The 288,358-nt window shown below is 45.8% G+C and overlaps 2 protein-coding genes and 1 long non-coding RNA gene across 6 annotated transcripts; 1 reads left to right on the top strand and 2 right to left on the bottom strand.

The window, feature by feature from the left end:
* Positions 1-73,853: 73,853 nt before the first annotated feature.
* LOC310664779 lies at positions 73,854-75,458 on the bottom strand. The gene is made up of 3 exons (XR_014505057.1): positions 75,378-75,458; positions 74,624-74,764; positions 73,854-74,130 (listed from the first exon to the last, which is right to left on the bottom strand). It is a non-coding gene; the product is annotated as an uncharacterized lncRNA (long non-coding RNA).
* Positions 75,459-92,165: 16,707 nt separating this feature from the next.
* SOX8 (SRY-box transcription factor 8) lies at positions 92,166-111,495 on the bottom strand. Its single transcript, XM_083414228.1, has 3 exons — positions 110,693-111,495; positions 97,760-97,998; positions 92,166-95,274 (listed from the first exon to the last, which is right to left on the bottom strand). The coding sequence occupies exons 1-3, from the start codon at positions 111,124-111,126 to the stop codon at positions 94,535-94,537; spliced, it is 1,413 nt and encodes a 470-aa protein (XP_083270354.1). The 5' UTR covers positions 111,127-111,495; the 3' UTR covers positions 92,166-94,534.
* Positions 111,496-117,693: 6,198 nt separating this feature from the next.
* On the top strand, positions 117,694-270,231 carry LMF1 (lipase maturation factor 1). 4 transcript variants are annotated; one of them, XR_014505038.1, is made up of 11 exons: positions 117,694-117,909; positions 121,925-122,234; positions 135,715-135,725; positions 161,010-161,158; positions 176,553-176,618; positions 221,311-221,478; positions 251,411-251,594; positions 254,652-254,805; positions 257,852-258,052; positions 263,228-263,340; positions 269,929-270,115. XR_014505038.1 is itself a non-coding variant. In XM_083414121.1 (11 exons), exons 1-11 carry the CDS (start codon positions 117,732-117,734, stop codon positions 270,104-270,106), a joined length of 1,695 nt encoding a protein of 564 aa, XP_083270247.1. In that variant the 5' UTR covers positions 117,694-117,731; the 3' UTR covers positions 270,107-270,231. The 4 variants fall into 4 exon arrangements, 3 of the variants coding, with proteins under 3 accessions (XP_083270247.1, XP_083270248.1, XP_083270249.1); XM_083414121.1 differs by having other exon boundaries at positions 257,852-258,035; positions 269,929-270,231; XM_083414122.1 differs by lacking the exon at positions 117,694-117,909 and adding an exon at positions 120,576-120,726 and having other exon boundaries at positions 257,852-258,035; positions 269,929-270,231.
* Positions 270,232-288,358: the final 18,127 nt, after the last annotated feature.

The following is a 288,358-nucleotide window of genomic DNA, read 5'->3' as shown; positions in this document are numbered from 1 at the left end:
GTTTTCGAAAAATTAATTGGAGGCGGCAGAAAACAAGGCGCGTCAGGGTGGTGATGGAAGCTGTGGAGCCTTTTTCGCTTGTAAACATTTAAACAGATTTCCAGTGAGGGAACTGGGCTGAAACGCTCCGAGCAGAAAGTAGCATTTCATAATGCTGTGTTTTGTTCTCCAACAGCCTTGAACGGTGCTGAATTAACCCACCTTTTGTCCATCATAATGATGGCACTTTGTGAAACCGCTGCTGTCTGCAAGAGAAGAAAGACCTGCTGCTCCATGGCCCTTCATTTAGCTGAATTATTGTAATTAAAAAAAAACACCAAACCAAGACAAGACAAGCTTCCCATGAAAAGTCTGCCTTTCATTTCCCCATCTCTCTTTATATATTTTAATTGGCATGGAGCGCTAGTTAAAAATAAGCTCAGAGAGGATAAACCGGCTTTTACAGGTTTTCAAGGGGAAAGGATTGGCTGAGATTCTGCAGGAGTTGGGTGTCTTGGCAAATGGCACAGAAACGTAGAACGATGGGGTAAAGCATCTGTTTGCGTGCAGAAGGTTCAATCTCCAACATCTCCAGGTCGATTAGGAAAGTCTCTCTGCCTGGAGGGCTGCTCCCAGTCCATATTGACAATACTGAGCTCGATGGACCCATGGTCTGACCCCAATATAAGGCGGGTTCCTATCTTCCTATCCTATCTATCCTATGCAGAGCTTTGCATTTGGACATATTGAGAGGAGCCAAGATTGAAGTCCATCCTCTGCCATGGTGGCGTTTTTTGTTTTTGAAATAATTTTTATTGGTTTCACAAATCCACACCTTTAAATTTTAAAACAAGATTCTTTCAAATCTTAGGACTCCCCTCCCTGGGTCCTTTAAACATCTTAATCTACTGCATATTATAGTTCATCCAAATTATAGTCCCCCAATATGTCCACAATCTTTGTAACATTGCAAGATTTATTCAAAGCCTGCTAAAGAGCTCAAGTGTTTACAGTGCTCCTTTAAATACAATCTATATTTGTCCCATTCTCTGTTGAAGTTTTGTTCCCCCTGATTTCTGATCTTCCCCATTCAATCTGGCCATCTCTGCATCTTGAGTGGCCTTGAGTGAATCACTCTCCCTGCTTTGGAGCAGGGTCACCTCTGCCACAAGGCATCTTCCTGTGTGTCCGTTTTGTGGAAAGTGTCACCTGAACATGCCCTCGCATTGAGTCAGGGCTTGTGTATGATGAATCAGGTCTCAGGGGACTGAAGTGCTCTCAGTGTCATGCCAGGCCACATCCTGACTGAAGCTGGAACGCTCCACTCTCCTTTTCAGTCTTCTTCAACCTTGTCAGAGCTGGGTTATTTTGCCACCACCGTCATCCGTCTCCTTTTCTCCTTAATGATTTACTGCTAATCTGTCTAATCCTTTCCATGAGGGGAAAAGTGTGCAGTATTTCCTCCCCAACCTGGAGCCCTGCAGATGATGTTGGACTTCAACTCCCATCCCTAGGGAGCTTGGCTAGAGGATGTTGTGGCTGATGGGTGTTTGTGTTGAAATTGCAGCAGCAGAGATCATTCACTTTGTAACTTAAAGGCTTGTTCTGTTAGTGTGAAGTAGCCAAGAGAGGGGCAGGTGGAGGTGTTGCTTAGCAACCAAGCAGAGTGGCATGATCTTCTCTGAGGTAGTATGTGACCTGATTGGCTGTGTAGTTCTGGGGGAGCTTTCATTTGTATGCTAGTTGAATCTCTCCCCGCTGTGTATAAGGCCTGACCTAAGCAAGACAAAACCTCTCTGTTCCTTTCCCCTCCAAATTATACACTGTTTTTGTTCTGTCTCCTCAGTCAATTGTTACCAGGACTTTCCCCACTAGACTCACATCTGCCTTGTTTAAGGGACAAGGTGTAGTCCAAAACTTCTGTAGGGCACCAGTGTGGGGAAGGTTGGGTTCCAATGGAGTGGGGAATTTTCACCTCTCAGTCAGAGGGCCTCATTCCCTCATGAACCACCTTCCCAGGGGCTGCCTGCAAGTGGTGGGTGAAGCAACAGTTGTGTGTCTTACTTTTAGACTACATTCCAGCCATGCAAAAGTCATCTCTCCGTTCTGGCAAGTGAGAGTCATTATCACTATTCAAGGATAAATTCAGGCCAAGCAAAGATATAATGAAGCTATTAACAGGAATATGACAATGTGGCAAAAGGAACTCTACTTGCAGGCCTGACCTTTAGAAATCGCAGCTTTCAGAGTAAAGCCGTGAATTTTCCAAAGCTTAGAAACTTCCAGAAGGCAGAGAGGCTTCTCAGGACATGGACTGAGAAGTCCAAGGAGTCTTTGGCAGGAACTAGGCCAGCCTCTCCCCAGCTTGGTGACTTCCAGCAGCTTTGCACTACAACTGCCACCAGCCACCAGCAAGGCAACTGGGGACAAGGACATTTTGCTGCCCGAGGGAAAGGGACAAGAACACCCCCCCTTCCCCATTCCACATACAGGATTCAGCTGGATGTGACTTCAGCATTAGTGGGCTGAGAGCATCCGCCACCATCCCTGTGGTGACAGGTTCGTTCAGGGTGGCCAGAACAGGGCATGTCTCACGCACATCTCTGTCTCCTCCAACAAAATGAAATGGTCAGAACTTCTGGACAGCAAAAAGTCTGTCCTCCAGCACCTACTGCCCAAGGCAGCTACCTCACTTTGCCTCTTGGTTGAGCCAGCCCCAACTGGGATGATGGAAGTTGTAGTCCAAAATATATATATATATATTTTGGGGGGGGCAGGTTGGATAAGGCTACAATGAGGCTGTTTTTCACAAGCGGTACTTCTCATCTTTTCCCCTTCATATTCCCAAGTCTGTTACAAGAGTGAAAATTCTCCTTAGGTATTTTTAATTTTTTTTGAAGAGTCTGTTCATCTCCCTACGTGCCATATTTTCCTGTCTATAAGATGCCCCCATGTATAAGACACCCCCTATTTTTGGGGACTCAGGTTCAAGAAAATGGAGGGAGATGGCCCAGAGTATAAGACGCCCCCTAATTTTTGACATTTTAAAGGGGGGAAAACCCTAGTCTTATACATGGAAAAATATGGTAAACTAAGGACATCCACAAGTGCTATATGTCCCCTTTGAAAAATGCCCCCCTGCCAGGTCTTCCAAGAACTTCCTGACAGTAAGAGCTGTTTGACAGTGGAATTTGCTGCCAAGGAGTGTGGTGGAGTCTCCTTCTTTGGAGGTCTTTAAGCAGAGGCTTGACAACCATATGTCAGGAGTGCTCTGATGGTGTTTCCTGCTTGGCAGGGGGTTGGACTCGATGGCCCTTGTGGTCTCTTCCAACTCTATGATTCTATGATTCTATTCTATGATTCTAGGTCACAATCTCCAGATTAGTTCAGCAATTTTTGCACAATGATGTTGCCTGATCTCTTGTCTCCTACATCTTTAACGTGGTCCTGGGTGATGCAGAGACTGCCCTGGCTGATTGACACTCTGTTTAACCTTTCCCGATGTATTCATAAACACTTTGCAGTTACCAAGGGGAACAAAAGCCTCCCTCTGTGTGTGCATGTTTGCAATTGCAGCATTGTCATGACTTACTCTTCACACACAACAAAGTGTCAAGGGCTGCAGGAACTGAGGGGAGTCCAGGGAGGGTTTCTTCAGGGGCACCGCAAGGGGGGTTTTTTGGGTGTGTGTCGCCCCGGGTGCCATGCTTGGGAGGGTGACAACCCTCCCCCGGGCTGATCGGCGTGATGGCACTCGCACCCCCCGGGGGGTGGATTTGCACAATTGGAGCGATTGTCGTCGCAAAAATATGCCTGCTGATTGTGCAAATATGCCTGGTGTGCGGTGCTGGCCACCGGGGATGCACCCCCCGGCAGGTGGCACTTGCATCCCCGGTGGCCAGCACCACACACCGGGCATATTTGTGCGATCGGTGGGCGCCGCTGGCACCCCCAGGAGGATCAGTGCACTGCCGCTGGCACCCCCGGGAGGATCGGACACCGCTGCTGGCACCCCTAGGAGGATCAGCGCACACCCGTGGGTGGATCGCCCTGCCTCTGTGGGCAGATCACCCCACCCCTGGGTGCATGTCATGCCTAGCCCTGGCACTCTCCCCCAAGTTCTATCTACCGTGTCACCCCTTAAGCGGACAACATGGAGCTCGCCACCATTAACCTCCGCAGTGAACCGGAAGTACCACTGCCTCCTTCAAGCAGGCAGGAACCAACCCCTCTTGTAAGAAGGCATTGATCACCTCCCTGGCCCAGCCAGCTGTCCCCTCCCTTCTAGTTTTTATCAGCCACAAGGGCAAAGGTACAGAGAGCAAGTGGTTGCCCTAATCTATCCAAGTACCTTGTCCACATCCTTGAGCCTTACTAACTGAAACTCATCCAACACAGCAGGACTAGACACCCCTTGATATTCATCTGCTGTCACAGGAGAGTCAGAATGAACGCAAGCAGTTTTGCCCTCAAAATGCTTCCAAGCAACTCACAGCGAGCTGCTGTCAGTTCTGCCGCCTCCTTTGGGCCAGTCTCTCACAGGCCCCAGACTCAGGTTGTGTATATTTGTAAATAAAACCATATAACCAAAAGACACGGTAATCTATGTTTACTTTCATTCCAAGAAAACTGAATCCTGGCTAAAGGGCTTGGAACCCCTGGATTCTCTCAATGCTTGGAGATTGGGGTGGCCTACAACTGTACCATCTGAAATTAGTCTCTGCTTCAGTTTACATAAAGACTGCCTGCTTTGTCTTTGTTCACGTTCTGCACCTGTCAAAATAACCTGTGCGTTTCGCCAGAGGGTGAAGACAGAATCGATGAACAGCTGTACATCTTCCAATGCCGACGGCCATGTTGGCTGAGGCTGATGGGATTTGTATCCAGAAACATCTGAAGAGGGGGAATTGTGGAAGGCTGGTCTAGCCTAACAGTCTGTCTCCAAAGGTGGCCAACCAAATGTCTTGGGGAAAGAGGCACAGAAAGGACAAAAGCCCTCCCAGGTGGCTTTCAGCAACCAGTCCCACAAAAGTAGACCTACTGAAGTTAATGGACATGATGAACTTAGGTTCATTAAGCTCAATGGATCTACTCTGAAATTACCTTAGGACAGATCCATACCGTACATTTAAGCCACATTCAACACATATTTAAAGCACATGGCTTCCCCCCACCAAAGAATCCCTGGGAGTTGTAGTTTCTCATGGGTGCTGGGAATTGCTGCTCTGCGAGGGAAAAACCATAATTCCCAAGATTTTGGGGGAAGGTTAAATGCTTTAAATTTATGGTACAGATCCGCCCTTAGTTGGATATAACCCTTTATTTCTATTGTGCCTTTCCTCTGGGACACTCAAGATAGCTTACAAGCTACCATTTTATTTTACAGCAACCCTGTGAGAATGCTTACAGCATCAGCCTAGGACCCAGGAGGCCACGGTTCAAATCCCAAATCGGTCATGAGGCTCTCTGGGTGTGACCTTGGGACAATTGTCATCTCTCAGTAAATGTGTCCCCATCATGCTGCAGCCTCCCTGCTTCTCTTCACCACCATATGAAGAAATCTCACAGCATCTTCCCCATGGCTTTAATTAAATTATGGTCAGTTGGGGGCAACAGAAAGCAGATCCCTGGAGAAATGATTTGTAGGATGAGAGGAAGGCCACCCCCAGACATCTCAACCACTTTGAAACTATGGTAAACCCTGTACTCAACCCTGAATAATTTCCTCTTCTTTTGTATGACTTTCATTTTCTCATTAATTGACGAAGAATGGTAATAGAAAAATGCAGGGGAGATTTTCAGTGCAGCACCGGCCCCCAACATGAGACAGCATTTCTGGGGTGTGCGGCTGGCATGATAAAGCAAAGACAGGCTGAGAATCAGCCTCTTTGGTGGGTGGGATAATAACGTCACCCTAACGAGACGCAGCCAGTTGTAACTTCCAGCATTTAACTCAAAGCGGAGAACTGACTCTCTTCCGCCACCTGCTGGCATAAAACACACACACATCATGTGCTGACATTTTACGCACTGAAGCATGCTGATGAAATATTAGATATTTATTGTTCATATGGGATCCGGGGCCTCCATGCAGATTGAACTGTAGCTTGACATTTATTTACCGCCAAATGAATTGCACGGCTCTTTCGGTCAGCTTGGTGTGAACAGATGGTGATGGTGGTGAAGTACTTTTTATGATGGGCCACAAGAGGTCACTGTTGGTATAATATATATTTTCTTCCTGGCGGTGTTTCCCTGGTTTGCCGCTTCTTCCGTGCTTTTAGAAACACAAAATCTGCAGAGCTGGAAGGGACCCTGAGAATCATCTAGTCCAACCCCCTGCAATGAAGGAATATGCAGCTGTCCCATACGGGGATCGAACCTGCAACCTTGGTGTTACCAGCACTGCGCTCTAACCAGCTGAGCTATCCAGGCTAGATACTTCTTTGTTTTGGATTAGACCTGGGCAGTTGCGATGTCAGGCCATACTGGAAGATTAGGACAGGACACAACGCACCCTAAAGTATGGGACTTAGTTAAACAAAGGAACTCCCTGCCACAGGAGGCAGTTGGTTGACCACCAACCATGATGGCTTTCAAAGAGAATTGTTAGAACAGGAAGCTGGACTGAATGGTCCATTGGTCTGTTCCATCAGGCGGCTCTTATGGAATTCTCTCCCACAAGAGGTAGTGATAGCCACCAATTTAATGGAGGGTGAGATTACCAGTGGCTGCTAGCCATGATTTCTATATCCGCTTTTGGAAGCACCATGCCTCTGAATATCAGTTGCTGGGAACTGCAAGTGGAGAGAGTGCTGCTGCTGTGCTCTGATTCTGCTTGTGGCTTTCCCAGAAGAGGCATCTGGTCAACCGGTGTGAGAATAGGATGCTAGACTGGCCTGATCCAGCAGCCAGACCTCTCTTATGTTGTTATGGCAGCCAGAGAAGGCTATATATTAATGGCTTTGCCAAAAAAATAAATCATCATCATTAGAGGAAGGGGTCTTTTCAGCAGGTCTGAAAATGTTCCAGAAATACAGAGGGCAGTTTTATCTGAGCTCTAGAAGAACATGGTTCTGAGTCTGGGCTGTAAATACAGTGGTACCTCTGTTTACGAACTTAATTCGTTCTGGAGGTCCTTTCTTAAGCTGAAACTGATCTTATCCCGAGGCGTGCTTTTGCTAATGGGGTTTCCCGCTGCATGCGCGCCTCCGCCACACGATTTTCGTTCGCATCCTGGGGCAAAGTTCGCAACCAGGAGCAGCTACTTCCAGGTTAGCAAAGCTCGTAACCTGAAGTGTTTGTAACCAGAGGTACTACTGTAGACTTATATTTCTATACCACCTTTCCTCCAAGGCGTCATATGAAATTCTTCCCCTCCCCATTTTATTCTCACAACAGCTCTGGGAGGGAGATAAGGCCCCATGGTCACACCCAGTGAGCTTCGTGGCTAAGTGGGAATGTCAGCTGGGATCTCCCAGGTCACAGGCCAAAACGCTTAACCATAAGTGGGGGCCATTTTGTGTGGGGGTTCCAATTCTGGCCCCCACACATGTTGAATGAATGAATGAATGAATGTGATGGAGCTCACATAAGCCCGCCCCATTATGCCCTGCCCCACCCCTGTTCTGCCCTCTTCTGCGTCCAAAAGGAACTGTTGTCGCGCATCAACTGGACGTGAGCAGAATGGTCGCCACCACCTGTACTGCTCCATTCTGGCTCTCCCACTGGTTATAATTTTAAAACATGGGTAATGGATGTACATCTGGGACAGTGTGCTAGGCTAGCTGTTGGTTGTTTTAAAAAAAGAAAGGAAAGGAAGGAAGAATATCAAGTGAATACGGTGTTCTAACGCTGAAGGTATTTATTTGACAGTTTTTGCTGACCTTGGAAAGCAATATTCTAGGAAGTGAAGGCGCTGAGTCATTCTGTATGAAATCACCAACAGAGGGCTGCCTGGAAGGCTGTTGAAGGACAGGAGTTAACCATGCATGATGTCATCCTAACAGGGGAGAAAATGGTACATCTCCAAACTGTCTTTCAATGCTAGTGGAAGGTTGGTTCTTACAGTAATGCATCCCCAAAGGTTTGGGGGGAAAATAGCTAGACATTAAATCAGCAGAGGGCTGATATATTCTCTCCCTGCACTCCTCTTTAAAATAATAATTAAAAAAAACAAAAATGAGAGGTATGGTGAAAATGAGAGAAAGCTGCTCCTACCCAAGAATAAAGGTAAAGGTACCCCTGCCCGTACGGGCCAGTCTTGACAGACTCTAGGGTTGTGCGCCCATCTCACTCAAGAGGCCGGGGGCCAGCGCTGTCCGAAGACACTTCTGGGTCACGTGGCCAGTGTGACAACGCTGCTCTGGCGAGCCAGAGCCACACACGGAAACGCCGTTTACCTTCCCGCTAGTAAGCGGTCCCTATTTATCTACTTGCACCCGAGAGTGCTTTTGAACTGCTAGGTTGGCAGGAGCTGGGACCAAACAACGGGAGCGCACCCCGCCGCGGGGATTCAAACCGCCGACCTTTCGATCGGCAAGCCCTAGGTGCTGAGGCTTTAACCCACAGCGCCACCCGCGTCCCCAAGAATACAGGAGACCAAATCCTTCAGCACTCAGGCTACTAATCTGATGCTGTAATCTGGGTTTGAATCGAACAGTCCAGTGGGCCAGAGAGGAAAGCAGAGAGAACAAAGACTCAGGATTGTCAGTGGAACGAATCTCACTGTGTTGATCCATAGGCAAGGCTTTGTTCTGAGAAGATCTACAAGTCCAAAATAACATAAGCAGAACCTGCTGGATCAGGCCAATGGCCCATCTAGTCCAGCATCCTGCTCTCTTAGCAGCTCTGAATGATTTTAGGAATAATCTTAAGAGCGGCGGCTAGACTGGTGACTGGGAGCGGCCGCCGAGACCATATTACACCGGTCTTGAAAGACCTACATTGGCTCCCAGTACGTTTCCAAGCACAATTCAAAGTGTTGGTGCTGACCTTTAAAGCCCTAAATGGCCTTGGTCCAGTGTACCTGAAGGAGCGTCTCCACCCCCATCGTTCTACTCGGACACTAAGGTCCAGCGCCAAGGGCCTTCTGGCGGTTCCCTCACTGAGAGAAGCCAAGTTACAGGGAACCAGGCAGAGGGCCTTCTTGGTAGTGGCGCCCTCCCTGTGGAACGCCCTCTCACCAGATGTCAAAGAGAACAACAACTACCAGACTTTCAGAAGACATCTGAAGGCAGCCCTGTTTAGGGAAGCTTTTAATGTTTGATGTAGTACAGTATTTTAATATTTTTTTGGAAGCTGCCCAGAGTAGCTGGGGAAGCCCAGCCAGATGGGCAGGGTATAAATAAATAAATAAATAAATAAAAAAATAAATAAAATTATTACTTTGAAGAAAGTCATAGCAACATTAAGTAAAAGGAAGTAGCTAGATAAAAGTGCTTAGAAAATAACAGGGGCAAATAGTATGAATTAAGAATAGCACTGTAATAGCTTTGACAAAGCATCACAGCATGTCCTACTTTACAGGAGACAACCATAAGAATGCAGGAAGCTCCCTTGTACTGAATCCCACCCTTGGTCCAGCAAGGCCAGTATTGCCGACACGGACTGGTGGCTGCTCTCCAGGGTTTCAGACAGGAGCCATCCCTACTTGGAGATGCCTGGGACTGAACCTGGGACCTTCTGCATGCCAAGCAGGTGTTCTCCCTCCAGCTCATCAGTTCTCTTTAAATTTCCTACCCTAACTGAAGAGTTGGCCTCTTTTGAACCAAGACTCTTGGAGAATGAGAACATAAGAAGAGCCTGCTGGACCAGATCAATGGCCCATCTAGTCCCACATCCTGTTCTCACAGTGGCCAACCCAGTTTTGCCAGGGGGGAACTCACAAGCAACTCACAATAGCGACTCTCTCCATCTCCTGTGGCTTCCAGCGCCTGGTATTCAGAACCATATTGTGGCTAGCAGGCACTGATATCTTTATCCTACATGAACCACCATCATAATAAATACCCTTATCCTACCTCCCTACCACCCCCAGGGAAGTGCCAATCTCCTGTAGCAACTTGCACCACCGGCACTTTCTCACTCCAGATATTACGTATGTCCACACACACACACACACGTCCCCCCGTCCTGTTTGCAGACCTGGTCTCCATGGCGTTCTCCCACTAGAGAAATGTTCCCAGTGCACTTTAAAGAGAGAGGAGGGGGGGCTGAGAAGCTGTCAGCTCTCCCCATCCGTTTCTCTGTCAGATGGTTTCACACCCCCACAAAACAAAAGGCAACCCGAAACAGTGGTTGTCCCACAACACTCCCTCCTTTCCCCATAACTCATTGGCCCGGTTCCTTGGGAGTAGGCAGGGAACCATCTGAAGCAAATTCTTTTAGATTTGCACTTAGAGCCTTTCAGGCATGTCTGTTTCTCTGACGTGTCATATCTTATTTTTCCTTTCGCTCCACATCCCCTTCTTCTTCTTCTTCTTCTTCTTCTTCTTCTTCTTCTTCTTCTTCTTCTTCTTCTTCTTCAAATCCACCTTTATCTCCCCTCCATCCATCCTGCTCTTTTTAGTCTTTGTGTCGTAAGTGTTTGTTTGAAAGATTTACAGCCTGCCCTTATCCAAAAAGAGAGAAGGTGATATGTGGTCATAAAAAACACACGATGACATTGCCGTTAAAATAATACAAAAGCAATAAACTCAACAGTAAAAAAGCCCCTCTGTAAAGCAAATATCATAAAATGGCTCATAGTTACAAGGGGGGGGGGGGGAATCACAAGTGAAATGAAGAAATGGGGATTGTCCGAAAAAGACAAGCATCCCTGCCACTTCCATCATCTCCTGGAGTAATTGTCTTCTGCCCTTCTTTCCTTTTTTCTTTCTAGTTACTGAAGTTAAATGTGGTTGGTTGTTAGTACAAATTAGGAGCACAGGGACATAGGATGCTGCCTTACACAGCAGCTGTCTGCATTGCCTTATACAGTACTGTCTACACTGATTGGCAGCAGCTCTCCAGGATTTCAGGCAAGAGTCTCTCCCCTCCCTATTTGGAGATCCCATCAGGGATTGAGCCTGGGACTTTCTGCATGCAAGGCAGTGCTCCAACACTGACCTCTGGCCCCTGCCCTTAATCAGTGATGTGCCAAAAACTTATCCTGCATTAAAAAAACAACACGCTATTCCCCATCAATTAATGGGAAAAGAAAATAAAGTGTAGAGAAAAATTTGGTGAAGTGCTTATAGTTGCCGTGATGTTGTTTTGTCCATTTCTAGGTTACCAAGCCGGGACATGGGTGGCGCTGTGGGTTAAACCACAGAGCCTAGGACTTGCCGATCAGAAGATCAGTGGTTCAAATCCCTGCGATGGGGTGAGCTTCCGTTGCTCGGTCCCTGCTCCTGCCAACCTAGCAGTTCGAAAGCATGTCAAAGTGCAAGTAGATAAATAGGTACTGCTCTGGCAGGAAGGTAAACGGCGTTTCTGTGTGCTGCTCTGGTTCGCCAGAAGCGGCTTAGTCATGCTGGCCACATGACCCAGAAGCTGTACACGGGTTCCCTCCCAGTAAAGTGAGATGAGCACCGCAACCCCAGAGTCGGTCACGACTGGACCTAATGGTCAGGGGTCCCTTTACTTTTAGGTTACCAAGGGGTGAATGTGAATGTGTTTCCTCTTCTGTAAATAAGTGTGGGGAACCATTGCCCCCCCCATCTGTGTAGTCCAACTCCCATCATCCCTGGCCAATAGCCATGCTTGGTGGCACTGATGGGAGTTGTAGTCCAGCAACATTTGAAGAGCCAAAGGTTCTCTGGACCTGCCCTCTGCGGATCTGCACTCTGCCACCTTTCTGGGTGACCACACTTCAATTAAAGCTGTTGTATGGTTCCCCATCCCCTCTTCTTTCCAGATCAGGAAGTATGGGCAGCCAGGAACTGCAGTTTGCAGCCCCCGCCCCCTCCAGCTTCCCACACTTCATTTAAAGTTCAGGGCAAAACATCACTCCTCTCATGGAGCTATTTCAGGTCAGGAAGTGTGAGCAGCTGGGGAGGCTGCAAAGCACTCGAGAAAAGTTTCCCTCTGTCACCACATGAGGATAAAGATAGCTCAAAACCTGCAGCCACATAAGTTGGGGGGGGGGGGACACACACCTCTAAAGGGCTCCAGGAATGAGACATGAAATGGAAGTCAATTTTTCAGTGGAAGAAAAGTTCCGAGGAAACCGGAGGGCATATTTTGGCACACCTCTACTGCAAATAGGGCAGGCATCTGTTTCTTTCACACTCTCCCACATTGCCTGGAGTCTCCTGTTCCTTTAAATGGCACCACCCACCCTGCCTGCACTGCAAAATCTGAGAAGTGTGTAATCACATCAATAGTTTGTTCTGATCCGCAAGAGAGTTCAGGAATGCCAAATGGAGTCCTTCTGCTGAAAAAAGTGAACCGGAAAAATTCTTCCTCCATCCATAACACTTATGTGATTCTACCATTCTTGCTTCCTTCTCAAAGTGCACCCCAGGAAGCTTTCCCCATAACCCCACCATTCCCATGTGGTATTGTAACTTAGTGTAACTTAGTGTAACTAAGTGTAACTTAGTGTAACTAACTTAGTGTAACTTAGTGTAACTATTACTCCTCAGCATGCGTAACTGGAAAAAACTGCACCCCAAAACATAAGAAGAGCCCTGCTGGATCAAGCCCATCTAGTCCGTTGTCCTGTTCTCACAGGGGCCAACCAGATTCTTGTGGAAAACCTGGAAGTGGGACCTGAGCCCAAGACCCCACTCTCCCCCTGCAGTTTCCAGTGACTGGTATTCAGAAGCACTGCTGCCTCCAACAGTGTAGGCAGAGCCTAGCCATTGGGGTCAGTAGCCACTGAGAGCCCTCTTCTCCACGAATTTCTCCAATCTTCTTTCAGAGCAATCCAGGTTGAAGCAAGTTCTGCAGCTTAACTGCATACAGAAGGACTTTCTGTTCCCTGCCCTAAATCCCTCCCCAAGTTTTAGTGTTATGAGAGAGGGAGAAAAACATTTCTCTTTCCACTTTCTCCATGCCCTGCATAGATTTCTATCGAACCACCTGTTGACTCACCTTTCTCTAAACTAAAAAGTCCCAAATGCTGCAACCTCTCCTCATATGGCAAGCAGTTCTTGGTTCAGCTCTGCCTCCCTTTCCTGTTGTCACCCGTGTCAATTTGGTGCAGTGGTTAGAATGTCAAATGAGGACCTGGGACACCTGCTTTTGAATCCTGACTCAGCCATGAAGCTCACCGGGTGTGGCCTTCAGTTAGCTCGCAGCCTAACCTATTTTTTGGGCTGTTGTGAGGGTGAAACAAGGAGGGGGAGCAGCGTTTGAAATTCACCAGGTGCATTTTGCACCTGGCTATCGGCCACTTGCCACCAAGTGAAGATGCCCAGGTGCCAGGATGGTGCCTGGTGTCTCCACCATCTGTAGGTACATTCCTGGGGATCCTGGGATCTTGACCCTTTTCACACACTAGCAACACATCCTGTAGAATTATATTTTATCTGCACAACCATAATGAATTTCAGGAACCAAAAAGTTCTGTTGAAAAATAAGACTTTAGAGCCCCCAAATGGCAACTAGACATTCCATTTTGGTGGTTGTAACCCTGGTTCAATAAGCTAAGCGTGAAGTGGCTCCTTGAACCAAAACGTTGCAAAAATGGAATGCCTAGTTGCCATTGTTGAGCCAGACAGCTTGAAAATCAATTTATGCAATATTGACACTGAGGGAGCGATCTAACCCACACAGACCAACTTGAGCTCTGTGGACAAAGGAGAACAGGGTGTTACCTTAAACTGACTCAGACCATAGGTTCCATTTAGCTTAATATTGTCTACACTGACTGGCAGCAGTTTTCCAGGGTTTCAGACATTCCAAGCATTGAACCTGGGACACTCTGCATGCAGAGCAGATTCTCTAACACAGGACTTTTCCGAAATGAGTGTTGCATCAGCACTCATAAGGAACAGAGGAAGCTAGCTTATACTGAGTCAGAACATTGGTTCATCTAACTCCGTTCTGTTTACACTGACTGGCAGAGGCTCTCTAGCAGCGCAGTGCTTTGGAAGAAAGGTGTGATGTAAGAAATAAATTAGATGTTAGGTTGTAAGCTCCTTGGGGCGGAGATCTATCCTCTAGTCCTGTGTAAAGTGCTGTCCACGGGGATTGTGCTTTAATTAATTGATTGATTGACTAATTATGCAGTCTGTTTTTCTTTCTTTTTGTAACTGTTTCAATTGCTCTTCCTCCCTCCCCCTGCAAGCCATATCCATTTATACTCGCACCCCCCAGACCCGGACGGAGGGTGCTCTCTTGCAACAAATACCTTCAGGAGTGAGGTCACTTCTCACAAGCAGTACCCCCACCCCCACCCGCCGTGGAGATTCCCCAGCTGTTGTTTTTGGATGAAACAGGCATCCTCTCAGTAGACAGCTGCAGGAAAAGTGAAAGTTGACTTTCTTTCTTTCTTCTCCTGCAGTTGTCCCTGGGCAGATAGGCAGACATTTTGTGGTAGTCCAAGGGAGATGGTTAGTGGGTGGGGGATTGCATATGAAGCGTGTGCTTTTGCAAAGCAGGAAAACAAAAACAAACCCTGCATACAAAATATGCTTAAACCAGGGGTAGAATCCCCCAGTTTGGGGCAGTGTGTGTGGGGGGGCTAATCCGATCCAGCAGAGATTTTCAAATAAAGCTTCAGGTTATGTTTCAGCTTGGAGGAAGAAAAAAGATGTTCTGAATACAGGATTCTGCAGTGGGCTGAGTCGGATTATTTGTCCATCAACCTCAGTATTTCTACTGTTAATCAATCATGTTGTTGTTGTTGTTTAGTCGTTCAGTCGTGTCCGACTCTTCGTGACCCCATGGACCAGAGCACGCCAGGCACTCCTGTCTTCCACTGCCACCCGCAGTTTGGTCAGATTCATGTTTGTAGCTTCGAGAACACTGTCTAACCATCTCATCCTCTGTCATCCTCTTCTCCTTGTGCCCTCCATCTTTCCCAACATCAGGGTCTTTTCCAGGGAGTCTTCTCTTCTCATGAGGTGGCCAAAGTATTGGAGCCTCAGCTTCACGATCTGTCCTTCCAGTGAGCACTCAGGGCTCATTTCCTTAAGAATGGATGCGTTTGATCTTCTTGCAGTCCATGGGACTCTCAAGAGTCTCCTCCAGCACCATAATTCAAAAGCGTCAATTCTTCGGCGATCAGCCTTCTTTATGGTCCAGCTCTCACTTCCATACATCGCTACTGGGAAAACCATAGCTTTTACTATACGGACCTTTGTTGGCAACGTGATGTCTCTGCTTTTTAAAATGCTGTCTAGGTTTGTCATTGCTTTCCTCCCAAGAAGCAGGCGTCTCTTAATTTCGTGGCTGCTGTCACCGTCTGCAGTGATCATGGAGCCCAAGAAAGTAAATACAGTCAATTAATTAATTAAAGCACAATCCCTGTGGACGGCACTTTACGCAGGACTAGAGGATAGGTCTCTGCCCCAAGGAGCTTACAACCTAACATCTAATTCTACTGCCAGCTGACTGGCAGCAGCTTTCAAGGGGACATTCCCTGGAGTGCTGAGGATTGAACCCGAGACCTTCTGCATGCAAAGCAGCTGTCCTACCACTGAGCTCCAGCCCTTTCCCATTAGTAGTGGTTTATGTTCCAGTCCATTTCGACTCCCATTTTATGTTTCTAACCCAGGGAACTGGAGAAGATTCTTGTCCCATCCAGTAAAAACTGTGCACTTTTTTTAAAAAAATGTAATAATTTCAGCCATGAAAATTGAAGTCGTCTTGGACCTCGTCGGCATTTCACCACTAAAGCCTTTTCAAGCTCTCTCCCTTTATTAAAGGCCACTCTGGACCCAATTTTAATACTACATGAAAGAAAAGATTTTATTAAGTCCCCGTAATGAAAGAACCATATGTCGCCTTTCTCACACCACAATAGATGTTTCTGCTTTGTGGCAGTATTGCTTCCAGACTGAGGCTCACCTCTCTGCTTAATAAATTCACCGAAGGATATAGTCAGGAAGCTTTTCCTGATGAGCCTTTCTTGACAGCTCCACCTAGGCCCAGAGTTTAAGACAGGACATTACTGCCAAACCACATTAGTTTCAAGGTCTCTGAGATGCACCCTTGATATGGGAATAGAAGGTCTCCTTGTTTGGTCAAGAGAATTGGGAGCTTGGGCAGGGGAACATTTTGTGGGATGTAATCCATTGGAGCAGTCACATACAGTGGTACCTCGGGTTACATATGCTTCAGGTTACAGACGCTTAAGTGTACAGACTCTGCTAACCCAGAAATAGTACCTCAGATTAAGAACTTTGCTTCAGGATGAGAACAGAAATCGTGTGGTGGCAGCGGGAGGCCCCATTAGCTAAAGTGGTACCTTAGGTTAAGGACAGTTTCAGGTTAAGAACGGACCTCCAGAACGAATTAAGTTCTTAACCCGAGGTACCACTGTACAACATTCCTTGTTTCCCTAGAGTGGGCAGGAAGATGTTACTCCAGTCAGTATAACTTCCTGTTTCACTGGTCTGGAGTGTCCTCCCCCTGCATGTGACCAGGAAGATGGGTGTGACCGCAGCCATCTTTCTCTCTTGATGCCATGCTGCTCTCCTGCAGCCATTTTGTTCTCTTGATGCTGTTCTCTTAATGTATTTTGCTGTCTGCTGGCTCTCAGCCAGCAGCACATGGGCTCAATCCCCATATGGGATGAACTCACACTACGTTCTGTATCTACAAGCTAAAGTCACAGGTTCATACTGTGAACTGAATGTGAGTAAACTTCTTGTTACCTTTAAGGAAAGACTCTTATGTCTTTATTCTTTTAAGAGGGATCAAAGGGGACACCAGGAATAATCCAGTCTGATCAAGCCAGACTGGATTGCTTAACTAAAGAGATTCAAACGAATCTGCAAACTAGCTTCCTGCTGTATTGAAGGGAATCTGCTCTGCTACCTGACTCACTAGCGTGAGTGAAGTAAGGATAATATTTAATCAATATATCCTCTCTTACTATCCTTAACATTCCCACACCATTGGCATGGGAAAATTCACTGGTGGGCAGAGAAATGTAGAACTGCAACATTTGCTTAATCTGTAACCCACTCCAACTTTCCCTTTCTTCATCTGTCTTGCCCACCCACATTCCCCCCCCCCTCCATTAACATGGTTCTGAAGTGATCACTTGCTGAGGGCAACATGAAATTAATCTGAGGGCTATATGCAGACTTCAGGCCAAAGCTTCACTCTGCTAACAAAAAGGGGTCATCTGTCAGGAGGACCATCCATGGATTCAAAGCACAGTATTATACCTCACCTAGGAACCACCAGGACTCAACACTCACTGCTCTGGGAACAGCCCTTCCTATCTTAGGATGAACTTCCTGTCAGCTGACTTTGTCCTTAAGAACAGGCACAGGGGTAGTTTTTCAGTCTAGGGGTTTCTATTTTCCCTTCTGGGCACCACATGCCAGGGGTAGGTGGGGCCAGAGACAGGGCAATAAATGCAATTTTTACCTTTGTACAGTAGGCCTGTTTCTTCACAAATGCACACAAATACTCTTTATCCTCCACACAGGGAAGTAAGAATGGTGCCATGCAAGGAAGTAGGAGCGGCAGTAGTGGTCATGAGGGCACTAATGTTGCCTGAGGTCCTAGGAGGAAGTCAGCATATTCTAAATTGCTGCCTTTAATAGTGAATGCAGGTGGTGAGAAGCAAGAAGGAGGTACATAAGGCTTATCAGCACACCTGGGAAAAATGCCCAGAGTTTCAGACATAAACCAAGGGGTCATGCCTCCTCTCTCTCACACACACCCCACACACAGCTCAGCAAGGACCGAGCATGTTCAGTAGCTGTGATGGGATGATGAGCTGCTTGTGAGTAAACTGCAAGTCCCTCAGAGTTCGATCAAGTTTTCAAACCTCTGCCTGTGACGGAGCCCCTCCAGCATGGCTGCGTCAATCGCTAGCAGAATCCGAAAGTGGTTGCTTTCGGAATCGTTTCCAACATAAAAGCTCCTTAACGGAAACACGTCTTCTGGACTCTCGGCGTGACAGTTTCCGGCGAGGAATGGGTGTCCCTATAGGAGGTCCTGAGACCTCCCCGCTGTTCTCGCTGGAAGCGTCTCTGAGCCATTCCTCCGACCCACCTTCCCTTGAAGTACCTGCTCTCCCCCTACTGGTTCCCTCGTCCGCTGCTGCGTCTCTCTCAACCTCAGAGAGCCCTTGCACCTCCTGTCCTTCCGATGGCAGTTCCCTGACAGTAGCCAAGGAATATTGAGAAAAGAAATGGAAACTGGGGACGGTGTCACAACAACTCTTCCCGGTAGATCTTGTCCCAATGACACAGTTGTGAGGACTAAAGGCCCCCACCTTCCCACCGATGCCTAAGACTCCTTCTCCTCCGAGCTCTTCCCAAGTAATTTGAGATTCCATCAACAGGTCTGTCTCTGCTCCACCCTCTTCATACCTTTTCTGGTTCTGGGAGATCAGAGGGCAGGAGAGCTGTTTGCAGCAGGAAGGGGAGACCCGCCTGGTTTCTTCAGCAGCCTGTCTGATCTCTCTCTGGGCCCTGCTCCTCTCCAGCCTCCACGTCTGCCTCTGATTCTGGACTGCTGTCTGCCACAGACTCTTCCTGCTCACTCAGCCCTGTTACCTCTTCAGCTTCCAACAGCCCTTCCCTCAGTTTGCCCCGTCTTCTCCCTCTGACCACTCCTCCTCATCCCACCACCAATATCCTGGCTCTGAGCCTTCTTCCCTTGGGGGTTCCGCAGCTGGTACCTCTCACCATTCCTCTGCATCCAGCCAGTCCATGGCACTGGCTCGCTGGCATCTTGACTAAGAGAACTCCTTTGCGGTGCTGATAGACTCTATTGCAACCTTTTTGTTTCCTTTATAATCAGTCATAGCAACTGGATGCCTGCACCTCCTACAGTTTCTGGTGGCTGACTGCTGTATACCGCGAGGCTCCTTCAAACCCATCAATCTGTACAACATGGCAATATCTGATATTGCGTAGCTCAGCCTTCTTTGACCCAGCTGGGCAGGCTGGGGTTGATGGGAGCTGTAGTCAAAAAAATGTCTGGAGGGCATCGGGTTGGGACCATTCATAAGTTCTCCTCCCTTCTCTGCCTCTTCCTCCTGTCTCAAACCCAGAGAGATCTGGCATCTTCGCTTCCAGTCTGAGCTAGAAATAGGAATTCAGTGTCGATCAAACGCTTCCAATAAATGTTTTGCATCCCCACCCACCTCTTAAAATAAAATAAAAATGCAGTTTTAAGATGTTGATTTATTTAGTTCTCTGCAAGTTCCCAGGATCAGTGAGCGCCTGATGATTTTATTTCAATTGGCCAACGCCAGCCCAGCAATCTGCTTTTCCACTTAGGCCGTGAGCATCCTTCCACTTAAGGAGAGACCGAAATTGTGTTTATTTTATAACTCCAGCTCCCCCACCCCAAATCCATGGAAGAGGGTAATCGCTTAGCAGCCAATTTGAAAAAACACTTCATATGCAGTCATTTGTGGGGAGGGGGTGGTTGAGAAGGGAGAGGCTGGGGTAAGCCACCATTTCCCCTATGGCCCCCTCCCTCAAATATGGCTCTGTGATGGAATCTCGCATTCGTTCTCTGCAGAGTTGGTTTTGCTATTAAGATCTTTATTCCACTATAGATTGCTTTAACATTCCTTTGTTTCTCTCTCTACGCTTTGAGCTTGTCTTTGGAACACCTAGCAGCCCTCATTGTGCCATAAGCGATCTTGGTTCCTATTGGTTTCCAAGAAGGTTTTCAGTCTCCACCTCCCTGCCACCCCCTTCACCCAAACATCCCAGTTAGATAGCACCAAGCGAGTCCATTGCTGCCAAGAAGAGACTCGTCAACACAGCGCAACAACAGAAAAATAGTGAAAAAATGAAGCAAAAGGGAAAGAAGAGATTTTTCTAGGAATTCTTATTTGCCAATGTTTTGTTTTGACTTGGGATTGAATCCCGTGATTGAAGCAGAGTTGAAGGGGAGGGAAAAGAAATGGGTTGGGGGACAAAGAAAGACAACGGAAAATCTCAAAACCAAGCTAAGATATGTAAGAAACGTTTAATTGCAGCAATATAGCTGAACTGAAGCTCCCCACTGTGTTCCAATGTGCATTTTCAACTGTGCTGGAAAAGCACCAATTTCCAGTGTTCCTTGTCAAAAACATGTGTATGTTTGTTTAAAGTCCCCCCCCCCCCAGCTTCACTCTCGGTTGCCCTCTCTGAACAACCTAGTTTTGCTATGTCCTCTTTGACGGCACTGCAGCCGATTGCCTGCGATGTTATACAGCTGCACTAGGGCGGAATCTACACTCAAATAAAAAATGCTCTGAAAATGCTTTTTTTTTTAAGCGTTTTTTAACCGTTTTAAAAAAGCACATTGAATTTTCCATAAGACTCACCATCGCCATCTAGTGTCCCATTGTATATTGCGCTTAAAACTCACTTAAAAGTTTTGTTTGCAGCTGTATAGCTGAGTCCTTTGTGATTTCGTCCTGTCAAGTGTAGCATTGTAGCACTATGCCTTTCACTCTATGCAGTCTCTGTGGGTTAAGAGAAAGAGAGATCACAGCCACACCATACACTGAAAGCACATGGCTTCCCCCAAAGAACCTTGTAGGGGGCTCTGAATTGTCCCTCTATGAGGTGTAAATTACAGTTACCCAGGATTTTTTGGGTTGGAAATAATGTGCTTTAAATGTATGGTAGTGTGTGCACTAACCCCAGGTAAGTAGTTCCACCATTAAAACATTAAATCATTAAAAAGTTCACCGTAATGTTCCTAGACCCTCCAAGTGTCCCTATTTTCCAGAGACACTCCTGGATTTACAGAAGCCATTTCTGATTTGATCCTGGAATGTCCTGCTTTTCCTTCGAACGCCCCTGTTTTCATCAGAGAAATGTTGAAGAAATGTTCAACTGAAATATGCTCTCCTATAAACTTAATCCAATTAGATAATCTTCTATGTGGCAGCCCTTTGAGCATTTCGAAAGTGCTGTCATTCTCTCTCTCTCTCGTATTATTTATACAAACGTGTGTGTGTACATGTACATTTTTATATTGATATAATAATATATAGCATAAATGTTGACTGGGAACCCACATAGATGCTTTTGGAAAACGGGTTTATTTTCATGCAAAATCTCTGAAAAGCAGTTTTCAGACATATTAATCTCACAGAGATTAAAAATGAAATGTACCACCAACCAGTCTACCAACATGAAATGGAAGGATTTCAAGAACTCAGTTTCTCCCAAGAGTTTCCAAGAAGGGCTGAAGTCTGAGAGCAAAATCCAGAGCCCTTTAGTAAGGAAAATTGATTTTCAAACATACACAGGTCAATCCAAGCTTGAATTTTATTCTACTTTTTTAAATACACTGATCTATATGATACAGCCAGAGATTTATAACCCAATAGTGTCCATTGCTCAAAATCCTTTGTGGGGAAAAATCCACTTCAGCTTTGATGGATTTGAAAAGACATTTTCCCTCCTGTAACAATCATTATGGAGTGCTCTCTGCGTTCGCAAAACATAAGCTAATAATCCTCTAGACAACCCAGTGAGGTAGCGAAACCTTTTTCTCTTGTTATGCAGTGATGCCAATGAAGGAAATCACAGAAGGAAATTGAAGATATATGTGTGTAGACACACATTATGGCTTGGCCAAGGCCACACAAGAAGTCCATGGTGGAGGTCTTATTAGTCAAGAAGTCTGTATTAGGCCAGGTCATCTCCTATGAAGATAGACTGAGTTCAAGTCCAGCCATATCCTGGGGCTAGACTGCATACAATAGCCCAGTTGGAGACTCCTCTACTTTGGCAAATAATGAGGGTTGGGGCAGGATAATGAGGGCTGAGTTGTCTTCATGCAAGTGGCTACTTATGCGTCACACATAATCGGAAAAGAAGTTCCTGATTTGCAAATTCATTATGTATACTTGCCATTCTAGAAATGATTTCTCTAATTTATAAAGAAATATAATACAGTGCACCATGATGGGGGCCAGGAGACTTGCACACCTGCACAGCCTGCGTTCTGGGTGCTCCTGTTGTGATCATCTTCTGATGTTCTTAGCACTGAGACTGGTGACGCTGCATGTTGTGTGGCCTTAATTGTTTTGTATGGAAATCCTTAATAAACACCTGTTGTTGTTGTTTAGTTGTTTAGTCGTGTCCGACTCTTCGTGACCCCATGAACCAGAGCACACCAGGCACAGGTGGCGGACTGGAGCTTGGTAGGGCAGTGCCCTGTTTGCGCCAATAGGCCAGGCTCTGCTGCAACCTGCCCCACCTGAGCTGGCAAAGTAGTCTGGGGGAAGAGATAGAAGTGACACAAGCAGACTCAGCTCAGACCTTCTTGCACCTGGCAAATGGGTGCAGGACGAGAGACAGAAAGCCTCGTGTCTAATATTTCATCAAACACGTTCCCAGTTGCCATCGCATATGCTGCAAGCAAAGGTGTGAATCATTAAAATAATGTTGTGTTTGACATACTCTGTGGTCCTCCCTCATTTCAGCACTTGGCTCATAAAAATTAACCATTGTGGGGCTCAAGACTCAATGCTGCAGAGAGAGGAGCCCCTCTGGGGCTGTTTTTATTTCAGTGTGCAGGAGATCTGAGATACATTTTTGTTCTCCTTCTTTCTCCAGTCGTGCATTTGGCTACATGTGTGTTTAGAGAGACTTTGCTTTTCAGCAAGGCAACATGGGGGGAAATTTGGTTTTCATGCCTCATTACGTTTGTCTCCAGCTCCAGGGATGCAGACAAGCTGCCTTGCCAGATCACAGAATGCAAGACTAAGCCTTTAAAATAAAATTTGGTGTGGGGAGGAGGGAAATCTACCCAGTCACATTGGCCTGACCCTGCTATTGAATGGTTGGTTTAAAACTCCATATACCTGCCCTCCTTGTGTGCTAAGAACAAATACATCAACCACAAAATGAGAAAGAGAGAGAAAAATGTGTTGCATCCAATATTATACTCTAAGTAGGCCCTTTGGGGGAGTGCATGACACACTGATTTTGATGGGTCAGCTCAGAATTTAGTTGGATACACCCCTATATAATAAAAATAGAGACAAGCATCAGGAAACAGGAGGCAGTGATGGCCACCAACTTGGATGGCTTTATAGGATTAATGGAGGGCAGGGCTATCAACAGCTACAAGCTATGATGACTATGTTCTACCTACCACAGAGCTTGCTGATCAGAAGGTTGGTGGTTCGAATCCCCGCAATGGAGTGAGCTCCCATTGCTCAGTCCCTGCTCCTGCCAACCTAGCAGTTTGAAAGCATGAAGTGCAAGTAGATAAATAGGTACTGCCCTGGTGGGAAAGTAAACGGCGTTTCCATGCGCTGCTCTGGTTCGCCAGAAGCAGCTTAGTCATGCTGGCCACTTGACCCGGAAGCTATACACCGGCTCCTCAGCCAGTAAAGCGAGATGAGCGCCGCAACCCCAGAGTTGTCCACGACTGGACCTAACGGTCAGGGGTCCCTTTACCTTTTACCTAGCTGGGAATTACCTGTGGGCAGGGTGCTGTTGCACTCATGTCTTGGTTGCAGTTTCCCTTGGGAACGTCTGGTTGGACACTGTGAGCACAGGATGCTGAACGAAATGGACCGCTGGTTTGATCCATCAGGGCTCTTCATGTTCTGCTGGCTGCAGCTAATGAGAGCACCAGGCCGGGAGCATTAGAGGACCAGGCACCACCCCCTGAAGTCTGATGGATGGCTATAGAAAACAGGGCTGTTTTGCTTGTGACACCTCAGCATTGGAAATGTGCCCTTAAAGGAAAGCTCCTTCGGATCAACCATTGCTTGTTTTCCACTGGCTTTGAAAGGCCTTTGAGGCTAATGCAAAAGGGTGATATCCATGCTGGACAGATCTCCTCTGCTACTGTGCGTTTCCATCTTTTGCATTGATAGCCTCTGCTTTTAAATTATTGCCAGTCACCTTGGACATCTCTGGAAAGAAAAACAGGTTATGAATATTTTCAGAAAATAGATATATTGACACAGAAATCCAGATGACAAGTGCTGGTTCAGTTCTGCAGAGTTCAAAGGACCTGGTCGTCAGTTCCACCAACTGCAGGAATGTGCATTCATTTCATTTTAACCAACTTGTTAAATGTCTGTAGCTGAGTGCAGGAGGTGCCCGTTCCCTCTCTTCTGCCCCCGCCCAGCCAATCTCAGTTTATCTTCAGGAATGGCGTTTTGACAAATCACAGTTCCTGTGTAAGAGGAAGTTATTGAACAAAGGGCTTATCTCAGGAGCGAAGCAATTAGAAATGGGAGCATTTACCGAGAGCCAGATCAACACGTTGGTTGTCTTAACAATCCTTGGGCCTTAACAGCTTTCCTGACGCATTCAGATAAAGACAGAGCAAAGGCACTGCTCCTTGTATCGTTTAAAACAAGCACTGGTGTAGGTTTTTTTAATTTTTAAGAGAATGATTTTGTGTTCCATTTAAGCTCTGTTTGGGCTTTTGGCTTACCAGCAGAAGTTGGTTCATTTGGGAAGATGGGACACTGTCTCAGTCTATCCTCAGCCAATTCCCACTTGCCTGCCTTCTTCCCAAATTGCACCCCCCCCCCCCGTGCATCAAGAGGCTCCGGGGGCCCAGTGCTCTCCTAGGGTGTGGTTTCTTTGGAGTGAAGGTCAATGGAGACTGTGGTGTCTTTAGGGTATATGAGCATAGAATGGAAGGGATTACAGCATTAGCACTCCATAGACCTCGCCTCCCCAACAGGTTCCCAGGGAGATCCCCAAGCCATAGAGTAAGATGAGCCTCTGTGTGTCCAGCTCACAGCGTCAGCCAAAACTCCCCACCCCAGCCCCACTTGGCCTGTTATTCTTCCTCCAAGGATGACCTAGCTTCCAGCCAATTTGTCCCCATGACAACAGGACATCCTCTTTGGACATGGAAATGGAAGTACAGTGGTACCTCTACTTATGTTCACCTCCAGTTATGTATCCTTCAGGATACGTACGCGGCAAACCCAGAAGTATTTTTCTGGGTTTTGCTCCGTGCACATGCACAGAAGTGCTAAACTGCACTGCACGCACCTGCAGAAGTAGCACCTCTGGATAAGCACACCTTGGGATCCAACCGGAGCTCCAGAACGGATCCTGTGCTCAACTGGAGCTACCACTGTACTTAACTGGCCGGCTCAGGCTATTATCTTACAAAGAAACATCTGGCTGGTTCAGCAGATTTCCTCCTCTAGGGTCTAACCTCTCAGATACAGGATAATAAGTTCAGAAGCGAGCCACAGGTATCAGCCAGAATGACCGCCCAAATCTCTAATACCTACAACCGAGAGGGCCTTCTCGGTGGCTGCTCTCAGACTTTGGAACTCCCTTCCTAGAGAAGTTAGAATAGCTCCCTCCTTGTCCTTCCTCCAGCAGGTGAACACCTTGGGGAACTAACTGTTTTTAAGGAAAGGGCTGGTGTTGTGGTGTTTTTATTGTAGTGATAGATCAGTTGATTGATTCATATGCTACTAAAGTTTATTTGTAAATAATTTTTAAAATATGCTTTTAGCTATTTCTATATTACCTGTAAGCCAGGTATGTCCAAAGTCGGTTGGTTTAATCCAGCCCCTGTGGATAAAATCCTTTAAAAAAACCCTCAACAACTTCAATCCTAAAGAAAGCTTAACAACTTTGGTTGGCCCTCTCGGCCCTTCACTTCATCAGATCTGGCCCTCTTTGAAAAATGTTTGCTGCTGTAAGCCACCTTGAGTTCCTGTCAAGTAAAAAGGTGTGATGATGGTGATGATGATGATGATGATGATGATGATACATTCGGACCTTGGAAGTCAAACAGAATCCATTCTGGAAGTCTGACTTCCGAAATGTTTGACTTCCAAAGTCCTGTCAGACGTTCGGCTTCCAAAAGAACATTTGAAAACCGGAACACTCACTTCTGGTTTTCAATCGTTTGGAAGCCGGAACGTTTGACTCCCAAGGCGTTCAGGAGCCGAGGTACGACTGTACAACCAATCCAGTGTGTGACCTTTCCTGTCAGCTTCCTCCTCCTTAGACCCAGTGTTGCCTTTGTAGAACTTTGTACTTGCTCTCTCAGGGAGAGCACGACCACATAAAGAACAATTCCTGAACCTGAGCACCAATGACCCACAAGGGATCCTGAATCTTGTCAGGATTCAGCTTCAGCTTGCTGGCTCACCCAGCCCACCACTAACTCCAGGCAGTGGTTCAGCTGTTCTCCATGTGAGGTTCAGAGGCCAACAGCACAAGAACAGGATCTTTTTAGTGGTGGCTTCTGGAATGCATTCCCCAGGGAGGCTCACCTGATGCCATCTTTGTCAATTTTTAGGTGCCAGGCAAAACCTTTCCTTTTAACCTGGACTTTTGGCCCTTGTTTCAAAAGGTTGCAAATAGTTGTGGCCTCTTTTAGTGGTGCTAGTTCTGTAAGATGTGTCTTTTATTTGAATAGAGGTGCTTTTAAGCCCTTTATTGGTTGGTTTGTTGCAATTGATTTTATTTATTTACTTACTTCATAAAATGTATACACCACTTGACTGTAAAAAAAAAATCCCTCAAAACGGTTTACAGAAAGATAAAACAATAAGATTACCACTAAGAAAAATTAGCACAATGATTTTAAAAGTTCAGAAAGTTAAACTAACAATAGACTAAAATGGATTAAAACTCACATCAACTTTATAAACATCGGGTAGGCTTGTCTAAACAAAAATGTTTTTAGCAGGCACCGAAAAGAAGATGGAGTGTTTTAGTGTTTATGCTGCGTTGTAATTACTTTGAATCACTTTTGTCAGTAAAGTGACTCTATTAATGTTGTTGTTGTTGTTGTTCCTCCTCCCAGTTCCCTTAACAAGCTACTTTCCCCAGTATTCATGGGGAAGGGGTATGCTTTAAATGTGTAGTGTGAACATTAACATGGCCAACAACATCTGACTGCTGCTCTGCCCCCGATCTGCTTACAATCGGCATTTCTGCACCAGAGAGAAGGTTTTTTTTTACTTCAGTTATTGAATTTATATCCCACCTCTCCTCCCAAAGGAACCCAGGGAGCCAGGTTTCTTCATTCTCAGGACCTCTGCAGAATAACCTTTAGTTACAAGCTGATAAAAATCTACACTATCTCTTTGAGTCTTGCTTACCCATGTTCCAGAATTGCCCCTATGGGTGAGATCAAGAGGACCAGAGTTTACAGGGCTGATGCTCCTAGACCCTAATCCGCATAGGATCAGGTGACTTAATTTCTAATTTCCTCACACATGTGCCGGAGAACAGCTGTGGAACATGAGCCGAGTCTGCAGAGGAAGTCCTGAGAGTTACATGGGCCCCGATGGATTACGAAAATCTGGAAACCGGACAGATAACACTCAAGTAAAAGACTGGAAACATGCAGAGGGAGGGAGGGGAGGAAAACCTCTCTCTCACACACAGTAGATTAAACCCGGCTGTTCTCTCTTGTAGATGGAAGGGCTTTTTCCATGGCTTTGAACTACTGTCCTTAAAAGTTGCTTAGTAGCTGTCGTTACAAAGGTGCAATCTTTTAAGGCATTCGTTCTCTCGCTCTCACATACACACACATAAGCACAAATGGATTTTGAAAAACTGTAACAAAATGCACAAACAATAAAGATGTATGAAAATAAAGGCATTCTCTGCCTGTGAGTTCCATCATTTTGAGAATAAAGGTCTTATATAGTCTTAAGATGAGCCAAACCTTTGCATACAATGGTGGCACTGAGTGACCCTGCTAGACTCTCCGAGTATCCCTCTTTTCCAGAGACATTCCCGATTTAGAGAAGCCATCCCAATTTCTGATTTGATCCCAGAATGTCCCACTTTCCCTTAGGATGTCCCTATTTTCAGTGGAGAAATGGTGGAAGGTATGGAGTTATCCAACCCCCGAGCCGTCTGAAGGCAATCCTGTATAGGGAAGGTTTTTTAAAAATGTTTAAAGTTTTATTATGTTTTTATATATGTTGGAAGCTGCCCAGAGTGGCTGGGGCACCCCAGTAAGATGGATGGGGTATAAATAGTAAAATTAACATAGGGATGTCCCTATTTTCATCAGAGAAATGTTGTAGGGTATGCCCCGTACCTCAAATTTGAATAACAAGTAAAACCATGCCGTATATATATAGAAGCAGTCATTCAAGCTCTGCCCTTTAGATACTTTTAGTTTGTGAGATATCTTTTCAAGAAGGGCAATTTAGCAAACCCATGAATGTTAAAAGTGGTAAGATAGTGCTTTAAAGGTGATTGTGTTGCTGCTCCTCTTTTAAGTTGTTGGGTGTGTTTTTTTACACTACAAACAGATTTGTGAATTGAGGCACTAAGAAGTAGTTTAGGAAGGTTGCCAGTTAAGAAATAGATAAATAAATAAAGTCACAAAATCCTTGTGACTCCAGAGAGTATATTCTGTGGAGCTGAAAAACAACAACAACCACACTCCACCAAATTTCCATGTTCCTGATCTTAGAGGGTGGGGAATGGGAACGATAAAAACCACACCACCAAGAGGGGACCAAAGATTCTTTCCCAGGCCACAAATCCTAAAGATACCAGACGAATTTGTGAAGTGGTAGTTAAAGCTAATGCGCTTGGAGTCCAAGATATACCATGGAATGATCTTAATGTGCAAATGAGGCTGTGTTTTGGGTAGGAAATTATGGCCCATTTGCTTGAGCTGCGTTTCCAACGTTTCCAAATCACATCCTGATCAGTCGTCTCTCCCTTCTCTCTGCTTCTTGCTGTGATTTCAGAACAAAATCCTTATTTGATTTTTTTTCTTACTGCAAAATAGAATAAAAATATGGAGAATTCTCAGCTGATAAACTTGTAGATTAGGGGGCTGCTGTGGAGCGAGAGTAGGACTCCCCAGTGGAAAAACAGATTCTGTGCCAAAATGCTTGAGAAACTGCAATCTTCTGTTCTCAGACAGCCACAGGTCATCAAAAATGTACGTTGAAAGTGGTGAATAACCTGTTGCCAGGCTGCATGCAGTTTGTATTGTCTTACATTCTGCTTTCCCAACATTGGATTTCCACAAAAAAAAGTGTCTTTGGACACATTTGTAGAGCTGGAGCATAAGAACATGAGAAGAGCCTGCTGGATCAGCCCAAAGGAGACCCATCTAGTCTAGCCTCATGTTCTTACATTGGCCATCGAGATGCCCATTATGGAAACAGACCCTCCAAGTGCCCCTATTTTCCAGGGATGTCCCTGATTTAGGGAAGCTGTCCCAGTTTCTGATTTGAACCTGGAATGTCCTGCTTTTCCTTAGGAGGAGGGTATGGTAGGATATCTCTATTTTCATTGGAGAAATGTTGGAAGGCATGGAGTTACCTGACCCCCACGCCGTCTGAATGCAATTCTGTATAGGGAAGGAGTGAAGAAGAAGTGTTTTGAAGAAGTGTGCATGCACATGAAAGCTTACACCCAGAAAAAACTTAGTCGGTCTCTAAGGTGCTACTGGACAATTTTTTAATTTTTTATTTATTTCGACTGTATAGGGAAGGGTTTTTTTATGTTAAATGTTTTATTCCGTTTTTATATATGTTGGAAGCTGCCCAGAGTGGTTGGGGCAACCCCGGAAGGTGTGTGGGGTATAAACAGTACAATTATCATTATGGAATGGGACTTCCCTATTTTCATCAGAGAAATGTTGGAGGGGATGTAGGAAACCCACAAGTAGGATCTGAGCACAAGAGCCCTCTTGCCCTCTGTAGTTTCCAGGAACTGGCATTCAGAAGCACCACTGCTCTGACTTTGAAGGCAGAGCATAGCCATGATGCCTAGTAGCCACTGATAACCGTGGAAGGTACACATAGTACAAGAGAACAAAATAAAAATAAGTCAAAATATTAGAAAGAGAAGATATGGAGCATACCCTCCAACATTTCTCTGATGAAAATAGGGATGCCCTGTTCCGTAATAATAATAATAATGATGATGATGATTTTATTTTTTATACCTTACCCATCTGACTGGGTTGCCCCAGCTACATTAGGTGGCTTCCAACAAATATAAAAACATAAAAATATATTTAACATTAAAAAAAAACCACACCTTCCATATACAGGGCTGCCTTCAGATGGCTCAGGGGTTGGATAGCTCCATACATCTCTCTGATTAAAATAGGGGTGTCCCAAGGAAAAGTGGGGCATTCCAGTATCAAATCAGAAACTAGGACAGCTTCTGTAAATCCAGGACCGGTCTCTGGAAACAAGGGACACTTGGGGAGTCTGGGACTGCAAACACTAACTGGTCAATTGGAAGTGAGCTGTCCATGACGTGGTTGAGATATGACAGTTGGAGGAGTTGGAGAGGAACTCTGAAGGAGTTTTTCCTCCTTGCATAGATCTGTAAACAAGCCTCCATGTTTATTTCTCCTTATAGGATAGTCTGTTTTTTGTTTGGTCTGTTATCAGTAAAACAGTATCAGTTTCTTTTCTCTCTGGACTCCATCTGTTTTATTCCGGTTCCTCTGCTAACAAATACTCCCTGCCTTCCAAAAAGCCGAGGGGAATAATCTGAAGAACCGGCCTCCTAAGCAGCTGGGAGTCCAGGAGGAAGAGCCGCATTCTGCGCCGGCTGCAGATGGTCATCCTATCTGTGAACATCCCACACGCAAGGCATTGCCTGATGTGAGGGTCATCAGTTCCTGTGTGAGCCAGTGCCAAATGTACAGCAGTCAAGGGTCAGAGATAGGAAATGAGTTGCATATAGGTGTGAAGCAGCTGTTGGTTGATTTGAATGTGGGCTTCAAGCAGGCAAAGTCAGGGTTTAAGTTAACATATCCCAGGCTGGCTCTGGTGGGTCGATTGAGGGGGACACGTGGTCTTTTAAAAATCCATCTCTATATTGCTCTGGCAAGCTCCTTGGTTAGATTACTGCAATGCACTCAACCTCGGGCTTCCCTTGAAGACTGTTTGGAAGATGCAACTAGTGATAAACGCTGCAGCGACTTAGCCAGGTGAGAGCAAATGACAAGATCATCGTTTAATAAATATTAGAATATTTGGTGATGACCATTTCGTGCGGGGGAGTCCATTCCCACCCTGCACACCTTGCCCCAATCCACCCTTGTTCTGCCCTCCTCCTGGTCAAAAAGGACCCGCACATCAGTGATCGCACATCCATTGGACATGCCTAAACTGGTCACCACCTGTGCTAGGAACTGCCACCCCTGCTTGCTCCACTCACCAACCCTTGACAACTGCCCTTCCCCTCCCCTCCCCACACCTGACCAGACCCCTGTCTTTAGACTTCACCTTCACCTTCCCCATCACCTGTCCTCACACAGCTTGCTGCTAACTCCACCACCCTTTTAAAGGAAGGGAGGCACTTCAAAAATTGGCTGTCTAACCCCCTGCTTGAAGTGCCTCCCACCCCCAGGTTAAACAGCTCACCTGGCCTGGCCTGCTATGCCTCCTGTTGCAGCTTATGTTTTCATTTATATAGGAAGATACTGGGTGGGATGAAAATTGAACAAATCCAAATAAGAGATATATAAATATTGAAGTAAAAAACCATATGTCCTCTATTCTCCAGGAGTGACTTAAACAGAAAAAAAGAGCAACAGGTGATAGGGGATGTCAGTATTGCACTCTACACTTAGGTAAAATGACACAGAACAATTTACAGAAAGACCCTAAGCCCATTTTCTGAAGATGTAAACGATTCAGAACAAATGCTCAATGGAGACCACATATTATCTAACCTCCGTGTAAGCTTTTTGCAAGCAAAGCATGATGAATTTTTTAAAAGCAGGTGATTTGGAAGAGCCCTGAGAATCAGGATTATATTTTTTTACCATTGCAACCCCCCAGCAAAAAAAGACAACCCATCTCTCCAGAGGTACCTCCCACCATGCTGGGTTATTTCCCCCTCTGCATGGTGCGGTTGTCAAGCACATGTGCAGAGGGCAGCTGGCTCGAGTCCCAAGAATCTCAGTCTCAACCATCCAGCGGTTAGGTAAGGACAAATCCAAAAAGGCTTCTCGAATTACTGACGCGCGGCCAACATAAGTAGTGCAAGGAACCTTACATCACAGGGCCAAGGTTAATCTATTTCACAACAGCTTACAAAAATCTTTTAACAGATTGTTCTGTTTTATTTTACAGCAAAAAAAAAAAAAAAAAAAAAAGTGGTGAGGGGAGATGGGAGGGGGAATCACACAGAGGGGATGTGCCTTCGCATTTGCTTTTTTTAAAAAAAAGAAAAGAAGGGAAGACCTTTTAAAAGAAAGTTTACATTCAATCAGGATTTACCATTTCATTACCGTTGTTAGAGGTGCTTGTGTTTGTGTGTTTGTGTCTTTGTGTGTAGCAATGCCGTTTCTTAAGAGGACCTTGGCAGGTTTCTGAAAAGCTTCTTCTTCCAGCCCCACTTGTTCCGAAGGAACAAAAGGTTTGAATTAATGATGTTTTAATGTACAGGATATGTCAGAAATGAAATGCAGGAACAATTGGCCGACAGGCTGGGAGCCGAGTCAAAATAAGACTTGGCTGCCCGCCGCCAAGGGCTCCACTGGGGAAGACAAAGGGGGTGTGAACATTAACTCATGCGGCAATAACCCCGGTGATCACAAAACTCCTCTAACGCAATCGCTGCTGACGAGAGAAGCTATCTTCATCCGGCTCAGCCTTGGAAACCCCAAAGGGAACAAAGAGCCTCCATGGTTTCCGGACAACGAAGGGTTCATTTTTATGAAAGGCGTTTTAGGGTTATGTTTTTTTAAAAAAACCCCGATGGCCTTAGGCCTGATTCTTCTTCTATGAGAACAACACAGGAACATATGCCTTATTATCCTGAGTCAGGCTGTTGGTCCATCCAGCTCAGAATTGTCTATGCTAGGGGTAGGATTCCCTTGGACCTCCCAACGTTGTTGGATCACAACTCCCATCATCTCTGACTGATCAGTCACCACACTGGCTGAGGCTGATGGGAGCTGGGGTCCAACAATATCCAGAAAGTCACAGGTTCCCCTTTCCGTGGTCTACTCAGAACAGGAGCTTTCTCTTTTTATTCAGGCATAAGTTCAGTTCCCTTCACTTCCAGTTTGCTTCCCCCCCCCCCCTTAAGTCCTCATGAAAATTCATCATGATTTTAGTGCAAATTCCCCCTCATGTTCCCATTTTTGTGTGCAAATTTTGCCTGATACGCACATTTCTCAAAAGAAAATGCCACAGTGATACAATTTTAAATTATTTTCGATGTACAGGACTTGATGGATTGTTTGAATGAAAGACTTCGTTCCGATACGTAAGTCACTTGTAATAAGATGAAGTAGGTTTTAAAATTGGATTGTTAAGTATATTAGGTTTTATGGAGGTGCATAAACAAGTATATTATAATAGAACCAAAAGGGGGGGTGGAGGGAAGTCTACCAAAATTTATGATTCAAGTTGGTTATGAATTTTCCCCCCTGTTTATTTTTGTATTGTTATTTTTGGAAAATCAATAAATTGTTATGTAAAAAAGTTATCTTTGCCAATATATGCATCTTAATGGACACTTTACCTACTGGTAAATGTATGGATTTTTGCACACATCTCTTAGTTAGGAAACTCCATTGCAAAATTCGGAGATATGTGAATTTTAAAAGGTTGGTTGCTTTGGAGTTTGTGCACTGTTTCAGAAAGGGTGAATTAGGTGTAGAAGACAATTGACACTCTGCCAGTTTCACTGACACTTAAACACAAGACCATAACACCAGAAGAGGCCTGCTGGACCAAGCCAATGGCCCATCTAGTCCAACCTCCTGTTCTCACAGTGGCCAATCAGATGCTCAAGTGAATCAGAGGGGCAGAGCAACTTGCCAATAAGCACCTGGGACATTCAGTTTAGAGAACAGGCGAGTCAGAGGCAACATGATAGAAGTGTATAAAATTATGTATGGTGTAGAAAGTGAATGTGGTGAAGTTTTTCTCCCTCATAGCGCTAGAACTTGTGGATATCCAACGAAGCAGAATGTTGGAAAATTCAGGGCAGACAAAAGAAAAGACTTGTTCATATGGAACTGGTTCCCACAAGGAGGCATTGATGGCCATCAACTCGGATGACATTAAAAGAGGATTGGGCAAAGTCCCAGCAAAGGAAGAATGGGCACAAAAACTTATGGAAGATGCAGAAATGGCAAAACTTACGGAAGAACAAGAAATCAAGATAACATTTTTTATGTATATAAAAGAATACAAATGGTTTATTGAATATTTACAGATTAATTGTAAACAGATAAAAACATTGGCAGGGTTTTTGTAATAACCTGCAGTTTCATAAGAGTATGTATTTAAAGAAGATGAATAAATGAGCAAATTAAGTTAACTTGGATATGCAGAAGATATTAAAAATAAATTTAAGGAACCGCAGAAAGAGGGGGAAGGAAGTCAAGTTCTGAAATGTCAAAATGATTGTAAAATTAGTGAAATGTATAAATTTGAAAAGTGTGTGTGTGTGTGTGTGTGTGTAAAAAAGAGGATTGGGCAAATTCATGTAAGATAAAGCGGTCAGTGGCTACTGGTCATGGTGGCTATGTTGTGCCTCCACAGGCAGAGGCTGTATGCCTCTGAATACCAATTGTCGGGAATCATGGATGGGAACAGTGCTCAGGTCCTGCTCCTGCTTGTGAACCAGTGTGGGTGTAGTGGTTAAGAGCGGTGGACTCGTAATCTGGGGAACCGGGTTCGCGTCTCCGCTCCTCCACATGCAGCTGCTGGGTGACCTTGGGCTAATCACACTTCTCTGAAGTCTCTCAGCCCCACTCACCTCACAGAGTGTTTGTTGTGGGGGAGGAAGGGAAAGGAGAATGTTAGCCTCTTTGAGACTCCTTCGGGTAGTGATAAAGCGGGATATCAAATCCAAACTCTTCTTCTTTTCCTTGAGGCATCTGCCTGGCCACAGTGAGGGCACGATGTTAAACCATTGTGTGTGGTCCATTGGCCTGATCCAACACAACTCTTATTATGTTCTTATTCCTACAGGAAGCCAGAAAGCAGGGCCTGAACACAACAGAACTCTACACTGTGAGCAGGACTAGCATCAGAGGCAACCTCTGGTTTTGATGGTTTACATTTTCTTTATTGGTATTTAAACTTTTTCATAAGCCATCTTGGGAACCTGTTGAAGGGAGGGGGGTATCGGGTTGTTTTGCTGCTATTTTTATTATGTGTTTTGCATTTTTATAATGTGATTTTATGTTGTGACTGCCCTGAGACCTGCAGATATAGGGCAGTATGCAAAATTAACTAATAGTAATAACAACCCAAGAGTGGGGCGTGCATTTTATGTTATGGGCTGCCCTGAGATCTATGGATGAAGGGTGGTATACTAATTTATTTATTTTTTAAATCAACTAAGATCACTAAATGAAGAGTTTCCAGGTATGCCCATGTTTCAGCAGCTGAGCTACCTGTGAGAGATCACTTTCATCCTCCATCATGTCTCCCACCCCCCGTCAGACAAGAGGAGAGAGTCATTGTAGTTCATCACCCTTTTCAAAAAAGGCCACAGGAATTTGGCCTAGAGAAGCACAAACATCAGAGTTAAAACCAGGTGACTAGGAAACCTTGCAAGGAGACATTGAGGTTTCGGAAAGGGCTTTTGCCTTGCAGGTCATGTTGGATTCCAGCAAGCCAGAAACAAACACAATCCCTGCTTGGGCATTGTGCAAAACATCTCTCTTGGAGAGGGGCTAAAAATATCTGCAGCGAGGCAGAAAGCATTTCAAGCTGTGCCGACTTGAAGACTGAGCACCCCCTTCAGCCGTGGACTTTTCAAATCACTTGCCAAAGTCTCTTACTGAGCTGGACGGGACAAGATCTCCTATGGTGACGAAAATTGTACAGCGGGGAGGGGGGAGACAAGGAGCTCTCAAATTTGGCTCATAAGAGAGAGAAGGAGGAAGAGGGAGAGAGAAAGCGAAAGAAAGAAAGAAAGAAAGAAAGAAAGAAAGAAAGAAAGAAAGAAAAGAAAATGCAGATGGATAAATGATTAACTGGATGCTATCCTTTATCTGTTGAACCATCTGCTGGAATATAAAGACTGGGCAGAGACTACAGAGCTGTTGACCTAATCAGTCAGTCTCCTCGCTGCTGGCACCAGTCAAAGACTACAGGCCCGAGGGGATATCAATATGAATTCTTTTACATGTTTGTTTGATCATTGGGGCAGCTTCTCATCTCCAGCAGAGATTCGGGCCTGGAACTCAGACTCAGTTACCTAACTTTACCTCCTCCCAGAACTTTTTCTAGACTGTAGGACAGAGCAGTTACTGTCCCGGCAAAGAATTCCTTAAGAAGAAAATCAGATGTCGGTTCTGTTATGACTGCGATGTCCAAACAGAGCAGCTTTTCTGCCAGTTTCCGACAACTTAAACCTATAAGGCAGCCTACAAGCAGCGGGAGCCATGTGGCCCTTGGCTTCACTTTGTGTGGCCCTCGAACTGATTAAAAAACCCCTCTGCAATCAATCAGTTCATCCCATGAGTGCCACCTTGCCCCCATAAGAGAGGGGGCATCTGGGGTCCAGTGCAGTAATTGCACCATGCAGGCCCCACTGTCAGCCATGCCCCATCCTTCTGAGAAGCTCAAAGCGATGTCCATGGTGCTTTCTTCCCCTCTGTCCATTTTACCCACATAACAACCCTGTGAGGTCGGTCATCTGGGGAGATTCTGACTGCCCCAAGGCCACCCAGCCTGAACTTCATGGCCCAGCATGGATAGTTCCTAGCCTAATGAACAGCCACTCCAACCAGGCAACAGATATTGCCCGATGGAGTTGTGTAAAACAAAAAACCACGGAATTAAAAATTGTTGGCAGGCGGGGGGGGTGAGGGGAAGGGTTAAAGTGATCCGCCAGAGCTGAGATCCCACAAGACACTCCTCCTGCCCCGGCCCCATTGACTTTCTGGAGAGTTTTCCAGTTAGCAACTTGAATAATGTGATGGGACAGTCTCCCCCTCTGACAATCTGTACTTCTGTTGCTATAGTAACGCCTAGGGAGCTGGCCCTGTTGACTGAACACTGTGGAAATCAGAAGGATTTAATTTTGCTATGCCACATAAAAAAAGAAAACCAACCCCAAAAAATCACTTGTTTGATCCGAGGTCTGCGGCTTCTCTGCAGCTATTTGGCAAAAGGTCCCCCGCCCCCTAGTAGATCAGTCAGTTCACAATTCCTGGATTAGGAGAGGGAAGGGGGCACAATTGTCCACAAAAGCATCTCCTCTGAGGCATGAACTTAATATCAGTTGGACAGGAGGCTGGGTGTGTTTCCTTTCGGTCTCTGATTTGGCAGCCTGTAGAATCCAAAGTTCTTGCTAAGAGACCTGAACAGGCTTGTTCCGAAGGAAGGGAGACATGATGGTGGCAGAGTCCACACTAACCAAGTATGTGAGGTTTCACACAACATCAGAGGCTCATCTCCAGAATTGTAGAGACCAGAAACCTACCTTTTATCTAAAAAGAAATGTTGAGATTTCTGATGATGAGCCAAATTTCCTCATCTAGTGAGACCTCAGCACACCCTCTCCTCGGCCTGATGCATAATGAAACCAACAAAACCCATAAGAAGAGCTTGGCTGATGGATCAAGCCACTGGCCCATCTAGTGCAGCCTCCTATTCTTACAAGTGACCAGCCAGATGCCCCAGTGGGAAGTCCGCAAGCAGGACTTGAGTATACAAGTGGTATTCAGAAGGATTGCTGCCTCCCTCTGTGAAGTCAGTGCTAGAAGCCACTGATAACCTTCTCCTCCATGAATTTGTCTAATCCTCTTTTAAAGCCATTCGAGTTGGTGGCCATCACTACCTTCTGTGGCGGTGAGTTCCGTAGTTTAACTATGCATTTTCTTTCATCTGTCCTGAACCTGCCAACATTCAGCTTCATTGGATGACCATGGGACTCAGCTACAAGTAGTCAAAACACAACGCTTTGAATGTGTTATAAATGTGCCAACACCAGATGGCACCAGAGAGTAAACAAATTTTCGATGAGATTTTTACATAGGGGTTTTTTCCCCTTTTGTTATAATGATTTAATTTCTGACTTATTTATAGCATTCCCCCCCCCCCCATGTGTAGATCCACCCCAGGAGCTGTAGTGTTATGTGAGTAGGAGAAAAGCTTCTCTCTATTCACTTTCTCCATGCCATGCATAAATTTATACATTCTATCATGTCGCCTCTTGCTGGCCTTTCCCCCCAACTTCAAAAAGTCCCAAACAAGACAAGCTTTCTTCGTAGGGGAGGCGCTCCCTCCCCTTGATAATTTGGTTGCCCTTTTCTAAACCTTTCCAAATTCTGCAATATCCTTTCTGAGGTGAGGTGACCAGAATTATACACCACATTCTATGCACCATAGATTTCTAAAATGGCATTATGATATTGGCAGTTTTATGTGAAGAAACGTTGAGGGTTGGGGGAAGCATTTCTCATTAGGCCTGCCTTCTTCCTGTTTCCTTCCCACAGTGACAGCAGAGCAGGCAGAACCAGAGAGATTTGGACAGAGACCAAAGAAGGCATTCACCAGGCCCATAGTGAAGTTTGAAGGCCTTTAGTTGGCCAGGAGTTGGCCCAAGGTGGAATCTGGTTGATGCCAGTTTCTGTACAGTCCTCAAGGGTAGCCCTATTTGGGGAGCATTGCAGTAATCACCATGCAAGTTTATTGTGGCATGCATGACCTTGGCAAGGCCAAGATAATCCCAGACTAGGAGTCGCTGTAGCTTGAGGGACCAGCTATAGTCAGGAACAGGCTCTTCATGCCACTGAAGCCATTTGAGCCTCAAGTGACAGAACTGCCTCCAGTAACCCCCATAAGTTATGAATGTGCTCAAAGTGGGAGATTGTAGTCCACTCAGACCTCATGCACACTGGGTGGCCTTTGGGCAGCTGTCCACTCACCCAGCCATTGGCCTTGAAAGTCAGCCAATTTGCTCGAAAGGAAATCGGCTGACGTATAATTCGTTATTAATACAAGACGGTAACCAAATAAAATTAAAGAGATATGAAGAAATAAAAGATCAGTTATCAGGATGGCTAGAATATCACCAGCTCTTTGAGACATTTAAGCAAAACCAAAAAAGTATGGATTCAACCACGAGCCCTCAAAATTAGAAAAAGAATTGTTAAATAACACTACCAAAACCATTTCCAGAATGTACCGACTCCTCGTCAAGGAGGAGGAGGTGAAGGCGGTAATGATTAAATGGGCACAAGACATCGGACGCCCCATTATGATGAGTGAACGGGAAACCCTTTGGAAAACTAACATGAATTTTATGGCATGTTACACAATTAAAAGAAAATAAGATGAAAATGTAGTTCAGATGGTACCTTACACCATCAAAACTCTCCAAGATGTATGAAAACATTTCAGACAAATGTTGGCAGTGTGGAGAAACAAAAGGTGAGATGTACCATATGTGGTGGACATGCTGAAAAATTAAAGAGTTCTGGAACTTCATTTATGATAAGATGAAAAAGTCCTTTAAATTAACATTTTCAAAGAAGCCAGAAGCATTTCTACTTGGAATTCTAGGCAGTGATATCCCGAAAAATATAAGATAAATATTTTTATATGCAACAACTGCTGCCCGGTTATTAATTGCATTGAACTGGAAAGGGGGAAATGTACCAACAGTAAGGGAATGGCAGAATAAGTTATTAGACAATGCAGAAATGGCTCAATTGACAAATAGATTAAGGGGAAATACAAAACAATCATTCACGCAGAAATAGGATATGTTCAAGAAATACATACAAAAACAACAACATAACATCTATGGCAGCGTTTGAGTGACCCTTGTGTAAGTTAAATATTATTAAATAAGGGGAAATGGTACGATATATTATAAGAAAGTACTAGAAAATATAGTAAGAGTAAGGTAAGGAGTGCATTCAATGTTGTAAATGTAACTTATATTGGGAAATGACAGGAAGTCTGTTTTGATATAATCTAGTTTATTGGATTTTTACTTTGGTTTATTTTTGTTTAGTTAGAAAGTATAAGAAAAGAGCATGTACAAGTTTAAGTCAATATTTAACGGTATAATTATTTAAGGTTGTTATTACCATTATTATCAGTTTTACCCTTTCTTTGTACATGTATTTAAGATTGTGTATGGATGTCAATTTTTTAATAATAATAATAATAATAATAATAATAATAATAATAATATTCCAGCCAAGCATACCTTGCAAGGTTGTTGTGAGGGTGGCATGGGGCACACCCTCCTGTGTTCAGTAGTAGGATGGGTGAGCTACAAATGTGCATGGTGAAAACTCATAAAAGTAGATGGAGAAAGATATGTAGCTAGCCCACAAAGTGGTTTGACAGCTCAGTCAGTAGAGCACATGACTCTTAATCTGAGGGTGGTGGGTTTGAGCTATGGTTACTAGACATCCCCGTTTCCCGGGGACAGTTCCCAGATTTACAAATCTGTCCCGGACAAAATCCGTCCCCGGATTTCATTTAATGTCCCCGGATTTATATTTTAAGTGTTGTAGATTTATTAGTAGGGAATGAATGTTGCGTGATTGGTTCAACAGCACAAGACACGTCATATGGGGACTTCCGGCGAGGCAAAATGGTGGGCGCCATGGCAGCGATCAGCTCTTGAAGCTAGCCAGAGCCAACTGTGCTACCAGGCTGGCTCCGGGCTGCTGAGACTGCCACTGCCGAGGGGGAACTGGGAACGGCACATCAACTGGGGGAACCGTTGACACCCCTCACTGTGAACCAAATCAAGCTGGGTCGCAGCTGACCACCTAGCCGACTGCCCAGCGGTGCTCCAGGGCCAGTAAAAACCCCGGAGCTGACGCAGGGAGAAGGAGGAGAGGAGAAGAAGAAGAAAGAGAGAGAAAGAGGAAGGAGAAAAATGAGGGGAGCCCCGACCTTGCCACACCACGGCTGTCGCCACCACTGAGGAGAAGAGGTAGGAGAGCACCGGGAGGGCAAGGACACATGGCTGAGCGCAGGCCCAACCCAAGCCTACATCATGGCGGCTAGCGCTCCAAGAGAGCAGCCCAGAGGAAGGCTGTGTGACAGAGGAGACCACAGAAGAGAAGATATTATTTCTTTTTTAAGTAACTTTTTAAAATACCTTTTTTTCTCTCCTCCCCCCCCAAAAAAAGTGTCCCCGGATTCCTTGAAAAAAATCTGGTAACCTTAGTTTGAGCCCCATGTTGGGCAAGGGATTCCTGTGTTGCAGGGGGTTGAACTAGATGACCTTTGTGGTCCCTTCCAATTCTAGAATTCTATGATTCTGTGATAAAGGAAACTGTTTTATACCATGTCAGACTTTCGTAGCATCATGAGCATGCTCAGACATTTACTCAATGGGTGAGAGATCCACGCAAAAGTGATTGCTGTCTGCAAGCGACCTCACCCATGTTGTTTGTTTTAATAATTGTAGAAACTTAAGGTTTGATTCAGCCAGGTTTGGTGAAGGGAAGAGCTGTATGGATCAATGGTGTGACTCAGTGATGCTCAGCAGTAGAGCACCTGCTTGGCATGCAGAAGGTCCCAGGTTCAATCCCCAGAATCTTTAGGTAGGGCTGGGAGAGACTCCTCTCCCTGCAAGACAGGAGAGCGGCTGCCAGTCAGTGTTGACAACACTGTTGGTTGGCATAAGGCAGCTTCCTGTGGAGGGCACACCAAACAAACTGACTGAGACATGACCCAGAGTTGCCTAGAGAGAAGGTATTTGGCTGTTCAGAAGTGTTCTTAATCCCCTCCCTTTAAAGAAGACTTAGTCTTATCAGGCACCTGCCTCTTTTATGATCTGCAACTATCCATCACTCTGGGATGCGATGAACCAGGCTGGGCACGGAGCCACCTCGGATAGTAGAGAGCAGTGGGAGTAGACTGATAACAGAACCTCGACCTTCAAGGAGTATCCCAGCATCTCACAGAATCCTCATTAGGACGCGCCAAACGAGGCTTTCTTTGGCGAGATGAGAAAGTATTAAGGCGCACAGGAAACTAGGAGGGATATCAGCTGCAGGAGCTCAGGGGAGACCCCTTTGGCAGAAACGGTATAGCTCTAAATATTAGGTGCTTGGGGACAAGCAAGAAAGGCAGGCCATACCCATGCCCTCTTTGGGAGTTTCCCAGAAACAACTGGCTGGCTACAGCTGGAAAGAGAATTGTTACAAAAGTTGGGCACCACTCCCACTCTCGGCCGAGCGGTAGCAAGATTCCTAATTCACATTTTCCAAAACAATCTGCAGACCAAAACACAGCTGTCTTGCAAAATTTGCACTTCTCTGAATTTTGTAATAGCAGTGCTCTGGCCAATAAATGTGTAGAAAAAGGCATGTGTTAGGTGTGCCTATAAATGCATACATTGGTGAAAATAATATACAAAAAAAAACATTGCAAAAATGTGTGGATTAGTCAAAGCTTATACAAAACGTGTTTGCTTTGAGAAACCCACACTAAAATACAGTGGTACCTCGGGTTACATACGCTTCAGGTTACATATGCTTCAGGTTACAGACTCTGATAACCCAGAAATAGTGCTTCAGGTTAAGAACTTTGCTTCAGGATAGGAACAGAAATCGTGCTCCGGCAGTGCGGCAGCAGCAGGAGGCCCCATTAGCTAAAGTGGTGCTTCAGGTTAAGAACAGTTTCAGGTTAAAAACGGACCTCCGGAATGAATTAAGTACTTAACCCAAGGTACCACTGTACGGAGATATTTTCAAGAGGAATTGCAGATTGCTGGCAAAATGTGAAGAACTGAATTTAACATGGGAGAAATGAGAACCGAAATTGTGAACTGAGTTTAACTTCTCCCCCACCCCCAGTGTCATTGAACCCATGCATGTATCAGTTCCTAGATTATGTGAACTAATCACTTATCTACATTCCAATCCCCACAGGGGTCTGTTGCTCCCGACCCCACCCCAAAAACATTGTGCCCCAAAGTGCAGAATGAACCAGAATCCTCTGACATCCCTCCAAATGAAGACCATTTGTAGTTCAGGGAAGTGCCATGTCTCATTCTCACACAGGTCTATGCACCTGGTGGTCAGAATGCAGACCACCAGCTACAGAAATCAGCATGAGGGTTATAACATTCATGCTTCTTAACTGTATCTCCAAGGACTCTGAAAATGGGGCAAGGAGTTGAAGCACCTAGCAGAATTTTATAACTGCTTGGAAGGATTATCAGTTGTGAATTTCTCCAAATATTGGCAAGCATGGATTAGGCTGTACCTGTTGTAAGCTGGAATGGCGCTTGTAGAATTCTTGCAATCGCACAAATAAAATGAATTCAGCACGTTCCTTCCTGTTCACTTGCTGGAGACCCGATTGTCCATTAAGAGACTCATTGCTTTGGCACCAATTCTTTTCTGAGGATCAAATCCTCTGCCCTTTACCCCTGCTATATTGGGGGTGGGTGAGAGATTTGATTTGTTTGCATTTTAATGAGAAACTTCCTAACGTGCAGTTCTCAAACCAATACATGAAGCAAAACTCAGTTATCCTTCAAAATCTGCACTTCTCCCAAGTTTGCAATTCAGCTCTCAAGCCAAATAATGTGAACAAAAATGCATATATTTGGGGAAAGTTTGCATAAAAACACATTAGTGAAAACAATATTGATGTGTTATGATAGGGGGAATCACATGCAAAAATGCGCACTTTGGTCAAAACTGCATACAAAAATGTGTCTGTGAGGTGAAAACCACCCTCAAAGGCAGATTCGTTTTTATGAGGATTTTTAAAAAGGATCACAAATTGGTGCAAAAAAATGTGGGGAACTGAATGTAAGATTGGGAAAATGAGGACAAAGAGAAACTGAAAATGACAGATCCATCAATCCCTAACTGCATCTCTCTCTGATAGAGGAAATGGTACGGGGCACTTTCACATACTCTGATTTCGCACTTCAGGATGGCAGGGCTGAGTTCTGGGCCAAACCAAGACCTGCTTTCGCAGGGAGAGGCATCCAGCCTTGAGAACTGCAAGTCTTTGAAAATTAATCCCGGCTGGTGTTTCCATAGAATGAAGTCTCTTGCTGTGCATCCTCAAGCAATATAGGGCTAAATTGCTCCTTGCTCGTCATGGGGACTGTCAATGAAGTGGCTGAATTGTGTGGTCTGCCACAGAAAGCATCCCTCCCATGACACTCACACTCATTCACCCACCCTGCCCCACTCTGTTCCCATCCTCCCAGCCCATCAGGCTCCACGTTCTGGAGACTCTAAGATCCCTTAAACACCAGCCTCAACCTCCTCAGAGGAGCCTTCTGCTTCCCACCCCGAGCCCAGGGGACTGAAGAAAATAGGCTGTGCCGGCTACTTTCTGGAGCCTGAGGTTAGGGGGAGAGAGGAGGAACAGCAAGCTTAATTATCAGTGTGCAAAATGGAAAGATTACATGCTGGCGGAGTTGGCAAACAGGCATGCAGTCTGACATAAATTATCCTGAGGGCAGGCAGGCAGGGGGACTCCCTGCTCAAGACTCTCTTACTTCCCTGCCCTTCAGAATAAGGAGCACAGGAAGCGACCTTATCCTGAGGCAGACCACTGACTGGCAGAGGCTCTGCAGCCTGTCAGCCATGGGTCCCGTCCCCCCCACCCAGCCATCCCTAGAGATGCCAGAGACTGAGCCAGGACCTTCTGCATGGAAAGCAGATGCTATGGGTTATAGGAAGGAACAAAAGAAGCTACCTTATCCTGAGACAGACCCTGGGGCCAAAGCTTAGTATTGTCTGCACTGACTGGCAGTGTCTCTCTAGAGCTTCAGGCAGGGGGCATTCCCAACCCTACCTGGAGGTGTTGGGGACTGAACCTTCTGTGTGCAAAGCAGATGCTCTATTACTGAGCTACAGCCCTTCTCTCTCTCCTTCCTTCCTTCCTTCCTTCCTTCCTTCCTTCCTTCCTTCCTTCCTTCCTTCCCAAAGTTTTGAGAGCCTCCGCATCAAGCCCAGGTCTTGGAAATCCCATTTTCTGGTGCCGCAGTATCTAATGCAAAGGGATTCGTCAGCAGATGGTCAAGGACGTGGCTGGCGTTTACCGCTCCCCCTCCTCCGATTTCCGTCAAGTTCACGGGCGCCCCCCTGAGCAACCGACAGCAGAACCACCCTAACAGCTTGATCAGTCAGATGGAAGGGTGAGCCAGCAGAAGAGAGCTCCCTCTTCCCTTTAGGCCAAATTATTTGTTGTCATTAGAATAAATTAGGTATCAAGTTAGAAAACAATGGGGTGGTGACAGATAGCTGGAACGGCAGAGCGAGAGGCCTCGTCGGAGGCGAGCAGGCTGCGTTTTCTGGAAGCTGATGGGATGGCATGGGAAGCCGCCTTATCTGGTTGGTGACGTGGAAGTCTGCAGCCCATCTGCCTCGCCAGGCTGTTAGGAAATCAACTCCAAGCATGAAGCTATCTGGGGAGAGAGAGAGAGAGGGAGTCATGTTCTCTCTAAAAAGCTCAAACTTCTTAAGAATATAGTCCCTGTATATCGCAAGTGGGACATACATGTTTATCATAAGAAGAGACCCACCGGATCAGGCCATTGGCCCATCTAGACCATCTCAGCACGGCCAATCACTTGCCTATGGGAAACCTGCAATCAGGATTCGAACACAAGAGCACTCCTCCTCCTCCTTTGTGAATATGTCCAATCCTCATTTAAGCCATCCAAGTTGATGTACTTCTAGGTGGACTGGGTTCTTTATTTCCCAGTGCATGGATTGGTAAAGAATAAATGCATGGATTGGTAAGGAATATATCTATATCTATTTATATATCATATAGCAGAGCTAGTCCCAGAGCAGATGAAGTGCATAGCCCAGAAGGGAAAGGCTGCAACCCTTATAGAGCATCTGCTTTGCATGCAGAAGGTCCCAGGTTCAATCCCTGGCATCTCCAGGTAGGGTTGGGAAAGTCTCCTACCTGGAGAGCTGCTGCCAGTCAGTGTAGACAATACTAAGATAGATTAAACCCAATGGTCTAGCTCAGCATAAGTCAACCTCCTCTGTTCGTAATTCAATGAAGCTGCTTCTTCCAGGCCTCTGTTCCTAGCATTTGACATTGCTGGTTCACATATGTGGTTTTCTTGTTTGAAACATTTTGTATTATCTCGCCTTTCCTCAATAGAGCTCTTGGAGGCTAAGGAAAATGGAGGGCAGGGTAGTTAGAATACAAAACAGGCCTCTTTTAATTTCGTGAGAATGGATAGGGTTCTGCCGGTGAGCCCTTTCAAGACCTTAAATCTCCCCTACCCAGCAACTTAGGCTTAGCAACGTGTTCCTAATTTGCTGTTCACAAATGGACTCCTTTGCCACCCATCCAAGGCAGGAGATGTAGGGGTGCTCTCAAAACAGGACACTGCAAGGTAAATTCATAGCTGGTTTTTTTACAGGTAAGAAACATAGAGTGAGGGGGGGGGAGACCACAAGGCTCCCCTGGGCTCCCCTTTCCCCTTTTTCACCCTGTTCCATCTTCCCAAAAGCAGCTGGCCTGTGGCAACTCTCGACAGACGGGTTGTGAAGGGTGTGCTTGCAGCTGTGCCTAACTGACACGCAAGGCTGGATTTCAGATTTGCTGGGCTGGCAAATTCCCTGGGAAGGGCTGCTGGAGGGGGTGGCCCCCACAGTTGCTGCTGCGAGAGCTTGTCTGTTTGCAGCGGCACTAATTGGAATAAAATGGCAGCGAGCATCCCAGTTGGACGATGGAGCATCTCTGCTGCTCCCCCTATGGTGGAGTGACCACTGGGGGCTCCTTGGCTGCCTGCCAGGGCTGGATGTGGCCCCTGGAGAGAGGATTATGGCAGGAGGTGCACAGGTGGCCCCTCCAGCTGTTGGTTTCTTATTTCATGCAACAGCAGGGCTCTCAGTCTTCTCGCTTAGAGGTGAGGAAGGAAGGCAGTTGGTGTCTTCGGAAATAGTTGCGGACAGCCAATCACCACTGGGGCTCCCCTGCTGCGTTCCCCGGGGCACCTGCTTCCAGGTTGGCAAAGGCAGCTCTAGATTGGGGGGGTAGCCCCTTTAAGAGTAGCCCATAAAGGGAGGAGGAGCTTGTATCAGGTGGCATGACGCCGCTGCTTCTTAAAGGTGCAGGAGACCAATTAAGGTCTGATTTACTCCTGAAATGCAGGGGGAGCTCTACTGTATCAACGTTGGCTCAGTAAACAAGAAGCAAAGCAAGATTCATAGACTAATAGAATTGCAGAGTTGGAAGGGATCCAAAGGGTCATTTAATAATAAAAATAAAAACAAAACCCTGCAATGCAGGAATCACAGCATGGTGGAGAGAAAGTGGATGGGTCCTCTCATAATAGTAGAACCCAACGGGGCCATCCAATGAAACTGAAGGTTAGAAAATTCCAGACAGATGTAAGGATTTATTTACAAAGTGCATAGTTTAACTGTGGAACTCACTCCCGCAAGAGGCAGTGATGGTCATCAACTTGGGTGGCTTTAAAAGAGGACTGGACAAATTCATGGAGAAGGAGGCTATCAGTAATACCTCTGACTACCAGCTGCTGGACAATGTGATTAAGATTATGCATGGTGGGGAGGAAGTGGATCGGTTCTCTGATAATTCTAGAACCCAGAAAGACCACCCAATGAAGTTGGATGTTGGAAGATTTCAGGCAGATGAAAATTGGTTCCCACAAGAGACAGTGGTGGCCACCAACTTGGATGGCTTTAAAAGAGGATTAGACGATTTCAGGAAGGATAAGGCTATCAATTGCTACAAACCATGGTGGCTATGAGAGCCATAGCTCAGTAGAAGAGTATCTGCTTTGTGTGCACAAGGTCCCAGGTTCAATTCCCACAAACATCTCCAGGTAAGGCTAGGAGAGAACCCTGTCTGAAACTTTGACGAGCTGCTCCCAGCCAGCAGGAACAATACTAAGCTAGCTGAACCAATGGTCCAACTCGGTACAAGGCAAGGGAAAGGGAAAATCACAAAGGAGGAGTATACATTAGTAGCCAACAGTTGCAGGGAGAAAGTCAGGCTGGCTAAAGCTCAGAATGGGCTCAAGCTTGCAAGAGAGGTTAAAAATAATATAAAAGGTTTCTTTGGCTATGTCTGAAGTAAGAGAAAGAACAAGCAAGTGGTAGGTCCTCTGATGGGGAACACGGAGAAATGCATTGGGTGACAGAGAAAACGTGGAACTACTCAACGCCTACTTTGCCTCTGTCTTCACCCAAAAGGAAAGTGATGCCCAACCTGGTGATAACATAATAAATGATGTAAGAAGGAAGCTGCAGCCCAAGATAGGAAAAGAGGTAGTAAGGGAACACCTAGCTACTTTAAATGAATTCAAATCTCCAGGGCCTGATGAGCTGCATCCAAGGATACTAAAGGAGCTTGAAGGTGTAATTTCAGAGCCTTTGTCTATTATCTTTGAGAATTCTTGGAGAACAGGTGAGGTCCCTGCAGACTGGAGGCGGGCAAATGTTGTTCTCATCTTCCCCTCATCTTCAAAAAAGGGGGAAAGGAAGACCCAGGTGAAGTTGACCTCGATACCAAGGAAGGTCCTAGAACAGATCATCCAACAGTCGGTCTGTGAGCATTTAGAAAAGGATGCTGTGATTACGAAGACCCAGCATGGGTTTCTCAAAAATAAGTCATGCCAGACCAATCTGATTTCTTTATTTGATGGAATTACAAACTTGGTGGATCAGGGAAATGCTGTGGACATAATGTATCTTGATTTCAGTAAGGCTTTTGACAAAGTCCCCCATGCTATTCTCACGAGGAAGCTGGTAAAATGTGGGTTGAACGAGGTAACTGTTAGGTGGATTTGTAGCTGGTTGACCAATCGAACCCAAAGAGTACTCATTAATGGTTAATCATCATTCTGGAAAAAAGTGGCATGTGGGGTGCTGCAGGGTTCTGTCCTGGGCCCGTTGTTGTTTAACGTCTTTATAAATGACTTGGATGAAAGAATTGAGGGGATGCTCATCAAATCTGCAGATGACACCAGACTGGGCAGCTAATGCCACAGAAGACAGAATCAGAATCTAGTATATGAGAGTACATTGCGAACCAGTTTTTCTGTAGGTGATGATAATGATGGTGATGATTGTGCTTGAGTGACAGAGAGAGTCAGACAGAGGGGGAGGAAGGGATGGGAAGAAAGAAAGAAAAGAAAGAAAGAAAGAAAGAAAGAAAGAAAGAAAGAAAGAAAGAACCCCTAATCACACTAGAATTAAATTTGATCTCCCAGGGGAAGCCGAGAATCCTGCCAAGTGGAGATTTCTTTTCCCCTTTCTACATTGCAATGTTTAATCTTGCTCAGTCAGCAGTTTTGAACATATTCCAGGAAAGCTTTTAAGCTTGATAAAGCCAGAAGCCTTAGCATTTTTGAGCGATATTCTAGCTACGAATGATATGCACCAGTTGCACTGTCACTGGGCTTTAAGGGGAAGGTAATTAAATTCTTCCTAGGTGTACAGTTTCACTGGGGTTGGATGTATTTATTTTTTATTTTTATAAAAAGCAGCCAGGTGAACTTTAAAACACACACACACACACACACACGGGCCTGAGGGTTACAGAGGGGGAAGTTGAACGGGTGCAGGAAGGAAAGAAAGACTGCGAAATGATTAAACCGGTTGGTTTGAACAGCCTCACCTTACAAGTGTGTGAAAAGGGCAAATGGCTACTGGAGGTCAGGCCCCAGCACTAGCAGGTGGGGAACCCATGTTTGCTGAGGCTGGTAGGAGTCCTAGTCCAGGGTTCCCCATCTTTTGGTTTCTGAAATGTTGGCCACTCTCCCTGAGTGCCTCTGTGCTTATGCAACATACCCTCCACTACCCAAATGATGAACTTTTTCTTTTGCTCTAAAGGCAAAGTACTAGGGATGTGAGTGGCGCTGTGGGTTAAACCACAGGCTAGGACTTGCTGATCAGAAGGTCGGCGGTTCGAATCCCCATGACAGGGTGAGCTCCTGTTGCTCGGTCCCTGCTCCTGCCAACCTAGCAGTCTTAAAGCACGTCAAAGTGCAAGTAGATAAAGTGTGGTATGCCCCACAGAGAAACCTACGGTCTGCAAATAAAAACATCCTGAAGGTCCCAGGCCTCAGAGAGGTTAGGCTGGCCTCAACTAGAGCCAGAGCTTTCTCGGCTGTGGCACCAATCTGGTGGAACGCTCTGTCACAAGAGACTAGGGCCCTGCGGGACTTGACATCTTTCCGCAGGGCCTGTAAGACAGAGCTGTTCCACCAGGCCTTTGGTCAGGGCGCAGCCTGACCCCCTCCTCTGGCAATCTGCACAGGGTCCTGCTTGCTGGTTGCCATCAATTTGTTTCTGATTGATTTTATGGTGAAAAGTTTTTAGAATGTTGGATTGTTTTTATTGTTGTTAGCCGCCCTGAGCCCGGCTTTGGCTGGGGAGGGCGGGGTATAAATAAAATTTATTATTATTATTATTATTAGGTACCACTCCGGCGGGAAGGTAAATGCCGTTTCTGTGCGCTGCTCTGGTTCGCCAGAAGCGGCTTAGTCATGCTGGCCACATGACCTGGAAGCTGTACGCTGGCTCCCTCGGCCAATAAAGCAAGATGAGCGCCGCAACCCCAGAGTCGGCCACGACTGGACCCAGTGGCGTAGCATGGGGGTGCAGGGGGGGCTGGCCGCACTGGGCGCAACATCTGGGGGTTAGGGTTAGGGGGTGCAAATCCACAGGTTAGGGGGTGCAAATTACTTGCCTTGCCCCGGGTGCTGACAACCCACGCTACGCAACTGACTGGACCTAATGGTCAGGGGTCCCTTTACCTTTACTAAGGGCAAAGTGCCTCTGATCACATGCAGAGTGCCTTTGTTTGGAAATGGAACTATGTTTACTTTTACTGATTGATTGATTGATTGATTGATTGATTGAGTGATTGATTGAGTGATTGAGTGATTGATTAGATTAATGTTCCACTTGTTCCTCCAGTGAACTCCAAGTGGCACGCATGGCTCTCTCTCTCCCTATTTAATCCCCACAACAACCCTGTGAGGTAGATTAGGCTGAGATATGCAGTGACTGGCCCAAGGTCACCCAGGGAGCTTTATGGCTGAGTGAGGATTTGATCCCTGGTCTCTCAGGTCATAGTCCAACACTCTAACCACTATACCACCACTGGCTCTCAAACAGAGAGAAGCAGAAGCAGAGAACTCAAGAATCCCCAGAACTCAAAATCATCCTCAGATACCCTTTTCTTGGTCCACCTGCCACATGTTCTGGAAATAGGGACCTTTGGGTTTTGGCTCTGAATTCATGACATTTATTTGTTATCTATCTATTTAGTAGATTTCTAAACCATCTTCCCCAGCTGGGTGCCGGGTTTAACAGTGATTTGTGGCAACAATTGCACCAGTCATTTCTCTCTCTCTGTGTGTTCTGCTTTTGGAGCCTGGAATATGTTCTAATAATGTTAATACAAGCCAGAGAAGATACTAAGTTCCAAAAGCAGACCCTCCAAGTGTCCCTATTTTCCAAGGACATCAGTGACTTTGCTGCCAAGGAGTGTGGTGGAGTCTCCTTCTTTGGAGGTCTTTAAGCAGAGGCTTGACAACCATATGTCAGGAGTGCTCTGATGGTGTTTCCTGCTTGGCAGGGGGTTAGATTCGATGGCCCTTGTGGTCTCTTCCAACTCTATGATTCTATGATTCTATGACTTACAGAAGCTGTCCTAGTTTCTGATGTGATGCCGGAATGTCCTGCTTTTCCTTAGGTCATCTTTATTTTCATTGGAGAAATGTTGGAGGGTATGGGGTTATCTGACTCCCAAACCGTCTGAAGGCAATCCTGTATAGAGAAGTTTTTTTCAATGTTTAATTATGTTTTTATATACAGTGGTACCTCAGGTTACATACGCTTCAGGTTACATACGCTTCAGGTTACAGACTCCGCTAACCCAGAAATAGTACCTTGGGTTAAGAACTTTGCTTCAGGATGATCACAGAAATTGTGCTCCAGCGGTGCGGCGGCAGCAGGAGGCCCCATTAGTTAAAGTAGTGCTTCAGGTTAAGAACAGTTTCAGGTTAAGAACGGACCTCCAGAACAAATTAACCTGAGGTACCACTATATGTTTTAAGCTGCCCAGAGTGGCTGGGGCAACTCAGTAAGATGTGTGGTGTATAAACAGTAAAATGATCATTATGGAATAGGACTTCCCTGTTTACATTGGTAAAATGTTGGAGATGATGCAAAAGTTCAACTACCTCCCCATCCTGGTGCCCTCTAGACATTTTGGACTACAATTCCCATCAACCCCAGCCAGCAAGGCCAGTTTGTATGACAGTTCCTTCAGCTCCAGCTCCCAATTGCAGAGGCAGAGCATAACCATCATGGCTAGTAGCCACTGCTAGCCTCATCCTCCATGAATTTGCATGATCCTATTTTTAAAGCTATCCAAGTTCATGGCCATCCCTGCCCCTTGTGGGAGTGAGTTCCATAGCTTAACTATGCACTGTGTCAAGAAGAATTTTCTTTTGCCTGTCCTGAATCTTCAAAGAAGAAGAAGAAGAAGAGTTTGGATTTGATATCCCGCTTTATCACTACCCGAAGGAGTCTCAAAGTGGCTAACATTCTCCTTTCCCTTCCTCCCCCACAACAAACACTCTGTGAGGTGAGTGGGGCTGAGAGACTTCAAATAAGTGTGACTGGCCCAAGGTCACCCAGCAGCTCCATGTGGAGGAGCAGAGACGCGAACCCGGTTCCCCAGATTACAAGATTACCGCTCTTAACCACTACACCACACTGGCTCCACTCTTAACCACACTGGCTCGAACACTTGGCTTCATGGGATGTCACAGTTCTCATGCTATGCAGAAACTTCCATCATGTCATTCCTTATGTGCCTTTTCTATAAATTTAAAAGCCCCAAATGCTATAACCTTTGCTCATTTTGGGGGCCCTTTCCTGAACCTTTTCCAACCCTGCAATACCCTTTTTGAGGTGAGGCAACCAGAACTGTACTCTGTATGCCAAGTGCGGTTGCAGCATAGATTTGTATAATGTTGCTGTTGTTTTGTTGGCATCCGTCTATCTCGGGAGACAGTGGAGGGGTACACCTTTGCGGGTGAAGTCAAATCACTGGAGGGTGGGAATACCTTAGAGAATATTTAAAAAGAAATGATATTACAGTCCATCTACAAGTACAGTCATACCTCGGGTTACAGACGCTTTGGGTTGTGCGATTTTGGGTTGCGCACCACACCGAACCCGGAAGTACCGGAACTGGATACTTCCTGGTTTCAGCGCTTGTGCATGCACAGAAGCACTGAATCGTGACCCGCGCTTGCGCACATGCAGCGCTGTGGGTTGCGAATGCTGCGGGTTGTGAACGTGCTTCCTGCATGGATCACGTTCACAACCTGAGCGTCCACTGTAGGGGTAATTATTTGAACAACAGTTAACTAAAACAAAGGATGTGATAGACTTAAAATAGGGAGGAGAAAATAATGAAGATGCAGCGAATTAAGGTTTTGTTAAAATACCACTGAAGGTTAGGTTGGGCGGTCTGTATAGAAATGGTATAAGATGAAATGTGCACATTGTGCAATGAAAACTGGAAAATGCATTTAAAAAAACAAAAACAAATCGTTGGAGAGTTACAGTGCCTACTGCGGCTATAGACACAGATACAATAGAGACATGATTTGCAGCTGTAATGACATTATGTTATGGGTGGTTTTATTTGCAATTCTTTCCCCAATGACCCCTAGCATAGACTTTGCCTTTTTTCACAGTCACCTTGCCGGTATGGAGCTGCCAGACAGCAGGTTGAGCACCTCTGTCCTGGAATGCACCCCTAGAATGAACTTCCTCCCTCCCTCCCTCCCTCCCACCCACACACCACCCAGCACCTGAGGCTACTGTCTCACAGTGGAATCACCTCTCCTTGGACTCTGCTTCCTTGGAGGTTTATAAGCAGAGGCTGGATGGCCATCTGTGAATGGATGCTTTTGCTGAAATCCCTGCCTTGCAGGTAGTTGTACTAGATGACCCTCGGGGGTCGCTTGAAACTCTACAATTCTATGATTCTTCGTAATGGAAGGGTTGGCCTTGGGCACCTGCAAGACAAGGACGGGCTCCTGCTGCAGGTGTGTGTTCTTCCAGCCAAGGCCAGTCAGCTTCAAATGCATGTGGGGTGGGGAGACACACATCTGTTGGGAGGCCCCATTTAATTCACTCAGCAAACCCCATTTAAAAACAAGTAATAAAAGCCCAGGTGCAGGCAGAGCTGGAAGGATCCAGAGAGGTTACAGGCAAAGGGGGAACGGAATGAACCAGGACATCATTAACCATCTCCTGAATATTTACTGAGTTTTTCAGAGGAGTTCAGTAGAGATGCACACAGCCCATTTATTCAAGGCTGGCTTCAAGCAGAAGCTTTCTCTTGAAGAGTGAGAAAGCATAATCTGAAAGAGCCTTGCCTGCAATTCAGCATGTGCCAGCTTGCTCGTGACTTGGACGTTTGTTTGGGACGCTATGATCTCTCTTTCCCAAAATGTAAGGACTGCCTTGTGGGATCAGACCAAGGTCCAAGAAGTTTGCCGTTGTGTTTTCACCAGTGTGTTGTTGTTTAGTCGTGTCCGACTCTTCGTGACCCCATGGACCAGAGCACGCCAGGCACTCCTGTCTTCCACTGCCTCCCGCAGTTTTGTCAAACTCATGCTGGTAGCTTCGAGAACACTGTCCAACCATCTCGTCCTCTTTCGTCCCCTTCTCCTTGTGCCCTCCATCTTTCCCAACATCAGGGTCTTTTCCAGGGAGTCTTCTCTTCTCATGAGGTGGCCAAAGTATTGGAGCCTCAGCTTCAGGATCTGTCCTTCCAGTGAGCACTCAGGGCTGATTTCCTTAAGAGTGGGTAGGTTTGATCTTCTTGCAGTCCATGGGACTCTCAAGAGTCTCCTCCAGCACCATAATTCAAAAGCATCAATTCTTCGGCGATCACCTTTATGGTCCAGCTCTCACTTCCATACATCACTACTGTGAAAACCATAGCTTTAACTATACGGATCTTTGTTGGCAAGGTGATGTCTCTGCTTTATAAGTGTAGTGTATTGGTTAATACGTTGGACACAGACAAGGAAGGCCTAGCAAGCTGCCTTACACAAGGGAAAGTCATAGCTCAGTGGTAGAGCATCCGTCTTGCATGCAGAAGGTCCCAGGTTCAATCATCGGCATCCCCAGGTAAGGTTGGGAATGTCCCCTGCCTGATACATCGTAGAGCCACTGCCAGTCAGTGTAGACATTATTGCGCTAGATCAGCCAATGAAAACCAATCACTGGCCAAGCCAAGAACTTCATAATTACTCTGTTGTTATGTCGCTCACTGCTGAGTTACACCATATACTGCCTGCCACTCTGTTAGATAATGAGGAAAGTTCCTTCTGTAGCCACTTGGAAAGAATCCAACTAAGGATTGAAATTTCAAAAAGAAAGGAAGAAGAAAAAACCCCAAGAACTGCTTTGTTCCCTCCCCCACCCCCCATGCTGACAACTTAATAGAGCAAGATGAAACAGCAACAACAACCTTGTTTCATCTTTTCGGATTTTAACGAACGTGCTGCAAAATCTTGACCTTGAATCTTCCAACATGTTTGGAAGAATCAACAGGGCTGACTGCTTCCAAAAAAGCTGAATGCAACCAAATTGCATTTCAAAAGAAAACTTCTCCTGCTCTCATTATACTCCCCCCCTCTACCCCTCTTCTGTGGGAGCGTGGGGCTTTTGTAAAGCTGGGTTTCCATAGGGACTAGTAGTCATTCTTTCCCCCCAGTAAAAGCTTCCAAGTGAACGGAGACTTCCCAGGAATATCACAAAACCAGGTCCCCGTGATGGCCTTTCATTACAGCTCTTACCTCCGATGTGATAATTTTACCTATCAGATAACCTAATCTTCTCCCCTGATCCTCGGCCAGGAAATGAAAGGACAAGTGGGTAGGAGGGAGAGGGAGAGAGAAAGAGATTTGACTCCACAAGCGGCAGGTTCCACTGTGTTGACAGTAGGAACTTGGCAATGATTTGGTCACAGTTCTCTGAAAATGACCTTTGATGATCGCCGGCTAGATCACCTTGAAATGATCAGATATGATCATAAGAAGAGCCTGCTAGATCAAGCCAATGGCCCATCTTGTTCAGCACCCTGTTATCATATTGTCCACCCAAGTCCCCTTATGGGAAGCCCGCAAGCGGGACCTGAGCACAACAGCCCTATCCTCTCCTGTGATTTCCAGCAACTGGTATTCAGAGGCATTGCTGGAGGAGGCAGAGCATAGCCATTGTGGCTTGTAGTTATCAATAGTCTCCTCCTTTGGGAATTTGTCCAACCCACTTTTAAAGCCAATCAAGTTGCCCCAGGAGATGCCAGGGCCAAGACACAGCCTATACCAGCCTCCAACTTCTTGTGCTCCTTCCATGACACTTCCTCATCTAAATAGCCCCTCCAAATGTTTCCATGGGATTCATGGCAGCTAGAAAGGCAGATTCCACCCAAAGTTCTTTTCTGAGCACTCTGAAATTGTGGGTAGAGGGAACTGAAAGGTCTCTGGCAGTGGTGGGGCTAAAGTGGCCAGAGGCTAAAGTGGGTGGAGCAACAGTTTTAATTTTACCTTTGCATGTTAGGCTTGTTGCCATGTGCTCAGCATAGCCCTCTCTGTCCTCCATCCAAGAAGCACAATCAGAGTTCAAGGATTCATTGTAACCAGGCAAAAATGCTCAGGGAGGGTAAGAAGCAAGGCTGGTGAGGGGTGTGGCCTGGCAAGGAAGGGTGTGGCTAAAGAGGAGGTGTGGCCTGGTGAGAGTTCTGAGGCCACATTTCCCTCCTCTTCCGCGAGGTTCCCCATCATTGCACTCAAATCTCCAAAGTATTACCTGCCATGTTTGACTCGCCTTGAGAATATTTGCTTAACCTTTCCTTCTCTTTTTTTTTAAAGTTTCAAATAAAATTTTCCAGGACAGTTTACAGGAAAACCAAAGTCATACTGAGCTCGTCAATGAATCTTCAGAAGCTGGTAAATCCTGTGAGGACAAGCAAGTTTCACTGCCACAGGTGTGACCTCATGCCGCACGCTGAGTCCATTTGTTTGTTTGTTTGTTTCCTTGCTTGGTAGAAGATTGGCATCCCACACATTCTGTTCCATGAAAGGAACCGTTCAAGGCGACCAGTTCTGATTTCTGTGCAGCAACGCTACGATTCCTCTATTAGTTGCCCTCTGGGGATGATACTAATATTGACCTACTTCGCAGAGTTGTCGCAAGAATATTTATTTATTTAACTTACAGTATGTATTGCATTTATATCCCACCTTTTTCTACAGGGAGAACAAGGTGATGTGTATTGTTCTCACCCTCATCATTTAGATTCCAACAGCAGCACTGCAAGGTAGGTTAGGCTGAGAGAGAGAGTGACTGGCCCAAGGTCACCTATGGAGCTTCATGGCTGAGCAAGGATTTGAACCCTCGGTCCCCTAGATCCTGTGGGGATGTGGGTGGCGCTGTGGGTTAAACCACAGAGCCTAGGATTTGCCGATCAGAAGGTTGGCGGTTTGAATCCCCGCAATGCAGTGAGCTCCCGTTGCTCAGTCCCTGCTCCTGCCAACCTAGCAGTTCGAAAGCAAGTCAAAGTGCAAGTAGATAAATAGGTACCACTCCAGCAGGAAGGTAAACGGCATTTCTGTGTGCTGCTCTGGTTCACCAGAAACGGCTTAGTCATGCTGGCCACATGACCCGAAGCTGTACACCGGCTCCCAAGGTCAATAAAGTGAGATGAGCGCTGCAACCCCGGAGTCGGTCATGACTGGACCTAATGGTCAGGGGTCCCTTTACTTTTACCTTTACCCCCAAATCCTAGTCAAACACTCCAACCAATACGCCACACTGACACTTACAGAATTACAGAATGTACAGTGGTACCTCGCAAGACGAATGCCTCGGAAGACGAAAAACTCGCAAGACGAAAGAGTTTTTCATTTTCTGAGTTGCTTCGCAAGACGAAATGTCTTGCACCTTTTTTTTTAAACTGCCAATGCATTCCTACGGGAAACCGTCAATAGGCAGTGGTGCTTCACAAGACGAAAAAACTTGTAGAAAGAAAAAACTCGCAGAACGAATTAATTTCGTCTTGCGAGGCACCACTGTATTGTTGTTTTTCATGCTCCTTCTGGGGTAGTTTGCCCACCTTTGGTTCCCACCCTGCACTCAGCTCTCACCTGTGGCTCCTAGAAGCTGTCAGCATGTGACAGAGGCCACACCCTGGGGAATGGCTTTGATTGGCTGGCTAAACCAGGTGAGGGTAGCCAATGGGTCTCAAACCCTCAGTGAGTTAGGGACCTCCCCAGCCAGCAAAGACGTGCTCTGGTGGAGAAGTCCGATAGTGGGTCCAGCAAGCAAGAAGGAGGTTTCTGAACATGCTGCAGGGGGAAGTGAGGGGCAGATGGGGCTCATCAACCTGGGAAAGGGGCCCATCTAGGAGAAGGAAAATGCTGGTCCTAAAACTCCACTGCCTTGTGGGACATCTTTGAGAGAAGAAAAGAAAGGGCTAAGGAATAAATCCTACACAAATCTGGAGTGGAGTTCCTAAGGCAGTTGGGATGATGCTTTGTATGACTCCTTCTGGCAGCTCCTGCAGCCAAGCTGGTACCAAACATATTGATTTGTTGTCCTTTGGACCACATCAGCGAGGCTGAGAGGGGGGTCTTGTTGCTTGGGCAGCCCAAGACCTCCATTCACACAGCCCAGGCTTGTGCCCTGGGGAAGTCACTTCAGTGCTGCTAATACAGCTGTTTGACTTCACCCCCAAGGTGCACTCCTTTCTCTCCTGTGATAGACATTTGCCAGCAGCAGGTTATTTTATTGCTTACCCACCTTTTACCGTAAGGTCCCAAGGTGGATTGCATCAACAAAGTATGCAAGTATAAATAAGGAAAACAATCCCACATGCAAAAGCAATGCAAACGTTTAGAAACAGTTCCACATATGAAGCACTTATATATATATGTAGTGTGCTTTGCAAAGAAGCACCGGAAAGATGTCAAATGTCATATTTTAAATGGACTCCACAAATAAGTGGGTCTCTTTGTCCTGCCTCTCCTGCCCTCCAGATTGCTGGGGTCCCGGAAGCAGCAAGCCCCAGGAAATCCTCCCATCATCTCCTTATGTCTGTCCTAAACAGAGCTCAACTAGTGAGTCCTAAAGTTCTGTAGGAAGCAAAGCGTACCCAAATTGCGAGTTCATCAGATTGGCTATAGCCATGGTCTCCATTTCTCTCTCTCTCTCTCCCCACCCCCTTCAATGTGCCCCAGCTGGATCGCATTACAACCCCAGGTGCAAAATAAAATGGCTTAAAAAGCAGGGGAATAAATAAAAAAATGTTTCCATCCGGCCGATAAGGCGACAGCAGAGCAGTGCATCTCCCCCCTGCTGCTGCCCCCTTCCCCTACTCCGGAATTATGGCCAGAGATATGCAAATCGCTCCCTGGGGGAGGGAGAGGTCACCGGTCAAGCTCATTAGCACACGCTGAGTCAGAGATAATCAGACAGGAAGTGCTGATGTCACAACCCCCACTCCCAACACACACACACACACACACACACACACACACACACTGTCCTTTCCAGAAGGCAAAGTCTTCTTGCTCCCACCCAGAGGCTGACCCATTAACCCTTTGCACTCCCCTGTCAATTTCTGACCTCTTTCTCTGTCTCTCTCGTTTTATCCTTCGCTGGCCCTGCAGGTGAGCCTGCTGGGCATCCTTCCTCCCCTTTGATCAAGCCAGGCTGTCAGGCAAGGGGCAGCTTGAGAAGCAACTGTAAAAATATCATGAGAGAGAGAGAGAGAGAGAGAGAGAGAGGAGGAGGAGGAGGAGAGAAGCATTGGGGTTAGCACTGCAGCCTCCCCTTTCCTCAATGCTGATTCCCCCCCCCCCCACTTATCAGGAAGCAGGGATGTTACAAGACATCAGTTTCTTCTCCACTCTGGGCTCATCACATGCAGCACTGTTTCTAGTCTGCTGCAGATCACCTTCCACCAAAAGTTGCATTATCTGTCTCACTGTTTGCTGTGTACAGTCATACCTCATGTTATGTTTGCTTCAGGTTGCGCATTTTCAGGTTGCGTCCCACAGCGACCCGGAAGCACCGGAAGGGGTTACTTCCGAGTTTTGCTGCTTGCACACGCACAGACGTGCAAAATGACGCCACACACATATGCAGAAGCGGTGAATCGCGACCCGAGCGTGTGCAGACACGGGTTGCATTCTTTTCAGGTTGTGAACGGGCCTCTGGAACGGATCCCATTCGCAACCAGAGGTACCACTGTAGCTATGTCAGTTATATAAATTACTTAAGTTACATTGTCCTTACATTATTCCACCTCATTTGTTTCAGTGTAAACATGCCTTCAGTGCAAAGCTTCTCCCTCCCTCCCCCCTCCCTCCCCCTCCCCCCCCCTTTCTCTCATAACACTAGAACTTGGGGAGGATTTAGGACGGATAAAAGGAAGCACTTCTTCTCATAGTATATAGTTAAACTATGGGACTCATTCCTACAGGAAGCAGTGATGGCCTCCAGCTTGGATGGTTTTAAAAGCGGATTGGACAAATTCATGGAGGAGAGAGCAATCAATGGCTGCTAGCCGTGGCAGCTATGCTCTACCTCCACAGCAAAGCTGTAGCGCTTCTGAATACCAGTTGCCAGAAACCGCAGGAGGGGAGGGTGCTTTTGTGTTTGGGGTCATGCCTGTGGGTTTTCCCCACAGGCATCTGGTTGGCTGCTGTGAGAACAGGATGCTGGGCTAGATGCAGCAGGCTCTTCATATCTTCAATACATTTGTGATAGCACCTGAGCACTTTGAAAGGACTCTAAATAAAAAATGAATATTATGCATTTTCAAATCTCTGGTTTGAGAACCAGGAATGGGGGATACATTTGGTTTGGTTTGCATCTGAATGCAAACCTGCCCAACTCTTGCTTCCAAAAACTATACATGAACTGAAACATCATTTGGAATTCGCACTTCTTCGAATTTTGCAATGCAGTTGTCTAATCAAAAACTATGTACCAAAGTGTGTGTGTGTTGCGGGGTGTGTGTGCATGATAAATGTATATATTAATGAAATAACATACACAAATGCATTGTATCAGGGGGATTTTGCCTGTAAGCAAAATTGCATACTAAAGTGTGTCTATTTGGGAAAACGGATAATTTAAAAAAACTGATGAATTTTCACGAGGATTTATAAAAAAAATAAACTGATGTGGAAATGTGGTGGACAGAACTTAAGACAGGGGTGGAAATAAGAAATGGGAGAAAACTGAAATGGTCAGATTTGCTCATCCCTGTTATCATTTCCCTTTGGGCGTGTAACTGATAAAGCGAGGAGGCGGATGAAATACTCCCTCTGGAAGAGATCTCTGCGCCAGGAGCCAATGCTTAGCTATGCATTCCTTTGTAATAAGGTATTGTGCCTTTATTTGTATGCATCCTTAGGTAAAGCACACACACACATACACAACCCCAGGCCCCGTAGCATAAAATTGAATTCAGTGTGGAATGTGTAGCTGCTGAACTCCGAGAGGAAAGGAAAGCGGGTGAGGGGGGGGGGAGAGAGACATCCGTTTCCCCCAGAGTAATATACTTGGTTGTTCCATGGGGGTCCTCCTCTCTCTGCAGCTATAGAAGATGGAGGCTGTTTCTTACTGTGGGGCTGGGGAGGCAATGGGATCACGTGTGGCAGCACTATCCTGGGAAGTGATAACCAATTGTGGTGTAGTGGTTAGAGGGTTGGAAGGGAACAGGCTCCAAGTCCTTATTCAGCCACGGAGTTCACTGGTTCTCAGGCCATCAGCCGCACCATACATTGAAAGCACGAGGATATCACTTTAAAGAGGAGTTTGTTATGGGTGGTGAGAGTTGTCATGAGACCCCTGTTCCCCTCACAGAGTTTCCTGGGAAGAAGCATTGGCTGTTGAACCACTGTAGCTTTGTGTTGAGAGTTGTTAGGGGTCGCCTAACAACTCTCAACATCCTTAGGGAAGTTTTTAAAGTTTGATGTTTTACCTTTTTTTAATATTCTGTTGAGAGCCGTCCAGAGTGGCTGGGGAAACCCAGTCAAATGGCGGGTATAAATAACAAATTATTATTATTATTATTATTATTATTATTATTATTATTCAAACTTCAGTTCCCAGGATTTTTGGAGGGAAGCCACTGAGGCTCCATTGAAATGTCGCAGCTTTCACATTTCTGTCTTCCATGAAAGGAACTTCCCTTGAAGTTAGTGCAGTTCAGTGTCTTCCTTTGACTCCCCTTCCTTCATTATCTTTCTTCTAGGCTTACTGCCCACTCTTTTCCCTTTTCTCAAGGCAACGTTGACCTTTTGGGGCCCCCACAGCCTTCAGGCATGATGACTCCAATGCCCTTTGAACTGCACAGTGCCTCCTGCACCTCAGTCAAAGAAACCTCCCATCATCGCAGCCGCATCATTTTCCTGCCTCCAGGCCCCTGTCCTCAGCCTGAATGTTTATGAAGATTCTGAGGCATCCCAGCAGTTCTGTCAATGGCAGGGAGGCTGGGAGCTGCCGGTTTTCAAGCCTCTCACACAGCTAAGTTGCAGAACCTGGCAACCTTCTCTGCGGGAGGCTGCAAGTTCTCTGGCACGTCTTCTTCTGCTCCTTGCCTTGCCCTCCCCGGTAATAAAGCTACTTTCAAGAATTCCGCTGTCTCTCGGATTTAGGCGCTAAGCTCTCTGCTCTAATTACCCTCATTCTCTACCGATCCCTCCCCTCCCCCCACCCGGGGACTTTTCCACCGGTTACTCTGCCAGCCTTCAGCACGCACGACTGCACAGGTGGGTTAGAACATAAAAGGATCTCTGTTTTGAGAAGGCTGCCCCGGAGTCTCTCCCTTTGATCCCCTGGGCCGCGAGATGTGATGTAATAACCTGTAGAATTATACAGTAACAAATAGAAATAATCCCATTAGCAACTGAAGATCAACAAAAGGACGTCGGCTGCCACCCTGGTAGAGGACCAGAAGGGGCTGAGACAAAACGACCAACTGCTTTATACTGACTTTTTCGGCAGTCTTGAAAAACGGCCGCTCTTAAGGGATAGCTTTTGGGGGAAGAGATTTGAAAACCTTGACAAAAACAATATGCAAAAGCGTGATATAGCACAAAGCCTTGTTTTCTTAGCTGTGAGGCAGGAGTGGGGAACCTCTACTACTGGGGGCCAAAGGTGGCTCTCCATATTTCCCTATTTGGCCCTTGGGAGCTCTGTTCAGGCCACACCTCTCACTGTCCCTTCCTATGGTTTCTTGCAACTGTCCTGCTCCAAACCTCCTTTGAGAGCCAGTGTGGTGTAGTGGTTGAGAGCGGTAGTCTTGTAATCTGGGGAACCGGGTTCGTGTCTCCGCTCCTCCACATGCAGCTGCTGGGTGACCTTGGGCCAGTCACACTTCCTTGAAGTCTCTCAGCCCCACTCACCTCACAGAGTGTTTGTTGTGGGGGAGGAAGGGAAAGGAGAATGTTAGCCGCTTTGAGACTCCTTAAAGGGAGTGAAAGGCGGGATATCAAATCCAAACTCTTCTTCTTCTTCTTTAAAGCCATTCAGGAAGGTGGCCATCACTACCTCTTGTGAGAGTGAGTTCCACAGTTCAACTGTGTGAATTATGACTTCATTTGCAGAAGATTCCTGCCCTGAATCTTTCAACATTCAGCTCCATTGGGAGTCCATGCATTTTTGTGTTATGGGAGCGGGAGAAAACATTTTCTCTATCCACTTCCTTTGTGCCATGCATAATTTTATAAACTTCTATCACATCCATTTGCGGCACCTGAGGGCTAGCTTAAGGGGCGCAGGGTAGGTCACATGACACACAGCACTCTGTCCACTAACATATTACCACTGCTTCCTCTCCCCTCACCTTGAAATCTGCTGCCTGAGGGTGAGGGTGGAGCCACCTCACTCTGCCCAACGATAGGGCTGACCCTATTGGACCAGCTCTGCTACAGTCTTAGGCATTCTGGTGGTCAGCAAAGCTGGATGTCTATTCTCAGATCTGCCTGGCCTGCTGTTCTCAGCTTTCAGCTCTCATCCTCTCTTACCCCCCTGGGATGCTGACTCCAGGATGTCTGCCTTTTCCTGGGGCACATTCCACACATTTTCACATAAGTGCTCAGGCTACAGGAAGCTACTCCTTTTGTTGACATCATTTGGAAATTATAGTTTTGTCTGTTTTAATTGTTTCTTTAGACTGGAGCTGTTCTGTTTTATTCCGTTGTCTTCTGCTGTCTGTGTATGTGTGTGTGTGTGTGTGTGTGTGTGTGTGTAAAATTAACAAATAGCAGTTATGTAGAATTCCTTTCTGTGCTCAAGATGCCTGACGTACGTTATTCTCAGAAAAACAATCCTGTTACCTACCTTCCTCCTCCTCCTTTTGCATATGCTCCATTTGCCTGACACAGTCCCAGACCCCTATTTACTGGACACAGAGCCAGTATGATGAGAGCTTAGTTTGCCAGGCCAACATCAAGAAGATAGCAGTTCCAATTCTCACTCGGCCATTAATAATCTCTCTCTTGTCACCATGGCCTACTGCACAGGGTTGTTGTTAGGATAAAATGGATATGGGGAAAGAACCATTGTATACTGAGCTTCTGGAATGCAATAAATGAATGAATCATTATTTCCTTCTCATTCTCTTTCTTTCTTTCTCTCTCTCTCCCTCCCCACATAGCAAGCTGCTGAAAAACAGCGAAGCGACCTTGCCAGGGGTCTGAACCAATCACTTGCTGAAGGCTGCAGATATCCCGCCCCTGCCCAAAACTTGATTTGTCATTGCATTGGAGAGTGAGGAAGAGCCACACCTCCTCCTCTCTAGTGCACATGGCTGTTAATGCACATGAGCACTAAGCCACCACATGGCATGTAGTCTGCCATTTTGCACCTTTCCTCTGAAGTGTGTCGTTTTGAATGACAGTGTAGCTGCTAAGGTTTCCCACAAAGGTTTTGTGACCAGAAGTTCAAAGCCTTCTTTGCTTTCCTTCTAGGGCAGAATCAATGCCTACAAAGGAGAGGATTCAGTAGCAGGGAGAAGGGGCTTGAGGGCTGGTCCTTGGAATGAGAAGAATAACCCCACAAGTGCCAGAGTTTTCATCTATGATCTATTGCCAGGTAAGATGCTACAAGCTGGGAATGGAGGTTGAGCGACGGTGGCTTGACTATGGTTCTAAGAGAATTTGTGGCTCAAGCGCTTTTTGAACCACGAATCTCCTGATTCACAGTTCTGTCTCAACACACACAGAGACACAGAGCGGCATCGGCAAGGATGCCATCACTGTTCTCGCATTGCACATTTCCTGAGCAGCCTCCAAAACGGCCGCCGTTCATCAACTCAGTGATATCAGCCACCCTTGACCCCTTTCCGAAGGCTTTTTAATTCTCTTTGCCCTTGGCAATATTCCACCCCTAATCCTATTTTCACCAGTTCCTATCCAATTTAATACTGCTCCTGTAAGTCAAAATTAATTACGCTGGGCACTCTTGGTCACGAGGGGGAGAAAGCAGAGAGGTTCTTGCTCGCCACGAACAAAACAGGCAAGGCTGACTTGATACAGGAAGGGGTTTAGCCGGGGAGTCTGTGGCCAAAGATTAATCTCAGACCCAGCACTCCCCCTTCCAATTAGAGTGGTGTCTGGGTGTCTCAGGAGGGCAGGGGCTTCCAGATTGTAACTATCTGAGAGTGGGATTCAATCACATCCCCAAGCAAGTTCAACTTTCATAATTAGTTGATCTGGAGCTTTTGCTCAAAAACCACAGACTGAGAATGTGCCATTAAAAAAAAGCACGTGATCTTACCGAAAGAACCCTGGGAACTCTAATTTGTCAACGGTGCTGGGGATTGCAGTTCTGTGAAGGGAAAACTACAGTTCCCAGTAGTTTAGGGAACGGCCATAGTTCAGCGGTAGGACATCCGCTTTGCATGCAGAAGGTCCCAGGTGCTGTTCACAATGGCATCTCCAGGTAGGACTGGGGGGAAATTCCTGTCTGATACACTGGAGAGCAGCTGCCAGTCAGTGTAGATGATACTGAGCTAGATAATTGGTCTAACAGAATATAAAACAGCTTCCTATGTTCCTATGCTCAGTATTCTTTTTGTGGGGAAGGGGAAATGATGTGCTTTAAATGTATGCTGGGTATACAACCTCACTTCCTCCACTCAAGTTGGGCTGTTTTGAGATTAGAAAAGCGACAAGGAAATGCACAGGGGAGTGTGGAGTAACGTAAGAATATAAAAACATAAGACGAGCCTGCTGGGTTAGGTCAATGACCCATTAGTCCGGCATCCTGTTCTCACTGTGGCCAACCAGAAGCCTCAATTCTGGAGCCCCCAAGCAGGATCTGAGCTCAAGAGCCCTCTCCCTTACTGCGGTTCCCAGTAGCTGGTATTCAGAAGCATTGCTTCCTCCATCATTGCTAGTAGCCACCAATTGCCTTCTCCTCCACAAATTTGCCTAATCCTTGTTTTAAAGCCATCCACACTGGTGGCCATCGCTGCCTCCTGTGGGAGTGAGTTCCATAGTTTAACACCTGCTTGATGCAGCACTCTCTAATCCCCCACAAAGAAAGCAGGATGAATGCTTAACAGGCTGTCTGGAAGGAAATGCCCAATGTGCGTGTTTGTCTGTCTGTCTGGCTCGCCGGCTCGCTGGTTGGCGTCAACACATCTGGCTGGCTGCTCTCCGCTGGCAATCCCATTTGAGAATCCATCTCATAGAGGTAGCCAACTCAACACCTCCGACATCCTCTATTCCCAGTCTCTCTTTTCTGCTGAAGTCTTCCCTTTGCTGCCCATCCCCTTTGTTTTCCAAGGACCAGATCCAGATGGTAAAACATCTCCTGGATAGTACCACTTCAAAATGGAAGGGGGTGGCATGTAATAATTGAAATCCTTCTCCAAGCAGAGGGAACTCTGTCCACTAGTATGTCTGAGAGGAGGCAAAGTCTGGCAGGGTCCGATTCATCCACTGAAAGTATTTGTGAGGCTGGCTGTGGATCATCTGGCTTTCTCAGTTCATGATGAGGAATGTCTAGTAGGGTGGAGTGTGACTATGCCAAAATCAGGGGTGAGGGACTGGATTCAGCCAGCAAGTGGGATCCTCTCCTCCCCCAAGCCCACCCCAATGGGGCACCCACATGTCAGCCACCTGACATCACAATGTCATCATTTGTACTCCTGCAAACCTTGGGGGCTCCCCCAAGCCTGCTGATCTCTTTCTCTTCTGCATGGATGTTGCTATTTTGGCTCCATAGGACCAGAACTTGGAAAATGGAGATTGAAGTTAGTACATGGTAACAATGGGTGGTGGTCCTGTAACAAAATGTTGCAGCGTGCAGTGCTTCCTCTTCCAGATTCAAGCAACTCATTTCACTCTACTTAAGCAGCTTAAGCCAATTGCATCTGCTTCCTCCAGTGAGTGGACAAACGACACGTTGGATCCCTGAGGCTTGTAGAAGGATCGTGTTTCTCTTCGGAAGGTGCTTAGATGGAATTTTCCAGGGCTTGCATAGTGTCTCTGGATCTTCGTCTTGCCTGGTAAAAATAGAAGACCAAGCAGCACATCAAAGCACAGGATGTGCCTGAGCACTGCTTAGAAAAGATGGATGACATAGCTGCAAGGACCAGGAACGTAACTCTGGTTGCAGGCCACCAGAATTATGCCTCCAACACCTCCCTCTGAGAAAGCATATTTTGGGCCCAGTCAACAGGGAAAGCATCCTGTGGATTCCTTGCTTTTCAGAGGAGGCTCAGAAAGATTCATCATAGCTTCGCAGTAGAGCAGAGGGGGGAACCCTTCATGAGCCTGAGAGGTGCATTCCCTTATAGGAAGTCTTCCAGGGTCCACATGTCAGTGGTGGGCAGGGGCATAAGCAGAAAGAGCTCAAGCAACACATTTGAATTTTACCTGTGTACGGTAGGCTTGTTCTAAACACAAACTCACAGAGCTGCCTCTATCCTCCATCTAGGCAAGCGAGCAAGACTTCAAAGACATATTCCAGCCAGGCAAGCACACTTAAGGAGGGTGTGAAACAGGTGTACCCCAAAGGAAAGGGGTTGGAAGGTGTGTGACTGGAGAGGGGATGTCCCCCAAGGAGAACCCTGAGGGCCAGCCAGAGAGACCTGGACAGCCACATCCAGTTCTCCAGTCCTGGTGACAGAACATCTGCTTTTGCCTGCAGAAGGTCTTAGATCTTCAATCCCCAGCATATCTTGGTGGGGCTGGGAATTATCCATGTCTGAAACCCTGGACAGCTGCTACTAGTCAGTGTAGACAATACTGATCAAGATGGATTGTTGCCCATACTACTTATAAGGCAGCTTCCTCTGTTCCTGTGAGGTCAGTTAAAGTAGGCACCCCAGTCAGCAGATTTTGGGTGCCATTAAGAATAGGAAAGAGCAAGGGGTGCTCTGGGGGGGTGGATGCCTCCACAATTACACAGCCAAGCAGAGCTTGAGATACCTCAGCAAGCAAACCACTCTGACTGGTTGCTAGGCAACACCTCCACCCCTCTTGGACAGCGGTCAACAGAATTAACCGTTACATTCCCGAATGAATGATCCCTGCTGCTGTACTTCCAACACCCAGTAGCTTTGTGCTGTGGTCACCCCCCATACACACACACTGGCCTTCTAGTTAAACCCCATCTTTGATGGAGGGGGAACCAGTGGAGGAGGAGGGCAGAGTCCTTTGCCAGGGACCCCCTTAACACTGGGAGTGACCTCTACAGATTTCTCATGTACTTAAAAAATAATAATCATCTAGGATAGTGATGGGGAGCCTGTGAGCCTCCAGATGTTTTAGACTCCAGCTCCCATCAGCCCCAGCATGGCCATTGATCAGGAATGATGGGAGTTGGAGTCTAGCAACATCTGGAAGGCCACTACAGCTTCCCCACCTCTGGTCTGGGACACAGACACTCTCGCTCCTAGAACCTCTCTATTTTTTCAGATCTCTTCTTAAGAGGAAGCAACTGTTTGTGAGCAACTCGGCCAAAGTTTTCCTTTTCGTCGAGAGACGTCCTAAGGGTTAAGCAAAAATTGCCCACTTGGCTTCTCGAGTGGTTTCTGCAAAGCCTCATTACAGCTGAACTGAAGTAACCACTAAATCTTGTGTGGTTCCAGAGGTCGCTGACGTTTTGGAATACTGGCGCCAGTTCCAAAGGAAGAATTTTTCAACTCTATCGGGAGTAAAATTCTGCTGCATAGACTGAGCCGAACAAGCGACAAAGTGGGGCTGGGGGGGGGGTTGTGGTACCTCACAGCAGCTGGGAAACGCCAGGCTTGCTTCCTATAAATCATTGAAGCCTCACAATCCTTCGGTGATTCCCCAGCGCTGCAGCGCAGCGTCACCGGTAGGGATGGAGGACAAACTTGCTTTGGTTCAGATCTGCAAAGCTGCCTAATTCTCACTTTCCAAAGCAATGTGCAAACTGAAACTCAGCTACCCTTTGACTGTTCCGCTTTTCTGAAATTTGTGAGTCGGTTTTCCATCCAAGTAATGTGTACGCAATGTATACATTAGTGGGAGGTATATTAAAATGCATAGATCTGTGAAAACAGCATATAAAGTGCATTATATTGGGGGGGGAATGCAAAATGTGTGTATCAGGATAAATTACATAAGAAAATGTAGATACATGATCAATTTACACTGGGATGCTGACCAGTTTCAATGAGGACCATCTATCTATCTATCATCTATCTATCTATCTATCTATCTATCTATCTATCTATCTATCTGACAATTCAATCCTGTGGCTTGAATTGAATTGTGAATGCAGCCTAAGTGGCAATAAAATTTCTGTATACTGGATGATATACAACCATGTTGATTTTTGAACTGCATTGCAAGTTTCAGCAAACAGGAAAAATCCAAAAGACAACCATTTCCCAGTCCATGCATTCATCCAGGAGGCATAAATCAGGTCAGCTGCTATCTAAATTCACAGAAACCAGGCTCCTCAAACATGCCTTGTACTAGTATGTTCTTTCTGACATGCTGGCTTCCTAGGTGTAAAGTGTCCACTATGAAGTTTAACCATGTGATCTGCTGTTTACATAGATGGACTGCAAGTCAGGGAGAGATGAACCCATCAATTTAGATTTCCCACATCGCCCCATTTTCACAGTCTTGAGTTCAGTTCTCCACATTGCCACATCAGTTTGTGATTTTTTTTAAATAAAAAATGCCCCATGAAAATTCATAAGCATTTTCATGGAAAATTCTCCTAATATGCCCATGTCTGTATGCAAAACAATATCCTCTAATACAATGCATTTTCGTATGTTATTTTGACTAATATATGCATTTATTTGCACACTTTACCCCAGTAAATGCATTCTTGTACAAATTTTTGACTGGAGAACTGCCTTGCAAAATTCAAAAAAGTGCAAATTTCAAAAGATGGTCGTATTTGGGTTTGTGTGTTTTGGGGGGAAGTTTGCCTTCAGATGGAAGCTGAATTGATTTTTTTCTTCTTTATTTGATGATGAAGTCGCTTGCTCTTGGTTCTGCTGTCTCCCCCACCTGCAATAGCAGAATAATCACACTGATGTACCTTTCAGAGCAATTGTAAGGGCTAGCCGAAATGATGCATGCAGATATATATGCAGAGAAGAAGGTAGGTTTATTTTTAAATTAATTGCATTTATTTATTATTTCATAAAATTTATATTCTTGGTGGTAAAAAAGAAAAACCTCAAAACGGTTTACAAAAATAATAAAATAAAATGATCAGTAGAAAAAGTTTTTTAAAAAGCTATTTAAAACATTCAGGGAATAATTACAATCAGTGATAAACTAAAAACAAATTAAAACACATGTAAACTTTCCACATATCTTGGTAGGCTTGTCTAAACAAAAATGGTTTTAGCAGGCACTAAAAAGAGGAAAGTGAAGTTGCCTGCCTAATGTCAATAGTCAGGGAGTTCTATAGTGTGGCTGCTGCCACACTAAAAGATTGAATTATTGCATAGGTGGAAATAAGTATTATGTGGCATTTGCAACAGTGCTTGTTCCACAGATCGAAGGTGTCAAGTGGGCAAATATGGTGAAAATCAATCCCTCAAGGAAACTGGTCCCAAGTTGTTGTGGGCTTCATATGCTAATATTAATGTCTTGAACTTGGCTTGATAGCAAACTGGCAGCCAATGCTGATCTCTGAGCAAAAGTGCTGTGTTGACAAGGTTTCACTCCTGTCAGCAATCATGCTGCAGCATTCTACGCTAACTACAGCTTCTGGATCGAGTGCAAAGGGAAGCTCCATATTGAGAGCATCACATTAATCCAGTATTGAAGGAACCAATGTTTGAACTACTGTGGACAGGCTTTCCCAGTCCAGGAAATCATAGAATTGTAGAGTTGGAAGAGACCACAAGGTCCAATCTCTGCAATGCAAGAATATTTTGTCCGATGTGGGGCTTGAACCTACAGCCCTGAGATTAAGCATCTAATGCTCTACTGACTGAGCTAAATGCAAATGGAGTCCAATTTCTCCCGCATTCATGCCCTCAGTAATAATGAGCTTGTGAAGGGTACGTGATATGTAGAGGAACCACAAAGTCTCTGTCAAGAAGAGCCTACCTAATGAGGGGGCAGGATGAGGGGGAGAGCAAAAGAAATTGCGGAGAGAAACTTGCTCTGAAACAGATCCATCTGCCAAGCAAACAGAAGCCACCAGCTTGTGAAGCTGTCAAGGCGTAAAATTAATGAGGCAGAAGTGAGACTCCGAGAGAGGAGGCTGGATTTTGGAGCAAATTCTCCTCCTTCATTTATTCTGGCCTGCGTATGAATGAGGCAACAAACACGTTCTCCATAGATACCGGGCAGATGGAGCCATAATGGGTCGTCCAGGTGACTGATAAATCACAAATGTTCTTGTGAATCAGAAGTCTGGAGAAGTGAGCGAAGGGCTTGAGCAGACCTCGAACGAGCGAGATTCGTAGGGTGGTTTGAGGCAGGGGAATGATTGCTGAGTTCTTCATTTACATCAGCCTTTCTCAACTGTCCCCAGATGCTGTTGAACTACAACTCCCATCACCCCTAGCTAGCAAGGCCAGAGCTCATGGATGATGGGAGTTGTAGTCCAACAACATCTGGGGACCCACAGGTCGAGAACCTCTGATTTACATGCTAAGTTCCGTCCAACACTACCGATGCTTCATTGCTGCAGCAAAGTGTGTGACTGGCTGAGCTGACATGACGACACAGAATGTTCACATGCTAAAGGGACTGAGCAACTGGCAATCCAAATTCTATGCGGGAAGGACAAGTTGTCAGTTTGTCCAGGACCAAAAACCCATCTAGAAGGCCACAAATTATCCCAGGGACATTTTGGTACCTGAGATGAAACACAAAATGGTGTCCCCTTCCCTCCTCACCAGGGAAGAAGGGGTGAGTGAAGATCTATATTAGGAACAAGGCGGGAAGAAAGATTGACATCAGAATCTGCTGCCCCTGGGGATCCATCCTGCCACCTGAGGTGGTCACCTCACCTGGCCTCATTTGTGGCATAGGCCCTGGGTGCCTCATTTACCACTTAGAAGAAGAAGAAGAGTTTGGATTTGATATCCCGCCTTTCACTCCCTTTAAGGAGTCTCAAAGCGGCTAACATTCTCCTTTCCCTTCCTTCCCCACAATAAACACTCTGTGAGGTGAGTGGGGCTGAGAGACTTCAGAGAAGTGTGACTAGCCCAAGGTCACCCAGCAGCTGCATGTGGAGGAGCGGAGACGTGAACCCTGTTCCCCAGATTACGTGACTACCGCTCTTAACCACTACGCCACACTGGCTCTCAGGGAACTTATTCATTCCCTACTCACTATCTCAGGCCAATGAGAAAGCAATGAAGGAAAGGGAGCAGAAAGCAGCAGCTGCCACTGCCTGCTCGTTCCTTTGCTCCCTCTGGGTTTACCCCAGGCTCCTCTTCTTTAAAAAGAACTGGCACTGCTCTTCTTCCTTGCTCTTCTGGAAGCTGGCTTGAGAAAAACAAGCTTCTCCAGGTTTTCACCTATATATTTTTATTTATCACTCTGTTTTTATCCCACCTTTCATCTGAGGAGCACAAGGTGGCAGACTCGGTTCTTCCCCTCACCTATTTTATCCTCACAACAACCCTGTGAGATAGGTTGGGCCAAGAGACAGTATCTGGTCCTCAGCCACCCAGTGAGCTTCACATGACTGGGTTGCAATGTGAACTCTGGTCTCTCAGGTCCTTTTCTGATACTCTAACCAAAAGTTGGAGTCTTTGGCCCTCCAGATGTTGCTGAACTACAACTCCCATCAGCCCCAGGCAGCATGGCCAATGGCCAGGATTGATGGGAACTGTAGTTCAGCAACATCTAGATAGCCAAAGGTTCCCCGACACCTGCTCTAACCACTATACCACCGCTGCCCTGAGATCCTTCATGACCTCTGCTTCGCCCAGGAGAGCTTCCCGCGGGGGACTGAAACCTGGCCTTGCAACCCAGCCAGCCTTGTCCTCCGCACTTCATGCCGGAATTGTTCCGGGCGTCTGAGAAGGCCTCCCTATTTCCCACCTGAATTGGAGAGACGATTCGCCAGGGCCGCTTGGCCATAACGGACGCAAATGCGTTCCCAATCTGCCACTGACCGTGTGAAGTGGGCCAGCCGTTGCTCATGGGGAACATCTGTGCATTTATTTCACATTACTGGCCCGCGCGTTTCCAGCCCGGGATGTTATTGCGACGGCCAGGCAGCTGTTCCGACCCCCGTATCGTGTTCCGAGAGCAGACGTGCCTGGTGGACGGTGGCCTGGAGACCCCTCCCTCCCTCTGCCCCGCTCCCTCCCGATGACATGTGCAGCAAAAGGGCAGATTGTGAATGTCAATTTTACACCTAATTTAACATGAGCTAGCATGCCTAGGCGTGTTTCCTAATGCAACGCCGTTCCACCCCAGGTCCTCAACAGCCGTTTTCTTTTGTTGTCTGTGAACCGCTCTCTGGGGTCTTCAGTGTGCCAGGAGGGCAGGGGTTGTTTTTTTTAACTCCTCAGTTGCTGGCTGCAGAGATCAAATTGGCACGTGGTCGGTCCAACAGCAGCAGTTTCTTGTATCGGCAATTTTGCACCACCTGCATCAGCGAATAAGGGGGAAGGAATAAAAACGTTGCCTTGGCAAACACCTTCCTGTAGCACTTGTTTCCCCGTTGTTGGGAATGCAGAGTGCAACAAGAATCTACTGGCGGGAGAGGGGGAGAGAGAGAGAGAGAGAGAGAGAGAGAGAGACAGAGAAATCAGGGAGCTGGGAAAAGTGCCGAACTCTCTCCCCCACAACTGTTCATTCATCTTCATAACACACACAGCAATCCCACCACTCTCATGCCTTCAACCAGGCTTAGTTAAACTATGGAACCTGCTTCTGTAGGAGGCAGTGATGGCCACTAATTTGGATGGCTTCATAGAATTGTACAGTTGGAAGGGAAATCATCTAGTCCAACCCCTTGCAATGCAGAAATCTCAACTAAATCATACATGGCAGATGGCAGTCCAATCGCTGCTTAAAAACCTTCTGTGAAGGGGGATCCACTGCCTTTGAAGTCTGTTCTGCTGTTGAACTGCTCCTACCATCAGAAAGTTCTTCCTAATGTTTGTTCAGAATCTCTTTTCTTGTCATTTGAATCCATTGTTTTGGGTTCTCCTCTCTGGAGCAGCAGAAAACAAGTTTTCTCCATCTTCCATGGGTATTTGAAGAATATTTGAAGAGTCCTTTAAAAGACGATTGGACCAACTGATGGAAGAGAAGGTTTCAGTTTGGGCAAAATTTCAGCAATCATAATCCTTGTTTTCTCTCCCCCACCCCCATTCCAACTCCCTCTCTCTCTTTTGGGGCATTGGTAGGAGAAGAAAAACGGGGTGCCGTGATAGGCCTCTGACCACCATCTGGATCCTGAGATTATTCGCCAGATGTTGCTTGCTAAAAATGCGTAAGTGTTCTTCAAACACAACCCTGCAGCTGGCCACCCCATTAATATGAACAATATTTGGTGGAAGGTGTTTTAATCGAAACCATCACTGCAGAGCGCAAGAACGTTCCTGGGAAGTTTATATATATATATATGAGCCATCTCATTCCCCTTTCTCTCTCTTCCCCTCCGCCTTGTTCTTGTACAACAGTTATTGCTCCGAGACATCTGGTTTCACAGTTTTACAAAAGTAGGTGGATTTCCACCATGTAGCGCTTTCCTTGTTGACAAGGTAGAATTTTTTAATATGGGGTTACTATCATCCAGACTTCCTCCGCCTCCTCATTTATATGATGGATACCTCTAAATAGTCCCCGAGGTTCTCCATCTTCAATCCGCCAGGCCAGTTTTATTACCTTCTATACAAGACACCTAGATGTCTGGGTTCCCGTTTCCCGCCCCTCTTTGAGGAAATCCAAGACCTTAATGTAAGTGGGGCCACAATGATGGGGCTGGTTGTGGTGGTGGTTTTCCTTCTCTCCCCCCCCCATGGTCCCCAAGGACCGTTGTTACAGCTTCAAGCTCAGAAGTTTAGAATCCCAGATCGACAAAGAAAAATTCTCGCAGGCAGCTACGAAGAGCTGGTAGGCAACAAGCTGAATCTGTAAGAATCCCTGAGGTCCCTTTCTGAGGCTGAGACACCAGCTCGTTTCTGTCAAGGTGGAAATGTTTCAAAGGAAGCTGCCTTATACAGAGACAGACCGTAGCTCCACTTAGCTCAGTAATGGCAGCACTGACTGGCAGCAGCTCTGCAAGGTTTCAGACAGATATAATAATATTCCCCCCTCCTCTGGTTTCTGGCAACTGGTATTCAGAAGCATTACTCCCTCTGACCATGGAGGCAGAGTGTAGCTATTGTGGCTAATAGTCACTGATAACGCTTTGTCCTCCATCACTTCCTCTTGTGGCAATGAGTTCCATAGTTTAACTACATGCTAGGGTAAGACGTACATGCTAGGGTAAGAAGGCTGTCGTATAGGAATGCTGGGTGACATATCTGTATCTCTTTTGGAAACAGAATACAGTATATGATCTATTTCTGTTTTAGAAAAAAAGATTACATGCATTGAATAATACAAATGAAGTCGAATATTTTGTTGAAATATGTCATCTGTTTATAAAATACTTTACTGATAATCCTGAAAAACTACCGAAATCACAGATTGGACTAGGGCAGACTTAACTAGATTGATCTGTCCTAGAAGGGGCAAGTTGGGATTTGGCTTTTGTATTCCTTTTGTATTCCTTCCTTTCTTTTTTGTAATTATTATTTATTGCAAATCAATAAAACTATTTTTTTTATTTAAAAAACTTTTTAAAAGAAAAGTACAGGCATACCTTGGTTTTTGAACAGCCTAGTTCCTGAACATTTTGGCTCCCGAATGATCGAAACCCGGAAGTGACTGTTCCAGTTTTCTAACGTTCTTTTGGAAGCCGAACGTCCGATGGGGCTTCCATGGCTTCTGATTGGCTGCAGGACCTTCCTGCAGCCAATCAGAAGCCGTAATTTGGAAGTCGAATGCTTTGGAAGTCAAACAGACTTCCAGAATGGATTCCGTTCAACTTTCAAGGTACCACTGTAATAAATAAATAAATAAATGGCGTTTGTTTGTTTGTTTGTTTGTTTGTTTGTTTGTTTGTTTTTAAGGATTGCTATGTGACTCTTAGGGATGGGGCAAATCTGTTGATTCCAGTTTCTCTCTGTTTCTAATTTCCCAATCTTAAATTCACTTCTCCACATCAGATTTAGAAAAAAGGTCTTGCAAAAGGTCCTCATTAAAATTCACCAGCATTTTGTTGTGAATTTCTCCTGATAAACATATTTTTGCATACTATTTTGCCTAACATAAGCATCTTTGCAAGGCATTTCCCCTGAATATGACACATAGGAACATTATTCCTCCATATATTCATTTTTTTTACACATTAGGTGTTTGAAGAACAGCATTGTGAAAGTATGAATCTCAAAAGCTGGTGCATTTTTTATTCCCGTATTGTTTGGAAAAGACAATTGGGTAGTTTCGCTTTAAATGTGAACTGAATCGAATTTCTCCTCCAACCCTGCTGGACATTACCTTTCCACATCCCTACTGACTCCACACCACACAGAAGGAAAGGGGAGGTAAAGAGGCAGAAAATAAAATTAACAGCCTGTTTTAAAGGAGGATTTTCTTTACGTCTCAAGTTTACTGGCCACTGCAAAACAGGTTTTTGCAACCTCCTTTTTCATGGAGGCCTTGTTTTCAGCTTGTTTTATATAGTAGCTTTTTTGTGCAATATAAAAAAGAAGTGTTGTGGAGCCCTGTGCAACTCCCCCCCCCCCTTTTTTTTTAAATACTTCAGGGAATTATTTCACCATGAAATATATCTGCCAGTGGGCCAGGCCTGTGTTGCAAAGCTGAAATGAACACAGTAAATTGTACGGAGGAATTTGTTTAACCTCTAACCTTCAAGTAATAAGGAGAGTGCTAAATGTTTTGGCACACGCTGATATATTTTTATAACACTTGGCAGGGCCTGCTGGAGGACTAAAAGCGGGAGGGCGGGGGGGGGGGCTGAAGAAACTGGATTTCTTCAAACTGCAGCTCCCAAAAGCTTTTACACAACCTGATGGTTGAAACCTGCGGAAACAGGGCTGAATCTCTCTGTGCTGCGACGCTGGGTTCCTCCAGTGTGTGAGATCGTTTGGCGTATTATGACCTTCCGTCCAAGAATGACTCCATCATGAAACCCACGGGCAGCAGGTTAACATAAGAAGTCAGAATCTGATGTGAAGCCGTCAAGCAGGACTTGAGTACAACAGCAGCGCTCACTTGTGATTCCCAGAAACTGGTGTTCAGAAGATACTGCCTTTGATCCTGAAGGAATAACACCACTACCATGAACACAAGAAGAATCATAGAATCATAGAGTTGGAAGAGACCACAAGGGCCATCGAGTCCAACCCCCTGCCAAGCAGGAAACACCATCAGAGCACTCCTGACATATGGTTGTCAAGCCTCTGCTTAAAGACCTCCAAAGAAGGAGACTCCACCACACTCCTTGGCAGCAAATTCCACTGTTGAACAGCTCTTACTGTCAGGAAGTTCTTCCTAATGTTTAGGTGGAATCTTCTTTCTTGTAGTTTGGATCCATTGCTCCGTGTCTGCTTCCCTGGAGCAGCAGAAAACAACCTTTCTCCCTCCTCTATGTGACATCCTTTTATATATTTGAACATGGCTATCATATCACCCCTTAACCTCCTCTTCTCCAGGCTAAACATGCCCAGCTCCCTTAGCCGTTCCTCATAAGGCATCGTTTCCAGGCCTTGGACCATTTTGGTTGCCCTCCTCTGGACACGTTCCAAGAGTCCTGTTGGAGCAGGCCAACAGCCTACCTAGTTCAGCATCCTTTTCCCACAGTGCCCAGCCAAATGCCAAGCAGGACTTGAGTGTGACCATAGCGCTCTCTCCATTCATGATTGCCAGCAACTGGTACTCAGAAGCACACTGCCTCCAACAGTGAGGGTAGCTCTTCAACACTAAACATAAATGCCAGTTCTGAAACCCGGAAGCGAGTGCAGTTCATCCACTGGCATGAGACTGGTTTTGAACTGTCCTGTCTGTCTTTGGTAATAAGGCAGAATATTTGCACCTAATTTCCTTTGCAAATCAAGCAACGCGCTCCCAGAGCCAGCAGCCAATCGCCAAATGGTAGGGAGGAGAGATCCGGGCTGAATATTTGCATGATGGCAAAATCCATTTCAGGTTTTTATCTTGGCAAAGAGAGAATGCCAAACTCCTAATATTTATGCCCTGCGAGGGAAATATAGGGATCTTCCAACAACTCTCATCATTTGTAACAAACTACCATAGCCTTGGGTGGCACTGTGGTCTAAACCACAGAGCCTAGGGCTTGCCGATCAGAAGGTCAGCGGTTCGAATCCCCACGACGGGGTGAGCTCCCGTTCCTCTGTCCCAGCTCCTGCCAACCTAGCAGTTCAAAATTATGTCAAAGTGCAAATAGATAAATAGGTACTACTCCGACGGGAAGGTAAATGGCATTTCCGTGCGCTGCTCTGGTTCGCCAGAAGTGGCTTAGTCATGCTGGCCACATGACCTGGAAGCTGTACGCTGGCTCCCTCGGCCAGTAAAGCGAGATGAACATTGCAACCCCAGAGCCGTCCACGACTGGACCTAACAGTTCAGGGGTCCCTTTACCATAGTCTCCAACATTTTTCTAATGAAAAAAGGGATGTCCTCTTTTTCCAAAATAATAGTCAGTGCTTCTTTTTCTAAAAAAATGTTTAGGGGTACTCTCATTTTGACTCAAGAAAATCACCATTTTATAGTTCAAATTGGGAAAAATAAATACAGCAAATGGACAAAAGTACAAAGATTCACAAAACGCTTAGAGGTAGGTGTATACCCATGGGTCGCCCCCAGAAAAAAAGCACTGATAATAGTAATAATGATTTTACTATTTATGCCCCACCCATCTGACTGGGTTGCCCCAACCACACTGGGCGACTGCCAACATATACAAAAACATAATAGGACATTAATAATTTTTTTAAAAACTTCCCTATAGAGGGCTTCCTTCAGATGTCTTCTAAAGGTTTTATAGTTACTTATCTCCCTGGCTCGGGGTATGCATAACTCCATACCCTCCAACATTTCTCCAATGAAAATAGGGACATCCTAAGGGAAACCGGGACATTCCGGGATCAAATCAGAAACTGGAACGGCTTCTATAAATCCAGGACTGTCCCTGGAAAATGTGGACACTTGGAGGGTCTGAACTACAGCTCCCAGGATACTTTGGTGGAAGCCACAACTGTTTAAAGCACTTCAAAAGTATGGAGTGAATGTGGCCAACAATGAGCTAGATGGACCGACAGTCTGGCTCAAGGTTTCTTCCCCTGTTCCTGTTCCCTCAGCTTCTGCTGCAGTGGCTGTTGAGGGCAGCGATATCTGGCAGAAAAGGGAGTCAGTTGCTCAACATGTCCCATTTTGTCCCCGGGAGGGAAAAACCACCAAGCCCGATATTCCCGAGCAGAGCAAGTGCCAAAGCCACTTCTGGCTCCTCAGCTGGCTTGGCGGTTGAAAGCCTTCCAAGAGGTGCTTTCTTTATTATTTTTTAATTAGCTGCAAGGAACGAAACAGGCAGGACTCAGCCAAACAAGCAGGACAAAATGTGCTGGGACAGGCCGCCTGCCTGACCTGCAGAAATCAGTCACAACTCAACAGAGTGAGTGCATTTGGCCCCTTCTAATAAGATACATTATCCCTGTTTTGGAAGACGCAGTTTTAGATGGTGCTGAGCCGGTCAAGCAACACTGCCTGCAAAGCGGGTGCAAAAGGAAGGGTCAGGTCTTAACAACATTTACTCAGGTTTATGAATAAACCTTATTTATTCATGCCCATTAATTTCAATAGGTCTACTCTGTGTAGGACTAATGCCAAATGCAATCTGAAGAGTGTGTGTGTGTGTGTTTTTCATAATGGCTCAGTTGGTTAGAGCGTGGTGCTGATAACGCCAAGGTTGCAGGTTTGATCCCCGTGTCGTACAGCTGCATATTCCTGCATTGCAGGGGGTTGAACTAAATCAGGAGTCAGCAACCTTTGCCAGCCATGGGGCGGTCCACCATCCCTCAGACCATGTGGGGGGCCGGACTATATTTTGAAAAAAAAAAAATGAACGAATTCCTATGCCCCACAAATAACCCAGAGATGCATTTTAAATAAAAGCATACATTCTACTCACGCTGATTCCTGGACCATCCGCCGGCCGGATTGAGAAGGCGATTGGGCCACATCCGGCCCATGGGCCTTAGGTTGCCTACCTGAACTAGATGGTCCTCAGAGTCGCTTCCAACTCTACAATTCTATGATAAATCTTTGATATGTGTGTGAGAGAGAAAGCTCAAGGCGGCATGCATTGTGCTCCTCATTTAATCTCTACAACGCTGTGATGTAGGCTTGGCTGAGAGATAGTGACTGGCTCAAGGTCGCCCAGTGAGCTGCATGAATGAGTGGGGATTTGAACTCTTGTCTCTCCCAGGCCCTAGTCCAATGCTGTAATCACTATGATACATTGGGGGGGGGGGAATAAGGGGCAAGGGATTTGTGAAATAATGCATCACCCTGACAGAGAGAAGTTTCTCTCCCTTTCTCATAATAGAACCCAGTGAGGTCACCCAGTGAAGGTGAACATTGGAAGATTGAGGACAGAGAAAAGGAAGTTGTTCACCTCACACAAGCTGAGCCATAACAGGGATGGGTAACCAAACATCCACTTCTTAAGGGGAAATATTCACAGCACAGCCATTGTCTCTTAGGCATTAAAATCCCCCCCCCCATTGTGTCCCACAAATCCATTGCCAGCAGGACTGCAGAAGAGGAACCAGAAGTTCTGTTTCTGGAAAGCACAGATGGGAAGAATCCACAATTATACTTCTCTATTCAGTAAGATTAAGGAAGAATCGATCTTTTTTTTTTTCCAGATTCCTTTGTCTGGGCATCATTTCAGGTGGGGTTCTTGTTCCTTCAAAGAACAATGAGTGCTCTTCAAAGCATGGAAGGATCAGGGGCAGCATCTCTCCCTGGGGAATGCCCCTCTGGTTCCTGACATCTCTTTCCTCATTCACCTGTCCCCCTGGAAGTTTTCAAAAGTTTTAGGGTGAGCAGCGTGGGGAAGTGACCAGGGGCCTCCAGGCCCATTGGAAGTCGGAGGTTGTGATTATGTTAGGATAACAATTGACACGTTGCTGTAAAAATAGGAACTGCATCAAGGAAAAAATAAAATGAAGGCACAGATTTGCATGGAATTTGCACCTGCTCATTTATCTGCACAGATGCAAATTTAGAAATAGTTACAAAGGCCTTGTTTGCACACTATACATTTCAAGCAGTATCATACCACAACAGTTAGGGTTCCCTTCTTGGGAAGAACTATAGTTTGTTAAAGGTGCTGGGAGTTGTTAGGAGACCCCAGTTCCCCTCAAGGAGCTACAATTCCCAGAGTGCTTTAACAGCCAATCCCTCTTCCCAGGTAACTCTGGGAATTGCAGCTATGAGGGGCATAGGGGGTCTCTCAACAATGCCCAGCAGTCTGAACAAACTACATTTCCCAGCATTCTTTGCAGGGGGGAACCATGACTGTTTAAAAGTGACATGATGTCGCTTGAAAAGTATAGTGCAGAAGAGGCCTATAACAAGAATAATATTATTTATTTGGTTGTGTACACACCATTAATTTAAAGTGCATTCAGAGCACACTCCCCTCCCTTAAGATCCTGGGAACCATAGTTTATGTTATGTACTGAAGTTCCCACCCTGGGCCAGCAGGGGGATACTGTAGATAGTTTTCACTCAGGTCCACATATGCAAATAAGGGATTGAAAGTGACGTTCAGTGATTGGATAGTTACAAAAAGTTGTTATAGTCGCGTTGTACTGGAGCTCTATATAAGCAGGCTGGATGAACCCTTCAGTTCAGTTCTGTTATGGCCTGTGAATAAACAAAAGCTGTTTGAAGAATCGCTGTGTCGTCTGATATGTTCACCCACAACTTAACAGTTTACTCCTCACAAAGTTACAATTCCCAGCACCCTTAAGCAACTCCAGTTCGCAGGATGAACTGCAGGGTGTGTGTGTGTGTGTGTGTGTGTGCCTTAAATATACTTTAAATGCATGGTGTGTATGTAGCTCCGCCTCTTTCTCTCTCTCTATAGTCTATCTCACCTTAGTGAGGAAGACTGTGCCCAGGTGCTTGTTCAGTCTGATGTTCAGGTGCTCATACCTGAGGGCCAACTACAAGAGCCTCCCACCCACCCAATCTCTCTTCTTAGGGCTCTGTATCTACAAACCACACTGACAGCAGACGTTGCCGTTCAAATAAAGAACCGTCCTCCCTAACATAGGACACACGGCCACCTTAGATTAGGAAAACTATGGGGCATGTTCTCCAGAGTGGGATTAGGTTTAAAACAATGGTTTATTTGGCAAAGAAGCAGTTTTGTCTGTGTGCATTCCAAATCAAACTGCAATCGGTGTGGGGTGCGGCTTGCTAATTCCTACCACCGAGTGGGGATCAACAAGACAATGAGCCTCTCTCTCTCTCTCTCTCCAGGGCAAAGTTTGAGGCTGGTCCCTCCTTACTTCCATAGTGCAATGCCCACATGGGTGAAAATAGGCAGCAGCAGAGCCTGGTTGGATCACCCTGTCAGCACTCGGTCCTTTTCCTAGCTGGGATTCCAAAATACGAAGCGGGGGTGACGTGCCAGTATCATGATGATGATGATTCCAGAAGTCTCGGCAAAAGGGGACCGTCTGGAATTCCACCCCTCTGCCACACATGTGATCAGGCATTCAGAGTGCCGCAATTAGTTGTCGGTTCTGTAGCCTGCCATTTTTCTGTCTAATTAATTCTTTTATAGTGGACCGGATAAAGGGAGACAAAGGCCTTGCAAGCAGTAATGAATCATTAACATTCAGCAGCGCTCTCCCTCTCCCTCTCTCTCATTCCCTTGGCATCCCACCAGAGACTGGTCATGCCTTGCATTCATTCCATGTGTGCCGGTGAAACTTCCAACTTCTTTTTAAAAAGAGAAAGCAAGTGAAAAGGAAGAGAAGAAATGACAAACTTCCTCCTTTCCCAGAGAGAAATTGCCACTTCCTTGCACCGTCGCGGGAGACTCTGCTGGGCCCATTTGAAGCATGCAGGGCCTGAGCTGGTTGGAGGCAGCAGTCCTTGCCTCTAACCTGGCAAAGACCCTGTTCCAAGAGAAAGCCAGGATTTAATTAGTTGGCACCTTCCTGCGTTTGGGCCCTGGTAACTGCCCATCCTTTGACAACCTCCAGCGCCAGTCATGAACAGGGAGCTGGCTAGAATCACACTGGAGAGTGTGTAGGTTAGAGTTGGTGGTTCCGATTGATTACGTAAGGAAATTACCATATTTTTCGCTTTATAAGACGCACCAGACCACAAGACGCACCGAGTTTTTGGAGGAGGAAAACAAGAAAAAAAATATTCTGAATCTCAGAAGCCAGAACAGCAAGAGGGATCACTGCGCAGTGAAAGCAGCAATCCCTCTTGCTGTTCTGGCTTCTGTGATAGCTGCGCAGCCTGCATTTGCTCCGTAAGACACACACACATTTCCCCTTACTTTTTAGGAGGGAAAAAGTGAGTCTTATACAACAACAAATACGGTAAATGTCCGTTGTTTTATTTGATTGGGGTAGGGAAAGTTTTTCAGCCTGAGAGCCGTGCTGTTTTCTGGGCAGCTAGCTGAGGGCCACATGTCATCAGTGGGTGGAGCTCAAGGCAAAAGCTGGTGGAGCAATGGATATGAATGTTACCTTTGGACCAGGGATGCCATTTCACCCTCAGGATTGTGGGCACCTGCCACCATAACGGGGACATCCAATGTCATGCCTGATGTACAACGTTGTGTCACATTTTTGGAGGGGGGTTCCTCCGAAAATGTGACACAACGTGCATTGTGCGTGTGGCATCACACACACTATGTCATTCTTCTTTCTTTCTTTCTTTCTTTGGCAATCGCTCATAGCCAAGTAAGATTGTCTTCCATAAACACGGTTTTAAAAGTGAGTCCCTAAGTGACTGTGGAGGCCAATTCTGGATCCACACATCCTTCCACAGTGGGGACATAAGTATTCGGGCAGGAGCTGTTCACAGTGAGGGTTTGCCAAACGTGCCTTCCTCTTAGCGCATTTCTCCCTTTCATCCTGAGTTCGAGCATCTTCAAAGCCCATGACACCTTGGGTAAAGGCTGTTCTCCAATTGGAGCGCTCACAGGCCAGTGTTTCCCAGTTGTCAGTGTTTATACTGCTTTTTTTAAAGATTTGCCTGGAGAGAGTCTTTGAACCTCTTTTGTTTACTACCAGCATTACGCTTTCCATTTTTAAGTTCGGAGTAGAGTAGTTGCTTTGGAAGATGATAATCAGGCATCTGCACAACATGACCAGTCCAATGAAGTTGATGTTGAAGAATCATTGCTTCAACACTGGTGATCTTTGCTTCTTCCAGTACACTGGCATTAGTGTACTGCACTATGTGCAGGCATGTGAGTTATGGCAGCTGGCAGCGGCAGCTCCTCTTCTTCCTCCTCTCTGCACCCAGCAAGGCACCCTTTTCTGGGGGTGGGGCTCAGACTTGGAGGCAGAGAGACTCCCCCCACCCCCTGGAAAAGGGTACCTTGCTCACTGGCTGCGGAGGGCGGGGCTGAACTCCTCCTCTCTTGGAGGCAGTGGTGCTGCTGCCGCCTGCCGGCTTTGCTCATTGAATTTTTGGATGCCTGGTTCCCACAATTCCGCAATTATATTATTGTGGGTGCCCAAGCACCCATGGCTTCCTAGAGTTGGCTCCTATGCTTTGTACAATAGGCTAGTGGTGCACCCCCACCCCCCTTCTCTCTCCAGGCAAGCAAGAGGCATAGTCAGAGTTCAAGGACACAGTCCAGTCAGGCAAAAACACTCAAGGAGGGTGTGAAGAAAGCTGGGTGAGGGCTGTGACATGAGGAGAGTTTTGTGGGCTGGTAGAAGGCCGACAGGGCCAAATTTGGCTCCATTACCTCAAATTCCCCACCCCGACCTAAGGGATTACAGTGGTACCTCGGGTTACAGAAGCTTCAGGTTACAGACACTTCAGGTTACAGACTCCTCTAACCCAGAAATAGTACCTCGGATTAAGAACTTTGCTTCAGGATGAGAACAGAAATCATGCGGCGGCAGCAGGAGGCCCCATTAGCTAAAGTGGTACCTCAGGTTTAGAACAGTTTCAGGTTAAGAACGGACCTCCGGAACGAATTAAGTTCTTAACCCAAGGTACCACTGTACTACAATCCAAGGCTTTCCAGTTGCTGACTACTGCATTCCAGCATCTCACTTTTTTTGCCTTGAAAATGTCTAAATGAATTTTTCTTTGACTGAAGCAGTGTTTTCAGTTACGCCCAACAGGTCTGTGCCACGTGGAATGATCAACCCCCAAAGGTAATGATTGGTCAGTAAATAGGATGTCACCAGTTGCCCTCCTATCGTTTAACTACATTTTTCTCGAGGCTGCATTCTCCGTCGGAGTGAGGTCCATGCTTGGCAGCTACCAAGCTTGAATTTTGGCTATATCTCCCATCTCATGGTTACCAAAACAAGGCCAGGGGAAGGAGAGAACAGTGGAGATTTGATTCCTCTCTGCTGCACGTGGCTTATTGTTTTGCTCACTGCCTTGAAATGTAAATTACACAGAAGTCTTTCATGCTAAGTTCTCCATTTCCTTCCCCTGGAAGTTGAAATCTAAATGGGAGTGGCAGTAGAATATTAATGAATGGTGCTGTGTTTAAGAAGAGGGACTTTCCCCCTGTTATCAGGAAGAAATCTGAAGATCGTCAATGAAACACGTTTCCTCTTTCTTTGTTCTCAATGCTACACCTGTATTGCTGAACTAGAAGGCTTATTTTGATTTCTCCAAATACAGTTGGGGATGGGGAGAAAAAAGAGGAACTTTAATAATTCGTTGCTGATTTTTTTACCCTTGTAGGCTGAGATCAACACCTAATAGTGTTTTTAAGCTTAGGAGAACCAGATTTGCTTAATATATCAAATAACAGGATTATTATTTTTAAACGGATATTTAATAGATAACTTCCTCATAGACACCCACATCCTATGAAGGATTAGAGATGTTTGCAAATGGGTAAAATATAGAAGATCCACTGAAGACAGGTGGGGGGAGCTTGGATGATAGGGGTGATGGCTGAAAACAAAGTCCTAGCCAGGTTTGGACTGAATTCCAAATATCTGGTGGAACTGTCAAGACATAAGAAGATTCTGTGATAAGGAAGGCGCTCTGTGTATGCTCAGAGGTGCCCTCTTCTCTCTATATATAACTATGGAAAATAAATGAATAAACCTGCAAGTGAACTGCAACATCCAATAACACAAAATCCACCATCTCCCCACACTGTATTACCCAATATTTGCATGCAGAAAGGGCTGAGAGAGACCTCCTTTCTTAAACCCCAGAGAGCCATTGCCTGACAATATAGAATGGGACAAGTGCAAACCTTGCTTCACCTCATGTGAGGTGGCTCCACTGCCCCACCCTCTGTGCCCTGGTGACAGCTTCCTCCATAGCCTCTTTGTTGGCTCTGGGGCCATCTTGCCCAGGCCCTGCTTTGAGAAGATTCTGCCCGCCACTAACCCTCACATGAATTGGGTGGGATGATGTAATAATCATGTGACAAGTTACCTAATTAATCGTCTAACCTTCCGCCACAGTGGACAGCCAGACGAATGCCGTCATTTTTGTCAGGAGACAAACTGCAGGAGAATGGAAACAGAGGTGCAGGTGACGGACGCAATTTGGAACAGAATTTGACACCATCTTATATCTCAAAGCCTCGAGTGACAAAATCATTTGATGGGCCCTGAGTAAGATGTTCCTTGGCGAAGTAGGTAGGGAGAGACCACGTGGGCTGTTTTGCCTCAGACATCAACAAGCCTTGTTATCTCCCTGATAGAACCACTGTAAGCAGCTTCGTTTGCATCCCTGGACATTTTAAAAAGCAGATGGTTCTGGGAGCTGGGAACTTAAATTTCCCACAGTGCTCCAGAGCCAGCCCCTGACGACACCTACTACAGCTCACCAAAGTTATTAACCACTTTTTTATTTACTGTTGGCCATCTGGAGACCAAAGTTAATCCCAGGTCTTGCAGCCCCCAACAGGAAGCCCGAAGTTTTCCCCTACCTAATCAATCAGTTTTATTGTGTGTGTACAGTCCACAGACCAATTACAGAAAGTCTGTGGAGTTAAGAGCAGCATGCTCATTTCAAATTATTGAGATTGTATAGAACAAGCTTTGGTAATAAGTGGCCCTCCCAAAGTTCTTGGGATATCCATCAGCTCCAGTCATGTATGGCCAGTCATTTGAGTGCCCAGTAACATGTAGGGGAGAGCACAGGTTTGCCTCCCTTCCTGTTTTTTCTTTTGAGAATTCGATCTCACCCTTCTTCTGGCTACTTTTCTTGCATTTATATCCCCACCTTTCTTCTGTCATGGAACCACAAGTTCCTAGGGAGCCTCCAGGTATTCACCAAACCTCCTGAATTTCAACAAGTTGGTGGCCCCATGGGCCGTCATCAGCAGTGATGGTCTCCAATTTGGATGGCTTTACAAGAGGATGAGACAAATTAATGGAGGAGGAGGTCATCAATGGCTGCTAGCCATGATGGCCATTCTCTGCCTCCACAGTCAAAAGCAGAAATGCTTATGAATACCAGTTGTTGGAAACTGCAGGAGGAGGAGGAGTTTGGATTTGATATCCCGCTTTATCACTTCCTGAAGGAGTCTCAAAGCGGCTAACATTCTCCTTTCCCTTCCTCCCCCACAACATACACTCTGTGAGGTGAGTGGGGCTGAGAGACTTCAGAGAAGTGTGACTAGCCCAAGGTCCCCCAGCAGCTGCATGTGGAGGAGCGGGGAAGAGAACCCGGTTCACCAGATTACAAGTCCACCACTCTTAACCACTACACCACACTGGCTCTCAGTAGGAGGGAAGAGTTGCTGTTGTAACCAGGTTCTGATTATGGACTACCCATGAAGCCCTCCGGTTGGCCAGTGTGAGAACTAGATAAGACACTGGCTTGATCCAGCACAACAATCCTTCTTTCAGTATTATTATTATATTCATATGCCATGTTTCCTCCAAGGAGCTCAATATGGTATACATGGTTCTCCCTTGGTTTTATCTTCACAACAACCCTGTGAAGTAGTATAGGCTGAGAGACTCTGACTGGCCCAAGGTCACCCAGTGAGCTTCATGGCCAAGTGGGATTTGAACCCTGCTCCCCCACTTGCTCTCTGTAGTTCTAATCGCCTGGGATAGGTAAAGATCTGAAAGGGTGTGGCTGCCATTGAACTCTGGTCCTGCTTGCGGGCTTTTTCCCTTTGGGACATCTGTTTGACCACTGTGAGGACAGGATGTTAGAGTAGGTGGGCCTGCTTTGGCCTGATCCAGCAGCCAGACTCTACTTATGTTCTTGCAACAGTTCCAGCCCTGCTGGAAACTCCCCAACATGCCCTTAGGGGACAGGACACACAACTACATAAGAATCACTCCACTGTCTGCATCTTAAGACCTGCAGGCTGCTTCAAAGCACACACAGCTGCCAGATTTTTCCTTTTTATGGGTGGGTGGAACCAGGGCAGGTTTCACCTGATCACGGGGGTGGAATTTGGTGAGGCTTTGACAGACCAAGTGGGTTTTGATACATTTGGAGCCTAGTGAATAAAGATGCAGACCATCTAGCTCACCACTGTCTACACTGACGCAGGGACGCAGGAGGTACTATGGTCTGGACCACTGAGCCTCTTGGGCTTGCTGATCGGAAGGACCATGTGATGGGGTGAGCTCCTGCTGCTCTGTCCCAGCTTTTGCCAACCTAGCAGTTCAAAAGCACACCAGTGCAAGTAGATAAATAGATACCGCCATGCCGGGAAGGTCAATGGCATTTCCATGCGCTTTGGCTTCCGTCACAGTGTTCCGTTGTGCCAGAAGCAGTTTAGTCATGCTGGCCACATGATCCTGAAAGCTGTCTGTGGACAAACGTTGATTCTCTTGGCCTGAAGTGAGATGGGCACCACACCCCATAGTCCCCTATGACTTAACAGTCCAGGTGTCATTTACCTATTTACCTTTTTATACTGACTGGGAACAGCTCTCCAAGGTTTCAGACTTACTTACCCATAGGAACATGGGAAGCTACACTGAGTCAGACCATTGGTCCATCTAGCTCAGCATCGTCTACACAAGGGATGGTGACCCTGTGGTCTAAAACTCCCATCAGCCTTGGCAGTATGGCCACTAGTTGGGGGATGTTTGGATCTATAGTCCAGCAACATCTGGAGGGCCAGATTCCCTGTGCTTGGTCTACACTGGTGCAGACAGAGGTCTTTCTTAGCCCTGCCTGGAGATGCTGAGCAGTAGGGAAACTCCTGACTTCTTGACCAGGCATGAAACACACCTGCTTAGATGTATGAGGTTTATCAAGATAGGATGTGGAAGAAATCTAAGGACCAAATCATTCTTCCTTGAGCAGGGGTGGCAAACCTATAGTCCTCCAGATCTTGTTAGACCCACAACTCCCATTATTCATGACAATTGACCATGGTGGCCAAGACTGGGTGTTACTCTAAGGACATCTGGTGGACACCAACCTAGCCAACCCTGCCCTAAAGGCAGACTGGCATTGGGCCTTTCCTTTTCAGCACACATATTCTCCATACATTTCCAAGGAAGAGATATGGAGACTTGTTGATTCTCTTGAGTGACACAGTGATCAAAAGATGGGCTGTTTATGGGAAGACCACCAGGGACACTAGGCAGAGGGGCTTCAGAAGCTGCATGCTGTAGTCCACATAGCCAGAGCAGAATCCTTTAAGCATCACTGCATTTTTACGGAAACCAACCCGATTCACACTTCCTGGATTAGAAATTGTAGAAATGGAAGGGACCGAAAGGGTCACCTAGTCCCACCAGCTGCAATGCATGTGGATTAGAGCACAGCTATCCTTCGGCTTCTGCACATGTTGGTATTTTTGGTTTTTTTAAAAAAAGCATCTCTAAATGTATATTAAAATGCACACTTTGGGTTAAAATGTGTGAAACAGTGAGAATTTGCATGCATTCTTTTTATTTAAAAATGGAAGAATTGTGCACATGTGGGAGAAGACATGCATACGCATGAGTACACAACAAACTGACTCTAGTTCCAAGGCTGGCAGGTGATGATCTCTACTGCTGGAGAGCAGGGAAGAGGAGGAGAAGAGGAGGAGGAGGAGTTTGGATTTGATATCCCTCTTTATCACTACCCGAAGAAGACTCGAAGAGGCTAACAATCTCCCTTCCTCCCCCACAACAGACACTCTGTGAGGTGAGTGGGGCTGAGAGACTTCAGAGAAGTGTGACTGGCCCAAGGTCACCCAGCAGCTGCATGTGGAGGAGCGGAGACGCGAACCCGGTTCCCCAGATTACGAGTCTACTGCTCTACACCACACTGGAGGAAGATGTGGCCCTCCCATCAGCCCCTGCTAGGATGGCCAGATGCCAGGGCCAGGATGATGGGAGCTGCTCCGGAAACATGCAGAAAGTCACAGGTTCCCCATTCCTGTTGTAGAGCATTAAATAGGACTGTGTAACACGAGCCCCTTTCCAGAAGTTCCAAATCCACGGACAATGTAAATGTTCTAATGCAGTGCTTCCCAAACTTCCCCCATTAGAACACTTGGAAAATTGCTGAAGGTTCTGGTGGAGCCCTGCATGATTTCTCTGCCTGCTGCAGCAACTCTAATGCACTGCGCGAGCAGCTCTATGGTTTTCTATTGCTTCTTTCTATTTTGTATATGGTAGTACGATTTGCAGCCCGTGGAATTAAATTTGCAATACAATTAATTTACAATGTGAGAAATAAGAGAAGCAATAAAAAGTATCAACAAAACAATGCAAGTATTTAATACAGCCATGCCAAGGACGCCCTGAGTGATGCTCGTGGACCAGTTTGAGAACCCCTCTTGTAATGAACGCAGGTGTGTTGGGGGTGAATCCTCCCTGCCCATAGATCCACCAGCCACTTTTCTGAATGTCTGAGAAGGGTTCAGGCAGGGACAGAGAACTCGCCCCCCTTGGGGGTGCTGTTGGGCTACGATTTCTATCATCCCTGAGCATCGACTGTACTGGATGATGCAATCTGGACTCCAGCAGCCATGTGGCTGGCCAGCAGTCCCCCAGCCATGGTTTGATGCACCTCAACCGTTACAAAAATAGGTAACCGAGTGGCTTCCCTTTGAGATTCGAATCCCAACATTAAGTCCAAGTGCTCTTAATTTTTTAAAAGCGTAATCTGGAATGTATGCCAAAAATGGCAATTCAACCTTAGTGTCAATCTGTTACAATCTATGCCCCAATGAGCCCTGCCCCCAGAAGACAGCCCTGTCACCCAAGGGTTACCTTGCACCCCATTTAAATGAAAAGAGCACCCCACAGTGCTTGGGGGGGCATAGAACAGCCTCTCAATCCCTATTCCCATGGGAACTTCCCATGCATAAACAAATATCTTATTTCAATGAATATATCAGCAACTGCTGGATAAAAGGCATTTTTTTTAATTTTATCAAATGGACCTGTACAAAAGTTAGCAGTACTTAGTCAAAAGCTAGTGAACAGAACAGATAACAACAGACGACCTTCAAACTTTACAGAAAAATAGATTGCATAAGGAGCCGCTGCTGCCCCTCCCCGCTTTGTTCTCCCACCTCCCCCCAAATTCCCAAAAGGCAATATGCAAAAAAGAAAGAAAGAAAAGAAAGAAGAAACACCTTTCAGCAAAACGGAAACAAAAACAAAAAAACCCCAAGAATATGAAAACGTAGAAAAGATAAGATAACCTCTGAAAGTTTTAAAGATTTATAAAGTTTTCTTTTAAAAGGCACAACGTTACCATTAGAGTTGGATGGTTATTATATGCTCAGCATACAATGGAACAAAACATCAACGAAATATTAGTCTACATCTAAAAAACTAACCAAAATATAGTGGAGAACGTTTTTATTTTCACAGCTTTGAAGGATGACATCTGGTCCCTAAATAGGCAACATTAAAGTGAAACTCAATCCGTAACTTCTGCTTAAAATGTAATTTCTCAAGAACGAGCTGTGCTCCCAAGCACAGTCCCAAAATCCAATGATGCCTTCAAATTTAATTTAATGTGTTGAAACTAATTGGCATGGGGAAGGTACGCTTATTGCCATTTTCCTTTTTCCACATTCATGCTGAAGTAGCCTCGCTGGAGAGAGAAGGGAGCTCTTCCAAATTAACATTGGGCCTGTTTTTAACCATTTCCAGGAAGGAATAGGCATGAAAAACCATAACTAGGAACTGGTTAAACCCTGTCAATATTTTTGTTTTAAGAGACTCTCGAGACACAATTGTTGATCATTCCAGGACCAGTCCTATGGAGTTTGCCTCCCTCTCCCATAATACTGGACCTTTCGGAGGGGGTTACCTTCCTTTGGATCCCATTGGCAATAGGCTCAATGTTCCTTCATACAACCAATAATTGCCTTTTTAGGATTCTCAACCTCATGAGGTGGAGAGGGTACTGCCATGAGCCTCAGTGGCTTTTGGGGGACAGGAAAAGATAGCGACCAATTCATGGAGGGCTGGAGCTCTCAGGGACTATAAGCCCCAATGGCAAAAGAGAAGCACCATAATCAGAAAAAGTCTACCTGTTAATTAGAATCATAGAACTGTAGAAGGGGCCTTAGGGTCATCGAGTCCAACCCAAGACTAGGTGTTTAGGAGGAATCCCACAGGCAGGACCTTGAGATCGGTGTTTTATCAGTTCCCAGCAGCAGCTGGCTAGTTTCTTTCATTAATAGAATCCTAGACTTGATAAACCTCATTTCTGGCCCGACATGGTCAGAAGTAAATATATGTTATTTATAACTTAGTATCAATGTTATAATAACTCCTCAACAAATTATAAGGAAATACCATCAGTAAGGATTCTTTTTCTCCCTGCTCCCCCTGAAAACTAATCCATCACTTCCCTTCCATAATATCCTTCCATAACCACTTTAATTATTTTGAGAAGCATTTCAGATTTGCTTTTAAGACTGGCTGAACCAAAGCACTGCACCACCTTCTTTTTAAGGAGCAGGAAAACCATATTTTCTCCACTAGTTTATGCTCCTTAAAATCTCTTTAAAAAAAAAAAAATCTACTTCTTGCACAGAATTACTTCATTAATTAAAAAAAGACAAAATTACACAGAACATAAATACATATTTAACAGATTTACCCCAAAACAATGACAAAAAGACACTTTTTTTCTGAGCTTAACATACTTTTTTTTAAGCTTCTGAACAAAAATGTTAATTACAGCCAAACCTTGCTTAGAAGAACTCTTGATTACAAATCAAAGGAATTCTGACATTAGTTGGTTGGTAGGTCCCAAAAGATTCTCGAGTGGTCCCTCAATATTATTAAATGATTAGGATTTTTAAAATCTAGGTGGTTCTGTGCGCCAAGGCCGACTCATCCTCACATTGCAATAGACCCCGGAATGCCTTTGTCGCCTCCTTGTTAACTTTGCACTGTCCTGCGTACGAATTGTGGCACTTCTCTTTTAAGTCCTCACAGAGGAGTTAGAATATACTGTCCTTCATGTATTCAAAGGAAACCATCAGTCCAGATGCTTTATTAATTATTATTTATTATTATTATTAATAAAGAAAATAGAACTCTTGTCTTCTGGAAACTTTTCAAAAGGGTTTTGGAGCAGATGGCCAAGTCATTACAGAAGAACAGGAGGCACTTGGGACGGGGAAATGGGGGTGCTCCTTTCATGGGCTGCGCCTTCTTCATTCCATTTCTGAACTTGTGTAGTGCATACTTTTTTGGGGGGGAGGGGGTCCAGGGAAGACCTCAGGTCTTCAACAACTCCTTGCGTCCTTCTCAAGGCCTTGTCAGAGTTGTGTAGACCGGCTGGTCCCAGTTCGCGGTGGGGCTGTGCGAGGGAGGGATGGACAAGCTGTTGAGGATCGGGGTGGCATACGGCCGGCGCGAGGAGTGGAAGTATGGGTACTGGTAGAGGCTGGAAGCGTAGCCGGGGTATGGGTTGTAGTAGTTGGAGCTTTGGAGATCTGTGTAGTCGCACTGGGAACTGGAGAAAGAGGCTGTGGCCGTGGCAGAGGACACAGTAGTGGCACACGCCTGGGCAGTGTAGGAGCCGTAGTCGGAGTGAGTCGGGGAGCTGTGGGACTGCTCACTGTAGTGGCTAGGGCTCAGCTGCTCTGTCTTGATGTGGGGCCTCTGCTGCCCACTTTCGTTGGAGGGAGGCGAGGTGGCGGGAGGGCTCTTGTGAGTCCAAACCTGGGGGGCTCCAGCCCCGCTGCCACCGGTCGGGTGGGGGTAGGCGGGCCCGTAAGACCCTGCCGCAGAGTTCGGCCCGTGGTCAGGCGGCATGGCAGAGTGGCCGTTGAGCGGCAAGTACTGGTCAAACTCGTGGACGTCAAAGGTCTCCATGTTGTTGATCACCTCGCTGCTCAGCTCAGAGATGTCGACGTTGCTGAAATCGATGTTCTGCCGGCCGCTCTCGACTAGGCGGCGCCCCTCGTGCTTCATCTCCTGCTTGCCCCCGTGGTGGAGGTCCGTCTTGGGGGTGGTGGGCGGGGTAGGGGGCCCGTGGGTCTGCCCTGGAGACAAAGCACATTTCAAACCATGTGAACACAGTTCAGAACAAGCCATTTCAAGCATCTTGGGCTAGTGGTCCCTTAGCGCCAACATCGGACCCAAAGGAAAACAGGGATCACACAGAATCTTGGGAGTTCAGAAACATCTGGAGGCTCCCCACTCTGGTCTATACCAACCAGTGCCCCAATATGGTACCCTCCAGATGTTTGGGTCTACAGCTTCCATCAAGGGGGCTAGCTGGTTGACTGAGGGGTCAAACCAGACAAATTAGTCAGAGATCCACAATCTGATCTCTTGGCCTTAGATTAAAAGCAGTTGTGGTGAAGGCTTGAGTTGGGACTGCCAAACGTCAACCTTCTCCCCCATTTTGATGATCTAAAGTTTCTCCTTGCTACCAAAGACCCTCTTTAAGTAGCGATGCAAAGGAGTGGGCCCTGCGTGGAATGCGGATGCTGAAATGCAGAGTTACGCTGGTTTGTGGTCGTCTTTTTCTTTCACTGCAATGAATGGGGCAGTGGCATGTAAAAGTTCTCCATAGATATGGAAGTACACACATTCCTCCATAGATAGAACAAGCACTCTTCCCTGGGCTCAGCATCGAGACAAGGTTCCTGTGGTAACCTCTGATGCTCTGGCATGTATTACCCAGGCATCCGATGGCTGACATATACTGGCCATGGCAACCTTGAAATCAGGAACTTTGATGGGTATGTGATCACTTTGAAACACTTTTAGATACTCTAAATGTTTTGAAATGTTTTTCTTTAATTGCTTTGGAAAACATTTAGCTGGCTTTTACGCATTTTAAGTATGTTTATGTATTGTTTTAACATTTTGATGTTTGTCACCCTGGGCTCCTTTGGAAAGGCAGGGTAGATATTTAATACATGATTAAGTCTGGAGTGGGCAGTGGTATGGTTGGGTAATTTTAGATGCTGGATTCGGGGGGGGGGTTGAATGCTTTAGATTGGGGTGGGCAAACTTTCCCATCTTCCCAGATGTTGTCACACTCCAGCTCCCACCAACCTCAGCCAATAGAATCATCTCCAAACTATGCAACTTAATTTATTATTATTATTATTATTCTGTGAAATTTGATTATGGCCTTCCAGATTATTTCTGTCTAATTATTCGTTGATGCAACACAGAAGGCACCTGCAACCTTGAGATTTCAAACTATGTCTCCTCTGTATTTAGATGGGAGACATGCTAGAATATCTATCCATCGGCACTGATGTTACTTGCAGCAGGAAGAGGTGGAAACTATTCTACGGCGAGAATTTTATCGCTCCCCACATAATTCTCCAGGGAGTGATTTCTCCAAGGGATTCTTCAGAGAGTTTCCCTGTTCCGAATATTATGGAAAAAAATATGTTGCCTGCTGATAAATGGGAGAAAATTATGCAAGGCTTCTGTGCCTGCTTTAGCAGCCCAACATGCCACAGGAGATTTTACTGCATGACATGGGGAGCCACTGATGCTAAAACATACTTCACAACGTAACTATTTGTAATTTTTGTGATGACCGGTGGTTTTCAGCAAAAATATCTGACAGCCCTGGGACAATGAGAGTTGGAATCCAGTAACATCTGGAGGGCTCCAGGTTACCCATCCTTGAAGATGACTTCCCAGTGGGACATCTGGTTGGCCACTGTGAGACCAGGAGACTCTTTTGACGCTCACTTACTTCAAAATGTGGTCAAGTCTCACTTTGCTGCCTTGGGAGACCCTCCTCCCCGTTCTGCTGAGAGGCGCCCTGGATATTTGCCCAAAGAGCTGCACCGACGGCACCACTGAGTAAGAACAGCAGCAAAAAATGGAGAGCTGTGAATGGAATCCCTGCGGGGTTGGGGTTTTTTTGCAAGAAAGTGTTGGGCAAGAGACAGGAGTGCAGAATGGAGAATGAGGAATGGGCTGGGTTCTCCCCTTATAAAGTTCACTGGCAAAGGGAGAACAGGAGAGATCAACTATTACCCAAAAGGTTCCCGGTCCAATCTGAAGATGCTAGGGATTGATCCAAAGATGATTCTCTAACCCGTAGCTAGATCCCTTCCCATTTAAAGAAACTGCATACTGTCATTGCCTATAGATACTGTTTTCTCTAAGGACACAGCTACACCAGACACTGAAAGCACTGCATCGCACTACCACTCTAAAAGGTCAAGGCACTCCCTCCCCAATAATCCTGGGACCTGTAGATTACCCTTCTGAGCCCCCTTAAACTACAGCTCCCAGGATTCTTTTAGAAAAGCTATTTGCTTTAAATGTATGCGGTAGATGTGACTTAATTGCTTGACAACTGGGAAGGGCATTTGAAATAGGGTGAAATGGCACATACCCTTTCATTTTTTCAATATATACTGCATTTTAGCATTGTGTCTATAAGTTGTTATACTGTTATACATTGTGAACAACTACATCTTGAGTGACTTTTGCAGCCCTCTCTGTGTTTCCCATTATAAATCTGTCACCCTCCCCTTTCCTTACCTGCGTGGTCACTGTGGTGGTGAGTTTCACTCATGGATCCCAGACCAGTGTCTGCTTTATAGATCTGGTTCCCACTGTGATGACTCAATTCGGCTCCCGAATCAGAATCGCTTTGGCCTGCCTTGACGCTTTTCCTCCTGCGTGGCTGATATTTATAGTCTGGGTGGTCCTTCTTGTGCTGGACTCGCAAGCGCTCGGCTTCTTCGACAAAGGGACGCTTCTCACTTTCACTTAGCAAACTTTTGGAGAGAAAAAAGAGAGAGAGATTAAAATCACTGCTTCCGTTTGAAAACTAGATTACTGCAATCTAATCTCTTTACACCATGGGTAGGCAAACTAAGGCCCGGGGGCTGTATCCGGCCCAATCGCCTTCTAAATCTGACCCGTGGATGGTCTGCGAATCAGTGTGTTTATACACGAGTAGAATTGTGCTTTTATTTAAAATGCATCTCTGGATTATTTGTGGGGCATAGGAATTCGCTCATTCCCCCCCCCCAAAAAAAATATAGTCCGGCATACCCACAAGGTCTGAGGGACAGTGGATCAGCCCCCTGCTGAAAACGTTTGCTGACCCCTGCTTTACGCAATACATGTCGCATGTGTTTTGGTCTGGAAAGCTAAGTCAAAGGTCACACGTGCCCCAGTGCAAGTAAAGAGAGGATTTCTCTTACTGGAGAATGCTACCCCTTCATTTTTCCAGTCTTAAATTCAATTTTCCACATCAGTTTGCATTTTTTTAAAAAAAAAAAAAGTCTTCATGAAAATTCATCATTTTAGTGCATTTCCCCCCAATGTACATGCTTGCATTCAATTCTGCTTAATATATGCATTTTTGCAAACCAATTTCCCCCTAATACAATGCGCTTTTGTAAATTATTTTAACATATGCATTTTATAAACATTTTGACCGAGGATGTGTCTTTTTATACTCATTATTTGGCTGGAGGACTACATTGCAAAATCCAGAAAAAGTACAAATTTTGAAGGACAGCTGTTTCAATTTGTGTATTACTTCAGAAAAGTGCAAATTAGGTAGGTTTGCGTTTAGTTGCAGATTGGACTGAATTTCTTCCCCATTCTCAGATATCACATCACAACATGGGCTTCATATTTAACTGGAAATTGTTTTCATGTGTTTTAGGAAGATTTTTCAAAAATTAAAAATTTAGTTGTTTAACAGATATTACAAAGTAACGAAGAACAGAACAATACTATGCATGTCTAATCCCGTTAAGTTTGAGGTTCATTTTCAGATAAATGTGTATAGGACTATATAGAAACTCTGAAAAAACCAGTCAAAGCAGAAAATTCCAGTTGGAGAGCTTTGACATTCTGCTTTACTCTCATGTGAAATTTGTAAGACTTGAATGTTCAGTTTCAGCTGAAATCTGCCTTCAGTTCATGAAGCTCTTCTGAGGATTCCTCCTCAGTATGATGAATATGGCATGAAGGCATGGGGCATGGCCTTTCCAGTGGTGGCTCCTTGTGTTTGAACTTCCTTCTAAGGTAGGACCTGGTTCTGGGGGGCCCCAACCTCTTTATGGTTTCAGGTAACTGGTTGACACATTGATTTCAGCATGCTTTTAAAGGAGTAGACACTGATCAGTCCTGCTCTTGCTATCAGTAAATATTCTTTAGTGATTTGCTACATGTGTTAATTTATGATTTTTAAAATTACTTTTGTCTGCACAGTATAGCAATTATCTATATAAATAACCACGTATAATTTGGAACTCAACACCGACTTTCTGCTCCTGAACAGAATCCAGTTTTCCATTAAAAAGGGTTTAATGAAATTATATACAGCTCCTACCAGTTGCATATAACAGATCAGATTTCCCATCACTGCAACGAACAATACCCAAGTTAAACATTATTTTACAGGCGAGACTTTCGAGTATTTCCAAATCTTTGGAATGTATTCTTTAATCTTTGTTACAAGTTTCAGAAATTCTGAACCACAACAATATACAAAATGTTGGTTTTTCTTCTTCTCTAGTCACTCTACCCCTCTCATTTTACATAATTTTATATCCATCAAGCAAACTTTCCAGGCAGAGAAGACGAGCACAATTTCAGTGTAAACTTGTTCAGGTTACAATCCTAAATCCATTTAGCATGGAGAAAGCTACATGGAACTCAATTAAATCTACCTTTGAGAAGACGTGTATAGGATCCCACAGTAAAAACACAATCTGTTGCACACTTATTTGGAACGACGAGTCCTACTGAATGCTTGTGGGAAATCAGCATATACCGTATTTTTCGCTCTATAACACGCACCCGACCATAACACGCACGTAGTTTTTAGAGGAGGAAAACAAGAAAAAAAATATTCTAAACGAAACAGTGGATGTATGATTTTTGTGGTTCATGCTGTGGCCACAGACATGTGATCTGACAGTGAGTTTGGAGTAGCCCAATGCAAAAATCCTGAGGATCCATGTGGATCCATGCTTTGTAACCACATTTTTGCACCACTGCGGCCCCAGGCAAAAGTGGGTGTGTGATTTTTTTGGTGCAAGATGTAGTCATGGACATGCTATGTGATCTGATGGTGAATTTGGGGTGACCCAGTGCAAAAATCCTGAGGATCCATGTGGATCCGTGCTTTGTAACTATGTTTTAAGTGGGGAGGGAAGGAATAATAATAAAAAATAATAATAATAAATTTTATTTATATCCCGCCCTCCCCAGCCGAAGGAAAAGCACTCAAGGGACAAGGAGCACGCATGGGGTGTGTGGCGAAGGATGCTGCTAATAATGAAGAAGAGGGGTATAAGAGGAGAAGGCTCCTCTCCTCTCCCACTTTGCTCCTTTAAAGCAAGCAGGCTCTGCTTTTCTCCCTCCTCCCTGCTCATCCCCGGCTTAGCGAGCTGAAGAACTTTGCTGCTATTTAGCGAGCTGAGTGGGGAGGAGAAAGGGACAGAGAGCCTGCTTGCTTTAAAGGAGCCAACCGGACAGGAGCCACTTACACTTGTGTAAGCGGCTCCTCTCCTCTCCCGCTTTGCTCTGTTAAAGAAGCAGGCTCTCTGTCCCTCTCTCCTCCCCACTCAGCGGCTCTTCTCCCGCTTTGCTGTTTCAAAGCGAGCCACGGAGGAGGGAAGGAAGGGGAACCATGGATCATCTGCTCACGACTGCAGCAGATCCCCCCGCCACCCGTAGGCATTCTCTCCATAACACGCACAAACATTTCCCCTTACTTTCTAGGAGGAAAAAAGTGAGTGTTATGGTGCAAAAAAATACGGTAAATAAACTTAAGTAGCATTTACTTAGGAGAAAACATCAGAGGATGGACTGCTATATCTTTATTATTCCTATTGCTATTACTGCCAACTGTATTGGTTTAAGTGTTTCCACTTAAACCAATACAATTAAAATGTATTAGATCACCACACAGCCTTGCTTGCACTCCCATGTTGTAGCTGTTGGTTTGACCCTCACCTTTTTACAGGGAAAAATGGGACCCATATACTGTCCTCCCTCATAAGTTGCCCTTGTGAGTCTGGCAGGTAACTTCAATTTAAAACTGCTGTTGTTGTGGCGGCGGCATTAATCACACGGTTCAGCTGCGCAGTTTGGGGAAAAAGATTTGCCTTCAGCGGCTGGCAGCCGCGAGTCAAAGAGGAACCCAAGGTTTCGTTTTTAAGAGTCCTTAGCCTTCCTCCAGACTCCAGGAGGAGAGATTACAGAGAGATGAAGGCAAAGGGGTGAGGGAGAAAAACTTTGGGGGAGGATCTGAGGAAGAAGAAGGAAAAAGCAAAGTAGCCATACCAAAATGTTCTCCTACAGCAGTGAAAAGGGTGGGTTTGGGACACGCATATTAAAGCACCAACACAAACCAGTTTACAACAGCCACCACTTTCCTCCATCCCCTGAGTTTTAATTTTATCGTTGCAGCTCTCCTGCAATTGTTCTCCATATATGCTTGTCTGTTTCATAAAGGAGGCTTACAGCAAAGTCATTTCAAAGTCTCTAATACTCTCTTAGTTGACAAGAGGACTTGCAAAATAAATACAGTGGTACCTCGGGTTACATACGCTTCAGGTTACAGACTCTGCTAACCCAGAAATAGTGCTTCAGGTTAAAAACTTTGCTTCAGGATGAGAACAGAAATCGTGCTCCGGCTACGCGGCAGCAGCAGGAGGCCCCATTAGCTAAAGTGGTGCTTCAGGTTAAGAACAGTTTCAGGTTAAGAACGGACCTCTGGAACGAATTAAATACTTAACCCGAGGTACCATTGTAATGGTCAGCTTGAGGAAATGAAGATGATGGTGATGATTTTTAGAGCTCTTCCTTAGCACCTGCTAGCATTTTCCTGTCCCTGTACCCCCCTTCTCCCCATATACACAGGCATCTCTTCCCTGCCTCTTCTACCAAATTTTTGATCCATAGAACTTTTAACAATGCACAGGAAAACACCAACCCTGAACCACAAAGCTCACCCAGCACAATCTTAGGTATCACTAGTCAGAAGTAAAGCTCACTGATTTCAACCAGACTTATTCCCAGGTATGTGTGTGTGCATAGCATTGCACTGTTAGAACACTATTAGCTTTTAGCCAACACCAAGGGCTATACGCAACCAAGTTCTGAACTTAAGTTAGCAACATTCATTAATTTCAATGCATCTACTCTGAGTAGGGCTGGCATTGGCTACAAGCCAGAGTATGAAGAGGAAGTTGCAATTTTTATTTTTTGCAAATCTTTCCAGGAAACTACTTGATAATATTTGCAATAAAAGATTACAGGCAAAGCGTATTTCACTCATTTAATTTCCATATGTTTATACGGGAAAATTCCATTTAACTATGAAAGGCTTAAACTACTAAATAATATGAGCCCAAATAGACACTTGTGTGATATCCAGCTAAGTCAGACTACCCAAATCAATAAACTAAATTTACTTAACTCCATTCATTTCAATGGGTCTAGCTCCAAGCACGACTAATCTTGTATGTCACTCGTTATTTCTAAAGCACCACAAACGCACGAGCAATTTAAATTCGTGCTTACACAACCGACAATCCTCATCCAGCCAAATGCGCCACCTCACATCAGATCCAGGGGCTCAATAGACTTGCTGTTTTCACTGGCAACCGGCTACTACCAAAAGGGAGGACACGCAAGAGGATCATAGGATTGTAGAGTTGGCCTGGACTGCTTTCAAAAATCAAGTTCTCTGCAGCAAAAGCCATTTCCCGCAGTTGTGAGAGGCCGGCAATTTTTATTTTTTCAAGGAACAGAACAAGCTGCCTTATACAGAGTCAGACTGCTAGTCCGTCCAATTTAGTACTGTCTACAACGCCTGGCAGAGACACGAGTGGCGCTGTAGGTTAAACCACAGAGCCTAGGGCTTGCCGATCAGAAGGTCAGCAGTTCGAATCCCCACAACGGGGTGAGCTCCCGTTGCTCGGTCCCTGCTCCTGCCAACCTAGCAGTTCGAAAGCATGAAGTGCAAGTAGATAAATAGGTACTGCTCCTGTAGGAAGGTAAACGGTGTTTCTGTGCACTGCTCTGGTTTGCCAGAAGCGGCTTAGTCATGCTGGCCACATAACCCAGAAGCTGTACGCTGGCTCCATCGGCCAATAAAGCAAGATGAGTGCCGCAACACCGAAGTCGGCCATGACCAGACCTAATGGTCAGGGGTCCCTCCCTTTACCTTTACAGCACCTGGCAGCAGCCCTCCAAGGATTCAGGCACAAGGACATTCCCAGCCCTCCCTGAGGATGCTGCTGGAGATTGAATTTGGGTCCTTTTGTGTGCAAAGCAGATGCCATGCCCTTGAGCTTCTGCCACCTTAAAACACAGGGGGTGTCCAAAGGGGGCAGAGGGGCAAGTGTCCTGAATGCTGAACTCCTGTCATTGACATAAGCCATCGATTTTCTCTCTCGCCCACCTGGAAATATAATTTGCCCTTTTCTGTGCCCTCCAAGAATTTTTTTCCGGTGCCGCCACTGCTTTTAAACAGGAGAGAAAGAAGTAAGATGGAATGGAAATCTGAAACCGCACACCCCAACACCAGGAGCCAAACAAACCTCCCATATCCCCCTCTCAAATCCTTTCCCGTGCTCTGCTCTGTTTACAAAGAGCAATTTCTGCTCCTACATTCTGGCGTCCTTGGATAACACTAATCAGTTACTGGGATACTGGACATTCCCTAGTTTGGGGACCAGGTCCCCACTGTCCCAGAAGATTGGCTTGAGATTCACCTGGATGAACAGAAACACAACTGTGTGCAGAACAAAAAAATAAAGAAATGGTTCCTGTTATGAGAGACGATTGCAGCAGCCGAAAGGCTCCAGGCTCCAGGCTCCCAAGCCTCGGGAAATAACTCGGTTCTTCTAAAGGGACCTTGACATGTTTGGCACTAGACCAAAATGCTGGTTTTTTTTAAAAAAAAAAAAATCCATTTGGGATCAGCGGAAGGTTAAAAACAGACTCTCTTCGTTTAAAGGTGGGGGGGTTGCAAACTGGAAGAGGAAAAGTTAAGCGACTGCAAATTGCTTTAGCGAGTAAGGCATACAGCTCAGGAGCTACTGATGCTAGAAGTGACCATTAATTATCAGTCAATTTCACTGGACTGCAAACTGTTGCCAATAGATTACAAATAGTCACAGCTGGCAGCATAAGAGGTTTTGGTGCCAGGGGCAGAAAAGTTCAATGTGGCAACCACCTCACCGATTAAATTAACCTGGGAGCAGAAGCAGGAATGCTGTTTCAGGTTGTACAGGGAGAGGCAAAGATTCACAGCAATGTTCAAAGGCACAGATTTCACCTTGGAAATGCTTAAGATTAAACTGCAAATGCAAAAACAAAAAAGAGTGCACGTTAAGAGCTTTCCCTAGCTACGCTTTAATACCTTATGGCAGGAGTGAGCAGACTTCATGCTTGCAGGAGCTACTCTGAGTGTTTTGCTAGAACCCAGAGCTCTATCAACTGGAGCCAGATGCACAAGACATTTACTGAGAATAAAAGAATTATGAGCCCAGGAATTCGGTTTTGAGTACCAAAACTGACCTGCGCTCATATTCCTCCCAAACCAAAAAGCCATTCCTATTGAACACATACAGCTTTCATCATTTCAGCAGTATAGTGTAAGAGAATAGTAACTCTGTGGTTGCCATTGTTTACACAATTAGGAGATATGAAGATGGATAGGAAACTACCTAATACCAAGCCACACCCTCCGTTCATCTAGCTCAGTATTGTCTACACTGACTGGCAGCAGCTGCCCAAGGTTTTTAGACAGCGAGTATCTCACAGCTCTACCTAGAGATGCCACAGATTGAACCTGACACCTTCTGCATGCAAGGGAGATTCTCTACAACTAACCTATGGCCCTGGGAGCCAGAAATCCTTGACATCTTCAGTTCACCCCAGTTCAACCAACAGACCCTGATCTACTTTCTGCCCAGCGCCGATCTAAGAGGAACAGTGCTCAGTTTTTGTCCTTTCCATCCAAATATTACTTTTCTTCCTGATTCCGTGAGAATGAGGCCACGATCCTAGACTCATTTACCTGGGAGTAAGGTCCCTTTGCCTCAGTGGGGAATAAACCAAAGCAGTGATATATAGGATTGCAGTGTGGGGATATTTAATATACTCTTTCGCTTTGTCTGCAGCTATCATGGGGCAGTGTGCAATAGCATCCTGTTCACTATCTTCTGTACGATAAGCTAGGCTGAGAGAGTGACCAGTCCACCATCAGCTGCTGAGCTGCAGCACCGAATAGGGATGTGAACAGAGGCACAACAACTCCAAAGCCTTTGCTATAAACACTGTGCATAAGTCTTTGGACACACACATTATTGGTGCTTTGAACAGGAAAGAGCGGGTTTCAATACTGTGGCTTCTCCATTTGTGGCCACTCCCTTTACAGAGTGTGTGTGCATGCACACAGACACACATGCAGCCTATGTTCAGGTACGTGTGCTTACTGGGAACATACTGAAACTGCAGTCCTAGGAAAGAGGCCCCACTGAACTCAGCACTTTAACAATATATGCCTTCCAAGCAAACTTGCATCAGATGGCCCTGTTATGCAGTATTATGCCACCAACCTTAACACTGCATCTTTTTGGTTCTGGATCGAGCACACACAACTATTCTGCAAAGGTTTTCAACTCATTATACGTCAGAGCACATTGTAGCCAAGCATTGCATAAATGCATCCATGCAAATCCAGCTGGTCGAATAGGAGACACACTAAGAGGCTACTCCCTAAAGCTCCAGGGGTGTGTTGCATTGCTTTCAGCTGTGACCGTCCTGCTCTGAGCCATCTTGTTGTTGTTTTAAAAAAGAGCTAAAATAATAAGGCTATCAGTTGATCGGGTGCATCAGTGCACTTGGCTGCTCTAGGTCACTAAGTCAACCTTCCCAACTTGTTGACAAAGGAGTATTTTAAAGGCATCCTGGAAACAGAGGCCAATAATTCACATGCACTTAGGTAAAAATGATTGGATGCCTTGCTTACTGACAGCCAAGGTGCAAACCAACTCCACTGGGAACCATCCCGTGTCAAAACTGAAGGGAAAGTCATATGTGGTATCAGAAGTGGGATGATCCATTTACACACACAGCCCATCTGATGAGTGACTCAGTCCCCAAACAAGGAGCGACAGCTTGTCCCTTTTGGGGAGATAGGTGTGCATGGTGACCTTATTCATAGAATTGGAAGGAACCAAGAGGATCATCTAGTCTAATTGCAGGGATCTGCAGGAAACTTTCACCAAATATGGGACTTGAACCCACAACCCTGGGATTAAGAGTTTCATGCTCTACCAACCAAGATATCCCTCAGGAATATATGCTTGTGGACTGGCTCCACTATATTCACTGGTACCTACTTTGATGTAAGGGGAGCTTTAGCCTCAGAGGGAATATCAAGCAGAACAGCTCATAGAAAGGCAAAAATCACAATCCCTTTCCAAGGACAAGGATGCTACAGACTTCCAGCCTTATGAAAAGGGGCTGGACTAAATGACTCATGGTATCTCCTCCACCTCTCACACTAGACTCCAAGCACATATGTTGATTGTGCAACTATCCCAGAAACGGTGCCTAGCACATGCATCAAATGCAGACAGATGTCCTTTTCATCTGACATCAATGACACTAGGCCAGTTATACTGCATGTAATCACACTTTCAATGCTGTTTGTGCCCGCAAAAGTCTTGGGGCAGAGGCACTGCTGTGTTTCCAATCCGCACATACTCTGTAGCTTCCTCCTGAAATCCTGTAACTTTTTATGCCACAAATGTCTCAGGGTGTGTCTCCTGCTTTTGCTGCGCTATAGTGCAAGAGTGCAATAAAACTGGGGAGCCATCACAGAGCTACTGTTACAGCAAAATGACGTTTGGATGGTCCAGTATTTAACCACCACTAATGCACTACTGTTGAGTCAACGGCATGCTGCAGAATCGCCAGTCTGGTGGGGCTCACAGCACAGGCAATTGTTAAAGGAATGAGCTGTGAGCGACGAAGAACCCTTGATGAAATTTCACTTGAGTCATAATAAACTCAGTAGGGAGATTTTTGGGGCAAGCCACTGTTCTCTCAGCCACAGCCTCTGTAATATGGGAATAATAATACTGGACTACCTTATGCAGCTGTGGCAAAGATTAATGCAGAGATAATATAGGCACCACACTTGAAATGGACTGTATCAGTACTATGTTGTAGTATTACCATCTTATCAAATTACATTCTTTGCAGCAGCTACTGAGAAAACATGAGCAAGTAATCTAGAAGGAAAGCGCTGGCAGATTGCAAAGGTGGTTCACTAATCTGACAAAGCCAAGTCAACAGTTACCGCTGGAACGATTTATTTTTGCTACGCAGTTTGATATTCCACGAGGAATGGCCGGGTCAGTCGCTGCTGCTTCATGTATTTGCTGCAGGCATTCTGCTTCTTTCGGACCCTTTGCCGTAGCCTTAAAACCGCATGCAATAAATACGGCACAGTCAATTTGATTATTATAACCTGCAGGGCTATACATGGTGGAGAGAACGCATTGTGGGAATAGATGATCAATTTTATGATTCTACTATCATTAAGATAGTAGAACGGCGGGGGGGGGGGGACGAACCTTCTCCCCCATTTCCTTATCCCTTCAAAGTGAAAGGAAAGAGTTGGGACTGCTCTGTACTAGTACCATCGAAGAATAGTGAATTTATTATTTACATTAAGAATAATGCAAGTAAGGGGTTTTTTTTATAAAAAATGTGGCGCTGGGAGGTGGTACCAGTTGCATTTTTCATTCAGGATTTATATTTGTTATTCCTTCAAAGTAATTGGTTACATGAAGGTATCATTAAAACCTTTATTTTTTTAAGTGTTGACATTTCTAACCAAGGGTCCAAGTTTAGTAGCCCAGGAGCTTGAAGGAAAATGCAGTAGCTTTAACACAACTTTACCCTGTTGCCACACAACAAATGTCCAGATGGGAAACGGCCATAGCTCAGGGAATAAGCATCTGTTTTTCATGTAAAAGGTCCTCGGTTCAATTCCCAGGTAGGGCTGGAAGGGAATTATTTCTGAAACCCTTGACAGCATAGACAATACTGAACTAGTGGACCAAACAGTCTGAAACAACATAAGTCCGCTTCCTATGCTTTTCGTTTTCCGAATCACAGACTTCGGAACAACCCAATGCCTCTTATGAGCAAACCCTAATAGAAGTAGACTTGGTCTGAAAATACCACATGGAAATGTCAACAGATTCACTCTCACACCCACAAAGGTGTCAAGGGTGGCACTGCCAGCCTTAATAGACACTAACCAAGAGACAAAACAAACTCCTGTGGCACCTCGTAAAAACCAACAGAATTGTTAGGCATAGGTTTTACAGGCACAGACCTGCAGATGAAATATTTCAGCCTATTAAGGTTCCACGAGACTCTTGTTTTTGACATGAAAATGGCGCTCTTCTATTCCTTATGAAGAGGCAATGAAATGGGTCTTTAAAAAATGCAAAAGAGTATTTCCCAAAACCCTGGAGCGCAGCTGCCTGTCAGGGCAGACTGCACTGAGCCAGATGAGCCAGTCTGGGTTTGGCCCGCATCCTGTTCATACATTACTGGCACTAATTAAAGTTTTGAATTTTTAAATAAATAATAATAGGAAATAAGTAATAGATTGATAGCTATTCCTTCTGAAACAGGAGGAGAAAAACTGGCAGAGCCAAGAAATAACCCACTGGACACCCGTACATTGAACTAAACCATACCCAATTCCGAAAGCCTCTAAAGAAAAATGAGAATATTTGAATAGTGGGCCCTTCGCAGCTCTGAGGAGTGTGTCCTTTCAATATCACATTTACTGGGGGGGGGGGATAGCCCTCCAAAGTGTGCAATGCTTTGGGAGAGAAAAGTTTGGGAGGAAAGGGGGGTCGCTAAGTAGGACTTTTGCCCACGCAACCAGACAGCTGGATGCTTCAAGGTTGCTAGGAGGCCACTGCGGCCTTGAAAGCAATGCCGTAGCACACCTCACATGCTTTTCCACCCAGGCAGTGAGGCACAACTGAGATCCATGCTGTTCTCAGCAACCATCAGAATTGCCAAGACAGAAGAGGCAGCCTGGAGATGTTTGGGGGAATTTGGGGGTGCTTTGGTGGTGGGTAGGTTTAAAGTGCATGCCTTTCAAGTAGCAGAAATGTCCCTGATTTGAACCTTGATGTTTCTTTCTCTCCCCCCCCCCTCCACACCAGCTGTCCCTCATTATGCTGCCTGTGCCTTTGATTTCCACCAGGTGTTCCCGGACTTTGGGATTTATCAGCCGAAGAGCTGCTGGAGACTCTACTGGGCCCCCCACTGTAACAGCAAGAGACACCCCAGGTGATTCGAAACTTGGGAATGGTTAGGAAATGTTTCATACAGTGCTCCTTTGGGAAGAGACATCACTAACTCCATAATGCTCACAAAAAGTGACTCCTATGACCTCCCTGTTTTTTTCAGTCTGTTTCCCCCACTTCCTAATCAGTCTCTCTTACAAGCAGCACAAACTTCAACGGAATTAATTTTTTTCGACAGAAAATGCTGGGGGAGGGGAGAGCTCTACTAATTTTAATTGGGAAGAAATAAGATGGGTTTGATGGAATTTTTAAAAAAGCTCAGATGCCTCCTCCCCCCCCCCCCCAGTTTTTGTTTCACCGTCTTCAAATCTGGAGATCCAGAAAAACAAACATGAAATTGAGTTCAAATGAACCCTACTTCATCTACATTAAGGATAGGTTTGGGGAAAGAGAAATTGAACACCATCTAATCTCTCCAAAGGGGCCTTAATACCCATAAAGTCTTAATTTATGTACTTAAATTCATACACCGTTAAATGTCTGGAAAGTTTTCCAACCACACTACAGCAAGCATAAAAAAATGGTGTGTCAGAGTAGAAACTGGGAGATCAGGGTTCGAACCCACTCTGCCATGACATTATATTTACTGGAGCACCTTGGGCTACCTTTTGCTAAAAGGGGGAAGGGGAGGGATAAGGTAAGATAAAATACAATAGCAGACCAAAAAGTAACACGATTTTAAGACGGGTTTGAGACCTGCTGCCTAAGTGCTGCGGGGAAAGCAAAAAATGTAACATACACTCCTCCCCCGAAAAAAAGGGGTGGCTATCCCACTCTTAAAACTTCGCTTTTTTTAAAAAAAAAAAATACTCCCACTGGTGTTCTAATGCAATTAATTTGTCATCAATCTGTTTCGGATTGGAATCCCACACCATTTACTTGAGTGTATTCCTTGGAAGTAACTCCCATTCATTCCCGTCGGGGCGCGTTAACTTTAAAGGGAAAGGTCCCTGGCCGTCACCTTTCCGTTCTCTGCCCGTCTTGCCCTCGCAGGCGCGACCTCTCTCCCCACCGCGAGCTGCTGCGCTTCGTCCGCCCCGTCCAGCCCAGCCCCGCGCGCCCCGGCCCGGCCACTCACCGCCACAGCTTGCCGAGCGTCTTGCTGAGCTCGGCGTTGTGCAGATGCGGGTACTGGTCAGCCAGCTTCCGCCGGGCGGCCTGCGCCCACACCATGAAGGCGTTCATGGGCCGCTTGACGTGCGGCTTGGCTTTCAGCGCCCCGTTGCCGCGGACGGGCATGGGCACCAGGCTCCAGTCGTAGCCCTTCAGCACCTGCGAGACGGCGTCGCGGATGCACGCCGGGAAGCGCTCGTCCACGTCGCCCGGCTCGCCTTTGGGGCCGCCGCCGGGTCGCTGCGAAGAAGCCGAGGGCGCCCCCGGGGCCCCCTCCGAGCCAGCGGGCGACGACGGCGCGTCCGAGTCCGAGTCCACGTGGGACATGGAGCTGGCCGTGCCCGCGGGGCTGCCCGGCGCCTCCAGGGCTTTGGAGTGCTCCTCGCTCATGTTCAGCATCGGAGGCGCGCGAGTAGAGCCGGCCGGGAAGAGCGGGGCGCCCCAGCAGCGGGGCCCAGGAGCCAGGCACGGGCCAGCCGGGAGCGCACGGTGCCTGGAGCGCGCGATGGAGAGGCAGCCGGGCGCACGACGCCAAGCCGCCTGCCGGGCGAAAAGCGACGCTGGGCCAGCCGCAGCAGCAGCAGTAGGAGCCTCCGGAGCGGAATCGGCAGCCGCAGCAGCGCCAAACGAGCAAGTCCCCCCGGTGCGCTAAACTCTCCCGTGCGCAAAAAGCGGAGCTCTCCAAACGCGTCCTCTTCGCAGCCACAGACGTCGCCAAGTAGAAGCCGAGCGGCGAAGCCGGCCAGTAACTTTCTTTGAGTGCGGGGCGAGGCAGCCCCTCCCCTCCCGCACTTCCGATTGGCGGCCTCCGACCGTCTCATCTGCATACGAGGGCGGGGCTTTGACCCTTTCCGACTTCTTAAAGAGGCAGCCGCCCTTTTTTTTTTTTTTTTTTTTGCTTTCCAAAAATGAGTGTATTTACTGCGTTGAATGTAACCGGGACGGTTTTCTTTGCTGCCCTTTCCCCGTTAACCCCCTGAGTACCGCCTCCTTCTGGCGGGGTGTGGGGGCAGTCATGCAGAGGATATTTCTCTCCAGCATCTCCTGCTCCGCCCCCCACAAAAAAGCCACGCTAAATTAATCGCTTAAACACTAAACTCCGATCAGACCTCGGTTGCAACACAAAGCAGGCTGCGAGGCTGTGCGCGGTTACCTGGGAGTAACCCTTACTGCGCACAGCGGAGCTTATTAGAGGACCGTAAGGAGCCGAGGGAAGTCCTGCCAGGTACGTGCAACATCAGCCGAAGTTTGGCTTCCCACCGCGGCCGGGCAGATGCTGCTGCCGGGAAGCCCACAAGCAGCAAGGCACGAGGGGGATAGCTTTCCTCCACTGACGTTGATGCCGCCGTCGCCGCCGAACTGCTGGCAAGCAGAGATAGACTGCGTCTGAGCCACGATGTTCCACGTAACTATTTATAGACGCCGCTGGGAATTGGTCTCATCGTCGCGAACTTTGACTATGGATCCCCGCCCTCTCCGAAATAGTTATTTTATCTATTTATTTTATTTCCTCCTCAGAGAGCCCAAGTCAAGAAACAAATATACTTTTTAATATTAAAAATGCCGTATAGAATGGGATCGGGCACTCTGGGATCCTTGCCTCGGCTTCTATTACAATGAAGACTGTAAGCTCCTCGGAGACAGGGACCTGGAGTAGGTTGTTGTTTGCAGCCTTTGGTGATACCCCACAGCACCATGGACTTTAATGGTGCGAAATGTAATAATTACTATTATTATATGATATGAATAATTGTTATTTCTGTTAATACTCTATTAATAATTACTGTTACCATTTATTGTTGTTGACAACTAATGGTTTTAATTTATATTTCTATTGTTATTAATAATAAAAATTAGTAGCAAAAATGAATGGTGTTAATACTATCGCTGCTATGATTGATAATTGGTAATAATGATCATTTGTTTATTTGTATGCCACGCCCTCACAGAATTATGCCCAAAACAATTACTGTTGTTAATTATCACTGTTTTTAGTTATTATGACCATTATTGTGGGGTGGGGTGGGGGTTAAATTTTGGGAAGGGCCTCCTCTAAGGTCCTTTACTTCCAAGCAAGTGACAGCGGAGGTCTAGAGCCTGCAGTCTAGGCTCTGGATAGCTAAAGATTTTAATTTTACTTTTTTTGGAGAATTGGTATTGGGAAGGGAGGTGGGTAGAAGAAGGGGAGGTGGGTAGAAGAACCTAGTTGCTGCCTCCTTGGCTAGGCAATCTGCCTCCCCACACCCACCCACGCCCTGTTCAGCTCAGCAGCCTTTCTCTTTGCAGGGCGTTTCTCCTGCCTCCACCAATGTCACATCCACCATTTGAAGAAAAAGCAAACGCTCACTGCACCCCTCCTCTTTTCCCTCTGCCCGGAGATATTTTCTTGCAGATTTCTTTTGATGGGGCCTCCAGATTTCCAAGCCGAAGACTGACAGGTTGGAACACAGGAAACTGCCCAATAGCAAGTCGTGTCATTGCTTCATCTCGCTCAGTATTGTCTACCCTGACTGGCAGTGGGGAGAGAGTGCTCTTGTGTTTGGTTGGGTCCTGCTTGCAGGTTCCCCATAGAGACATCTATGGGGAACCACCCCATCTGGGTGGCCACTGTGAGAACAGGATGCTGGACTAGACGGGACACTGGTCTAATCCAGCAGGCTCATCTTGTTGTTGTTGTTTAGTCATTTAGTCGTGTCCGACTCTTCGTGATCCCATGGACCAGAGCACGCCTGGTCTTCTACTGCCTCCCAGAGTTTGGTCAGACTCATGTTTGTAGCTTCAAGAACACTGTCCAACCATCTCGTCCTCTGTCATCCCCTTCTCCTTGTGCCCTCCATCTTTCCCAACATCAGGGTCTTTTCCAGGGAGTCTTCTCTTCTCATGAGGTAGCCAAAGTATTGGAGCCTCAGCTTCCCGATCTGTCCTTCCAGTGAGTACTCAGGGCTGATTTCCTTAAGAATGGAGAGGTTTGATCTTCTTGCAGTCCATGGGACTCTCAAAAGTCCCCTCCAGCACCATAATTCAAAAGCATCAATTCTTCGGTGATCAGCCTTCTTTATGGTCCAGCTCTCACTTCCATACATCACTACTGGGAAAACCATAGCTTGAACTATACGGACCTTTGTTGGCAAGGTGATGTCTCTGCTCATCTTATGTAGCAATAATAATGTTCCTATGTTATCAGGCCCAAAGTTGCTAAAAGATCCCTTTAACCAAATGGAAAGCAAGTGGGCATGGGGAGAAATGGACACGAACTGAAACAGCTTCTGATCTCAGAGTTGCCTCCAAGCATCCACCTTTGCAAGGATTCTGCAACTGCCCATCCAGAGTAGAGGGCACCTCCACCTCAGGAACAGGGGTCACTCTAAGGCTGACCCTTTAAAGACTCTCATTTTTACATTTACCAACAACAGCAACAACACCCCCCCCCCAAAAAAAACCAGTTGTGGTACAAATCCCTGCAAACCCCTGGAAGCCTGGGTTCAGCTTTGCAGAGAAAAAAATCTGTTTAAATGTTCCCTGCCCCCCTGCAGCTGTTCTGCTGGAGCCAGAGGATTCCCCGCTGCCCCCCCCCAGCAAAAAAAAAATATACACAATCAAGGGAGTCAGATGCCTTGGCAGAGGTTTGGCTGCCTGCCTGGGGCTGAGGATCCACATGCTGCCTGCATTTAACTTGGATTCTGCCTTACTGGCTTAAGTTACGACTATGCTGGTTTAAGGGAAGTGCTTATTTCTAATACAAACACACTAGGAATTCAGTTCCAGAATCACTTTCATAAGTTGCAGGTTTCCCTTCCTCCCACAAAATAAAAGAGCTTCTGAACATGCTCAGAGTGTTTTTCTCCCCTTTACTACATAAGCACATTTGGAATAGCAATTCCCACCCACCCTCTCGAAAGCATTTGGATTTTATATTTCAGGTATCAAAATGAGATCTTGCTCATCTCTGGTCCTTTACCTCCTAGGGTCCTACAGCTGCCTTATACCAAGGTGGGCCAATGGTCCCTCTAGCTCAGGATTGTCTCCGTTCTACAGCATTGTTGTGCCCCTCTCCCCGCAGCATGGCACCCAGTGTGGCTGCGCCAGTCATGCTGCCCTAAACCCACCAATTTCCAGATCAGGGGGTGCCAACTATTCTGGGTCTTCGTTGTGTCTTTAACTGAATCCTTATCATAGAAGGATGGGATGCGGAACCTGGGGAACCTCAAGTGGTGCTGAACTACATTTCCCATCAGCCTCAGCCAGCTGCTTCAGGGTTACTCAGAGCACAGGAAGCTGCCTTATACCAAATCAGATTGTTGGATGATTCAGCTCAGTGTTGTCCACACTGCCTGCCTGCAAATCTCTAGCTTTCCAGGCAGGGGACATTCCAAGCTCTACCTGGAGATGCTATTGAGGATTGAACCTTAGACCTTCTGCATGCAAAGCAGAAGCTCTACCGCTTTCCTCCATGAAGCCAAGCCCCTTGTTCTACAAGTGTCAAAAGGTGATGTGGAATTTGCTGATATCACGCGCTGTAACCTTCCAACAGTTTGACTTCATTCCCAGCGGTGCACGCCTCCATGTCTCCTGAGACAGGCGGGTGCCAGCCTGTGTGATTCACAAATCTACCTCTAAGGAAATCCTTCACTTTTATCTACATGGCATTTTTCACACACAAGACTCATAGGGCTATTTGACAGGTGGGGTGAAGGGCAACCTACCTACAATCTCACAACACCCTCAAAACAAATAAGCTATTTATCTTGACCTATACAATGCCCTATTATGTCCCCCCACTGTCCCCCCTTTTTAAGCAGAATAAAGGCAGTGGCACTGATGGGAAACTGGCAGAACAAAAGGCTCATTTAGAAGGGACTGCTCTGTAGCCTGAGAAGCCCCAAATAGTGTGACACCTGGCGAGATAGATCTTCAGAGAGGCTATCGATCAGTCTTGAGCAAGAAAATATTAACTCAAGTTGACTTTGTGAATTCACTTTTAAACACGTGGGGGCTGTTAACCAATTTGGGGTTGTGGGGGAGGGTGGGGCATTTCCTATAGTCTTCATCAATGTGGCACAATCTGGTTTAAGAAGAGTCCTGTTGGATCAGGCTCAGCTAGTCCAGCATCCAGTTCTCACCAGTGGCGTAGCGTGGGTTGTCAGCACCCGGGGCAAGGCAAGTAATTTGTGCCCCCTAACCCATGGATTTGCGCCCCCTAACCCGTGGATTTGCGCCCCCTAACCCTAACCCCCAGATGTTGCGCCCGGTGCAGCCGGCCCCCCCTGCACCCCCCACGCTACGCCACTGATTCTCACATATGCCTGTGGGAAAACCACAGGCAGGATTTGAACACAAGATCACTCATCCTCTTCCATGGTTTCCAGCAACTGGTATTCAGAAGCATTACTGCCTTGACTGGGGAGGCTTTGACTCCTACTATGGGAACCGTGGGTGCCATCTTGAATAAAATATTGGGGGGAGGGTAAGCCAGGTAAGCCCCACCCTGCATAATCAATCACAAGACATGGTGCACACACACCCCATTTAAATGGCAATGCTCATTAACTGGGGGGGGGGGGTGTGGAGGCACTAGCCAGGGACTTTCACTATACAGTGGTACTTCGGGTTACATACACTTCAGGTTACAGACTCTGCTAAGCCAGAAATAGTGCTTCAGGTTAAGAATTTTGCTTCAAGATGAGGACAGAAATCGTGCTCCGGCGGCACGGCAGCAGCAGGAGGCCCCATTAGCTAAAGTGGTGCTTCAGGTTAAGAACAGTTTCAGGTTAAGAACTGACCTCCGGAACGAATTAAGTACTTAACCCGAGGTACCACTGTACTCTTTTGTGTACTTGCTAAAAACCATTTTAGTTTAGGCATGCCTGTCCAGATGCGTAGAATACTGACATGCATTTTAATATAGTTACATTAGCTTATCATTTGTTTTAATTATTTTTGTGAATGCTTTAAATAGTTTGTTAAAACTGTTTTTACTGATTTGTTCCATTGTTTTGATTCTTTTTGTAAACTGTAAATTTTGTGAAAACAAACAAACAAACAAACAAAGGCAAAAATCTTTAAAACTACATTTGGGTAGCTTGCAGACTCAGAGTGTGAATGCAATGTTAATTGATTTATTTATAAATGTACCAGCCCTGCTTCCATTCAATACATAGAGGCATATGAAACTAACAGACCAACATTTCAGGTTGTGCAGAGCCTCCAAATCCTGCTACTGATGCTCATATTTGAACCCAGAGGGCGAGTCCCCTGGCTACTGAAAGTGACCAGATGAAAGGTGGCAACAGAACCAGACTTTTGAAGTATACCTTTAGTAACTGCAGAGAGGAAGACAAGACTGTCAGAGTGACATTATTATCATCAGATAAATATTTATTTGCTTACAGCCATAAGTCGTTGCCAGGACAACAGAAAAAGAGAAACATAAAGGATGAGAAAATATAACCTCTACTTGAAATCAAGACTAAAATGAAACTTCAGCACTTATTGGGGGTGCTCTTAATTCTAGCTTGCTCAAATTAACAAGTCATCGTTGCAAACCATTCGATTCAAGGTTCTCGCTGGGATTTCAAACTACAGTATTCAATTTTCCTTTCCATGCAAATGAATGGATAGTCTGACGCTCTGCTTTTTTATTTGGCTGTTAAGCCTCATCGTGCTTGGATCTTTCAAAATCCGTCTTGCGGCACAGCACAAAAATCCAGCACATGTTGCGAACTTCACAGAAGCCAGTTTGGCAATTAAACGACGTGATATAATTATTTCATTCATTTAATTAGGAATTCCCCCTTGAGTTCACCACTGCAGACTCCAGTCCTACGCGTGATCAGCTCGCAGCAAGAGCAAACGAGCGCCCGAAGTCAAGCTACCCGGGCGCGCGTGCGCCACTGCCCTCTCCAATGGCCGCGCGCTCCGTGGCGTCTCCAAAATACGCCGCCCGGGGATGCGGGCGCACGCGCTGTACCGCGCCAGGCAATCGGGCCCGCCCACTTCAGACAGGCATGGCTACGAGTAGGGAGGACCTGAGGCGGCGGCGAGGGGCTGGTGGGGAGGCGGTCGCAGCCGCCTCAGACCCCGGCGCGAAGGAGTCGCGCATCCCCCCGGCTCCCTCCGCCTTGCGCCCTGGTACCTTTTGGCTAACGCGCCTGGTGCTGCTGCGCGCCACCGCCTTCATTTACTGTGAGTGCCTGCCTGGCAGGGGACGGGGAGGCAGAGATGGAGAAATCGGCGATGGGGCTTGCAAATCCTCGCCATCAGTTCTCTATTTCCAGCAAACGATTTTTATTTGGTGGGGTGGGGATAGATAATAAGCATCTTTCTCTCCAGCTTTTTATTTTTTTAAAAAAGAAACTGGCAAGACTGCAAATCCTAACCTCCCACATACCCCATTGAATTCATTGGGACATTCTCATAAATCAGGAAACCGGAAGGCGTCGGGCAAAACTCCCCCTCCTTCCCTGCAAATAAGAAAAATGATTGCAAAGGCTGTTGTTGTGGCTCACTCTGCACAGAAACAAGCTGAAGGGAGAGTGATGCCTCCTGGGGCAATGAGTGCAAACAGATAGCTTTGTACTTGGCTTCTACTCTACTAGTTCAGCTTCCAAGTATTTTACAGTATTACTTTCCACAGAAATAATCATTTTCTGTATGCATAGTTTTTAAAAAATCAGATTGCTAAAAATCAGTTCAGTTCAGTATTTTGATTACCGGTATCTCCTCCCTCTGCTTCCTGAAACTTCAAACATTCAGCTTCTTTGGATGTCTCTGAGTTCTAGTGTTATGAGAGAAGGAGAAAAACTTTTCACTGTCCACTTTCTCCACTTTCTATCTTGTGAAATGCCCTTAGATCTTTTGATGAAGGGTGGTATATAAAGCAAAGCAAGCAAGCAAGCATAATTTTTACAAATTTCTATCATGTCACCTCTTGCAATTCCAGCAAGCTCTGCTTTTGAGAATGGTCTTTAGGTTTCTAGCTTTGCAAAAGAAAGCTGCAGGTGTGTGTATTTCATAACTATTCTTTCAAGAGCCAAAGCTCACCGGTAGAGCAGCTGTTTTGCATGCAGAAGGTCCTAGGTTCAATTCCTGACATCTCTGGGTTGTGCTTGCAGAGACTCTCTGTCTAAAACCCTGGAGAGCCTATGCCAATCAGTGTAAGCCACAGATAGGGAATCTTTTCAATGAATGGGCAAGATCCTGAGGCCCCACCACCCCAGCTTGTAACCTGGATAGGTGGGAGTGGCCACCCACCTTCCACTCGCCTGATGTTGTCTTGATGTCAGGTGACCAATTTTCCATTTGTAGGGTGGCTTGAGTTCAAACCATGCTGCAAAAGAAGATCCTGACTAGCCCAAGGCAGGGCTTGCAAGTCATCAACTAGCATTGCTTTGAGGTTCTCCTTCCGACAGGAATTATTCTTAGTGATACTTTGCATTTGGTTAAAGGTGCCAAGTTCAATCTTTGCTTTCTAAGGAACAGTTGGGACAACATTTTAAGCCTCCCGGTTGTTCATTTGCAACCACATATTTACATATATGACATGAGGACACCAGAAGAGCTTCCTGGAACAGGGAAATGGTCCACCTAGTCAACCATCCTGTTCTCACAGTGGCCAACTGGATGCCCATTATGGGAAGACTGTATGCAGGACCTGAGCATGAGAGCTCTCTACCCATCTGCGGTTCCCAGTACCTTGTATTCAGATGCATTACTGCCCCAACTGTGGAGGCAGCCCATAACCATCATGGCTAGTAGCCAGCGATAAGTTGGTGGCCATCACTGCCTCTTGGGGGAGCGAGTGCCATATTTTAACCATGTGCTGCATGTAGATGTCAGATGTAGTGTGGGGCTTGGATAAAATAGCCTCGCTGGCCAAATTAGGACCCTGGTCTGGGTTAATTAGGCCTGATACTTCCCCATTGCTTGTGTACGGACCTCAGTGGACTATTGGCCTTTCCCTTTATAAGGCATCTTTCCTTCGTGGTTCACTACTACATGTGGTCAGCACTTTTAACTGATTTTAAGAAAATTGATTGCTTTTTTGTATTTGTTATTGCTTTTTTGTAAGAAGTTTGGGTGGGAATGGGGAGAAGCAGATGTGTCTCGAATGTTTTGCATTTCACATCTTTTCATCCTTATCGAGCATGAATATCGAGATTATTTCTTCCTCGCACCATGACAATCTTTGGGTGGGGAGAGCAACACAAAGAAAAGGCTGGGGCTAGATCAGCAGACCTAACAAGTCCGGATGGTTGAGACTCTGTGCCTGCTGGGTTGTTCTTATTATTACCACTAATGTATTAATTGCCTTCTAAACCACAGTGTCAAGGCGATTTACGCGTAAGATAACTGAAAATAGCTAAAAACACAGAAACAAGAAATACGTCTAAAACTGGACCCAATTCCTAACAAGTGGAAACTTGCGGTAGAGACCGGTTGTCCAGATTGGGGTACACCACTGGAACAATGTTTTCAACTGTTTCTGGAAAGTGCAGGTAGTGGGCAACTGTACATAGACGGATGGTCTGACTCTGAATAAGGCATCTTCCTATCTACGACCTTATCCCATGTAACGCACAGAAAATAGCTTTAAAACAATATGAAAATGAACAGCTTCTACTGTGTTCCGCTAGATTTCCAGAAGTGACTTTTACATTGTGTGAAAGCTTAAATATAATATGGAAATTAGCAATTAGGGAAAACGTCAAATGGAGTACTGTGTGAATGCATCCCAACTGAGCTTCTTGCAATTGTGAACCTGTCAGGCCTCTATTTCAGGGGCCTCTTTGTGGCCTCGTGTGTACAGCTTCTAGATGTTTCCGTTATGTCCAACCTGCATGTAAATAACAGTGTACACTCTCCATTTTATTTCCGTTTTTGTCAGAGTGTATCTTAGTCTTCATTTGCTCTTCCTTTGTTTATCTTTGCTCTCAAGCCAGGAGTATAATTTGTACTTCTAGGAGCTGATGAGCAGTTGGATGGCAGGCCAGCAATTTTGAGGTAAATTTTGATTAGCACTTGAGGAAAAACTCCTTGGCCAATTGCAGTGTTAATCAAGGTAAATTAGGTTGTGGAGGGTTCCCCACTCCTCACCGACCCTCACCCTGGAAGGAAGCGAAAAAATATTTTTAACCAGAGGTGGATATATTAAACTGTGGGGGAAGTTTCATGAAGGCTGCAGGCTTGATTTGGATTTCTTTATGTGTCTTAACTATCATTTACGACTGCTTTGGTGTGATGGTGGAATGTTATAGCCTACCAGGCACCTGCTTGCCTAGCTGCCTGTGGTGGGTAAGTGTCGCCTACAGGTGACCAAGCAAACAAATTGAACAAAAAAGGGTGGTTTGGTTTCCCTCTCTACCCCCCCCCCCCGTATATTATTTAGGCATATGTTGGCTGGCAAGCCAATGTAACCTGGTTACATTTATTTGTTTATTTTTTTTAAAAAAAATTATTAACAATTTCAACGTAACAAAATATAAAAACATATTATAATCATTCTTTTCCCCCCATTTCCCCACCTCCACATCAAACCCTCCCCCCCACCCCGAGGCTTCCCTCAGCTCCTCTCTCTGATTTATACAATTTTACAGTATGCAGAGAATAACATGTACATTTGTTTATTTAGATGATTTATATATATACACACCATCCTTTACACAAGCCACAGGGTGGTTTATAGTAAAAGTAAACAAGATGAGAAGAATACACGCAATCTGTAAAAAGATAAAAGCCTTAAGAGTAACAGCAACTCATAGCAAATCAGTAGGTAGCAAATTACTAAAAGAGGCAGCAAATGCTCTAAGCAAGCAAGCTGGAATTTACTCCCACAAGAGGCAATGATGGCCATCAATATGGATGGCTTTAAAATAGGATTGGACAAATTCATGGAGGACGATAAGGCTATCAATGATTACTACCCCTGATGGCTTATGTTCTGCCTTCACTGTTGCAGGCAGGAATGCTTCGAAATACCAGTTGCTGGAAACTGCAGGAGGGGAGAGTGCTGTGGCACTCAGGTCCAGCTTGTGGGCTTCTCATTGGGCCACCTGGTTGACTACTTTGAGAACAGGATGCTGGACTAGATGGGTCACTGGCCTGATACAGCAGCCTCTTCTTTCTCCTACAATAATTCTGCTTTGCTTGGACTGTTGTGTCTCCACTAACACGCCTTTCCCCTCATCTTTTTTCTTTGCAGTTGTAGCTTTTTTGGTGGCTAAGCATCAAAACAAGGCCCTGATTGGAGACCAGGGACTCCTCCCTTGCAAGTTGTACCTGGAGAGTGTCAAGCGCTATTTCAAGGGGAAGATAAACTTGGACGCCTTAAGCTATGCCCCCACTTTAATTTGGTTTTTGGATTGGTCCAGCATGGACAGTGTCCTGGATGTCTTTGCTGTGGCTGGCCTGGGGATCTCATCTTTTGTCCTGGTCACCGGCTGCGCCAATGTGATCCTCATGGCTTCCCTGTGGGCTCTCTACCTCTCCTTAATTAACGTGGGACAGGTCTGGTAAGTTGGTTGGTACATCTTCTCTGTTAGACTTGCTGCTTGTCATTCTGAGGACCCTCAAGTTATTAAGATGGTGATGTAGAAATAATGAAACATCTCATAGGCTCCCCACCCCTACCCCCAACTTCATGCCCTCCAGATGTTTTGGACTATAACTCATATTTGTAGGAATGTCCCATTCCTTTGATGTAGAATGGTTAAGAAACGTTTTAAATAAATAACGATTCTCCATGCCTCTATGCCAGAATCCCGTCCAATGAATATGTCTACTAGGAATAGGTAAGAAATCTAAGATAGCTGGGGTGTGTATGTGGAATTTGATTTCTGGGCTATGGCAGTTTGGGGTTGGCACTCCGATTGCCTTAGAAACACAACATGAATGATGGGATGATACCTTCATTCTCTCCCCAGATCCATCTTGAGGAAGAAGGCTGGGGCTCATCATGCCATTTTGTTTCTACGCCCAAAGCAAGATGTTCAAAGCCCTAAATGACATGGGCCCCAAATACCTGAAAAGTTGCCTCTTTCCCTACAGACCCTCCTAGGTGTTAAGATCAGCAGTGGGGGCCCTCTTGGTAGTTCCACCTCTCTCAGATGTTCAGTGAGTGGCAGCCCAGGAGAGGGCCTTCTCTGTGCCTGCCCCGAAGTTGTGGAATTCGTTCCCCACTTGCCTGGCTTCTTCACTGTATAGCCTTTGATGAATGCTGAAGATTCATCACTTTCTCCTGACCCTTGGCACCTGAGATATGTGTCTTCAGAGTTCTCCCTATTCCTGTGGTTGTGGGCTGTTTTAAGTGTTTTTAATTCTGAATTTTTCATTGTTGGGACCAGCTGGTGAAGGGCAGGCAATAAATACAACAACAAGAAGAAGTAATAATTCCTGCACTACAGGCATTAGGATTTTTTCCAACTCTACAATTCTCTGATTCTTTGGATAACAATGCCTTAGAGGGGATGGGACCCTCACTGTGGTGAGCACAACAAATGGATTTTGGGAACCTTGCTGAAGAAACTCCAGGGTTCCTTTGCTCCAGTTGTCCAGAGGGCTGTGGGACTTGATTGACAGCAGGATCATGCTCAACTTGCTGAGCCTTCCTTAATGGGCACATAAACTTGGCTCCCTTGGGAGGCCACATGGTGCCTCTTGGGAATGTTGACTTTTCTGGCTCTTTCTTTGCTGGAGCAGGACTGCGGCTTTGAAGGAACCACGTGTGATATTTGAGGCTGGATTGTTATTTGGGGTTACTGATTCCCTTTGTGTGTGTGTGTGCGCCCGCAAAACATATGAAGTTGGATTCAGCTCCCTCACTGGATAATTTATGGCAAACGGTAGCTTTTGTCGAGAACCACATAGCAATTTGATCAAGGAGGACGAGGTTAAGGGGAGTGGAACTAGGTGTTGCCCCCCATTCATCTCAATTTTAGAGGCAGTATAAATTATGGTGAAATATGAAATGGAGTTAATGTTGTAAAGAGGGGTGGGATAGTTTTAAAAAGTGGGTTGTTGACTGTTGAAAATTCTTCTGCTTCCATCCTGCCCCATTCAGACTTCCCTGAATGTCATTATTCTTGCATATATACCGTGACATTCAGTTGCTTAGATGTATCTTTGTGGGGTATTAAAATAATAATTAATAAATGGAGCTTGGGGTACGAAGTGGTGTGGATTTATTTGTTTAATATACCGCACCAGTTGAAAAAATGTAACTCAGTACACTATTCTAAGGGTGGAAACAGAACACAGTCAACATGGTTAGTAGCCATTGATAGCCTACTCCTCTTCCACGAATTTGCCCAATCATGTTTTAAAGCCATCCAAGTTGATGGCTGTCACTCCTGTGAGAGTGATTTCCATACTTTAACTGTCTGCTATTTAACTTTCCTGCTGGAGAGGGTAGTTTTCAGAAGCCAGACTAGCTGAGATTTCTGCCGTACTTCTTGCACGTTCCATTCCTTGCCCATCATGGCTTCTGGGCTGGAGCATCATGTTGAACCTGGGTCTGTTTGGACCAGTCTCTGCTAACCGTGGCCAGTTTTGGGTGCCGTGTTGCCCTTTGCCAACCTGGTGCCCTCCAGTTGCTTTGGAGTACAAGTCCCATCATCCCCAGCCAACGTGGCTGTATAATTGTGGGTTCATGGGAGCACGGCGGTGCTAGGCTGCAGCTGATGGGACTTAGTCCAAAGCATTTCACATGCAAGTTGGCAATTTATTCAAAATGGGAGGCAGTAGTTTGGTATGCTCCATGGTGCCCTTGGAGGCCTAGAACCTCCCTCTTAGGGCCTTGTTGTAGACTTTGGTGTGGTCTTGAATGCTCCATGCTCTAGAAGTTCTGGTCTACCTTTCTGAACACACCTATTTGCAGAAGGAGGCTGATTCTGGATATGAACCGGCAGCCAATGCAGCAGTTTTGAAATGGCTACTGTTTGTTGTACCAAGTGAAGTTTAGAATACGTCTTGAAGGACAGACCCATCTAGACCCCATTGCAGTAATCCAATACGGAAGTTACCAGTATCCACTGAAGGCCTTCCTTTTCCAACAAGACTTTTAAGTGGAGATCTTTTGAAAATCCTAGTCTGTATCTACCTTCTTAGAAATTTGTATTTACTTTTTGTTTAAATCTTTTTGGGATGTTTTACGGAAAGAAATTCATAACGTAAATAAAAGGACCCCCAGTTTTCCTTCTGTGCCTCTGAGATGCCCGAATGCCAGAGAGAAAGGAGCACAGGAGCTGTCCAGTGCGTGGCAGAGTGAGGCAGCGGGCAAGCTATATGCGACTCAGGACCCTCCACCAATGTGGGTTTATCCCTATCCTTCATTGGGCTTCCTTTTCCAGGCCAACCTCTGGTTTGATACTGATACATGGAATTTGGAAGCAAGAAAGATTTTCATGCAGGAGCATCCAAAAGGATATTTTTTCTTTGGCACCCGGTTGGTGCACCTGGATATCCTGAGCCCTTTTTGTTTTCTAGCATCTGGTGAGTGGAGACAAAGTCTTGAGTTACATGAGTGGCCGGTGTGAGGTTTCTGATGGGAAGCCAGTTCAAAGGTAGATAAGCTGATGGGTTATTTTTCTCTCTCTTTTTTTTGAAGAGCAATGCAGTTTCCCCTCTTCTGTTTTTTCCCTGCCAGCAAGGGCCAATTTATTCTTTTAAAGTCCCTTCTTATTTTAATTTTTGAAGCATTTATCTATTTGTTTTGGGTCAGAAGCTTCAGATACCAGGCGCTGTTGACTTGAGTGTGACTCTTTTCAACTCCAGTCCAGCTGGCTGAGACGCAGGACGGAAAGGAAGCTTCAGCAGAGGGACTGCCCCCTTTGCTTTTCTTCCTTTTTTGCAGCCTAAATCAGTGAAGGTTTCTGCTACGTGCCTGTTGATGTACCCTAAGGGGCCCAGGCCTCTCCAGTTTTATAGCAGAGCGAGCAAATAACATTCATTCTTCAGGATAAATGTTGTTCGACATTTCTACCTTTTTGAGGAACTCCCTTGGGTGCACCTAGCTCAGTATTGCCTATACTTGTGGTTCCCAATTTGTGGTCCATGGACCCCGGAGGGTCCACATAACCCACTCAGGGGTTTTTGGCACATACCTGTCAACTGTCTGGGACATCCCATTTTGGGGTGCTGTGCTCTCGTGTGGGAACTGCCTGGAAGACGCATGTCTCAGTCTAGCGCTGGGACATGTTGGGGGGGGTATGGTGGCACCGTTCCCATAACAAAACCTACAACAGACATATCAACATTTTCAAAAGCAGGGGGTCCCTGTCTTGGCTTTTGAAAAACAGGGGGTCTGTAGTACTTAGCTAATGGGGGACCACTGGTCTACACTGATTGTCAACAGCTTTCCAGGATTTCAGACAAAAATCTCTCTTAGTCCTACCTGGAGTTGCCATCAGGGCTTGAACTCGGGACTGTCTGTACACAAAGCAGATGCTCTACGTTGAGCTGCAGCCTTTCCCCCTTTTCTGCAGAGAGCTCGCCACATCTTCCTTGTGCTTTCCAGAGGATCTGGGTTGTGTGTGTGCCTAGAATTGACTTGCTCAAACTTGCGCCTAGAGTGGCTGGGGCAACCCACTCAGATGGGCGGCATAACAACAACAACTGGTTCCAGGGTATAGGTTGAGGGCACACATGGCCACCCCCTTTGCCTGAAGCTAAGCAGGTTTGGGTCTAGTCAGTACCTGGAACCACATGTGCATAATGTATTTATCAATACTGTATTTAGAATCTCATCGTGTGTACCACTTTGGGTTCCACGAGGGAGAAAGGGCAAGATACTGTCTCCTACAAGAGGCAGTGGTGTCTACCAGCTTGCATGGCTTTTAAAGAGGTTTAGAGAAATTCACGGAGGAGAAGGCTATCAGCGGCTACTCACCCCAATGGCTACGTTTTTACCTCCACCATTGGAGGCAGTCATGTTTCTGAAAAACCAGTTGCTGGAAACTGCAGGCAGGGAGAGGGCTCTTGTTCTCAGGTCCCTCTTGTGGGCTTCCCACTGGGGCATCCGGTTGGCCACTGTAAGAAGTGGATGCTGGGCTAGATGGGCCACACTGCCTTCTTGTTATGTTCTTAAAGGTAAAGGGACCCCTGACCATTAAGTCCAGTTGTGACCGACTCTGGGGTTGCGGCGCTCATCTCGCTTTATTGGCCGAGGGAGCCGGCACACAGCCTCCGGGTCATGTGGCCGGCATGACTAAGCCGCTTCTGGCGAACCAGAGCAGTGTACAGAAACGCCGTTTACCTTCCCGCCGGAGCGGTACCTATTTATCTACTTCTACTTTGACGTGCTTTCGAACAGCTAGGTTGGCAGGAGCAGGGACTGAGCAACGGGAGCTCACCCCGTCGTGGGGATTCAAACCGCGACCTTCTGATCGGCAAGTCCTAGGCTCTGTGGTTTAACCTACAGTGCCACCCGCGTCCCAAGCGGCACCCGCGGCCCTCCCACAATAATTCTGCTGTACTTGGACGGATGGGTCTCCAATAACATGTCTCCTCCGAATCTTTTGTTTTCTGCGCAGTTGTGACTTTCTGGGTGGCTACTAGTCATGATGGCTATGTACTGTACTCTCTGCGCCGGAGGTGGCCGAATACCAGTTGCTGGGAAATTGCTGCAAGGAGGGGGAGTTCTTTTACTTTCAGGCTTCATATAGGCAGCTGGCTCTTCACGGTGGGAATAGGATGGTCAACTAGGTGGGCCTTTGTTCCAATCCAGCAGGGTTCTTATGCTCTTATGCTTGCGGCCTGCAGCTTTTTCTATGGGTGGTATAAGGCTAGATTGACTTCCTCCAGCCTGCTTTGTTCCACTCCATAACTTCCTGGCTTTTCCTATTTGAAGGGAAGACACGTTGGTGGTTTCTCCTATGAGAAGCAACCTATGATCGGATTAGGATTACTTTAACAAAGCTTGGGGATTTGGAATTGAAGCCAAGGCAGGAATTCAAAACATATTGTAGAGCTGGGGGAAGGTTGTTCTGTTGTTTTAGGATTTCCTGATAATGAGCTATGTTCTTGGAGTGTGCAGTGAACTTTGGAAGAAGTACCTGTTTGGATATATTGGTTGCGGAAATTTGGCATCAAGAGATTTGGCATCATACATCTGTATGTATTGATCTTTGTTTTTGTTATTAATCCATGTGTCTTTATATTTATATGTGTGTGTGTGTGTGTGTGTACAAACACACACACATGTACGTGTGCATACACACCAAATCTGAAAGCTGTTTACAATACAAAATCAAAACTCTAAAACATATATGAAAACAGAATATATCTGCACATATACAAAATGCTGGATTGCTGAGCAGTACGATCCAGAATGGATGTGGGGGGGGGGAGTGAAGTTCTCAGCAAGCATCTAAAAGATGCTGTGTCTGGTGCCTGCTGGATAACATGGAGAGCGGAATAACATTTTAATACTTCCATGTTTTGGATTGCAGTCAAAATTTCAGTAACCCAGTTTGTGCAATCTGCTAGTCCTCATCGTGCACCTCACTGCAACTGTACGGTTGCAGTAGCTGCTGCCTTCATCCTGATCTCTGGTACTGCATTTGGTGTGTATTTGGTTTTGTTTTAAAAAAATCTGGATTCTGTCAGTCATTCTGGTTGAATTCTTGTGCCTGTGAGATTGTTATTATTATGTATTTCTTTATACCTGAACTTTTCCCCTGATGGGACTCAAGGCGGCTTGCATATAAAAAAATGAGAACTGCTAAAAACATAGAAAAAACAATCATTAAAAAAAAGAACTATACACATGTATAAAATCTGTTAAAACCATACAAATAAGTATAATAAAAACAACATGGCACCAGCCCTTTCATTAAAATCAGTCCTTTCCCAAAAGCCTGTGGGAACAAAAAAGTCTTTACCTGCTGACAGATGTGGACAAGGAGGGAGCCAGTCTGACTTCTCTAGGGTGGAAGTTCCAAAGTCTGGGAGAAGCCACCAAGATTCTGATTTAGTCCTCCTAGTCTGATGTCGAGTTGAGAACAGACATTGGTCTTGTCTTGCTCATGAGGAGGACACCCCCCCCCCCCCGTTGTACTGTGGATTTAAAGTGATACCATCAATTCTGTGAATTTAAAGTGATACCATCAATTATCTGATTTTACGTCTTTGGAAGTCAGTTGCTCAGGCTTTCATGCTCCCATCCATCTGGACCTGGGTTAGTGGCACTGAAATCAGAAGAATAACATACAATTTGCATGATGAGCCTTTTCCAGATAATGTAAACATAGACATCGAATCAACATCCTAGGTACCATAGCTGGTGTCATATAGTGGACGAAAGCGTGATCTGTGGTTCAAGAGATCTCCAGTTCAATCTTGCCTTAGCCATGAACACACTTGCAATCCACTGCTTTCTCAGTCACCTACCCTGCTCCAATATGTGATAACTAGCTTCATCTGGATCCAACATATGGGGTTGCATCCAACTATGTTCTCGTTAGAGGAGACCCGCTGAAATTAATGAACCTTTCTATGTTAGTCATGCCCATCATTTTCAATAGATCTGCTCCATGGAGAACGTAGCTGAATGCAACCCTTAGGCCAAGATCCAATGTTGGGTCTACTTAGAGGAGACCCTTGGAAGAAGAAAAATGGACACAACAAGCTGAGTTCCAATAATTTCAACAAGTCTACTCTGAGAAGGCTGGATACAACACTTAATATTTAGGCAGTGCCTTTTGACTAGCTGACATCCTTCATTAACTCTGTAATCCTTCCGACAGTCTTGTAAAATTAACCTGTATTGCAGTTAAGTCTCACTGAAATTAGTGGGGCAGATCAGTCATGACATTAGAGCATTTCAGTGAGATTGAAGTGCAACTTATTTCATCTAGATCAGTTGTTCCAAAACTTTTTTGGGGCTACCATCCTCTTCGTCCCGTAAACTCACTCCCAGTGCCCCCTACCCTATAAAATGCATTATTCAGAATAGCGGTTTGCATGACCCACTAAAGAAGGTAATAACATAAAAAAAAAAAAATTCAAAACAATAACAATTAGTTGCACACTTACTCAAAATCCAGTTAAAACTACTTACCGTATTTTTTGTCCCATAGGACGCTCCGTCGCATAGGACGCACCTAGTTTTTTTGGGGGGGGGAAATAAAGGGGGGGGGAAATCCTTTATTTCCCCCCCTGCTGTCCCCCGAGCTTGTGGGGCTGGCCGATGTCTGCCCGAAGCGCAGGGCGCTCTGCTTCAGCGCACCCCGCGCTCCGTGCAGCAGGCTGCTATCCGTAGTGCGGGGAGCCCTGCGGGAACTCCCGCAGGGCTCCCCACGCTGCGGATGTCTGCTTCAGGGTGCCCCACACGCCAGGCTGCTATCCGCAGCCTAGGGAGCCCTGCGGGAACTCCCGCGGGCTCCCCAGGCTTGCTGATAGCTTCCTGAAAGCCTGTATTCGCCCCATAGGACGCACACAGATTTCCCCTTCATTTTTGGAGGGGGAAAAGTGCGTCCTATAGGGCGAAAAATACGGTAGTTCTATTCATTCAACAAAACTGATGAACTTGGTTCAGTGAGAACAGCTTTTCAAAGTCTGATAGGAATTTACACCTTCAGCCCCCCCCCCCCGATGGTGGTACTGCCCATTTTAGGAACCATTAAATTTAGATCTAGTCCATGGAGCTGGTTTAAAAGCTTTCAGTGACAACAATAACATATTCTTGTGCATTTTGGGGGCAAAAAGTGTTATGTGTTAGAGCCGCTTTTCACTTGGCGTGCTGCAGAAAGCAACATTTCATCACAAACAACAACATAATAGCCCTTTGGCAATAAGCTTCAGAAATGCCTTTGTTTATCACGGTCCAGTCTATGGCCTTCGCCATTCCTCCTGTCCTCCCCTCCTCCTAATGGAAAAAAGAATAATTTCTAGAAACTTAAACCAAAAGTTAAAGGATCTCAGGGGGGTCATCCTTCCTGTAGGAAGCAGATTTTGGCACCTCTTGCTGATATTGTGGTGGTGGTGGTTCTCGGGGAGAGACGGCCGGGTGTATCAGTTTCAAAGAATGCCGTGTGCGGCTGATATGACATATTAATGAAACGAAAATTAATACCATGTGACACTGCTGCTGCTTAGCTGTACAAGCAGGGGCTAACGAAGCTAATTGAAAACATACTCCTGGTTCACAAAATTATAACTTAGTGACGGCTTATGTCAGAAAGGAATAATTTTCATCCCATCTTGAGCTGCCTCTGGAGCGATCTTGGCCCCCTGGCCCTAATCCTGTAAAAGATCAAACACACATCCTAGGCTGGTTAGTGCAATTTCGGAAAGAGGCAAGCTGGAGCAAAGACTAGCATTTCAGCACTCCCACCCCCCCAATAATTAAAATTAGACTTCACTAGTTTGATGCTATAGAAATGTGCCCTGAAAGTATAGACCCCCCCCCCAAAAAAAAAAAAATTCTGTTGGGTAATATAGAACACCAGGTTTCTTCAGAATTACTTCGGGGCTTCATCTCATGCTAGTCTAACAGATAACAGACCCATTGAAATTGATGGGCATGACTAACACAGGTTCATTAATTTCGGTAGAACTACTCTGATTACTTCTTAGTTGGATATAACCCAAATAACCTTGGAAGAGGAAAACCTGGGATATAATTATTTCTAAGATACATTTGGCTGCTGTGGTGTAGTGCTTAAAAGTGAGATACCAAGGTCCAAATCCCACTGCCATGAAGCTGACTGGATGACTTTGGGCCAGTCCCTCTTTTTCAGTATAACCTACCTCACAGGGTTGTTCTGAGGGGACTGTGGATCTTCTTGGGCTCCTAGGAAGGGAGGTGGGATATAAATGTAGTATTCAGTGCTTTTTTAGTTTTAAAAGAATGTCCCAGTATTTATATATTGAGCATAGAGCTGTCAGGACCAGCACAAAATGGCTGCCATGGTCAGCAAAATTAAGATGTGTTGGCACTCTGTACTGGTGAATACTGTCACACATACAAAAAGCCATGGTGGTGACAATGATGATAATAATTATAATACGTACTAAATAATAGCAATAGCAGCTCAGGCCGCTTGTGGCAATGGCGCTATTTTGGTCCATTGAATTTCTGCTTCTTCAAAACAATGAAGTTGCAATAATGTGACTACTCAGATCTGACTGAATAATAGTAATATTAATAATAATTGATGATATAATACAGCACAAGGCTGCCTTCATGCAATAAGCTCTCTGTCTGTCAGCTGAGAGGCGGGTCCTTCCTAGGGGAAAGTTTCCCACATTGTCACCAGGGTGCCTCCATTGTAACAATACTGGGGCTGTCAGCAAGGAGTGTCGGCTTTCTCTGCAATGTCCCTGGAAGTCTTTCCTCTCAGTATCTCTTCAGTTTTGTTGTCATTACTTATTAAGTCTCTCGGTATGGGCTTCCTGGAGGTGTCTGGTTTTTGACTTTAGGATGGTGGATGAGTGTTATGTACTGAGTTACTGTCCCTTGGCCTGATCCAGCTAGGACTATTTTTAAAGTTTTATTTTAAGTACCGGTATGTATCTGTGTGCGGGTGAACCCCAGCAAGAGATTTACACAGAAGGATAAACCTCAATAGAAATTTTACAGTAAAAACGGAAAAGAGAAGTGACTAAAGTGGAAATAAAGGAAATTTGAAAGCATTCCTATTTACCCAGGCAGATGAATACTGTTCCTGGCAAGTCTGAGATCACTGGATAGAACGATGTTTTTAACTGTAACTGATTTTAGATGTGTTTCATTATAATTGTTTCAGAATGTTTCATCTGTTTTGTTTTTTTCTCTTTGTTTTTATTTTTTAATTGTGGATCTGTTTGCCTCCCTTGGCCCCGTGGGGAGGAAGGGTGCGGTTAACAACAATAACAATAACAACAATAATAACAATAATAACAATAGTTATTACTACTACTGCTCTTTGGGGACCTTGAAGTTAGGTTGCAATGCTGTAAATTCAAGGGCTGAAACAAGTTGAAAAAGTTGTTGAAAAAGAAGAAGGGATTTCTAACTGTCTTGAGCAACTGTGTGAAATAGCTGCAAGGTTGTTACCTCCAATGCAGCCTTCTCCAATAGATGTTCCCAGATGTTTTGTACTGCAATTCCCATCAGCACGGCCATTTTGGACTCTCATCTCCCATTAGTCCCAGATAGCCTGGCTGTTTTGAACTTCTGCCCTGGCCAGCAGTCCAAAATATCTGGAGGGCATCTGGTTGGGGAAGTCCAGTCCAGTGGTTGGAACTCACAGTTCCCTAGAGACACACAATGACCCCTGAACAAACCAAGATAACCAGCAAAGGAATTTGGTAGGAATGCTTGTTCTTTAGTATAAATGGGTTGTTATTTTGGGACACAGCAAACACAAGTTGTTGTTGTTGTTTTTTTTAAAAAAGGAGGCAGGGAAAACTTTTATTTTAGTGCAAATGTTACCCTTGTTTTTGAATGTGGATATTTGTAATTATAGGGCAGTTCCTTAAAAGATTGGGGACCACAATAAAGTAGATCCAGAAACCAGACAAGTGCTTTCGTTTACTACCCTTGTAAACGCATTTCCTTCCCCCTCTCCCCACCACCATGACCACTGTGGAACGCCAACAGCTTAGCAGCAACTCAAACCAGCTGCCCAAGATGTTACTTAACCCTCCGAAGGGGCTTTCAACTTAATAGTGTGTCAGAAATTGATGGTGAACTTGGACGGTGCCTTGGTACAGCTTCACTTCTGATTAAATGGAACTGCTTCCAGCAGCTCTCCATGGGGTTTTAAAGCACACCGCTCCGGTTTTTATTTAATGTATTGTTTTGCTTGTTTATCTCTTTTTGTGGGAAGTCTCCAGTGGCACTGCCTTGAGTTCTTGAATGGCAGAGTGTCGCAGGGACTGATTTTGGGTGGATGGGCACTATGTTTTGGGAGAAGGGGATCGTGTATGAGATTAAGGGGAGGGCTGATGTTGACATCATGGTAAGTGGGATTTGAAATTACAAGATAGTCAAGAGCTCAGAAACATGACTGGCAGTGGCTCTGTAGGTTTTAGACAGCAGTCTTGGGAGAGGCTGAAGATTGAACTTGGGCATGGTCTGGAGGCTCTAAAGGTAAAGGTACCCCTGCCTGTACGGGCCAGTCTTGACAGACTCTAGGGTTGTGCGCTCATCTCACTCTAGAGGCCGGGAGCCAGCGCTGTCCGCAGACACTTCCGGGTCATGTGGCCAGCGTGACAAGCTGCATCTGGCGAGCCAGCGCAGCACACAGAACGCCGTTTACCTTCCCGCTAGTAAGCGGTCCCTATTTATCTACTTGCACCCGGGGGTGCTTTCGAACTGCTAGGTTGGCAGGCGCTGGGACCGAGCGACGGGAGCGCACCCCGCCGTGGGGATTCGAACCGCCGACCTTCTGATCAGCAAGTCCTAGGCGCTGAGGCTTTTACCCACAGTGCCACCCGGGTCTCTATCTGGAGGCTCTAGTTTGCGCAAAAAGCTGTTGCTCGACTGTTGATTGGGACAGACGATTGCCATCACATAACTTCACTGCTCAAAATTCTGTACTGGCTGCCCTTAAGCTACTGGGCCAGGTTCAAGGCTTGCATATTCATATACAAAGCCCTTAAACAATTTGGGTCCAGGCTACCTCAAGAAGTGCCTAATCCCCTTTATCCCTGCCTGATCATCATCTTTGCGGGGGTCACTGTTAGTAGCCCCTCATGGCTCAGATGCATGATCTCTAGGGGTTGTGCTGTGTTCTGTATTGTGGGCCCAGTTTTATGAAACTCCCTTCCATTTGAGGTCAGACAGAACCCCTCCACCTGGTGCCTGTTGTAGACTTTTCCTATTTCAGCAGGCATTTTAATGGATGTTTGATTCCACAGTTTTAACTTGTGTTTATCTTTCGTATTACATTTTTGAAAACCACTTAAGAGACTATTGTGGCTAAGCAGTATGAGCATGGTTTAAATAATAACAACCTGGGACCTGTAAATCATGTGCTCTACCGGTGAGCTACGGTCCTCCCTTTCAAAAACCAAACAATTTGTTACACGGAAGGTACTAGAACATAGGCAGCTATGAGAGAATTGACCCATCTAACTCAGGGTTCCCAAACTTTTTTCCCCTCTGGGTCACACTTTCAGAATGAAGATTTGCTCAGGCCATGCCAAACTTTTTATTGATAAGAAATACATTGGAAGACGTAAAGAAACAACTCCTAACAGTGCTTGATTTATAACATAGAACACAACTACTTTATAATATGATCATTGTCCTTGAATCTTCCTGCCACACTTGCCATCCTCTCCTTCCACACCCTTTGAGAACCACTGATCTAACTCAACATTGCTTGCACTGAGTGGCACTGACTCACCATGTTTTCAGGCTGCGAGTCTCTCCCATCCCCACCTGGAGGTGCCGAGATTTGAACCTGGGACCTTCTATATGCAAAGCAGATGCTCTACCACTGAGCTATGGCCCCTTCTCCACAGGCATGTGCCAAAGGGCTTCCTGGGGGTGGGGGTTGGGGAGCTGGTTTGCTGTTTGCCCCCTGTTGAGTGCCTTGTTTTCATTTGTTTATTGATCTTTTAAAAGAAAGTGTATTTCATCTTTCTGCTCAAAGCCTTCAGATAGCTTTGCAGTATTAACAAATCATTGAAAATGCTGTAGAGGCCTTAGAAGAACATTAAAGCATTAACAAATGGAGTGTGTGTGTTTGTGTTTTCGAAAGACAAACAAAATGTCTATGATATGGAATTGCTTCTTAGCTTGCCACTTAAAAATGTTGAAAGTGGCCTGTGAATATTTTGTTCATTTGTTTAGACAATTTATATACTACTTACATACTTATTTGCCAGAATAGCTAAGCTAAGCAGTTTGCAACATATCTTAAAACATCATAAAGATAAAAGACAATAAATACTAGGAAAAATCTGTATTATAGAGCAACACAATTAACAACCAAACAGATCCTATCATCGTTTTTTTTCTTATCTTGCATTGTAACATTTCCCCTCCCGTTTCTTTTGCAGGTATTCCTTTGGTAAGTGAACATAACTCAGAAAATCCTCAGTAGTTGTATTTTCGTGCACTTTCGGGGTATGTAATACTTTAAAATTTCTCTATTGCTATTCTCCCTCCCCCACCTTTTTTTTTTAAAGGGAAATAGTTATAACCTTTTAGGACTTATGGACACATTTGCAAACCAGATAAACTGTTCTGGGCAGGCTCATCCCCTCACCCTACTCTGTTGTTGTTATTTATTTATTGCATTTATATCCCACCTTTTCCTCCCAGGAGTTCAAAGTTTCCCCGCTCCTCATTTATTTATTTACTGTTGCATTTATACCTCACTTTTCTCCAAGGAGCTCAAGGTATCATGCAGGGTTCTCCTCATCCTCCTTTAATCTCCACAACAACCCTGTGAGGTAGTTTAGGCTGAGAGGCAGTGACTGGCTCAAGGTCACCCAGTGAGCTTCATAGTTGAGTGTTCTCCATGGTCTTAGCCTAACGCTCTAACCCATGGGTAGGCAAACTAAGGCCTGGGTGCCGGATCTGGCCCAATTGCCTTCTAAATCCAGCCTGCGGAAGGTCCGGGAATCGGCATGTTTTTACATGAGTAGAATATGTGCTTTTATTTAAAATGCATCTCTGGGTTATTTGTGGGGCATAGGAATTAATTCATTCCCCCCCCAAAAATATAGTCCGCCCCCCCCCCAAGGTCTGAGAGACAGTGGACCCGCCCCCAGCTGAAAAAGTTTGCTGACCCCTGCGTCTAACCACTGCTCCACATTGAGCTATAATAAATTGCTTCTTTTAAGCTTAATTTCAGCAAAGGGGTGGGAGCCCTGTGGGGGTCAGGGAAGGCCTCTGTGGGCCCGTGAGACCCTTGAGTGCCACTTTGGAGGTCCCTTTCTTAAAGGCGCCTGGGGATGTGGGTGGGGTTCCACCTCAAGCAGTTCATGGCTTACGGATGCATTCCAGAGCAGGTTCAAAGGTTTGTTGTCTTTTCTTCTTCTCTAGCAGGAGCTAGAACTGGCTAGGAAAGTGTCCCACCTTGGAAGGTTCACTGGAGATGCTGCCTGTTGACTTGGCTCAGAATTGGGGCTGTATTCAATCCGAGCTGGCTTTGAGGTGAACCCGAGCAAAGTCTTATTCTGTTCTTATCACTTGAATTTTACACTTCCGATAGGTTATGCCAGTTTCACACCTATCTATAAGAAGCATGGTGTGCTTCCCCACTCCAGGAGTTTAGTGTAGGAACACCACAATTTTTTCACTCATTCTTTCCAGGGCATCCATTCATTGTTATCTACATTTGTAGACTGCATAGACTACATTTGTAGACTGTAGATTTGTGTCGACCTGATCTCAGGGCGGTTTCCATCAATGCACAAAAATACAGGGAGCAAAAATAAAGACAACTATTAAGACAGTCCAATTAATGAACAGTAATAGAGCAACATCACGAAGCCAAACAATTGGTGATGGCTACTAAGTTATTACCAAAAATCCAGGAGAATGAAACTGATTTTACCTGCTTGTGGAGGCCCATCAGGGCCTCTGCCATCCAGGCTTTCAGGGGAAGGGATTCTGGAGCCAGGACTCCACAACACAGAAGACCCTCTCATGCATCACCATATGGTGGGCCGAACCTTGATGCCTATCACACAGCCCAGGTTTTGCTTGGTTTCCAGAGGAGCCATATGAATCGGTCAGAACTTGCACTGGTAGGTGAATTTGTAAGAAGGCATTGAGTCCCAAAGCCACAGGACTATAAATATCATATAGTAACCTTTGTGGTGGATGCTTCTTTGATGAGCTTTTGGTTTCAGCTTCAACCCAGTGGCATGCCAGGTGTGCCCGGTGCCTCCTAGTAACTTTTTTGGGGGATGTTGTAGGAGATTGCCACCACCATCCATCTCTGCTCACCCACCACTCCCGATTTCTGGCTTATGTAAAAACATGAGGAGATACAGCTTCTTCTTCAACTGGGTCAAGTCTTTGAGTCCTGGTTAATCAAACCCTTTGTACACAGCAGGCTCCTGCTCCATTCCTTCTGTTTTTGGATGAGATGCTTCTGAGTTGGGATTAATGAAATAAAAATGCCTCAAGCCTCCCCCCGCGGTTCTTTATTTTTTTGGCGAGGAATGCAGGAAACCCACAATATATTTTTGTTATAATAGAACTGTGGAACAGTGACATTTTGTCGTCTGTCTGTTGTTGTCAGAAGGCATTTAAATATTGCTGAGCTTTTTTTTTTTTGGTGGGGGGAATCCCACTTTAGCGCTGGGTAGTGTTTACTTCAAAGGACAGTCTTAACAGTTCCTGCTGGGATCCTTTGTACCCGCTGGGTGCTTCCTGTTCCCTTGCAGGAAGCATGATGCTTGCTTGCCTTTTTATTTTTTTTAAAGCATATTTTGAGATTGGCTCGTATTTCAAACAAAAACCATCTTTATTAATAGTGGGCTATAGTGAATGAAACCACTACTTGTGCAATGGAACTTCTCTTCTCTCCCCGCCTCCCCCAATTTGCTCCAGAGGGTTGGGGAAACCTCAGATCAGATTTGGTTGGGCTGGGGGCGCAGTAGGAGCAGGGAAGGTGAAGGTCTGTTGCACAGGCAGAAGTTATTTCTCAAGTGCAATGCCTTAAATTCACCTTGTCATGAGGCCTATATGGAACACTTGCATTCAGCAGCAGTCTACCCCCGAATGGGGTGTCTGTGTTCTGCGGCAGACTGCCTCTGTAGGGAGTGTAGCAAGAGAGTTTCTTTTGCATTCTTGCCCTGCTAATGGGCTTCCTGTGGGTATCAGGTTGGCCGCTGGGCTAGAGGAATCTTTTATTCCGATCCTGCAGGGCTGCTTTAATTATTTTTCATTTTTTATTTCTGCATACAAACCCTTTACGTTAGCAGAGATCCACCTCTGAATAACCGACGACGTTCTTGGCCTTGTTCTTGAACTGTTTTGCTAAGACGACAACCAGGGTGGTGTCTCTGGCCCAGGTGTGGCAAGGTTTAATGCTGTCGGGAGTGCCCCCTGGGTGCAATGGCCTCCGTTGCCCTCGGGGTTGGAATTTCTCTGCAGCGATGTCACTGCCACAAAGCTGAGCCCTAACCGTGTTTGTCATGCTCTGCTGCCCTTGACGGTCTCCCATGGCCCGGCTTCCTCCTTGATCCCCCTATTCCTTGGGGAGAGAGGGAGGGAGAGAGACCTTCCCTGGTCCCAGAGGTGGAGCTTAACAAGAAGCACCTGTTTCAAAGGCCTGGGACACTTCTACCACAGCTGTTCGCAGTGTTCAGCCATTTCCTGGCCAGCTGGGTCATGAGAATGTTCTCACCACCTAGAGATCTGTTGCTGGGCTTGGGGTGAATCCACCCCCCGGGAAATGTCCTTTAATTTAGCCCTCAGCTACAGATGGTGGACCCTTTTTCCAACGTTGAAATGCAACCCAAAGTAAGGACTAGTTTGCTCCTGTTACTATGGCGACTATTAATAATAATAAAGTTACACATTGCCTTTTACTTACTACAATTAATTTATTAATCGCCTTCTAAACCACTATCTCAAGGCGATTGACACATAAGATAATTAAGAACAGCTAAAAGCACAAAATACATTTAAAACAAGACTAAAATCCTATCAAATGGACACTTGTGGTAAATATCCATTTATCCAGCTGGAAAAGCCTGTCTCAATGTGATGTACAGACTTACCATTAAGAACCACTAATATAGTTTTAAAAAACAGTACAAAGAACAACTGAGGATAGGGTTAAATACAATGAAAAAGGGAACTGAGGCAGAGACCTTTTTTCTAGCTTTGAAAGTTTGTTGAAATAGAAATGTTTTCAGTTGCTTCTGGGAAGTCCATATTGTTGTTGTTATTATTGTTGTAGTATCTTAATAGGGGTGTTGTTTCCAATAAACAGGGGCAGCTACACTTAAGGCCCTGCTCAGAGTTACTGTGGAGCAGGTTTCTGAAATTTTGGGGACTTGAAGGAAAAACTCCAGCAGAAAGCAGTGACTTACTGGGTATATAAGAAAGAAGGCGTTCTCTTAAGCAACTTGACCCTAAGATGTACAGGGCCAGTAACAGATTGGCAACCAGGGCAAAACCCACAACAAGTTCTGTGCTGTTGGTAGTTTGACCCCACAATAAATTTTATGCAGTGGCAACAATGCACTTGGCAGTTTACAGGAAAAAAATCCTTCATCAACCTGCTACCTTCCAGATATTTTGGACTACAACTCCCATCAGCCTTAGCCCCTACCTAAAACATCTGGAGGGCAAAGTGTTAGCAATCTCTATAATAAGCTCTCTCTCTCTCTCTCTCTCTCTCTCTCTCTCTCCCCTCCCCCACCTCACACACGCTTGTTCAGCCCTGAAGAAAATATAATATAAAATCTAGATGGAGTGAGGGGCGACACAAACAGGAAGAAGCAAGGCGCCCACTATCTCTGATTTCCCTGGGGGTGGAAGGAAGACATTTTTGATTCAACAATCTTTTCCAGCTGGATTAAGAGGTCTCTTAGCAGTTCGTTTTGTATTGCTTTTAAACCTATCATCAGGTTGCTTTTGGTACTGCTTTTGAAACTATCTTAGCTGTTTTTATGGTCTGGCCTTGAGACATTAGGCATTTCATAAATATTATTGTTATTGTTATTCATATAAAGTAATGAGAATCTTAAAAACGTTTCTCGGAGTTGCTTCTGCTCTCTCTTGATTCAGGGTCCTGTTTGTTTCTTAGCCTGGAAAGGATTTTGTGTTTGTGTGTCGATAACTTTTTTTTATTTGTAGAAACGGGACAATTGGGCTGTTGATTATTCCTGTTGTCCGCGTACGACTGGGGTAAAAAACCCGTTTCCCCTTCTGCCTTATTAAATCTATTTTTCAAGCTGTCACTTAGCTGGCCTTTAGCGACAGAGTCGGATGTTTATATGGCCCTGGACGCTGCAGTGCTTGTTTCCAATTGTGCGAGCACCTTGCCCCAGCCGTTGTGAATTAAATGCTCCTCACGACCTCTTGCCCTCCCTGCTCTTAAATTCATGCTTTAAAAACAGCTTAATGAGGGGTTTACTGGCCCAATTGAAAGTTTTTATTAAAACCTATTAGTGTGCTAGAGTAGCCCGCATGAAGGAAGCAATTAGCCCGGAGCGACTCTTAACTCTCTTTCTCTCCTGGCCTACAGCTATGCCAGGTTTTCCGCTAAACTGTTTCCAGATTCAGCCTTAACCCGAAACGCTGCCATTTTTTTTCGGTATGAGATTCATACCCTCTGGCTTAATTTATAGCTTTGTTTCCTTTGCTCTCCCTAACCTTAGTTCACAATGACATTTTGGGTTTTAATTTAATTATAAGGGGCAATAAGAGGCTGTTCCTCATTATCTTGGTCTGTCTTGTTGCTGTGCGTTAATGCAAACTTGCATATGAACACCCTTCCCAAAATAAAAATAAAAATTGGCTGGCATGTTTTTAAACCTCTGCCTCCAAATCAGGCAGAAGCTGCTATTCCCTACCCCGGATCTTATGTCTCACTTTCCCCTTCCACAAATAATGTACTCTAAGTGGCTTATAAGTATAAAAGCAAAATGTAAAAACAACTGTTAAAACACAAAATTATCAAACAAAGAACAGGGGCAAAAGCCTTATCCCTCCCCTCATCAGCAGTCAAGTTAACAATTAGCCACAGATCAAAAGCATGTTTTAAGCCTTACAGGCAGAAACTTAAGAAACTGACACAGGCAATTTTGGGACACATTTTTTATTTATTTACCCTAAACTGCCTCCTAATGTATCTTGGGGTCATCGAATATCCCCAACGAAGGCATCTGTGTTGTGTCAGGAGAAGAACATTTAAATCTGATTCCTGGTTCAGCTTTTGTTTGGGGAAAACCACATGGGGCATTCCACCCCCCCCCCCAATAATACCTAAACAGGAATTTAAAAAATGTACATAGGCAATTGGGGTGGGTGCATTTTCCTCTCCCAGGCCAAATTCGAATGTATCTTGGGCTGTTAAATTCCCCCCCAAAAGCCATGTCAGCATCAGGGCACTTACCTGCTTTCTTTGGTTCAGTGTTGTGTAAACCAGACACGTGGTTTTTAGTAAATTGGGTAAAATATTATCGTATAACAATATTTAATTATTTATTTTTAGACCACCTTTCATTAAGCCCACAGTGCAACTTGCTATCACCTTCTCAGTATAGTTCAAGCATTATGATGAAGATTGTAATAATGGAAATAAATAATAGTAGAGATGTTGGTATAAAATTATCATAAGCATCATCACTAATGGAGGCAGTGTGGCATAGTGGTTAGGGAGTTGGAGTAAAACCTAGGAGACCAGGGTTCAAATCCCCACTCAGCCACGAAGCACCCTGGGTGACCTTGGGCCAGTCTCTCCCTCTTAGGGTTACATGAGAACCATTAACATCACCTTGAGGTCCTTGGAAGAAAAAGTGGTATATAAATAACTTGCAGTCCTCCAGATATTTTTTGGACTCCAGTTCCTACCAGCCCCAGCCAGCATGGTTAGGACTGACGGAAGTTGTAGCTTAGCCACACCTGATGATTCCCCACCCTTGCATTATGCACCATTCTTCAAAAGTGCAACGTGCCTATTATTGAGCAGCTGAGCAGGAAAAGCGTTTTTCTGAACTTGTAGTCACAGGGGATTGTGGGAAAGGACAGGGAAAAATAATTAAACCAATTAACTCTCCCAGGCGACAGAGGGCCTTCAAGTTCTTGCTAGCTGCAATCTGCACGTATCCGCAGCTAAGTAACTATACATAATTACAAAGTTTGGAAATGGCAGGAATGAGTTTAATTTACGTTACGCAGGACCCTTGTGCCACTAAGTCAGATTTGAAAAACTCTCAGCACAAACAAACACAAACTGCCCTGCCAATCTCCTTGGAGCTCAAGGAGACCAGAATTCAAAGCAAACAGTGTTTAGTGGGAAGGGAAAGCAAACAGATTTTGGATCTGTTTCCTTGCTCCCCGCCCCCATCCAAAACCATGTGTGCGATTAGCCGGAACTGATAACTTGTCCGGAAACAAATAATGACGAAATGTTGAGGCAGATCTGTCTGGAAGGCATTGGAACCCACTTATCGCTGCTTATAATGTCTCAGATATGAAATGGTTATGTTTTACAAAGGGGGGAAAATCTTTTAAATCAAAACCTCAAAATTATATCCAAAGTGTTCCTAATTAGTCTGCAGACAGACTGCTGCTTACAGCCACAGGCTGTCCGTTAAATGCAAAGGACGGTCAGATCCTCAAATGGGCAAATTTGTAACCATGAGGTTGGTCACTTGTCCCGTGGCTGCCTGACAGGGGAGCAAATTGCACTCAGAAGCAACATATCTCAAAAGTCATTGCCGCTTTCCCCTCTCAGCTGCCTCCATTTGCATCTGCTTTTTGCAGTGCTGTGCTTTGCCCCTTGAAATCGTTTGCATAATTGCTGCAATCACACCTGCTACTTTGCAATAATAGTTTTAATGGTAGGTTTTGCTCTCAGTATATACCCCCCTTTTTTTTACCTGAGCATGTGTGCCTATCTAGCAAGATGAAGCTCAAATATGATCTCTCACAATACAGGAGAGCCTTCTCAAAAACAGTCGGTGCAGGTTCTTGTTACCTGTGCTGAACTCCAGCACTCTTGAACCAAATGATGCATGTATGGCTGTTGTTTTGGCAGCTCTGAGGTGGGCCATAGCTCATTGGTAGAGTACAGGCGTTACGTGTCAAAAGTATCCCTGGCAGATCAGGGAAGAAATAATGGGAAAGGTGTCTACCTGAAACCCAGGCCATTCCCATTCAGTGTGACGTAAGCTGTAACGTACAGAACGCAGGAAGCTGCATTGTACTGAGTCAGAGTGTTGATCCAGCTAGCTCAGTTAGGCCATTGATCCATCTAGCTCAGTATTATATCTGCACCAGCATTGGCGCTCTTGGGTTGCCAGGGATTGAACATGGGACCTTCTCATTGCAAAGCAGATGCTCTGCCACTGAGCCCCTTCCCTTCCCTTCCCTTCCCTTCCCTTCCCTTCCCTTCCCTTCCCTTCCCTTCCCTTCCGTGTAGCCTCTTCAGTAGAGATACGTTATTTTTCTACCGTGGACAGCACCCTTGTTTTGAATTTATAATTCCCTCCCTAAGGCCAAATGGCTGGTGCCACCACCACACACTTCCCACTTGTCCCAGCATTTTATAATTTTTAGTCCCCTGGGAAGAGGGATTGATTTGATAAACCACCCTCGGAATTATAGCTCTGTGAGGGGAATAGGGGTCTCTTAGTAACTATTGGCATCCTCAGCAAACTATAGTTCCCAGCATTATTTGGGGAAAAGCCAAGACCATTTAAAGTGGTATCATAGTGGGCAATGTAGAGCTTTTGCCCTTTCTGCCATGTCTGTCAAGCTCCCTGTCTGGGCTATTCATTGCAAATAGAATGTCAAATTAGACCCTTCATCTGATATTCAGCAGCAAATCTTAAGTTCTTGACATTACTTAGACAACACACGCACACACACACTCACTTCATGCTGTAAATCTTCAAGCTACCTCTAGGTTTTTCATCATCATAATAGAGTTGTTAATATTGTTTTAATTATATTAATTACCTTTTTACAGTTACCTTGTACACAATATGTTTTCCCCTTTTTGTATTTAATCTGTGTTCTAATTTGTGTGTCAGTTTGGGAAAAGTAATAATAATAATAATAATAATAATAATAATAATAATAATAATAGCAACTTTGGCAAACTCGTATTAAAAGACATAGCAAGGAGTATGCATATATCTCTTTTTATTATAATATTTATTGAATTTTTCATTATGTATTATTACAGTACTTTTGTATTTTTTCACCTTGGTATTTGCTCAGAAGAGTGTGCATATATCTCATTTATTATTATTATTTTAAAGACTAGGAATTATAATTTATTGTTTCATTCACTCTTCCATATGTTAAATATTTGGAGTAATATTGATGCTCGAGAGCCTCTGTTGCTAGGTCCAATTTCCGCTGAAGGAAGCACTTCCATATTTATTTAAAACCAGTAAAGCCATTCAAGGTCATTATTTGGGTTGTTTTCCTCCGGACGGACCGGTGACACCTGTATGGTTTTAAGCAATGGAAGCCATCTGTGAGGAGGAAGTTGGGTTGCCATGGTGACCAAGTACTAACATGTACTGTGACAAAAGCTGAATGAACTCCAGGGTCATTCAAGTGGGTGTGAAGGTCAGGCCTCCTCATTCCGTCCACTGTGAAATGAGATTTTGAGAAGAAATGTTTATACGGGCTACGTATAACACTGCCTCTCATTTTCTGTTTCCGAAAACAAGGGTGATTTCTCAAACTCTTCCTCCTCCTCCTTCTCAGGCCTCAAGTGATTCAAATATTGGTTTCTGGACCCAATCTAAGGCAGCTGTGATGAAATTTAAAGCCCTATGTGACTTTAGGCCCCAAATATAGGAACATATGAAGAGCCCTGCTGGATCAGGCCAGTGGCCCATCTAGTCACAGCGGCCATTCGGATATCCCTGTGGGACTCCCACCAGCACAACTGCCTTATGATTCCCAGCAACAGGCATTTTGAGGCATAATGCCTCTGACAGTGGAGGATATACATAGCCATCATGGTTAGTAGCCATTGGTAGCCTTTTCCTTCATGAATTTCTATGAAAGCCTTTTAAAACCATCAAACATGGTGGCCATCACTACTGCCTTTTGCCTGTCTTGAATCTTCCAGCATTTGGCTTCGTTGGATGGCCCAGTTGGCTTCTAGTGTTGCAAGAGAAAAGCAAAGGCTTCACTGTCAGCTTTCTCCACACCATACATCATTTTATACACTGTCTTGTGCCTTCTGTTCCTCACCTTTTCTTTAAACTGAAAAGCCCCCAATATTTTAACCTTTCCGCATAGGAAAGCTGAAAGGACATCTCCCCATGTATTCACTTGCCTGTTCCTTGACTGCTGCTGGGAAGCCCTGTTAGTAGTACCTGTGCCTAGCAAGGTCCATGGTGAAGGGAGGTTAGGTTTTTGTTGGCAGGTGAAGGGACAACTTCTTTTGTCCAGGCCTGTGGAGGGATAAGATACAGGGAAAGCTGCCTTATACCGAGTCAAAGCATTGCTCCATCTGGCTCAGTACTGGTCTACACGGGCTGAAGGAGCTAAGCAAGCGCGCCTGCGTTCTTTTCCATGGAAACAGCTCGCCACGCCGAGTTTAAATTGCTGCGCGGGGACTGACTGACTGAGTGGCGAGGCTTCCAGTTGGCTGCAGAAGCTTCCTGTAGCCAATCGGACGCCTCGCCGCCTGCTCAGTCATTGCCCGTGCGCTGAAGTAAACCTGGCGTGGTGTTTTGGCTGGCGGGCCGGATTTATAAGGCTGGCGGGCCATATCCGGCCTGCTGGCCTTAGTTTGAGGACCCCTGGTCTACAATGACTGGCAGTGGCTTATCAGCATTTCAGGCATATTTTCCTAGTCCTAACTGGAGGTGCTGGGTATTGAACCAGGGACCTTCTGAATGCAAAGCCTCTACCTTTGAGTCACAGCACTTCTCCTTTTGTTAGGATGGGTTTTGCAAGCTGTTTGATCATCGTTCTTCCCCCCCTCCATCATCACCACCCTCAATTTTTTCCCTTGGTCTTCCGGCCTTCTGTTCTCTTTATTCCCTGAGGTTAAAACATGTGGGCGTTGAGGTCCTATGAGTAATTTTGATCATGGCTGGGATCTTTTTTTTCCAAGCAGCAAAAGGGAAAAAAGCACACGCTGAAGCAAGCAGAATAACAGTTCATGGCTGATTTTAAAATCTTTTTGCAGCTCTTGGGAATCAGGGAGATAGGCTAAGCAGAAGCTCACCTTTTTGTTCCTTGGCAAGGAGCTGGGAGCAGGGCAGGCAGAGTTGCTCTAATTTTTTATTCCCCCCCCCCCCCAGATTTTGGAGAAAGGAATGTTCTTTGACCAAAGCAGCCAACCCCTCATGTAAAACTGTAACAAGGTAAAGGACGTCTGGACAGTTAAGTCCAGTGAAAGGGGACTATGGGGTGTGGCACTCATCTCACTTTTCAGGCTGAGGGAGCCAGCGTTTGTCCACAGACAGTTTTCCAGGTCACGTGGCCAGCATGACTAAACCGCTATTGGCGCATGGAGGACCATGACAAGTGCCAGAGCACATGGAAACACCATTTACCTTCCCGCTGCAGCAGTACCTATTGATCTACTTGCACTGGCATGCTTTCGAGCTGCTAGGTTGGCAGGAGCTGGGCCAGAGCAACAGGAGCTCACTTCGTCACATGGATTTGAACTGCCAGCCTTCCGATCGGCAACCCCAAGAGGTTCAGTGGTTTAGACCACTGGTGTCACTTTACCCCTCATGTAGCAACATGCTCAGCCTGGGGAAGGACTGTAGCTCTGTGGTAGAGCATTTGTTTCCCATGCACAGTGCTTCTGGTTCAATCCTTGGCATCTCCAGGGATGGTGAGGTCTGTCCCCAGTCTGAAATCCTGGAGAGCTGTTGCCAGTCAGTGTAGACAAGTACTGAGCTTGTTGGACCAATGATCTGACTTGGTAGAAGGCAGCTTCCTAGGTATGCAGAGCCTTTCCGTGTTTAGCAAAGTTCCACCAGATACTCTTCTCATGGGGAAGTACAAGTCCCCCCTTTCACAGAAGATTAACTACTCATGCAAAGTTGGAAGTCTCTGCTTTGGTTATTTTAATTTACATTCTCTTTTGTCACTCAGACTCAGCCAACGGCAGTTTCCCCCTGAGTAGATCCATTCTGGTGCCATGGAAATGACATAGAGCAAGTTTGGTGGCTAGATATCTTCAGATATCTAAAGAGCTGTCACATGGAAGATGGAGCAAGCTTATTTTCTGCTGCTCCAAAGGGTAAGATCCAAACCAGTGGATTGAAATGACAAGAAAGGAGCTTGAGCCTAAACGTTAGGGAGAACATTCTGATGATAGTAAGAGCAGTCTGACCATGGAATCGGAAGGTGGTGGACCTGCCTTCACTGGAAGTTTTAAAAAAGAAGTGGGGTGGATATCTGTCAGGGATTATTTCGTTGTGATTCCTGCATTGCAGAAGTTGGACCGGATGATTCTCAGGATCCCTTTCAACTCTACAATTCCATGATTCTGTGATTCTATGAACTACAACTCCCATCAGCCCCAGCCAGCATGACTAGATGGCCTATGAAGAAATGCTGCAGCTTTGGGGACTGTTTTTACTTTAGTTTAGAGAAAACTGTATAATTTTACAGGAGTATATAAAATTATGTGTGGCAAGGAGAAATGTTTCCCCTCTCTCTCATAACACCAGAACCCGCAGACATCGAATGAAGCTGAATGTTGGAAGATTCAGGAAAGACAAAAAGAAAATCATTTGTCACGTAGCACATAGTTAAATTATAGGACTTGCTGCTATGGGAGGCCACCAACTTGCATGGTTTTAAAAGAGGATTGGACAAATTCATGGAGGATAAGGGTATCAATGGCTGCTAGCTGCAGTGACTATGCTCTTCCTCTATGTTCGTAGGCAATAAATGTTTCTGAATAGAAGCCACAGGATGGGTGAGTGCTCTTGTGTTCCGGTCCTGCTTGTCAGTTTCCCACAGGCATCTGGTTGGCCACTGTGAGAATAGGACACTGGACTAGATGGGCCATTGGCCTGATCCAGCAAGCGCTTCTTATGTTCTTACTCAGTTCAGCAACATCTGTAGGGCTACAGGTTCTACACAGTTATCAGTTGCACATTTATCATCCATATGTATTTTCCCGAACTGGGATTATGCGTCTTGCAATTTCTGCCACAAAAGCCATCATGTCTAGGACCCATCCTTAACTCCCCCCCCCTTACACATTTTGGATGCTTTACACAAATGATCACTTGTATTCATTATCCTGTCCCCGTTACAATTTCATGCAATCTGTGCGTACCTCCCGTTATGAAATTCACCAGAAAACGTCATTATCTGGTGCTGGCTTACATAATCAACTTCAAAGAGATCGGCGTGGGCAAGATAATTGGAAAGTGGAGCTCTTTCATGGTGTAATTATTCATCCCGAACTTTGCATGGCTTTCAGATTTGCTAATAATGAATGTTGGCTTCCTGCATCCCTCCCCCCAACCCCCGAGGGGCTTTGTGGTTCTTCTGCAGAGCCAACCAAAAAAAAACCCCCCCACTCCGTAGCTTTATATAGGTACATAATACGTATGGAATAATTTATATATAGCAGAAATTGCTAAGACCAGGCAGAGAGGATAGCTTGTGTATATACTCTTGATTCTGGTGGCAAGAGAGTGGGATGCTGCGATCCATAAAACATCTGGAATTATTTACGGATCAGAATAAAGTATGTGAATTGGAACGTTTTGCATGAATGTGCTGAAAGCGGGTGTGGTTTTGTGTTGCATTTGTGTGTAGGGCACCTGGGGTGCACGGCTGGGGAGCAAGTCGACCTCTGTTGCCCAGGCTTTGGTTAGCTTCCATCTAAGAAAGCATCACTATCATTACAGAATTAATGCTGGCATTCCTCTCAGAGCTCTTGTGAGGATGGGGGAAGAAAAAAGATTCCCAAGTGGCCGTTGGACATTAAATACTTATTTCCTGACATTTACACCCCAACATTTCTCCTTCATGGAACCCAAGGGCAACATATGTGTGATCCCTAGGTGGCCACCTATCCATGCTTTGACCAGACCCAGACCTCCTTCAGACCAAGAGGGTGAGAAGGGGGCATCAGAAACAGACAAGGAAGGAAGTGGCAGAGAGAAAGGTCTGCTCTGCCCACTGCCAGCATGCGGCCCCCAACAGATTGCCTTCAATAGAATGTGGCCCTCGAGAGTGCAAAGGTTTCCCCAAAACTTTTGATCTGGGTTTTGTAGGGAGCAGTCAGACCACAGTTTCCCAGTATAAGCATCACAAGAAGCTCTTCTTTAGCAAACAGGAAGTATTTGGGGAAGGCTACACAGGAGCTTGGTGGGATGTGGGTGGCGCTGTGGGTTAAACCACAGAGCCTAGGACTTGCTGATCAAAAGGCTGGCGGTTCGAATCCCCACGACGGGGTGAGCTCCCATTGCTTGGTCCCTGCTCCTGCCCACCTAGCAGTTCAAAAGCAAGTCAAAGTGCAAGTAGATAAATAGGTACCACTCCGGCGGGAAGGTAAACGGCATTTCCGTGCGCTGCTCTGGTTCGCCAGAAGCGGCTTAGTCCTGCTGGCCACATGACCCGGAAGCTGTACGCCAGCTCCCTCGGCCAATAAAGCGAGATGAGCGCCGCAACCCCAGAGTCGGTCACGACTGGACCTAATGGACAGGGGTCCCTTTACCTTACACAGGAGCTTACTTCACATGTGCATAAGCAAACTATAGTTTGTTGGACTGGCAGCATTGCATTTGAACCTGGCCATGGAATCCTGGATCCTGGGAAGTCTCCCACTAACTACCAATGACAGGCCAATATTCCAAGGGGCTCCGGGATGTGTAGCCCATCACTGACTGACTGCCCCATTGCACTGGGGCTTCAGAGAACCTCCTGCACTTCACTGTGCATATCAAAATTATTTCAAATGCCTTAAGATGGATCTAATTAAATGTGATAACACAGTGATCTCTCAGAATGACATCCACCTACGGAACTGGAAACAGGACATCCATTAACTTTTAAGCATAAAAAAAAAAAGAATTAAAATCTTCCCCACTGATTTCTCTGTCACTTGCAGCTTTGCTCCAAAACGACGAGGGGAAGGGAGGATGGGTGGAGGGGGTGGAGGGGTAGAAGAGAGCTAATTTATTGCTGCATTAACTTAGATATCGCCTTCCTGTCACCTAAGTAGTTTCTAATGACTACCCTGGAGAGTAATTGGGAGCTTTTAAAAGTTTTGTGCTAAATTCTTTCTGTTTCCCCCTGTGCCACATATACTTTTTTTCCCTTTTTTTAAAAAAAGACCCTGAAGTTGTTGATAATGTTTTTCAACTCCTGGATGCTTCTGAAAAAGGGGTGGGGGTGAGTTAAGCCTTTACAGAAGTCTGCCTTTGGACAGGGTCTTTCTTCTGTCACCCTCCCTCCTGTAAATTTATAGCACCCTGATTTCTCCTTCTACCCTGAGATCATTGCCCAGCACAAGAACTTAGGAAGCTGCCTTATATAGAATCAGACCATTGGCCCATATAGCTTGGTATTGTCTACACTAACTGGCAGCAGCTCTCCATGGTTTTTTGCAGGGAGGCTTTCCTACTCTCACTTGGAGATGACGAGGATTGAACCTGGGACCTTCTGAATGCAAAGCAGGTGCTCTACCACAAACTACAGTCCTTCCCCTAAATATAAAGTGAGATTCCAGTCCTCATGGTTCTGAATAGCTGGCTTATACAAGTAGGATGTTAGGAAGGTGTCTTATACAGTGTCAGACCACTGGTCCATCTAATTGGTGATGACTCTCTAGGTTACAGACCAGAAGCCAGTACAATGCTAAGCAGAAGCAATATTAAAATGAATTGCTTAATTGGGACTCCCCTATAAAGAAAGGTTGCAATGACTTGTTTTTTGTGCCTGCACTTAAATAAAAGCTGAAAATTCTGGGGAGGGGTCTAGGGTATCCCCTCATGCCAGAGGGAACCCTAGAAACACTGGCTTGAAGCTGACACCATAACCCAAAAGTGTTAGCTTTTTAAGCCTCTGGGCATGTGAGAGGATATATTTGGTGATGCTTGACTGAGGTCTGAACAACTTGATGAGTGACCTTTTTAAAAAGCCCTCTTCTATGAATCTGGTGATGTGGAGTAGAGGAAAGAAGTGGAGGAACTGTTTTTTTGGGGGGTGGGGTGGGGCTGAGATGCTTGTGGGGCTGAGAAGAGTAACTTTAGAAGGCTGTGGTGCCAATGAATTTGGAGCTTAGATTGAGAGACTCTTAACCACTCTCTCCGCTGGGAAATTTCTCTTTAGGTGTTGCGGTGAAATGGTCCCCTGACCACCTTCAACTCTTCAGCTATTTCCTTGTCAAGTGGACTTGATGGATGGGCCTTTTGATTCTCAAGTTTTCTTCTTTCATAAACGAAGTCGCGCCATAAAACGGAATGACCCTACGTCCCATTACGATTTGCGGCTCCCTTCAGAATTACGGGTGGTTTCCTCCCCCCCCCTTTTTAAATGGAAGCTTTTCTTGCCGTTCCTTTTCTGTTTGTGGAACGGTTGGAGAAAGGTTTCTCTTGACTGGGATCCCTGTACTATCTTCCGTAGGCTTGACCTCGAAAGCAAACCGGGCTTATAACTTGTTCAAGGGTTTGCTTAAAAAAATATGGTTGGGGGGGGGGAGAGAGGGCTGAGTTTTGTGGCGCCGTGAAGGTGTGATGAATTTATTGTGGCGTGACGTCTGCTAGACTATTGAAGAAGTAGAAGAGGAGGCAGAAAGAGATATTCAGTGCTTTAAAAATAAATAACAATGTTCAGAAAGGTGTATTTGTCTGCATAAACAGCAAGACTCTTGTTTTAATGAACGCTGAAAGGGAGTGTGTTTTTCTGAGCATCCTAATCTTTAACAGACATACTAAGCAACTAAATCTACAGTGGATATAGATATCATCATGTGGGGAGGGGGCTTTTCATAAGCAGTGTTTACTGCAACCAAGTGAAGATGCCCCGGTGCCAGGATGGTGCATGACGCCTCCGTCATCTGGACGCGCATGTCTGGGAATCCTTGGATCATGCCTCTTTCCACACATTAGCAACACATCTTTTAGAATTCTATCCATGACATTTTATCTGCACAATCAGTACAATCAGTAAAATTTCAGCAACCAAAAAATCGTATTGAAAAATATGACTTTTGAGCCATCTGGCTCCAAATGGCAACTAGACATTCTATTTTGGTGACTGTAACCCTGGTTTCAAGGGACGCGGGTGGCGCTGTGGGTAAAAGCCTCAGCGCCTAGGGCTTGCCAATCGAAAGGTCGGTGGTTCGAATCCCCACGGCGGGGTGCGCTCCCGTTGTTTTGTCCCAGCCCCTGCCAACCTAGCAGTTCGAAAGCACTCCCGGGTGCAAGTAGATAAATAGGGACCGCTTACTAGCGGGAAGGTAAACGGCGTTTCCGTGTGCGGCTCTGGCTCACCAGAGCAGCGATGTCACGCTGGCCACGTGACCCGGAAGTGTCTGCGGACAGCGCTGGCCCCTGGCCTCTTGAGTGAGATGGGCGCACAACCCTAGAGTCTGGCAAGACTGGCCCGTACGGGCAGGAGTACCTTTACCTTTACCTTTAACCCTGGTTTCAGGAGCCATTTGGTGACTAGCTTATATATCGGAGTTTCTTACACTGAGCGGGAAGCGATGTACAAATTTAATATAGCCAAAACTAAACCTCAATTCATCCTTAGGAATATAAAAGGTGGTTTCTAGTTCACATTCCAAAGCTTTGTTTTTTATTTTTCATTCCTTTAATGAAGCTACTTGTACCAGTCTGTAAAATTATTTTTCTGCTGCCAGCTTGCTTGCTTTATTTGTTTATTTATTTTACAACAGAGAAATGTGAATAATATTTATAAGATTATGATAGATCAAACACATCACACAATTGTACATTGTCCTGGTAATTTTTTATTGCAGAACATAAGGAACATTACCCATTCCCCCATAAATCTGTGTTGTGTGTGCTTTCCCCCCAAAACTGTGCAATGCTTTACAAGCTTGCTTGGGAGTATTGTCCCATTATGTTCAGTGGGGCATACTCCATAGTAAGTGTGCATGTCTTAAATTTCTGTGTGTGAATGTGTGTGTGTGGACTGAATAGCTTTCCGTTTGCAATGCATTCTATATTGGTAATGCGGATTCTTTCATGCGTTCTGCAGAATGTTTCCCAAATTACACCCTGGGGGCTAATGACCCGCCAGGGGAGACAGTAGATGGGCAGTCGATTTGTCCAATTTCACACAAGTCTCCCACCTCATCTTGGTCAACAACTGCATGGTCTTTAATGAAGCATCCTCACGAATGTGTAGCCAGAGAGAGATTTTCCAGCCAACAGATGTTGGTCGTTAAACATTGGTTTATATGGTTGATTTCTGGAAGATTTCTCGAAGTGTGTGAAGGGTGACAGATTAAGTTTAATGCATGTGATCTTGACCGAAAAGCATTAGCGTTTGTGGCATTCTCCAGCATTTTCCAAGAAGATACTTTCTTTAAAAAAGAAAGAAAGAAAATTGGCTTATTTTTCTGCACCCAGTTAGGCGCACGTACCGTACATTCTGAACACGTGTGAGGCGAGTGCAGCCGTTGAAATCCGTGCCATTTTTTATTTTATTCCATCTTAAATTGCATCCATTCCCTCCGCCTAGATAACAGTAGCGCTCATTGTCCTGCCCTTGCAGCTGCTGAAATTTGACGAGACCCAACCAAAAGAAAACGGGAGCAGGTGGGTCAACAATGCGACCCTTTCGTTCCCAGAAGTATCAGTATGCAGAGAGGGCCGCTGGGCAGTGGGGCGGGAGTGGCTGGGTGAGGGCACAGCGGAGCCCAGAAGGGGTATCCTTAACGGGGAAAAAAATTATGTGTGATTGTGGTTTCCCTTTATAAAAGCTCCCCAAATGTCACAGAATCGTACGTGGGACTTCTATTGCCAATATGCTCTGTCAAGATGGCGGAGTGTTCATTTTCATTGCTGGTGGCTGACTGCTCTGTTTTCCTTCTGTTGGCTCCCAGCTGATATTTAGATCAATATATTGAGGTATGATACTTTTGGGAGGTTTGTTTTAATGCTTAGAAGTGTGTGTGTGTGTGTGTGTGTGTGTGTGTGTTTGTGTTTTGAAGCTGCCTCATATTGGGTCAGAACATTGGCTTATCTAACTCAGTAGTGCCACTGGAGACCTTCTGCATGCAAAGTGTGTACTGTGCCTCTGAACTATGACCGTTCTCCCGTGTTTGCTTGCAAATTCCTAGCAAGGTGTGATGCCATATCTCCCAGCTTCATGTGCAGACCTCGGGCCTGCTTGATTCATTGGGGAAAAGTCTGGGTCTGGTGATGGGTGCTTGCGCTACTTCAGCAGGGTTCAGGAGGGGAAATCTGTTTCCCACTGGCTTCTGTAAGGTAATCTCACTATTGAATTAGGAAAATGGAATCCTCACCGGTTATATTGAAGTTGGGTTTTCCATTTATTATTGTGAAAGATAGATTTCTGTTTTCCTTAGGCTAATGGCTGTGAAAGGAGGTGAGACAAATTTGTGGGGAAGAAGAGGACTATTAGAGTGATACCCAAATCTGTAAAAATACTGCCCAGTTAGCAATAGCCATTGTTGACCAAAGGCTGAAAGAGCAGCAAAATATGACCAGCTGAAGGACAGAGACACACAAACTCATTTATAACTGGCTGGTGCTGTTTTATTGATTATACGAATAAGGAAAACAATCCTGAATTTTCACAGACATCCAGACATTTTTTGTTTGTTCTGGGTTAAATCATATTCTACACTTCAGACTGCAGACTGTGTATTCCTATGGTGTATTTTCACAGTATACCTTGAGAATTTTTTGTTAAGGGGGCATTAATTTTTTTAAATCAATAAAATTATTAAAAATAAAATACATTTTCCAAACTGGGGGCTGCCCAGTCCGTTGAATATTTTGAAACGATGGTTCTCTCTGGCCTCACTGACCATTAAACACTGTTGATCACTGTCTCAGCTGTTGCTGGTGTCAGTGGGTAACTTAAGAATTTATTTTGTGTTTTTTTAACAGCTGGGGGAGCTCTGTTTACTCCAGGCTGGCTCATCAATAAGATTCTCTTCACCCCTCCTTCCAAGCCCTTTCCAGCTGCATGATGGAATTATCCACCTCAATAAATAAATCCTGGCACATTTTAAAACGAGATTGGGATGTTGGAACCATCCCCAGAAGATGGCAGTGCCAGGAATTCAGCTCTGGAAGAAGCCTGGCAGGTGCACCAGGAGGGGTGGGGGAGATCAGCCTTCGAGGCCAAAAAGCCCCCAATAAATTTCCATGCAGAGAATTCCAGGCCATTAGGCATTCTGGTACATTGGGTGAAATTCTAAGCTGTACTCCCCCCTTTTCCCTTACTGTGTTTGGGGTCCCTTCCTCACCTGCCTGATATAGTAATAGTGATAAAATGCCTAAGGGTGTGTGTTGTGCCAGGTACAAATTAAAATCTAGTGGGTGAGCCCCTGCCAGCAGCTGGGATCCAAGAAAAAGGAAGGGGAAGCGAAGGAGCCTGCTGTGTGGTCTTGTGGTTTTGGAGGCTCCATTGAGGTCTCCCCGCCCCCAGTTGACACAGACACACATTTCAGAATTGCACCTATTGGGCCCCCATCTGCAGTATGAAGAGCGGTTCACAAGTACTTGATGGGAAAGCCATTTGGAGGCACTCCTCATTTTTCACATCGGAACAGAGGCCTGCTCTTCCGTGCGTCTTACGCTGGTGCTTTTGGTGACTCTCAGGGCTGCTGCAAATCCTCTTCCAGGTGGTATTCAAACAGGGTTGTTCTTCTGTGATGCTGAATGCAGTATGACCTGGCTGCAGAAAAAGGCTAATGAAGTTTTAGTGGGTGTTACTAGGACGAGAGTTTCCAAGTCACAAGACTTGGTTCTTCCATTTGTTCCATGCTGGTTGGATCTTCTCTGATGTACTGTGTCCTGTTCTGGGCACTGCACTTTAAGAAGGATATATGTCAGCTTTTGAGAACCCAGTACCTGCCAGGTGTTTTAAATTAAAACTCACATGAGCACCTGCCAGTATGGGGCTTCAGTGCAATAGCACTCCAGAGCTTAGGGTGTGGATACAAGCAGCCAGACAGCTCAAAAGTGAGTAGAGGAAAACTCTGGTTGAATGCAATCGAACACTGGTGAGGGCTCATCATCAAGCCTACTTTGTGGCAGTGAAGGCAGCAAAGAACACATACGGCCTCCATTGTATCCTCATTGTGTCATCTGACAGAGCTTTTCTGGGTTGTGTGGGGCCTCAGAGTCTGGCCCGAAGGTGGCAGAACTGATGGTAGCTCACTGTGAGTTGTTTACAAAGTGTTTTGAGGATTAAACTGCTTGTATCCACTGGCATCTTGACTCCTCTCTTACATCAGACGAATCTCAAGGGGTGTCCAGAGCACTGTCTGGTCCTGTAGTGTTGGTTGAGGCTTGAGGATATGGACAAGATGCCTGGATTGGCCAGGATGACCACATACGCTCCTCTTGGCTCATCAAAATTAGAAAGGGGATAACTAGCTGGGCCAAGGAGATGATTAATGCCCCCTTGTGGGACGGGGTTGAAAGAGGCAATGGTAAAACCACTCTTCAAGAAGACCTCCCTACATTTGGAAAATCAAAGTAACTACTGGCCAGTTGTCAGTCTCTCCCTCTTGGGCAAGGTTCTTGGGCAGGTGGCCGTGAACCAGATCCATGTGCTCTTGGAGGAATCTGATTTTCTAGATGTATTTCAGTTGTAGCTTTGGGCTGTTTTTGGCACAGAAACTGCTTTGGTTACCCTGTATGATGGCCTCTGTTGGGAGAGAGACAGGGTAAATTTGTCCCTGTTAATTCTCCTCAACCTCTCAGTGGCCTTCAATACCATCGACCATGGTATACTTCTGGAGCAGCTGTTGGAGCTAGGGGTGGGTGGCATTGCTTGGAGGTGGTTCTGGTCCTAATTGGATGGTTGTTTCTAGAAAGTGATACTTGGGGAGTATTCTTCGGCCCCACAGAGCCTTCAGTGTGGGGTTCCCCAAGGTTCGTTTATATCCCTCATGAAACTGGGTTATCCAGAGTTTTGGAGTACGTTGTCATCAATGTGCTGATAACACACTGCTCCTTTACATCCGAGGGCCTGTTAGCAACCTTCCGAGGGCCGCATACCAGTTGCAGGTGGGGCCAGGTGAAACAGTTGGCTGTTCCCTTTACACTATAGACTAATGTCCAGCCACACACAGCAGCTTCTGATTACACAGAATCAATAGTTCTCCATCCAAGCAAACAAGAGGCATGATTTCAGTCCAGCCAGGCAAGAGCCCCTTAAGAGTGTGCAGAGCAGGGCCCGTGAAGGACCTGGCCTGGGCAGAGTCCAAAAGAGCCAGATAAAGAGACCTGACATTTGGCCAGAGACTCCCCACCTGTGACTTCCTCTTAATACAGATGTGTGTTTAGCACAGACAAAAGGGAGTGTGGTGGTTGGAGCTAGGGCAGCTGAGAAGAAAATGAATGGGGCAATGGTGCTGGGTGATGTGGGTGGGGGAGAGAGAATGAGGTAGGGGGCTGATGTGGCCTGCAGGATCCCTGTTGAAGAATTGGGGTGGGGGCATAATGCACTGTCGGGTGGTAATCCAGTGGACCCAGTTGTTTTTTCTGGAATAGGGTTGTGATAATTAGCATGTGAAAGCCCTGATAACACTGGGCTTCTTGTTCGGGCTGAATCAAGTGAGATATACTACCCTTCGGGTGCCAGTTCAGAGCCCATAACTGCTATTTGTGGCCGCCATCAGGAACAATTAACCTTTCAAGCTCTGCCGTCTCCCCTTGCCTTTCTGATGCAGCTGCTTTTGCAACTGCAGATCTGCGTTCTGCTCCACAAAAAGTGCTGGCTTTGGCAGTGAGTGTTATCTCCTAGAAACCACAGGATGTGTGCAGAGAAAATGAGAATCCCCCCCCCCTTTTTATAATCAAAGCTCAATCATGAAGGGGAAAACAGTCATTAAGTTTTAATTGAAGGGAATTGTTGGGTCTACAGTTAGCAGAACAAAAAGGCTGTTCCATTCATGGTTATTTTTTGCTTTCCTTCAATATTCAGAAAATAGTCTTGCTCATCATGAGATCAAGATCTGCACATTTTCAGTTATTCAACAGCCCTTTAATTATGCGATGCCGTGATTCCCAAAACACAGCAGCAGGCACCCTAATGTGTTTTGAGAGACCTGCTTGCATGTCCCGTAATTCATAAATAAAAGCTTCTGTGAGCTTCAGTCCCTTCCCACCAGGAGGCTGCCTGCTGCATCTCTGTATGATTCATTGCTCTGCCCTGGCCACCTTTATAACAGCAGTGATACCTGTATCAGAAGCAACCTGGTTCATTCGTTCACTCTTCCCTGTGCCAAGTTTCCTCTTGCAACTCTGGATGAATTCCTTTTCTGTGCTTGCCCTAATGTATTTGGGAGACCCAGTCAGTGGGCTCTGAGGACAGGCAATAGGTTTACTTTTGAGAAGGGGGGATATATATGTGAATCATTCTTCCAGTTTCAATTCAGAATGTTTCTCTCTCTCTGCTGTCAGGAATTTAGGAAACACTGACCTAAGTATAGGTGAAGGATACTCAGCAGAGTTTGTGAGCTAAAATTGTCTCCAGCGTGTGTAAATTGGGAAGGTTCTTGTTTATGGAATAATCTTGCTTCAGCAAGGGTGTACTTATTTCTCCCATTATATATTTGCCTAAGGCGGCCCTTCAAGTTCCAAACAACAGTAAGATTAATATTTTAACCAACAGGAGGGTTAATATTTTTGTACAAGTTCTAAGCAACTGTAGAATTAATATTAAAACCAGCAGTAGAATTAATACGTCAAAAATTCACTTTTTTGGAATGTGTACATACAAATAAGGACAAACCTTATTCATATATGGATTGCTATTTATATACCTTTTCTACTGATATATATATGTATGTTGTTCATTTAATTAGTGGAATTCATTTAACTGATACATAGCAATTGGGTTGTTTATTATTTCTGTCACATTTACTTTACTGAGATGTATGTCTTTTTGTTCAACCTGTGACTTAGTTGTTTTGCTCACGCTGAAATAGTAACAGGGCAGACCCTCTTATTTTGTCTTTTAATATATATTTTATTGAATTTTAAACAAGTACAGAGCAACAGAGAACAAAGAACTCCCACTAATAACTAATCAGAGTGAAGGCCCTTCTATAAAAGTCTTTTTTCATCAGTGTAAACTCTTTTATGTCCCCTCCCTCCTTTTCTTAATAATCATTTGGATATTTTATGTTGTGTGTGTTTTGCTGGAGCTGGAAGGGAAATAAAATGCAAATATTGTAACTTGGTATGACATGGGATGGAATTCTACCTCTCTAACACATTTGATAAGCAGGGGACTTTGGTGGGTGACTGGAAAGAATATCCCAGGGCAAGACTATCCCAGTGGCTGGGGAAACTCATCCAGATGGGCGGGGTATAAATAATAATTTATTATTATTAATTATTATTATATTACTCTACGTCAGTGGTTCCCAAAGTGGCTGGTACCACCCCTTGGGTGGCAATGAGATTACTTAAGGCAGCCTTTCTCAACCTGTGGGTCCCCAGATGTTGTTGAACTACAACTCCCATCACCCCTAGCTAGCAAGGTCAGAGCTCAGGGATGATGGGAGTTGTAGTCCAACAACATCTGGGGACCCACAGGTTGAGAACCTCTGACCTAAGGGATGCTATGATTCCAATGGGATCAGCAGGGGGGTGCTAGAGCTGTGGTTGACAATCAGAGAAGCTTGTGCCACTGGATCAAACTCATCAGTGTGGTGGAATTAATTAAACTAAATAGTTTTAATTGGTTTTTGAATAAAGGTGCAATTAATTGTTGTTTTGAACTGTATTGTGTTATTATCTTCCTTAGTGGGTTGTGCAAACCTTTATTCTGAATAATGTTTTTTATAGAGTAGGGGTCACTGGAGATGAATCTATGGGACCAAGCAGGCGAAAGTTTTTGGGAACCATTGACTCAGGTCATCTGGGGAAATTCTGCTGCTCACAGCATGCCCCACATGCCGATCGTAGGGTAGTGACCCAAAAATGGACATTTTCTGCTGTTGCCTAACCCTTTCCTCTTCCATATGTGAAGCAGCCGCTATCAGTTGCTTTAGGTGTCTCCCGAAGGCTCTGTTTTTTTGCCCAGGCTTTTCCTGTCCTATAAGATTGGACCCTGTTTTATCTGCTTAGATTTCCCAAATTTTTGCTTCATCTGTAACTACTGTTTTATTGGTATTATTTTGCGTTTTTTGTTTTAATGATATGTTGTTTGTTTTTCAAACTATTTGAAAGAGATGTTTGAAATATTAAGTGGTTTGTAAATGCTTCTAAATAAATGAATGTATCTCATGATAGGAGATAAAAAGTAGCCTTTCATGTTTTTGCTGAAGCAGGCTACCTCTTTGGAATCTACATAACTTGGGAGGTATTTCCTTCCACTTATGCCCAAACATTGCGATCTCTCGGCTTAACAGAGACCATCACCCTGCTGACAATAAAGCTGCATGTTGCAGGTGAACTGCCGCTTAGCTCTCCAGCAAACTAGTGTGTAACTCCCATTATTTCTCCTCTAGGATGGGAATCTCAGCTTCTGGAGACAGGTTTTTTAGGAATATTCCTCTGCCCTCTCTGGACACTTTCCCAGTTGCCCAGACGCACCCCACCTTCCCGCATAGTCATCTGGGGCTATCGATGGCTTATCTTCAGAATCATGCTTGGAGCAGTAAGTGAATTTCCCCCACATCTTATATTTGTTTAATTTTGCATTTGTTTGCTCCAAGTATACATTGGACTTGTAAGTTGACAGTTTCCTGGGGAGTCCTTGTTGGGAGCAAGAATTTCCTCTATGTGGCCAGGGGGGCATTTTCCCCCCTCCCTACATGACTCGGCTGGAAAACAGCATTGCAAAATTTGGAGAAGTGAGAATTTCAAGAGATCACTGTGCTTCAGTTCACATATTGTTTCAGATGGTGTAAAATAACTTGGTTCGCCTTTTAAGTAGAAACTGAATCAAATCTCCCCTGCTCCCTCCTCCCGTTCCTACTTGAATCTAACAAATCTTTGGGTATAGTCTCAAGTGTGAACTGAGGGCTGTGGGAGAGGTTTTTATTTGAATCTCTCCTAACTAAATGCTAATTGAAGTGCTTGATTAACATGAGATCTCACCTCAGGCTTCAGCTATTAACCAGGGCTGTGCGTTGGTAGGTGATTACTGCCTGCTTTCCATTATAAGTGGAGCTGAAATTTAAAAAATCACTTTGGGAAGACAGTAATTCCTTCGCATTTTTCAAAGTTTAAGAACACTGTCATGCAAAGGGCCTAGGTCTCAAGATCTGTGTGATGTTCCACTATAGCTGAAATTTTTTGTACCTTCCATTTACCCCAGTAGAATAAATGACCACCTTTCTTATCACTTTTTCTTACAGCTTTAGGCTGCCCGGTGGGGCTACAGGTTTTCATCACACTAGGCAGTTAAGGGGTTAAAGATTTTCTGTCCTGCAATACTGGATTGATAATGGGAATCTCAAGGAGCCTCTCAGCTTTCTGTGATTCCCTCTTGCATTTAGTCTCTCCAACTAAAAAAAAAACGAGACGGGGAAATAACCCCCCTCCCCTTCAGAGCTGTCCATCTCCCAGTACCTTTCCTCCTGGAGAAGGGGAGGGGGCTTGATCCAGTAAGCTCCTCCCCTTGCCCCTGCCATGACACCACCAGCATCATCCCAAGAGGTTCCATGGTCTGCAAAACCCATCAAGACTCCCCTCCCTGCTTTCTGCTTCCAGCATCAAGGGACCCCTCAAGCATGAGACAAAACTGCACCTGCTACATTCAGCCAAGGTTTAATCATCTAACATTATTTTTGAAGGTAGGGGCGGGGAAGCAACAGCCCTGACTGCTTTTTGAGAAATTGCTCTCAAGGCAACAAACAAACAAATTGGCCAGTTCCGGTTTGCTTGCAAAAACCGGTCTCTGCCCAAAACAATGTGGTGGGTTTTTTGTGTGTCTACGGAGCTAACATCAAATTGAAATCCTGCAGCCTCACAAGCCAAATTTGTTGGCGAGAAATGCCAGTGTGTGCATATTGGCCTGTATGTATATATGTATGTATGTGTGTCGTAAGGTGGTTCAAGAGAGCCCTCATTCATGGGGAAATGGCCATGGCTCTGTGGTTAGAGCATCTGCTTTGCATGTAGAAGGTCCCAGGTTCAATCCCTGGCATCTCCATGTAGAGCTGGGAGAGATTCCCAGTCTGCAGCCCTGTAGAGCTGATGACACTCAGTGCAGACAATATGGAACTAGTTGGATCAGTGGTCCAACTTGGTGGAAGGCAGCTTCCTTTGTAACTCCCAGCTGGGGAAACCTCTGGTCCAAAGGTACCCAAATTCTCTTGGGCCACTGCCCCCTTGGTTCAATAAGCTCATCCCCAGTGACCCTCTGCCCTATAAACACTATACACACACGCACACACGCACACACTATAAACCAGAACACTGGTTTGCAGAACCCACTAAAGAAGATAATTATACGATAGAATTCAAAACAGTAACGATTAACTGCACATCTATTCACAATCCAGTTAATACTATTCCGTTTAATGAATTCAACAAAACTGTTGAACTTGATCCAGTGATACTAGCTTGTTGAAGTCTGAGAGTTATTTGCACCTCCTCTTGCCTCTGAGCACTTCTCAGCAAGGTAATCCCACTCCCCTCCTCTGGGGGTGGTACTGCCCACATTGGGAACCAAAGCCCCTCCTTGACTGCAGCGCCTGGTTTCAGTAGTCATTGCCCCTCCCCCCCCCCCACTTTCCAGCCTGTCTCCCAGCTGCCAGGACTAGGAATGCGCTATGGGATCATAGAGTCATAGAACTGTAGAGTTGGAAGGGACCCTGTGGATCATCTAGTCCAGCCCCCTGCAATGCAGGAATATGCAGCTGTCCCATACAGGGATCGAACCAGAAGCATTTTGCCATTCTCTTTAAAAAACAAAAAACAACCTGTTACTCTCAATAGTAAATCCTGCACATTTCCAGTGTTGTTGTGGAAACCAGGAATTCATTTAGCCCATTCACATACAGTGGTACCTCGGGTTACAGACGCTTCAGGTTACATACGCTTCAGGTTACAGACTCCGCTAACCCAGAAATAGTACCTCAGGTTAAGAACTTCACTTCAGGCTGAGAACAGAAATTGCGCAGTAGCAGCAGGAGGCCCCATTCCCTAAAGTTGTACCTCAGATTAAGAACAGTTTCAGGTTAAGAAAGGGCCTCCAGAACGAATTAAGTTCTTAACCCGAGGTACCACTGTATTTATTTATTTTTTATGTATTTATTGCATTTTTGTCCCACCGTTTCCTCAAAGGGGCTAGGCTCAGGGTTGATTTTGGGCCAGTAGCTGCCTCCCAGTTCAGTTTAACAGAGTGGTATAAGAGTCACTCTCTTGTGAACATTGGGAATTTTAGCTGCATGAGGGGAATAGGGGCCTCCTAGCAACTCTTAACAAACTACCGTTCTCAAAATGGTTTGAGATCCAGTGCAGCATGGCGGTTAGAGGGCTGGACCTGCGGGGCCAGAGTTCGAATACCGACTGAGCCATGAAGCTCGCCGTGTGACCTTGGGCCAGTCATTCTTGGTCTAACCTACCTCGCAAGATTAAATTGGCAGGAGGGGAGAACTTTGTATGCCACCTTGAGCTCCTTAGATGAAAGCAGATAGGATATAAATGTAATAACACACACACACACACACACACACACACACACACACACACACACACTGCTGGAGTTGTATGTGCATGTGCCATGCAACCAGAAACACACCCTGGTGGGTGTGTGGCAGTACCGGCAGCCCCTTCTCTGTCTGTGTTTAACTGCCGCCCATTCCTCAGCTGCAGGCAGCATTGCAACAGGTGCACATGTGTGGTCCGGGAGGAAATGCTGGTTTCACGCGTTAAGCTTGTGCTGTGCTGTGGGCTGTCAGCCTTGTTATCCTAGTCCAGAAGGGATCGTACACATAACTTGGGGCATAGCGCTGCCTGAGGTGCCATCAATCACTGATCCACGCCAGCCTGGATTAAAATCCCCTCTCCCTTTAATGACCTTTCCATCTTCCCCCCCTCAGATGCCTGCTACTTATATATCAACAAGTGAGACATAAAAAGCTGCTCTTGGGGCTTCATCTGTTTCACCGAGAACTCGCTCGGAAGACACCTGGAGAGTTATGGCTCTCCGGATAACCGAAAGCTCAGATCTTTTAAGGACAGGGAGAGACACTCTGTGAATTGTACATATTCCCAGATTCATAGCTGAATGTCTTAGGCAGCTGCAGCCCAACAGTACTTGGTTAAAATAAATGCACAGAATTCCCTTCTTGCAGGTGTTACGAATCTTCAGTGATTCTTCATATTTATCCTACACGTGTGTGTGTGTGTGTGTGTGTGTGTGTGTGTGTGGTGCAGTGCAGGCAGGCAGGTTATGTAAAGTTAAAACGGTCCCAGGAGCAAGAGGGCTTTCGGGAAGAATGGGGCAGCTGTTGAACTCATGGCCAAATCCACACCAGTTCTTCTCTAGGTTACTGGAAGCTGCCTCAGAGATGAATTGTCGTGCTAGGTCAGGCTAGTAAGGTCCAACGAGCCTTGTAGTCTGTTCCAGCCAGGATGAAAAGCTCTTGGTGCAGGGAATGAAGGAAACAGCCTCTTTCCTGCTACAGTGGTACCTTCGGTTAAGTATTTAATTCATTTCGGAGGTCCGTTCTTAACCTGAAACTGTTCTTAACCTGAAGCACCACTTTAGCTAATGGGGCCTCCTGCTGCTGCCGCGCCGCTGGAGCACGATTTCTATTCTCATCCTGAAGCAAAGTTCTTAACCTGAAGCACTATTTCTGGGTTAGCGGAGTCTGTAACCTGAAGCGTATATAACCTGAAGCGTATGTAACCCGAGGTACCACTGTAGTCTCTTAACTGCGTTTCACCCTTACTCTTCCATCATCCTTGGAAGGCAAGCAAAAAAACTGTTTTCGAAAAGCCCACAATATGATTTTATAACATGTGGACCCTGCAGCAGAATGGTGCAGACAGGTGCAGAATGGTGCTCCTGCTTAGGTGTCAGTTGGCTGTGTCTTCTTTCAGGAAACTTTGTTCCATTTCACCCTCCCTGGTTTTCCATTCTGCCCCCCCCCCCCGCCCCGACGCTGATCATTCTCTGGCTGCTGAGAATGCCCTGTCCTTACTGAACTGTCACTCCCTTCATTTAGAGTCCATCTCCTCGCCATCTTTTGTGTTTCTGCAAAGCTTCCGGTCCCCCCACCTCAATGACTTCCTCTTGTGGGTCATTTTGTGTACAGAAGGATCTATGCTAAGAATGTGAGTTCACTCTTACTATATTTGCTTGTTTATCTTTCATTTCATTTTATCCTCCCCTTTCTTCCAAAGGCAGACCCATGGCCTCTATCCCAGAGGACTCCAAGATTGTGGCCACCTTCAGAATGTTGAGAAGGTTTCATGTAAGCCACTGATAGCCTTCTCATCATTCATGAATTTGTCCAATCCGCTTTTAAAGCCAGCTAAGTTGGTGGCCATCGCTGCTTACTGTGGGAACAAGTTCAACAGTTTAACTATGTACTGTGTACTGTTTTTCTTGTCCTGAATCTTTCAACATGCAGGTTCATTGGATGCCCATGAATTCTGGGTGAAACTCAAGAAAACTTTCACAGGCACTGTTGGATATATTGGTGGAAAACTGCTCTGTGGTTGCAGCCTGTGGACAGATCCTGTGAACGCTATTCCACAATTGTTGTTTAGTCGTTTAATCGTGTCCAACTCTTCGTGACCCCATGGACCAGAGCATGCCAGGCACTTCTGTCTTCCACTGCCTACCGCAGTTCGGTCAAACTCATGCTGGTAGCTTCGAGAACACTGTCCAACCATCTCGTCCTCTGTCGTCCCCTTCTCCTTGTGCCCTCCATCTTTCCCAACATCAGGGTCTTTTCCAGGGAGTCTTCTCTTCTCATGAGGTGGCCAAAGTATTGGAGCCTCAGCTTCACGATCTGTCCTTCCAGTGAGCACTCCGGGCTGATTTCCTTCAGAATGGAGAGGCTTGATCTTCTTGCAGTCCATGGGACTCTCAAGAGCCTCCTCCAGCACCGTAATTCAAAAGCATCAATTCTTTGGCGATCAGCCTTCTTTCTGGTCCAGCTCTCACTTCCATACATCGCTACTGGGAAAACCATAGCTTTTACTATATGGACCTTTGTTGGAAAGGTGATGTCTCTACTTTTTAAGATGCTGTCTAGGTTTGTCATTGCTTTTCTCCCAAGAAGCATGCGTCTATTCCACAAAGTTAAACTTTAAAATATAACATTATTCCCCTACCCCTTTGTTACTTTTTTGGGTTTTCCATTCTTTTGTGCAGCTTCGCAAAAGCACTTACTGGAAAAGGTGGAAATCTGATTAGCTGAGAAGTCAGATGAGCCCTCTTCCTTCCTCCCTCCCTCTGCTCTCCAAATTGCTTTGAATTTTGACATTGCAGGCTCTCCGGCTCTGAAATCACATTAGATATGATGCTGTAAACCAAGGATTTATTGCATTCCTATGTGTTTGAAATCAAGCTCAAAATGGGCTGCAGTCAGCAGCTTTAATTGACAGCCACGTCTTCCTCCTTTTTGCCGTTAGGACTCTGAAAGGGAGGGTAATTATCCCAATTGGTTTTATTGCATTAACGTGGGCCGGAGTGGAACATAAAGGGCGCTTTCTTTCCTCCTTTTGTTTTGTGCAATGCTTCCTTGGTATCTGTATATGAGAAGTGGGAAAGGGACAGACTTTCTGCAGCGAAGCTTCATGGGAATTTTTGGAAAGTGATGTCTACAACGTTCCGACCTCTGACCTTCCAGCTGCAGCCGTCCCGTACTCTGTGGAGATCCCATACTTGACTTCTTAGTAGCCTCCTTTGTACTTTTCTGATCTTGCTTCATTTGTCCGAGTCATAGCCCTTTGGCAAGAAAACTCGGTGGTTTTTATCTCTCTGCCTCCTGCCCCTGCCTCTCCACGGCTTAAAAAGGCACATAGCAGCTAAGACCCCGAGAACCTTTCAGAAATCCTATTCACCCACCCCTCACAGCAAGTCTTCAAAGTCAAACTCTCGTTCAGTCTTCCTCTTTTTTGTGGCTATAAAAAGGATGGGGTGGCGGGGGGCGGGGGCGGCGGAATGAGTTGGAGAGAGAAGCAAATAAAAGACAACTGATAATGCTGAGCAAAACCTCATTCAGTATAACCCATTAAATATGATATAGTATAAAACCAGTATTTCAAAAACAATTGCACTAAAATGTATTGAAAACTGCATCCCTAGGTAGGCTTGCTCAAACAAGCAAACAAACAAATAAACAAAGGTTTTTAAGCAAGCACCAAAATGCTTTCCAAGAATCTGCTCACTTTGTCTCCATGGAGGGTCATTTTCCCTGAGTTGGGCTTGGGTAGGAGAGTTGTGCACAAAGCTCATCATATGTTTATTCGGCTTTACGCCCGTATTGGAAATCTATCAAATGGCAATAAAGGTAGCAACAGAGACCCAATACAGTGGTACCTCGGGTTACATACACTTCAGGTTACACACTCCGCTAACCCAGAAATAGTACCTCGGGTTAAGAACTTTGCTTCAGGATGAGAACAGAAATTGTGCTCCGGTGGCGCGGCGGCAGCAGGAGGCCCCATTGGCTAAAGTGGTGCTTCAGGTTAAGAACAGTTTCAGGTTAAGAATGGGCCTCCGGAACGAATTAAGTACTTAACCAGAGGTACCACTGTAGTGCTGTCACCATCACCTCCCCAGGTAACTGCCCAGCGGAGCAATTTCATGTGGCTGCCTTGGCTGCCTCTTAATGCAGATTCAGGTCACTGATCCTCCACAGCTACCACCCACCATGGACCACTGTTGGCAAGACTGGCAGCAACAGCTGCAGATTAAGTTCTAGACTTAGGGTATTATTTCCCCCCTTGCTAATTATGCTGTTTTAAATGTGCATTTTATATTTGACTCCTTTTAGTAAGGTTTTATTTTGAAACGTTTAAGATCATTTGTTGTTGTTTTTGTTCACTTTGTTGCGCTAAATGTGCATTCCGCAGTTGACCTCCTTTAGCGATGATTTATTTCAAAGTATTTTAGTTTCTTGCTCATTCTGTTGCTTTGAATGCATACTTTCTGTTTTACTTTCTGCAGTAAGGTTCTGTTCTGGATTGTTTTATTTTATGTTTTAATGTGCTGATAACCACTTTGAGATATTTTTTTCTTACAAATTTTAGCGGTACACAAATGAAATGAATAAAAAAAACAACAACATTCTTCAGGTTGACTCAGAATTGTTATAATCAGGTTGACTCTGAATTCTTACAATTTTTCATCTCAGATCCTCCCTGCACAACCAGTGTTTCCCAAGCTTGCATCAATTGAATTTTGGAAACATAGCTTAAGGCCATCAGTCTCCCTTTCATTGTCATCTCGAGCTCTTCCAGTGGGGTTTGTGTGCGTCTTTCTTAACCCACCCAGCCACCCAGCTCCAACTTATTTGGAATAAATTTTGGCCTGAAAAAGGATCAAAGATGGCTTTGTTCTTTTTTGACATTCTGTAGAAGAAGAGGGGGGTGGGGACATCACCCTGACATCTGCATTATAAAGAGAAATGAGGGGAGGGAGAAATTCAGCAGAGAGGGATATAGTTATTTATCCCTCTTCCTCCCTCTCCCCTCCCCCTACTTTGGAAAGATTTTTTTGTCCTTTTTAAAAAATAAAATAAAATCCCCCACCGTGAATGTGGCTCATATTGGCTTAATGCGTGAATGACGTTTTAATTATTTGGGATTTATCATTGTGAAACGGGGCCGAAATTGGGTGAGGTAGGCTGTATATGATGAAAAGAAGCGGAGTTTGCACGACAAGGGAGATATGGAATAGAGCTTCTTTTTGAGCGTCCCCTGCTATTTTGGGGGGAGGTAATGCCAAAATACAAAAAAAAAAAAAGGGACGTGGGTGGTGCTGTGGGTTAAACCACAGAGCCTAGGACTTGCCGATCAGAAGGTCAGCGGTTCGAATCCCCGCGACGGGGTGAGCTCCCGTTGCTCGGTCCCTGCTCCTGCCAACCTAGCAGTTCGAAACCATGTCAAAGTGCAAGTAGATAAATAGGTACCGCTCTGGTGGGAAGGTAAACGGCGTTTCCGTGCACTGCTCTGGTTCGCCAGAAGTGGCTTTGTCATGCTGGCCACATGACCCAGAAGCTGTACGCTGGCTCCCTCAGCCAATAAAACAAGATGAGCGCCGCAACCCCAGAGTTGGCCACGACTGGACCTAATGGTCAGGGGTCCCTTTACCTTTACTAATACCAAAATATATCACAGTGCAGCTACTGGTTCTGCCCTCTGTCCTGCCCAAGTAGCTACTTCATTTTTGAGTGTTTCCAGGCTTGTCATTCCTGGACAGTTCTCCAAAATATTTATTAAATGATCAAGAGGATGGAGTGACTCCCTTATGAGGAAAGCTTGCAGCTTTTGGGATTTTTTAGTTTAGAGAAAAGGAGAGTAAGAGGCAACATGATAGAAGTTTATAAAATTTTATTTATCATAGTGAGGGACTTCAAAAAGAGCCAATAAAAAATAACAATAAAACAAAACTGGGGAGGATTAATATATTTTAAATGCAGCATTTTCCCAGTAAGTGAGACCCAGCAGGTCAACATGTTCCTTGACACTTTTACCACCGAGTTACCAGAGCCAGTTCTTCCATAAACAAAAACTAATAAGGAACCGGAGTACGGTTAATAAGGAACCACACCTTTTTATTGCAGTAGTTTCCAGATTCCTTGTACTGAGGGGTTGGGATCAAAGAACTGGAAGTTTTCTAACATATTCGGGATAAACAGAGAGCTGATTTGAAAAGACTTGTTTGGTCCATGGTGAAATGTTGTGGAGGATTGGTCTGTGGATTGTCGGGAGAGTTCAGGATGGAGGAAAGAAAGTGTTTCTTCCCATGGCACAGGAGTTAGTCTATGGAACTCACTCCCACAGGAGGCAGTAGTGGCCACCAACTTGAATGGCTTCAAAAGAGGATTAGGCAAATTCAGGGAGGAGAAGTCTATGAAGAGCTGCTAACCACAGTGGTTATGTCCTGCCTCCACTATTAGCGGTATTAAGTCAATGAAATGGCAGAGATATCGCCTTGCCAACAAAGGTCCATATAGTTAAAGCCATGGTTTTCCCGGTATTGATGTATGGAAATGAGAGCTGGCCCATAAAGAAGGCTGATCGCCAAAGAATTGATGCTTTTGAATTATGGAGCTGGAGGAGACTCTTGAGAGTCCCATGGACTGCAAGGAGATCAAACCTCTCCATTCTGAAGGAAATCAGCCTTGAGTGCTCACTGGAAGGACAGATCGTGAAGCTGAGGCTCCAATATTTGGCCACCTCATGAGAAGAGAAGACTCCCTGGAAAAGACCCTGATGTTGGGAAAGATGGAGGGCACAAGGAGAAGGGGATGACAGAGGACGAGATGGTTGGACAGTGTTCTCGAAGCTACCAGCATGAGTTTGACTGAACTGCGGGAGGCAGTGGAAGACAGGAGTGCCTGATGTGCTCTGGTCCATGGAGTCACGAAGAGTCGGACACAACTAAACGACTAAACAACAACAACAAGTCAATGAATACAAGTCACTAGTCATTTCAGGTGGGCAGAATGCTTTTCCGCTCACATCCAGCTTGCAGGTTTCCCCAGAGCTGGTTGGCCATTGAGTGAACAGGATTCTGGACAAGATGAGCCACTGGCCTGATCCAGCGGGTTCTTCTCCTGTCCTTATATGAAGTAGTACATGCCCTTTAGCTCCTCAAACACTTTTTCCTTCCAGAGTTAACAGTCTTTTGCTGGTCTCTGGAGAAGGACAGTAGAGAAGAGGCTTTGCTCAAAACCAGCTGTGACCTCTGCTGTTGCCTCGGTGGGTGGCCTTATTCAAGCTACACACTCTGAGCCCTTCGTCTGCAATTGACCTGCCTCACAGGGCAATTGTCAGAATTGTGGAAAGAGCATAAGTGAAGCCCTGTAACTGTTCCAGGGAGCCAGTGTGGTGTAGTGGAGACTGTTGAGAGCCAGTGTGGTGTAGTGGTTAAGAGCGGTACTCTCGTAATCTGGGGAACCGGGTTCGCATCTCCGCTCCTCCACATGCAGCTGCTGGGTGACCTTGGGCCAGTCACACTTCTTTGAAGTCTCTCAGCCCCACTCACCTCACAGAGTGTTTGTTGTGGGGGAGGAAGGGAAAGGAGAATGTTAGCCGCTTTGAGACTCCTTAAAGGGAGTGAAAGGCGGGATATCAAATCCAAACTCTTCTTCTTCTTCTTCTTCTTCTTCTTCTTCTTCTTCTTCTTCTTCTTCTTCTTCTTCTTCTTCCAGTAAACAATAAGGGTGGTAGGCATTTGCTTTGGTTTGGGAAGCCTTTGTTTCCGTGTTTGCCAGCCTCCGTTTCGGAGGCCCAGACAGCCTCTGTGGCAAGGGGGCGTAGATTTTGTCCCTGGGCTTGTGGTTCCCACCTCTGCTTTACACTCATTGGCCAGAACACTGGAAGGAAGGAGTTGGTTCATTTCTTACTGAGCTGTTGGGTAGAATACTCCCCGTCAGCTTTGCCTGTTCTCTCCCCTTCCCTTCCTTCTCACAACTGTGTGATATTTATTTCTATAGCATTTTGTGCACAGCACAGACAAAACCCATATTTCATTTCTGTGACTCTGCATGGCAAGCGGCTGCTCTGCCACTAAGCTATGAACTTTGCCAAAATGATTTTCTGTGGTTTTTAAATATATCCTTACCGTGCACCGCTTAGAAACTGTGATATAGAGTGGTGCATCAGTTATTATTACTATTTTAAAAAAATACTTTAAACAATCTACCTTATGGAATTATGGAGGATTTTGCATGTGCAGTGTGCTGTGGACACCCAAATGATGTTATTCAACAAGTTTTCAGAAGTGAGCTGTCTTTTCCCCTGTGAAGCAGTTTGTCAGCCTGGGCTGGGTGCGGCCTAACTGTCTGCCGGCTGGCGAGCGGTCTGATTTGCAAAGCCCGTTTGCCTACCTGGCCTATTTGAATCCCAGGCAAAACAGCTCCCTGGTTCACAGCAAAGGGCTGCATTGTTCCTAGCCAGCTTTTGCATAAGGTTCTTTGGCTTAAGTGAGAAGTCGGTGGTTGGGAGAGAGGGAAGGGTGTGGCCCTGCAGTCGATTAGTTGGCTTCAGTCCAAACAGGCTATTGAAACGTCAAGCGGTTGACACGAAACCCAACCTGTAACTTTATAGCTTGTGTGGCTTCACATAAAAACAACAACAGCAACAGGCCCAACGAGCCTCCCATTCTCTCTAAGCTTTCTTTTTTAAAAAAACAAACTTTATTTCCCACCTTTTCCTCAGGGTGGTTTGCATGGTTCTTCACTCCCTGTTTTATCCTCACAGCAACCCTGCAGGGTAGGTTAGGCTGAGAGACAGTGACTGGCCCAGGTTCACCCACTGAGCTATACGGCTGCATGGGGTTTCAAACCCTGGCCTCCCACATCCTAGTCTAGCATTCTAATCATTACACCACACTGGCTCTCAGGGATGGCTCCTTTTTCCTTTGTAGTATTTTAAATGTTTTCTATTGAGGGGGAACCAATGAGAGACACAATGGAGTCTCTCATGTTCCCTGTTTCTTTTTTTACCTCCCTGTACATCATGGTTGGGAGGGGCTGTTGCCCTCCAGATGTTGTTGGACTATAGCTCCCAACATGACTGACCACTGACTATGGGGGGTGGGTGGGTAGCATGATGCAACTTTCAACAGTCATGGCTTCCCCCAAATAATCCTGTTCCGGAAACTGCAGGAGGGCAGAGCACTCTTGTACTCGGACCGTGCTTGCTGGTTTCCCACAGGCCACTGTGAGAGCAGGATGCTGGATGACGTGGGCCTCTGGACTGATCCAACAGGCTCTTCTTAGGAATAATTAGATGCTTAGCCACCATGAGTGTCCTTGGAAGCTGGTTAGACGGTCCCTCTGCTAGGTTCCAAAGGACTAGTACATACAGTGGTGCCTCGCAAGACGAAAAGAATCCGTTCCGCGAGTCTTTTCGTCTTGCGGTTTTTTCGTCTTGCGAAGCAAGCCCATTAGCGGATTAGCGCTATTAGCGCTATTGGCAGTTTAAGGGCTATTAACGGCTTTTTAAGGCTTAAGGGATTAGCGGTTTAGCTGCTAAAAGGCTATTAGCAGCTTAGCGCTTCAGAAAAAGGGGTTGGGGAGCGAAAAAAAACCTCAAAAATTTTCGTCATTTTCGTCTTGCGAAGCAAGCCCATAGGGAAATTCGTCTTGCGAAGCGCCTCTGAAAACGGAAAACCCTTTCGTCTTGCGGGTTTTCCGTCTTGCGAGGCATTCGTCTTGCGGGGCACCACTGTATTTCACTAAAACATTAACTTCTTAGATCTTGAGAAGTTGTCTGAAAGTATATTTATGCAGTGACATATGGCTGAGTCTTTAAAAATGATATTCCACCATCTAGGAATTTAATTGCTCCTCTTGCTCCTTATACTGTATCTTTGTCCCTGTTTGATATTGAAGAGAGTCATTGAGCCATCAATCCTGTACTTTTATCTCTCATGTGGTGTAGTGGTTAAGAGCGCTAGACTCGCAATCTGGTGAACCGGGTTCGCGTCTCCACTCCTCCACATGCAGCTGCTGCGTGACCTTGGGCTAGTCCCACTTCTCTGAAGTCTTTCAGCCCCCTCTCAGTTTGTTGTGGGGGAGGAAGGGAAAGGAAAATGTTAGCCGCTTTGAGACTCTTTAGCGTAGTGATAAAGCAGGATATCAAATCCAAACTACTACTACTACTCTCCTCCTCCTCCTCCTCCTCCTCTTCTTCGTCTTCTTTTTCATGTTGCTTCAGTTTCTCTGGATAGCACCCTCACGTTTCTTCTCACTTGCTTTCCCGACAGAGATCTTCCAACTGTCTCATTGCTCTTCCCAAGCCTGGTGTCCATCCCCCTTCCCATCTTTTATTTAATTACATAAGACAATGGACCACCTTATTGGGGGAGTAGGAGAAGGTAGTCATTAAATGTACCACCAGAAAGCAGAGCCACAGGTGTCCGGAACATCCTTTTGACTAGCGAAGCCTCCTTTCGTTGAGATATTATTGTGAGATCTTAATCAGGATGTCCTTCAGAAGCGCACATCAAAGGTGGGTGCTCTAGTCCCACATACCTTGAGGCTTCCAAATACACCTTTCCTGCTTCCAGGTTTGTTCTTTGGACGGGCATCTTTCTTGCTTGGCACGGCTGGCTTCTCCCCTCCCGCCCCCTCCTTTGTCTTCAGTCCTGGCTTTGAGGCCGCGAAATTCAATCCTGAGATTACTGCCAACCTTTAAATTGGTGGACCTCTCCCTCTTCCATTGTAGTGCTGCAAAGTTTTTTCTTTTACCTGCTGACCTTTTTGTAACCTGAGGGAGAAGCAGGGCTGCTCTCCTGCACACCTCTCTTTGCTTTCTTTCCCTCTCCAATTGTTCTAAAAACCACGATGTGCTGCAGTTCCGGCGCTCTCAGACCCAGAACAGGGAGAGGCCTTTCAGCATCCTTCTCATTTCTGTTCAGATTAGAGGTACAGGAGAAATTTGTTTGGCCTGCATTTTACTTTTTATTATTTTATTTCTTTATATCACTTATCTGTCTATTAACGCCTATGCTGCACTTTGTCAGAAGAACGCAAGCACTGAACATACTGAAATATATTGAGATGTAATAGCCATACAGTACCATAGAATCATAGAATGGTAGAGTTGGAAGGGACCCCAGGGTCATCTAGTGCAACCCTCTGCAATTCAGGAATTGCAATGAAAAGAAAATCAGCTATATAGATGCAATTCATAATAAAAAGCAATACATTGTAATCAAAAAATACATAATACAGTAGCACCTCGGTTTGCGTAACGCTCTGGTTACGTAAACTTCATGTTACAAAAGCGATAAACCCGAAAGTATTTGACCGTGTTTCGACACATGCACAGAAGCGGTCTACCGCCATGTGCATACGCAGAACAGTGATCCTTGGGTTGCAGAAACCTCAGAGATCCGGCCGGACCTCCGGAACAGATCCTGTTCACAACCAGAGGTACCATTGTACAGTCAAACCTCCGAAGTCGAACGCCTTGCAAGTTGAATGTTTTGGCTCCTGAACACTGCAAACCCAGAAGTGAGTGTTCCGGTTTGCGAACGTTCTTTGGAACCCGAATGTCCGGTGTGGGTTCTGCGGCTTCCAATTGGCTGCAGGAGCTTCATGCAGCCAATCAGAAGCCATGCCTTGGTTTCCTAACGTTTTAGAAGTCGAACGGACTTCTGGAATGGATTCTGTTCGACATCCGAGGTACGACTGTACATAATGAATACATACTAAGCAGCAATATTACATTATACACAATATCATTCCAGCAATAGACTCCATAGCCCCTGTGAAATAGCATAACGTAAGTTCTTAACCTACTTACCTACTCCGTAAAGCTTTTTTTAAAAAATGCAAACCTACCTAATTCACACTTTCCAAAACAATATGTGTGCTGAAATTCGGCTCTCATTTGAAATACACACTACTTCGATTTTTGCGAATCAGTACTCCGGCCAAAGAAATGTGCACAGACAATGTGTAGAGCAAAGGGTATAGTGGTGTTATATAATAATTATATTAGGAGGAAATGCACACAAAACGATGTGTGCAAACTGATGTAGAAACAGCGCATCACCACTAGCTTATTGTTATTGATATATTGTGAAAAATGCCATATGCACCATTTGCTTTGCTTTTGAACCAAAATATTTTTTGGGACAACTTGTGTGCTCAGGAACTGTAAGAGCACTCAATGTTCATAACCTTTGCATGTGTTGCGGGTGTTTAATTAACCCCCAACCTTCCTGGTTTTTAGTTGTATTTTCATTTCCAAATCCTGAAAGGCCATTGAAAGGAAGGATCCAGATTTTGGAAATACCTTTTAACACCTTTTAATAAATACAGCTTTTAAATTCTCATCTGAATTGTGATGCTAAGAAGAACCTCCCTTTTCCGCCCCACCTCCCCTTTCTTTGACAGGGTTTGATCAAAATCCGAGGGGATCGTTGCTGGAGAGATCTGACATGCATGGACTACCATTACGAGGTAAGCTGCCAAACATGTCTTGTGGATTTCCTGTAGTTATCTGTTGTTTCAGCCTTTGCATCTTCCCTTCCAATGACATATTGAAAGATACGTGTCTGTAGAGAGAGAATGCTCCATTTGCAGCAAGCAATTCGAGTCCACTTGCTACAGAGCTTTTTTTGTTGTTGTTTCAATCCAAACCACTTCCTGCAAATAGGACAGGTTACCTGTAACCACCATTCAGGTCACCAGCGATTGCAGCAAGCCCCTTTGACTCTTCCATGCACAATCAGCTGTACGGCACTGACGGCATGCCTTCAGTGGAGGTCGCTGAAACAGCCAATTAGCTGGTTGGCAGCAACAGAAAGCCTCTTTGATCTTTGACAGCTGTCAGTCACCTGATGTCATTATGGGCAGTAGTGGGGCGGAATTAAGGATGCAAGGAAGTGGTGGGTGCTATAACTCAATCTACCATTGGACGGAAAGGATCACTAAAGCTGCTCATATATAGGTGAGATATATAGAATGGGCTCTTGGTTGTACTTGGGGCCTCTTGGACCTGTTGAGTAAATGTTGGCCAACCCAGCTTTTGTCTCCAGCACCTTCATTCTGAGCAGATGTGGCATGTGTTTCCATGATGGCTGTACATTCCCTCTACTGTTGGAGGCAGTATGTCTCTGCTGGACATCACAAGTGGGGAGAGGGAGCTTGTGTTAGTGGGCTTCCCATTGGGGCATCTGATTGACCACTGTGATCTAGGTGGGGACACTTTCTCCTGATTCCATGGGGCTCTTGTTGTGTAATTTTGAGCCAGTGTGGTGTAGTGGTTAAGAGCAGTAGACTCGTAATCTGGTGAACAGGGTTCGTGTCGCCACTCCTCCACATGCAGTTGCTGGGTGACCTTGGGCTAGTCACACTTCTTTGAAGTCTCTCGGCCCCACTCACCTCACAGAGTGTTTGTTGTGGGGGAGGAAGGGTAAGGAGAATGTTAGACACTTTGAGACTCCTTCGGGTAGTGATAAAGCGGGATATCAAATCCAAACTCCTCCAAAGTCTCCTGCCTGAGGTACCTCACCTTCTTTTGCGGCAAGACTGCCTCTGTGCCTTTTGCAGAGGTAGGCATGGCCTCTCATTGCTTCTTCCAAATTTTTTTTATGCTTGGTCTCGCAAACATGAATCGGAGTGGGTAGATAGGGGGAGTCAAGAATGATCACACATGGAGGGTGTGTGCTGTTTTTGGTGTTGCAAGATTGTGCACTTTATTTTCCTTCCAGACCCCTGGGTAGAAATGGATTATTGTGGAGCAGAAAAGGTGGAACATTTTTCCAGGGCTCTATTCTTCAATGGAAAAATTTCCATTTCATGAGTTTATTAGTAACAATTAACGGATGCCAATTTGAAAATGTAGTATCAGACAAACTCGGCAGTTTCAAAAGTTTTTAGCTTTCTTTGTTAAAATGCAAGTAAGATCAACATGCAGGATGAGATCACTCTCTAGGGCAGTGTTTCCCAACCTTGGGTCTCCAGCTGTTTTTGAACTACAACTCCCATCATCCCTACCTAGCAAGACCAGTGACCAGGGATGATGGGAATTGTAGTCCAAAAACAGCTAGAGAACCAAGGTTGGGAAACACTGCTCTAGGGCATCAGAAAAATTTCTGATGGAGACTGAAAATTACCCCTTGCAGATTGCCCTAATTTGCGGCGAAAATTTTTTAAATCCAGACTTTTCCAGAAAGCCCACATCACAGGGCCAGTCCAGGAAATTTCCCTGTAACAACCAAGAGTTCCCCAAATGTGGCTTTGGCATACCATTGACAATTCTTTAAGATGGCCAGATTCTTTAAAGATACACTATGTTTTTTGTTTTTTTTAAAAAATGAATTATTTTAAAAATAATAATAAATTTCCAGAGCCATGTATTTATACTGTTAACGCTTTGCAGATGCGTTCCTATTCTCTGGAAATATAGAGTCAATCCAAGATAATCAGGGTAATAAAACGATTTTTAAAAGAAGAAATCTGCAGCTTAACCCTCACCCCACCTCCAACTTGTTGGATGTGTTTTGGGACGCAACCAGCTGAGCAGAACAGCCAAAACTAAAATAAGCGGAAGGGTTGTTGCTGTTGTTTGTTTTTGCTTTTTGAAGTGATATATTCCAAATGAGGGCAAAATGCTGATGTGAGGAGAGTCAAGATATCTCTTAAGAACAGGCTATGGTGGAGGCAGGCTCCTTCAGAGGAATTGGTGGTCTCCCAGATACAAAGAGCAGCAAAGCTGGGGGTTGGACTCAATGACCCTTGTGGTCTCTTCCAACTCTATGATTCTAGGTGTAGGGTATCTTTGGCCCTTCAGATGTTGCTGAACTACAACTCCCCTCAGCCCTCCAGCAAACATGGCCATAACAACCAGGAATGATGGAAGTTGTAGTTCAGCAGCCCCTGGAGGAGTGAAAGATTCCCCATACTTGATCTATAGTGAATGTAGGTCTTTGGTCTTCAGTTTCTGGATCGGGGCCTAGAACTGGGTTGCAGCTTGATCTAAGAGGGGTTGTAACAGAAGGCCTACCATGTTGCCGATACATAATTTTAAAAAGAAAAGAAAAGGGTCCCTGAAATGTCTGTTGGATTCAAGATCGGCCACAAAACATTGGAGGCCACTTATGCAGATGGCCAGGGAAGAATCATTCCAAGATTTAGGAACCAGTGGTCACAGCTAGAGCATCTGTTAGAGTTGTCAGTAGACACCAAGCAAAGCAAATTCATTGTTTGGATTGGAATGGTATTCAAAGTTAATTCAGAGAGCCCCCAATAAAACCCCTTTTAAGCCAAAATGTTCTTCCTTAAGGTTCTTTTCTCCTTCAGTTATGTCTGCAGCTAGAAATCTTGTAGGACAATATTGGAAAACAGTTAGAAGCATGGCAGGATAGACTATGGAGCATGGCTCTTACGGAAAAAACTTAGGAAGCATCTAAGGCAATTTTGAAAATGTATGGAACACATTCGAAGGACAATGTTCTACGTTTATCACTAGCTACCCATGGCTCACTGCGAGACAGTCTGTTAAGACAGAGAGTAGAAGATACTTAATTGATATAACCAATATAAATTAATATACAAACCTGGTAAATATTTTACTGTATAATTTGTAGTGTGTGTGTATGTGTATGTGGCATCCGTTTGTTTGTCTCAGGAAACAACAAAGGAGTGCACTTTGGGGGATAAAGTCAAACTGTTGGAAGGTTGCAATGCCTGCTGTGGCTGTTTTTAGACCGATATAGGAGAGACATGTTTTGTTGCAGCTGGGGCAGATGGAGGCATCCACTTGTGTTGCTGTAGATGCACCATGGTGTTTCTTCTCTCTGCACTCCTCCTGGTAGTCAAATATTTATGGGAGAGGGGAGGTATATGCAGATTCTATGTTATAAGTATTTTCAGAAGCTAATTGTGGTTTTTTTAATAAAAGAAAATGAGCGAAGACAAGTGGGATCTTCCCACCTCCAAGAGAGCAAATAATTTATGAGAAATTGAGACTACTGTGTTTTGAAAGAGTTTGGAAAGGAAAGGAAATATCTCAGGAAGTGGCTTTCGATACCATCAAATTGTGTTATCTCCCCAGTTCATCTGTCTGAACTGGGACAGAGTAGCACTGCTATATGGTGATTTCAGTCCTATTTGAACAGCCCCTTCTGGAGCTCCTGCATGTTGTTTGACACCTATATGAAACTGCTGGGTGCTGTCAATATGCTGATGACACACAGCTCTGTTTCACCTGTACATCTGCAGGTGCAGCGGTGGAAGTACTGCGTCAAATTCTGACTTTGGTAACGGACTGGGTGAGAACCAGTAAGCAGAAGCTGAATCCAGATAAGATCAAACTCAAGTTTAAAACGTTTTAAAACAAGCAATGTCATGATATAATCTAGAGATATAATCCACAGTTTTTAATTGTCAGGTATACATAATGAATTTTCATGCCTGGGTAGGGTTGCCTACACAAACAATGTTTTAGAAGGCAGTGGAGGTGCCTGTCTGATATTGAAAGACCTGCTCAGATTCCTGGAGCTTTAAAAAGAGCTAATGGTAGTCTAGGTTTCATCATGTCCAAATTAGCTTGTTGTAGGAAAGCACATTCTGAATTGTGGTGGGAATCCTGTCCATCAAAATTGACAGCAGTAGGCTGGAGAAGAGGGTTTTGTGTTTCAACGAGAGCTGCAAGCGTCACGTATCATTGGCTTGTTAGCTGTTCTTTCATGGCATGCCTGGAATTAGCAGGCCCAATTGACAAACAGATGTGCGGAGCCCAGGTTTGAGGGCTTTCGAGAAGCACTTGTGAATCCAACTGTAATGAAACAAAGGAGATTTAAAAAATCTGCCTCTTCCCTTCCACCCCCTTCCTTTCTCTTCTGCTTTTCATTCTTGCTAAGAAAATGAGAGGCAGGGATAGCAAAAATAGAAATGTGGTAGCTGACAATTTGAATAGTCGGGGGTTGCATTAGGATAGGAAAGAAATAAATAAATTCAGAGCTAGAGAGAGACTGAATTGATTTCAGAGTTGAAGAATGTGATGGTCTGGTGATAATGCAGGATCCAGCTCTTAAGCCAGGCTACTGCAAGGAAGACAGTCTAGGGGTGGGAATGGTAGGTTGGTTCTAAAGTACTGCATCTTTACTCTTTAGCCCTGCCAAACCAGAAAGGGATCGCCATTTATCTTCTCTAGCTGGAACTGAAATATAATAGACGTCCCCCAGGGAAATAAATGCGAACCAGATATTTAAAAAAGATTCAGATGGGTTGATTGTGAGTTTGTGCACATATATTCTGTGCATGTGGAGGTTTGGAAAGGGGAGAATCCTGTTTCCTGCTTTCACAAATGTAACATGTTGTTTATTCGTGCCCAAATATGCACATGTTCAGTTGTATATTGGCGCGTGGGTTTCTGTGCATGAAAAATGAATCTCCACGCAATGTAAGGCCATTTTCTTCAGTTGTATCCAGAGGGACAAAATCAAAATATGTTTCTTACTTCTGCACAGGTTGAACTTTTGGATTGTCTTGCAATTTATATGAAATGTGATTCGTAACTCAAAATGCTAATAATAATATTAGCAACAATAACAACAGTAGTACAAAACAACAAGCGAATGAACAACAGTCTGGAAGGCATTCGTACTTCTGTACAAGTAGCTGTTTCACACACTTTTTCAGTGGACTTCAGTGGTGCCTGGTGCCCATTGGAACTGATAGGTCAGAAGGCATGGGGCCCAAACAGTAGGCAGGGTCAGAGCCAATGAGAGGCAGAGCCAATTCATTCTGGTTTTTCCCCTGTCCTCCTCTTCCTTCCTGTTCTACAAGGGCCATGGTGAGACTAAGGAGGAGAAAGTTGGAGAATTGAACCTGGGCAATTCTGCAAGCAAAGCAGGTGCTCTATCGCTGAGCTATACTCCCTAAATGATATGGAAAGGACAGAGAAGTGAATGGGGAAAGCTGTTGCATGTAGAAGGTCCATCTCCCTTCTGTTTGAAATCTCTGGGGAGCTATTGCCAGTCCATGTCAACTGGGCCAAATGGACCTATGGCCTGACTCAGTAGAAGGCAGCTTCCTGTCTTCCTAACGGTAGACTTGGGCAGAGGCACTGAAGCACGCAACTTGCTTGACTTATGTGGCCATGATACTGTGAGATGCACAACCTTTCCACTACCCCAACCTCCAGGTACCTGTGCACATGCAAAGGTATGCTTTGGAACACCACAGGGCTAGTGACAGGGCAAAGGCTGTAGCACAGCGGTAGAGCACCTGCTTTTCATGTAGAAGGTCCCAGGTTCAATCCCTGAAATCTCCAGACGGAACTGGGAGAAGATCTATGTCTGAGATCCTGGATAGTCCTTGCTGCTAGTGAACTAGCTGGAGCTATGGGTCTGACTCAGTATAAACCAGCTTCCTATGTGATTTACCTGAGCAACTCACATGCCCCTAAAATTGGCAATTTAAAGCTTTAGAGCTCAGTGCTTTGAGCAGCAGCCCCTAACGCAGACCTGCCTTTTCCAGTTGATTTAGCTTTCTTTTCTGCAAAAAAGAAAAGAAAAGACAAAATTATAAGCAAGATGGAAGAATCCCTGGGGGCATGCACTCACTCTGCAAATCCCAGGAGGTTTGAAGTACACGAAGATAGCACCCCCAGCACTTGACATCCAGAGGAACGTCTGTCAATCATGAAGCATACATGCATTGGTAATATGCCAATTGTAGTTTCAGCGGTAACCCGATTCTCGTTCCCGGATTCTTTTCTATTTTCTTAAGGATTTGTCTTGAGCCTTGCAAAAGCTTCCTGTATGGCGATTGGATTTCATCTTGCCTTTGCTCGTGCATTCTCTCTTGCAGGACCACCCAAACCCCACCTCACTGTCGCTTGGAAATCTTTCCCGTCCCCTTCCAAACACACACAATCTCTCTTGCCCCAATCGCAGCTCTTAATCAGGTTAATCCTGGCAGCCTGTTACAGACGTCTAATCCATGGCGACCCTGTAAGAGGCTTTTAGCCCATGGACTAACAGGTGTGGAATTGCAGGGACCCGCCCCTGTTTTTGAGGCCAGGTCTCCATTTCACAACATTCTTAAGGGTCCACAAGATTTGGCTTGTTGATGGAAAACTTGGCTGGGATGGACAGCAGTTTCCAACCTGCTCAGCTCCAGCCCCCTGTCTGCATTATAAGGATCCATTTTAATTATTTACTATATATGTCCTGTTCTGTCTCTTCCTCTCTTTCCTTTCCTCTTTCCTCTTTTTTTTTTATTTAAAAAAAGTAACCATGGTGCTTTCAGCACATCAGCTGAAAACCAATAGTATGCGAGAAGTTCAAGAAATTTATTTAAGGGAAGTATCATTTGGTTGTTAAAGAGGGTTGGGGATTGCTCACATGTCACTAGAGTTGGGGCAGCTGAGTCTATTTCACATGTCAATTTCACACCTAGAGGGAGGTTCCGTCCCCTTTCTGACTGTTCAGTCCCACTTGCAGTCCAACACATCTGGAAGGCTGGGGAGCTCTAGTACTGAATATCTCAGTGTCCTTACTGAATAACAGGTCTCAAGATTCTTTGGGAGATGCTATGACTGTTTGACTGGTAGAAGGGTTTACCTGGAGAAATTCCTTCCTTCCTTGCCGCTAGGCTGATAGCCCCATTTATTTATTTACTGTTGCATTTATACCTCACTTTTCTCCAAGGAGCTCAAGGTATCATGCAGGGTTCTCCTCATCCTCCTTTAATCTCCACCACAACCCGGTGAGGTAGGCTTGGCTGAGAGCAGTGACTGGCCCAAGGTCACCCGGTGAGCTTCATGGGAATTTGAACCCTGGTCTCCTAGGTCCTAGTCCGACCACTGTGCACCACTGTCTCTCTTAGGCAAGTCTGTTTCAAATGTTCCAGGCGTGTGGCATTTCTCCTTCTGTAGCCTTTAAAAATAAATTAATAAATCGAAGCTCTCACTGCGTGTGCTTTGAATATTCTGTACCTTACGGAGATTTCTCAAGGCTGCTGTATGATGGAAAACGGTGCAGTTGGCAAACATAGTTGGCATAAAAGGGGAGCAGAGAAATATATGTTGCTGTTTGTTAATTAATGATCCTGGGGGGGGGGGGGGGAGAACGAGTACGGGGGTTTGAAACTGGTAAGGGGGCAAAGGAAGGACTGGCAGGTGTTGTGATTGGCACGTCCATCAAGAAGATGGTAGGTGGCAAAATCTACTTTTAACATATTGATGGGCTGGAGTATGAGACAGGAGCTGTGGGTGGCAGAAAAGCTGTTTGATTCTGGGTGAAAAAGATTAAAAAAACTAACTAATGTTTAAACTTTAAAGTTCTTTTCTTGAAAGCAGGGTGGGTTTGGGTTTTTTGCCCTTTTGAAAAAAGATGGCTGTAACCAGTAATGAAACGTCTTCTGTTTTTTATTGACGTTTCAGCGCATGATTTGATTTCCTGACTAAACGTGCCAAATACATATAGTTTAACTTTGTTTCACATATTTTCCTCACATTGATGGGACCCATGCAATATTTATTTCCCCCACCCCAGCCTTTTGGATTGCAGCTAACCTGCTCTTTGCATAGGTCTTTTTCGTGAGGAACAGCAAAAGCTGTGACTTTAAAACATTGCTCCCGAATGAGTTAATGAAAGTTTTGTGCTCTTTTTAAAGAGCTGTGCGTGCCAACCCAGCTTTTAATCTAGGAGTATAAATCACTTTCCCGTCTTATTATTTGTAAAATCCTCCAGGCTTTGGAAATGCACAAAAGGAGTCTTTGTCCTTTTATTAATTTAATTTATAGGTTTGAGAATTTTGTATCGGTGGTTAGCGAAAGCTGATTTGTGCTCCACTCTGAGAATTGGCTGTTCTGGAGTTGCAGCTTGCTTTGCAAAGCCTGATACAGAATTAGGAAATGACTGTCGATTTATAATAAAACACACAGTCACATACATGGAGCGATATTTAAACTCTGTGCCAGCGCACACTGGCTTGCCACAAGAAAGCTGTTAGCATGCTGAAACAAAATAAAGCCATTTAAAGAATGAAAGGTTCTTGTGAGATCAAAGTAAAATGCCCCCCCCCCAAAGAGGCTGCCCATTGCATCTCTGCATGAGTCATTGCACTGGGCTTGCTTCCTTGTAGTCAAGACAAGCTCTCAGGACTGTAGCGAGGGCAAACAGTTCTTTTTGACCTTTTCAGGAATAAGAGTGCCTCTGGTTTTGATTCAGTAGTGGGAGACACTGCTCTAGCAAGATGCTCACCAAATAGTGTGAACCTGTATGGAGTCTCTTTTTTGTTTGCTACATTCATTTTTTGCTCTTCCAAGCCTCTTAAGCATGACAACCTTTGCCTTTTGGTGCAAGGTGTGTTGGTTGATAGGCGTGAAGAAGAAAAAGAGATGCGGTTGGGGATTGGGGTAAATGGCACAGATGCCTTACAGAAGGAAAGGGAAGGCAGTGCGACAATGCCTATCTGCATTTATTTATTAAAGGAAAGAAAAGCAAGAGGAAAGAAAGGAGAAAAAGACAGGCGGGGAAACCCCTGTCAGCTCACACGAACAATCCAATAAGCACCAGTACATCCATCTTAATTTACACGTACAACTTGATACTGTAATTGTTGTACAAATATCTGAATAAGCCAAGCAAGTACATTCAGATATAGCAAGGGCATGAACTTTGTAAGATGGTAAGTATTTATATGGTGGGCATAATATTATTATTATTTATTTCATTTCTATACTGCTTTATATTTTAAAGAAAAATCTCAAAGCGGTTTACAGCATATTAGATGGTGCATACAGTTTTTATCTTTTGTTTCCCTGTGGACTGTCAGCATGCCTGGCAATGAAAAATGTGAGTTTGGTCCCCCTTCCAAACTTACTAGTCAAGCAGGTGGCTGAGAGTAAAAATTAGTCTTGGCTCCTCTTCATTATGGCGCTTACCCTAATTCTGCTCCCTGTTTTTGGCTCACCCCGGGACCCTCTTTTTAGTAATGTTGTTGTGTTCCATTTCCTGTGCCAAGTATGGAGTAGTCAGTACTGTATGATGCTGATGGGAGACCCTCTTCGCCAATTACTTTAGAAGACTTTTAAAGGCAACAGGTACATCTAGGAAGCTAAGTTGGACGCAGGCAACATGGTGTCCTCTAGATGCTGTTGGACTAAAACTCTCATCGTCCCTATGTATTAGCCATGCTGGAGTCTCAAAATGTATGGAGAGTACCACATTTGCGACCCATCAGCTTAGCAATGTGACTTCTTCAGAACTTCCATTTTACTGGTAAATGTGATCAAAATATATTTGGTTGCAATTGTTTGTCCTTGTCAACTAGCAAAGAAAGACACACAGGGTTGACATTTGACATGAGAGATAACAGAAAGTTCTGTGCTTGCTATAAGGTGATGGGATAATTCTCTTTCTAGTTTCCCTGTATATGTTTTCTGAGAGATTAATACTCGACGGGGGAGTCTGACCACGACAGAAGCTGCTGTAAAGAACGAAAGCTCTTGCCCACTTGTGTTTGTGTTACGGGCTCAGCTTACTGGCATATTTCTCCGGCAGTATTTCCTCATTAGGTTTCTGCGTCTCTCAGAGACGCAGGCTTAGTTTCCTATTATGCAATTTACCTCAAGCGAATCTTCCCGAAAGCTCGTGCCAGGTTTTTGAAGCTTTTCAGACTCAAGGTTCCCCGAGAGACCCTTTTCTTGGGGCATTGTTGTAATACGGGCCCTTTTATCGGGTTCTCTCCCCCGACATGGGAGAGTGTGCAGTATGGGTTTAATTTACTAGTTAAGATGTTGCTGCCTTTGCTTCTCTTTCGAAGACGGTTCATCCCCACCTTCGGAAATCTTATATGTTGCCTATTAAAAGGCCGATGTGCCCAGGGGAAATGTTAGGAGACTGTCCCGGAATGTCTTTATTATTCCGCTGAGGCTTTCAGTTCAGTTTACGCTATATACCAAAGGCATTTCTCCCCCTTTGGACTTAGATAAGTTACACTCTCCCCTTCTGTGGCAGAACAAAGGACTTTTTTCTGTGCTCTTTAATATGCTTTTGTGGGTCAGGGGCTGAGATCACAAGGTGGGAGAGGGAATTTGGCCTACCTCTCCAATCGCATCAAGTGTGGCCACTCTCTTGAGATACTGGCCTATCTTGGATGTGCAGAAAACTAGTCTCCAGAGCAACCTTTGGCAAGCCGGTGCCCTTCAAATAAATATTTTGGATCACAGCTTTGATCAGTCTTTTGACTGATGGTCAAGGATGATGGGAGTTGTAGTCCAAAACATCTGGAGGGCTCCAGGTTGGCAAGGGCAGCTTTTTAGCAGAGGTGTGGAACTACAAGAGAAGCGCACGGTGGAGGGGAGTGTATGTATGGCACCAGATGTAGGGCAGTTGAGCCCTGTGGGCCAAATGGAGAGGCCTGGAGGGTCATATTTGGTCCATGGGCTGGAAGTTCCCAACCACTGTCCTGCAACTGTGGTCCTTCACAAAAGCTCTCCCTTTTGTGTAAAATATTTCACATACACACACTGTAGTTTATGTTGTCTCAAGTACAACCCCACGTCCAAACTGCTGCTTGCTCTAACCGAAATTGAGAACCCAGTCCAAGAGTTTGAGTGTCTGAACTGTGCAATATGCACAGCCCAGTTCAGAGCTGCTTGCCTGCTTTCTTTTCCCACTGCCTCTGTTCTCCCCTTTGTAAGCTGACTTGGTGTAACATCTTTCAGTCGTTTTTGTTGCATTAGACTAGGTAGCACATTCAATAGCTTATGCATGCTGCAAAAATAGAGTTTCTGTACTGATTTTTGTACGTAATGTCCGAGGCGGCCAGCAGCAACAATGAAAAGCTGGAGCATAAACATTCGAAAGAAAAAAATTAAAACAACTTTGTTACATCCACTGCATGAAGGAAGACATTGTTTTGGTTTGAAGATTTTCCTATTTCTTTGGAAAACAGCCTCCACACTTATTCTGCTCCTCTATGGGCACACCCTGGATGCCCTTTTGGAAGGTCCTTGTCTACAATCACCCCGCTTTTCTTTTTCTGTTGCACTGTAATTAAAAAATGCCCGTCCTCGTATCTGTTATGGGACAGATGGAAAAGACGTGGCTCCAAATTAGCGAGTGTCACAAGATCTTATCCTATAATTGAGGCGGCCAAATGAATTTGTCATGGTGAGGGTAATGCGTAGCTTTCTCTCTGCTGCTAAAGAAGGTTCCTTTTGTCTGCAAGAGCCAGAGGCGGTTTGGGCAGGAACTGCACATGACTTACCTAAGGGCAGCATGGAAAGGAGAGAGTGGGGTGAGTGGGTGTCCTGCCTCTCCTCTCTGGCTTTCTCACACTCTCCTCTTCCTCCGCTTCTCCAGCTTTGGAACTTTCCAAGTCCTCAAGAGGAAAGAACTTGCCCTGTCTGCCTCTCCAAATGGCCCCTTAATCACACAAGTGACTCCTTACCAATTATTTCCATGGCGCTTTAGAACAGGGGCAGCAAAACCTTTTCAGCCTCATGAAAGCCACATTCCATTCTGGGCACCCTTCTGAAGGCCACACGCCAGTAGTAGACCAGGATAGAGGGAAAAGTGGATGGAGCAATGATTGCAAATTCAACCTTTGTGCAGTAGGCCAGTTTCTACACATGGACCCCAATGTCTCCTCCATCCAAGCAAGTGGGAAGATATCTCGAGATGTCATATCTCGATATATCATTGGCATACTTGGCTTGAGGGTTCCCAAGGTGGGAAGAGTGGTCTTCATCAACGTTTGGATACCAGGCACCATTTTTATTCAAGATGGTAGACCAAAATGTGACTTTGGAGTAACTTCACCATTTTTTTTTGTCAGCCGCCTCTTGAGATATTGTCACCAAACTCAACACAAGGGTTCCCAAGATGGGGTGGCAGTCTGTGTCAGTGTTTGGATACCAGGTGCCATCTTGAACTAAAATAGCAGAGCAAAACATGACTTTGGTATGACTTCACCCAATTTTTAGCATGACAGGTCCAACCAACCACTTTCAGGAAAACCAGATATTTTTAAAATCACCTTTTCTGTTGTTTCCTCTGGCTCAGCAGTGTGTGCAAGTCATACTTTTAGATCCTTTAACTGTTCTCCCCAGTGTTTTGATGGATGCGTATTTTGCTAATGTAATTTCCATTGCTAACCCTATGCCCCCTCCCCCAATGATTTTGATAGCATCCTATTCTCTGGACTTGGGCACCCAGCTCATCAGGGACAGGGTGCTGACAGAAGCTTAACACCAAAGAGTAATAAAACTTAGTGAGCCTGGCTGGCTCAATTGGTTAGAGCGTGGTGCTAGTAACACCAAGGTTGCCGGTTCAATCCCTGTATGGGACAGCTGCATCTTCCTGAATTGCAGGGGGTTGGACTAGATCAGCCTTTCTCAACCTGTGGGTCCCCAGATGTTGTTGAACTACAACTCCCATCACCCCTAGCTAGCAAGGCGAGAGCTCAGGGATGATGGGAGTTGTAGTCCAACAACATCCGGGGACCCACAGGTTGAGAACCGCTGGACTAGATGATACTCAAGGTCCCTTCCAACTCTACAGTTTTATGAAACTAAATAACAATGTAAAAATAAAAATAAAACCACCCCTGGATTTCAGGGATGTGTTACAATGCCCTCACTCAAACAGTAGAGGCACACCATTTGTTTATTTCTTAAATCATTGAGTAAGGAGCCTCAGTGCATTCCGGTACTCCCTGCCCCCTATCTGAGCAATTGTATGTTTCTTCCAGCTGTAAATGGACTGATGCAATAAATCCCTCCTCCCCAATCCAAAATTCTAAAGTACCTTGAAAATCTTGGGGTGGGGGGTGGTTAAGGTCCTACCCTTTAGAATTGATGCCAATGCTGCAATGTTATCTTAGCTTGCAATTATAAGACCTGGGTGTGTGCTAGCTGTTTTTACACTTAATTGGACAAGGGTCACTAGCTACCACTAAAACGTATATTGTTGTCTGGATTTCGGCCTGCTGAGTATGCTCTCCACATGAATTTCTGCAAAATGCTCTCCCCCCCTCTCCATGTAAGCAAACCTGCCTAATCTTCATTTGTGTGGGTTCTCTCCACTCCATCTCTGCTTTGATTGTGCCCCAGCATAGGGTGGGAAACAGATTTAGCTCATGTTAATAACAAGCAAATGGGACTTTGAAAACAGATTTGTCTGTAAGGGCATTTTGAAATGCTTTTCTTTTGTAGCTCAGTTAGGCCCAGGCTATACACCTGGGCATGTGAGCAGTCCTCAGTGAGGACTCTATAAACTGTGAACGTTTTGGACACATTGCAAAAAAATAAATAATAAAATCCCTATGATATCCTGTTTTCCCTCTCTCTCTAGTGTCAGTGCATATGTATTTCATACGTCTGTCAAAGAGCTGCTGACTGGTGTGTGCTTATTTAAGAGCCATGACGCTCAAATCCGAAGATAATGTCTTTCCACCCTGAAATACAGTGCCGGATCGTGATTTCAGGCCAAACGCGGAAATTGTTCAGGCTCTTTAAATGTTTCCGGCATGTGTCTTGTGCTGGGGGAGTGAGGGTGATATTCTGAATGGTGTGTGTGTGTGTGTGTGTGATCTTACCAATAGAATTTTCTCTCATTCACCTTCCTGTGGTTCATCTTTGCTGGGTAACCTGAGACTGATTCACCCTTGTGCTATTCCACGCTGGACCGAATCCATTAGCTCAGAAATGAGTTGCTGGAGGCCACAGGGGATTCCATCACGAATAATAAAACCACTGGAGAAATCGGTCTGTATTTAGCACTGGCATGCAGTGTGAATTAGGGGTTGTGCCGTATCAGAGTTATTTCAGGCCCCCCTCCCCTTCACTGCTCATCCTCTTCTTTTTCCTGCTCAATACAGTGAAAGGCTTTATATTACACAGTGGGCGCACACTGTGGCCATCCACACATGGGTGGTTCTGCCTGACTTCCAGCCAGACCCAGCTGACTTCCAGCCAAGCTGCTTGATCTGTCGAGCCACCAAAGAGCCTGGGGCAGTCCAGCACCCAACATATACAGCAGGCAGGGATTTCCGCTTAACCACACGCTGGGTGGACCTAAGAGCTCTTGAACCGGTATACATTTAAGTCAGTTCCTGAACACGTAATTTTGGGGATCGACATGTAAATGACTCAATACTTTCTTCCGCAGGACTAGTTTGGTATATCCCGGTATCCCTCAACCTGGTCCCCTTCTGGTGTTTTGAACTGTACCAGCCCCCACCAGCACAGTCATTTTAAAAGGCAACACCCATCAGTCCCAGCCAGCATGGCTGTTTTGGACTACAACTCCCATCAGCGCTAGCCAACAAAACTGTACTTGCTGGATCTGGTGGAAGTTGTAGTCCAAAACAGCTGCTTTCCACCAAGTTGTGGAAGACTAGTATATATGTATGCACGTACACACACACACACACTAATGACTGTTGGTTGTAAGCCAAACTGGGTTGTATGGGGTGGCCAACTCCCGAGAGACTGCGATCTACTTTCAGAATTAAAATCTGGCAATGATCTATCCCCATTTTTTGGGGGGGGGGGGTTTCAGGTCTGACTTGTTGAACTTTTTTTTACGGAGGAGGAAAGCCCCATTTTTATACAAATACTTTCCCAGGGGGGTAAGTTCCATTTTGGGGGGGGGGGTTTAAAGGCAAGGGTCAAAGAAAGGGGAAAAGTCACTCACAATAATATCGCTTTGAATGATGACTGAGAGAAAGCTCCGTCTTCCCTTCCACTGATCAGACAACAATGTGGGGCAGGGGCCAGTTTCAACAACACTGAGGAAAGGGAGCCAGAGATCAACCCACGATCTACCAAAACCTCATGGGGATCTACCAGTAGATCGCGATCGACCTGTTGGACATCCCTTGTATATACAAAATAGCTCTTTGGGCAATATTCACACAAATGATTGGGGAGTAGGTGGGAAATCCTCCCTCTCCCACTCAAAGGTCAGGGCTTTTTCAATTGGAAAGGCTGCCCCGTTGTGTCTTTTTATAGGGAAACGTTCACAGATGTGGTAGTGGGGCAGGCAGGTGGGGGAGGGGGTGGATTGATGACCAGCACCACTTGATTCTACTCATTGTTAGCCCTGATGTTTATTAATGTGGTTTCTGGGTTGCGGCAGTGGCCCTCAGTGGTGTTTTGGTGTGTGTGTTTTTTTCCTTTTTAATTTGACTTCCATACAAGAGGGGTCATTAATAAACTGATTAAGGAATTCTTGAACTCTTTCCCACCAGTTTACAGTGCAACTGCAGATGTTGGGTTTCAAGCAAAGGGCTATAAACGAACATTGGCATCGGGATGAAAGATGGGGCGGCTGAGGGGAGGCAGAGCTCATTGCTTGCTAATATCAGGGGCAATTAATATCGGAGCTGGAATGCAAGGCTCTTTCGTGGTTGGTAGTCTTCCCGTTTTTAAGATAGAAGAAAGGGTCAGTGAAGGATTGACATTGCTAAGAGACCCTTCCCTCCTCAGATCTTGGAATCCTTTACCATTTTGTGAATGTTTGGGTCAAGCAAGCTAGGACGGGTGTCCATTGGGGAAGGAGCTATGCCTTCCTCCTCTCAAAATTACTCCAGAAACGCAGAAACATACGAAACTGCCTTATACCAAGTTGGACCATTGGTTCATCTATTTCAGGGTGGGGAATCTCAGCTCCAAGGGCCAAATTGGACCCCCCCCAGCCTGTCTGGTCCTCCCCAGGCCACATCCACTCCTCAACCACACCCTTTCCTCCAGGCCACACCCCTCATCATCAGCCCTACTCTACACCATCTTTGGGTTTTTTTGCCTGTCTGGAATGTGTCCTTGAACTCTGATTATAGCTCTTGCTTGCAAAGATCCGTGTTTCCCAAACTTGGGTCTTCAGCTGGACTACAGTTCCCATCATTCCTGACCACTGGTCTTAAGAGCTAGGGACGATGGGAGTTGTAGTCCAAAAGCAGCTGGCGACCCAAGTTTGGGAAACACCAGCCTAAATAGATGCAGAGGGCTGTGTGAGTGCATTTAGAAACTAGTCTACTGTGCACAGGTAAAATGTGCCTTTGTTTCTCCACCCACTTGCCTCTGGCCCCACCCACCACTGGTATATGGCCTCCGGCAGGTTGCCCAGAGGGGGATGCAGCCCTTGGGTTGAAAAAAGTTCCCTTCCCTGATGCAGTGCAGGATTGTTTGCATGGAGGATGGGCAGTGTATCTCCAAGGTTCCAGACAATAAATCTTTCCCAACCTTACCTGGAGGGATTGAAGAAGGGGGCTGTTGTATGCCAAGGGAATACTTTGCAATTTTGCACACCTCAAATACCACCTTGGGATAGGGACCCAATGCAGCATGATGCCTGACCTGAGATTGGATGTGGAGTTCTCAGAGGACGAAACAGGCACCTCACAGGACAGAGACATTAAAGGACTGGGAGGGGGCCCAGAATCCAATTCTGAGGATTCCCTTTGGAGTCATCTGGATTGTTCTAGTTACTGTATTTTTCGCTCTATAGGACGCACTTTTCCCCCTCCAAAAATTAAGGGGAAATGTGTGTCCGTCCTATGGAACGAATGCAGGCTCCTTGGCTTCAGCGATAGCAACACAAAGCCTCCGAAGTGCAGAGGGAGCACTCCCTCCGCGCTCCGGAGGCTTTGCGTTGCTTTCGCTCTCCAGGCTTCAGGGATAGCCGCCTGAAGCCTCCGGAGCGCAGCAGGAACTTGCGCTGTGCTCCGAAGGCTTCGGGTTCCTTTTGCTGAAGCCGGGAGAGCAAGACTCTCATGGCTTCAGCAGAGAGGGAGAGCTGCGCAGCGCCCCTTCAGCGAAGCAGGAGGAGAAATGGAAGGGGCTCCGTTTCTCCTGCCGCTTTGCTGAAGGGGTGCTGAGCAGAGAGGGGGAGATTTTTTTCCCCTTGTTCTCCCCTTCTAAAACAAGGTGCGTCCTATAGAGCGAAAAATACGCCTGTCTTGTCCCTCGCCTGAACTGTGCCATTGACCTTGGAGTGTTGCCTGACATTGTCTCTGGATCACATTTGGACTGAGACAGAGAACCTTTGCCTGGGCTTGCTTTGCTTGCACGGGGCTGCCTTTGCAACCCTGCCACCTTCGGTAAGTACCTTAGTTGAAGGCTTGTGCTTTCTACAGCTGGGACCCCTGCGGGCATGTGGGTGCTGGGTCGACATGTTCTTGGCCTCCCATGCTTTGCATGGATGGACCTTGGGAGGGACTTTTAGCATTGCGCTGGGACTTGTCTCCAGAAGTTTGGAGACGTCAGTGTATTCTGGTTAACTGTGTTTTAGAAACCGAGTGCCGCTGAACATCTGATGAAGCCACAGCTACTGTGCAGGTTGCTGTAGCTCCCAGCCCAAGAGCAACAAAATTAAGGGACCTGGGACCCTGCTTTAATTAAATTTGAAGTGCTCATAAATTCCACTCATTTTTCATTAGCACTCCCTATCAGGAAACCTGGCTTCTGGTATTCGGAATTTAATAAGGCAATCTACATGGCCTGGATCCAATAACTTCTGGCTGGTTAAATCTATTAATGGGTGAGAAATTACTTAATTTGCCTCTCCTGTTTCGCCTGATGTTAACCAGATTCACAGCCTGAGCTCTCAGATTTAAACAATTTTAGAGTGGTGCGTTTGAATTAGCTTCTAGTAGTTCCCCCCAACATCTTTCTACCCCCCCCCCCGCCCCACTTGGGACGCTGGCATCTTCATGGGTCTTGCGTGGAGGGGGATTGATAAGGAACCAAGTCTGGGTTTCTTTTCTTCTCCTTTTAATGCAAGCGAGGTTCCTCACCCCCCCTTCTTTCCCCCCTTTTCTGAAGTTGCCACTTAAATCCATGCCGGAGAAGCTCAGCCTTTGCCTCCGGGGCCTGTTTGCAAAGAGGAAGCAGTTTAGAAATAATATACCACTTTTATTTTGCATAAGAACTGCTTTGGGTTTCTAACATCTGTTTCTAGTTTAAAATTGAAGCGGGGGAGCAAGAGAGCGAGATAGAGAGTTCCAAATGGCAAGGGACAAGTATAGATGAATCCCGAACCTGCCCCAGTCCATTTTCCGAGTACCATGCCATCCTGTACCCCAGTTTTAAAAGCATGTGATTTGAGGTGGCTTCTTGTGGTCCGCTTCTCATTTAGATGAATTAACTTTTCATAACAAAGGAGGAGAGAATGGCCATCGTTTTGCAGGTACAGAGAGTGGAACGGATTCTTAGTCTTCCATTGTGGTTATATACGATTCCACCCACCCACCCACCCCAATTGTATCATGTTGGCTTGGGAGTTTGAAGGATGTGACTTGAGGTGACTTTTTGTTTCTTTGCTCTGAACACTTGCTACCTGTTCCAGGCAAGCAATGGGCATTCTTTCACCTCTTTCTTTGTTAGGAAAAACTAATAGATGCAAATGAAGAGGGCAACCTCCTACGATTGGTGTATGGCCCTCAGAAGGTTGCCCAGGAGGGAATGTGGCCCCTAGAGTAAAAAGGGATTCCCTCACCCCTGGGAATCAACAAATCTGTCAATTTTGTTCCCACTACAATTTTTCCAATCTTATTTTTAGCTTGAAATTTATTTATTTTTTAAAAAGGTCATCATGAAGATTTATTGGTATTATAATGCACATTTCTCAGAAAACAAACATTTTTCAAATACAATTTTGACAGATGTGTATTCTTTGCAAGCCATTTCCCCTAATATGACACATGTTCATATGTTTCACTACACTTTCTGCTAACATACACCATTTGTAGATTTGTTTTTCTGCTGGAGAACTGTATTGCAAAATTCAGAGAGGTGGAAATTTCCAAGGATAGCTGTGTTCACGTATTATTTTGGAAAGTGGCAGATTAGGTCAGTTTGCAATAAAATGTAAACTGAACCCAAATTTTCCTCCCAACCCTAGTGTCAACTTCATTTGATCAAGTAAAAAAAAATCAATTATTCTGCTTCCCTGCTAGTTTCCCCCTCTTCCCCAATATATTTTTTTAGGGGGCAGGGGGGATTGACAAGTGATGGAAGGCAGGCGTGGCATTTTCAGCCAGCAAACTCCCACGATCCTAGCCTCAAAATGGTGGAAGCAGAGCTTGAGTTCCCATTCAAGTTAGGGCAGGTCTGAAGGCTGCCTGAGCCCACTTTGCACTGGAACCACTTGAGTTGGGCTGTTGGTCATTTCAAACATCCTTGCCTGGGGAATGAATGCCCCATTTTTCTAGGATTGTCACAATACCATAAACATCCCAGTAGCCTGAGCAGATACTCAGACGGACAATTCTATTTTTGGCAGTTTTGCCAAAGCCACATGTGGTATAGTGGTGAGACCAGTAGTTCCCAAACTTTTGGGGGCCACTGCCCCCTTGGTCCCATAAATTCATCCCCAGTGCCCCCTACCTTACCCTATAAAAAAGTATTATTCAGAAGAGAGGTTTGCACAACCCACTAAGGAAGATAATAACACAATAACGTTCAAAGCAATGGCAATTAGTTGCACGTTCATTCAAAATCCAATTGCAACTATTAAGTTAATTAATTCAACAAAACTGATGAACTTAGATTTATTGATACCAGCTTTTCAAAGTCTATAGTTATCTACACCTCCAGTGCACACCTGCTGCACCCTCGCCTCTTAGCATGCCCCCCCCCAGGTGATTGCACCACCCGCTTGGGGAACCACTGAGTTAGAGTGTCAGATGAGAGCCTGAGAGACCAGGGTTTAAATGCCCACTCAGCCATGAAGCTCCCTGGGTGACCTTGGGCCAGTCACTACCTCTCAGCCAAACCTGCCTCACAGGGTTGTTGTCAGGATAAATGAGGAGGGGGAGAACCATGTACACCACATTGAGCTTCTTGGGGAGGGGAAAGGTGGGCTGTAAATGTAACAACAACAACAACAACAACAAATTTTGGAGCTTAGGCGTCTTAAGAATACTGGCTTGTGAGTCCGCCTTCTCCCCCTGGAGCGGGGAAGAAACACAGCTTGACTCTAGCAGTAGACTGTGGCATCACTTTCCCTTGCAGCAGGGAGCGCTGCTCTTATTGTCCCCCCCAAAGTGGGTGGAAAAGCCAGCCCTGCATCCAGAACCTGCAGCCATCTTTGCCCTGCTTTTGCGAAGGATCTGATCCTCCCTGTCTCAAACTGTTGACAGAGGAGCAGTTTGTGTGACTTGCCAACTTCCTTGCTGCACAGAAAATAGCCACAAGATAGAATGCCCAGAGACGTTAACGAATCCATACCAGGATTTGAAGAAGCCATGTTTTTCATTATTCTAAAACAGGAGAGAGAGAGCGACGGAAAGTGCATTTATTAGAAACATCTGTGGTCAACTGGGATTCCTCTTATCAAAGTTCACGTTAACCACTTTTGAGTGAAGCAGTAGCATGTTTGCTTTGGGTGATACTGTGGGTTAAATCTCTCTCTCCCCCCCCCCCTTAATTACGGCATTTGTGAGTCGAGGGCTGCAACGTTACAGAGCAACTTTAATTTAGGGGCCTTTCCTGCATGGGGAGAATGTCACATTCTTCCTAGGGAAAGTCCAAACAGGGGAGCTTGAAAGTGGCTTGTAAATAGCCACTCGCCTGCCAACCTGGGACAAATAGGGATCTGCTTCAGACAGGACAGTTTAAGAACATAAGAAGAGCCTGCTGGATCAGGCCAGTAGCCCATGTAGTCCAGCATCATATTGTCACTGTGGATGACCAGATGCCCATGGGAAATCTAAAAGCAGGATCCGAGCACAAGAGCACTCTCCTCTCCTGCAATGTCCAGCAACAGGTATTCAGAAGCATTGCTAGTAGCCGTCAATAGCCCTTTCCAGCATCCACACTGTGATAGATTTATTTCTCCACTCAGTCTAAACCTCCAGCCACCTGCAGCTAGACTTGTACTCTGTGATTTCAGCTACCTTAAGAATGGGGGGGGGGGGGATGAAAGGGGGGGAGAGGAGGGAGACCATGCATGTTTATCTTGCTCCTCATTTGACCACTCATCCAATTTGTGTTGTGCAAACTTCGCATGGACGGAGCCCAAGCGTTGGGTGGCAGCCCATCTGAGCCTCCTGCACTGACTTTGTAGGGAAATACCCAAAGAGAAGGGTGTGTGTGTGTGTGTGTGTGAGTGAGGGAAGGTCAAGTTTAGTAGTTCACACCTGGAAAATGTTTAGAAAATGTAGTTGAAAGAAGGCTTGATCCCCATTACTGAACAGATGCAGTAGCTTGAAACCACCATCAGATGCCTGCTGCTCAATTTGGTCTTCCGCCGAAGGGGGGAAAACTGAAGGCCGTAGCACTGGGGTATCCGTTGGCTCCTCACCTTGGGCAAAGAGGAATCAGGGCCTCCTGCGAAACATTCATGTCTTTCCAGCTCTCCTTATAGCGAGAATGGCAATCCCAACCTGTTTGCTGTGAGATTGGGGGGGGGGGGGGATCAAGAAATACAAAAGAGAAATGCATACAGGGCAGAGGTATTTGTGGGGGAAATCACAAAAGGAATGTATCTCATTCTAAGACACAGGAAATGCAACTTCTCATAGGAAGTTGCCTTGCCTTGGCCCATTTAGCTTAGTATTGCCTGCACTGACTGGCAGTGGGTTTCCAGCATTTCCGCTCCATCTGGAAATGCCGGGGATTGAACCTGGGACATTCCGCGTGCAAAGATGATGCTCGACTGCTGAGCTACAAACCCCTTCATATATAACAATTGAGCCGAGGAAGGAAATGCATTCATATACATGGTGGCTCCTGATGGGGCTCTATATCACACATGGGCCATTGAGACCTGGTTTTTCTGGGGGCACAATAGCTTCCACACAGCCCCTCTTCCTCCCCTGGCCCCAGTATTCATTGCTATTCCACTGCTAGCCACCAGCATCAGTGGGCAGAGCTTGACAGAATGTAATCAGGATGTGTGTGTTTTTCTGTTCTTCCCCTATTCTTTTGATAAAAGAGGTTCCCTAAACCTGTGTTGGAGCACATTGTCAAGCTAATCTCCCCACCTAACCCTGCTAATCTACCTAAGAATGTAAGGAAAGGCTGCTGGATCAGACAATTGGCCAATCTAGGAGGGGAGAGTGCTCTTATGCTACAGGCTTCCCACAGGCCACTCTGAGTACAGGATGCTGGACTAGACAGGCTGTTAACCTGATCCAGCGGCGGTTCTTTTCAGTTTTGTGAACTGATTAGAGATTTTGTTGCAATAAAGCGGTATATAAATGTTGTTAAATAAAAGAAAAATAATAATAAAAGAAGTCATTCATAGTTAACTGCAGAGAATTGAATTTCCTGGAGACACTCTTTGGTCTTGTTTACCTATCATCACCAAGATTTTATTTTAGAGGTGGGGGTAGGGATAAAAACATACTGAGAGCCTAAATTACAAATGAAATGATAATTATATTTAAATTATGATTAAATTATATCTGAATTTTCAAAAAAAGAAAGACAGGCCTGGAGAAAAAGGAATCTCAAGAGGGAGTAAGGGCGGTAGCAAGGAAACACAGCACAACTGATGCCGCGGAAGGAAATCTGGTGCAGATAAAAGTCCCCAGTGGAAAAATTAGAGCATCCAAAGAAAGCCCCCCTGTGGGGTGCCCAGGCACAGCTACAAAAGCACCACGAGGAACTGGGCAAGCCGACAGCCTCATAAGGAGCAGTGAAAAGAAAAGGCCCTGCTTTTCATACCATCGGGTCCAAAAATAGAACGAAAAAGCCACCTTCCAAGAGCTATAGAAAAATATCTGAATTGTCTCTAAGCAGGGCTTTTGGCCATCGAGGGCTTTGTTTATTTTTTAACGCTGGAGACTTCCATGGCAAATGCTTCCGTCAGCTGAATCGAGTTATCTAGAAAACACAAGGAACAGATGGAAGTTTGCAGTGATGCTATTTGCAACCAGGGGGTTTGAAGTGAGCAGGGTTTGGGGTGGGGGGAGAAGCCCCCTGAGGAGCCACAGGCAGTTGCCATGGAGAGAGGGAAGGACACCATCCTAATGCTGCACAATCTTCTCCTCATTGTTCTCCCCCCCCCCCAATAAAAGCCTCTGGACAGGGCCAGGGAATGGACCTCAGTTGCAATGCAGCCAGTTTGGTAACCAGGCCTGAAAACCTCCAGCAAAGAATTCCTAGGATCGAGGGCAGCCCACTCAGACCCAGGAGAGTGTCCTCAGAAGGATTGAAAACAAGTCTGGTTCTTGGATTCATGGAAGAAACCATTGGAAGTGGTCTGGTTTAACTGACCTTCTCAATGAAGGGCCAGCAATGCAGGAGTATTAATTAATACATTGGCTTCCACATATGTCCCAAGCCAATCCATGGTGTACAATAATAATAAAAAAGCTAACACGATTACAAAAATGGCAGCAGTTGAGTTTTTTTGAAATACAGAAACAAAACCCCTGTACAAAATGGACACCCCTGGCAGAGACCTATTCACCCAACTAGGAAAGTTTGATGGATCAAAGGTGCCTTCAGTTGTGCAGATACTGGGTGCCTGTCGTGTCTCAAGAGCCTGCACCTAAATACTTCCAGCCAAGGAGAGACCATTCCCTCCAGGGACCACCTCAGCTCTACTAGCAAACGGCCCTTTGCACAAGAAGGTTGCCTGAAGCCAGTTCCCCATAGAGCACATCCTTGGAGGTCCTTCCATCTTCCATTTTGTGGACGTGACCATGTCAGTGTAGATGTTGCTGGGACAGAAGTACGAACGTGCTGGGAATGTGGGCTTGGGGAGAGCACATCTTTGTTTGAAACTCCGTCCTGCCGTGTGAAGCCCAAAATCCTCCTGACCGAGCGCATGTGGAAGGCGTTGAGGCATCGCTCCTGGCAGTTGCAAGTTGCCCATGACTCACTTTCACAATGCAGCTTTCTCAACACACTGGTAGACCTTTATCTTGGTATTTGATATTTTGTCAGTAGTTAACACATATTGCTCAGGGAAAAAGAAGAAAAAGAAACACAGCAAATGCTTTACAAACATGATGCTCTCTGTGCCGCTGCCCCTCCACCTTTCTGCCATTCAGTCAAAAGTACAGTGGTACCTCAGGCTACATATACTTCAGGTTACAGACTCTGCTAACCCAGAAATAGTGCTTCAGGTTAAGAACTTTACTTCAGGATGAGAACAGAAATCGTGTTCCGGCGACGTGGCAGCAGCAGGAGGCCCCATTAGCTAAAGTGGTGCTTCAGGTTAATAACAGTTTCAGGTTAAGTACGGACCTCTGGAACGAATTAAGTACTTAACCCGAGGTACTACTGTATATGCAAGCTTTGGCAATACCCCCCCCCCCATTTGAAATGGTGCAGGCCCTCTGTTGTGGAAGGAGGGCCTTGTCTGTACTCTAGCATATGCCAAGTGGCGCTGCGTGCTTTTGACTGGATTTGAGGCCCTGTTCTCCCGAATACTGGCCACCCTCTTCACTGTGACTTTAGGGCTTCATTTCGCAGAATGAGGCCAGTCATATCATTCAACCTTCTCTGCCTTGTTTAGCATCATTACAATACTCTCCTCGATTTTCTGCTGCTGTTGTCAGCTGAGTGCCTGAAATGATTTGGATGTAGATTGTAAAAACAGCAACACCTTTTCATTGACTCTCTGTAAATAGATTCAGATAAACCAAGGCTAATAGCCATGTGTTGAGTTATTATAAGTGGGGGGAAGTGTGCGTAATATGACAGTCACTTTTGACCCCTGGCTTCCTCAGACCTCCTGCTTAGCCATTGTCTGTCTCTGGGGTAAACCATCGCTCAGTTTATAAATTAGGTGTTACTACTGCTAGCCTGTAACAGATCCCAGATTATATCCAGTCCTCCATCTTGGAGTGTTAAAGGAGCACAGGGCCCTGGGAGCACTGCATTTATTTTAAGGATATATTCAGGACCGCCCGATCCCTTATATCCCTGCCCGATCACTGAGATCTCTGTTGGTGGTCCGGCGTGGCTCACATGCACAGTTTGTAACTGCAAGAAGCCATGCATTCAGTGCAGTGAAAATGTCTATACCTTGTAGTGGTCAATTGACAGTCATTTATATCTAACACTTTTGAAATTTGCAAAGTGTTTGGTTACAGCAGTTTGGTTTGTGATGGGCAAAACCCCTGGAGGTAGGTTGTTAATATACGCATTTGACAGACAGGTCAGCCAAGGCCGAGGGGAAACCAGACACCAAGGCTACAGATGTTATTTCAACTGTTGCTCAATTAAAAAAATTACAGCGGAGAGGCTGATTCTCTCTCTTCCAAAGTGCAAGTAGCTCTTGGTATTCATTTATTTAAATTGCAGCGACTGGAAATTTCCCACCAAGAAATGAAAACCCCGGCTTTGCTTTCCTGACTGAAGCACATTTTTAAAAGTGATTCAGTTGAGGGATTGCAAGGAAATGGGAAGCCAGAACTTTGCCCTCCAGAGAAGCCTTGGACCGACTGAATTAAAAGAGTGTTTACGCATGGTCATTTCAGGGTTGAAGAGCGCAAACCCAATTTCAGATGAGAATTTCTGCAAAGGAAGGTGGCTGATTTGATGGGGGCAATGCTGCCCTCTGTAGGAACTTCTATTTATGGTATCGGTGGTGTATGTGTGTGCGCGTGTGTATGAATGGCATAGAGAACCTTGTCTACCCCATACCATATTTTAGATCAATCCATTTGTATCCCTTTCACATTCCAAACCACTTTCTAGAACATTCTAGCAGGGAAACTTTCTTCCGTTCTTGTCGGATGTCATGAAGAAGAAAAAGCATATAGGACCTCAGGTGCAGGGCACAAGAGACCAAACCAGAATCCATCCCCTGAGTGAATGTTCTCCAGCCTTGAGTGGATGAGGTCAATTTCTGGAGCAGGATAGTGAGCAAGATGTTAACGTGGAGGTCCTGTTCTGATGACAAGAGAAGCTAGCCTGGAACTCACTCCTGCCCACCCAGAAGCTCCATCTTGCCTTCCAATCATGGAAGGACCATAGCTTAGGGATCAAGGATCTGCTTTGCATGCAGAAGGTCCACAATTCAGTCCACATTATCTTCAGGTAAGGCTGCAAGAGACCCCTACCTGCAATGCTGGGGAGTTGCTGCCAGTCAGTGTGGACAGTACGAAGCCAGATGGGCCACGTGTCTGACTCTGTGTGAGGCAGTTTCCTCTGTTCCACAAAAGCAGATGTTACGGACCCTTGTTCACTTCTGTGCTTAAAGAACGCTCCGGGGATCTGAGTGCTCAGCTTTCAGGGTGTTTCGTGGGCCACATCCCGTCCTCTGGCCTCCACAAAGTTCCAGGTTTGAAGCTGGCTCCAGGATTGTGGGACCTCTTGAGAAAGGTGCCTCTCAATGGGAACAAGGCAGCGGGCTCTTTTCTAGAGCTCCGGGCTGTGTCAAAGACCCAGCTTATCTCTCCAGCTAACCTTGGGAGCCTAGGAATCCTTGGCAAAATGGCGCCCTGGAAAACCCTATTCATACATAACTCAAGCAAGAGGTGGAAAAAGAATGATAAGTTGATTGGACTGCCAAACGTATCCCAGATAAGGCAGAATAAAGAGGAGTATTTTGCCTTGCTTTGGTGGGAATTTCCTGCTGCTGCTGCCACTCCACCTCAAGCCCTCATTTAGAAGTGTTGCCATTATGAACTTTTCCTCCACCTTCTTTGCTTTGGTGTTGGGTGGAAGGGCAGGGGAGGGCTAGAGATCCTGTGCAAATGATGTCCTCCAAGCTCTTACCTTGTTTTAGTTTCTCTTCTTCTCAAATTTCCATCCAGCTGGAGAGGAAAGGCCAACTTTGTTGGTCTTCCACTTCCTTTCTGGGACGGGCCTTTGCTTCCCTTCCAGGGCTTGCACCACACAGGTGGGATTAGAACTTCCTTTGATGCTCAGTGACTACCTGGTCCCACTCCAGCAAACTTCCTTTAATCGACCTGGCTTCATGAACCGCCCCCTACTGTGTGGCCAGTGTACTTAGGCCAGGGGCCTTTCTTGTTTTATATTACCTCAGTCAACCATGAAGACAGTCTGGGATGCCTCAAAGAGGTGCCCACCTCTCTGGAAGGCTCTCACCATCCATTCTTCAAATCTTTGCCTCCCGCAGGACCACCTCATTTGCCTAGCGCACCTTGGGGGCCAACTATATTTTTAGTAGATCTCCGCCTTCATGGGTTTGTAATCCTAGAAACTACCATTCCACATTCCCCCCCCCCAGCTTTCTTGCAGTAGCCTGTATTGCCTCATTCCATGTTCTCCTTAAGCTCGTTCACACATTACACAGAGCAGATTCAAGCCGTTCCCTACACATATACAAGTGTTTGTGAGAAAGCGTGTACCCTTGTGAATAGTTTGTGGTATTCTGTGTCCCCTTTGGGGAAAAATTCTAGTTATTATTATCATTATTATATTATTATATTATATTATAATATTATGTTGTTTGTTTGTTTGTTTGCCATCCATCTGACTGGATTACCTCAGCCACTCTGGGCAGCTTCTAACAAATTAAAACACAAAAACACAAGTGGTGATGATGATATTTTTATTTGCTGACCTTAACAGGGGGTGGGTGGGTTATGATATACCCTCCAACTGCTCAAGCAGTGTTTCTTGCTCCCACCAAATGCTGGTATCCCCCCCCCCCCATGGCCCCCACGGCTTTGCAAAAATGGTTTTCATACCACCCCCTCCTTGTCGGTGCACACAAATTTACCCAGCCCATTTTAAAATGTCCTGAGCCCCTGGTGTGTGTTCAGTGCAAACATTTTCTGTTTGCAGTGTTGTGTTCATTTTAACCGTATATTTTGTCCCTGGGTGGGCAAAGTAACGGGCCTCTCAGAACCTCAGGAAAGGAACAAGGTCTCCTAGTGGGTGCAATCTGGCAGCCCTGCGTTAAGCATAAAGAAACAGCAGCAGTTTTATTATAGTTCATAACGCCACACAACCTGTCATTAACATATGGTATTCACCACCACAAGATGTGAGGATGGCCTCTAGCTTAGAGCAGAACTAGGTATTATGGCGAACATAAGGCTCCTACCCAAAGTGGCAGGGTTGTGTTGAACCCACCTTCTCCCCTTCTGTAGCCTGCTGTAAAAATATACCTGTTTTAGCATCCCTGTGTTTATCATAATGTCTAGGGCACCCTTTCCCAACCTGGTCCCCTCCAGAGGTTTTGGGCCACAGTTTCCATCAGCAAAGCCTTCACAGCTATGTTTCGGACCATGGCTCCCATCATTGGCTGTGCTAGCTGGGGCTGCTGGGAATTGTAGTCCTAAACATCTGGAGGGCACCTGGTGGGCGAAGGTTGCTCCAATCCATGATGTTGAAGGATGTGTTATGTCTCTGAATACCAATTGTTGGGAATTGCAGATGGGCTGCTGTTGCCCTCATACCTTGCTTGCAGGCTTCTCACAGGCATCTCATGGGCCACTGTGAGAACAGGATGCTGCAATAGATGGGCCACTGGCCTGATCCAGCAGGATCAGCTGATTGTCTTATGTTCTTACCTTGGCTTTCTATTAAAGATCAAAGCAAGCAAGTGGATTCTGAAACAGGGTTGGGACCACAGCACTGGGGGTCGGTTGCCCCTTTCCTGATTGAAGGCAAACACACACACATATGTAAATGAGACAAATAGCTTTTCAATCTGGGAAAAGGTTTTTAAAAATACGGCTGTCTTCGGAAGTGATTGAAGGGAAAGTGAAATTACTGAAGGCTGCATACAGCATATTATTAGAATGGGAGACAAAAGATGAAGAGGCAAAATCAGTTATGATTAAATGGGCACAAGATGTAGGTCACAACATTATGATGGAGGATTGGGGAAAATTATGGAAAACTGATTTAAAATTTACAGATTGTTCCCTATTGAAGGAGAATTACATAGTATAGATGGTACACAACACCAGTGCAGTTAGGGAAAATGTACAAAACTAGTTTAAATATATGTTGGAGGTGTAAGGTAAAGGAAGGGACATTTTATCATATGTGGTAGGATTGTAATGTAATTAAAAAAATTTGGGAAATGATATACAATGAATTGAAGAAAATGTTCCATTTAATATTTGTTAAAAAATCCAAGGCATTTTTGTTGGGGATTGTAGGGAAAGACCTGCCAAAAAAGCTGAAAAACATCTTCATGTATGTGACAACAGCCGCATGAGTTCTGGTAGCACAAGGATGGAAGACTGAAGAAACCCCAACTAAAGAATCATGGCAAGAAAAATTGATGGGCTATGCCGAATTGGCAAAATTGACATATAAGCTATGGAACAAGGTTAACTGTGACTTTAAGGATGAACGGGAACCCTTTACAAAGTATTTGAAGATGCAACAAAGTGAACTGGACTCCTTGGCAGGTTGTGAATAAACATTCACAAACTTTTTATTGATAATAATCAGCTAAATAGTTTGAGGATCTATATAACTTTGTAACATGCAGAAAATAGCAGTCTCTGAGAAACCAAAGACTAGAACTGAGGGAAGTTGGGGTGGGGTGGGGTGGGGGTGGGGGTGGGTTTTGTGGGGGAGGGAGAGAGGAAAAATAGGGGGTGGGAAACAAGGATGATATGTTTTTGGATAATATGTCTTGTTTTAATTTTGAATATATATATTTTTGACAATAAATAAATAAAATACGGCTGTCTTGAAGTTAACACCCCACCCCTGGAAAAACAACAACACAGTTTGCAGGTGATCTTCTTCACCAGTTTTTGCATCACACCTAGCCTGTCCTGGAGATAAGATTTGAATTGGGGGCTGTTTCATTTGCTTGGCTACACTGGTTTGAAAAACAGAAGCCTCTCCTTGAGCCTGCGGAACAAGGTGGCTCCGTATTGCTTTTAATTGCTTACTCAACTCTCCCGCGCCCCCCCCCCCCAGCCAAAAAGAAAAAAAGTTCATCCCCAGAGGACACATTTGCCGGCTCTATTTTTTGCCCTTGGTTTAACTACAAGTGGGACGGTAGCGGAGGCAATATTTTAATAAGGAGCCCTTCAGCGCGAGGAGGTGCGGAAAGTAATTTGTTCTCCTGCCAGACTCCAGAAAGAATGACCATTTTGTTCTTGGCTTTACCTGTGAACATTAAGGGAAGGGGAGTTGTGCTCCCATTCCCCAGAGCGGCGTGCTGATTTATTGAAACTGGAGCCCGAAAATGTAACTCTGCTGGTGCAGCATGACATGAAATTTCTAAGGGAAATATACAATTGGCTGTTGGTTACGTTCTCTCCCCTCCTGTCCAGCTGGACAGATCTTCCCAATTTTTACTGTTCAGAACAAAAATTTAAATAAGTCCCAGATTAGTACATCTCAGTCTTCCTGTCCTTGGGCTCTTGGAAGAATACTTGCATCCTCCACACTTCTCCTTACTCTTTCTCATACCAATGCCCATGATTCTTATTGTGTAAGACTGCAGGCAGGGCTTACTCTTTGCAATTTAAGTAATAGATCTGAGCTGATTTGCAAAGATGAAATAAGCAATGATGATAAATGCAGACCGCCCCCAGCCAAAACCCACCCCTGAGAACTGCAACACAATGTTCCTGTTCAGTGTTCCTGTTCAGAGTTACAGACAGGCAGACAAGCATTTCCCCACGATTCTCCATTCAGCCTCTTGATCCAGGCCTGGCACCAGCAGTTGACCACATTGAGCGCTGGTTGAGGACTCAAGGATTCAGAAGGGCCCCATACCAGATTGAGCGACTGCCCGCTCACTCACCTGCCATCAGGTGCAGGTGCTGGTGTGCACATCCACCCACCCACCTCTCTGGGATCACCTGAGATCTGAGAAAAGGCCAGGGGCCTCTGCCTCCTCAGAGCCAGAATTCTGTTTTTTTAAAAAAAAGAATTGCAAAGTTCAAAAAGTCTTTTTAGCCACTGTGGGCATTCTTCGAAACACCTCGTCCAGCATACCCCTTTGGCCCTTTCTCAGAGCCTGGGTGAGAGAGAAGCCGCCACCAGCACTGCCACAGCTGTAACAGCATTGTGGAAAGGGGTTCTTTAAAGAGTAAGTCAGGTGGAGGTAGAAGGTGAACAGAGGTAGCGGGGGGGGGGGGGGGAGATAAGGATGGCAGTGCTGCCGCAGCAGCAAAGAAGAAGGTAAGGGAGGGCATCAGAGGCCAGGATCTGGTTTTCAGTATGGTGATACATCACCAGCTAAACATTGCAATATACTGATACAGTGGTACCTCTGGTTGCGAACGGTATCTGTTCCGGAGGCCCGTTTGCAACATGAAAAGAGCGCACGCATGGGTTGTGATTCACCGCTTCTGCGCATGCACGTGATGTCATTTTGCGCTTCTGCGCATGTGTGAGCGGCAAAACCTGGAAGTAACCCTTTCCGGTACTTCCAGGTCGCTGCGGGACATAACCTGAAAGAACGTAACATGAAGCGGACGTAACATGAGGTATGACTGTATATCACAATGTCTGAAATAAGGATGGAGGCATTGGATGGCTTCACGGATTTTCCCACATTATGATTTATGCAAAGCGTGTGTGTGTACACACACACACAATATATTGCCTGGTCAAAAATTATGAAACCGATAGCATGATACGGACTCCAAACTGGTTTTCGACAATATATCGCCCAGCTCTAATGTACATCATGATTTGTGATATATTGCCAGGTCAAAAATTATGAAACCATTATCACAATATGGACTTCAAACTAGTTTTGGACAATATATTGATATATTGCCCAGCCCTAGACCTCAGTAGGCAGACTGTGCTCCTGCCTTGATCTGCAAAAAAACTAAGCCAAAACAAAAACAGCAGCTGAAACTGTTTTGGTTGAAGTAGGGAGATTTTGTTACCCTCCTTTTCATGACATGGACATAATCTGTGATTTCTGCCTCTGTATAAAGCATAGGAGCAAGGGAAGGCAAAGAAGTTGGCAGCCCCATGCACCGTGGAAATGGAGTGGCTTGATGTCCCTTGAAAGAGTTAAGCATCATTGACGGCTGCCTCCCCTTCCCTTCCAGATTTAGGATGGGGTGTCCCTGACTGCCTTCTCTGCGCTTGGGGCTTGTGGGCAAAGCATCTCTCCTCCCTGCCCTTCTCTCCCCCCCCCCCACAAAAAAACGCTGTGTTAAATCTGTGTAGCTCGTGCCGCACAACTGGCACCAGGCTCAACCACAAGTGGCCGTTAAAATAAACATCCCAGGCCTTAACTGACAGGCAGAGACGCAAAGCGAGAGAAGGCAGCGTGCTGGGGAATATTAAATGCGCTGCGAGAAGCAGCCTTCTCAAGACAAACAAGCCTGTTCCCTTCTTTTATGGGGTTGCCCCAGCCTGCTAGCCTCAATGAGCCCACTGTTTGGGACAGGCTGGCTCCTGCCTCGTGGGGCTGGCCTGTGGGGAGAGGAGGGGGGAAGGTCTGGTGCCAGCGGTGGCGGAGACTATGTCAGAAATTCAGCCCCCACAACCCACCCTGTGCAAACATGGAGCAAGGGCTGGGCGGCCCAGGAGCAGCTGGGCAGTTTGGCTACCGTCTCCTGCAGCCCAAGCAAGGAGGGAGCTGTAGTTGCTGTCTTGCCTGGGCTGGTGGGCTTTCCAGGACATCTGCTGCAGGGAATGTAGCAAAGGGCTAGGTGGGCATTGGCATTTGGTCAGGTGGTGAATGTGCAGAGGGACTGTCAGTGCCGGGTTTACGTATAAGCTAAAGAAGCTATAGCTTAGGGCCCCACTCTCTTGGGAGCCCCCCAAAAAATTAAAGGAAAAAGAAACTGGATGTACATTTCCAGAATAAAAGATAAAAAACAAATAAAATACAACAGCCTTTTGTGTTGTGTAGGCTCCTATGATGGGCCCCGCCTGCTAGCCTGCTCCCTAAAATATCACTGGTTTGCTCATTTCTATATAATTACTTTGATAAAATACCTACACTTGATCTTAGTCAAAAGGCCTAGAATTCCACCCCATCAAGAAAATCCCCGTACTCGGATCCACGGGTGACTCTGGGCCAATTACTTTGATAAAATACCTACACTTGATCTTAGTCAAAAGGCCTAGAATTCCACCCCATCAAGAAAATCCCCGTACTCGGATCCACGGGTGACTCTGGGCCAATTTTCTATGGTAGTTTCCCCCAGATTTTATGTGTTTAAGCGTTCAGTGCATTTTTTAAACATGTAAGCCATTGCTGTATATTGTTTTAAATGTCTGCTTTGCTTTTGGGAGTGCAGTCCCATTATGTGTTTTACAAGCTGGTGTCCAACCATAATAATAAATTATTATTATTATTATAAAATACCTGTTTTGTTATGTGCAAGTGGCTTTGGATACCTATTAGGTCCATAAATTACCATACAGCGTATATTCAACACACAAAAAACAGCAACAATTTGTTGTTGACATAGGACAGCTGGACATATAAAGGGCCCCATTTCCTTCAGTAGCTTAGGGCCTCATCAAACCTAAATCCGGCCCTGGGGACTGTACCACTTCATTGTGCAAGGGAAGCTTTGCACGAGTCAATGTCTCTCTTGTCCCCTGGAATAAATAAAATCCTCTCACACAGAAAAATGGTGTATTGTGGTTTTAAGCTAGCCTCCTCCTTGACATGCTAGTTTTCTGTTTGCCAGATTTCGTTTCGGTTTTTAACAAAATGGAGGAGCATTCAGCTCCCATCTGGAGCCAGACATGGGTTGAGGAACTGAGTGAGGACTTAAAATGGTAAACAGGACTTCCGTCCAGGAAGTAAAAGTCTTCTGATTGGGATGTTGTGGCTTCAAATCCTATACAGTAGTACCTCGCAAGACGAATGCCTCGCAAGACGAAAAACTCGCAAGACGAAAGAGTTTTTCGTTTTTTTTTTAGTTGCTTCGCAATACGAATTTCCCTATGGGCTTGCTTTGCAAGACGAAAACGTCTTGCGCCTTTTTTTAAAAACCGTCAATGCATTCCTATGGGAAACCGTCAATGCACAGTGGTGCTTCGCAAGACAAAAAAATTCACAAGATGAAAAAACTTGCAGAACGAATTAATTTCGTCTTGCGAGGCACCACTGTACACACTTACTTGAGAATTAGTCCTAGTGAAATCAGTCCTCACAACTGTGCCTAAGAACATAAAGTAAGATTGCCGGCCAGTCGAGTCCAGCATCCTGTTCTCACAGTGGCCAGCCAAATGCCCCAATGGGAAGCCCATGGGCACCAACTGAGTGCAGTTGCACACACCACACTGTTGATACCCAGCAACTGGTATTTGGAGAGCTTCCTGCCTCCCAACAGCAGAGATGTAACAGCCATTATGGCTAGTAGCCATCAACATAGCCTTTTTCTCCAGGAATTTGCCTAATCCTTTTTTAAAGCCATCCAAGTTGGCGGCTGTGTCTGCCTCCTGTGGGGGCAAGTTCCATAGTTAAACTATGCGCTTTTGTCTGTCCTGAACCTTCCAACATTGAGCTTCATTGAATGTCCCTGAGTTCTAGCACTATGAGAAACGGTGAAGGAATTTTCTATGTATAACTCTGTGTTGGTGTGTGTATGATTTGATATGTATATATGTCTGTATTTATAATTTTTTTGGTGGGGGATGCATGCACACGGTCGCAAGATGGTGATGCTTAAGGCAGATGTGGAGAGGAGAAGGCCTACAAGTTACAGTGGTACCTCGGGTTACATACGCTTCAGGTTACAGATGCTTCAGGTTACAGACTCTACTAACCCAGAAATAGTACCTCAGGTTAAGAACTTTGCTTCAGGATGAGAACAGAAATCGCATGGTGGCAGCAGGAGGCCCCATTAGCTAAAGTGGCACCTCAGGTTAAGAACAGTTTCAGGTTAAGAACGGACCTCCAGAATGAATTAAGTTCTTAACCAGGGGTACCACTGTACAAAAAAGGTCAAACATAGCAACCTAGATTTTGGGAAGAAGAGTGGGGGCATGTGTAGTGTGGGGGTGGCACCAGTGTGTATTTGTGTGCTCTGTGCATGTCTTGTGCCCACACACCATCTCCCCTGGTGGCTAGGTGTCTGCAGAAACATTTGAACCATTTCTGTACAAATTCCTTTCACAAAATTCACATTTGTATATGCTCTTTTTGAAAAATCCCAGAACACACATTTTTGGTATGGTACAACATTTTTCTGAGCTGTGTTGCAAAAGTTCAGAGAAGCACAAAATCAGATTCGAAGGATAATTGCATTGTATCATGCAAGTTTGCATGAGGTTGCATCACTTAAAAATGGCAGACCACATGAAATCATTGAGCACCATAATGTGAGATAACTGAGGTGGGAGGTTTTCCTGGAAACTCCCCACCCCCCCGCCCCCAAAGTCCATGGAACCCTTGTTGGAAAAGCAAACATGCTAAAACTCTACTCAAACTTTCCATGATTAATCTTTATGAAACATTGATAATGGATGGTCTCTGTTTAGCAAAGTTGGTAGAGCAGGAGACCCTTAATCTCCGGGTTGTGGGTTTGAGCCCCACGATAAATGGAGGAGTCCAATGTTGCAGGGAGGTTGGATTAGAATTATCCTTGTGGTCTCTTCCAACTCAGTGATTCTGTGGCCAGGTTCATTTGAGATAACTGCCATGTTACTGTGCTGGTGCTTGATTTTGTAGTGGATTTTTTCCCCTTCTGTTTTACAGCTGTAAATATTGAATAGCATTCTTACCCCTTGCCCTATCGGTTGTGGCTTGCTTTTGTAGTGATGAATTCCTTGCTATTTAGGCATGGTGGTATATGCAGAAGTGTCGTGGTCTATGGTTGCAGCAAGGTCCCTATCTTCAGAGTCCTTCAGCCACCCAGTTCAGCGTGAAAGGGGAGTGGCTTCTCATCCTTTGTACTTCTCATCCTTTGTACTGAAGGAAGTGAGTCAGTCACTGAGGATTGGCTCCTAGGGTCACTCTGGAGAAGACACACAGGAAGAACACCAAAGAGTTGTTCTGTGTGCTCCAAAGCTGAACATTCAGGAACACATGTTCAAATTCTGCTGCGCACAATGGATCTACAAGGAAGACACAACCCAAGTCATTCCAAAAGATGATATTGGAGCACTCCAAATCATTTGCCCATGTCAGTGCATAGAAAACACAACACGGGGATTCTGCACTTTTTCTGAATTTGCCACTACGCTATTGGGCATTATGTCACATCAAGTTGCCACTCTGTGTTTCTTTGGTTTTTCATCTCTGCATTTCCCAAAGTAACTGCATGAGTTTCATATGCACCTAGCCCCAATAAAAACGACTTTAAAAAGAAAGGAAAGGGAGAAGGACATTCCTCCAGCCCTCAAAAATGATATTTCAATACCAAGTAGCATTTCTCCTGTTGGGCTATCTTGAGAAAGGCCTACATGCAGAACCTTTCAGACAGGGGAGAGAACTTTATTGGCAAGGAGGTGGGGAACCCCCAGCCTTCCCCCACCGCCGCTGCCCAATCTGAAAGCATTCATTGGTGAAAGCAAGGAGGAGAACTGAAATGGCAAAAGTTGAGAGGATATATATGTTTAAAAGGGGGCGTTGGGAAACAGATGAAGTCATTTCTTTACTCAGTATCTCCTTACATGAGCCTTAGGAAGGCTGGATAAAATCTGGACCTTAATTTATATGGGCCTTTATCTATAAGGAAAGGTCCATCGTTTATGTCTCTGTGTTGTATCTAAGAGACCCATTGAAATGAATGGACATGAGCAAGGTTCAGTCATTTCAGTGGGCCTGTTCTTAGTGTAATGTAGTTGCAGACACCCAACAAACAAATTGCATGCTTAACTATCTTAATTTATATTGAATCCTTTTCTCATTGTAATGCAGATGTCTGCCCTTAATTGTGTATTGGTCGTCCCCACCCCACCCACCCCGTTCCCTTTCCCCTTTGAAATTGCATTTGCATTCACCCTTATTCTTTATGAAATTACTTGTCCACCTCATCAACAATCAAGATGAACACTGTCTATAATAAGCGTTCTGACTTCTTTACGGCTGAGACTCCTAAAATAAGAACAGCCTTTAAAACTGCAAACAGGTAGCAATGCTCTTTTTTAAAAAAAGGAAAAAGAAAATGTGACTTATATAATATGCCAGTTGCAACAGACTTATTTGAGAGAGATGATCTTAGATTTTAACATGTGCCTCTTAAAATTAGACAGCCCTTCAGTGTTTGCCTTAGATCCACTCCCTCCAGCCATCGAGCCAGCGTCTTTCATTCGAAAGTTGGCTTTAAAACGAAGCCGCGTCCCAGTTGAGGGAATTCACCGTTGAGCAAGGTAGAGAGCTCCTAGTGGCACAATTCGCTCTTTGTGGAACAGGCTTTATGAAAGATCTCACTGTTCCCCCCCCCCCTCCCCACAACATCACTTTATTACACTCTTGGGTGAAAATTATCCAGACCCCAAAACGCCCTAATCTAAACAGAGGCACGAGCCGTTAGCTTCCCTAAAGTAAACTCCCTCTGTCGACTCACTCCCACCACCGCCCCGTGCCCGGTTTTTCTTTGGCCTGGTTCAATGTTCGTCATATTTATGACGGTACAAAAATAATCCTGACAGAATATAATTCTGGCTGCAAAGATGGCTTAGAGACGGACAAGAGGAGACCCTGGAAAGGAAAGTGGACCTGGGTGTTTTCTGCAGGTTGGAATCAAGTTAATTTAGAAAGCGAGGGGTGAGATTTAAACCTCATTATTTCCTCATTCTTGCTAAGAGGGAAACAGTGAAAATAAGGCCGAATGAAACAAATCTCCCAATTGCTTATTGTTTGGGGGCAAGGAAGGAGAGCATTTTCTTCCCCCATGCATGCCGTCCACTTGGCCAGGTCCAGGGAGAAAAGTCCACGAGGCTCTTAGCTGGGTTATATCTCAAAGCCTTACCAAGTGTCAGGGCAGGACCCAAGGCCATGGCAGGGCCGTAGCTCAGTGGTAGAGCACCTGCTTTGCATGCAGAAGGTGCCAGGTTCGATCCCCATCATCTCCAGGTAGGGCTAGAGAAGACTCCCATATCAAAATCTAGAGAGCCACTGCAAGTCAGGGCAGACAGTGCTGACCTGGATGGACCAAAGGTTTGACTCAGTATAAAGCATCTTCTGTTCCTAGGGCCAGTTTCATACTGTCGGCTAATTGCACATCCGCTGCCCCTGTTCTCTTCTGTGCCTGGAAAGGTGTCGGACATGTGACCTGTGCCATCATCCAAAGCAACTCATTCAGATTATTTATTTACTGTATTTTTTGCTCTATAAGACTCACTTTTTCCCACCTAAAAAGTAAGGGGAAATGTGTGTGCGTCTTATGGAGCGAATGCAGGCTGCGCAGCTATCCCAGAAGCAAGAACAGCAAGAGGGATCGCTGCTTTCGCTGCGCAGCGATCCCTCTTGCTGTTCTGGCTTCTGAGATTCAGAATATTTCTTTTCTTGTTTTCCTCCTCCAAAAACTAGGTGCGAAAAATACGGTATTTCATCAAAGCAATATCCTGTTTGATTGTTATAAACCCTAGCAACTTCAATGCAGTTTCCAAAAAGAATAAAACTATGAAATTATCAGTTGAAAACAACCATTTAAAACCTTCAACAAGCAGTGCTGCATGTGACAAATGCAGGATGTCAGGAGCCTGAGGTATATCTGCTTAAATTCTGCTCCTAGTAGACTGAGTGGTCCAGGTCCTGATAGTGGGCTTCCCAGAAGATGCTGGACTTGATGAGCCACTGTGGCTCCAAGCCAGCAGGTTTTTCTGCTGTTCTTATGTCACTGGCCAGAAGATGCTGGATTTGAATGGTGTAACGAGGTTCTTGTCTTCTTATCACTGGAGGATACAAGGGGTAAGGTTACTATGCCTGGCACCCCTTCCATTGCTGCCCCTCGGTCTGCTTCCTCCCTTCTGCAAGGACTTCAGCATGGATCAAACATGTGACCTGGGCTGTGTTAGCTAACGCGGGGTCGACTGGGTGAGTGAAGGACCTGGAATGCAGAGCTATAATGTCCCTTCTCCCACCCACGGCTGCTGCTGCCAACCCTTAAATATTTTGCAGGGATTCTGAACAAATAAATATCCTGAATGGAGCCATGGTTTTCTAATGTAATTTTAGCTCTGCGTTTCCCCAGGAATGCTCAGAATAAATAGGTAATATTTGCAAAGCAGCCTCCTCTGTTTCTGTTCAGAGTGGGGGCCACTGAGGCTCTTTTATGGTGCTGTAGCCATGTCACTAACTTGGGGTTTGGGGGCGGTGTGGAGCACATTGGAACAGGGGAAGCAGCCTTATACTGAGTCAGATCATTGGTCCACCTAGCTCAGTACTGTCTGCCCTGACTGGCAGTTGCTCTCCAGAGTTCCAGACAGGGAGTCTCTCCCAGCCCTACCTGGAGATGCCATCAAGCATTGAACCTGGAACCTTCTGCATGCTAGGCAGAGATGTTCTGCTGCAGAGCTCTGGCCCTTCCCAAGGAAATCGCTGTTGGCCGAGCAGTCCAGAGTTGGGGCGGAAAATCAGTTTGCATTTTCAGGCAAACCTGCCTAATTCACACATCCCCAAAACAAGCTGACAACTAAGACACAGCTGTCTTTTGTAATTTGCACGCATACAAATGTTGCAATGCAATTCTGTAGCCCCAAATATGCATGCAAAAATGTGTATTTTGTAAGGGTGCATGTATCAGTGATGGTAGCATTCCATCAGGCAAGACTAGATACAAAACTCTCTATATTATGAGAAACGGAAACAGTGGTACCTCGGGTTACAGACACTTCAGGTTACAGACGCTTCAGGTTACAGACTCTGCTAACCCAGAAATAGTACCTCAGGTCAAGAACTTTGCTTCAGGATGAGAACAGAAATCGTGCGGCGGCAGCGGGAGGCCCCATTACCTAAAGTGGTGCTTCAGGTTAAGTACAGTTTCAGGTTAAGAACGGACCTCCGGAACGAATTAAGTTCTTAACCACTGTACTACAATGCTCACAATTTTTTAATGAGAACTTTTTTTAAAAAGGGGGAAAAGACAGATGTGCTTAAATGAGAGATTGGCCTCTTCCACACACCCACTTGTCCCATGCTTGGAAAACGCAGGTTTCAGGGGTTTTCTGATTACCCCACTTCTTTCTCTGGGAAAACCCGCTCTTTGCCACTGAAAACCTGATTGACGTTTGCTTCGAGTGGTTTTTCCTGGAGAGAAAGCAGCAGAGAAAGCAGAAGTGTGGACAAGCCCAAAGATGGAGAGGAACAGAAGCTGTGACAGATCCAGCCACTCCTGGTGGACACTAACCAGCTCCCTTTAAGCGCTTCCAAATCTCATTAAGGGTTCGGCACAGGGGGTACACCTTCCACTGAAATCAGCAGGCCACTCGATCACAATCAAATGGTCGCCCTCCTGTTCCCCAATCACATTTGCCGCTCAATATAAAATGCATTGTAGTGCAGAAAGGGGGATCTGTCCCTCGTTTTAAAATGTAGAGCTTTGTAGAAACAAGGCCGAGGGAATGGGTTAAAAATGAACCAGCAAAATCCACTCCTCTCCCCACACTGCTTCCCAAGCCCTGCCTTCTATACTGGGGAAATATATATATATCTGCTGTACATCTGAAGTTTATTTCAGTCCTTGGGGAAAGTGGCGCGGCGCTACGTCTCTAGTAAATTGCCGGCGTTTTACGGTCGCGCAGGCACCCGAGCCAAACAGACATCGCCTTGGCTCGTTCACCCGTCTCAGGGTGGGCAGAGTCTGGCATGTTTTCCTCCGAATTGAAGAGTGTCATTGATGGGGTTGGGGGGGGGGGAGTTTCAGTGCAGCCAAAGCTTGTAAGGTAACTTTTAAAAATTTCAAATTAAAGCTCTCTAGGGATGTAATTATTTTGATGTTTCGTTACGGAAGAACCGCCCCCGCCCCTCCTCCTTGCAACCTAAAATTTAGGTCCTTGTGAGCTTTCATCCAGGCAGTGGAGTTTCACATTTTTAAACTTTTATGGGACATACTTATTTATTGCTGGGGGGGGGGTCCCAAAAAAAAAGTGGGTTGAAAGGGAGATATATTTAGCCTTTGCTACTGTATGTACTTGCCGCCCATAAGAGGTTTGCATCCAGGTGTGTGCACTGCAAATCAGGCTTGAGTGTCTGCACTGCTGTATCTACACATACCTGGGCATGAGGACAGATTACCGTATTTTTCGCTCTATAGGGTGCACTCAACCATAGGACGCACCTTGTTTCAGAGGGGCAGAACAAGAAAAAAAAAATCTCCCCCTCTCTGCTCAGCGCCCCTTCAGTGAAACCGCAGGAGAAACGGAGCCCCTTCCATTTCTCCTCCCGCTTAGCTGAAGGGGCGCTGCGCAGCTCTCCCTCTCTGCTGAAGCCGAGAGAGTCTTGCTCTCCCGGCTTCAGCAAAAGGAACCCGAAGCCTCCGGAGCGCAGCGGGACCTCCCACTGCGCACTGGAGGCTTCAGGCAGCTATTCCTGAAGCCTGGAGAGTGAGAGGGGTCGGTGCGCACTGACCCCTCTCCCTCTCCAGGCTTCAGCGAAAGCAACGCGAAGCCTCCGGAGCGCTGAGGTAGTGCTCCCTCTGCGCTTCGGAGGCTTCGCGTTGCTATCGCTGAAGCAAAGAAGCCTGCATTTGCTCCATAGGAGGCACACACATTTCCCCTTAATTTTTGGAGGGGAAAAAGTGCATCCTATAGAGCGAAAAATACTGTAAGTCATAGCAAATGAACCTGCAGGGGTGCTGTGTGTATCTGTTAACATGTCAGAATCTGCACAGGTAGCTTGGTAAAACCTAGGCACTCTCCTAAGAAGTTAAGGGCAGTATTGCCCTAAGCTTGACCAACCAAATGCGGACGAGGCCTTGCTCCATGGTGTTCTTTTCTTGCAAATCTGAGGCACGCACACCAGCCTTGAAAATCAACCCACAACACTTGCTAGTCCAGCAAAACACTCCCTTCGCCTGTGTGCCCACCCATATACCTGCATCCTATGCTTTGAATCACATCCGTGGCTAACGGGAGCCCAGCTGCCTTTGGTTATCAAGAGCCGTCCTGCCTGATCACCTGAAGAACCATAGAATTGTAGAGCTGGAAGGGATTCCAAGAGTCTAATCCAATCCCCTGCAACAGAACGTGCATTTCAAGCGCCTTAATACTTTGTCCTGCATGGACAAGAGAAGGTGCTCCACCCTGCCACCCCCCCCCCCCCCGGTTTGGAAGGAAAATATATTTCCTCCCATCTTGGAATCGCGGCATAGAGCTTCTGCCCAGTCTCGCTAACTCAGACTAACTCAAACCAGCTCCCGTCCGAGGGAGGGCCTCTGCAAACCTATAGGTCCTCTGACCCCGGATGCAGGAATCCCCTGACCTCCTGCCCCCTTGGTGTAGGGGTTTGGCAAAGCACCGTGACCCCGTGGCTTGCTCCATCCTGCCCCAGTGTCAGCGGAAGGAAGGATGCGGTATTCTGTCCCGAGGGAATTCCAGCCGGCTCGAAAGCGTATAAAGCAACAGTATGATTAATTCCAGCTTTGCTAATAAGGACTTGCATTAGTTACAGTGTTTGGCAGCCGGGACGATCCTTCGTAATCATATTCCCCCTCGTGGTGTTTGTAATTTTGTGTGTGTGTGTGTGTATTTTTTACTATTGTTGTTATTGATGTTTTAGCTGCAAACAATTTAAAGATGTGTTGCGTCTCCTTCAATTATCGTCGGCTTTCCAGGCCATCTCTGCGTGGCTGTCAGGGATTCTTTAAAAAACAAAAACACTGGGGATGAATAGTGCCTGTGTTAGATACGCTAAGATGAATTCCTCTCGACTTCTTGTTGTTGTTTGTTTGCTTTTAATTGCTCCGCTCTTTTTTCCAGCGCTGCGTGATTCATGTTTGAGTTCTTGGTTTGAGGCCAGATTACATATCTTGTCATGTTTACTTCCAGTATCTGAAAGCAAACATCCCCTGCAAACCCCTGAACTCACTCGCTCACGGAGAGCCGGAGTATTGGATGCCGTCATGGGGTTGTATCTTGTATTAATGCTTCTCAGAGTAGACCCACTGGAATTAATGGGCATGTCTAAATTAGAGTTATTAATTTTAATAGGCCTACCCTGAGTAAAGCTTAGTCAGAGACAGGCCTTTATTTGTTGTTTAGAATCATAGGATTGTAGAGTTCGAAGGGACTCGGATCATCTAGTTCAGTGGTTCTCAACCTATGGGTCCCCAGATGTTGTTGGACTACAACTCCCATCATCCTTGAGCTCTGGCCTTGCTAGCTAGGGGTGATGGGAGTTGTAGTTCAACAACATCTGGGGACCCACAGGTTGAGAAAGGCTAATCTAGTTCAACCCCCACTGCAGTACAAAAATATGCAGCTGTCCCATCTGAGGATCGAATCTGCAACCTTGGCGTTTAGCCTGGCTGGCATCCCTTTCGTTCACTCAGCAGCCTCAAAAGTCTCCCCAGAAATGGTAACAGACCTACAGGCTCCTATTTTGACATCTGGCTGATTCTGACCTCCTGAAGTGGTAGCATGTGGGCTCCCCTTCATATCATAGGGTGGCTTTATTGTATATTTTAGCGATGGGTGTCCTTAACGTGTTGCTGAAATTGTTTTATTGCGTATTTTCATTGCACATGGATATTTTATAACAAATTTTATTCTTACGAACTGCTTAGAAGCAGCATGTTACTGGTAGGCAAATTTTATAATTGTTGCACTAAGTAGAATTATATTGCTGCTGCTGCTGTTAAATTTATTACCAATCCTTCTCCAGCAAGTCCCAAGGGAGGTTATGGCAATTTCAAAAAAAAAAATTGAACTAAAAACAGCTACAACAGATCAATTAAGAAATATATGAATGAATGAATAAATAAATAATAGCAATGATAATTTAAATTGTGTACAGTGGTACCTCGAGTTAAGAACTTAATTCGTTCTGGAGGTCCGTTCTTAACCTGAAACTGTTCTTAACCTGAGGCACCACTTTAGCTAATGGGGCATCCCGCTACCGCTGCACAATTTCTGTTCTCATCCTGAAACAAAGTTCTTAACCTGAGGTACTATTTCTGGGTTAGTGGAGTCTGTAACCTGAAGCGTCTGTAACCTGAAGAGTCTGTAACCCGAGGTACCACTGTACTAATGGATATAAATTAGTAACTAATAATGATGTGGCTCTCTCCCTCATTTCTGGTACACTTCTCTGAGGAAAAGGGGTCTAGGTGCGTTGCAGCAAGAGAGATGTGCTAACTGACTAATCAGGAGAGAAGTGGCGTGAATGTCCGTGAATGGGGGGGTGATCGTTTCCCCGACTGACGTCTGTCTGTGTTCCTTTTCTGCCCCTTTCAGACCCAGCCTGTGCCCAACCCCATTGCCTACTATATGCATCGTTCGCCATGGTGGTTCCACCAGTTCGAAACGCTCTTCAACCACTTCATTGAGCTGGCTGTGCCGTTCCTCATCTTCCTCGGGCGACGCCTGTGCCTCGTTCACGGGATCCTGCAGATCCTCTTCCAGGTGAGACTGGATTTTAGGCCCTGAAAGCCAATCCTTATTGGGGGGCGGGGAGCATTGCCCTTGTTGCTACCAGACCCTTCCTTTTAAAACAAAAACAACAGCAACACCCCAAATGTCTAGTATTGGGGTGGGGAACCACAGTAATCAAATTCTGCCTTCTGCGACTCTTTACCAGGCCCTCAGAATATATATTTTTTTCATTCTGCATTATAAAACCTATACTGATATTATACAAAAGTAACAACCCCTCGGTCTAATAGCAGTAATAAAGAACAACAGACTAAAATCATCAAATTAAATTGAATCCAATTGTCTTGGATAACGTTCAGTCCCTAGGCTTGCTCCCTTCCAAGAAGCAGCTTACAAGACCCAAAAAGGGATAAACGTAGAATTATAAAATTGTAGAGTTGGGGGGTCGGGACCCCAAGGGTCATTTATTCCTACCCCCTGCAACAGACAGACCAGTATGAGCCTGTTCTGTGCCAGCTTCACCAGTGCTTACTTTTTTAAAAAAAAAACCATCAGTTTTTATTAGTTTTCATACACATATAATACATTATTCAACTTAACCAAGGGACGCGGGTGGCGCTGTGGGTAAAAGCCTCAGTGCCTAGGACTTGCCGATCGTCAGGTCGGCGGTTCGAATCCCTGTGGCGGGGTGCACTCCCGTCGTTCAGTCCCAGCGCCTGCCAACCTAGCAGTTCGAAAGCACCCCCGGGTGCAAGTAGATAAATAGGGACCGCTTACTAGCGGGAATGTAAACGGCGTTCCGTGTGCGGCTCTGGCTCGCCAGATGCAGCTTGTCACGCTGGCCACGTGACCCGGAAGTGTCTGCGGACAGCGCTGGCTCCCGGCCTCTTAAGTGAGATAGGCGCACATCCCTAGAGTCTGGCAAGACTGGCCCATTACCTTTACCAACTTAACCAAACAATTGTTTTGTAATTTCCTCTTGGCTTCTCTCCATTTCCGTTTCATGTATGTTAAACCACTTGTTGCATTCTGCTGCTTATATATAGTAGCATATTATCACATTGTTACCTTTCTTGTTCTCTCTAATTGCATTGTATATGTTTATTTAAACCCTGCCAAAGAATCCATACTTTTACATTGTTTCTGCAAATATGTTAGGAAAGGTTCCCATTCTTTTCCAAAGTCGCTATTATCTTTTTCACGCAGTTTGTCTGTCAATTTTGCTAATTCTTCATATTCCATCAACTTTTCATGCCATTGTTCTTTGGATGCCTTTTTTTTTGTGCTATTAAAATTCTTGCTGCTGTTGTTGCATACATAAAGAGTGTCCTCAATTCTTTCTTCACATCTTGTCCTAAAATACCCAACAGAAAAGCTTCTGGTTTCTTTACAAATGTTATTTTAAACATTTCTTTCAATTCATTATAAATCATTTCCCAATATTTTTTTACAATCTTACATTCCCACCACATATGGTAAAACGTCCCTTTCTTTTCTTTACATCTCCATCAAATCTTTTGTTCTGTTTTATACATCTTTGCTAATTTAACTGGTGTGGTATACCACCTATACATCATTTTCATGTAATTCTCTTTTATTAAGGTGTTTACTTATAGGCTTGTTCTGTTTAGTTTGGATTTTCCACAAGACAGCATGAAAAATCTTGTGTAAATTGTATGCTTTTTTGTATGTTTTTAATGCATCAAAATAACAGCACTGCTTTGCAAGATCTGGAGAAGTACATAAAGACTGGTGATAGTTATATTTTGATGGACAAGCAGTTTTGGGGGACATTAATTCTGGTCTTCAACAGAAGTGTACCAGTTAGATTACTCCTCCGTCCCTAGATCTGAGCTGTGTAGACTTGAGCTGCCATTTCCTGAATTCTCATAACTTAAATCCTTATTTTTTAAAGTGTATTTAAAGCTACCTCCTTAATGAAATGTTAGCTTTCTGCTTCCGTTTATGACTCACACGACTTCTGTGTCGCCTCTGAGCCGTGCAGTAGCAGCGGAGGCTTTTATGGTAGTACACATGCTGTATAAATGGGAGAGCAGCTTGCTATAAACTCTGTGGGCAAACCGTAAAAATGCTGGTTGAGTTTTTTAAAGGCTGACTTGTGAGCAAGGGAGAAACACATCACCCAGGTTGGGTAGAGTGCCATATCTGGCCAGTTTGCCCCTCTTTCTGGGGAAAAGCCACGGCTCAATTGACAGAGCATCTGCTTTGCATGCAAAAGGTCCAGGTTCAATTCCCCAGCACTGCCAGGTAGGGATAGGAGAAGACTCTGGTCTAAACCTCAGGAAGGCCTCTGCCAGTCAGTGTACACAAAATGGAGCTAGACGAACCAATGGTCTGACTTAAGTATATGGAAATTTCCCATGTTACTATTTAAACTACGCCTTTGTTCAAAACCACAAGGACCAGAATCTTAGATGAAACATCTGCTTTGCATGCAAAAGGTCCCAGGTTCAATCCTCAGCATCTCCAGGTAGGGCTGGCAAAAGAGACTCCCTGTCCAAGAGTGCCACTGCTCATCGGTATAGACAGCACTGAGAAAGATCAAGCAATGATCTGACTAGGCATAAGGCAGCTTCCTATGTTGAGTTGCGGGTTGCAATTTTCCAAGCCGCAATGTGTTCTGCTGTGTTAGGTGTCAGGATTCTCCCTTACCTCCCTACCTGAGTGTGACGTTGGTGATGGTGTGTAGCATCGTCAGAGGGGATGTCACTTTGCAGAATAACAAACTCTCATCTGTCGTGCTTAGATGATATCAGTTACAAGGAAGTAACAGCAACGTTGATATTCAAAACAGATGGGAGGGAGACCTGGAAACACATCAGCCATTCATACTTTAGCTGTTATTGTCAGTGTTCTTCTAGGAGAATTGGTTACCCTAAATGACCTTGGTTCATTTGGTCCAGTACTATTTACTGCAGCCTCCCCCGACCTGGATCTTTGGACTTCAATTCCCTAGCCAGCATCACCATTTCGGACTACAACTCCCATCAGCCCCAGCCATAGGAGGAGGAGGAGGAGGCTGGTGGAAGTTGTAGTCCAAAACACCTAGAGGACATCAGCTTGGGGAAAGCTGGGCTATTGTAACTGGCAAAGACTTTTCAAGGTGCCAGAAAGAGGGCTTTGATAGCTCTGTTGCCTTCTGATCCCTTGAAACAAAGCTTTCAGGCCTGGAGCTAGAGCCTTTCTATTTCTTTGTGTGCATGCATGGGCAGTTGAAGCTAAAATATCCCACAAGCCTGCATGCAGTCCAAAGATGTCCTCTATATATTCCACCAACAAAATAAGTGCAACAAAACCCTTAAGCTGTGGTGCAACAATTTCTTTGCTGCGTCAGGGAGGAGGGACTTTCACAAGTGCTAACCAAGTAGCCAGTGCATCCCAGAAAAGGAAATTATGTACAATAACCGACTCATAATGACCTATTGTTAAATACATTCCTCTTATTGCCCTTTAATTGACATTTTATGGACAGTTTGCAATTACTGACTGACTTTCTTTCCCAAAGGAGTCTAAGCAAGGAGAACAAATCCCAGCATAATAGGCCACTCTTTTGCTGTTAAAGGATTTTGAAACACGCATACACACACACACCCTGTTTATTTAATATTTACTGTTCTTTCCTTCATTCAAAATGACTTTTATTGACAATACTCCTGCTCTGCAAAGGAAGCAATAAAGTTTAATGTCGATATCCCACTTAAATGTGCTTTTCAAGATTTTAATTGACATTACATGCAAGGTTTTATTAGACATTTTTATAATTGTTATTGGAGTCATGGTGGCTAGGCTCTGTTAACTACGTTTCTCTAGATTAACCACCAGGCCCAGAGAAAATTAGCTGTGTCCGAGCTCCCGTTCTCCCCTCTCCAAAATTAAAGGAGGGGAAGGTTGGGGTGGGGGGAGAGTTCTGACTGCTACAAGATTTGTTGTGTGAAACGAGTTTAAGGGGAGCTTACCCATCCCACTGCTTGCTGCCTTCCTTTTGCAATCTGCCTCCCAACCCTTTTCCCCCACCAGAGGCAAACATGAATTTGGAACCCCCTATTCCCTGCCAAATTACTAGTTCAAGAAAACAGAACTGCGGTGACTCAGATTTTGCTGAGAGTCATGCTAGGAAGATACATATCTTTGTGATTCATAAACACGAGGGCAACTTTCTGACAAGTAAGAGCTATTTGACAGTGAGAGAGACTCCCTCAGAAGGTGGAGGCCTCTCGTTCCTTGGAGGTTTTTAAGCAGAGGTTGGATGGCCATCTGTCATGGATGCTTTAGCTGAGATCCTGCAATGCAGGTTGAGTCGCAATAGATCGCACCCAACTCTACAATTCTATGATTCTTTGTCCAAACCATTTGATCTCTTTGGGGAAGGATTGTTTTTTTCCAGGCTTTCTGCTCATGTTCAGCTTTCAGCGGGGTCCTCAGTGATATGATCCTCCTATGGTTTATGGTGTCAAGGATGGGACTTGCTGGGCAGGGACACCATTGGTTGCATTTATAGTCCACCTTTCCTTCAAGGAGCTTGAGGTGCTGGCACACACAGTTCTCCCCCAGATCAAAACACCTGTCAACATTTTGTGTTTCTGGATAGGCTTGCCTAAACAAAAATGTTTTCAGCAGGTGCCGAAAAGAACACAGAAAAGGTGCCTGCCTCGTGTCAATAGGTGCTGCCACACCAGTGCAGGTGCCACCACACCAAAATATCTGTTTCTTACAACTGTGGGACAAGTATTAAGGCCTGGAAACGATGCCTTATGAGGAATGGCTAAGGGAGCTGGGCATGTTTAGCCTGGAAAAGAGGAGGTTAAGGGGTGATATGATAGCCATGTTCAAATATATAAAAGGATGTCATATAGAGGAGGGAGAAAGGTTGTTTTCTGCTGCTCCAGAGAAGCGGACACGGAGCAATGGATCCAAACTACAAGAAAGAAGATTCCACCTAAACATTAGGTAGAACTTCTTGACAGTAAGAGCTGTTCGACAGTGGAATTTGCTGCCTAGGAGTGTGGTGGAGTCTCCTTCTTTTGAGGTCTTTAAGCAGAGGCTTGACAACCATATGTCAGGAGTGCTCTGATGGTGTTTCCTGCTTGGCAAGGGGTTGGACTTGATGGCCCTTGTGGTCTCTTCCAACTCTTCTATGATTCTATTACTGTATATGGTGCCTGTAACTGTCCCAGTTCCGCAGACTGAGGTGGTTGAGTGGCCATACATGGGTTAAGGCAGGCATGGCCAAATTTGGCCCTCCAGCTGTTTGGGGACTACAATTCCCATCATCCCTGACCACTGGTCCTGTTAGCTAGGGATGATGGGAGTTGTAGTCCCAAAACAGCTGGAGGGCCAAGTTTGACCATGCCTGGGTTAAGGTGATCTCTCAGGTCCCAAGTTGTTAAGGGCTTGATATACTCAGAGAATCGCCGTGAATTTGGCCTTGTAGCAAATCATCAAATGGGCCAGATCTTTGACTTATGTGCTGCCAGAGACTCACTCTTGTCAGCACCAATGCTGGAGCATCCTGCAGTAACTGCAGCTTCAAGCACAAGGGAAGCCCCACATAGAGCGCATTGTCTTGAATTACAGCCATTGCTTCCTTTTAACGATCAAGGTATTTTCTAGCACAGATGAGGACAGAAAAGAGAAAGGGCATGTTCCAGCCAAGCCCCTCAGCCCCTTCCCTCACCCCTGGCAAAGGGTTCATGATCCAGTAGCACAACTGCCTCTTCCGCTGGCCAGGAGCCAGGTGCAGCTGCCAGAAGTGGCTGGCATGCTGGTCTGGCTTCAGCCAACTGCCTCTCACATATTCCTGCAGTGCTGACAGTTCAGGGGAAGGTGGAGGGAAGAGAAGATTATTTTTTCAAAAAAAGAAAGGAAAAGAAAGAATCACCACTTACTGGATTTTAGTGCTAACTTTCTAAATAGGTAGGAAAGTGATATTTTAACATTTGCAGCTTGAGGGGCAGGGAGACAGCTTTTGCCAGCTCACTGCAATGATGTGATTCCAAAAGGGTTGTCCTGTGAGCCTGTTGGAGTAAAAACTATCAAGAAAAATTGTGGCAGATTCAGTTTCTGTGGGCAATGTCAGCTCCAGTGTCTTGCTAGTTTTTTCAGGCTTTAAATGCCAGTGAGGACCTTTGGTTGCTTTTGCTGGAAGTTAATCAGCTGCATTTTAAAGGGACCCAGTCACCTTTTGCAGTGTCTTGATCAGGGATGGACAAATGTGTCACCTTTAATTTTTCTCAGCTTCTCATTTTTCTAATATTAGGCCTCATATGCACTATACGTTTAAAGCACTATCATATCACTTTATGCAGACGTGGCTTCCCCCAAAGAATCCTGGCAACTATCGTTGGTTAAAAGTACTGAGAGCTGTTAGGAGACCCTATTCCCCTCACAGAACTACAAATCTAGTGAGTTTCCTGGGGTTGATTGCTAAACTACCCTGCCACATTTCCATGTCAGTTTGTGTTTTTAAAAAAGGGCGTGGAAGAACTCCTCTTGAAAATTCATCAGCTGTTTGCATTTCTCTTAATATTCTTGAGTCGAATCTTGCTTAACCTCAGGTTAAGTACTTAATTTGTTCCGGAGGTCTGTTCTTAACCTGAAACTGTTCTTAACCTGAAGCACCACTTTAGCTAATGGGGCCTCCTGCTGCTGCCGCACCGCCAGAGCACGATTTCTGTTCTCATCCTGAAGCAAAGTTCTTAACCCAAGGTATTATTTCTGAGTTAGCAGAGTCTGTAACCTGAAACGTATGTAACCTGAAGCGTATGTAACCCAAGGTACCACTGTATTGCAAAGCAGTTCTCTGTAATTCATTTTTTTGTATGTTGCCTTAATGAATACATATGTGATTGTGCACACCCATCTTCCCCTAATATGCATCCCCCAATATGCACCTTTTTTGGTGGGCAAAATACATCTCATTATTTGAGAAAGGCCGGATTCCAGAGGGTTCCTGCGTTTCAGTTCGCTTACTATTTTGGCTCCTGTGAATTACGTACATGGGTTTGTATTGAAATGCTAATAAAACCAAAATCCCTCCCATTCCTACTCTTGATGCCAAGTTCAGACTTTGAAAGAAGACTATGTGCCTATGGGACCAGAAGGCCTAATGTTGAGCTTTTCAATGCCTATTTGAAGCATACTAGTTGTTTAGCTTTGTGAGGGTTTTCACGTTGTACGAGTTAGTAAGAATGTCAGAAGAGCCCTTGCTGCCATCAGGCCAATGGCCCAGCTACTCTAGCATCCTGTTCTCATTGTGGCCAAGCAGATGCCCCATTGGGAAACCACAAGCAGGACCTAAGCACAAGAGCAACTCTCCCCTCCTGTGACTTCCAGCCACTGATAAGGAACAGAAATAATCCGGGCATCTGTAGGGCCCTCCATGTTTCATAGAATCATAGAATCATAGAGTTGGAAGAGACCACAGGGGCCATCGAGTCCAACCCCCTGCCAAGCAGGAACCACCATCAGACCACTCCTGACATATGGTTGTCAAGCCTCTGCTTAAAGACCTCCAAAGAAGGAGACTCCACCACACTCCTTGGCAGCAAATTCCACTGTCGAACAGCTCTTACTGTCAGGAAGTGCTTCCTAATGTTCAGGTGGAATGTTCCTAATGTTCAGGTGGAATGTTCCTAATGTTCAGGTGGTTTAACTTGATAGGAGGCCCTGTATGCTTTCTTGGGTGGGGGATGCTCACCTGGGCAGAAAGTTTCAACTTCAGCTCTCTTTCAGTGGATTAGGGAAGCCATAGTGGGACGCGGGTGATACTTGGGTCACGGGTGGCGCTGTGGGTTAAACCACAGAGCCTAGGGCTTGCCGATCAGAAGGTCGGCGGTTCGAATCCCCACGATGGGGTGAGCTCCTATTGCTCGGTCCCTGCTCCTGCCAACCTAGCAGTTTGAAAGCACATTAAAGTGCAAGTAGATAAGTCGGTACCGCTCCGGCGGGAAGGTAAACGGTGTTTCCGTGTGCTGCTCTGGTTCGCCAGAAGCAGCTTAGTCATGCTGGCCACATGACCTGGAAGCTGTACGCCGGCTCCCTCGGCCAATAAAGTGAGATGAGCACCGCAACCCCAGAGTCATCCGCGACTCTGGGTCAGGGGTCCCTTTACCTTTACCTTTAGTGCTCTGCCAAAGATGTCTCCCCAGGCTGACAGCTCATTCTCTGCAAGGTGCAGCTCTCTGCACTGCACACCCCATGGTGGACATTTGCAGGGTAGCTACGTGGGCCTCGCTGCACATCTCTGCCACGGGTTGGGCTTTGCCTTCCATGAGCGGAGTAGAAGGGCTGAGCTGGAAGCTTCACGAAGCTGCTTCCCTGTGTCGGCTGCACGATTCCCTCTCCACCCAGCGCGCGGCTTTCCAGGTCCTGGCAGTGCCGCCACGCCAGGCGTCGGGTTTGCGAGGGGAGTTTGGGCAGCACCCAAGAGCTCTTTCCTCGGGGCGCGGAGAGAGAGTTGTGCCGCACACGTTGTTCCAATGTGGCCAAGTTCTGAAGGAGCTGGTGGAAAGCTCTCTCAATAGGGAGGGAGGGAGAGGTCTTGCAGACGGAACCAGTGAGGAAACCAGCGGGCAGCTACTCTGCAACGCTTCCCTCCCCCAGCAAATCTCCCCTTGTACGGATGCCAACATGTGCCAGCCTGCAGGCTACAAGGGACGCCCAACAGAACTTGTACCTGACTCCTTCAGGCCAGACAACATTGAAATTTGAGTCTGGTGGAGAAAAGTCACTTTCTCAGGAGGGCAGAGCTGAAATGTCCACATTGTACTTTTACTCCTGCAAGGGTGTGTGTGTGGAGTAGGGAGGTGGAGACTACATTGGCTCTCACTTTCTCTTGGTTCCCCCCGCTGGGTGGAGGATCGCTGTATCCGCTCCAGCTCTTTCGGATTCCGCCAAGCTGCTCTCTCGAGGCCAAGATCTTTGGGTCGGAGAAGCCATGACAGCTCACCAAGCTTGCTCAGTCCTTGGCAGCCAACGTCTCTGCTGCCGTCTCCATCACTGCTGACTGCGGCTGAGCATTAGCGCCAGGTGGGGGCTGCCCTGTGCCCTGTCCCAGAGACCCGTGTGCGCCGTGTTTGTTCTCAGGATCCCTCAGGTTAGCAGGGAGATGGTCCTGGCTCTCTTTGGGAGAGCCAGTGTGGTGTAGTGGTTAAGAGCGATAGACTCGTAATCTGGGGAACCGGGTTCACGTCTCTGATCCTCCTCACGCAGCTGCTGGGTCAGTCACACTTCTTTGAAGGCTCTCAGCCCCACTCACCTCACAGAGTGTTTGTTGTGGAGGAGGAAAGGAAAGGAGAATGTTAGCCGCTTTGAGATTCCTTCGGGTAATGATAAAGCAGGATATCAAATCCAAACTCCTCCTCCTCCTCCTCTTCTTCTTCTTCTTCTTCTTCTTCTTCTTCTTTGCCTCTGGGAAACACGCAAACAGGATTTGGACATAAAATCGCTCTCCCTTCCTGTGGCTTCCAGCAACGGGTATTCAGAAGCATTGCCGCCTCTGACTGTGGAGGCAGGGCAGAGCCACGCTGGCTTGATAGCTGTGTCCATCCCATGAGTTTGTCCAGTAAAGCCATCCTTGATGTTGGTCATCACTGCCTCCTGTGGGAGCGAGTTCCAAGGTTTAACTATGAGCTGTGTGAAGAAATACCACCTGCAAAGAACCCCCTCACTGATCTGCTGATGGATGGCCATCTCGGCTTACAGCCAACTTGAAATGTGGAAGTCTTTTGGTGGGACTTCTCACTAGTTGGTCACTGTGAGAACAGGAGGCTGGACTAGATGGGCCCTTGGTCTGATCCAGCAGGCTCTTCTTATGTCCTTACATTTTGCAAATCAGTCAGTGGGCTTCCTTATCAGTTTCTGTGCTCACATAATTCAAGGCAGACTTTGGATTGGATTGGCGCAGCAAGCATCCTAGGTGGGTGGTGTGCTGAGCTGTGTTCTAAAGATGCGCTTATGAGCCCCGGGTGCCTTCATTAAGGGCAATTCTCTCTTTCAAACGAAGCTTAGGCAGCCCATTCCACTTCCTCCCCCCTCCCCCGGGTCCTCAAAAAAGGAGAAATTCTACAGCTTGGGAAGGAGCCCAGGATTGCAGTTGGAATTCTGAAGTCACCCCTTCAGGTTTATTCCTGGCAAGGGGGACGCAGAGCCGCGTTACTTGACATGTTGAGTCTGGCACCTGCTTCCCATAAATCCCTAACAATGCTGAAAAGTTAACCGGCTCTCTGAGGCCTCGTTTGCACTGAGGTGGTCAGCCTGGGCCTGGCAGGGCTAGAGTACTTCAGATTTCACGTGGGGCAAGCAGAGATCAAAAAGCTGCTCAGCACACACACAAAATTCTCTCCTCCATTGAAAACAGGCCTGTCAGGGATCTGGGTTCTAGTTAGGACCTTCCCCTGACATGCTTGCTTTCTGTGTGCAGGGATGTCTTGATTTACTGACTGACGTCATACGAGACACCCCCCCCCCAGCTGCAGTCTGACATGGAAGGGCTGTAGCTCAGCAGTAGAGCTACTGTTCTGCATGCAGACGCCTCCATGTTCAAATCCCCAGCGGCATCTCCTGGTAGAGTCAGATCCAGGGTCATCTCTGCCTGAAACCCTGGAGAGCCACTGCCAGGCAGTGTAAACAATACTGGGCTGGGTGGACCAGTGGTCTGACTTGATATAAAGTAGCTTCCTATGTCATACCATCCAACTTTTTTGGATCTGAAACTGGGACGTGCGTCTTCTGTGGTGGGCTACCGGGTGCGTCACACGACCTGTGCTGCTCTCTAGGTCCTCCCAAATGCACATTTTGGGGCACCATGCAAGATCACGGCCCCCCAAAAAGCACTTTTCCAGGGTTACAGTGCAGCCCGAGAGCATGCGAGATTGCAGCAAAATGGCTGCCAAGATCTCACATGAGAAAACAGGATGTCCCATTTTTTTCCGGGGGCACTTTTGTACATAAGCCATTCTTGGAGACTTTGTTGACTGAAGTGCAGGGCACAAATGTTCTAAATAAATTAATCGGCTACAATCCTGAAGTTGTGTTATTGGATTGTTAAAGTTCTTGGTTTCTTATTATTACTATTTTGTACATACTTCCTCACTTCTTTTCAGCTCTGTGAGCAAAATGACCCCCCTCCCCAATTTGGGAGACCTTGCCTGAGGAGCTGGCCTCCCATGCCTCCTTCCAAGGCCCCCCAAAACTCCCACCGCAGTCCTGCAATTTCATTTGACACTTTGCAGTGCCAAATTGTACAACGGCAAACTCGGCTCTTGGCCCCGATGGGCTGAGCTTGTTAAACTTGTACCGCTTGGCAAGCTTGTTTGTGAGGGGAAGCGTTAGGCGGGCGCCAGAAAGGAAGGACAAAGCCACCTGATGGAGCTGGCAGGTACTTCCCGTCTGGCAAAGGGTGCCAACTGGTTTCTGCTGCCAAACATTGAAAGAAAAGAGTTGAGTCAAATTGGCTTCAGCAAGGAGGGAAGGGCTGAGTGGTAGAGCAGCTGCTATGCATGCAGAAGGTCCAGGCTCAACACCTGATGTCTCTAGGTAGAGCTGGGAAAAGACTCCGTTATGGAATCCTGAAGAGCTGCTGCCAGTCAGTGTAGACAGTATTGAGTTAGATGGATCAATTAATCCAAAGAAGGCAGGGCAAGGCACAGCACCCTGTCAACTTTTAAGGAGAGGGCTGCTTTGGAATCTTCATAGTTATTACCTTTGCTCTTAGAGGCAAAGTAGATCAGGGAATGGCTGGATGATGAGTGGTGGGAGGCACCAGCTGGGAAATCCTCAAGGGAAACCCCAGAGGAGGAAGGCTCAGAGCCTGGGGGTTGGTAGTGGGACACAAAGGAGAGATCAGGTCCTCTCTTAGAGGGGGAAGAGTGGGATGCTGAAGGGGCAACAGGATTGAGTGATCAGGGAGAGCCTGTGACAGGGAGCAGTCTCAGCTCAGAGGCTGAAGCAGAGGAGAGGGGTCTAGAGAAGAATACAGGGAGCCTGCCTCTCCAACTGCGACAAGTTCCTCTCCCCTCTTGTCTCCAAGGATGCACAGAGTGATGTGTAGAGCAGGCCAAAGGTACAGTAAGTGATGCCCAGGTGCAGTTTGAGACTGCTTGGGAAACATCTGGCAAAGGAGGAGCCTTCACTGGTGTAGCATGGGGGGAAGAAGAAGAATAAGAGTTTGGATTTGATATCCCGCTTTATCACTACCCGAAGGAGTCTCAAAGCGGCTAACATTCTCCTTTCCCTTCCTCCCCCACAACAAACACTCTGTGAGGTGAGTGGGGCTGAGAGACTTCAAAGAAGTGTGACTGGCCCAAGGTCACCCAGCAGCTGCATGTGGAGGAGCGGAGACGCGAACCCGGTTCCCCAGATTACGAGTCTACCGCTCTTAACCACTACACCACACTGGAAGGCCAAAGGGGCGGTTGCCCTGGGCGCAAAATTGCTAGGGGCACAAAATTTCAACACCCGGTGCTGCGTCAGTACAGCTGCATGCTTCCGTTGCTGGGCCTTGTTGAAAACGGCTTCTGCATGTAAATCAGGAAGGATCTCTGCAGCTACAATCTCCTGGGTGATGCGGAAGCCCTTAGACAGTTGAATGTGCATGTGTACTCTGTCAGTTTCTCTCCCGCCCACCCCCTTCATGTGGCCCCGGGTGCTGGCAACCCACGCTATGCCACTGGGAGCCTTCAAGAGGGTTGAAGGTAGTCTTGGCAACGGGACTGTTAGTCCTGGCAACTGCTCCAGAGGGCAAGACTTACTGAGAGTGTCTCTGGCTGTATGTACGTTGCCTTGAATAAAAAGTTAACTTCACCAACAACCGGCTTTGCTTCTTCGGCTTACTTGCATCTGACTCCAGCCCTGACATTGTGCTTCTGCATACCAGGTGCTGGAAGGGGTGCGGGGCAGTTCTGCTGCAGTTCTGCTTGCATCTGATTGGCCGCTGTGGATACAGGATGCTGGACTGGATGGGCCACTGGCCTGATCCACCAGGGATCTCCTTAGGTTCAGTGCATGGAGCCTGAAACTTAACACAGCTTGCCTTTGTTCGCCCTGCGGATGCTGGCTGGTATTAGTTCGCCAACACACGGGTTATATTTTGCAGTAGTCAAGGAGGTGGCGACGGTGAGGGAGACGGCCCTCTCCTGTTGGCCGAACGAGCGCATTTAATTACCTGCTGCTGCTTCAGAGTTCCCTCCCCCCTCCACACCACCCCTAATTTATTTTTCAATCATTTAAAAGTGTCTCCCCTCCCTGGTGCCGTAAACTCTATTTTGACTGTGGCTGCAAGATCCCCTTTGGGCGTCAATCAAATTGTACCGAACTGCCCCCCCCCCCGCCTCTCCCCATACGTTGCTGGTTTCTCTCAAAATAAACCTGCCCCTGGCTTTTGACAAGCTCTAATGAAAAACAAATTGTTATATTACTTAAAAAAATAATTTGAAGGAAGCCTGAATTAGTTGTCGAGGTGGGAAAGTTTCGGCTACTTGAAAACAGAGTTTGGGAAGGGTATTTATTTTAAACTGTTTAGGCCGGCATGCTCTCTGGGATAATATACAGGCCTGTTTGTTTCACGGCGCACCTCGCCCGAGACGTGAATCATGCCTTTTTAATCATGTCGTGAGCTTGATTAATTGGAAAGGGTCAAGCGAATGGGACCATTACCAGTTCTGGAGAAGTGGAGTCGCTGCTTGCCTGGCGCACTCAAACTCTGCTTTAGCAGCGTTGGGATGCACAATTAATCATACAGTAAGTCGCTTGGAAAATGAAAAAGAGCAACTCCTACCCCCCCCCTTTTTTTAAACACGTAGAAATCGAATGTGCGTTTTCAAAAGGCTGTTCCAGAGCAGGGCTTTTAGAAACAAGATAGGCTGCAGTCCAGTGATAGATGATTGGCTTGGCATGCAGAAGATCCCAGATTCACTCCTTGGCCTCGCCAGGTAGGGCGGAAAAGACTACCTGAAACACAGGTGAGCTGCTGCCAGTCAGTGTAGACAATAAATCAATGGCCTGACTCAGTATAAAGCAGCTTGCTTTGTTCCTGCGTCTTTGGGGAAAGGCCACAGGGCAATAGAAGAGCATCTGCTTTGCATGCAGAAGGTCCCAGGTTCAATTCCCAGCATCTTCAGCTAGCGCTGGAAATGTCCCCCACCTGACACCCTGGACAGCTGCTGCCAGTCAGTGTTGACAACACTGAGCTAGATGCACCAATGATCTGACTCTGTATAAGGCAAATTCCTGTAATCTTTTCTTCCTGGGTTTCTTAGGAGTAGATGGTTGGGTGAGGAACCCTCCCAACATTTCTCAGGTGCTTACATTCTAAGAGGGCTTGGCTGTGAGTTAGTAGCTCACTTTTGCTACTGTTTCCTCTGATCTGAGCATCTGTTTTTCCTGAATGGACAAAATAGGTTGACGAAAAGCTGTATTAAGTCCTGTTGACCTGATCAGATGTGTTAGAATGATATGCATGCAAATTAAGGACCCGATTCAATGAATGCTTTTAATTTGTCTACTGGTAAAAGCATTGGGCTCTCACCGAGTTCTAATCAGAGTAGACCCAGTGAAGAAAAAAGGGACCTAATTTCATCAAGACCATCAAATTGAACAGGTCTACTCTGAGTATGCCTAACATTGGATATAACCAAATATGTCTTCTTATGAGGTATCCTGTAAATACTGGGGTTTTCCCTTTGCAGGAGATTTAGAATCATAGAATCATAGAGTTGGAAGAGACCACAAGGGTCATCGAGTCCAACCCCAATACTAATTTGAAAAAAGGGAGGTGTTTATAAGTATCCAAACATGATTAAAGGAAATAAAATGTGTTATTTACTTGAAAAGAAACAGTTAGCTGTGTGAAAGAAGCCACCCTTGTTGAATTGGGACTTGGCTTATAGGCTCTTATGTTGCTGCATTCAAATGTTCTTACGAAAATTGCTTGCAATAATATCTCTATTGGGGGAAAATTCCATTCAGAAATGTATACTGTATATTAAGACAAAGGCACACTAAAATGCTGATAAAATTTTTTTGTTTAGTCGTTTAGTCGTGTCTGACTCTTCGTGACCCCATGGACCAGAGCACACCAGGCACTTCTGTCTTCCACTGTCACCCGCAGTTTGGTCAGACTCATGTTTGTAGGTTTGAGAACACTGTCCAACTATCTCGTCCTCTGCCGTCCCCTTCTCCTTGTGCCCTCCATCTTTCCCAACATCAGGGTCTTTTCCAGGGAGTCTTCTCTTCTCATGAGGTGGCCAAAGTATTGGAGCCTCAGCTTCATGATCTGTCCTTCCAGTGAGCACTCAGGGCTCATTTCCTTAAGAATGGATGCGTTTGATCTTGCAGTCCATGGGACTCTCAAGCGTGTCCTCCAGCACCATAATTCAGAATTCTTCAGCGGTCAGCCTTCTTTATGGTCCAGCTCTCACTTCCATTTTAATGAGAACTTAAAAAGCACAAACTGATGCAGAAATTTGGCAGAAAGGTTTAGCATTCAGTCTTTCTTCCCAGGAGAACTCTGGGAATTGTAGCTCTGGGAGGGGAATAGGGGCTTCCTAACAACTCTCACCACCCTCAATAAACTACAGTTCCCAGGATTCTTTTTGGGGGGAGGGGGGAACCATGGCTGTTTAAAGTGGTATCATACCACTTTAAATATATGGCGCAGATGGAACCTTGGTTTGGATGTATTTTTCCCCTTTTGCCTTTTTCCCCGGGGGAAGGTTGTCAGCTTATTCAGTTCCTTTAATGTGCTTTTATTTATTATTATGCACTATCTTGATAATCAGAAAGGCTGGATTGGTTGGATCCATAAAGGTAACTGTCTCGTGATGACACCTTGGAGATAATGAAGGTCCTCTTCATTTAGATTTCAGTTCAGCCCTTTGTTGTCCTTCCTGCCCTGCATGGAGAGAGAGCCGGAGTGACAGCGTTTTTCTCTCCCCCTTGCAAAACACGATACTGGAGAGAGCATCAAAGGTCTGGGCGCACAGGCGTTGCAGGAAAAATGCCTGCCGGAAAACCCTGCTTTCTTCCGGCTGCTCAGAGTAAATGATACCCCGAAGGAGGACCAACTTCAGAGGCTCCATTCCCCGTAGAGCTCTAAAAATAAATCAGGTATATAAACACCTCTTGTCTGAAGTCTGACTGGTCCAGGTGAAATAAGTGTCTGTAACGCAGACTTCCTGTAGGGCCCGCAGCATCCACAGTGTGGATGCACAACCTCAGCTTGAACCCCACCGTGGGACAGAGATGCATCGTTAGTATGATATTTAGCAAAATGGAGAGCAATTTGCAGGTGGAACGGAGATTTCAAAGGGCCCACGAGGAAGGCTTTGAAAGCATCAAGCCTTGCTGGAAAGGTATCTTTCAGGTTACATATGCTTCAGGTTACAGACTCCGCTAACCTAGAAATATTACCTCGGGTTAAGAACTTTGCTTCAGGATGAGAACAGAAATCGTGCTCCGGCGGCACAGCAGCAGCAGCAGGCCCCATTAGCTAAAGTGGTGCTTCAGGTTAAGAACAGTTTCAGGTTAAGAACAGACCTCCAGAACGAATTAAGTTCTTAACCTGAGGTACCACTGTAATATTAATCATCCTTCACCAGATAGATCTCTTGGATTGCAACTTCCATTTGCCGCAGCCCGTCCAGCTGATGGGAGTTAAAAACATAACCTTCTGCATACGAAGTGAGTGCTCTACTGCCTTTCCCTCCTGCATTTTCAAAGCACCCCCCCAAGCAGTAAGAGTATCACATAAGAACATAACAAATAAAACCCTGCTACATCAGGCCAGTGGCCCACCTTGTCCAGCATCCTTCTGTCCAAGAAGCCAGTCAGATGCCTGTGGGAAACCAGCAAGCAGGACCCCAGCAAAAGAGGACTCTCTCCCCTCCTGTGATTTCTGGCAACTTCAGAGCCATTGCTGCCTCCAACTGTGAAGGCAGAGCATAGCCATTGTGGTTAGTAGCCATTGAGAGCCTTTTCCTCTGTGAATTCTTCCAGTCCTCTTTTAACGCCATCCAAGTTCATGGGCCATTCTTGCCTCTTGTGGGAGCGAGTTCCATAGGTTAACTCTGCACAGCATGGAGAAGCTTTTTTTATCTGTCCTGAATTGTCCAACATTCAGCTTCATGGGCTGCCCACGAGTTCTAGTGTTATGAGAGAGAGAGAAAACATTTCTCTAGAGGTAATCCAAAACATCTGTAGGGCATCATGTTGGCGAAGCCTGGGAGTTCAACGAATGACATCAATAAATGACTAACTCTTGTTTTCCCCAAACCTGCGTATTGCAAGAGAAATCAAAGAAGCAAGCGTGCCTTGAAAAAGGAGCGACACCTAGCATTTATAGGGCACTTGGAGGTGTTCAAAGCACTCTGCCTTAGTCGCCATCGTGCCAAATGTGCATTTCATAAGGGAGAAAGTCTTCTTTGGGATGGTTGCCTTGGCGGGACAGGGGAACTCTGCCGTTCAAAGAGAACCAACTTTTGTGTTCCACACCATGTTTATCCTCAGCCTTCAAGCTCCACCTGTGATTCCCCCACATGTGTCCTACGCAAGGCTGCAGTAAATTAAAAATGCTGCGGGGAATTGTGCAGAAAACACTTCCTCTTCCTCCTTGGCTGACCTTGCAACATCTGGACTCCGTCCCCCATGGGCCACCGAGCGTTTTGCCCTCAGATTGCTTCTTTCGCATTCCCCTCTTTGTTCTCCCCTCCCCTCTTACTGATCTGCTTCTGCTTTCAGTGTTGCTGGCAGAACCAGGAGAGTCAGGGGTGGGGAGCTTCTGGTCCACCAACATCTTGCTGGGCTCCAGCAGCCAGCAGGGCCAAAGCTCAGGAGCATCAGAACATGAGAAGAGTCCTGCTGGATCAGGCCAATGGCCCACCAAGTCCAGCATCCTGTTCTCACAGTGGCCAGCCAGATGGGAAACCTGCAAGTACAGAGGCACTCTCTTCTCCCCTGTGCTTTCCAGCAACTGATATTCAGAAGTATTGCTGCTTCTGACCATGGAGGAAGAGCATAGTCATCATGGCAGCTTCCTGTGTTACGGTCTAAGTCATTGCTGTATTCAAGACCAAGACTTACATTGACTGGCAGCTGCTCTCCAGAGTTCCAGGCAGGAGTCTCTCCCAGCCCTGCCTGGAAATGCCATTGGGGAATCGAACATGGGACTTTCTGCATGCAAAGCAGATGCTCTAACCACTGAGCTACAGTCCTTCCCCTTCTCCACAGCCAGTCTGGAAATGCAGTCTACTAGCCTCTTGGCATGCTGACAAAAGGCTGGGAATTTTTGCAGGCTTTTCAACAAGGCTGCAAAGCTAAAGAGCTTTTTCCTAGAACTCTGAAAAGTAGAAAATGTTTTAGCTCTGTCCCGGGACAGGAGCCACACACTGGTTGGTTGTATCTCACAAAGTCCCCCCAGAGCAAATTGATGATGGCATTGGTATGTCGAGATGGGGGCCCTGCGCACTGACCGCCCCCCAACTGTCCCATTCCAAGGCCACACTTGGCCGCTGAGCCCGCACCCCGTACGAGACATCCCTACCTCGCTGAGGCACCCTGCGGCTGTGATTCCGGGAGGGCTCGATTATGACAGATCTGGCCCTGGAACCGAAAGAGAGGTTGGACGTGTCCCTTGCAGGACGAGGCTTTTACGCACGATGTGAGCTGGGTGCTTTCCAAAACGCACAGGATGTTTGGAGTCTCTGTGATCTGAGGGCATGATGGTTTAACAGGACAAGATGCCGTCCCCCTTGCAGATGGCTCGAAAATGGTGTCCTTATTTTCTTGTTTAAAAAAAGAGAGAGAGAAACAAGTGGGATGGAAGTGTTTTGGGGGCTTGGGGCAAGCACAGAAAGCTTCAGCAAAAGGCAACGGCTCTTTGAGGCTTGTCGTGGATGGTCCTGGGGAATGTTTGTGATGTGTCATTTCTTACTGTCTCCCATCCACAAGATACAGCAGGCTTCGTGCTCAGAATGCACTAGGCTAGATTAACTGAGTCCCTGAATCCATTCGAAAATCTCTGAATGACACCTGAAAGTCATTCTTAGAATTTCTGGGTGAACTGATTGTCAATTAAGCTCCATTTGTGCCACTGTCAGTCAGTGTAGACCAAGGGTGGCTATCCAGAGGCTCTCCAAGTGTTCATAGAATCATAGAGTTGGAAGGAACCCCAAAGGTGATTTAGTCCAACCCCCTGCAATGCAGGAATCTCAGCTAAAGCATCTATGACAAATGGCCATCCAATCTCTGCCTAAACACCTCTAAGGAAGAAGAGTCCACCACCCAAGGGAGACCATTCCACTGTCAAACAGTTCTTGCTATCGGAAAACTCTTCCTGATGTTTAGTGGGAATCTCCTTTCTTGTAACTTGAAGCCATTGGTTCGAATTCTACCCTCCAGAGCACCAGAGCAGGAGAAAACATGTTTGCTCCATCTTTCATGTGACAGCCCTTTAGATATTGGAAGGTGGTTACCATATCACCTCTCAGTCTCCTCTTTACTAGGCTAAACATAACCAGCTCCTTCAACCAGTCCTCATAAGGCTTGGTTTCCTGGTTTGGTGTTATTGGACTACAACTCCCAGCCTCCCCAGAATGCCCAGTGGTCAGGGATGGTGAGAGTCATAGGTCTGGAAGGCGACAGATTTTCCATCCCTGAGATCTGGGATTCTTGTTTGACAAAGTTCAGGAAAAGGCTGCCAAAATCACCAAGTGGATGGAGCAGCTCCCCTGTGAGGAACGGTTGCAGCCCTTGGGACGATTTATTTAGAGAAAAGGTAAAAGGTGACCTTACAGATGCTTATAAAATTATGCATGTCATGGGGAAAGTGGACCATCTCTCATAATGCTAGAACTCATGGTCATTCGAAGAGGCTGAGCATTGGAATATTCAGGACAGATAAAAGAAGGTCCTTTGCGCAGCACAGAGTTAAACTGTGGAATTCATTTCCACAAGAAGTAGTGGTGGCCACCATCTTCGATGACTTTTAAAGAGGATTAGACAAGCTCATGGAGGAGGAGGAGACTGCCGATGGCTACTAGTCATGCTGGTGGGGCGAGAGGTCTTGTGTTCGAATCCTGCCTGTGGGCTTCCCGTTGGGGCATCTGGTTGATCCCTGTGAGAATGGTGGACAAGATGAGCTACTGGCCTGATCCAGCAGGGCTCTTCTTGTGCTCTTCTGTTCTTATGGCATCTTCAACAGCTGGATGTCACTGAAACGTGAGACTTTGGTCCAAGCGATGGCTCTCTTCCCGCTGTCCCGAAGAGCTTGTTTCAATTGCAGTGGGAACGCGGATGCCTCCTGGCTTGTTTCCTGCCCTCAAATCAGTACAGCCTTGCTCCAGAGGGGCCCATTTGAACGCCGGCCGCACTGGGCTGGCCTCCCATCCCTCTGGCACCCGTCTGTAAACATGATGGTTTTGCAGACTCCTCCGGGGTTCCTTTTAGCTGTCAGAACAATTTTGTGCTGCCCAATCGTAGGGAAACCACACAAAACAATGTGTGTCCCGTGTTCTTAGCAGGATGACTCCAGCGGAGGAAAAGCACAAAGAAGCCAAGGTCTTCCAGCAGGGGGTGGTTTGCCTTGGAGTCTCCTCGATCTGTCACACCTGGATCTTGTCGTGCGTCTTGCAGATGATTCTTACAATCTTGCAAAAGATTGTTACTTGTCAAATGCATGTATTAAAGGCATGCAGCCCCACCTTTCCCAGTTGGATATGAACCTGTTGATAGTAAACATAGGGCTAGTAAGGTCCTGTTGGGGGCCAGTGGAAGCTCCCCTTCTGAGATTAATAGCAGGCCCAGTTTATGTGTATAATTTTTACTAGGACTTTTAATGAGTTAAGACTCCCCTCCTTATGCACTGTGCTCCCTGCAAAAATCCCACCCCCTGCAGTTGCACTGCTGGTCCATCTAGCCTAGGGGGTCCCTAATGTGGCACCCTTGGACATAACACTGCCCACAGATCCCACCACCTGTCCCATTTTTAAGAAAACATTTTTGGGATTTTGGTGGCTTTTCCTGCTATTTTCGGTCAGGCCTCATGTGTTTCTGCCAGGGTGGTGTAGGTGTTTTTTCCTGGGTGTGTTTTTGGGGGCGGGTAATGTTTCTGAGCATCGTCATTTTTTCATCTGTGAAATGGGCTTTTGGTGGTGCCCACGACACTTCTCTTGGCCCAGGAACGGTTGGGGAACTCTTTATCTTATTTGGTCTGAGTGGCAGAGATTCTGTAGGGGCTAAGAGGCTAGTCTTTCCCAACAGCTGATACCTGAGATTCTTTAATCAGATATGTCAAGATGTCAAGGATTGATATAGGGACCACCTGCTTGTCAAGGATATGCTCTGCCATGGAGCTATACCCACCCCGCTCCCACCTTGAAAAAGATATTCATAGGAACAGCCTTGTGCCAGGTGAGATGCCTCGTCCATCTAAGTCCCTGCTCTTGGCAGTGTTGCTCCTGGATCTTTGGCAGACAGCAGTTTTGGGGCCTTACGATTACCAGAGATGTCAAAATTTGAATGGAGATGCTGAGATAGAACCCTGCATGTATGCTAGGTTCCCTGCCATCACCTCTTCCCTTTATTGTTCCCCTAGGACCAGGAGATGCTGAATAGCAGATATGCAAGTATTTATAAATATTCTTACTTTTTCTATAATTCAGAAGTTGGTGTGTGTGTGGAGTTCGTTAACGGAATATATTCAGCTTGGGTTTTCTGTTTTAAACCAACCTTGCAAGAGCCCCCTTGGTTAATTTAAAAATCTTAACTTGTGTAATGTGTTAGTGGAAGAAATGTGCCAAAAAGCATAGTTCCAAACAGGGGGGAAAGCAGGTTACCCCAGATTTTGAAATCTTGGCTCATGGCAATGCCGCACAGCCAGTCCAAGGGAAATATTGCCCTGCAGATGTTGCTGTGGGCCTGGAGTTACTCAAAATTTTATTACGAGTCAAACAAGTAGCCATGGGAAGAAACAGATCGAAGGAGCAGCTTCTTGTTTCCATGCGTGCATCAAATCAGTCAGCAGTGATCCTTCATTGACTCCTATCTTGTAGATATTACTGTCTAACGCTAAGAGACAAATGAAGCCTGGATCTAAATAACTTTGGCAGACAGCAGAGATGGAAGGAGTGGGTTGAGAAACAATTGTCTTATTTGTTTCCCTCAATTCCTCAGATAAACCTAAAAAGACATCTGGATCAGACCAACGACTCATCTGGCCCAGTAGCCTTGGTGGCATCCAGCTAAGTTCTAGTCATGGTACACCTTTTGAAATGAATGGGCCACCGTTAGATGTGCCTATTTATTCCAGTGGACCAACTCTGCGTAGGACTAACGGTGCACACAACCTTCTGCTCTCGCAGTGGTTAACCAGATGCTTCAATGAGAAGGAGACCACAAGCAGGGTCTGAGTGCAACAGCAACTCTCCTCGCTTGCAATTTCCAGGAACTGGTGTTTGGAGGCCATGCGGCAAAAGATGGCCTGTGGTTCAAGGCATGCCCTTGGATTGGGCACCCAGTACCTGCTGGCGTTTTATTGTTTATAAAAATGTAAGGAAAGCCTGCTAGATCAGGCCAATAATACTCGAGTTTCAAGTTTGGATTTGATATCCCGCCTTTCACTCCCTTTAAGAAGTCTCAAAGCGGCTAACATTCTCCTTTCCCTTCCTCCCCCACAACAAACACTCTGTGAGGTGAGTGGGGCTGAGAGACTGTGACTGGCCCAAGGTCACCCAGCAGCTGCATGTGGAGGAGCGGAGACGCGAACCCGGTTACCCAGATTACGTGACTTAACCACTACACCACACTGGCTCTCAGCATCCTCTTCTTACAATGGCCAACAGGATGCCCATGATGAAAAGCCCCCAAGTAGGACCTGAGTACAGCAGCAACTCTCTCCTAACAGCTGGTATTTTCCAGCAGCTGATATTCAGAAACCTTGCTGCCTCCAACAGTGGAGGCAGGACATAGCCATCAGGGTCAGTAGTCCCTGTGGAGATCCAACGAATCTGAATGTTGGGAGCGTCAGGACAGACAAAAGAAAATACTTCATCACGCAGCACAGAATTAAACTCTGGAATGCCAACAGGAGGCAGTGATGACCACCAACTTGGATGGCTTCAAAATAGGATTAGACAAATTCATGGAGAAGGCTATCAATGGCTATACTCTGCCTCTACATCTGGGGACAGTACGGTTCAGAACACCAGTTGCTGGAAACCACAAGAAGAGAGTTGCTTTTGTACCCTGGTCCATGTTGTGCACTTTCCACAGGCATCTGGTTGGCCATTGTGAGAAAAGCATGTTGGACAAGATGGGCCATTGGCCTCATCCAGCAGGACCCAGTTTTTATCCTCCATCAATTTGTCCAATCCCCGTTTAAAGTCATCCCAGTTAGTGGCCATCACTACATCTTTTCACTTTTGCCCAGGAAGGACTTTTTTTTACTGTGGCAGAAGTGAGAAATGCATTGTCGCCACAAGGGCATTCAACGTTTGTTTCACCCAGGCAAAGTCCTTTAGACTTCCCTTGAATGCTGTCACACATCTCTCCTCTGGCTGGATTTGCAATTTTGCTGTGGCTCTTGCTTTGGGGCAAAATTTCCCTGGTAACTCGGTAATTACTGGTTTCTGGACTGGAATATAAATCCCAATTACTCAGATGGTGGTTTTTGCTCTATAACTGGTAATACCAACAGACTTGGATAAGAACCACTTGTGGGTTGGGATGACCTCCAAGACTTCCAGGTTTTTTTCCATCTTCTTGTCCTGTGTTTGATTAAAAGCTAATCAAGAATTTGCTTTAGTTCCATCCAAGTAAAATTGCTTCCCCAACCTTTGACCCAGATATGATCGTAACTTGGCCGACATTTCCAGGAGACAGGCAGTGAGTCTGCACTGCTTTGCTCCTGCCCCCAGAGAGCAAGTCCTAGCTACTTCAGGGTGTGGTGTATCACACTGACGTGACAAGAGAGTATGGCAAGTGTGGCAGGCAGATTCAAAGACTATCAGTATTATATTTTGAGAATGAGTCATGTTCTTATGTAGCCACATACTTTCTGGATGTCCTGTGATCATATTATAAAGTAGTTGTGTTCTGTGTTATAAATCAAGCACTGCTAGGAATTGTTTCTTTTTGTTTTCCAGTGTATTTCTTATCCCTTAAAAAATTGGTGTGGCACAAGCAAATTTTATTCTGAAAGTGTGGCCAACTGGAAAAAAAGTTCAAGAACCACTGTCCTCCTTATATCTGAGTAAAGAGGGTTAAGATCCGGCTGCAAAAGAATCTCTTGGGTTCCAGTTTTGATTGCGTATTTTACATTCTACTACTTTTGTATGATCTGCTTGTGCATGGTTTAGGAAGCATGTTTACACATTTACAGCTCATCCCTTTCAGTCCTTAGATCTGGCAGTTTTACAAGCGTCACATAATGCAATGAAGCCACTCTTCCACGTGGCACCACCTACACTTTGGAACTCCCTGCCCATTGATATTAGGCCAGCATCTTTGCTATACTGTTTTCAGCACCTGCTTTAAGGAAAAAAGTTTTAGCAAGTCTATCTTGACACATAAATTTGACATTCCTGCATTCTATGTGACCGTTTGGGGCCCTTGCAGCTCTACAATTGTACGGTTCTATTGTGTGTATTTTAATGCGTAATTTTGTTTTATAAGGTATATTTTAAGACTCCTGTTTTTTATTTTTTCAGGGGATTTTAAGGATAACTTGTTTTTAACATCTGATTTTACTGGTGATTTTAATGTACATTTTTGTGTATAGACCACATAGAGGTATTTTGATGGTTGAGTGGCATATCAATATTGTTAAATGTGTGATGATGAAGTTAAAAAATAAGTTAAGTAATAACATATCAAAAGTGGGCTTAACCCACCAGTTCAGCCTTTCTCAAATATGGTCCCAAAACGTTGTTGGACTACAACTACCATCATCTCTGACCACGAGCTCTGCTTGCTAGGGAGGATGGGAATTGTAGTCCAACAATATCTGGGGACCCGAGGTTGAGGAAGGCTGCACCAGTATATCATGATTTTCCTGGGATGATAATAGCGCCAGCTTATCTCACCATCTGATATCAGCCCGCTGAGCACCATTAATTCCAAAAAGCGGAATGCGATTCCATTCAGGAAATTTAGGACCTGGTGGCCCCACCCAGTCATGGGGATCCCTTCACTATATCAAGGAGGAAATGGACTTTCCCTAGAGTCACAAACTCTACTCTAAGGGTTTCTCTGCATGAGCCCTGTGACTCTCCCATATCCTTTTCTCGTGGCAGCCTTCCCACCTGCTTTCTGTGGGTTGACTCTCTTTACGTTTTGACACCTTTGGTCCGGCTGCTCCGTCCAAGGCCATGTGTACATTTCTTCTGGCCCAGGCTGGCGGGCGGCTGGCGCAAAGCGAGGCAGGCGGGTGTCAGCAAGTGCAGCCAAAGATGGAAACTGGATACCCAAGTGCTGAGTTTGGGTTAAGAGCCCTGCTTTTGACAGGGCAATAAATTTCCTTTAACTTCTTGTTTTTTAAAGGAGAGACTTCTCTCTCTCTCTCTCTTCCCCTCTCCCTTTTTCTTTTTTTCCTTTCTGCTTTCTTTTTTTTAAAAAAAAACCCAACCTAAACTCCTATAAATTCCTGGAACTGACTTGGCTAGGCATCAACAGGGTTCACCTCGCTTGGTAAGATAATATATCTAGTATGCACTTGTAAAAGTTCGGGAGGCTGCCCCCGGATTGCCCACCGCTTTCCACAGCCTGTCACTGGCTTGAATTACTCCTTGGAAACTCCTTTGCTGTCCCATGTGCAATAGAGAAGTCAACGTGTTGTGGTTTTTCCAAGAACTACTTTCTGTCACCCTGTGGAGAGGGGGGTTACCTCTTGCTCGCCGTCTCCTTCCTAATGAGCAATCTAGGAGCCTGCCCTTAACGCAGCAAAATAACTCCTAGACTCAGTTCCGTCCCAGAGGTCCTGGAAGAACAAATATTGGTGGGTTTTTGGGGAGGCAGTGAAGTCTCTGATGTCATGGCTGTTGCCTCAGGATCCTAGCGTTGCTGAGAGGAAGGCCCTGATTTGGACAATGCACCAGCCAACCCACTCGACGGCCGGGGGGGGGGGGCCCTCAGCACCCCCTTCCACACTGAACCTGCTTTTAAATATTGTGTTTTCATTGTTGTGACCCTCCCTGGGACCTTGGGGTAAAGGGCAGATTAACAACAACAACAGGAGAGCTTTACCCTCCAAGTCATCTGAATTAGGCACTCCCGGTTCAATTTTTAAAAATGACAAGTAACTGGGAGCACCTCCCTTCCAACTCTACAATTCTATGGACACCCCCCCCCCCAAAAAAAAAGCAGTTTTACATTTTCGATGATGTGATCTGGATGGCACATGGGGCAACTAGGCTGCTTGGTTAGAGTAAGTAGGGACATTACACTGCCTTACACTGAGCCATTGGTCCATCTAGCTCAGTAGTGTCCACACTGACTGGCAGCAGCTCTCCAGGGTTTCCAGCAGGGGTCTTTCCACAGCCCTACCTGGAGATGCCGAGCGTTGTGCCTGAGACTTTCTACATGCAAAAGCAGGTGCTGTACCGCTGAGTTGCGGCTCTTTCCATAACTATAAAGTAAGATTCTAGTCCTCATGGATCTGAATGAAGAGTCAATTCACGAGAAAGCTGCCTTAATACCTTTGGGTCAATTCTGCCTTGGCAGCATCTCCAGGGTTTCAGGCAGGGAGTCTTTTCACAACCCTTCCTGCGTTCTAGTTCTCATGAAGAAACAGCTGGTGGAATAGGAACACAGGAAGCTGCCTCACTGCCTCATACCACTGGCTCAGCACTATCTACCTGGATAGCTCAGTTGGTTAGAGCCGGGTGCTGATAATGCCAAGGTTGCATGTTTGATCCCCATATGGGGCAGCTGCATATTCCTGCATTGCAGAGGGTTGGACTAGATGATTCTCAGGGTTCCTTCTAACTGCCCAGCTCTATGATTCTAATAATAATACACTGACTGGCAGGGGCTCTCACAGGCCTACCTGGCTGTGAGATTGAACCGGAGACCTTCTGCATGCAAAGCAGGTGCTCTACCACTAAGCTATGGCCCTTCCTCATAGTTTCCAGGGCACTCTGTTGCCCCTGTGGTGCCTTTTAGCCCACACACTAATAGCCGCCCCTGGTCTGTGCGCTGGAACAGTTTGCAAGTTGTTGTTACAGCTCCTTCTGGAAGGATATACTGTCTGGCGGAGATTATGAGTTTCTGGCTGGTACCTACCAAATGCCTATAATGATCTGCAATTAGGGTTCAAACCGTGTACGGACCTGTAAAAGATTTCTGACGGTACCTGCCCCATTTCCTAGCATTTGGGCTCCCTTGCCAGGGCTAAGGGGAGAGAAACACAAGGAATAATTGTTTGGGGGGCTGAAGGAGGGAAACCACTCTCACCCCCCCACCCAAATTAATCCAGCGAGAGCCATGAATCCACAGTATTTCATATCGCACTTCATAAAACTCCAGTCATAATCCATAAAACTGACATTATTAGATTAAAAAAAAGAGGTCCCAGCTCCTCATTTCAGGCTTTTGCTCATTAGACATTCTGTAGTTTTATAACCTTACCGTTCCTACCCAATTACTGTGATTAATACTGTGCCTTAATAAAAGAAAACCTTCGCGATTCAGGAGCAGACTTGGGATGTGGGGGGAGCAGGTCTTGGTTTAAGGCGGCCTTTGCCAACCTGATGCTCTCCAGATGTTTCAGACTACAGCTCCCAGAAGCCCCAGCATCACATGCTCATCAGCTGGGGCTGATGGGAGTTGTAGTCCTAAGCATCGGAAAGCCCACCAGGCTTGCAAATGATGCCTTGATGTGTAAAGACAGTGCTTCTGGGCCAGGACTGGAGAGCTTCTGACCGCCCAGAGGTTGCTGGACAACAGTTTCCGTCACCCCTGACCATTAGGCATGCTGGCCAGGGTTGGTCAGAATGGAAGTTAGAAAAGATGTGGAAGGCAACAGCTTCCCTGTCCCTGATCTAACACCTACAGCCTGTTCCAGAGAGGTTCCTCTTGTGTTTTTCTTAATTCTCTGTTACCCCTCGAAAGACCTGCTTGCCCCAGGCTGAAGAACCGTATGTTTGACAGGTTCATAATTCCACCCTCATGTCAAAACCTCAGAGGCCAGATTTTGAATCCTGCGATTATTTATTTATTTGATCTCTCTCTCTCTCTCTCTCTCTCTCTCTCTCTCACACACACACACACACACACACACACTACAGCTGTTAGAAATAAGATTCTTCTTTTTCAATCTCCCAAGCAATAAAGCAAAAAAAAAAAAGAAGGAAAGGAAAGGAAAACAGAACAGACCACCCAGTTACTACATATAAAGTAGTAAGGTGATCCTGTGTTGGAGGGGCAACTCGGGGAATTATTTTCTTCAAATTGCCTCAATATTGGAAAGGGGGGTGGCGGCGCAGGAATGCAATTGAGCAGAAGAAGTGAGAAATGTTAATGAAGTGGACTGCTTCATATTTGTGGATGTAGATCATATAAAAGTAGGGGCGGGGGAATGGTGGCCAAAGACCCAATCATCATTCCCCTCCCTCTCTTTTAAGTGATGCAATAAGGATGGCAATGACGAAGCATCTGTTTTCTAATGTGGATTCTCGTGACTTTGGGTTATAATCTCTGGTTGCTTTTAATGCATTCTGTGCACCACACAAGCATTTTATTCCATTTTTGTAAAGAGGAATCATATAATTGTAGAACCAGAAGGGACTCCTGAGGGTCATCTAGTCCAACCCCCTGCAATGCAGGGATCTCAACACGCGGTTCTCCTATCCAATGTGAAACCATACCGGATCTTGCTTAGCTTTGTTGTTGTTGTTGTTTAGTCGTGTCCAACTCTTCGTGACCCCATGGACCAGAGCACGCCAGGCACTCCTGTCTTCCACTGCCTCCCGCAGTTTGGTCAGACTCATGTTAGTAGCTTCGAGAACACTGTCAAACCATCTTGTCCCCTGTCGTCCCCTTCTCCTTGTGCCCTCCATCTTTCCCAGCATCAGGGTCTTTTCCAGGGAGTCTTCTCTTCTCATGAGGTGGCCAAAGTATTGGAGCCTCAGCTTCAGGATCTGTCCTTCCAGTGAGCACTCAGGGCTGATTTCCTTCAGAATGGATAGGCTTGATCTTCTTGCAGTCCATGGGACTCTCAAGAGTCTCCTCCAGCACCATAATTCAAAAGGATCAATTCTTCGGCGATCAGCCTTCTTTATGGTCCAGCTCTCACTTCCATACATCACTACTGGGAAAACCATAGCTTTAACTATACGGACCTTTGTTGGCAAGGTGATGTCTCTGCTTTTTAAGATGCTGTCTAGGTTTGTCATCACTTTTCTCCCAAGAAGCAGGCGTTGTTTAATTTCGTGACTGCTGTCACCATCTGCAGTGATCATGGAGCCCAAGAAAGTAAAATCTCTCACTGCCTCCATTTCTTCCCCTTCTGTTTGCCAGGAGGTGATGGTACCGGTGGCCATGATCTTAGTTTTTTTGATGTTGAGCTTCAGACCATATTTTGCGCTCTCCTCTTTCACCCTCATTAAAAGGTTCTTTAATTCCTCCTCACTTTTCCATCAAGGTTGTGTCATCTGCATATCTGAGGTTGTTGATATTTCTTCCCGCAATCTTAATTCCCATCATCCCTGACCACTGGTCCTGTTAGCTAGGGATCATGGGAGTTGTAGTCCCAAAACATCTGGAGGGCCAAGTTTGTCTATGCCTGGTGTAGATAGCACTGAGTTAGATAGGCCAAGGACTTGGTTGGGTGTAAGGCAGCTTCTGAGGCCCCTCTTACTGCACCTGCAACCAACCAGGCACTGCAATGCCTTGAGAAGCAAGCCCTAATCTCCCCCTGACCACAAGCTGTCCATCTCCTCTTTCTTGCCCTTAGGTGCTCCTCATCGTGAGCGGGAACTTGAGCTTCCTTAACTGGCTGACCATCGTGCCAAGCATTGCCTGCTTCGATGATGCTGCCCTGGGGTTCCTTTTCAGCTCCAAAGAACAAGGCCTGAAGGCCAGAGTGCAAGAGATGCAAGCCGGAGAGGCAGAGGGGAAGACAGAGCCCTTGCGATGCGGTAAGTCCTTCTTGGACTGAAGCAATACAGTGGTCTGATGGGAAAACACAGACACCTATGTACACACAAGGTTCTTCGCCACCTGCGTTTATCCTCGCAACAAACCTGTGAGGTAGGTTAGGTTGGGAGACGGCGGCCAGCCCAACGAAGCGCTACTCAGAGTACACCCATTGAAATTAAAGAAAGGGTAAGGGTAAAAATAGACAGGTATACATAGATGTACATTATTAGTTTATTATTAATACAATTGATACCTTAAGGTAATAGTTTACTAGAATGAAAAGGTGTTGAAAAGGACGGGAAGTCAAAATTATTTACTAATTTTATGATCTGAAGACTTCCATTCTACTGTTTGAATTTTGTTTCAATAAGTTTGATATATAGATAATGTGGATGTATGGATTCAATTATGGCTAATAAAGCATTGAAAAAAAGAAATTAAAGAAACAAAGTTAGTAATGCTCCTTCGTTTCAATGTGTCTACTCTGAGAAGGACTAGCATTTGATATAAATAATAATATTTATTGCTGCAGGGACAATGTCCTATTTTGCTAGGCTCAGGGAATGCTGTGTGGCTGCAACAATAGTATTCTATTTGGTTGGTTTTAAGTTTCTAGCCCTCAGGATTGCATTACACACACATCTTTCTTGTTTTATTTATCCCACCTTTTCCTCCAAAATTCTCAGGGTGGTGTACATGGCTGTCCCTCAACTCAGCAATCCTCAGGCAGACTTGGGGGGGGGGGAATTAGCATGAGGTGTCCCAGGCCCAGGAATGTGTTCATCTTTACATTGACCAAGTTTCTCTCTCCTGACTTCAGAAAATCCTGACTTTTCTGAAATACCCACCCACTTTCCCAGGGGTCCAGACCTCCCTTTTCAATGAAAAACTGCTCCCAAAATATTCCCAGACTAAACAGTTTATCAGGGTAGCAGAAAGGCTTAAACAAGCATTGTTTCCCTGCAGAGATGGAAAAGAGGAACTCTCCGTGCTAGTCAGTTATTATTATTTTTATTTGTCTGTCTCTCTGTCTCTCTTTTCAAAAAGCAGCAGGATGCAGCAAGGGTCAGTTTTGCTTATTTGTCCAGTTCTCAGTAGCTTCAGTTTCCTTTCCGGTGGCCATTTGCAAAGGTACAGCTGTATCTTAGTCTTTTGGGGATGCTGCCAACCTACTTCCCTGGATCTGTCGATGCATCTAAAATAATTTAAAAAACCAGCCTTTGCCTTGGGCAAACTGCTCCCCCCCCCCCCCCGCCAATGTTTTGGACTACAACTCCCATCTGCCATGTTGGCTGGGACTGATGAGAGTTGTAGTACAAAATAGGGCTGGGCGATGTAAGATTTTCAACATTGTGATATATCACCAGCCGAACATTGCAATCTGGTGATACATCAAAGCTTGGTTGATGGGCATTGCGATTCAAATGGTGTTCGCTCACCGCTTCATGTGATCAGTTGTGCAGAGCGGGGCTTACCTGCCCCCCCCCCCCAATATTTTCTTCAAGTTGGCACTCCTGGTATTTCAGACTAAAACTCCCTTCTCAGATGGACCCCAAGTGTATACTTAATTTCAATGCCATCCAGAAGAAAGAACAGAAAATTCTCCCCAAGCCAGAAACGGCTTCTCTACACTAGGACTTGTTGTTAACCGAGCAGCATTTTAGACATTCTTCTTTTTAGTCCTTTCCCAGACTATTTAGAGAAAAGCAGATTTTCATAAAGATATGGCACAGCCGATTGGCTGAGGCCTGCAGTGTTGCAGGTGGGGGCTGGGGGTGGGGAGGGGGAGGTTGAGCAAATGCTTGTTTTCTTATTGGCTGGGGGGGGGGGAATCCAGGTCACAAACGGCCCCCAGGACAGTGACAGGAGGAAACCAGACTCTCCAATCTACCAAGTCACTGTCCTGCCAGAGACCACTTGCAGGGTGTGTGTGTGTGTGTGTGTGTGTGTGTTGCACTTTGTATAGTAAGATAAGCAAACCAAAAAGGGGGAAAGGACAAACACCAAAGGAGTTTGCAGTCCGAATTTTAGCATTGCAATGGGAGGAGAAAAGAGAGTTGCGGGGTGACAAAAGAACAGAGACAGGAAGAGGGGGAACGAGAGAGGGAAGTGGGGGACAGAAATCATAAATGTGAGTGAATGAGTGTTTGGATCCTGCTCTGCTTTTGGGCAATGTTGTCATTTGAGACATCACAGCTACTGGTCCTTTAATTGTTAAGTCACTGTGGCCTTGATCAGGCTCAGGAAGAAGGGAGAGCAGAAACTACTCTTAGAACTCTGGGTCATTTGCACCAGATCAGGAACAGTTGATGTCAATAGCACCAACAAAAAGCCTCTACTAGCCTTCTGAAATCAGAAAAGCTTGAGTAGGGAACATCTCTCTCTCTCTCTCTCTCTCTCTCTCTCTCTCTGTGTGTGTGTGTGTGTGTGTAAGTATCTCTGTGTGAGCTTCAGTTCTGCTCCTGAAAGCCAGTGCCCACTGAGAAGGACACAATTTCCCTCAATTCAGCACCCTCCCTTCTGAGCCATTGATGGACCTCAAGGTTCTAGCAAAAGCCAAGTATAAATCCTGCAGGTCTGAGGCTTGCCCATTCTTGGCATGAGGCTCAGTGCAGAAGGCCTGCCATTTTGAAAGCCGTTGGCGTCCTTAGAGGGCTAGTACATTGCAGGGACCCTCATGAGGTGTTGTGTCTTTCTTCCCCACCCCAGCAACAGAACGTCCCAAGCCAGGTAGGTGAGTAATCTCAGGCCCAGGCCCAAGTGTGGCCATTTAGGCCTCCAGCTTGCTTGTTCGCTTGCCTGCTTGGATCTCTAGTCTGGCTGGAATGTGGCCAACATACAGAGGTAAGAATGCATCCAGTGCTCTGCCCACTCTCTCCCTCTGGCCCCTCTGACCACTGGCCTGAAGCCCCTGGAAAGTTGCCCATGAGAGAATGAAGCACTAGGGCCAGAAAAGGTTTCCCAACCCTGTCCTAAGCTGATTCTGGAGCACATTAAATGTATGTCCCCAAAGAAAGAATATATCACTTACGGTTTCCACCTCTCCTTTTCCACAGGCTGCTACATCCGCAAGGGGGTGAACCTCTCTTTTGGGGTCCTGATTGCCTTCCTCAGCGTTCCGGTGGTTATCAATCTGCTAAGCTCCCGACAAGTCATGAACACGTCCTTCAACCCTCTCAGGATCGTCAATACCTACGGGGCCTTTGGAAGGTATGGCTCTCTACTAGGCTCAGGGTCAAGGTAAAGGTAAAGGGACCTGTGACAATTATGTCCAGTCACAAAGGACTCTGGGATTGCGGCGCTCATCTCGCTTTACAGGTTGAGGGAGCTGGCGTTTGTCTGCTTCCGCTGACAGTTTTTCCAGGTCATGTGGCCAGCATGACTAAGCCGCTTCTGGCAAAACCAGAGCAGCGCACGGAAACGCTGTTTACCTTCCCGCCAGAGTGGTACCTATTTATCTACTTGCACTGTGTGCTTTCGAAATGCTAGGTGGGACCGAACAACAGGAGCTCACCCCATCGCAGGGATTCGAACCGCCGACCTTTTGATCGGCAAGCCCAAGCAGCACAGTGATTTAACCCACAGCGGGGATGCTAAATCCTGGGGTCTGCCTGCCACTTGAGCTCTACCAGATCTCATGGGAGGGGAGAGGGGTTTTGGAGGGATGCACAGGTAAGATTTTCTGTGAGGTTTAAAGAGGTGGCCTTTGAAAGGGTAACCAAAATCACCAAGGGGTTGGAGCACCTCTCCTATGAGGAAAGGTTGGCTCAGTTGGTTAGAGAGTAGTGCTGAAGATGCCAAGGTTGCAGGTTCAATCCCCTGCATGTGACAGCTGCCTATTCCTGCATTGCAGGGGGTTGGACTAGATGATCCTTGTGGTCCCTTCTACAATTCTATGATTCTACTATCTGGGAAGAAAGGCAAGTGCAAAGGGACAGAATAAGAGATGTATGAAGTTATGCATGGAATGAAGGAAGTGGGCACAGAGAAGTTTTCCTTCCTGTTTCATAATACTGGAAGGCACAGTAATCTAATGAAGCTGAATGTTGGAAGATTCAGGACGGACAAACAGAAGTATTCATTCCACTGCACCAGAGGTAGCGATGGCCAACTTCAGGGGCTTTGAAAAAGAGGCTAGGCAAATGCATGGAGGGCAAGGCTAGCAGGGGCTCCTAGCCACAGCGCCTACGTATTATCTCCCGTCTCAGAGGTCCTGTGCCCCTGAAACTCTGTTGCTGCAAATCACGGCTGTTGTGCTCAGCTCCTGCTTGTGGGCTTCCCATCGAGTCATCTGCTTGGCCAGTGTGAGAACATACACTGACATATGTTTGCTTGACTGGAAGGTGCCATTGAGCATAATACTTCTTGCTTGCCTGGGTGGAAGACTGCAGGAGGAGGGGTATTTGAATGTGTGTAGGCGCCAGCTTACTGTACAAAGGCAAAATTCGTATCCCTTTGTTCTGCCCGCTTTTGCCCCTGGCCCCACCCACCATTGGCATGTGGCCCCTGGAAAGTTTCCCAGAAGTGAATGTGGCCCCCAGGATGAAATCGCCCCCCCCCCCAAGAAACCTCTTGCAGAAGTTACCTTTTCTTGGTGTGGAATCCAGATATTCTTTAAAAACAAAAAAACTAACAATAGGGCACAGTGCACCCCCAGTGGCTGCAACAACCCTGTGTGTCTTGGCGCTCCCACCTCAGGTTAGCTCTTTCCCCTCCCTCCCTCCCTCCCTCCCAGCGAGCTCCTGCTACTGCAGGGAAGCTCCTGCCAGAATCTGTTGTCCTGTCCTGATAGCCCTGCAAAAGCTCAGCCTTTTTTCTGCCACATCATTAAGAGCCTTTGGCGATGAGTTGGAAAGGGGTGTAACCGTTGTGCCTCTTCTTACACCTCCTGAATTACCTTGGCTCCTTCGGAGGAGTGGGGATGTATTGTCCTGCCCTTGTTGTTCCTCCCTCTTAACTCCTTCACTCCCTCCCTCTCCCTTCAGGTTGACCGTTTCCCTTTCGACAGTTACCAGAACCCCGCGAGCATGCGATGAAACCCCTGCTATAAATGCATTCGTAATTCCAGCCTATGTAAACCAATAAAAAGAGGATTGCAGCTCATAATGAATATATGATTATGTGAAGGCTGACATATTTTGAATAGCACAGTAGGAACAGGCTTTTTATTAGTAATTTGGTGTCCTGGATTTACAGTGTGTTCGTAAGCATCGGGCAGTGGGCCACCTCTCATAACTCAGCTCACTGAGCAACAGTGGGGGGGGGGGTGTCCTTGGCTGGGGCAGGGGCTGGGAATCTGTTGTAGGGATAATTCTAAGTGGTCCCCATTAGCAGCAGCCAGCCAGTACTGGACCCAAGGAATGAGTTTTTTTGCCAGAAGACAGTGATCAAATAAAATAAAGGATGGCTTAGTTGAATCAGGCCAGAGGACCATCTGCCCCACCCAGCCTGGTGCCTTCCAGATGTTTTAGACTACAGAGAAAGCTGATTTGTACCAAGTCAGACCATTGATCCATCTAGTTTAGTATTGTCTGCACTGATTGGCAGCAGCTTTCCAGGGTTTCAGGCAGGGGTCTCTCGCAGCCCTACCTGGAGACGCTGGTAGTTGAACCTGGGGGCCTTGTGCATGTGCTCTTCCACTGAACTAAGATTCTAGTCCTCACTGTTTCTATTAGAAGGGATGGTTTAAGTACAGGCTGCAACCATTTTAGGCGTGTGTGATATGTGTGCAACCGCACATGTGCACATTACAGCAAACCCAGGAGTGACCCCAAAAGGGGTGAAACAGGGCAGGGCAGGGGTGCAATGGGGTCTCTGCAGACTTTTTCAATGGTGTGTCAAATATACGCCATTTTGCTTGAACACGAAATGCTGAGTCAGAACATCAGTCCATCTCCCTCAGTATTTTCTCCCAGCATGTACTACTCTGAGATAAACTGAACATAGCCATTCCATTCCCAGCTCTCACAGCTAACAGGAGGAGCCCTGCTGGATCAAATGAAAGGTATGTTCAGTCCATCAGGTCCTTCCTTCAGTGGTCCACCAGATGTCCATGGGAATCCCAAAAGCAGGGCTTGAATGCTACAACCTCTCTCTTCTTTGCTCCTCTGAAACATGCCCCATGAGATTTGGCCTTTGTGCTCTGTTTAGAGTTGCTGGCTCCTTTTTCCTCTTGCAACTGCGGGCTGCCCAAGTTCAGATTTGGGATTGGGGTTTCCCGAAACTCCAGAGAATAATTCCGCATGTCTTTTCACAGCATCACCAAAGACAGAACCGAGGTCATCATTCAAGGGACGTCCAGCCTGGATCCCAACGACCCTGCTGCTATTTGGGAAGAGTATGAATTCAAGTGTAAACCTGGGGACCTACATAGGAGACCCTGCCTCATAAGTCCATACCACTATCGCCTGGACTGGCTCATGTGGTTTGCTGCATTCCAGGTGCGTGCCCAACACAGGTATGAGGCTCTAGTCCAGGGATAGTCAACCTGGTGCCACCCAAACATTGTTGGACTACAATCCCCATTATCCCTCACAATTGGCCATGCTTGTGTTCGCCACTCCAACTGCCTCTAGAGTGCACCATATTGGCTACTCCTGCACTAGTCTAAAGTTGCTTGAAAGAGCATCCATTGGGTGTAAAGTGATTTTGATTAAAGCTGCAGATCTCAACAAAGAGGGCCTGCTGGATCAGGCCCATCTAGTCCAGTATCCTTCTCTCACAGTGTCCAACAAGTTGCTTGTGTGAAACGTGCTAGCAGGATTCAAGCACAGAAGGACTCTTCTCCCCCTCCCAGCAACTGATATTCAAAAGCATTTCTGCCTCCAGCTGTGGAGGCAGAGTATAGCAGTCATGGCTAGTAGCCATCAATAGCCCTCACTAGCCACAGAAGGACCAGTGTTTTCTGTATTCATGGTGGCTTCAGTTGGAAGCCACAGCAGCCCCTCTGACCCTGTTGTCCACATTTCCCATTGTCTCCACTCTGCTGGGCGTCAGTCTTGATCTGTACCTCATGGAGTTGCTCTCTGTTTTGGCACTCAAAAGATCAGAAGCTTCAAGGGCATTAAACTAAAAGCCAAGCAGCAGTTGAAGAAGGGAGAATGGCCCTGATGCTTTAACCCACAGAGTCTTCTCACTTACTAAAATAACAAGCAGGAACTCAGGGATGTAAATGCTAAAAAGCCACATGCAAGGCTCACTTGGGATCATGCTCAGTGACACAGTTACATGCGCACACTATGCAATGCTTTCTCCAGACTCTGTAATAATATGCCCTACTCAGGAAGGAAGCCATAGATGCGGCACAATTCGACAGCTTCCCTTTTCAGCTCAAAAGCAGCTACCTGAATCGCCACAGCTTATTTTTGAGCCCCCAAATCAAAATGGGCTTGGAAATTAAAATAACTATCAAAACCAGTGGGACTGAGGCCCATCTTCTTTTTTCTTCTGCTCTATATTTTGGAAAGTTGTATTTGGACAACTTTTAAGGTATTATTGCCAGATTTTGTGGGGTGGTTCCTGTAACTCCAATTGTAAATACATTAAAGTACAATAAGTAAGATATAAAATACAGTTAAAGATCAAGATGAATGCTTAATCCACAGGCATGGCATGGACTGCCTGAATGAAGCTCACAGACCACTGTTGGTCCGGGGACCACAGTTTGGGAAGTCCTGTCCTATAGGACTATTTTGGGTGTTCATATCCCCATGACACCCTTTTATATTTTCAACAGGCCTCTATTATCATCCCAGCCTGCAGAATAACTTTCAAGGTTGATGGCACTGGTACTGTGGGCTGCTGAATGGGGCCAGCTGGAACACCTGAGGCAACCCAATACTTGACAAGCTGCTGAAAGCCAAACAGGGCCGGGAGGTGGATGGAGAAGATCTTTTCCCATCCCATTGTGTGGCTCGTGACAGGTTGCTCTTTACACCTCATCACTGCTTGATATACAACACTCTCTTGTCCAGGCTTCCTGAAAACAGTTTCCCCTTTTGAGGCGAGTGACAAGACTTCCACCAGAGCAGCACACAATCTGTTGAAAGGAGTAGGCCCAAAGCCTGTCATGGCTGACCGAGGGCCCTTCACTTTTCACATGTTTGAATAGCTGGCACATCCGAAATTTCAGACGCTTGAGGATTTGTCCTGGAATGCCCGGCCCTGAGGAGCAATTTGTTAGCAGACTGTTGCTTAATTGCTGCCCCAGAAGTGCTTTTAATTGTATTTCATATAACGCAACACTGCTTCCCAAGAAAGGGCTTCTGTTACCATAATTTTATTAGCCAAATATAATATCCTCTCTTCATTTCTCTCTCTCTCCTTCTTATAAACCACTCTTTGTTTTGAGTGTCTCGGCCTCCCGTGAGAGCCGTAGCTCTCAATTAGTGTCCTTCATTTGTTGCTGGCAGAGACGTGACCAGTCCGCTTACACACTTGCAGGTCTTCCTCTTGTCTGCAGAAGAAATCAGGCAGCTATTTGATGCTGAGTACACGACAGTGAAGAAGAATCAATGTGACTTCCAAATACCTCAACATACATTCCCCACCCCCAATTATTCTTCTAATAACCATAATATGCTTTTGACCCTGAATTAAAATTGGAGGTTTGTGACACGTTTATAGCCCAAGAAGAGGCCTGTCCTTTGAGGCCAAAGGTAGCTGACCTGGGGATTGGGCCATAGCTGAGTTATAGAGCATCTGTCTTGTATCCAGAAGACCCCCAGTTCCAATCCCCAGTGGCATCTAGGGCTGGGAGAGACTGCTGCCTGAAACTCTGGAGAGCCACTGCCATTCAGTGTAGACAATATTGAGCTTGGTAGACCAATGACTCAGTAGAAGGCAGCTTCCTATGTTGTCAGTCTGTTGTTTCCCTCTTATCAGTTGTTTTTCTGGGAGTGCTTCCTTGTGAGAAATGAGGAAGGCCAAAGCATCATGCAGAGAGGCAGTGGGATGCCTCCTCTATGAATTGAAGCATTGGAGCCATGAGCATCTTTCGTTATGTAATTGATACATTTCATATGATGTAATGACCATCCCAGTGGCTGCTTATAAGGCAATGTGTTTGCACCATCTTCCAGCCAGGGGTGCTTCTGTTTGGAATAATACTGGCCTACGTTGCTGTGGGGCTTGTTTGCTTTTAAATCCTGCTTTATGCTGGAGAGATGCCCACAGAGAAATCCACAAGGAATCTCTCCTCTGCAATCCCCATTGAAAAGAATGGAGCTGCTAGAGCAGAGCTCACAAACGTCAGACATGTAGATTATGAGGGGATACACTGAATTTATTGCAAATGCAGGGTGTGTCTGGAGCTAAGTCAACTTGGAAGGACAATAACTCAAAGCCAGCAAGCATCACCTTAAAACTTCTTAGTAAAGAAATGTGCATGCAGAGAGAGAGAGCTTTTGAAGTATGCAGAGTTATAGGGTAAGGATTTTCTTATCCTTTTCAGATTGCAAAACTGCTGTACAGCAGGGACTCCATGCCTCCTTTGTTCTGGACAATAGCTAAGCCCACTCATAGTACTCAGACAATGAAGACCAATAGCCTTTGATAATGCTGATAGTGGCTTTTAAAAGCCAGTATCTCTGCATTATTATTTCAGAGTTTCCCCTCTAACCCAGGGACAATGAGTTGGGCTCAGGGACACTTAAAAGAGACTTGCCTGTGGTTTCTGGAGTAAGCCACCTGTTGGGAACCATCCAAGTTACTCGTGGGGTTTAAATAAATAAAGGGTGGCACAACCTCTGGAAACTTCCCAGATTCTTTGCTGGCTAAGGCTGATAGGACTTGTGGTCCTAAACAGCTGGAGGGCACCAGATGCAGGAAGGCTGGTGCGGCCTCAAGAAAGTTCTGTTATCTGACTCCTCAGAAGCAGGATAGCAAAAACTTTTGAGGTTCCTTCTTGTGCCTCCCAATGTATGCCCTATTTCCATTCCCACCTGGGCAGCTTTCCAGGGCCACATGTGGGAGGGACCAGATGCAAAGGCGGCAGCGGTCTCCAGCCTTAATTGGAGATGTTGTCAGGGATTGAACCAGGGACCAGACGCTCTGCCACGGAGCTACAGCTCTTCCTCTAAGTCAGGGTAATAATTCCTGAAGCATCTCAAATAAGAAATCGTAATAAAGTTTGGGACCGAGGCACAGAGTCCCATTTTAAATGGAAAGGGTCATTAGAGCGGTTTTGAAAGAGGCTTCTCCCAAACTATTCCAATAAGAGCTTCAGTGGCTATTGGAACCCAATGTCTCCTCTCCACCCGAGACCCTCCTATCCCAGAGGAGAGGAGTCACAAATATTTAACTGGTATACAGCCCCAAAACGCTGAGTAACCCTCTGAACTTCGGCATGGTCATGCAGATAGGATGGCTGAATTTTGTTTTCCTACACTGTCCCCTGCTGCTTGCTTAGTATAAAATTCGCCTGCAGAGGACCGGGCAACGCAGAAACCAAACCTGGGGTTAGGAGGATCCCTTATTATTTACAGTGCCTGAAACTCATTAGGAGGTCCAGAGAGCTTTCCAGGTACAATTTGCAGTGCTGTATTCTTTTTTCACCCACTCACTGAGCCCTACATGTTTCAGTTTTGCCTTTGTTCAGTGGGATGCGGGGCTCAATTCAGGCTAGAGACTCAGAATACAACCATGGACATCTCGGTTTGAATCCTCACTTGGTTTCGTTTGTTTGTTCATTTATTTATTGAAAACATTTATAAATCACTTGCTGGGTTATATCCAACTAGCTTGTAGTAAACCCTGGGTTATATCCAACTAGCTTGTAGTAAACCCACTGCAATGAATAGATCTAAGTTAGTCATGCCCATTATTATCGGTGGGTCTGCTCTGTGTAGGACTAATGGTGACTGCAAACATTTATTTTTTTCTTATCTCACAAATGGCGTACAGGATAAAAACAGTACTCAATATCATTGAAAATAAAATACAACAAACCAGTAAAACAGTAGTATGAAGTTCTTCCCTGTTCTTCCCTTGAAATATGGCAAATCAACTATTGTTTCTGGCTCCTCAGTCCTCGATGTGAAGAGGCTAGCCATGCTTATTTGATAGTGAAGGAGGTGTATTCTGTATTTATGTCCTGAGGTTTGGGGCTTCTGCAAAGTCACCCACCCAGGAGCACCAGATTGGCAAAGGCTGTTCTGCACATGCACATGGCTTAATTAATTACCTTATTGCAGCAATTTACAAGCCTTCTATAAGAAGTGATCTAGACAGTTCTGATCATTTGTTGTTGTTGTTGTTAGTTCACGAATTCCAAGAACACCCCCTGCCAAAAATAAATCAGTGCCATTTGGAAAAGCCCACCATCTTGATTCCAAATGGTGTCCAGTGGTACCCCAATGTAGACCAAAACCTGCTCCTCTATCTTGTGCACTGTCATGCCAGATTGAGTAATGGTTTGGTCCGCCATCTTGATTCACAGTAGTGTCCAGTGATATTTTAACATAGCCGAAGACCCACTCCTCCATCTCAGGTACTGTTATGCCAAACTGGGCAACAATATCCCAAGAGGTGTCCAAATGCATAGAGAAGAGAGGGACAGACAGATAGACCACTTAATATCCTCCTCCTCCTCCTTATGTTCATCCTCTTCCTCTCCCATGTGTTCTTTTTCAAGACTTACGAACAAAACGAATGGATAATCCACTTAGCCGGAAAGCTTTTGGCCAACGAGAAGGAAGTTTTATCTCTGATAGCCTTCAATCCGTTTGAGGGCAAAGCCCCACCAAGGTAAGCCTAACCCACGGGAAATTCAGTGATGATATAGGATTATTGTTGGCCACTCCCACCCTGCAAGTAGCATGGCCCTTATTGTTGTGAATAATAAGGGATCCTGCTTGCTGACATCCCTTTGGGGCATCTGGTTGGCCATTGTAAACAGGAGGTTGGACTAGATGGGCCTTTGGATCCTCATACGCCGTTAAAAGAGGCAGTGTATTATCATTCTCAGAGTAGCCTTCTCCAGTCTGTAAATATAGACATAGAGACAATAGGATTCTAGAGTTGGAAGGGACCCTGAGAATCATCTAGTCCAACCCCCTGCAATGTAGGAATATGCAGCTGTCCCATATGGAGATTGAACCTGCAACCTTGGTGTTATCAGCACCATGCTCTTTCCGACTGAGCTATCCAGCGGTGCTCAGTCGAAATACACATCCCCACCCCTGACCAGTTTGAGGGAGGGGCCATTGGCCTGGTTACCTCATGAACAGAGATATGTTCCAATGGAAACTGACCTCATGGGTACAATTTTTTCACCCTTTCTCAAAGGGATAGAAAAATAATGGAAATGGATAACATAGTTTGTAGTTGGGGGCAAACTGATGCGGGGGAAAACACCTTCCCATTGTCCGTTTGGGTCAGCACTTCTCCCACTAGCTAAAGGAATTTCCAAGTGAGTTAATGCCTTCAAAATGAAAAGCTTTAGAGCAAAGGAGGCAGGGGGTTGTTTGGCCTTTTTTATGTTACACTTGCAAGGGGGGGAGGGGTAGTTGTTGTTGCAGCCAGTGTGATAAATATGGAATGAAAAGCAGGTGACTTGGTTATTACTATTTTTTTATTATTTTTAATGACGCCATTGTGGAGTTGGGAGCAACCTAATTGAGTGTGAAACTTGACTTCAAGCAAAGTGAAGTTTGCAAAATGTCCGCACACGAAATATCAGGGCCCAGCCAATGGTTTGTAAAATATTTAGCCACCATAAATCTGAAATGCTGGAGGTTTCAGCTAAGAAAATTAAGAAGTGATTTAGCTCGCTGTTGCAGGAGGCGGTTGCAGCCACATGAATGTGGTTTTGCTTAAGTGAGAAAGGACAATTAGATTTCAATTAGGAAAGAGATTGATACTGGTTTTTTCCAGTGTCACAGAACATTAGCTTGAAAGTCAACAGCCTGCTCTCCTTGTGCCCCAAACCTAAATTTGCTTGCTTGGAAACAAATCCCAGCGGAATCGTAAGAAGGGCAGCAGTTAGCACCAACTTTTCCTCGAGGTCTCCCCCACCCATGAGAATCGAGGGGGGCCACAGCTCAGTGGTCAGCCACATGAGCAGAATATGGTAAGCCCGTCGCCTGGTGTGTCATGAGTTTGAACATGTTGTTGTTGTTTAGTCGTTCAGTCGTGTCCGACTCTTCGTGACCCCATGGACCAAAGCACGCCAGGCACTCCTGTCTTCCACTGCCACCCGCAGTTTGGTCAGATTCATGTTTGTAGCTTCGAGAACACTGTCTAACCATCTCGTCCTCTGTCGTCCCCTTCTCCTAGTGCCCTCCATCTTTCCCAACATCAGGGTCTTTTCCAGTGAGTCTTCTCTTCTCATGAGGTGGCCAAAGTATTGGAGCCTCAGCTTCACAATCTGTCCTTCCAGTGAGCACTCAGGGCTGATTTCCTTAAGAATGGATGCATTTGATCTTCTTGCAGTCCATGGGACTCTCAAGAGTCTCCTCCAGCACCATAATTCAAAAGCGTCAATTCTTCGGCGATCAGCCTTCTTTATGGTCCAGCTCTCACTTCCATACATCAGTTTGAACATACTTCAGTCAATCTACTCCACTGACAAGTTCTAAAGACTCTCGTTTCCAGGCATGCATTGCCCTCCTGCAGTTTGATGTCTCTTGACAATGACCATTCCGTGTTGGACAGAGTGACATTTCAGCCTCATTGTACCATGAGCGTTGATACTTCCCATGGACCCCCTCAATTTGTCATTTCTGTAAGAGAGCCTAGCATTGAAAGTAGGGTAACATTTTCGCAGTCTTGCCAGTTGTGTGTGTGTGTGTGTGTGTGTGTGTGTGTGTGTGTATGTATGAGAAAGAGAGATTGTGTGCTTGGGTTTCCCCTCCAAAACCATCTCATCTGTTCCAGAGGGACAGCTGCAGCCTCTGCAACTAATTACAGCTGTCTGGAAGATTTAGACCCTGGCCATAACAGCTCAAATATTGCTGCTAATTTTTAACACTTTCACAGTTGGGAGATGTCATCGCAGGCAGATAGCTGGTTGCATCTCAGCCGCACAGCTGCTCCTGGGCTTGAGAAGGAAATTGCGGAATGTTGATGTGGAAACAAATGGCGCTTAGGCCTTGGCAAGGCGAAGTGGGGAGCTGTGGCCTGCCCTTCTCCAGCTGGGCCTTTCTGAATGCAGGATTCGAGGCATGGCAGAAATAAGAACCAAGGAAGCTGCCTTCTAGCAACTAAGACCACTGGTCCATCTTGCTCAGTATTGTCTACACTGACTGGCAGTGGTTCTCCTGGATTTCAGACAGGGAGTATCTCCCAGTCCTAGGTAAAGGTAAAGGGACCCCTGACCATTAGGTCCAGTCGTGACTGACTCTGGGGTTGCGGCGCTCATCTCGCTTTACTGGCCAAGGGAGCCGGCGTACAGTTTCCGGGTCATGTGGCCAGCATGACTAAGCCACTTCTGGCGAACCAGAGCAGCGCACAGAAACACCGTTTACCTTCCCGCCGGAGTGGTACCTATTTATCTACTTGCACTTTGACGTGCTATTGAACTGCTAGGTTGGCAGGAGCAGGGACCGAACAACGGGAGCTCACCCCGTCACGGGGATTCGAACCGCCTACCTTCTGATTGGCAAGTCCTAGGCTCTGTGGTTTAACCCACAGCGCCACCCGTGTCCCATATTTCCCAGTCCTACCCGGAGATTAAAAGTGATTGAACCTGGGGCCTTCTGCATGCAATGCAGATGCTGTACCACTGATGCTCCATGGCTGTTTCATTGGAAATAAAGCAAGATTCCAGTCCTCATGACTTTGAATATAGAACTAAGAGAAGCTGCCTTCTGCTGAGTCAAACCATTCACCCATCTACAAAGTTTCAGGCAGGGAATCTCTCCCAAGCCAGGACATTCTACATGCAGAGCAGATGCTCTTCCACTAAACACCACCATCACCCCAGTTTCAGCAGTGAAACCCAATCAGTGGGATTTAGGAGCAGCTGAAAACACACCTTGTGTCACCAAAAGCAAATTGCCAAACCAGCAATAAAGTGAGTTGAATGGGAGAAGATGTCACCAAAAGCTCAGAGGTTTTCCAGAAAGCTAGGATGTTCCATAAGATGGCTGTGTTTTCTCACTTGGGAATTTGGGTGGGGGTGTTCCCCAGGCAGGGAGCAGCACAGTGCCTGAAACCATAGCATCCCATGAAGCAGCCTGCCTGGCTTGCAAAGCTGGCTGGACCTGGGAAATGTCAAGAGGCAGTAATGCTTTAATTATTAGCAGGAAATATTGTGCTTCTGAAAAGTAAACACGGTGGGACTAACACTTCAGTCCCTGGGTTTGGAAGAAGTGTGTGTGTGTGTGTGTGCTCGTGCACGCACGCACATGCGTGTTGACAGGGGGAAGAGAAGAGAAGTACTGTTCCTCTAAAAAAAAGCAGCGGCAGGAGAAGCAGGTTATTGGCTTGGAATACAGATTTGTCAGGGACAGCTAAGTAGAGACTTCAGTCAGTCACTTTAATGGTTGCTTGACACATAAGGAGTCTCCAAACGACTTAAAAAAAAATTTAAAGGCATAAAAGCATGGCATAAAAGCTTCATTTCAGGATGTGCCTTGGCAAGAGGGAAGGGGGATGAAGAGGGGAAATATCCTTGATTATTAATTGTGCTGCTTTTTATTTTATTGTCTTCTATTGAATTGGGTTGTAGTTTTGTAAGATACTCTACTCCAACTTTCCAGTTCCGTTCTTTGTTATACATTTATTTGTTACTTTTGTTAGCCACTTAGAGAGTGGGATAGTTCAACTGGTAGAGCATGAGAATCTCAGGGCTCAAGCCGTACAATGTGCAAAAGAGTCCTGCATTGCAGGGGATTGGACTAGATGACCCTTGCGATCCCTTCTAACTCTACAGAATTATGATTCTATAAAGATATGAAATATATATTTATATATCCAGGGACACGGGTGGCCCTGTGGTCTGAATCACTGAGCCTCTTGGGCTTGCTGATCAGAAGGTCAGCATTTCAAATCCGCATGACGGAGTGAGCTTCCATTGCTCTGTCTCAGCTCCTGCCAACCTAGCAGTTCAAAATCACACTAGTGCAAGTAGATAAATAGGTACTGCTGTGGCAGCAGCTTTCAGCAGCAAAACCACCATCAATAGATTGAGTGGCAATCCCAAGGCAAAACTGGGGAGCAGGGACTGAACATGAAAAGGTACCATGCCTGTCGTAAAGGGCAGAGTGTCTGTGAAGGGGCGGCATGTGCCCCAAGGCTGTGCAGGGGTGAAGGTTGCAAACACATTGTCTGACACACACACACCCCATGGGATCTTGCAGCCAATGGAGGCTGCTGGTCACCAGTTGTTAAGTACGGATAGGCGTATTTGATCATTTCAGTTGCTCTCACTTTATCCTATTTCCAGTCTTAAGTTAACTTCCCCACATTTCCACATCAGTTTGCAAATGGTTTGTTTTTGAAAGTCCTTATGAAAATCCATCAGCAAATTTCTCCTAATATGCACACATGTGCAGCCCACGTTTCCTCATATTGAACAGCTCCTTTGCCTGTCTACTCACTTCCTCCCAACAGACTGCCTTTCCCTGTGATTTGGTGGTAGACCGCGCCCCCCCCCCCAGCACTGACCATTTTGTCAAGTCTCAGTCATAACCTCCTTCCAGCACTTCCTTAGCAAACGTCCCTCTGGCTCCTCCTTCCTCTTCCTCGTCACCATCCAGCTTTTCACAATTCCTGCCGGCCCAGGGATCCTGCGTATCATTTTGCACCCTTTGCTTTTCTCCTTCTGCTCTCCCTCCTGCCCAGACTGACCTTCCACTTCTGCTCCAGATCTGTGCTGTTTGTCAACACAGCGTGCCAAATGCCGCTGGTGCTTTTACCCTGAGAAGTTGGAATGTTTGTGAACATTCCATGACACCCCAGGAACTAGCAGAGGACTTGAAAGGTGATGTGCAACACCACCATTAAAAAAAATAAAATGGTTTGCGCGTATATATCTCCTTTGCAAAAAAAACAAAAAAACAAAAAACAAAAACCAAACACCTTACTAAATAAGAGTCCATTCGCTCAAGGCTTAGCAAGGTGTTGCAAATGTGTAAAGGGTTCTTGTTATTTAGCCACAGGGACTCCTCAGCTACAGCTGTATAACATCCCTGAGGATTTAGTTTTCAGTGGAGGGGATGGAGCAGAGGGAAAGGCAGCTGCTTCACCTTCCTGCCCAACTCAGTGGCTGTTTTTGTATTTGAGTAGCGAAGCGAGGACGTTCCCAATGAGCACTGATGTGATGCTGACATGTTTATAAGGTGGGTTATTTTATTAACTTCTCCAGCAAAGCAACATGGTGTGGTGGCGTCTCCGAAGCACCGGCTTGCTCGGCACAGACTTGTCAGAGTGTGCTTTCGGATAGTAAGCAGGGAGAAGGCAGCCTGACCTCACAATGGTTTCTTTCCCCATTCTTCTCCAACTCCTGCATTGCTCGTATCTCTTCCCCAAATGCTCTTTTCCATATGGGCCTGTTCATTTCTCTTGGGGATTCTCTCTCTCTCTCTCTCTCATGCATTCTCAGCCTCCCAAGTAGTCATTCCAGCAGATCCCCACACTATGGCTTAAGGAACACATGGACGTTGTTGAGGTTCTGGGTCAAATAAGCTGGCCCTTCACCCTCTCATTGCCAGCTGTTCTCTTGTTTTGGAGAATGAAATAGATGCTTTTGTGAGGGCAGCCTTCACCAACCGGGTGCCCTCCAGATGTTTTGGGCTTGAACTCACATGGCCATTGTGGACTACAACTCCCATCAGCCATAGCCATTTGGAACTACAGCTATTAGACTTACTTGCTCATTTAATTTATACACTGCTTCACGCTGCTTCTCTGAGCAGTGTACAGATCCTGACAAAAAGGATCCCAGTCTAAGAAATCCAAAACAAATCAGAACCACATTCAAAACCAAGCAGTACTGCTACCCCATGTAAGGTTAACAGTGTTATTGGTTAAGACAACTAAGAACCACAGAAGCAAATCATATATGAAACCTCTGAAGGAGGAACTACCAAGAGGCCCACAGATCATAACACCTGAGAGAGTTTGCAGAGAAAGGGGTGGGTCTTTCGGATATTTGGGGCCTAAACATTTGTTTAGGAATTTCAGGTAAGAAAAAGTTGGACAGTATGCAGGAGGGTTTCCTCTGATGACCTTAACACCTAAGAGCAGTTACTTTTAATATATACTTTTAATATAAATAAAGAGGTAGGGGCCTAGTTATTTATTTTAAAAGGCACATTTTGCAAATATGAATCGCAAGTTTGCATTCTTTGTTCCTGCCCTCACTCTGTGGCGTTTTGTTCCTTTTTATAGGTGGGTTCGGGGCGAGCACTACAGGTACAAGTTTAGCCGCCCTGGAGGTAACCACGCCAGAGACGGGAAGTGGTGGATCCGAAAGAGGATCGGGCCCTATTTCCCACCCGTCAACCTTGAGGGCTTGAAGAAGTTTTTCGAGGCTCGAAACTGGCCCCAACCCAAGCAAGACGGTTAAGCAAACAAATGAAGAGACCGTGACCAAGAACCATTGACTTTGAAAACCCTACTTACTTTTTAAAATGTTGCGCCTGCCTTTTTCTCATGTTCAGCATTTTACAGTAAAGTGGATAAGGCACCGTAGACAGATGTATCTCAGCCTCTTATTCTTGCAGGCTTGCTTGCTTGGATTTCTTTAATTTTCTAATTATATAACCAACTAGATTTTAGTGTCGTTACCCCAGTTGGTTAGCCAAATGGTAGGCACTCAGTGTCAACTTATGAGTCATAACATAAAACTTAAGGCCATAAGATGAGCCCTGCAGGATCAGGCCAGTGGCCCATCTAGTCCAACATCTTGTTCTGACAGGGGACAACCAGATGCCTGGGCCAGAGGCAAGTGGGCACAGCAATGGATGTGGCTTTTACAGCAAGCACATTATTATTATTAATTATTTACAAATTATTACCCTTCAGCCTAAGGGTTTCAACAATTAAAATACAAGATTAGAACACAATATTACATTCCGGCTATGCAGAAGGTTATAGGTATATATACAGACATAAACATTCCTTCATCCAGGCCTGCAAAAGATGTAATAATAATAATAATAATAATAATAATAATAATAATAATAATAATAATTTATTATTTATTATTTATACCCCACCACTCTGGGCGGCTTCCAACAGAACACTAAAATATGGTTATGACCATTCCAGGACATTGCCACCAGACCAGGAAGGTGCAAAGCAGAGCTGGTGACCAGGGAATTGAAATACATCCCTAACTATTATTTCTGTATAATTATACAGATTGCTGTATAATCTTAGAAGGTTGTATAATCTTAGAAGAGGGCATTTCTGTGACTACCATGAAGGAACCTGGCCCTTCTGAATTTCCCACTGCACGACTGCTCTTATTCTTCCACACTTGAACAGAACTCAGGTCATCCACTTGCTTGCTGCCACTCTCACCCTTCCAAGCAGGCAGCTGCCTAGGGTAGTGGGCTGGGTTTCATGTGAGCAGCGCCGGTTGTTGACCAGCTAGTCCAAGGATGCAGGACCTCAAGGCAAATGCAGCCCTTTGGGCCTCTCTAACCCTCGGGACTCTCCTCAGGCCACACCCCTCCCTAGCCACACCCCTTTCCCCAGGCCACACCCCTCACCAGCCTTGCTTATCACCTTCCTTGGGTGTTTTTGGGTGGAATGTGTCTTAGAACTCTGGTCATGACTTTTGCTTGCCCTAATGGATTGGTGTATGTATCTAGAAGATAACTACTGTACAGGGACGTGGGTGGCGCTGTGGGTTAAACCACAGAGCCTAGGACTTGCCAATCAAAAGTCGGTGGTTCGAATCCCCACGACGGGGAGAGCTCCCATTGCTTGGTCCCTGCTCCTGCCCACCTAGTAGTTCGAAAGCACGTCAAAGTGCAAGTAGATAAATAGGTACCGCTCCGGCGGGAAGGTAAATGGCGTTTCCGTGTGCTTCTCTGGTTCGCCAGAAGCGGCTTAGTCATGCTGGCCACATGACCCAGAAGCTGTACGCCGGCTCCCTCGGCCAATAAAGCGAGATGAGCGCCGCAATCCCAGAGTCGGCCACGACTGGACCTAATGATCAGGGGTCCCTTTACCTTTACCTTACTGTACAAAGTTCACATTGGTTGGCCGGCTCACTTTTGCCTCTGACACCGCCCACCAGTGATATGTACCGTCATTGCCCCTCCCCCCCGAAGATTGTCCTCATGGGAATGCAACCCTCAGGCTGAAAAAAGCTCCCCAGGCTTGCCCTGCTCAAAGCTCTGATTTTACAAACAAATAGGTCTGAATTCTAGCAGACCCCATTTACAAGGGCTGTACTTTTGTATTTTCAAGTGCAGGGATAGGTGACCGTGACTTTTGCACCTCAGGGTCTGAAAAGCAACTCAGATGTGTGGGGCTTTGCAGAGTCCCTCTCCAGCTAGGAGTATCATCCGTTCAGAGGCGTTCAGAGACAGTTCGTCTTGATGGCTTCTGCAAAACCAATTAGCATCGCCAGTGAACTCCGGGTCCTGGAGGAAGGAGACGCACAGCTGCGAAGTGTTGTGTTTTGTCCTGTCTCCTGGTTCTCTCTGGCCCAGGAGGAAAAGAGGTTTGGGGGGGGGGGTGTTGTGGGGAGAACGAAAGAGAAGAGGCTCCCAAGCAGGCAAAGAACCGGAAGCATTCCAGACAAATAGTGATCATTCTCCAAACAGTGGAGCGAAGGCTGTAAAAACACAGGCTCTTCCTCTCCTCCCTGGTCTCTTGTAAACTCAGGGGGATTTTTTTTGTCTCTTCCCAAACCCTCATCGCTTTGTTGAAGAAAGTAATATTGGCCTCCCTGTCCGTCCCACACCCTCCAGAATGTGTCTGGGTAGATAAAGATGTTTGGGACAAGCTACGCATGGCAGAGGAGCTTGGAGACTAGAAATCAGGGAAAGGAGGCAGATTCTGAAGAACTGGATGGAACAGATAAAAATGGCAGTCGAGGTGGGCTCAGCCTTTTGGTGGAAAATATATCAATGGGTTGTTTTAAACAAAATTTGTATACCACTTGCTTGTAAATAGAACCTCCACATGCCTCTTGGTGCTAGTTTCTGGGTATCACACGTGAGGACAGTGCTGGTGTGCTCAGGTCCTGTTTGTGAGCTTCCAATTGGGCCATCTGGTTGACCACAGAGGGAACAGGGTACCTTACTAGGTGGGCCCCCTTTGATCTGACGGTCTTCTGATGTTTTCAGTAGCAGTTTGAGGGTGTTGCCCTTTGACGCTCAATGTCCGTAGGACTTAAAATTTGGATTACTTGATGCAGGGTTCTTGTCTTTAAGCACAGAGCACTGCTCGATCCTGTAAGGTCTTGCTTACAGATAACTAGTGAGTGGATGAGCCATTAACACAGTGCAAAATTTAGCTGGGAGGGAAGGTGGGGGAGCCTCTTAATGTATGCTTGAGGCCCACCTGAAATGTAAGAATTTAAGAAGAGCCCTACTGGATCAAGCCATCTCGTCCAGCATCCTATTCTCACAGTAGCCAACAAGATGCCTGAGGTTTCCAGCAACTGGTATTCAGAAGCATTAATGCCTAATGCTTTTCAAAAGCATTACCCCCGGCAAATCGAGCCAAATTGCCCACTCACACATAGGTAGCCTGAGAACAAAAAACATGGGCTAGCCTGATACAATTATGCAAGAGAGGGGAGCCCCCACTGGTCCTTCTGCACCAGCCTGTTTAGGGGTGTAAAATTGCACAGTTCCCATTTTGACTTTTCCTGGCTCTTTAATAGCCAAGGATAACATCGCTGAGACTTCTGCGCCTGCATGGAGGAAATGATCGTGCTCAATTGATGTGGCCTGCAAGCGTTTAGCAACAATAATAAATAGGCAACAGATTATGAAGCAGCCTATCTGTGAGGAGGAAGTGAAAGCCGTTGGTCACCTTAAGCAGCTCTCGTATCAATCCATTCCACAAAGTTGTTGGTTGAGGTTAAAGCACAATTAGGCCATGTCAGAAGGGCAAAAGCGTAACCCAGACTTGCTGATAAGATCCAGAAAGTCACTCCAGAGGAAAACTTTGCTCCACTTCCATAAACAAAGAAGTTGTTTTGTCTATAGACCAACCTGTAGCCCTCCAGATGTTTAGGGGTACAACACTCAGTAATCACAGTTGCTGGGGCTGGTGGGAACTGTATGAAGAACATGCTTCTACTGAAATTCCCCAGAAGGTTATTCTCTAGCTATAGAAATAAAATATGTCTATTATTTTAGACAAGATCAGTGCATCTGACCTGATACTCACAAGTGTTTATAATATGTACATTTTATATACGCCGATGATATATTTGCTGATTGTAGCCGTAAAGATTTGTAATAACCCATGGTTGGGGGGCTGGTGCTAGAAGCATTAAATAATTTGTATATATTACAATTCTTGAATATATTTCCCATCTGGTGTTTCATGAAAACCCATCTGGGGTAGTCCATAACAGTTTCAAGAACTGGCCTGTCTCAACAACCCTACAGTAAGATGCTGGAGTTTCCTAATTCATGCTAGCATTTATTAAGTGCTAGTCTGGTGTAAAGTCTCATTGCATTTTTATTTTCCCTCCTCCCTAACCCACCTTGTCTGGTTCCCTACAAGTCAGCCAAAAACAAGTGTATGAAGGAAAGGGATTGTGACCGTCTTGCAGGTACTTTTGCCAGATGGCCAACAGAGAAGAAAGAAGGAAGGTCAAGATCTTCATCTCTCTTGAGTGGAAGCCCAACTAAACAACAGGTAGAAATAAAGGGTTTCAGCCAACTCCATTATAACTAGAGCAACTTCCCTATACAGGGTTGCCTTCAGATGTCTTCTAAAGATTTTATAGTTGCTTATCTCCTTGGCTTGGGGGTCACATGAGTGCCCCAATGGGAAGCTGTTGCATGTTTGTAATTGGCTGTAGAGGATGATAATGATTAATTTGATTGCTCAGCACCCGAATACTCTGGGACACGATTCGTGGATTCCTACAAAATGAAGCAAGACGAGTTTAAAACAAATATCTAATCAAGTCCCCAAGAGAGACAATTCCCTCCAGTGAGTTACAGCTTATCCATTATCATTATTTTCTGCTGAAATTTATTTATTTATACTTATCTATAAAAAAAATATATTGCATACTGCTGTGTCATAAAAAGAATCAAAGGCGCTTACGGCAACAAAAACATAAAACCATACAATGAAAACCATAAGAAGTTAAAAACACACATTAATAAACCATTGTGGAAGGATATGTTCTGAATTGGCTGCATAAGCCTGAAAGAATAGAAAAGTTTTCAGCAGGCATTTAAAAGTTGCCGCAGAAGGCTGAATTTCTATTGGCAGGGAGTTCCACAGGACTGGGTAAATGGCACTAAAGACTCGGTTTCTCATCGTTGCCAAACAAGCCTCAGCTACTCTGGGAACAACCAGAGACACTCCTGAAAATGATGTCAGTGACTGAGCTGGAATAGAAGGGCTCAGACAATTCCTGAGATACCTTGGAGCCATGGGGCTTTGTCAGTGAACGAGATTGCTTCTGGTAGAGTTTGTGAATCTGTGACTTGAGGTGTCTGAATGGACTGGGCTGCCATTGAGTGAACAAGGAAGAGTCTGAAGGTGTGATTTATTATTTTCAGACTTAATTTGCTTATTGTTTCAAAGTGTGCAGATTTAGAAGCTTGCCTTTAATTGCAAACTAGACAGAATTCCCCCCACGTCCCCAAGTATAGGGAAGGGTGTCTGGTCCTTGTCTTTTTTTATCTGTCTCTTCTCTTCCCTCCATGTCGCATCGCCAACCCCCACCCTGCCCCCGGTGCTGAACAAGACCAAATGAGGCTCCTTCTTCCTCTCTCCAATTCATCCGTCCGCATTCTCGCACACTGCTTGTACGCGGAGGGGCTGTAATGCCACGCAGCTGCAGCACTTGTTGATGGAGGAGCCATCTGCAGCACCGTCTCTGTGATTTCTTTTTAAAAAGAAGGGGGGGGGGGGACAAGGACGTTGCAGCTGCCTTTGCCTGGTACTGAGGTGTCCAGGGCAAAGTTATTCATTTGCTGAACAGATAATGAAATGTTTAATTTCCCAGAACCACCATCTCACACACCTTGCTTTAAGAGAATCATAACAGCTTCCGGAATTCCAAAAGCTGGAAAAAATACAATCACTCTGGGTAGAATTCAACTCACAGCATACATTTAAAGCACTATGATACCACTTTAAATAGTAATGGTTCCCCCCAAAGAATCCTGGGAGCTGTAGTTCATTGAGGGTGCTGAGAGTTGTTAAGAGGCCCCTGTTCCCCTCCCTGAGCTGCAATTCCGAGAGTGGTTTCACCATCAATCCCTTTCCCCAGGGAAATCTGGAAATTGTAGCTCTGGGAGGGGAATAGAGGGATCTTCTAACAATTCTCCATGCCCTTAAGAAACTACAGCTCCCAGAATTCTTTGGGGGAAGCCATGACTTTTTAAATCAGTATGCTAGTGCTTTAAATGGATGGTGTGAATGTGGCTTATGTTTCACTTCATTTCACTGAAATGAATGAGTATGGCAATGTTAGGTCCATTCACTTCAGTGGGTCTACTCTTGAGTCAGACTTAGTTGACTAGAAATGCCTTCCCTGCTCTCTCTAAGAGCGAATTCAAATGAGGCCAGTGATGGTATTGAAGTTTGTTTTATAGTCCGGATGTGTGAGGTGCTAGCCCCACCCTCACTGGTCCAGATGATTGGCAGAGAATGACATAGGTCTAGGAATGAGGCAGAATTCAATTCAGTTCACATGGAATGGTGGACCATCCCAATTTGCACTTCCCAAAACAATACACAAACCACACCCCCCCCCCCGGCCAGTCTATGAAATTTGCACTTCTCTGAATTTTGCACTGCAGTTCCCCGGCCAAGTTACGTGTTCAAATATGCACATCTTAGGGCAAAATATGCATATGAAATGCATATATTAATGAAAATAGCACACAAAAATGCATTGCATATGGGGGAATTGCTTTGCAAAAAAATGTGTACATTGGGCAAAATTGCATACAAAAATTCAATTTACATAAATTTTCATCAGGACATTTCTTTTTCAAAAAAGCAACAACTGCAAACAGATGTGAAAATGTGGAGAAGTAAATATAAGAAGCAGGTGCTCTGTGACTGAACTCTGGCCCTTCCCCTAACAGAAATTGCATATGCTCCACCACTACTTTTGTGACAGCTCTTCCGATATGTGAAGATAGCTCTCACGTCTCTCCTGGACCCTCCAGACTCAAAATACCCAGCTCTTCCAGCTGTTCCTCATGGCCTTTGCCTTCAAGATCCCCCACATTCCTCATCGCACCCCTCTGAACATGCTTATTGGTCAATGTCCTCCTTAAAGCATGACAGCCAGATCTGGAAGCAGAAGGAGCAGGAAGTGTGCAGTACCTTGTCACCTTGGCAGCACAGGAAGCTGCTGATCAACTGTGATCTGCTACCAGCAGACCAAAGAAGACCCTTAGTTAAACTGTGGAACTCACTCCCACAAGGGGCAGTGGTGGCCACCAACTTGGATGGCTTTGAAAGATGATTGGACACCTTTATGGAGAGGAAGACTATGATGTCCCTGTTCTCCCTCCTCTGTTGGAGGCACTGTGCCTCTGAATCCAGTTGCTGGAAAGCACAGGAGGAGTGAGCGCTGTTGTCCCCCAGTGCTGCTTGCAGGCTTCCCATTGGGACATCTGAGCATTTCACAAGAGCAGAGCAAACCATCAAGTTCACCCCCCCCCTTCCCAGAAATGGAGCATGGGCAGGCAATTGCTCTCTGGTCCCCGCTTTGTTTCTGGGGCCACCCTGCTCTTCCTGTTTGCTTGCTATCTTGGAAACATAACAAGTAATACTTTATGGTTGGGTCTTGGCCAGAGTCCAGCTGATTCGCGGGGCTGCGGGGCAGGGGAGATCTCCGTTCCGATTAGCCGAGCCTCGGGGCGAGAAACCAAAGATGTCCTATGTCAACCCAGCTATTGTAAGATTAGCACCTTGCTTTAGCCGCGAGGCGATGTCAAGATAGTTGCCCCCTCCCCAGTGTCTCTCACCCCTCCCCTTGAAAGGCAGAGGCACACAAATTGCCTTATTAAGAAAAAGGTTGTGCTGTCGTCCTGCACCTGTACCATTATTCCAGTTCCAGAAGAAGGTCAGCTCCGACCGTTGCCCATTCCCTGCAGCTGCAGCCGTGTTATTTGGCATTAACATATTTGCATCTCAATGAGGCACTGATTAATATTTAAAGGGACAGCTGCCCATGCTCCATTTCTGGGAAGGGGGGGGGGCGAACTTTTTCTTTTTTAAAAAACAGAACACTTGTTGCTCCTTTTCAAACAGGCTTCCAATCCCCCCCCCCCCCGTTTTAGTTTCTTTTATCAAGATGAACGCCTGCCAAGGAAGGCGGGGGGAATTATGCAACTCCAGAAACAAATAATCAGTAAGCTGGTCCTTTCAACGTCATCTTTGCAGCTGCATGAACTGGGGGGGGGGGGGACACGAGCAACAGTTGAACAGCAGCAACCAGGAGAAATCCAGGGAGTGTTATACCCAAAGATGACTGAAGCCTCAAACAACGACTGACTGTGAAAATATTAAAATGCCCAGATTTCTGATGGTATTCCTATCCATACATGATATCCCAAGGCTGATCCAAATCAAAAACTTCATGCTTTTTGGGGGGGGTGTCCCTTGCAGGTTTACCTGCTGGAATCTTTGATGTGGACATCTGCATTGGTCAAATCCTGACATATTCACAAGGGAGGGGGAAGAATTTGACTCGGTTCACAGTGGAACACTAAGCTTCCAAATCAATTCCTTGAATGGTCCAAAATCGAGCTACCTTTCAAAATTCACACTGCTCTGAATTTGGTCGTCCGATCAGAAACCGTGCACAAGTATATCCACGTGTCAGGGGGAAATGTGCATTAAAATGCACATATTGGAGGAAATAACATGCAAAGATGCATTATGTTAACGGGCAATGCCTTGCGAAAATGGCCGTGTTAAGTAAAATGTTCACCAAAATGCGGGCAGATTTTCGCCAGGAATTAAAAAATAAATAAATAGCAAACTGATGCCAAAATGTGGTGAAGAAGGGCAACACCAGAAATTGAGATTAATCCATCCATAGTTGTTCGCTAACAAACCCATCAAGTTATGCAGGAGAGGATGGGGAGAGGGGTTTCAGTCCCTCCTCCACTTATCCATCTATCTCTGAGGCCAGCAACTCAGAAAAGCCCATGTCTACGTAGCCCTCCTCTCAGTTTGTCTCTTGGCCACAATGCATGCTTGTTTGGATTTAAGAACAATGGAAGAACCCTGTCTGCTGGATCAAGCCAGTGGCCCATCTAGTCTAGCCTCCTGTTCTCATCAGGTGCCCTCAGCAAGACCTGAGCACAAGAGCTCTCTGCCCACCTGAACTTCACTATGAGTATTGCAAATAACGGTTCTATAAAAGGACAGCTGGGGAATACAAAGTGCAGAAGCCTCTTTATTAGTTTCCAACTTCCCATCACTGTGCAATGAGCCAGGGATGTTCTGCATGGAAAGCAGAAGCTATGTCCCTTCCCAACCTGCAAAGGAAGATTCAAACCTGCAAAGCAAAATTCAGAGGAGGAACTATCTCCTCGGAGCCCATTCTCGGCCTTCTTCCCAGAGCGCCTTGAAGCAAAGCAAGCTTCAAGGTGCTCGGACGGGGCTTTCCAAGGCTGTGGGAAGAAGCATGGAAGATAGAAGCTGAGAAGATACTGGGCTATGGGAACAAATTACAAAATGTTCCCATGCCCTGGTGTCTTCTCAACTTCATCTCTGTGGTCAGGGCCTACAGGAACAGGTGCCTTCTCCTTTGCTGAACTGTGGAAGACATTGTAGAGAAAGGGCAGTGACCTTTAACACACCCCACTTCACTCCGAAGGTCAGCGTTTTCCTCTTGGGTCTTTCCGATGCTCAGGAATGGCTTAAGCAATCGGCCAGACACAAATTCAAACCACTGGAATGTACTCTTATTTTTTCCCCCCATTTTCCTTTTCCTTTTTTGCTTCGCTTTACTAGGCAGAAACGGACAGAAACAAACACAGATGAAATCGCTTTTCAGGGAAGAATATAAGAAAGCACATCAGTGCTTCTCTTGGGGAAAGGAGTAGAGCTCCGATCCAGGACAAGGGGTTCTGGAGTCTAGGAAGCATGGCGTTGAGGACTCTCGGGGGTTAATGAGCGACGCAGTGAGGAAATAGTGAAATCCACACACACACACACTTTCCGTCTTTTGGAGCGGTTGAAAAGGAAGACAGCTGCGCCCGTCACCTGTTTGAGTTCAGACAGCCACAGCTGTGCCCAACGCGAGCCCATCCACTTTGAACCCGGCCGGATTAGAAAAACAAAGTTGCTCACACTTGTGCTTAGAATTCCAATCTCCACTCCACTCCCCCCCCCCCAAATGGCCGTTGGTTCTTGGCGAGCGTCAACGCCAGCCGTGCGGCGAATGCCTCCTTGGGTTCCAGCATGTGCCCTCTGCCCGCCTCCCAACAAAGGGTGATTCTGTGAAGCTGGAGGCGCTGGGCCAGCGATGCGAAGGAGCCGGTCCTAACATTGTGGCCCTTGGGCAGGCAGATTGGCCAACGTGGAAAGCAAAACACACACAGTGGTCCGTGGACCACCCGTGGTCTGAGAGCTTCATTCAGGTGGTCCTTGGCAAGTCTGCATTAAATATATTGACTTTTAATTATGCTCTGGTTGCATCTTTCATGTTTGATATTGCATTTATTGTAGTGCCATTTGAATTCTATGGAATGCAAACTGTAATAAAATAAGATGCAATGCGTAAGAAATAAAAGAAGCAATAAGAATGTGATTTAAAATCTCCCAGCATCTAGCACAGTGCACATTGCAAAGGCTACAATACGCAGGGAAATCATGAAGGGGTTCGCCAAAAACCCCCAGCAATTTTCAGGTGGCCGGTCATGATAAATGTTTGGGAACTGCTGGTCTAAGGCGTTATCTGGGCGCTGAAAAGGACTCGATGTCCAAACATGTTTGCACACACATATTTGTATGTTTCAATAGCCATTTGGATTTTATAGGGTTTGCAAGTGTGCAATGTTGTTTTACATTTACATATTATTGTTGCAATATATAACGTGGTTGTTGTTCTTACTAGCTGAATTTTTAAAGGATATGTTTAAACTTTAAGATTTCTTAACTGCTGGGATACCTCCTGGTGTACAAAACCCTATGCAGCTTGGGACCAAGATACCTAAAATATTATGTCACCTCCTTATTTGAGAGCCATTGTGGTGCAATGGTTAGAGTGTTAGACTAGGACTTGGAAGACAAGGGGTTCTAGTCCCATTTGGTCCCATTTTTGACCTTGGTTTGAACCAATGGAGGGCAGGGGCGAGCACTATGATGGAATATAAATGTAAAGATAAATCAATCAGAATAAATACATCCAACTCCTCACTGCACTTTGCAGGTGGGAGCCTCTTCAAAGTCCATATAATCAAGAGGTCTGTTACGTTTGCTGTAGTAATTGGCCCTTTGCTGTGGTGGCACCTGCCCTCTAGAAAGCCTTCCTGTTGTATATTGGGCAGCCTCACTTGTTTGCTTGCTTGTTTGCTTGTTTAAATGGCACCATGTGGCTCTGCTATCTTTTGGGCACCTTCCTCTTCCAACAGGCCTTTTCTAGTGGATGCATTATCTCCCCCCCCCCCACCTCCTGGAGCTACAATTCCCAGAGCACATGCGCCAGGTTCCACCCAACTTTGGAGGGGGGTTGTTGTGTGCATGTGATGTCCCACAGTGGCCACAGGAAGGCTCACTGGGGCCCGCCTCCTTGAAAATGATGCCCCTGAGTTCCCTATGAAGAGGGATTTATAGCTGTGGGAGGGAATAGGGATCTCCTACCAACTCTCAGTTGGGACGCGGGTGGCGCTGTGGGTTAAACCACTGAGCCTCTTGGGCTTGCCAATCAGAAGGTTGGCAGTTTGAATCCCCACGACGGGGTGAGCTCCCGTTGCTTGGTCCCAGCTCCTGTCAAGCTAGCAGTTCGAAACCACATCAAAGTGCAAGTAGATAAATAGGTACCACTCCATCGGGAAGGTAAATGCCGTTTCCGTGCCCTGCTCTGGTTCACCAGAAGCGGCTTAGTCATGCTGGCCACATGATGCGGAAGCTGTACGCCGGCTCCCTCGGCCAATAAAGTGAGAGGAGCGCCGCAACCCCAGAGTCGGCCATGACTGGACCTAATGATCAGGGGTCCCTTTACCTTTACCTTTACCAACTCTCAGCACCTCCAGCAAACTACAGCTCCCTTTCTGGGGGGAGCCATGACTGTTTAAAGGGGGATCACTTTAAATGTGTGGTGTGATTGAGGCCTTAGAAAGAGAGGAGGTAGGTGGTAGTGTGGGAAAGATAAATGGAGGAACTGACCCACATTTGAATTCATCCATCACCAGCATGTGATTGCTGCAACACATTACTCTCAGGCAGTCCTTTTTTTCTGGGAGGACGCAGGGGGATGCATACCCCTAAACATTTTGTGAATCTTAGCTTTGGCCTCATTGAGGGGCAGTATTTCAATATGAGTAGGAAAATGAGAGTGCCCCTAAACATATTTTTTTTAGGGAAAAAAGCACTGCTCTCAGGGGACAGTGTCCCCATGGAGGACAAGAAGTTGGCTGACCCCTGAGCTAAGAGCAGCTCAGGGAAGAGGCGCCAAGAGAGGGTCAATATACCACCCGGCTACCCTGTGGCTTCCATGCCCACAATGCCCACAGTGGATTTTTAAAAAGCCTCTTTTCTCAAATGGCAAAACCTGATTGGAAAAAGTGAAAAAGCACAATGTAATTGTCTGAAGAGGTAAAAGCCTCAGGAAAGAGCATTCTGTCATCTGAGGCCCGCTGCCAGTCAGCTGTTCAACTCCACCAAAATCAGCAAGTTCCCCAATTAAAGCCTGAAATAGTTTTCTGGAGCGCTTTAATTCCAGGGCACTCGGAGGGTCAGGATTCTGTTTCATGAATCCGTCAGTCCACCCCTTCCCCACCTGTCCTAGCTTAAGGCAGGACCAGGCTTCTCCAGGAGTGCCAAACTCCAAAAACTACGAAGAGCAAAGGGACATATTCGCTGGTTCACCACTTGCAGGGCAAATGTGGAAACTTGGAGACATTTTTCACACAATTAAGCTGTACTGTGCAACATGTGGGGGTGAGGCAAATAGTTCATAACTATCACACTTAAAATTGCCTTATCACTTATCACTGTCACTAGTGGTGATGGGTTAGTTATGTGTGTTTACTTTTTTTTTAAAAAAAGGACAAGACAAATTCATGGGAAATTCATTTACTGATAGCTATCTATTGCAGGGACGTGGGTGGTGCTGTGGGTTAAACCACAGAGCCTAGGATTTGCCGATCAGAAGATCGGCGGTTCGAATCCCCACAAATTACCTTTATCTATTGCAGTAGCAAAGTGGAAGCTCCTTGTACAAGCAAAGTATACCTCCAAATAACCAATGCTGAAAGCCAAGCAAGAGTTGGCTATTCTGAGTGTTTGTTCCCTGTTTTTGAACTGGCTAATGCTGGAAACAGGATTCTGAGTTAGATCAGGGAAACCTCAGGCCCAGGAGTCTGGTGTGGCCCCCGTGTGCTCTTTGTTTGGCCCTCTCCATGGGCCATGCCCCTCTCTAGCCTCCCTCCAGCCTCCCTTGAGTGCCTGGATGGAAAGTGTCAACAGGGAGGTCAGAGAAGGAAATGAAATGCAGTCAAGCACAGACAGTGATCCTTATGTAACATACAATGGTAATTCACAAAACAGTTGTTGATAACACAGGCATCCTGGCGTCGGTAAGCCAATTAACATATAAAATCTGCTAAAAACAACAACTTCTCTCGGTTCAATCTGCAACCTCTTGATCCATTGCAGTTCAGCATTTTCACATGTCCTTCTTGGTTTGAAGTTTTGCCCCAGGATGGCTGCTGGATTGCCGGTTTGTCAGGGAATGTTCATAAAGAGGTTCCTGGGAGATTGAAATTGCTCCCCTCACCTGCGGCTTTTTGAATATTTTTCAGTTCCAGCGTCAGTTTTGGATCCGTTTTATTTCTTTTCTTAGCACAGCCCCTGATCGCCACCAAGAACAGTTCCTTGGAGTGCCGTTTCCCTGAGATTACGTCAGCGGAGTGGAGATGCTGATTTTACTGTCTGGGAATCTAAAATGTGAAGATTCCCCCATCCCCCACCCCTCGCTAGCTCCTGTGATGTACTCAGTGCAATATGTTCTTTTCAATGTAGCTTGAGGGAAAGGAGAGACCAGAAAATGGAGGCGACAGCCTGTGAGCCCACAAATCTCACTAAGTGTCATTGAGTGACAGCCTATATCAGCCGTGCAACTCTGACCAATGGCTTCAAGAAAGGAGATTCCGACTAAACAGGAAGAATGTTCTGACAGGAAGAGCTGTTTGACAGTGGAATGGCCTTCCGCAGTAGGTGGTGGACTCTCCTTCCTTGGAGGTTTTCAAGCAGAGGTTGGTGGCCAAGTGCCATAGATCCTTTAGTGAAGATTCATGCTTTGCAGGGGGTTGGACTAGATGACCCTCGGGACCCAGCTCTACAATTCTATGATTCTAAGTTTAAAAGATAAAAAAGAAGTCCTTCTTCACAGAGCATAGAGCTAAACTCTAGAACTCGCTCCCACAGGAGGCAGGAATGGCCACCAACTTGGGTGGCTTTGAAAGAGGATGGGACCAATTCATGCAGGAGAAGAGGGATATCAATGGCTGGTCAGAGGTAGTAATGTTTCCAAGTATCAGTTGCTAGAAACAACAGGAAGGGCACGGGAGCTTGTCCTCCTTGCTGGTTTCCCACAGGCATCTGTGTGGCCACTGTGAGAACAGGATGCAAGACGAGGGCTGGATCTAGACACATCAAAAAAACATTTCAGGAAAACGCATTGTAAACCTCATAATGGGAAATCATGTTGCTGAAAGACGGAACTCCACAGTGCCATCTGGTGTTACAGTGTTATAACGCATTTAAAACAAGTTTTTTTTTCTTTACTAACATAGCTAAGTCCTTGATGTTCTTACGTCACATAAGGTTCACAAAGGACGGAATCCTGCTAGATTTAGGAACTTGTACCACTACCTGTATTCTATTATTATTATTATTATTATTACTGCTGGTGCACCAAGAGTTGACAGTCTAAAATGTTTCCATCATCCTGGATAAATCATTATCCCACAAGATTTCAGCTGATAGCGTTTTGGGCTTGTCACCAATGTTAGTCCTGCTCAGCACAGAGACCTTGAAATTAATGGGCATGACTCATATACTGGAACATTAATTTCAGCTGCTTTATTCTGAGTAGGACTTAGTTGGATACAACCCTGTTTTTATTTTATTTGTTTGTTATATTTATATCCTTCCCAAAGATCTCTGGGCAGGTTATACAGCTCTCTCTCCCCTGCCCCCAAATCATCATCACAACAGACCTGCAAGGTAGGCTAGACTGAAATATAGTGACTGGTCACCCAGGTTGTGCAGGTCTCTCCAGTCCTGGCCCAACAATCTTATCTGTTCCACCCTGCAGGGATGTGGTGCCTGTCAGTACAGTCTGTTCCCAGAGGGCTAAGGCTTCTCCAAGAGGACTTTTGGAAACTGGACCCCAGCCATTCACACTCCAATCTTACCTCATCTATTATTTTCCACGTTCGGTTTAAAGTGCTGGTCTGAAGCCCTGGAAAGGTTGAGTCCATTGACCCCAAGACCTACCTGTGCCCAAGCGAACCACCTCACTGTTTACTTCAGATACCTTACTCCAGATCCCACCCTGGTATGAGATAAGATTAGTAAGCTGCCTTGGTGGGGTAGAAAAATTTGAATAAGTAGCTAAGTTCCATAGAATTGCAGGGACCCAAAGTCCAACTCCCTGGAATTCCAGAATCACAGCTTAAAAAATCTCTGACAGAAAGCCATCTAACCTCTGTTAAAAAACTTCTGAAGGAATCCATTCCATTGGTCAAACAGCTCTTACCCTCAGAAGCTTCTTCCTAATGTTTAGTCGGCGTGTCCTTTCTTGTCATTTGAATCCATTGGTCTGGGTCCTACCCTCTGGAGCAAGACAACAAACTTGCTCCACTGTCCATGCGACAGCCCTTCAGATATTTGAAGATGGCTCTCATAGTACCTCTCCATCTTCTCTTCTCCATGCTAAACATACCCATCTCCCTCATAAGGCTTGGTTTGATCAATGGGGTCTCTCCACCTGGCTTATGAAACTTTCCCCAGCCAGGGCCTGTCCCAACCTGGCTTCCCACCCTCCTTGAACATTTCCGCATGGCTGGCATGTGCCCTTAGACTCTGACAATGGCACTTGCTCGCCTGGTAAACGGCCTTGGTCCAGTATACCTGAAGGAGCGTCTCCACCTTCATTGTTCTGCCCAGACACTGAGGTCCAGCGCCGAGGGCCTTCTGGCGGTTCCCTCGCTGGGAGAAGCCAAGTTACAGGGAACCAGGCAGAGAGCCTTCTCGGTAGTGGCACTTGCCCTGTGGAACGCCCTCCCACCAGATGTCAAAGAGAACAACAACTACCAGACTTTTAGAAGACATCTGAAGGCAGCCCTGTTTAGGGAAGCTTTTAATGTTTAACAGGTTATTGTATTTTAGTGTTCTGTTGGAAGCCGCCCAGAGTGGCTGGGGAAACCCAGCCAGATGGGCGGGGTATAAATAATAATAATAATAATAATAATTATTATTATTATTATTATTATTATTAGTGTTTCAGTGTGAATGTAGAAACTGGCCTGCTGCATAAAGGCAAAATCAGCCCTTGTTGCTTTCCCCTCATTCTTACTTCTGAGGAGAGGCACATCAGATTGTGTTGTCAGCATTCATTAAGCTATTGGCAGCGCCGAGGTTGGCTAGGAAGGGACCACGACCGCAGCCACCGCCACGACCACCACAAGGCAGCTGCATTTTGTTTTGCAGGGAGACCTTTTTCGCTCGTCTCCTCAGCAAGACATGAGGTAATGGAGGGCCGAGAGCGAATGAGGCAAATGTTGGCAGGTGTTATCGCTCAGTTTATCACTTCCCGTTTTATTCCTCTTGATTAATCATAGGGCCGGAGGGCTAAAAAAAGCCCGATTAGGTAAGAGCTCCTCCAAGCCAAGGCAGGGCTGGTTCATTTCCTAATGTTTTGTCCAGGCGATATTAAAAAAGAGAGAGAGAATGAAAGAATGAAATAAACCGCAAAGTGGATTGTTTGCATTTTTGGGGTGGGATGGGGGAACTCTCACATCCCAGATAAGATTGCTGGAAGCAAGTAGTTCAGTATTGTCCACACTGACTGGCAGCCGCTCTCTGGAGTTTGGAACAGGAAACTCTCCCAGTCCCACCTGTAGAAGCTGTAGGGTATTGATCCGGGGACCACCTGAATGAAAGGCAAGTATTCTACCTCTGAGCTATGACCCTTCCCAAATCCGGCTCCATACAACTTTCCTCTTTGAAGGAAGCATTGAAGGGGGTGTTTTTGCCTGTCCTTTCCTTTCAGAGCAGTTGATTTTGCCCCCCAGAGGTCTTTCAGCCCCATCCCATTCTGTGTTTGTTTAAAACATTATCCCCTGTGTTAGGAGGTATTTGCACATCTGTAGGAATGGTGGGGGGGGGGGTAAGGTCAGTTGGGATCTCTTAGCGATGTGCAGTAGACTGACAAGAGCAAATGTTTCACAATTGCAGCAACAAAATGATATTAAACAAAATAAATAAACCGGGCTCTGTACACCACTTTGAAATTCCCTTGAAATATCAAGGGTTGAATCCGTCTCAGTCAATGCAAGAGCGGAAGGACTTCCGCAACAGCTTCCGCTCACACAACGACATTTCCACTTCTTCCCTTTCACCTGCACTGTCCTCAGATCTGCTCCAGAGAGTTGTGGGGAGGAGGAGATTTGGCAGGGAGGTGCATAAAGGCACGTGGAGGGAGAGCAGAGGAAATTCTGTTGTGTGAGCAGAAGTCATTCTGCGGCAACTTACCGTATTTTTCGCTCTATAAGACGCACCAGACCATAAGACTCACCCAGTTTTTGGAGGAGGAAAACAAGAAAAAAAATATTCTGAATCCCAGAAGCCAGAACAGCAAGAGGGATTGCAGCGATCCCTCTTGCTGTTCTGGCTTCTGGGATAGCTGCGCAGCCTGCATTCGCCCCATAAGACGCATACACATTTCCCCTTACTTTTTAGGAGGGAAAAAGTGGGTCTTATAGAGCAAAAAATATGGTAGTTTGATACAACCCCTAAAGGATGAATAAATGCTTGCAAAGAAACGAAATTGAATAAAAAGAGACCCAAATTTTCTAAATGCACATCTAGACATATAAATTAGCATATGCAAATTCTATGTAAATTATAATCTTTTGAGCAGGGGTGCCCCATGTGTAAGAGAGAGAGAGAGAGAGGGAAGCCAATTTAACTGAGTTACCTTGCAGTTGCAGTGATGAGGCTTAGTAGCTGTTTCTGGTTACATATCTTTGGAGTTAAGACAGTCTCAGATTCTAACTGGGAGTGGGCGAGAGACTCAGCCCTCAAGCCCAGCTGAAAAAAATGGGGAAAACATTTCTTTATGCAGCTCTCCAGTTGCATCTCAACCCTTCCTCACCAATTATTCCTTCTTCCTACGCCCCTTGAACTAACCGAGTTCGCTCTGGAAACATGAGAAGAGCTACCTCTGTCCCAG

Source organism: Podarcis tiliguerta (genome assembly GCF_965153285.1).
Source record: "Podarcis tiliguerta genome assembly, chromosome: 14".
Taxonomy (NCBI): Eukaryota; Metazoa; Chordata; class Lepidosauria; order Squamata; family Lacertidae; genus Podarcis; species Podarcis tiliguerta.
Note: the sequence above shows the minus strand (reverse complement) of the source record. Positions and strands in the feature narration are given on the sequence as shown.

Coding starts and splice junctions, on each gene's coding strand:
- SOX8 (XM_083414228.1), bottom strand. CDS start 111,126: ATGCTGAACATGAGCGAGGAGCACTCCAAAGCCCTGGAGGCGCCGGGC. Junction 97,999..110,692: donor ACGCTCGGCAAGCTGTGGCG/GTGAGTGGCCGG, acceptor TCTCTCCAAAAG/TTTGCTAAGTGAAAGTGAGA. Junction 95,275..97,759: donor CCACCACAGTGACCACGCAG/GTAAGGAAAGGG, acceptor CTTTGTCTCCAG/GGCAGACCCACGGGCCCCCT.
- LMF1 (XM_083414121.1), top strand. CDS start 117,732: ATGGCTACGAGTAGGGAGGACCTGAGGCGGCGGCGAGGGGCTGGTGGG. Junction 258,036..263,227: donor TGTGGTTTGCTGCATTCCAG/GTGCGTGCCCAA, acceptor TTCTTTTTCAAG/ACTTACGAACAAAACGAATG. Junction 263,341..269,928: donor GAGGGCAAAGCCCCACCAAG/GTAAGCCTAACC, acceptor TCCTTTTTATAG/GTGGGTTCGGGGCGAGCACT.